Here is a 239,526-nt window from a genome sequence, read left to right on the forward strand (position 1 = left end):
TGAAGGACCTGCAAGATCACTGGCTTCCTAATATTGCTCTGTATCCCAGCAGCCCAGGCCCAAACCATCCCACATCCTGCAGATCACGAATCCCTAATAGGGGCCTAGATGACCCGCAGACCTTCAGTAAAAGGCCACCCTAGATAACTCGTTAGCTATCACAAGACCCTGAACAGCCAAATTTGGGGTTCTGGTGTAGGCCAGGCCCTGGATAAACCCTCAGTCCCCCACCCCAAATGCTTCAACTGCCATTGTAAGCTAAAAGGGTGCATGGTGCAGGTGCTCCCTTCACCACAGATATTGCTCCTAGCTACCAAGATTCCATAGGGCTGCCAGCAACTGTTCTGGACCTTCCTTGGCCCCTGGTGCTTTGAATCTGGTGACCTGCAATCGAGAGTGCTTTGGCTATGTTAAGCCCAGGTATATGCATGGAAGTGAAATTAATATTTCATGCACGTTTCTGTTTGGCAGTGTTCATTGTTAAACATCTCTAGAGGGAAGAGAGTGCTTTGAGAGCCTTAGTCACAGTACGGATTCCATGCAGGTGGAGCCACTCCTCGCCTTCCCTGTGAAGGGCTGCTGTGCCCCATGCTAGCAAAGGAAATCTCTCTCTTCCACAGAGAGACTAAGCCCTGATGTCCTGCCCTTATATCATTCCAACAAGAGTGGAGTTAAGTGCCTTCCAGTTCCTGTCCAGGAGGACAAAGGAGACAGCCAAGCCTCTGTTCAATACAATGTGCACCTTTCACAAGCATGGACTGTTTGGGGCGAGTAGGACTCCATCCCGGGGTGGCCCTGCTCATCTCAGCACCTGCTCTGCCCTCCCCGTGCCCACTTGAGTACACACAAGGAGAGAGATGGAATAAATTCCAAAGTTGAACCATTTCCCCTCATTCAGGAATCTGGCAATGAATGTTCAGTTCATCTAGCAAATAACTGGTGCACTCACGCTCTAGCTAGTCTGTGGGTCCATGAAACACCCAGCTCACTGGGAGAATTCTGCACTGGCACTGACTGATATGCTTGAGCACGACTGGTATGTAAGGACAGAGATGGACATACAAAAAGCCATTTAAGGCGTAGTGTTGCGCTGTGGCTGAAACCGGCACTCCCCTCCTACCTAAAGCCCTGAGGTTCTACTGTATCAGGAAAGTTAAAGTAGTACAACTTTTGTGTGTGGACAAGGCCTTCAACTGTAATCTCCTTTGTTAGATTAGTGTAATGGAATCAAAAAGGGGAGGAGGGAGAAGACAAAAGCCTGCAAACTGATTGACTGCAATAGGTCTGTTCATCTAAGGATTGCCTGTAATTTCAAGGGTTTGCAGATCAGACCCATGCTTACTAATAATGATGGGCCATTGGAAAAGTACTAAACGGGCTGTGACCTGTGAGGCTTATCAAGCCATAAATGTTTTTTTGGAAGCAACATTAGTCACTATTCAAGCACATAACTGAACAAATGGAGCTGGCAAGCGGAGATATACAAAGGAGAAATGCTCTGCTTTTGCTATTTTTGATCTTTAAAAAGCTGAAAGTGACACATTTTTCTGGGAGGAGAAAGGTCAGCAATTTTTTTTTTTTTTAAATTTCTGTTGGTTTTGCTAATAGGGTTCTTACATAAGAAAGAATTTGTTACCCCACAACAGTCATAACCAGGGAGTAATTAGCATCCTTTCTTTTTTCCTTTCCTGTGTTGAGCTGGTTGGATCTAGGATAATAGATATAATGAGTGTAATCACTGGGCTGTGTTTCACTCTTGAGAGTTCTGCTGACAGCATAAACTACAGGAGCAGCAGCATTGCAGAGCTGTGTGTGAGGTGCAGCTGAGCCACAGGCTGGAAATGGCATGTGGTTAATTAATCTTCCTGGGCCAGATTCTGAGCTCAGTTCACACTAGTTTCACACCAGTGTAGTTCCATTGATTTAATTTGAGTTACTCCTGATTTATACTGGTGTAATGGAAGTATAAATACACCCTCCTGCTTTTTTCAGGTTTTTCTTTTTCTTTCTTTCTTTCTTTCTTTCTTTCTTTCTTTCTTTCTTTCTTTCTTATTCCTTGGGAAGCAATGTAGAAAGCTATTTTACTTATCATCTTAAGTAAATATAAGACAAGTATCATGAATGTAACAGCTGGAAAGTCAGGTCACATCATACTGTAGAACTTATTGTTAGAAATAGGGAAGGAGACATGGAAGAAGAAAGATTATTAGAACAAAACATGTTTTCATTTACAAAACCAACACTTCTCTGCTTTCTCATTCTTGATCAGGTCCTTGAGTTCGATCAGCTAGTTTCACAGATAGCAATGTTAGGTCATCATACTGATTTAATGTACCATAACAGGCTGATACATTTTGCATACAGTAGATATGAGCCTCCATTTGAAGAAAAGATTTGAATACCTCTGGACTTTGAATTTGATCTGAATGTTGCCACTGGTCCCTATGTCTTTCTAATGGGCCACACACAAAAAAAACAGGATTCAAACACCCAGACTTTTGAAAAGTCTGGGTCTGGATTTCAAGACAGCCTGGATATCTATGGCCCATCTTTGGTTATTAAAGTTCTGCTATTTTGTCAGCATACTGTAATGTATTACTACTGCCAAAACAAGGCCTTTCCCTTTCCCTGTACTAGTAATAAGAAATAGTGCTAAACTTGAGATGGGCTTGGACTTCATTCCTAAGTATTGAACTGTGTGGTTGCTCAGAATCTGGAGCTCAGCACAGAGCCAAATTCTGCTGTTCACAATAATCTCTAGCAAAACAATACAGAACCAGATTTTGGTTATTCATATACACTCAAGCTGCACTGATGTCAACAGCAGTTTTGGGACAAAGATCTGGTCTGAGGAGAATATGCTCAGAAGACCTGATCCAACATCCACTGAAATCAATGGGAAGGCTTTCATTGCCTGCAGTGGCTCATCCCCATTATGGTTTTATTTCTCACTTTATAAATTATGTCATATGGATGCTTTAAGAGAATTGTTTTTACTAAAATGAGCGGTGAAGTTACATTACATGGTGGTAAAAATGCCTGCACCTCTCTGCACTATAACTTCCAACAGTGATACTGCCAGTGAAGAATTATAAGTCCTTACTTTGCCACTGATAGATGCAGCCTGACAGTCTAGGAGATGAGAAGACTCTCTGACTGAACTGGAAGCATATGCTGGAGAATGTTCACTGGGACCACTTGAAAGCTGCCAAAGGTGGTGTAAATATTGTCAAAGTGAATTTATTAAAACTAGTGTTAAACAGATTCAAACCCATGGTTACAAATGATCACCAGCATTCTTATTTCAGCTAAATAATCATACTTAGCAATTACATAGCAAAATGCTTTGCCAAATATTAAATAACTCATCTCCCAAAATACCTCTCTGAGGAAAGCAATTAAATATTCTCTGTCACGCTGTCTGGGGTGGCTAGCAGACTATCAAAAGCAAAGCAGACACCCCAAGCCAGTGGTATGTTCCATAATGAGATTTCACCAACCCAGTACCAAACCTGAATTCCAAAAGTACTGAGAGAGTCTTATAATACAGTCACAGACAGTCCCCTTAGACACTCCAGTCTACCTTGCAACCAAGGCAAGCTGGACTACATGATAAATGATCACTTATACCAAAAAACACAAAATAGTCAGGCTACACCCAGTCCCAAGAGACCAGTCAATCGCACAGGTCGATTTGCATCCTAAAACTCACACCAAAGACAATGCTGGTAGCCAGTTCTATAGTAACTAATAAACCAGGGATCGGCAACCTTTGGCACATGGCTCGCCAGGGTAAGCCCCTGGCAGGCCGGGCCAGTTTGTTTACCTGCCGTATCTGTAGATTCAGCTGATCATGGCTCCCAGTGGCTGCAGTTCACCATCCCAGGCCAATGGGGGGCTGCAGGATGTGGTGCTGGCCGAGGTTGCCGATCCCTGTAATAAACCTATAGTTAGCAAACTATGGGTTTATTAGCTAAGAAAAAGGAAATGAGAGTTATTGAGAGGTTAAAGCAGGTAAAATATACATACAGCTGAGTCACAGTCTATAATTTCAAAATGTAGCAGAGATGTAGGAATCTGACAGGTTTCCAAAAGACTTTTAGGGTTACCCAGAGTAACTATGGAGATCTCCATCTTCTCTGTCGGTTATTCTGCCCTGTTAGACTCCAAACAGTCCACAAAGAATTTTTCCTTGTGTCCATTTTTATAGCTTTTCACATAAACAAAGCTGGCAGCATCTGTTGCCACACAAGTCCCTTCTTCATGGAGCCAGGAGAGGAATGAGCTTAACAAAATCTTTGATCTCACACACAATGACCATTTGGTTTCCATGTGTTGGAGTTAGCAATTTCCTGTTAAAGTTATTCATTACATAAGACTTCTTTCTCATTTGATGGGTTACTTAGTTATAGGGGTCTGTACAATGCAAATGTTTGCTGTTATGGCATAACAGGGTTAAAACAGTGCATGTGACAGCCTACCAGTTTTTCATAAAGTTTAAACATTAAACACATTCTTACACATTTTAACATCTACTTTGAACTATACTAACACACAAGTGAGCTTGTTGCCGGCTCAAAGAGCCCGAGGCGGAGCAACAGCAGGTTCGTTGCCCGGTGTGCGTCGCACTAATTATCACACCAGGGTGGAGAAGCAAAAACCAGGTTTATTTGAGCCCAAATAGGTGCCAGGGAGAAAAGCATTCTCAAATCCTGCACGCCCGCTCACAGGCGGGGTCCCAACATTTATACCCCCCTTGTTTGTGTGAGCCTTTTGTTCGGTTTTCCCCCTCACCCCTCCCTTCCCAACAGCAGTTACTTAAAACATTACATTTCAGCGTGTTAGAAAAAGTTCTCATCCATAAGCTTATCTGTTGGCCTTCACAGAACAGCACAAACGCATACAGATTTTCCTCCCCCCTCTCCCCCTCCTCCCCGCCGCTTCTGCTGTTTCAAACTCCTACATTTGCAAGCTGAGACAGCTGATAGTTACATATTTTGCTTGCAGTCTGTTAGCATCTTAGGCTGGTTAAAGTTCACAGCATGTAAGAACTTTGGTTCACTTCAGGCCCAAAGTCACAACTTTGGTTTACTCAGGCCTAGTGACACCAACAAGCTGATCTGGCTTCTGGCTGCGAGTTTGTCAGTTCTCAGCTGACACCTAGTCATTGCCCAGAGCTGGCACTTGTCTTACCAGCATCACATTATCATCCAGATGTTTTTAAATGGAAAACTAAGGCAGAGATCTTAAATAACTTGCCCAACGCTACTTTCCAGGCAGATGAAGGCTTTTAGGGTCCCTCTACAGTGGTTTTCACACTGCAATACATGTACCGCAAAGGGTATGGAAGTTCTTGTTAGGCAGTATGTGAGAAAAATCCTATAATGGTGAATAACATATTGTGTTATCCCTTACAGACTTGTTTTCCCCCTGTTTTCATAGACATATTATCAGATGGAGATACGCAGTAGACTACATTATTTGAGAAGGGGTACTCAGCTTAAACATTTTGAAAACCACTCCTCTGCACTGTTCCAGCTCTTATACAAGGTAGGGGCCAGAGCAGGCTAATGATCTCACCCGGTAGTTTGACTTAAGACAAGGCCTCAGTCACTCAAACCTGGGGGGTGGGAGGGAATCAGACTCACAATTACAGCTAGAAGAAAGGCAAAAGAAGCAAATATTTTATTATGGCAAACATAGAGAATGGCTTTCTAGACCAGCGCTAGGACAGCCTTCCAGATAAGGACATCAGACAGTTGGAAACCAACAGGAGTTACCTAAGGACTAACAAAAATTAATTACCAGGTAGAGGGGGACATTAGATGAAATGTGTACTGAGTACTAGTGGGATTACTGTGAAGTGGCTATTTCCACTATAAAAGCTGAACTTTCTGAGGTTCAAGTGTATTGTGTTTACGACCACCTCCTCTGTTTACTAATCACCCAAATCCCAGATATTATTAGATAAATCAGAATTTTATTTGTTAACCAGGGATTACAGCAAGAATAGTGGCTCTCTAAAATGTTACCAAAGCTCAGCACTTTAGACTTTAATTACCACAACATTTAGACAACTCTCAGCAAGTTAAATCATGCACTAGAGACTCCTGCTTCCGTAGACCTTGCTGACACTTTATATTTTTGCTATCAGTTCATTCATACGTCATACACTTAAACTTTCCCCTTCTTCATCACCGTTGGCAACTCTCCCATCCTCGCATCACAATTAGTGTAATTTTTTACTTCTATCTCTTTTTCCTCTCCCATTAGCACTGTCACTAAATCCTTCCACTTACTGCTATCAATATCTCCAAAATCCCTCATTCTTCTCCATCCACACTGCCAAAACTCTTGTTCCAACCCGATTTTTTCTTTAACTAATGAAATCAACGTTCTTTCTAGCGTCCAAGATATGCATGTAGATCCCTCCAATCAATCCAAAATGTGTAGCAAAAAGACCTACCTCACCTGCTGCTGTCATTTCACCCGGCCCCTCTTCAGATCCCTCCATTAATGTACTCGCTTACCATATAACTATCTTTATCCTCTCCTTCAAGGCCCTCCCTAACTTAGGCCCACCTGCATTTGTGCTCTTGTCTTTCTTCTGTCCTCCTTGTCCCCTTCATTCCACCCACACAGCCCGACTACGCCCCTCCCCACCACAAAAAAAAAGGTTCACTTTTTCCCCAGTATAGTCAGTTGGTTATTTCCATGTTGTTTGTGTGGGTCTATCACTCAGAAACAAAGGAGAAAATAATATTGAAAAATAGGGACTTGGGTTTGTGAAACTACAAAATTGGTAGGAGGAATCAGAGGCCTGTATAGTAATTGAAACTATATTTACCTTTTTCTTTTTAATTGACAGTGCTCCTTTAAAACATGCAGAGAAAGCAGTGTTCTAAATGAACACATGATCCAATGGATTGGCCACTAAACTGGAATTTGGAGACTTGGTTTTGATTTTAAGGTTCTGCCACTGACCTGCTGTGTAACCTCGGGTAAGTCACTTTAACTGACTGTGTTACTGTTTCCCCTCCCATCCTTAATCTGTCTTGTCTATTTAGACTGTAAGCTCCTTGGGAACAGGATGGTCTCTTACTATGTAGCTGTACATTTCCTAATCCAGTGGTGCTCTGATCTCGGTTGAGACATCTACGCACTGCTATAATACAAATCATTAATGATAATAATAGAAAAACCTACCTGCTTCCGAGGCCTTGCTTCCTGATTAGTAATCTAGTACCAGTACTATTCCCAGCGTTACAGGGACTTTCAGTCTTCCAGCTTTGCAAGAAAGAAATGCATAAGGCTGAGATGTATCACCCTACCATCTCCAGTTTATAGTCTTGGAGCCTTAAAATTCTAGCATCATGCTGAGGATTTCCTGCCCCACTGGGTGAATTCCATTGAACGACACAGAGTACTGTGTATAAAGAAAGGAAGAAAGAAGGAAAGACAGAAGGGCAGGACAGAAGAGCCAGAAATGTACCTTGTTCTCTTAAGAGGGGAGAAAAAAAAATAAACATTTAACTCCTGGATTTCGAGACCCCCGCTTTTCTCTGATCCTCAAGGACGAAGATGGAGAAAATGAATGAAAATTTGTATAACAAATTGACAGAGTCCTTACTTTGACTTGATTTTATTTATCCCTTTGTCAAACTTCTGACCCCTGAGCTGAGCCTGTGTCCCCTTCCTATTTGGTTTTCCTGTGTTCCACTTCCCTGTGTTGACCTTCAGCATTTAATATGTGTTGTCTCTCTTTACTTATCCCTTCTCATGGCCCTGTTAAGTCATTCTCTCTCTTTCTCTCTGCTTCCCAATTTCCATCTCTCAAATACAGCAGCCACGAGCGGTCAGTATGTAAGGGAGTCCCAGCCATATCTACTCTGGCATATGGGAGCTGCTCCTTTGGGTCTGTCCACCCAAAGGTCCCTGTTCACAGAAGGAACCCTCTAGTACAGGGATGGGCAAACTTTTTGGCCTGAGGGCCACATTGGGGTTGCGCAACTGTATGGAGGGACGGGTAGGGAGGGCTGTGCCTCCCCAAATAGCCTGGCTCCCACCCCCTATCTGCTTCCTCCCACTTCCTGCCCCCTGACTGCCCCCCTCAGACTCGCCAACCCATCCAACCCCCCCTGCTCCTTGTCCCCTGAGGCCCCCTCCTGGGACCCCTGCCCCCTAGCCCACCCCCCACTCCCTGTCCTCTGACTGCCCCTACCCCTATCCACACCCCCACCCCCTGACAGCCCCCCCACGGGACTCCACCCCTATCCAACCACCCTCGGCTCCTTGTCCCTTAACCCTAACCCCAACCCTAACTGCCCCCCGGGGATCCCACCCCCTTATCCAACCTCTCCTGCTCTCTGTCCCCTGACTTCCCTTCCGACCCCTATCTACATCCCCACCCCCTGACAGGCCCTCCGGGACTTCCATTCCCAACCCTCCCTGTTCCCCATCCCTGTGACCACCCCATCCAACTGCCCCCTCCTCCCTGACTGCCCCCCAGGACCTCTCGCTCCCTTACCTGACCCTCCCCCTCCATTCCCCACCCCCTTACCAGCAGCAGGAACTCGCAACCACAACACCTGGCCAGAGCCAGCTGTGCTCCCCATGCTGCCCAGTGGGAGCAGCAGGCCAGAGTGAGCCCCACGTGGTGGTGTGGCTGCAGGGAGCGGGGGACACTGAGGGAGGGGCCGGGGCCTAGGCTCCCCGACCAGGAGCTCAGGGGCCGGGCAGGATGGTCCCGCGGGCCAGATGTGGCCCACGTCTGCTCTAGCAGCTGGGAAGAGGCTGTTTTGCCCCAACAGAACAGTCCAAAGCTTCTCTAATGCAGCCCAAGATTGGGCCTGTATTCTGGAATCTCCAGCTCAGAAAACTGAACAAATAAAACCAAATGAATCATCAGTGGAATCACACTGTGTCTGAGGAGACAATTAGCGTTGGGTGAGTCACAGTCATTTTAACCTTCCCCACCAGACACGGCAAGATAATAGTGACCTTCATTTCCCACACTCAGGGCTTGGCTACACTTGCAGATGTGCAGCGCTGGGAGTTACAGCTGTGTTCGTACAGCTGTGTAGGGAAAGCGCTGGTGTGTGGCCACACTGACAGCTACCGGCGCTGCAGTGTGGCCACATTTGCAGCATTTGCAGCGCTGTTGGGAGTGGTGCATTATGGGCAGCTATCCCACAGAGCACCTCATCCCATTTTGGCGCCGTGGGTTGTGGGAAGGGGACGGAAGGGTGCGGGTCATTCCGCTTCCTGTCCCAACGCCCCACGATGCATCGCTTCACATCCCAGCGGTCACTGTTTTTCCGTCCACGTTTTGCACCATTGTGACTCTCCCAATGGTTTCTGTGCAGCGCGATTTCTGTGGTAAATGGAGCCCGAGCTGCTGAGGAATATGCTGCTGAGTCTCGCCAGCACATCACGTTTGGCAGTTGAGCTATTCCTTCAGCTCCAAAGTGACAGTGAGGAGTCTGATGATGATGATAATGATATCACGTATGACACTAAATTGCTTGTGGCATTCACAGAAATGCTCAGCACCGTGGAACACCGCTTTTGGGCTCGGGAAACAAGCACTGAGTGGTGGGATCACATCATCATGGAAGACTGGGATGACGAGCAGTGGCTGCAGAACTTTCACATGAGAAAAGCCACTTTCATGGGACTGTGTGCTGAGCTCGCCCCCACCCTGCAGCGCAAGGACACGAGATTGAGAGCTGCCCTGACGGTGGAGAAGCGGGTGGCTATTGCAATCTGAAAGCTGGCAACTCCAGACAGCTACCGATTGGTCGGGAACCAGTTTGGAGTGGGAAAGTCGACCGTTGGAATCGTTTTGATGCAAGTTTGCAGGGCCATTAATCGCATCCTGCTAAGAAGAACCGTGACTCTGGGGAACGTGCAGGACATTGTGGATGGCTTTGCACAAATGGGTTTCCCTAACTGTGGAGGGGTGATAGATGGGACGGCATATTCCTATTCTGGCACCACCCCACCTAGCATCCGAGTACATTAATCGGAAGGGGTATTTCTCTATGGTTCTCCAGGCGCTTGTGGATCACCGTGGGCGTTTCACTGACATTAACACAGGCTGGCCTGGAAAGGTGCATGATGCACGCATCTTTCGGAACAGTGGCCTGTTCAGGAAGATGCAGGCCGGGACTTTTTTCCCAGACAGGAAGATCACAGTAGGGGACATCGAAATGCCCATTGTGATCCTTGGAGACCCCGCTTACCCGTTAATGCCTTGGCTCATGAAACCCTATACAGGGAAGCTTGACAGGAGCAAGGACTGGTTCAACTACAGGCTGAGCCGGTGCCGAATGACTGTGGAGTGTGCTTTTGGCCGTTTAAAAGGGTGCTGGAGATCTCTGTATGGGAAGCTAGACCAGGGCCGCCCGGGGGGGGGGGGCAAGAGGGGCAATTTGCCCCAGGCCCCGAGCCCCACAGGGGCCCCCACCAGAGTTTTTCGGGGGCCCTGGAGCGGGGTCCTTCAATCACTCCGGGGGACCTGGAAAACTCTTGCGGGGCCGGGCGCAGGAGCTTCTTCTGCTCCCGGTCTTTGCCGGCGGCGGGTCCTTCCGCTCCGGGGCGGAAGGACCCCCCCGGCGAATTACCGCCGAAGACAGAGCGGGACCCGCCGCCGAGTTCAGCTCGGTCTTCGGCGGTAATTCGGTGGCGGGGGGCCCTTCTGTTCCAGGACCCGCCGCCGAAGTGCCCCGAAGACCTGCGGCGGGGGCCCCCCCTCCGCCGAATTACCGCCGAAGACCGGGCTGCACTTCGGCGGCGGGTCCCGCTTCGGTGGTAATTCGGCGGCGGGGGGACTCCCGCCGCGGGTCTTCAGGGCACTTTGGCGGCGGGTCCCGGAAAAGAAGGGCCCCCCGCCACCGAAGACCCCGGGCCCCCGGAATCCTCTGGGCGGCCCTGAGCTAGACTTGGGGGAAAGCAGCATCCCTGCGGTTATATCTGCGTGCTGTACCCTCCATAATATTTGTGAAGGGAAGGGTGAGACATTCAGTCAGGCATGTACCACTGAGGTTCAAGTCCTGGAGGCTGAATTTGCACAGCCAGAGAGCAGGGCTACTAGAGAGGCCCAGCACAGGGCTACAAGGATTAGGGATGCCTTGAGGGAGGAATTTGAGGCTGAAAGCCAACACTAATGTTTGTTGCCTTGCACGGGAGTGAAGTGCAGTGGTTACAATGTTAGTAGGAATCTGTTTTTCCTAAAATGCTTTGCAGTGCCTGTTTCTTTCCTGGGCTACGGTATCTTTCACTTTCTGCAATAATAAAGACTGTTTTCAAAGACAAGAAATCATTTATTGAAAAGAAAATAACTTTCTTGACAGACACACAACATTTTGAGAACCTAAAAGGACAGGGGGGTGGTGTGGTGAACTGTACAGACACAGGTTTGAATATGTCCTGTCTGGAGTGCTGTGCAATGACTGCTGCACTTCAGGATGAAAATACTGCATGGTGATGGGGGTTGAGTGCAGAGGGTAAGGGTTGTAGTTCTCAGGGCTGGTTGGTGAACGTACAGGTGTTGGAGGCAGCTGGTGGAGGTAAGAACCTGGATGCTGGGGAAGGGGGTTTGGAGCTGACATTGGAGCACAAGGGAAAGAGCTTTGGGCTGGGCGGGGAGGGGGCCGGCACTGTAGCGCTCTGCCTGCATGGCTACGAGAGACTGGATAGAGTCTGCTTGGCGCTCCAGGATGCTTATCAGCTGCTTTGTGCTTTTCCTCCTGGCTGCTGCGTTTCTCTGGCAGATCCTGCTTTCCCTTTCCCTCCAGTCTTGGAGGTTTTTACTCTCTCTGGCAGACTGATCCATAACTGCTTTCAGCATGCTTTTTCACGGCTTCTTCCTGAGGTTTTGTAGGCTTTGAGCAATCAAGGAGACGGGCAGTCCAGCAGTCAAGGACACTTTCCGGAAGGCAAAAATGGCAACAGTTAACAGGGGTAGCATTGTTCATAATCTCATCCAGACAGTAATTCCCACACAGTGAAGGAGTTTACAGTCTTCACTTTAGCATACTTTTCCCATAACAAACAGAGCACACAGAACCCAACAGGAGCCACGAAATGGTGAGTAAGGGGGACTGATTGCTTCAGGGCTGTGCAGGGGTTTCTGTGTGTTGGGGACAGCAAACAGCTACAGGGGGCATCTGCACTGAACAGTCTCCCAACATTTTCCACAGGAGTTACTCCCGGAAGATACTCGCTGCTGCGGGTCACCAGGGAAGAGCGGGAAGGTCTTCTACAGCAATGCGGATTCCGCCCTGGCCCCTATGCAGCTTGCCTGTGTGCAGCAATGGTCCCCCCACCCCTCGCGGCACAGTGGCGCGGACACGTTAGCCTGACTGGGACAAGGACCACAATGGCTCTCCCTATAAACTTACGCAGGTGCATTGCCCACGCTCTGGCTGAAACTTTTGAGGAGATTACTGCAGCCGATTACCGCGACGTGATAGACCACATCAATGGGCTATTCCACATCTAGGCATGCATGCAGCCTTAACCCCCCCTCCTCTCCCGAAACATTTCCATCCTGAAAATAAAAGCCGCTTACTGGTAACCCGCTCCTCTGCTTGTCCTTCACCAAGTACCGGCTGCTGCGACTGGCTACCTTCCTCCTGGCTTGAGAAGAGCTCCTGGCTGCATGCCTCCAGGGACTCCGGGGTGTCTCCCCCCACCCCAGTACCCTCACTCTCGGTTTCCTCCCCCCCCACCCCCTCCTCCTCTCCCCCCTCCCCCCGCTCAGAAGTGTCCATCGTGGTCCTCGGATTGGCGGTGGGGTCACCCCCAAGTATCGTGTCCAGCTCTTTGTAAAAAACAGCAGGTCGTGGGGGCAGCGCCGGAGCGGCGGTTTCCCTTTCGGGTTTTGCAATAGGCACTCCGCAGCTCCTTCACTTTAACCCTGCACTGTGGCGTGTCCCAGTCATGGCCCCTTTCCAGCATTACATTTGATACCTGGCCAAAGGTATCATAATTGCTACGGCTGGAGCACAGCTGGGACTGCACAGCTTCCTCCCCCCAAACACTGATGAGGTCCAGCAACTGGCCATTGCTCCATGCTGGGGCTCGTTTGCCGCGTGGAGGCATGGTCACCTGGAAAGATTCACTGATTGCACTCCACACCTGGCTGAGCAAACAGGACGGGGATTTTTAAAAATCCCGGGACATTTAAAGGGCGGGTCACCTGAGGCTAGGGCAGTAGAGTCCAAACTGATGAGCAGAGTGGCTGAACAGGCATTCTGGGATACCTCCGAATACCCTGGAGGCCAATTACAGCGCTTTTGGTGGCCACACTTGCGGAGCAGCGCTGTATCACCAGCGCTGCAATCCTTATACCCAAGGCAGAGCAGGAGTACAGCCAGCGCTGCAGCCAGGGAGATGCAGCACTGTATGTGCCTTGCAAGTGTGGACGGTGACTAAGTTGCAGCGCTGTAAAGCCTCCACCAGCGCTGCAACTCTCAAGTGTAGCCAAGCCCTCATTCTGAAGTGGTTTTGTTATGGGATAGACTGTTCCATTAACCCTTATGCCACCTCCCCCACTGCACATCCGTGTATTAGTGAAACAGAATCATTGTTATCTGTATTACCATAGTGCTGAGGAGCCACAGTCATGGACCAGGTGTGCTAGGTGTTGTGCAAACAGAACAAAAAGATGTTCCCTCCCCCAAAGAGTGAACAGTCTTGCCTAATGATGATTATATAACAGGGCATTCTGACATTTCCCATAACAGTGTATTACACCTAGGTTAGAATGCAGATTTTAATGTTTCTCTTTCTAATTTGGAGGGAGGAGGGCATGCAAATTATTGTTCATTGTTAGGAATAAAAACTGTTTACATTCTGCTTTAAATTGTTTTCCTTGAAAAACATAAAACATGTGCCCCCACTCTGATGCCCAGTTCTGCCAGAGATGACCTCTAGTGAAAGAGCTTCTGAGCTCAGTCACTACCTCTACAATGGGAAAAATTAGTATATTTTCAGTATGGTGATGGTGGGGATGCGGGTTAAGCGTGTTCTTAAATTTCTCCTGTGGTGGGATATTGTCATGTTCTGTCAGTTTCAACTAAAACTAAACACCCCATTTATAGCATAACAGGTAGAGGTAAAATTTCCTGCATCAATTCACTGGTGCAGTGACACCTCCTGTAGTACTGCCACCGGGTCTAGCTATTAGTTTTCCCAGTTTGAGGGCAGGTCCCTTTAGAATCTGATTTTAAAGAACAAGGAGTGATGTTCTCCTGCACTATCTAAGGGCAGGATCAAGCCCCTGGCATTTATCTCATATTTTTCTCTTGCAGTTCTGAATGTCACAGGTGGTTAGCAGATAGCTGTGTGCTGTGCATTCAAAAGACACTAAAAAAGAAAAGCCCAAACATCTTTCCTAACATCTTTCATTGTCTTGATTTTAGCTTTCAATAAAGACATGCACAAAGCAAAAAAAGAATAAAGAATCATTATGAATCAGATCACGCATATTGTTCAGTCATGATATACCTTTTTTTCCCATTTGAGAGGTTAAAATAATCTTTGAATGTTCTGCCAGTGTTAGCAGCACTAATGAATAACACTTTCATGAGGCAGGAAGGTCTTAGTATGGCAAGAGCCATGAGTATTTAAGCCCTGGCAAGGACCTCCTCTAAGTCTGTTGATCACTTTCATCTCTGCTGGTAACAGCAATTGCAAAATCAAAATATTCTGCATGAGTGAGACAGTGACATGCAAACATACTGGGGAGTTAAGAATTGATATTTGAAGAGCCTCTCATCTCTTGAGAGGCAATAGGGATGGGTGACCAGGTTTGATTTGAATAGAAATTGACCCAAACCTTTATCCTCTGGACTAATTTGGTACATCTACACAGCCCGCAGCTGCCAGTATCCCAGGCTGGGTCAACAGACATGGGCATGGAGACTCATGCTCATGCTCTTAAAAATAGTTGTGTAGACAATGCTTTGAAGCTGCAGCGTGGGCTGCAGCTCAGGCTCTGAAGCCCTCCCTCCCCACTCAGGTCAGAGCCAAAGCCGCAACTTCAGAGCGCTGTGTACACAGCTCTTTTTAGAGCACTAGCGTGAGCCCTGCAAATCTGAGTCTGTCAACCCAGGCTGGGAGACTCATTGCCGCGGTCTGGGTAGATGGACCCATTGAGACTTAAATGGTCATTGGCTTTGTTCTCACCCTTTGCATGGGGTGAATGTTCCTGGCCTGCCCCCAAACTGTTTAGTGGGAAAACTGGGCAAAGCAGAGGAGGAACAGGCACCAGAGCAATTATTATTAATTTGTATTGTGTTAGTACCAAGTACCCCAGCCAGAGACCAGGCCACCATTGCACTAGCTGCTGTACAAGCACAGAACAAAAAAGACGCTCTCTGCCCCAGATCATAAAATCATAGAATCTCAGGGTTGGAAGAGACCTCAGGAGGTCATCTAGTCCAACCCCCTGCTCAAAGCAGGACCAACACCAACTAAATCAGATACCTCAGTTAAGATTCTACAAATGCTTAAGCAAATGTTCTGAGTGATCCCTGTGAGGCCTACTAACATGAGTTAAACTACACATCTGCTTCGTGTAATCAGGCTAGGCCATACTCTGGTTTTACAGTGGTGTTTTTCCACTGACTTCAGTCTATAATCGAATGACTCAGTAATATGAGATAAACAATAAGATAAGTCACTGTTTTTCAGACTAGCCAGTTCTTTTCCAAATACCAAATTGCCAAATTTCTGATCCAAATAAAAATTTGTTCTCTGAAATTTGGCTGTAAAAAAGTCTGGGATGAGCAACCTGGCTGAGTTAATATTGGCGAAGCAACATGAACTGTTGTAATTTTCTGACCTTTATGTATGTGATTGTTCAACCCTTAGGCTTCACTAATTCTCATTGGTTGCATTATAATTTTTAGTTAGGATTAAACCTCTTTTAAAAACAAATAAAGAACTAAGTAGGGACAGGTAAAATGATTTGTTAAAATAAAGCTGATCAAGCCATTCTGAAAATTAGAAAAAGGTCCATTTGGAAGCAAATGAACTCTCCCACCAAAATAGGGCTGAAGTGGTGCATCAGCCTTGTGTTAGCCCTCTGCACGGGCATGAATTTCACTTGGATAGCTAAAGGAGCTACACAGGCCACTATTGCCATGGGGGTGGGCTTTGCTGTATTGGAATAGTGCACAGGTGGAAACTGCTTCTCCTCTGCCTTGCACCTGTGCAGTCATTTACATCTGAGCAATGTGGGTGGAAAGCCCTGCCATTCACTTTGCAAAGGAGTTGTGGCTTTACAAAGAGACATTTTGTATCAAATGGACAGGGACAGAGCTACAAAACAGTAATCTCCACAGTGCTTCCGTTTCCAGTCGGCAATTTATTTAAAATTGCCCATAGAACCCTATAGTTAATTCTGTGGGCTCTTCCAGGTGTGCTGGCAAATGGAACATCTGAGTCCAGCTGCAAAAAGTCACAGTGGTACTAGATTGTAACTGTACCATCTGTCCTAAGTGAGCCCCCAGAGCTGCACTGCCTCAGGAGTAGCATCATTACAATTCCTCCCCTGCTCATCTTTGCTCTGAGTGGGGAGAAGTAAACTACTTCACCCACTTTTGTAGCACAACTTACTCCCACTGTGCTGATGACCAGCTACTCTAGGTGGTGAGTGAAGGAATTGGAAAGGGAGGATGCTGGGCTCCTTCCAGTCTCTACCTTTTTGTTCATAGTAGGGAGGGTCAGGCTAGTCACCACTGCTCTCTCCACTGTAACTGGAGCAGGTCCAAGCAGAGACATAGGGAAGTCTTTATTCCCCTGTTGTGACAATACAATGCATAGTTTGGGGCTGGCTCAATACCAAGCAAGGTCAAGAGTGGCTCAGATGCAAAGAAACGCACAAGGCTACTATAATTCTCTCCACATTTGTTTGCGGTGGGTTTGCCTAGCCACCTCATGGCCCATCTGTAACGTACAGCAGTGGCATCTAGACAGAGATGCTTAACTATCTCTAAACCTATCTACTGGTACAGTAAATGGTTTTACAGGTATCATAATTGTGCTGTTGAATGATCATCAGAACCCAGTTCCTTGCTCACTATCTGGCTGAGAGTGCATTTGAGTGCAGTGGGGGCCAGGAGGGACACCCAAGTTCAAAGTCAGCTTTGTATCATTTCCGCCCACTCCCCTGTGCTTGTCTGTCTTCCCCTAGCTGATGAGTGCTCTTAAAGTTATTGCACTATGGTCTCTATAACCTATTTGCCTTTTTTCTTTGATTCAGCACATCAAAGGCATGCAGGATACTAAACTTAAAGTAGCACAGAGGGTGCATAAAGCAACATTTCTAACAGGTCACTTCTGTGAGAGAGGAACTAAAATTTATAATTTAGGCAATCTCCAGCCAGAGGCACATGCAGTACCTAAAGTACTCTCCTCCTTTCATCTGTCACAAGAACTGAAGATCATATAACAGCAGATGCCCAGCAAAGTCAGTCTGAAATTAGTGTCATTTGTCTTTAAATGTCAGGATGATATTACCCTTGACATCTACATTGTGACACATTGTGCTGTGCTACAGCCATTTGCACCCCTCTGACTCTAGGTATTGTGCTCGATGGAGGCAGTGAAACAGGATATGGAAAAGCAGGCAATCATCAGGAATATGGATGTGTATGTAAAATAATGGAAGCGTCAGCATAATCCCCTAATTAACTTTCCCTGGACACTCTTATGCAGTAGATCATGTCTGAAACATTCCCACTCTAGTTCATTCTTCTTCTTCTTCTTCCTTACCCTTCGCACCTTTCTGTTTAGAATAGACATGTAGCCTTCATTGCTTTTGCATATTTCATTTGCCATATGTTATTCTAATAACACAACTTATACCATGGCTATGTCCTAGATCGTGTGATTATCAGTGAATTTACAATTCTACAGTGGGTCTCTTCACCTGCTCTAAACCCTTCCTGTAATTATCTAATTAAGATCACATAAGCACTTTTCTTAACGGTGACATACTGCCTTGCTCTTTATAAGTATTCTTTGTATTCTGTTCTAAGCCAGATCTTCCTCTCTTCCCATCATCTATTCCTGCTGCATTTTTAACTTCAGAAGCAAGCTACAGCATAACTTCCGGAGCCATCCCAAAGGCTTTCCTCAGCTCCAGACAAACTGCCATCTGTGAATTGGCAGGGGTTTTGGAACAGAAGGGGGTGTTTTAATTGAGAGTCGCTGGTGGTGGTAAGTCTGTCTCAAAGAGGAAGGTGTTGAACTATTTCCTAAAGATGATCAGATTCTGGATTTGCCTTCTCTCCTCTGGAAGAGTGTTCCATAGCCAGAGCCCCTTGAAAGAGAAAGCTTTGTTCCCATCTCTCGCATGCTTCATCCTGGAGTTTGTGTGATCTGCCTTGTCCCAGAGGTGCACAGCTGTGGTTCATTGATCAAAATTCAGTCTTTGATCTTGCTGTGGCTTGATCTCTAAATTGCTTTGAAAATTAAGATCAAGGCCTTAAACTGGGCTCGGAAGTTGACTGAATTTGAGAGACTTGAGCATAAGCATGATGTGTTCATAGTGGCCATGGAAAAGGTGGACAGCTGCTCTCTATGCCAGGAGAGCCTGTGCAGCATCTTCACATTCACCTTCAGGTACAGTGAGTTACAGTAATCCAGCCTGGAGGTGACAAATGCATGGATTACTGTGGCCAGGCCATTGCCAGGGGAAAGGGATGACGTTTCCTAGCTAGGGTTACCACCTTTCTAATTGCTGGTAACTGGATCCTCAGGCCCCATACCTGCTCTGTCTCATCCCCTGAGCCCCCAACCTGCTCTGCCTCCTCCTGTGAGGCCTCACCCCCTGCTCCGCCTCTTCCCTCAAGACCCTGACCCGTTCTGTGTCCCTTCCCTCCAGGTCCTGCCCCCATTGCTTGCTCCTCTCCTCCCCTCACCCTGTCACTCACTGGATCATCTAAAGGAGTTTGCCTACAGGTAAGAGGTGGCTCTGGCTGAGCAGGGGCTGGTGTGGGTTTATGGGCCGGAACCTCCCCCCAACCCATCCTGGGTAACTGGTCTTTTGATTCAGGTGCCATTTAGAGTTACCAGGTCCCCTTTTCAACAAGACTTTCCAGTCAAAAGTCGAACACCTGGAAACTCTAAATGGCACCTGGACACAGTAGCCAAAAAACTAACTGTCTTGGTAAAACCCAGATAGGTGGCAACTGTATTCCTAGCAAGCTATAGGTGAAAGAAGTCATGTTTGGAAACTGACCTTACCTGCTCATTCAAGCTCAGTGAGAAGTCAACAGCAACCTGGGGCCTTGCACAACTTTGAACTGGGGTTTGTCTTGGCCAGTTCTTTGAAGTGTTTCCCCTGTAACCATCATCACTTTGGTCTTGCCTGGGTTCAGCTTGAGCCAGCAGCCTTCATCCAAGGGTTAATGTCTTGGATGCATTCTGACATTTTAGTAAAGGTGATGGTTGCGAATGAGTCAGCCATGAGTTGAGTGTCATTGGCATGCTGGTAGCATCTGTGCCCATAGCATCTCGCCATCTCTCCCAGTGCTCTCATGTAGATTTTGAAGTGGAAATAGTATGGGTCTCTGTGAGTGAGGGCTTTCAGAGAAGAGGAACAGTTACCCATCATCACTATCTGAGTTTTGTTAGCGAGGTACAGCTGTAGCCACTGTATGCTGGGCAATCTAATTCTGCTATGTCATGTAGGCGTATTAGTAGTACTTTTTATCTAATGTATCAAAAGCTACAGAGAGGTCCAGCAGTATGAGCTTGGAGACCTTACCTGTGTCCAGGGGCATGAGGCAGTCGTGCCTGCAGCTTTCAAGCTTACATAGACCTGAAGAAGTGCTCTGTGTGGCTCGAAAGTTACTTTCTTGCTCACCAACAGAAGTTGGTCCTGCTTGTGAGGCATCCAGGATGTTGGCTGATGTCACTTGTTGGACTTTGGTGGTTACTACATTCTCCCATTTTGTCCAAGCAAGCGAGATTGGAGATAGTATGGAGAGATCTTCAGGGTTGGGTGCTGGTGTCTTGAGGACTGGGTGAACTACTGCATTGTTCAAAGAGCTTGGTAGATGTGCTTCTCTGGAAGGAGACAGTGACTATTTCCCTTAGTAATGTGCACTGTCATTTTTCATTGTCTTTTACATGCCAGGAGGGCATGCATCCATTTCACAGGATGTGGCTTTGATGTTTTGCAAGACTTTTTTAGCTTCAGGATGTACGATGGGGACAAATGCAGTCAGAGGTGGTGAGGCAGATAATGCAGTTTGGTCTGGGGTGGAATTTTCTTTCTCAGTTATCTCCATACACATTCTCTTGATCTTACCAGTGTCATATGCTGACAGATCTTTACAGTGATTGTTGCTTAGGTCTGGTGTCTCAGTTATGCAGACTGAGTTGATTAGCCGTCTCACTGTGTGAAATAGATCATGTCATAGTTTCAAGGTAACTGCGCCTGTATCCCCACCTCCTCCCCCTCCCTCAGTGGTCCACTCCATACGTGCCCCTTCAGGTCTCCAGGCACCACCTGTCTCTGGGAAGGGACCCTTCTGAGTTAATTAAGGCTGCACGTCTCACTGCCTTACACTGTGATACCCCCAGCAAGGAAGTGGGCCTAATGGTTGAGGCCTGTGTTTTGCTTTCTCTCTGAGGGCTATGAACAATATATTGCCAGCAGTTACCAAAGCAAGCACATTTATTCTTAAGGTAAAGGTGTTACAGAGGAAACATAATAGAAACAAGAAACATTTTCAACATACACTAAACATAGCAGGACTCACCCATCAGTCTTACAGGGCATTGGTAGGCCAGAGTCTTTCCAACACTTCTGCAAGGGTTGGGTCTCCCATTGGACAAAGTGCAGCCCTGTCCATTTTCTGGATCAGAACCAAGGTTCTGAGTCAGGTTAAAACCAGCCTATTTATATCAAAAAGACCTTTCTTTGTCTGTTGTTCCGTGTAAAACCCAGTTTGAAGCAATATATGCAAGCCTCCCCTGGGAGTGGTACCTCTCTGCAGATGTTTACAACCTGAGTGATTCATTTTAATCACCTCCACCATTTTTACCCAGAGGAGCTCTGGTAACAATTTGTGGCATACCATCCCAGCCCACAGTGATTCATAAACTTACAATATGCTCCCTGAGCGATACTGCATGCAATTGTAATATCTGTCACAGCTCTACTGGCTGTGATTCTGACACATTGATTGCAGAGGAGTAGAAGGCTCATTTGCTTCCTTTATGCAGTAGTGTAGTCCTTGCAAGTGTGGTTTGTGCTGCTAGCAGAGGGATTCATGATGTTTCTTGCACCACTTGCATTCTAACTTTCTGCATCTGCTCATCATCTGCCAGATGTGTGAACTATGGTGATTGTCTCAGTTGGCATGGGTAGAGTGCACAGCCTGGGACCCAAGAATAGAGGATAGGGAGCAACAGGTGATTGTACTGTTGTGTTAACCTCTAGGACAAGTTGAAAACCAAGGGAGTTAAGATGTCTTTGGTTGCTCACCATCTTGGAAGGAAGGAAGGAAATCTCTGATCTCTGTTTGAATGAGGTGATCAGACCAGGAGAGTGATATGTTTGTAACCTCTCCAAGATCCAGTTCTAAACTGAAGTTAGGATCTAACATATGCCTGCATATGTAAATCCAGAGACTGCCTGGGAGAATCTCATGGTTTCCATGTAGGCCAAGAAATCAAGTACTACTCTGTCACTGAGATTGTCTATGTGAAGGCTGAGGTCACAGAGGACAAGGAATTTGCGGGCTTCCAGTACCATGCTAGACTGTAGCTCTGACTTATTCCAGGTAGTTGACAGAGTTTCCATCTGGAGATGTGTGCATGACGTGGGCATGTAGGTTCCTCTTAACCTTCATCTCACAGATCATGTAGATGCGCTCAGATGTTTTTTGTTTCTGGGATGGAACATTTTCTTGGAAACCACTGGCCCAGTTCCACTGTGTGAACTGACCATCCTAAGAAGCAATAGTAAACAGCCTCTCTCGTAAATATATTCAGAGAGAACTTTTTCTAAAATTTTTTAAACAACCTTTAGGTTCATTTCCTGTTCTGCATTATCTTAAGAGAACACCTTAATTTATTACCCATCTGATTTATTTCTTTTCTGGTAGCAATTTGTTCTTATTAATAGGAAGATATTACATATACATCAGGCTTTCCTAACCCGAGCAAGTCTGATTTGAAATAGAATTGCAATCTCTTTTTAAGGATGGGAAATGAGTATTTTAGAGGTGATTCATAAAGTCTAGATTGGTTGCATCTCCTTTCATGGTCAGTTTTATATGTGGGTCAAAAGAAAGAGACATTGGGCTTGATTTGCCATTGAATTATTCCAGCTCTATTCTATCTGGTGTAACCCTCTTTATCCCAATAGATTTACATGGATGTAAAACTGGAATAATGCAGTATAAATTGAACCCTAATGAGATTTTTCATACTCTGGAAGGCAGTGTATATGTCACTTCGTCCTAATGAGATTATTTTCTTCCTTTACTAACTAGCAAATTAATTTTAGAAAAGTGTGGTACAAACTAAAGTTGGGTGAAACTCCATCTTTACAGCTCATATGTACATTTTTTTCCCACCTGGGTTCACATCCCCTGAGTTTCACCTTTCAAGGAGTGAAAAGCAAGCAGCAGCCAAATTTCACCCAGTTTTAGGTCAAAATGATGTGAAATGGCAAATATTCCAAGATTTTGACACAAAACCATAAACTGACGTGCTCTGCTTGAGAATTGGACCCATGTTCATTTTACAAGTTTGTGAATCCGAACAAATCTTACCTATTCTGATGTTTGAATTTCTAATCAACTCTGAAAAGCAAGTGTATTTCTCAGTTCGGGGTTTCATTGTGAATGTTTGGCACAGTGGCAGTGCAAACCTGCACAGGTAGGTAACAGTACAAAGGTAGGATTCTAGTACTGTGTGCCTTGATGACAGCTTCAGGTCCCTTTTGTAGAGCTGAATTTATCTGAGCCTTGTTTGATTCCCATCTTTAATTACAGTTCTTTAGTAAAACCTGTTAACTGTGGGTTTTTTTTGTTTTGTTTTGTTTTTTGGAAGCATAAATTCAAACATGATGTATATTAGGGATTAGTCAAGGGAATTTCAGTTTCAGGACTATACTTTGTCCACAAATTCAGAAGACCATTTAAACTGAATCTACATTCTGCCTTGTCTCTAGGAGTTAGATCCCCTAGTCATGGGGGGTTCATCTAGGCTGATGGCATGGCTTGACAATGATATAGCAGTTCATGATGTTATGTCTCTTATTCTGTGCCCATAATGCAAGTCACTCAATGAAATTAATGGTAGGTAAATGTAAGATGAACTAAAAGCAATATTTATTCACAGAGCTTCTGGAATTCACTGCTGGAGGAACTCCAGGTGCCATGTGCTATAGCTGGTTTTAAAAATGTTATGACTAATAACATTTGTAGTTAAGCATGATTACCATCCTGGATAATCAGACCTAATGTGTTATTCCTGCAGGGGTGAGGCAGGAATTTTCAATATACAGCACTGCACAAATAACCAAGTGCATTATGAACAGGAGTACTTGTGACACCTTAGCCACAAGTATTTGAGCATAAGCTTTCGTGGCCTACAGCCCCACTTCATCGGATGCATGCAAGGGCATTATGGTTTTTTATTTTTTATTTTGAGTTCTCCTGAAGCATCAGTCAGCAGTCATTGCCAGAAGCAGGATACTGCACTCAAAACACCAGTGGTCTGATCTAGCTTGACACTCTGCTCATAGAATCTAGTTCTTAGCTGGATTTAATTTGTGTTCGAAATAGTCAAGATCTACTTTGGATAGATTCCAGTGTCAAATCTGAAAATGACAATAAGAGCATTTAGGGCTATAAACATATCAGCAAATGCTTGTCTTGCACATGACTTCTCTAATTCTTGTGCATTGTTAGCATGGGCAGCATCATTAAATAGCTTGTCACAGCATCATTAAACAGTTTGTCACAGTCAGATACATTGTTGTCTGCAATCAGATGGTCAGCAATTGCAAGATTTTATTTGGGTTTTGATTTGCATGCTATTGTGAAGTGATTCAATTCATTTCATTTTGTATGGAGATGAAGAAGACAGTTTGGAAGCTGCATTTTGTTTGGATAATCTGATATGCATGTTGTATTAAAGAACGTATTTTTTGGTTTGAACATATTTGGGTTTGATTTTCTAGCAATCCTCAGCCCTTGTGGGTCCAGCCCTCTCTCTCTTTTGTTTTTATTAGGTCTGTCAATTAATCTCAGTTAACTCATGCGATTAACTCACAAAAATTAATCGTGATTTAAAACATTAATTGTGATTAACTGCAGTTTTAATCACATTGTTAAACAATAGAATACCAATTTAAAATGATTAAATATTTTGGATGTTTTTCTACATTTTCAAATATTTGATTTCAATTTACAACACAGAATACAAAGTGTATAGTGGTCAATTTATATTATTTTTATTACAAATATTTGCACTGTAAAAATGATAAACAAAAGAAATAGTATTTTTCAATTCACTTCATACAATACCATAATGCAATTTCTATCATGAAAATGCAAGTTACAAATGTAGATTTTTTTGTTACATAACTGCACTCAAAAACAAAACAGTGTAAAACGTTAGAGCCTACAAGTCCACTCAGTCCGACTTCTTTTCTCAGCCAATCACTAAGACAAACAAGTTTGTTTACACATACAAAAGATAATGCTGCCCGCTTCTTATTTACAGTATCACCTGAAAATGAGAACAGGTGTTTGCATGGCACTGTTGTAGCCAGCATTGCTATGTATTTACATGCCAGATATGCTAAACATTCGTATGCGCCTTCATGCTTCGGCCACCATTCCAGAGGACATGTTTCCATGCCGATGACGCTCATTTAAAAAAAAATGCATTAATTAAATTTATGACTGAACTTCTTGGGGGAGAATTGTATGTCTCCTGCTCTGTTTTACCTGTTTTACATCTCCTGCAAATGTAAACAAACTTGCTTGTGTGAGCAATTGGCTGAAGTAGGACTGACTGGACTTGTAGCTCTAAAGTTTTACACTGTTTTGTTTTTGAATGCAGGGTTTGTTTGTTTTTTGGACATAATTCTACATTTGTAAGTTCAACTTTCACGAAAAGAGATTTCACTACAATACGTGTATTAGGTGAACTGAAAAATACTTTTTCTTTTTTACAGTGCAAATATTTGTAATAAAAATAAATATAAAGCGAGCACTGTACACTTTGTATTCTGTGTTCTAATTGAAATCAATGTATTTGAAACTGTAGAAAATATCCAATATTTAAATAAATGGTATTCTATTATTAATAGCATGATTAATTGCGTGATTAATCATGATTAATTTTTTTAATCACACGATTAATCACGATTAATTTTTTTAATCACTTGACAGCCCTGTTTTTTTTTTCAAATATTTGTGGGTGCTTGGTGATGAATGGTGGTCCTGACTCCAAAATATGTTTTCTATGTATAGGGTTTCTGAGACAGTATGTTGAAATGTCAGAGCAAGAACACGGTTTCAACACACTCTCCACAGACACAAGGTTTTGTGATTGCAATATGTTAAGTCTGAATGGGTCTAACAGACAGACAGTGGAGCTTGCAGTATTGTTGTACCCATGTTGGTCTCAGGAAATTAGAAAGACAAGATGGGAGAGGTAATGTCCTTTATTGGACCAACTTCTGTTGATGAAAGAGACAAGCTTTTGAGCTTATACAGACCTGAAGAAGAGGTCTGTGTGCCTCAAAAGCTACTCTCTCTCTCACTAACAGAAGTTGGTCCAATAAAAGATATTACCTCCCGCACCTTGTCTCTGAGACAATGGAACAACCATCCCAGGGTCTTATTCTGAGGGTATGTTTTCACTTCACAGTTAATCCAGGTAATTTGCATTTGGTTTAATCTAGCCTGAGCATAAGCATTCTCTCAACAGAGCCGTACCTGAATTATTGTGTCATCACAGTTTCTACACGACTGTGTGTGTAGTCGTGGGCATGTGCCATGGTGTTTTGTGCTGTGATGTTCTAGGATTCCTTCCCAGTCAGTTATGGGAGAAATTTCTGTCCTTTGGGGGAATTTTCAGAAGGGCATTGGAGAGGGGTGGGCAATAATTTTTGCAGGGAGGCCAATCCATGAATTTCGGTAACTCATTATGGGCCACACATTTCTACTATATTAATGGAGGGGGTGCAGAGTCTGGGAGAGAGTTTGGGTGCAGGAGGTGAGCTCCGGGATGGTGCAGAGTGTTGGGGTGCAGGAGAGGGTGTGAGGGGTGTGGGCTCTGGGCTCTGGGAGAGAGTTTGGGTGTAGGAGGGGGTTCTGATCTGGGGCAGGGGGTTGAGCTGCGGGAGGGGGTGCAAGGTGCAGGCTCTGGCTGGGAGGCGCTTACCACAGGTAGCTCCAAGCCTGTGGCACAGCAGGGCTGAGGCAGGCTGCCTGCATGCTATGGCCCCACACCACTCCCAGAAGCGGCAATGGCTGGTTGCTGCTGGCACGTCTCTGAGTGCCTCTCCAGGGGAGCGGGGTGGCAAGTCTCTGTGCACTGCCCACGCCTGCAAGCACCACCCCCGCAGTTCCCATTGGCTGGTTTCTGGCCAATGGGAGCTGTGAGGACAGTCCTGGGGGCAGGGGCAGCGCATGGAGCCACCTCCCCCCCACCATGGGCACACAGAGACATACCAACAGCAGCCGTCCACTTCCGGGAGCAGCATGGGGCTACAGCATGCAGGCAGCCTTCCTGAGTGCCCCGCTGCGCCACGGGACTTTTAGTGGCCCAGACTTGGAGATTGCGAGGGGGCAGAGGAGGCCAGACAGAAATGTTAGTCATGGCGGGCTGGACAGAAATGTGTTTTTCCCAACCCTGGCGTTGGAGGACTATGAGCGCTGATGTTTTCATTGCAAAGTGGATGTGTTCCAGCCTGAATTAAAGCAGAATTTAGGCTCCAACATGCCAATCCCCACTTCTCTAGCCATGCCAGGATTAAAACACCCCCCAAAAGTAAGTCAAAGGTTTTTCTGTGTGGATGAGTGGGTGGGCTAAAACCCAGATAAGAGCCTGGGCCAACTGTGCAATGAAGACATATCCTTAGATGGCTTGGCTCACTGACTGGGAGAAACCAGTCTGTGGCAAAAGGAGACTTCATACCATGGTCTTCTAACAAAAAAAAAAGCATTGAGACATGGTAATTGTCTCAGGCACCAGTAGAGATTTGAGAAAAGTTTCCCTGACATGGGGAATGCAGACTGGGGAATGCAATCTGGAAGGCAAACTGAGACCAGGCTGGATCCCAAGAATTCCTGAGCTTGCAAAAATAAATAAATAAAATAAAATGTAAACAGTAAGGCCCGGTCTATGCTACAAAGTTTTACCGGTATGACTTGTCTTCTGTCAGCACAACCTTGCATGTGTCCACACTCAATTTTGATTTCTACGTGCAAAACCCTGAACTCCTGTCAGTGAAGTTGAACCAGCTCCCTGAGTGGCGTTAAGTCCTCTCCCAGCACTCTTCTGCCAGCACAATGCCTATGTGGATGCTGACTTACCTGTACTGGTTCAATCAGTCCCTCAGCAACAATCCCATAATGCTGCTCTCCCCACAGCAGTGACTGCTCTGGTTGAATTTTTGAACTCTGATACCTAGGGGTCACAGTGACCGGATGCCCACCCCGCCTTTAAAATCTTCAAAGTGTTTTGAAGATGCCTCTCTTGTCTTCCTGATAGCCTACCTTTAGGAGCACATCTTTGTGAACACATAGGTATGGCTACAGGTAAAGCTGCAGTTATGAGAACCTCAGGCAAATCACCTATTGGTGCCCAGTCCTACAAAGAAGTCCTGGATTTCCTCAGGATGTGGGGGAAGGAGCAGTGCAAGCCCATCTGCAGAAGTCCAACAGGAATAAAGAGGTTCAAAGGGACATTGCAGAGGTGATGCTGAAGCTGGGTATGACAGGGAGGCATTCCAGTGCTGGGCAAAGAGGAAAGGATTGCAGTAGTCTTACCACAGGGCAAAGGAGGCCAACAAACAGTCTAAGGGTGTCCTCCAGAGCAGCTGCTAGAACTATGTGGCACTAGATGCCAGACGAAGCAGGGACCCTTCTACTAACCTGCGAATGAAAGCAGACATGTCACAGCATCCAAAGGAAGACACCCCAGAACTGAACACAGACAACAAGCCAGTTGAGGGAGGAGACGTGGAGAATGCAGATCCTATGGAGAGCCAGGAGCTCTTCAAGACCCAGTTGAACCCACCCGAGCTTCTCCAGAGGGAACCACTGAAGAGAGGATGGGGACTCAGGTAGGTTTACTTTCTAGCCCCCATTTATGCGTAGCTTTCGTTTTCCTTTCTTCACAGCCCCGCAAACTTCATCCTTCCCTTCTCTGTTTCCCCACCCCCATACAAAATGATGGCAGACCATGGGGCAGGCAGGGAACAAAGGAATTATTTTTTTGAATGGCTGGTTTATTTTAAGAATGCACTGACAGTATTGGTCAAAAAATGACAGTAAGAAAACTATAACCAACCAAAAAGCATTCCCGAATACATACTTTAGCAGAAACCTTTGATGCATTCAAAGGCGGGTGGGAACTAATACAATCAACACAATGCAAATACATTCCTGTACATTCAAAACCGAAAAAGAAATACACACCAGCCAACACCTGAGCATTCAAATTAAATACATTAAAAATACAAAAGAGTGCTTGCAAACAATCCAATAACTGGGCATTTATACTGCAGGATTTTGCAGAAATATCATTGTAAACTTACTGAATGCAAGTCTTCTAACCCCGAACACAATATTTTGTTTTTCCAGGTAGGTCGAAAGTCCAAATTCAGAACAAGTTACTTGCACCTATGCTTAGAGGCAGTGAAGAGAAAGAAATGGTAAGTTGCTGGCTCAGGGGGCTTGGCTTGGACCGGTTCAGGAAACTAGCCAGTGACCACCCCTCTTCTTTACTCTTGGAGCTTCCAGTTTGTCTTGACCCATTCATCCTGTTTGTCCTCATCTGTGTTTACTACACTGTCCCTAGACTTATCAGTCACTCACCAACTTTAGCTCCCCCCCACACAGCTAGAGGATTTGAAAAATACCCTCCTAGATTCACCATGCTCTCTATTGTTACACAGCCCTGAAGCAAGTGGTAGCAAGTGTGGCCCTGTTTGTATTTTGATGCAGATCTTTATGGAAAACATTTTCAGGAGTTGTGCCACTTATCTCTTCATGTCTGCAAGCCTCATAAATCTAGCAATGGCTGGCTGGCTGGCTATTGATGACCAGACTTTGACTGAGGTATCCTTGAGAACCAAGTGCTGAAAGACTGACCATGAGGAGGAGGAAAAAGAAATGGCCAAGGAAGGACATTTTCTCTGAGTGGCTTAAGAGTTCTGAGTGCGGCGCCTGTGAGACCAGGGAATGGAAGGAATGCATGCTGGAGGAAAGGCAAAAAGCGCGAGAGGTGTTTTGGGAGGTGCACCAAGACACCATGCAGGAATTCAGACAATAAACTGAGATGCTCCAAAGTACTGTGGAGCACAGTATCCAAAGGCCTACACTCCAGCAGCCATTATGCTGCATGGACAACTCCTTCTGCCAACGGCCAGGACCATATACAACAGAATTTCCTGCAACAGTATCCTTTCCAGTTAACCTCTCGTGTGCAACAAGCAGACTATATTGTGAGTATACATACACTGACCTGTGAGGCAGCCCAGAGCAGCCAGAATCTTGCACTTTCTTTTTCAGTAGTTTGTTCATTGCTTATTACCTCACAATGCAGTTCTGTTTTTTTAAGTTCTCTGATTCATTTTCTTTGTCTTGTAGTACAGAAATGTAAACATCAGATCGATAAGTGCTCATAAGAGTCAAAAAATTCATAGCCTTAAGGTCTCCCTCAGCTGCACAGTACCTCAGTTTGCCTCTGGTAATTACCGTTGTGTCAGGCTGCTCAAAATCAGCAGTCAGCCTTTCCACTCCGCCTCTGCAAACCCCGTCCCCCCCTTCCACCTCCCCCTGCCGTAACATTTTCCCCTTGGTCTCATGCAGCAATAACAATAGGGATATCTGACTTGCCAACAGTCAGTCTCATTGGAAGATAGCTCCAGTGGCCCTTTAATCTGCCAAATGCACACTCTGCAGTCATCCTGCACCTGATGATCAGATGATCATTAAATCTTTCCTTCAGCTTGCAACTTTCCTAAAAGTCCCGTATATATAAAGATACAAGCCGCATACTTCTTCCCTGACCACTCAACTCTAATATCAGTGAAATATCCGCAATGATCCACCAATGTTTGCTTAATCCTGGAAAAGTACCCCTTTCTGTTTGTGTAGCAAATTGGGGGACGGGGAGATGGAGGCAGGCACAGAATCAGGATATTCTTCCCATCTATTAACCCACCACAGTTCGGGAATCCCATTTCCGTGAATCCATCTATTTCTTACCCACTGCTCAGAGTCACAGTCCTGTACAGTATGTGATACAGCATGGCCAGAAGGCAGCAGGAGAGTGTTAGCAGGGAGCCTTATTCCCTGCAAGGGGTGGAAGGTTTGCTATAGATTAATTAGAGCACCTGAAGCCAATTAGAGTACCAGCAGTGAGTCACATGATATAAACCCCCTGCTTCTGGTCAGACAGTGTGGGTTGTTGGAGCAGGAAGGTTTGGTTGGAGCAGAGAGCGGTTTGAAGGAGTTGAAGCAGAGAACAGTTTTGAAGAGAGACAAAAGGAAAGTTTGGAAGAGTGCTGCAGTGGGCTGAGAAGTCCAAAAACCCTAGGTAAGGGGCACCTGGCTTGTGTAGAAGGAAGGCAAGAAGCCCCTCAACAAGCTGAAGGGCAGGAGAGGGAAGTAACCCAGGGGAAGGAACCACCAGTACAAGTGGTTCACCACTAACCTCAGGGCCCCTGGGTTGGGACCTGGAGAAGAGGGCGGGCCCAGGTCCCTCCCTCTCCACTCCACTCCTTAAGGACACTAGTGGGGTACTTAAAAATACCGGTTCAGAGGCAAGCAATGGCACCCTGAACCTTCTCCAAAGAAGAGAAAGCGCGAGACCCAGCATAACAGTACCGGCAATTTGCCACATGTAGGATACTCATGATGGCCTCGTACACCTGGATGATGGTGACCCACACTGTATATTTGCCAACACGGAGCTGATTGCTTTTTGACCGAGTGCAGTCCAGAGTTGCATGCTTCCCAAGTAGGATCACTTCCCATTTATCCTCTGTCAAAGCGGTGCTCATTGCGGAGGCTCTGTGGTGGAAGGCTAGGGTGAGCCTTGAGAGCCCTATTGTCCCAGACACCACAGGAAGACAGTCAAGGCACCAGGGATGCAGTCTAACTAGGCCACAATATTATGAAGTAACATAACATCTGGGAACTATCAAGCAATCACTTGTGCAGTTCACGTCATCCTTCCTTTGTAATCTGTACCATTTAGTGGAGGGCTGCCATCAGCCCCTCACCCGATTGACATGATCCTAGTACCCCACTACCCTCCCTTTTGTACTAGGGTTAAGAGGCTGAGGAAATGGGGTTGTATCCTTGCTGTATCAGACATTAGGAGCCCCAACCCAAATCCACACCTTCTTGAAGAGAGGCCTTCTCCTAGTCCACTTCCAGTTCTGGTTTCAGTTACCTGCACTGGAAACAGTGGTGCTGGAATTAAGGGTGCTGCCACACCCCCTGGCTTGAAATGATAATAACAAACACCAAATACATGGTTTACATCATCAGCACTCCCCCCCCAAAAAAAAAAAAAGATTCTGGCACCTCTGAATGGACATTTGCAAATTTGGGACACACTGAATTTTACAGCCTAATTTACTCACTGGCACCCTGGGCTGTTGAGGGACATTAAAAAATCCCACCCCACTGTGATAATCTATGATGGTCACCACTTTTACAAAATGATGATACATTTTGTACAAACTATGCCTTTTAAGATATCATCATTTGAAAAGTCATAATCTGCTGAATATCATTATCCTGTTACAATATGTGTAGTGACACTATATGCAAAGTTATAAGATTCTACTGAATGACTGTTACTGAATTATGTTGTAATTCTGGGTCACACCCACAAACCACTTTTTCAGAGACAAAGACACACTTGCATCCCAGAAATGTGTTAAAGAGCTATCACCTACTTAACCAGCCATCCTCCAGCAGAGGGGAAGATGTAAACAAGAAATTTACATTTAATCACAGAGACGATTCAAACCTCACATCCACAATGGACTCCGTGTCAACATGACTCAGCAAGGATGTTTCTAGCACAAGAAATGTAATTATAAAGAGGGAGGAAAACACTTGACTTCCCCTCTCCTCCTCCCACCTCTATGCTCATGACATCAGTGGCTCTCAAAGAACTGAAGTAAGGGATGAGGCATCCCAGGTTGAAAGGAGAACCAGTCTGTGAAATTTAGCAAAGCATATGGTGAGACAAAACCTTTTACTTTTAACTTCACTTAATATGTTAAGTTAGGTATTAGCATTTTACTCTCTTATTTTCTTTTTGTAACCAATCTTGACTTTTATGCATCACTTGTAATCACTGAAAATCTATCTTTCTGTAGTTAATACACTTATTGTTTTATCTTAACCGGCGTGTTTGGATTAAGTGTATGGAAAACTCAATTTGGGATAACAGGTCTGGTGCATATATAATTGTTCTTTGATGAAATTACAGACTTTTTATGAGCTTGCATTGCTCACTAGTGTGCAGGCCAGTGTAAGACATGCATTTCTGGGGAACAAGGCTGTAACTAAGAATTTGCGGGTGTTGCCCTGTATGTAATTCATGAGTGACTGGTCAGAGTGCTCGTGTGTTCAGCTGGGAATGAATTTGCATGCTGAAGGCTGTGTGAGTGGGCCAGGAGTGGATGTTCTGACAGGAAAACAGTGTAAAAGGCACCCCAGGCAGCTGTTCAGCAGTCCAGATTTGTACCCTCAGTAATGTCACACCCACCCTGGCCAATCTAGTGGTGAGGGAGGAAAAATCCCTTCTCAGCCTCCAAAAGATGACTAATATGATGCCCGAAGGCAAGCCCCAAAACCTAATCCTGCTCTGATCTGGGGGACTTTTTTCCCAGCTGGGAGAAGGGCATATAAAGGACAAAATAGGCTGGCTAATGCTGCCCCCTTCTGTCCAACGATCAGCCCCAGAGCCACCTTTGCCTCCTCAAGTCCAGAAGGGAGTATGTGCAATCCTTAAAGCCAAATGTTTTCTTTTCCCTGCTGGCCCAGACAAAGCATTCCCACCTCTGAGGCTGTGGGCTAGGGAGGGGGGCATTTATATCACATTTTGATTTAAACTGAGAAGTCTATTTGCATTTCTGATGCTATATGTTACATACCCTGAATATGTCCTGTAAAGAAATTTGATCAAAGATGTCCAGGCTTGTGCCTCTTTAGATTTACTTACGAACATAGTAAAGATAGGAGATGCTTATAACCTTCTTGAACCCATTTTTACTTTCTCCCACTGTCACCTATGGCTAAGGCTAAGATTTTGTCATGGTTATTTTTAGTAAAAGTCATAGATAGGTCCTGGGCAATAAAGAAAAATTCACAGAAGCCATGACCTGTCTGTGACTTTTACTAAAAATAACAGACAAAATGGGGATCATTGGGTCCCCACCCAGGGGCAGCTGCACAGGGCTGGGAACTGGGGGGCTCTTGTGGGGTGCAGCTGGGAGCTGAGCTGTCTGCAGCTCCAGGGGCCCACAGCAGCTGGGAGCTCGGTTGTTTCCCCGCCACCCCTGGCGGCCAGGAGCTGCAGGTTCCCCCGTTGCCCACGGGGCCAGGAGCTGCAGCAGTTTCCTGCTGCCCACAGTGGCAGGGAGCAGCAGGGTACCTCCACCACCTGCAGTGGCTTGGAGCTCCCTGGGCTGCCAGATGTGGTAGGGGTACCCTACAGCTCCCTGCCCCTGTGGGCAGCGGGGGACCCTGCAGCTCCCAACCACCGCAGGCTGAAGTCACAGATTCTGTGACTTCCACAGCCTCCATGACTAAATCGTAGCCTTACTTATGGCCTACATTTTCAGCAGTGACAAGTGATTTGGGGTGACTCCATTTTTGGGTGCCCCGCTAGAGACACCTTAACAGGATCTGATGTTCAGTAGGCAGGGGTACAGCACTTTGTGAAAGCAGGCCCCTTTAGGCTCTCTCAGGTTGGTCACCCAAAAAACTGAATCACTCAAAATCATTAGTTACTCTTAAACACTTAACCCAGCTTCATGAAACCCCCAAACCCATTCTTGTTCAGAAGAATCAAACTCTGCAAGGAACTTGCACCAGAAATGGATTGTTAACATTTTATTTTGAGAAGAAAAAATGGACTTATTTATTGTGTTGTCAATTGACTTGCCTCAGGGCTGCACAGCCCCCCTTCTCCAGCCTTCCCCTAACAAGTGGGAAAGGCTGAAAATTCCAAAGTCACATGCTTGTCATTTTCCCTTTTGTTTCATGGCAATATCTTTTATTTAAATTCATCGCTACAAACAGATTATCTTGCCTTCCTGGGTGCCTGCGTAGCTGATCCTTTTTGCAAGGTCAATTGCCTAACTGTTGTTAAAAGTGCATTCTAGTTATAATCTGTCACCTCTGCCCCCCTCCGTGTCCTTTTAGGTTTTAGGCTTCCAGCCATCACTTCTCTATGAGGAGGGAATCGGCATCCCTCTCACTCTAGACTGCGGATTTAGTCTTGCAATCCCTCTGGGCTTCATTGTGTTTATTGGACCAGCACCTGTTGTTTTGCTCTCTCTCAAGGGACTAGTGAACACCAATGATTGACCAGCCTTCCCAAAGCAAAGTATATTTATTTAAGGACAGAAGCTTTAAAGAGAAATAAAACAAAACAAAACCTTGAACGCATGCTGAGCTTACCAGGAGTCACCCATCTTCCATATGGGGAATCTGGTAAGTTTCAACATCCTTCAAACCCTTCCAGCGGGGTTTGCCCTGGGTTGAAAGTTCATGTCAGTTTGTTGAATCAGAAAGAGAAGCCCTCTGCCAGAACAGGCTCACCCTTTATACCACACTCTTTCTTTGTCTCTTGGGCCTCTTGAACCTGGTCTGAGCCAGTATATGCAAACCCCGCCTCCTGGGCGGTACTGCCTCAAGTTGTGTACCTGCCTCAAGGTCTGTAGTAACCATTTCCTGCTGGTTTTACTTCCTGGAGGATGCTTGGCAACTCTCCCCCATGGAGTGAGAATATGATCCCTGGCTCATACAACTACTGATAACATATATATATATAGTTGATACGATAGTCTCAAAGATATGTATATATCATATATATATATATATGTCTGTAATATCTGTCACATAGACAATGGCCTCTTGCACTGTAATCTGCTATACTATTACATCTATAGTATGCAAACCTCATTTGGGTCATGAAATCCCCTTTAAAAAAAGACAAGCCTGAATATTTAGATTTATTTATAATGGGTGTGTCTGAATTAATCCGCATTGCTTACTATAAGGTAAAAAGATACATCAGGGGTCGGCAACCTATGGCACGCATGCCAAAGGTGGCACGTGAGCCGATTTTTGATGGCACGCAGCGCGGGCTGAGCCGCTCAGCCTGTCACCACTCTGGGGCTTTCTGCCACTGGCTTCTGCCAGACAGGTCCCACTCAGGTCCCACCGTCGGTCCCACTGAGCACCCGCTGCTGGCCTGGGTGAAGAAACCCCAGGCTGGAAGCGGGCTGAGACCCCGGCTGGCAGGAGCCAGTGGCTGAAGTGGGGGTGGGCTGAGCCACTCAGTGTGCCGCCGCTCTGGGGTTCCCGCTGCTGGCCCCTTGCCAGCTGGGGTCCCCCCCCCCAGTGCAGCCCCACTCACCTTGCACAGGCCCCCTGCCAGACAGGGTCCAGGCCTCCGGCCCTGCTCAGCCCTACCAGCCGCCAGCTCCACTCACCTCAGCTGCCGATCTGAGGTTCCAGCCGCTGACCTCCTGCCAGCTGGGGTCTGTATCTCCAGCCTTGCTCAGCCTGCTTTCCGGCCTGGAGTCCCAGCAGGCCACCCTGGGCTCTGCTTCTGGCCTTGGATCAGTGCTCTGCAGCCTCCCCACTGTGGCCCACTGTCTCCAGCCTGGGAGAGTGAGGGTTGCACACAAGGCGAGAAGGGGTGCAGCTCAGCACCCCCATCTTAAAATTGCTTCTATCAGGCCACGCTGCGTTTGACCATGTGCCTGCCTTCTATCGCCATTTTTTTCCCCACTGAGAGTTGAAGGGAACATTTGACAAAATGGCAGCTCCTAAGAAAGCAAAGCTAGATGTCTGATCATTTCAGCCTGAATGGACAGCCACATCTGGATTTATTGAAAAGAAGGACCATGCTATTTGTGCTTTCTGTTATGAAAGTGTTGTTTGTTGCACATCAAGTGTTCGATAATATTTTGAAACGAAGCATGAGAAAACCTTTCTTGACGAAGCAGACAAGACTGAATCAATCAAAAAGGCAGTAGCAGCTTATGAGAAGCAAAGCAGTGTTTTTAAAAGCTTAAGTGTAAGTAAAACTCAAGCTACAGAAGAAAGTTACAAGATTGCACAGTGCATTGCAAAAAACGGAAAGCTGTTTACAGATGGGGAATACATAAAAAGTTTTTCTCAGCAGTTCTGAGATTTTGTTCAATGATTTGCCAAATAAAGATACAATCATATCTAGAATGAAAGAACTGCCCATATTTGCCAGAACAGTTGAGAGACACAAGTGAAATGGCAGAAAACATTAAGGAAAAGCAGACGACTGCATTGAAAGACACAGCAGTATTTAGTGTTGCAGTTGATGAGAGCGTGGATATAAACGACGTTCCACATTTGGCATTTGTTGCAAAATATTGTGCTTCTGATAAAATCCAAGAGGAACTTTGTTGCCTAAAACCCCTGCATGGCACAACAAAGGGAGAAGATATACTGGAAAGTTTTGTAAATCATTTTGAAGAACGAGGAGTTGACATCAGAAAAATATTTTGTGTGACAACACATGGTGCTCCTGCCATGGTCAGAAAACAGAAGGGATTTGTAAAGTTACCTGAAGATCAAATTGGCCATCCGACAGTCAAATTTCACTGCATCATCCATCAAGAAAACCTGTGTGCTAAAATTTCTAATTCAGAGCTTAATAGTGTGATGAATACAGTGGTGCGAATTGTGAATTTCCTTGTTGCTCGATCTGCTTTGACTCAGACAGTTTCAAGCACTGCTAGAAGAGATGGACAGAGCTTATAACAACATCCCATCTAACAGCAACATTCGGTGACTACGTCGTGGCAAGGTTTTGGTGCGCTTTGTAAACTATTTTGATGCAATCAAGACCTTTTTGTCGGAAAAAGAACAAAATTACCCTGAACTGGATGATGACAAATGTCTGTGTAAGCTCGTGTTTCTAACTGATATCACCGCTCACCTAAATGAACTCAATCTCTGTCTCCAGGGTTCAGGGCAAACAGTTCTGGATCTTTATGAAGCCTGGAAAGCATTTGTTGTGAAACTAACAGTTTTTTCCAGAGATATTCAAACTTCTACTTTCTGCTACTTCCAACTCATAAAAGACCTATCAACACGTTGCACTGTCAATGTCGATGAGACCGGAAAGTACATGCAAGAACTGGAATCAGAATTTTCTGACAGATTTCAAGATTTCCAGCGATTTGGCCCAATGCTTTCTTTTCTAATTAAACCTGAAAAGTTCGACGAAAGCGACTTGGATTTGTCTGTATTTCAGTAGATGGGTGTTGAAGATTTCAAAATGCAACTCATTCAGTTAAAAAGCTCAGAATTGTGGACATCAAAGTTTGTGGATCTGCGAAGCGCACTTGAAGCTACCGAGAGAGATCATGGGGCCTCTATTCTGACCTGCTGGACGTCCCTGCCAGTGAAATTTAACTGTTTGAAGAAAATTGCGTTGGCAATGCTTTCAGCATTTGGATCCACATACCTGTGTGAACAGGTATTTTCACACATGAAATCTGTCCTCTGTCCCTCTCGGAGCTGGTTAACAAGTGATCACTCAGAAGCCTATGTGCAGCTTAAAGTATCCAAATACGTGCCAGACATTGGAAAACTCAGCAAGGAAAAGCAAGGGCAAGGATCACACTAAACTAATATCTGGATTTTAATTTAATTTTAAATAAAGCTTCTGAAACATTTTGAAAACCTTGTTTACTTTACATATAACAGTAGTTTGCTTATATATTATAGACTTATAGAGAGACCTTCTAAAAAACGTTAAAATGTATTACCGGCATGCAAAGCCTTAAATTAGAGTGTATAAATGAAGTCTCGGCACACCACTGCTGAAAGGTTGCTGACCCCTGAGATACATTATCTTGCAGCTGATATTGTAGTTGCATTGAATTTATGTTTTATCCGTTTAGATAACAGTACTAATGACTGCAGATCAATGTTTAGCTAGCTTTATTAAAAATAAAACAAGTAATCAACACTGCACGATCAAAGTGAACCCATAAAACCTATGGGGATCTATTATTTTTTTCCATAGAACTGCATAAATGTTTGAGAAGCAGTTAAGCAATTAGTGACATTATGGAAAACAAACCTCTTTAGCTACAAAGAACACCTTAAAAATTCAGAGGCATGCAGGTGGCAGAACCCTCCTAAAACTTCAGCTAAAAAAAACCCTCATGTAAATCACAAATGAAAGGATATGCTGAACCTAAGCTGCTACTTTGTATCCAGATGTTGCAGGAATCTGCATAGTGGATAATGATTTTTAGAGGAGAGTCAGTGAAACCTTCTCCTTCCTCCCCAAAATACCATTCCTTGACTTTAAATATCCAAAAGCTTCCCAGCACGAGTGTATTTGTTACTTTCTTTACATATTTTTGTGGTTTGTATGATCATTTGCCTTCATAAATATGGGCTTGATCACTCTTTCTTGAGAATAACACGTGTAAGGGGGAGGAAATCTTGCTGAGGTTCTCTTCATGGAGTATCCCAGCATTCCACCATGAAGCAGGGTTTGTCCACTGCAGAATGAGATTTAGATCCAATCTCAGACTTCATGGATCCGGGGAAACATAAGGCTATTCTTGCTTTCATCCCACATGGGCTGTCTGTTGGACCCATTCTGTTAGAGACTCCCTCTCCCTACCCCAAGCCTGTACACTCTTAACTTTGTTTGCCAAGCACCCCTGATCTTGCATGTGTAAATTCTGAAGACTTAAATTTTAGAGGGTAAAGAGCTCTCTGCTGTCAACTGTTGGTGAACAAAGGGAAGAAAACTACAATAAGCTCCTACCCAGAATTCCTTGAGCAACACTTTAGGAGTCACCATAGCCAAACACAAACTCGGAATTGGTTGGATAGTGATGCTGAGCTGAGAGTAAGGAAAAGGGTGGGAAGGAATGTACCCCCAGTGGCAAGATCTCTGCTTAAGGTTCTAATGTACTACTAGTTTTCCTTTCTTGATCTATTAGGAGGACTCTTCTGTAGCAGATGACACAGAGGTGGGTGTTTGACAGGGTGCAGTGCAGAGAGAACTTTTTGCCGAATTCTGGTGAGGAAGGCCTGCCTGAGCACATCTCAGTGTTCTGGAACTACACTACCCACTCACACGTAGACCATGAGGATAGAGCAGGGGGACATGTTGTGGTAAAAGGGATAGTTGCATATTGGACAACAAATGGGGAGCTGAGTTAAGTCTGCTGACAAAAGCTCTGTTTTGCTTATCATTCATTTAGATATAGTGTGGGTTTGTTTCCCCAAGTTTGTGTTGTGTTCCCTTTCCCCGATTAAGTTGTCCCTGTTTCATACATAGACTCAGTGCTTGTGAGTGGGAAAGGATTGCCTATTAAGAGTACCCAGGAAAGTTATTTAGCACTCCCTGAAGTTCTGGGTGGGGGCTTGAGCTGGTGGTGTGTTTTAGTTTTAGGAGGTGCCCCTGTCAGAACCTGGCCCTTGTTGCTGACAACACCTGGAGGAAAGGTTCCACATCTTTCCCCTGACACACAGCAAGCCCTCCACAGAGTCAGGGTGAAAGTGGGACTGACGCTGTGGAGGTGGCTATGTCACCTTATCGTATGGGAGGCATAAGATTTGCACAGATCCTCTACTCATGGATTGGGGACCATGACTGGGCCCCATATGAAGACAAGCTATTTATTCTGGTACACTGCATACAGACCCTAGTAGGGCTTCCCCACAGCAGGAATTTTACCAGTAGTTGCCTAGGTTCTCAACCTCTTGTATAATCAACAAGAACATGGGTCAGTTACTATCAGCATAATATTTAGACGAACATGAAATAGAACTAATCTCACCTTTTTTTGCTTCTCCCTTAGTACCTGATGCTCATGCTGAGCTCATCTACAGTGCCCCGTGACTAAGAAATCACTCTTAGGTCAAAGAGTACTGAATCTGCCATCTGGAGGGCAGAAAGTGTGAGATTTCTGGTGTTTAACATTTTCTAAATTGGATCTGCAAACAGAGATCAGGGAAGGGAAGTACCGAACTGGTGAGGAGGGAACTTAAAAAAAGAAGTTAAAATGGTAGCTGGGAAATGGAAAAGGAAACTAGGAATTGCCATAGACTAACCACTGGCAAAGGCCAAAACTTGATGTGTCAGATGAAAGCCAGGAACACAACCCATAATGCATCTATCCAGTTATGCAAAAGCGCGGGGTTGGGGAATTCTTTCTTGATTTCCACAATCATTAGCTTAATAGTTGATGGGCCAGATTCAGTCAAATGGGCCTCCCACGGCCAGTCCTTGGATATGATTCAACTCTGAGAAGGTGGTTTGGAGTTCTGACTGGAGGTATTAGGGAATCCTTTGAATCTCTGCTGCCAGAAGCTGCTGTGTGGGGGAAGTGACACTCTGTGTTCACACCGCATGTCCAGCCAGTGCCACCCACATTTTGGGCAGTCTATTCCTACTCAGTGTTGATCATACCCGGAAGAATAGAAGTGATGGCTGAAACAACTTCATCCTCTGTTGGGGACTTTGTTGTGTCATAAAACCTGGGTGACTCTTAACCGGTTAATCTTGTTTTAACTTTTATAGCTAGCAACATTGCTGATGGTGACCATGAAATTACATTGATTTTAAAAGTAAAATCCAGACACAGCAAGTGATTCATTGGCCTCCTCCAATGAAATTTTAACTTTCGTATCTTAATTTATTACACTTTAGTTTCATCCCAATGCTCACACAACATAGAAAAAAGCAAAAACTGTAGGGCTCTGATACCTGGCAAGAGGGTTGGGCTTGGAAACAGGGCTCCAGCCCAAGCAGGAATGTCTACCTTGCTATTTTAGCCCCCTCGCATGAGTCCGAATCAGCTGACCCAGGCTCTGAGACTAACTGCTGAATGTTTGGGGGGGACAGGGTGTTTATTGTTTGTAGTGTGTACATATACCTCCATGCCTTTGAAAATCTCCCTCTACATCCTTCATCACTTATTTTTATATATTTTGCTATTTGTTGTTTGGAATGTTTCTTTCCCTTTTGGCACATTATTACTGTACCTGTCATAATTCATGTTCCAGTCTCTTTATGCTGTTAGCACAGGGTTTTCACTTTTGAAAGGTTGCATTTTAAACACTCATCAAGTTATGTAATCCTCCATTTGGCCATACCAGTTTCACTCCCCCTGTTTTTGTTTCCTTGCTCAGAGGTAAGCGCACCATCTGTGCTTCTATTACAATGATCTTAAATGGCCTCCAGGCTGACTTGATGGTTTTAAAATTTTATTACTTTGCCCTTCAGCCTCATGTTAACCATTTTGCTCATTGTTTTCAAATCTGCCCTTTTAAGTTTGCTGTTACTGTGTTCCCCACCTCTGATAAGATATCAAACCTAATTGTGCGGTAATGTGCTGGCAACCAATGGAGCTACCCTCATAAAAGATGCCAACTGATGCAGTTTTAAAAAGTAGTAAAATAAAACACAAAATATTTATTAAAAAAAAAACCCCAAAGATAATTTGCCAAGAGCACAGAGGGAGACAGTGTGAGATCCAGTTGGCTAAGAATGAAACAAATACCCACCACCAACCCTCCAAAAATACAAAACCGAAACAACTCCCTATAGTTTACATGATTCAGAATGATCAAACATAATGAAGGACATGGCTACAAGGCCCCACAATTTCGGGGTGTGCATAACAATGCCCATCAAAGTGCTGGGCTGTAACCTCCTCCTGTGGATGCTGCAGGCTTCAACCAAAAGGTTCCTGTGACTGTGACTGTGAGATCTAGGTTCACTTCTCAATTCTGCCACAAGCTTCATGTGTGCCCTAGAGCTAGTCACTTCACCTTTCTGCACCTCAGTTCTGAATCTGTAAAATGGGGATAATAATGTTCTCTTTGTCTGTCTTGTCTATTTAGATCGTAAGCTCCTTGGGACTGGGACTGTCTCTTGTTATATGTTTGTATAGCACCTACCACAATAATTAAATGTATGATCACAGTATTTTCTTACTGTTTTTAAGTCTATGGACTACTCAGGAAAACAAGAGATCCTCAGTTTGCACTGTGATTTGTGAGTCCTGCTAGATCAGGAGACTGTCATGAAAAAGCAGACATTTAGAATGGAAATAGCAACACGTCCTTGCCTACTGTAGTGTGGCTCTATTTGGTTCTGTTGTCACAATGTTTTGTTTTTAGGTGAGGTGGAGAGGGGAGCACAAGATGGAGCAATCTTTCATACTGTATCATTCTCAATAACTAAGTGACTTAGAAATCCTTCCTTTAGTTAAAATTAAATATTACCAAATTTGATCATCTCCCACAGAACTCACTGTTCTAATTTGAAAGGCAAACATCTAAACTCCTCAAACATAGGAAGAACAGGCATAAATATAATTAAATGGAATTTCACGCCATTTTCATCCAATTCCATCTGCTCTGTTGGAATTGCCACAGTTCCAGTGTGTTATGAGCCCTTCTGCATCAGAAGTGATGAAAAGCTAAATTGAACCAATTGCTTTATATATAAGGATATTCCTAGTGCCAAGGCTTTCATCAAGGATTATTATAACCTCAAAAATTGTCATTTAGTTACTTAATAGGACTACTTACTTTTACTGTATCCAATTACAAATAAATAAATACATGCATCAATGTTTGTAAGATGCCACTTCCAATGTGGCCTCTCTGAGAGTGACCAAACCCATAACTATCTGATAATTTTTTTGGTGGCTGAGATTGTTGAATCTGGGTGAAATTCCTCTGTGTGCAGAGGCCCAGCACACAGCCTGTGCAATAATTAATGTAACCCACCTTTCCTCTGGGTTACTCGGAGGCAGGCAACTCTCCCCTGTTGCCTGGGAATCTTGCATCATTAAAGATAACAGAGATCATGCGGGGCCTAGCTGAGATGGGGAATTAGGTGGAATCCTCTAGTCACCATCTGCAGTAGTTATCTTACTCCTATGTGTATTTATAGTTGGTGGTGCCTCCACCAAGACCGGCACCGTATACATTTGTGGGTGTGCCTGAGTCGCCTCCCTTAAGCTTATAGTCCTGGGCCCTCTTTTGCATTGGCATGCTGGGTGAACAGGAGTTCAGGCCAGCATTCTGTAAGTCCACCAAACGCAGTCTGGGTGACACAAGGAGTGAGGCAAGTTTGTACTGTGACCAGCTTAGCGTGTACAGTGCTAGCTGGCAGTAACAGTTGTTATATTGGAAAACAAGAGCTGAGGGATAACTCACTCTTTTCCTTAATTGTTTGTAGGCCAAATTCAGATCTGTTGCCCAACTGACAGTCTCCAGCTTCTGCCCTCGTGCCTAGCTGTGGAGGAGTCCAAGTGCTAGGGCTCAGCACCAACAAGTGTGCAACTGTTGTGTAGTCTTAACCCTAGTCATGTGTCTTCAACCCTAGCAACCCACCCACAGGACTGTGTCACAGCTTCTCCTCGGCCCAGACCCAAAGGGAAGCAGCAGCTCTCTGTTCCAGCTTCCTGCCCATAAAATGGGTGCTGCTGACCCCTTGCAGCAGCCTCTGATCCCAGAAGCTCAGTCCCATCCTACCAAGTGCCCACCATTGTATCGTGGGATTTGCAGTTTAAAGAACACAGAGGGCTGTTTAATCAGGATACCTCTGAAAGGGTTCAGAGGTTCCTCCAACAGGTGAATGTGACGAGGCAGAGCAGCCCCACACTGGTATCGCAGGGGTTAACCCTTCCTTCCTAGCAGAGGAAGCCACGCCCTGGAAGCTCTGCTAGCATGTGCCAACTGGAGAACAGGTATAAAAGCCTGAAGAGCTGCTCAGTCTGGGCTGAGCACCGGAGGGGAAGGAGGCACGCTGCCAACTCCCGAGGAGTGACAGCCTGTGCACCAGGATCCGGAAGCCAGCCAAGCTGGGACGCACATGATACCCAGATGGAGTACGATACAGGAGGGGAACAGACCGGAGGACCCCCCGAAGCACAGAACCCAGCATTTATGGTAGGAAGTGACCATGGGGAACTTTAGAGGCAAATGGCGTTAGAGCCACACAGATGCTCCACATGTTGCGGGCGGATCCCCGCCAAGCTGGTGGCAAGGGGAACTTGCCACTACCAGGACCCTGGGTCTGGACCTGGTGGAGAGGGTGGGGCGGGCCTGGCTCCCCCTACCACCACCACCCCACACCACAGGAATTGTATGGACTCTGGCCATTAGGCCACACTGCCCTGACACTTGGGGTGAGTTACTTGGACTCCGGCCACTAGGCCACACTACCTCACTCACGAGGGGGATTGTATGGACTGTGGTCATTAGGCCGCACTGCTCCAATGCGGGGAGCAATTTATATGGACCCTAGCCATTGGGCCATCCCACCCAGATGTTTGGGTTGAGTTACCCGGACTCTAGCCGTTAGGCCCATTACCCCAACCAAGGGGTGATTGTGTGGAAGAAGACCATTAGACCACAACTGGCCAACCACAGAGAGATGGGCGCGTGAACTTGAGAGTGGCAAGGTTCCGACACCCCATCCCATCCCCGCCACAAAGGGGCTGTTTGGTGCCAGGACCACCACAACGAGCCTACATTACATCCAGCTCCAACCTTCAAAGGGGCTCACAGAATTCATAATTGCACTGGCCATTCAGCACAGGGGAGAATGCCATCCTCAGTGCAGATCTTTGGAAAACTCACTTGGCATGAGAAAGATCAAATTCAAGTTTGAAAAAAGTTGTTTGTGTGCCAAGCTGACCTCGATAAAAGTGAAAGCAGGAGCTCTACAGAGCTATCATAGTGTTCACAATTAAAAAAAAGAGTCAATCTGAGGAAGAAATAACTACTGGGGTTTCAAGAATATTCACTCCACCACGTCCTCTTTTCCTTCTCTTTTATAAATTAAGATCTATTCTCCTTGGATATATACACATAACTGTATTTACATGAATTGGGGTTTCATGTGTTTGTGGAAAAGAGAATCCATCAAAGGAAGCTTTTTTTGTGTATGGCCTGCATGATCTAAATGTCCGGAGTACATCACGTTTTAGCAGAGGAGACGATGAGAAAGGCTCTTTTCAGTATTTCTGGTGCTTAATGCACCTCTCTGTTGCTCCATGACGCGTATCAGCTCAGCCCCAGGCTTGACACACACAAATTCTGTTTGAAACGAGATTATGACACAGTGATCATGTTCCAAACATTACCTTTCATTTCAGCAGCAATATTGGAACTTGACCTTAGAACAGTTGGAAATTCCACTCAGGATTTTTGCAGAATTTTGATGGGCTTTCTATGTTTTTTAAAAAGTTTTACTCTTTGGAATAAAGACTAATTGGATGCACTCGCTTTGATTATTAGGCAAATGACAAATTTTTTGTGACTTAGGGCATGATTCAGATCTAAGTTACGAGAGTCTAAATCAGGAGTATCTCCACTGAACTTAATGAAAATACTTCATTGTAAAACTGATGTATATGAGAGAAGAATCAGGCTCCTAATACATATGAGTTCTTGTCTGGACTTGAAAATTATTTGGTATTAAAAGTAGGTTGCAAATTTGAGGCACAATAGCTATTCCAGAAAACTCAATATGTAGACAAACCTGGACTTATCAGATGCTCTCACAAGAATTCAAGATGCTAGAAAACTGTTCACTGAGCTCTGACTCTAGCCTGAATTGTGGTTGTTTTCAAATAGAGAGTAATATTTGTTGCTGTGTGATTTGCCACAACTATGTTTTCTGTGACTATTGTAAGCTGCCTGTAACTTACAATGCTATTCAATTACATGAAATAACCCCCTTTGCCTTTCTACTAGACCCTCAACACAATCATCCTTGATCTGACTCTCTTATCTCACCTGCTCCTCTCTTGTTTTCAGTACTCTCTAAAAATATGTCAGGTCAAGCCAGCTAACTTCAGCAGCATAGGAGGTGCACATCGGCTGAGTGCCTTACTTCAGTAGGAGCAAAATGGTTTCTTTTAAATGTGAACTCAAACCAAATGCAGTGCCATAATCCAAGCTATCATTAATGGGGTATAGAGATTCTCTTTTAAAGAAGGTCTTTCATACTTCAACAAACTTGAAAAAAAGAGAGCATTTTTACTATAAAAGCACTAAATTGCCAGTTATTTTCTGTATTAACTTCATGATTATTTCAGACACCCTAGGCTCCTATGCAAGAGCTTTTTCCCTAGCTTTGGGGGTGTTTAGTTCTTGGGAGTGTTTCTATTTTTTTGCTTAATCCTACAATGAAGTCATATTCCCATGTTTATCTAATGCTGGTTTGTTTCCATGGAAGTTAATGTGATGTCAAAAACTTAGTACAGGTATTGTGACTTCAGCAAAAAGAAAAAGTGAAAGGGAGTGTGGAAAGCGACAAAGAGTCCTGTGGCACCTTATGGACTAACAGAGGTATTGGCGCATAAGGTTTAGTGGGTGAATATGCATGCGTCTGACGAAGTGGGTACTCACCCACGAAAGCTCACGCACCAATACTTTTGTTAGTCTATAAGGTGCCACAGGACTCTTTGTTGCTTTTTACAGATCCAGACTAATATGGCTACCCTTCTGATATTGGAGTGTGGAAAGTATTTCAGTACTAAAGAATTAAATGTTGTACTGAGTCAGAGACAGGAGTCTTTCATGTCACACCCAGCCTGGCCTAGAAGCTGGAGACTATAAAGTAGTATTGGCAATAAGGACTTCTGTGCTTGGGTTATGTGTGTATTTATGCTTCCAGTAATTCCTGCATTATAAACACTGTAAAGAGAAAGCCTTTGTTAAAAGTCAAATGACCCAAGTCCTCTTCTACAACCATCGCTGTAACTCCTATGAAGTCAAAAAGAATTTGGCCAATGCTCTTTACGTTTACCGTACATACAGCATTTGTGAGCTCTGAACTATGGACCAGATTCTCTCACCTGACTGAGCTGAGCTCATTGCAGGACCACTCTGAGGCAAAGGCAGAGTTCAGTCACCTTTGTGCCCCCTAGTTCCAGGACCACTAGATATTAGACCCCAGCCTGAAGTCTGTTCCATTTTACAGAAGCAGACAATGGCCCCCAAGGGCTGTCTGGCAGCTGGATTCTGTGGTGCCCCAGGCTTGCCCCCATTCTCCCCATCATGCCCCTGTACTGGTGGCTAGTAGGGTGGGTAGTGTAGAAGACCCCGTGGCAGCCCTCTGCCATTTCCATTACCCCGTCTGTCTCTCTGTATCCATATGTTGTCTCTTGTCTTGTACATAGATTGTAACCTTTTGGGGTTTGTGTGTTTGTACAGCCCCCTCACCCACTAGGCTCCTATGCAATATAAATAATAATTTTTAAAAAGCAGCCTCCAGCCTGCTCTACACTGGTCAGGCAAAAGGACAAAGAATAAAGGAGGATAGCTGACTTCCTGAGAGCTCCCTCTCTCTGCTGTGCCCAAAGTAAGCTGAATACAGTACAGCATCCTGCCCTTTTATGTTTAAGTCTGGAGAAATTTTTAACCACAAATACAAGTTTTACAATGAAAAATTGGACTTAGGAATGGTATACTGAGGTCAATGTCAAGGTCATAAGCAAGAGGCAATTAGCACAATTTTGCCTTGGGGGGGCATTTTTCTTTAAATTAAGACCTTCCCTGACATAAGAATTAAATGTCAGTAGCTTCTTTTCAAGTTTAAGACTTTACAGCCTCAGTCACTGTTGACATAAATGAATGCCGCTCCTTCACTGACCTCTATGTATGGTCATATGCCAGCTGTGAATCTGCCCTCTGTGTACTGACTGTCATGGAGGTCTTTCTTAATTCAGAAACATTCTGCTCCTTCTACAGTCATTTGTGTTGCTCAGAACATCTACAAATTCAGCCTTGTCATATTATATAAAATCATGCTCATAAGGATTCTACCAGAATACTAAACATGGGTTTCATGTTAAATGATATACTTACCGTACCTTTTGAAGAAGGTGCCATTTTTCAAGGAATTTCTCTGATTCATTATTTTGAGTTAATTATGTTGCCACAGATGTTTTAATTGATCCCTAGCATTGCACTTGAAGGTTCAGTGCTCATTAAACTCACTAATTAGTTAAGGAGTAGACTGATAAGTCTTTATAGTATTTTCATCAAATAGAATAGCAGCTATAAACTGTGAAGCCATATCCACATTGTCCTCCCATCCGTACCCTTCACCCTCCAACAGTGTTTGAGTGACTGTGTACAATTTTGGCCTAACTATAAAAAAGACATTGATAAATTAGAGAAAGTGCAAATATAGGTGACTAAAGTGATAAAAGGATTAGTGGGCATGACCTCTGAAGTGAGATTAAAGGAACTGAATATGTATAGTTTAGAGAAAAAATGACAAAGAGCAGACGTGATAACCATGTTTAAATACTTGAGAAGTAGTAACATAAAAGATGGGGAGGAATTATTTAAGGTGGTTAAGGATGATATAATGAGCAATGGCCTGAAAGTTAAAGAAAGAAATTTCATTCAGATTAGACATATGCAGTAAAAATTTCAAAATCAGGGTCAATTAGACAACAGAACGATTTGCCAAGAGAGGTCACTGAGTTACCATCTCTAGAAGAGCTCGAGAATAGGCTAGATAAAACATATATTGGTTTGATGTTGAGAGCAATCCGGTCCTGCCAGCTGATAGACAAGATAACTGTAGATAACCTTTCTAATGCTATTATATCAACGAGTCTGGGAATAAAATGGGATCCAAATGTGTGTATTAGTTATCTGATTTACCACCACGTAAAGAGTCATTCAAAGTAGACTTAAATTTCATCTAAGTATGCCTTAGCAGCGACATGTTGAATAACAAAGCTTATTATAGAAATTGAACAGTGGAGGCTCAACCATTGAGGACCGCCACCCTCAGACAAATGTGAATTCAAAGTGAAATAAATGTACTATATCATAGTCCTGTGCACCATTCAAAGCCTATTTATTTAATCTTGATGCATGAGTCATACAGGGGCACGTGCCCTGCTACCTCACAATGTATAGTACGTGTACATGCCAGTATGGGCTTCCAAAACAAGCAGCAGTGGAACGTCACTGAATAACCTCTCAGGCATGACAGCTGCTTGAGGGGGACTTTCAAAGATGCATTAACTACTGAACATGTATGCAGCTACAATGAGCTAAAGAGCCCCACCTGATTTTTTTTAATATGGTGTCACCACCAGAGTGGAGTAGACGCTAATGGACCATTGTCCAGTATGGAGTTTATGGTAGCTCAGTTATGCAGGATGATAATTCATGAGCAGTTTTAATTTAATCTGTGATGTTATTTGGGATCTAATTTTCTTCCAGCCCTTATTCCATCTCCCCCTACATTATCCTCCAAATAAAATACACTCAGAGAATACCAAGATAGAAATAGAAATGCATAAATCTTTCAAATGCATTTATAGCAATGCTTTGCACTATGGCACGTATTCAGCTGACAGCTGCTGCATGCCTTTGTGTTCTCATTCATTAGATGTGTCTGTCTGGAATAATACTAGCAAAGTGGAATTCTTCATATCCTAAATATCCATCTGTTCTTTCAGTTGCTCACAAAGTAGCAATCGAGCTATTTATTAGGTAGAGTGTCCAAGGTAATGCTTGTTAACTCACAAAGCATAAAACTTTGTGACAGAATTCTTCAAGGGTTAAAATAAAATGTAGAAAAGAATTGGAGCAATAGGGGTTTTTTAATAGAGATTCAGTGATATAATTAAGATAAGTAAAATGGTGAGAGTGAAACGGAATCTCAGTTTTAAAGAACGTCAGTGGTACTCTAAGAAAGAAACCAGGGCCTACTGTACAATGTAAAAGCATTGTGACCTTGGGAAGCATTGCTTGGAAAATAAAGATAGCTTTTTATAGTTGACACTGCTGCTATTTCAGCAGTGATGCAAGTTTTCACAGCACAGATGAAGCAATGGTAATCTTGAGAAGCCCACCTTCTTACCAACTGAGATCTATTGCCTTTTTCAAAATATCAGGACAGTCATTATGCCATTACCAGCAGGAAAGAGAGATACATGGCATTCAAACAAGGTTAGTTTCTTGAGTGTCTGGGCATGTGCAAGGGGTGGGAGTTTAGTGTCTTTCAGCGTTAGGTGAACTATTTTTAATAGCTCTATTTCCCTTTTTAAAAATCCCTTTAACTAAAATGATACTAAACTAAGGTACAATCTCTCAAGCCATGATTTATGGAAAACCCAGAAGGGTCACTGTCATTTTATTGGTAGGCCTGCAGCGGTAGTTATGATTTTAGAGGCGATATATATTTTGTTTATGTGGAAACCTCCTACGCAACATTTATATCTTCAGTCTTAAAGATTTGTGGGTCTCTTGGAGAGGCAAGCTAGGAGTTGTTGCTCTTTGCTCTATGCTAACAGGCTCAATTTCCTGAATTGTAATTACAGAGCTTGCAGTCATCTTCAGGGGCTACTGGTCTTAATTCTACATTCAGGCATACCTTGAGGAAAGTAAAACAAATAAAGACCAAGCGGGTGTATCTCCTGGGTGCCTAGTGGTGGGAGGGGACTCTCAGGCAGAGACATTATAATGATTAAATACCCCTCACCACCACAATGCACAGAATAAGGCTGGTACTTGTTATAGTCTTTAAAGAAAAAATCATAGGTCCTGATTCTTTTCTCACGTAGATCCTGATCCAAAGCCCATTAAAGTCAATGGAACCCCCCCCTTTTTTTTTCAGTGAGCTTTGGGCTCTATTTTAACTTCAGTGGAGTTACTTCTGATTAACACATGATAGATAACATGATTTGTGCTTAGTTGTCTGTTTTGGGAATGTGCTTGGTGGTTCTAGGAAATGATGCTCTTGCTAAATGATCCATGACCTGCTTACATAACTAATAACAAATATTGAATAGTACCAGGATCAAGGGGAAAAACGTGGAACGTTTAGAGTACAAGTAAATAGACCTATGTACCCCACGTCTGCAAAATCCTGAAAATATGCTGTATCATTATGGTCTGATATGATGTCAAAAATGATATATATATGTACTCACTGCTCTGTTTCGGGGTGTCACTCCTCTGGTATGAACCGAGGGGGGCACCCGCTCAGCTGATCGTTCTAATAAAGGGCTGCTATCTGTTTATACTCTACTTCGGTCTCTGTGCCTCCTTGGGGTAATTGACTAGCTCCAGGGAGAACGAGCCCTTTTGGCTAACACACAGGTGGCAGAGGAGAATTGGGCCTGTGGCATTTTGTAGTCTATCCATTAATTTTTTTTTAAAAAGTGTCCAAAATGAGGTAATTCTCTCACATGAATAATAATACTTAGCTCTTACACAGCACATGTAATCAGTCAATCAAGCACTTTACCAAGGTCAGTGTCATTATCTTCATTTTACAGATGGGGAAACTGAGGCATGAAGCGATCACCCAGTATAACAGTGGCAGTGGCAGAAATAGAACCCAGGTCTCCTGAGCACCCAATCCACCAGGTCAGACTGTATGTCACTACATATACTGTATATTTATGTATTATTGTTATTATTTGATTTGATTTGCATTGTGTTAGTACCTAGAGACTCCATTCAGGGATCAGGACCCCTCCTTGCTAGGCTCTGTACACTCATAAAAAGATGGTTCCTGCCTCAGAGAAGCTACAGTCTGACAACTACAGCTATCGCATAGTTTGGGTTACAAGGGTGAGGATAGTAAGGAATAAGGAAACAGATCAACAAAGCCAGACGTGTACCCAGAAGCCTCCTACTGCAAGACAAACCCAAGAAAGAAACCAACAGGACCCCACTGGCCATCACATACAGTCCCCAGCTAAAACCCCTCCAGCGCATTATCAGGGATCTACAACCCATCCTGGACAATGATCCCACACTTTCACAGGCCTTGGGTGGCAGGCCAGTCCTCATCCACAGACAACCTGCCAACCTGAAGCATATTCTCACCAGTAACTGCACACCGCACCATAGTAACTCTAGCTCAGGAACCAATCCATGCAACAAACCTCGATGCCAACTCTGCTCACACATCTACACCAGCGACACCATCACAGGACCTAACCAGATCAGCCACACCATCACTGGTTCATTCACCTGCACGTCCACCAATGTAATATATGCCATCATATGCCAGCAATGCCCCTCTGCTATGTACATCAGCCAAACTGGACAGTCTCTAAGGAAAAGGATAAATGGACACAAATCAGATATTAGGAATGGCAATATACAAAAACCTATAGGAGAACACTTCAACCTCCCTGGCCACACAATAGCAGATCTTAAGGTGGCCATCCTGCAGCAAAAAAACTTCAGGACCAGACTTCAAAGAGAAACTGCTGAGCTTCAGTTCATCTGCAAATTTGACACCATCAGCTCAGGATTAAACAAAGACTGTGAATGGCTTGCCAACTACAGAACCAGTTTCTCCTCCCTTGGTTTTCACACCTCTACTGCTAGAACAGGGCCTTATCCTCCCTGATTGAACTGACCTCGTTCTCTCTAGCTTGCTTCTTGCTTGCATATATATACCTGCCCCTGGAAATTTCCACTACTTGCATCCGACGAAGTGAGTATTCACCCATGAAAGCTCATGCTGCAAAACGTCTGTTAGTCTATAAGGTGCCACAGGATTCTTTGCTGCTTTTACAGATCCAGACTAACACGACTACCCATGCTGCAAAACGTCTGTTAGTCTATAAGGTGACACAGGATTCTTTGCTGCTTTTAAGGGTGAGGATAGTGCTGCACTGTAGCTCCTCCATGTGGACTCTATGAGCATGAACTAAAAGGTTCCTCAGTTCCATTAATGTAATCCTCTTCAAACAGGACTGTGTCAATGCAAACCAGGAACCCCACAGCAACCACAGCAACCACACAGGGGAGTTAGAGCGCAGCACTTTAGTGTGCACTGCTATTCACACATCCCCAATCTAAACTGTAGAGCAGTGTGGACGTACCTTAAGTCTTATGGGGGGATTTCAATAGCAACTCTCCAGTTAAAGATGCATTTAAATCTTCCCTTAAAGCAGTATTTAAATCCTTCTATTGGTGGATTTCTTTGATTTTTAGTGATTGCATTCATAGGAAATGCTATGAGCAACTTTAGGGACAGGGGACTGTTTTGTTCTGTGTTTGTACAACACCTAGCACAATGGAGTCCTGGGCCATGACTCACGTTCCTGGGTGCTACGGTAATACAAATAATAACAATAATAATTTAGACCTGACTCTTAAAATGAGGGGAAGTGTCCATGTCTGGGTTATTGGCACTGGATTTTGTTTTGATAGGACACTTTTTGATGTGACACAGCCACTGCCCCTCTTCGCCTTTTTATTTCTGCCAGAACTTGGCAGCTTGATTCAGTGGGGCAGTCTCATCATCACCAACCAGCATCACTGTCACAGCCCACCTCCACAGGCTGGGATTGACCATCACCAGGGTTACATGGTCCTTTTCCAGATCCTGAGAGATATAGTGACCATACCAAAGAGACCCTTGCTTCTCCCCCCAACCCCCCAAGGACATAGCTAACTCAGTGTAAAATTCTAGGGGTTAATACTAAAGCCCCCATCTGAGGTTTCTCTAGGTGAGCTATTGAGGTAAAATCTACAGCTTGTCTCATCTAGGATTTGACGTCAAGGTAGCTATCTTGAAATTAGCTACTATGGTGTATAAGCACACTGTTCCCTGCAGTGAAGACATAACCTCTCTTTAGAATATGAATATTTTAGTAGCTGTAGATCCTGCTTAGCATTCCAGATGATCTCATGCCAAATTCTCTGACCTCAAGCACTGAGACATCAAAAGGTCATTTGGTCCAATGACTACTTTTGTCAGCTGGGTAGTTTCTTTCACCTGGCTAATTAATCATGTCTTAGGTATTTCCCAGGCTCAGGCCAGAAACAGTATGTGCAATTATTTGCATTGATATCAAAGGTACAGAAAGGAAACTAATTTGTTGAGCATACAGAAATAAAACTACAAATAACAATATCACTACTTCTAGGCATTGTATAGCTGACTGGATGGATTATGGAAATGTTTTGCTTTCCTCTGAATTCAGATATTAGCTAATGCCACATATATAAGGATCGATAAATAAATGGTCAAATCCAGGAGAGCAAATCCTATATTCCTTCAGACAGTAATTTGATTTAAATCAATTTTGTATAATATTTTAATGCAGTTTTTCCTTGTGTAAAATACTGTATATAAAAACAGTAAACTTATGTGCTTAGACAATATTGTCTATTATTTGCCTTTAACATATTCCATACATACATGTGTTACTTAAAAAAATATGCCGTACATCTCATTTTTACTAGTGATCTAGATTTGATACCATTGTTGTTCTGCAGATTCTAGCCCCTGCTTTGTTTAACAATCTTATTCTCTATCAGTTTTGGTTATCTATCGTGCTTACCTTTTGACAATGCCAACATTTGGCTTTCACTTCTTGTTAAAAAAGCTCAGTTGGGAGCACCACAGAGCATTTCATTTGGCTTTTTAACAAATAAGCCTGTTAAAAGCCAGTGTGCCCATGGGTAAATGCTACTGAAGACCACAGAGCTTGTTGCAGAAAAAGCTGTCAGTATTACAAAGAAAAGTGCTCATCTACCACATGCAGGGGTAAGGTTTGAGTGAATTAGAGAGAGAGGTAGGTGGGGGCGGTCAAGAAAACTTTAGAGCAGCGAGTTTAGACTGAGCCAGAAGAGAGGGGAAATGGAGGGGGAAAGAACATTTTCATTGTAAAATCCATACAGAATACCTCACTATGTATAACAGAAGTAATTTCATCTGTATTAGTCTGCCACTGTTCTATGCATGAGGCACTTTTTTTTCTCTAAGAGCATTTCATGTAGAGAATATTAATATTTTTCTTTCAAAAGTAACACTTAAAACAATGAACTCTGTATAGACAATAGAACAAAAAGAGTCACCACTTAAAAATCACTTTTAGTTTATTTTACTTCAAATCAGCAAGGCTCACAGTTGTGTTGGATTGCAAAACAACGCCTCTTTCTTCCTGGTAAGTCTTTATAGAGAATATGAGGAGGAATGTCAGAGACAATGGCGATATTGTTCAGGGGAAGAAGTGGGAAGAGGAGATGCTAAAGACATCAGGAAGCATGTGTAGGGGAGGGAAAATAAAATGGGGAAGGAGTAGCTGTGGGAAAAGCAGAACAAAGGTGTGTGAAGGGGAAGAAAGTAACAAAAGGGTGCAGAGAGGAAAGACACTCCTGTGGTACTTTGTGTAGAGTAGGGGACATCAGGGAGTGGAGAAGCCATTGGGATTCTGTGCATAAGGCAGTGAAGGTGGATTCGGAAGCAATTGGAAATTCTGTGCCAGGAAAGGAAGCAGGAAGAGAGTATGAAGCCTTCATAGATTTTATTCAGGGTGAGGAAGCAACAGTGAGAATGGCAGAGGAGCAAAGCCTAACTCTAAAAGCAAACTTATGTAGTTTTTTCATCACAATCACTCATCCTGCCTCCAACCAACACTATAGATATCTGCTTTCTTCCAGAAGGTAAATTTGTCAAAGCACATTCAATTTCAGCTGCATCCTTCCCATTGTCTTTAATACCAACTGTGCAGCTAAAATCTTGACAGTATTTTGAAAATATAGGAGTAGGTGTCACCAAGTTAATTCACTTCATATTTCATATTTTTCATAGCTGCAGTTCCCATTCCTCCAATCCGCTTCCCCCAACACAGACACACACACACACACACACACACACACAGAGTTAGACCAAACAAAAAATGTGAATTGTTTGGGCTCACATTAATTTCACCTATTTTTCACACTGCACATATATGCTCTAGCTTTGGATAATAGTCTTTATGTAAAAACAGGAGGGTAAGTAGTATTGTCTTGCACATGAGATCAGAACTAGGTCCTCAGACTCTGATGCTATGTATGTTGTCTAGCTCACGAAAACTAGATATTTGCTGACTGCCACAATATGTTAGAGTAGGGATTCTGGACAGATCTGGTACCACCCATTATAGAGATACAGGGCTTGATCCTCCATTCCTTTACAGTGGTGGGGTGCCATTCAATTAAATGGGGTCATACCAGCTGTGACAGGGTCAGGCCAGGTGGCTACAGGAGAGTCTTCCTATTGGGAACCAGGAAGTGGGCGGGCAGAGTCCACCCACTGCTAAAGGACCCTCCCCCCAGCCTAAGGGGAGGATCCACAGGGCCTGGAAACCAAATAATTCCAGGGGATAACTAATGAGAGAACAGGGACGGGAGTGAGGTCAAAGGGTCAAACGAACGGAACCTGATGGGGACACCGAGCAGAGAACACCAGACAGCGCCCACTGCTCCTCGAAGGCGTCAAGGGAGCCAGTGGACACTGCCCAGAGGAACTCTGCCCGGATGTGTGAATGGACAGAGGATCGGAAATAGGCCCCACAGACACAGGAGACCCCATCGGCCAACCTCCTCTCCCTGGTTTTATAGATGCCGTTTTAGCCAGGGCCAGGAGGAGGTTGATCAGGAGGTCCCGTGGCTTTGTGGGGCCACGGATGGGGAGTGCATATATAAGGAGGTGAGGGGAAAAGTGCAGCCAGAAGCAGAACAAAATATTTGTGAGGAGCCAGAATTGGGGCTGCAACTTGGCGCACTCCAAGTAAATGTGCGCCAGGGTCTCCCTCATGCCGCAGGAGGGGCAGGTGTCTGGGATGGGGTAAACCGCACCAGGTACACGCCCGTGCTCACGGCCCCAGGAAGGAGCTGCCAACTGATATCCCTGGGAGGCCTCGGGACCAAGGCAGAGTATAGGCTGGCCTACAGGGGCTCCTCACCTTCTAGAGGTGGCAGGAGGTCCACTCCTTTGTGTCGGAGCGGGACGCGAGGGTGAGGAAGTGAAGGGTGTGTAGCACAAGCATGTAGAGATGTTTCCTTGGTGCGGTCTGGAAATGAACTGGCTGCAAGTCATGCAGCCAGCTCACGGTGAAGAGGTGCGGGGGCCAATTGGGTCCACGGGGCAGGGGCCCGATGAAAAGGTCCGAAGGGCTTGGGGTGGAGGGTGGGCAGGGCATGCCCTCTCACAGGACCTGGTCGAGGTAGGCCCGAGCGGCAGGTGGTAAAGCGGCCCTCACCTCCTGAAGTACGTGCTGGGGAATACAAGGCCTGGAGAGCCCCTTGCGCTGAGCGAGTGTCAGGGGATCCAACCAGTCTCCCCGGTCGTAGTCCAGGAGGTCTCCGACCCTGGTAACTTCTGCCAGGACTAACTTCTGGCGCACCGTGGGGGACTCCACCACCTGCACACAGAGCTGAGGGTTGTGTAGCAGGGGGTCTGCGAGATCTGCCCCCTCGGTGGCCGCCATGGACCTGGTCGCTGAGAACAGCTTCTAGGTCCTCCTCAGAGGAGGTCCTGGTAGAAGACCGGCAATCTGGAGCGGTCTCGCAGAAGACCTCTCGGATGGAGATAAAGGAGCTGCCAGTTGTATTGGAGCCCTTGGAAGCGGCTTATGTGTGGCCCTGCAATGCAAATCCTGTGAACCTGAGTCAATTGACCTGGGCTCTGAGACTTGCTGCCACAAGGTGTTTTTTTTTTCCCTTCAGTGTAGATGTACCCTTTAATATGTAAGAAAATTATTTCCCTTTCTGAAACTCTCCACCCTACTTGTTATTGATCCTGTTATCTGTAGAGCAAATGGCATGTGATCCTGTTAAAGACTATCATAATTCATATAAAATAAGCAGCCAAATTAAGTTTGGGTATTTCCTAACTTTTGAACACTTGAATTTTCAACTGTAAATGTTTACTTACCACAGTGCTTTTTTATTTTTTTTTTATTTTTATTTTTTTAAAGCAAACTAAAAAGCAGATATTCCATGATGGGGATGTTTTCTGATTCCTCATGTGTGTAATCAGTAGTGTCTGAACCCTAATCTTTACAACTGTAGCCCATATTGTTACCACTTGAGCTAAAGAAGAAAGTAATAGCAGTGGTGCTGTTATATTTTGTGTGGACCAGTCACTAGAGGGGTTGTGACACAGTTTGCCAGTGGCATACAAAACAATTTGCTAGACAGCAGGGAAATGTTGTGAATTAGGAGTATTGTATTCTAGTTCTTGTTCTGGTGGAGAGTGTGATATAGATCAGACAGCATATAGATCTGGCACATTCACTCTGAAAGGCTGTGTGGAAAAGTGGATGAGGCTTGGGAACTACACAGGAAACATTTGGATTACATTACTCAGTCTGCTAGAAGTGATCTTTGGCTGCTTCTTGGTCATCTCACTTATAAAATGGGGACCATGATGCTTTCCAGCTTCTTAATGCATGAGGCCTTGCTCAATAATAAAACTTTGAAATCCACAAAATTAACATCAGTCCTTAGAAATGTTAAGAGTGGACCTCCTGGTTGCCACCTGGCTCCTGTCCAGCACACCTTCTCCTGTTTTGTAGCTGCTGCCTAGCATGTGCACCATTTAGGGTTGTGCTAATACAGTGAACCTGTAAGGCTCTCTCAAGGGTTGGGGGCATGCTCAGTGCAGATGGAATATTGGTAGAGTTTCCCTGCAAGTCTCTAATAAACCCTACTGAACATGTGCAAAGGCAGTCTTCAGAAGCATATAATTTGTTCAAATCTGGGTAAATATGCATAATGAAGTGAAGGACACTTCTGTGACCTCAGGGCTATCCCTCTGCCAGATTGCAAGTCCGTTCTCCAAACGATGAAGGTTTTAGAGATGTCCAAAAATGGTTTGGAAAAAAACATTACCTTTAAGAGCCTGAGGCACAGGGCAAGCATGGAAAACTTCAACCTGAACAGTTAAAGTTTGGCAAAGTGAAAAAGCAACTGAAAACAGGGGCTTATAATGGAAAATGGTAGGCAACCTTAACTATAAGTGTCACTGCCAGCTCTGTTTACGAGAAATATTATGAGGCCAAACAAACACTATACTACTGCAGTATCAGGCTCCTCTCCTTTTAATCTTGTGCTAAACTTTATCTGGCCTTGTTCACTGCGATGTCGCATGGCGGAGAACACAGATGGAAAAATCCTCCTTGTCCAATACCCAGAGTACTTGCCAGCTCTACATCTCCAGTGAAAGGCTGATCAAACATGAGCTGCTGTTTTGAAGTAGGACACATCTGTTTACATTACTTTGTCTGTAAGTTATTGCTTCATTAATTCATCCATTCTCTCACTCATTGAAATGTTATTTTAATGTCCTTTTAAAAAAAAAAAAGGAACACTCAAATTTTCTTATGTCTGCCAGGATTATACTTTAGTAAAAAGGATGGATGTCTTAAAACTGGGCTTCTGTGAATTATTTTTTGTCTTGTTTTTTTTTCAGAAGGAAGGGAATCTTACTGCAAATTGGGGGCATTGCAAGTTCTTTTTCCACTCATCCAAGATGAGCTACTCCATTAAAACAGCATGAGCAATGTGGTACAGCCCTAGTCCTATTTTTAAAAGTTTAATACAGTTTCACTTTTAATTTCACATTGAAGGAGATCGGCTCTTTCTGTTTGCAGTTCAGGATGCACAAAATACACATTACAGAAATTATTTTTTCAGGGAACATCACATGTGAGTGTCATGTCTCAGTGGAAAGTGAAAATAGTGAGGGAAGAGCACCATCTACAGGACACATTACTGTATCAGTGAAGAATACCAGATATGGGGATAATCTTCTATAACTGTACTATTATTTAACTTAAACCATTCTTCTAAAGAAAAGAATCCTGCAGTATTGCTCTGACTATCTCTTGGTGACATTACAAATACATTCTGTGCTATTCAGAGTTTCTTCTAGCCATGGTCATTTTCTAGGGTGCCCCACATCCTGTGCTTGGGGGTGGGTAGGGAGAAGGAGTTCTTTATTTTAAAGAAGCAGGACTAATATTTTGTCTGCAAGGTGATCCTAAAAATCTTTAAGGGCTGTACAGGGCTTCCAGAGAAACAGGGGTCACAGGTAAAGGGAAAATTAATATTTGCATAAAACGTGCAAAATAAAACCTGCATGCTTACTAGCAGGGTCCCTGCTGCAGTACATTCTCTGATGCACTAGGCCCCTGAATTACAGACAGGCCTGTACAGCTGGCATAGGTAGGGCCAACACTAAAATGAATAGGAGGACAGACAGGGAGACTGCTCTCCTTTAGCTGGATTCTTTGGTCTGCGAGAACAGGTTCACCTTGGTAGATCCCACACTGCCACAGATAAAAGATGGGAGGGCAGACCGTTTAGCAGACAGATGGCTGACATCAGAGGTGGAGGACATACCTTGCAGGACACAGTCCGTGCTCATATCAATATATGAGAAGGTAAGGGAGAGTGGATTTTGAGTTTCACACAGCTGTAGAGTGAGAAGTAACGTTCTGGATCTGAGTTCGTCTCCCTATATTTCTGTAGGCCCAATTTTCAGAGCTCTTCAGAGTCCCTCTAGTTGGTTGTGTATATTTTCCCCAAATATGACTAGGGTTGGGAATTGCATAATCAGCTTTGGAATCTTAATAGAAAGTGGAGTGAATGCTAGGGATGACTCGTATGATCAGTCTTCCTTTTGTTGGTTGCTTATTAACAATACATCTGTTAAACACAGGAGCACATTTTGTTTACAAATGTATTTGCCCTTAAAAAGTCAGGATCTTTGAATATTTAGCCCATACAGCAGGTGTGCAGTCCATCGCCAGTGGCTGTGAGTTAGTTATTGGCTCTCGGTAATTTCATTTCACAATGGCTTGTTTGAATATTTTCTCTGACTTTGATCACATGGGTTCTTAACTAGCAAATCTGACTTTTGACCTTCAGAGTGGAAAGAATTGCAAAAGTTATTGTGAAAATAGTTACAATGCATTGAACTCTCATAGAAAATGCATGGGACATTCATGGGCCCAGTCTGAAGCCATGAACCAGGACTCTATCTTTCACTGTCTTCTGAAGGATAAGGACTTAGTAGTTGGTGTATGAAAAAGTCTTCAATGTTTTTTGGGGGCTACTTAATCCCTTCTTGAGGTCATGCATTCCTGTTCCCCTCCCTAGATATTTTCAGGAGGGCCTGCTAGGACTGACTGTCACCCTAGAGCAAGGGTTAGCCTAAGCCTGTTCTTCCTCTACAGTAATATTTTAACTCTTCCTCTGTCTGTAACATGTACTCCTTCTTCTCATTATCACCACCACTGATAACTTTCACGTTTGTCTCAACATGATCATTAGATCACACAGTCCTAGCACAGAATCATTATTTCTACAGACAAATGCAATAGTATATAAACCCTGCCATCCTACTGGCTTTGTTCCTGCTAGTGATTTTAAGATCACGCTAATCTCAAACAAATCCTGCACTGAATTCATGAAGGATACCCACCAGGTTAGGAAGCAATAATTAATAAGGAAGCTATGCCTCACCGTTTGCAGCATGATGCTTCGATTTACAAGTCCATATGCCAGAGTCTGAAGACAGTATATTAAAAATACTGCTGCTTTCTGAGCAGGGGCGGCTCCAGGCCCCAGCACGCCAAGCGCGTGCTTGGGGCGGCAAGCCACGGGGGACGCTCTGCCGGCGCCACGAGGGCAGCAGGCAGGCTGCCTCCAGCAGCTTGCCTGCAGAGGGTCCGCTGGTCCCGCGGCTTCAGCGGACCTCCCGCAGGCAAGCCGCCGGAGGCAGCCTGCCTGCCGTGCTTGGGGCGGCAAAATCCCTAGAGCCGCCCCTGGTTCTGAGGGATGCATTTGCATTAATTTTGTTAGCGAGCATCTCTGCTGTTCTTGCTGCTGCTTCTGACCCTTTTCATGTATTCTACAGTTGTTATGAAACAAATCATAATAACCATCCCAGACATGAGTATTCATTATAGAGAATGAAATCTGAAAGACACTTGTACCCAGAATCCGAGAAATACTAGGTGGTTTATGTGCGGGAAGACAAAGAAAAGAATTAATGGTCTACTGTACTTGATTGAAGTAAAACTCATCAGCAAGAGTTCATGATCAAGCGTGCCCAAGCTCTACCATATTTGTTAAACCAAGAGGACTCAATGGCCCTGTCTACATTAGAAAACTGCACTGATGCAAGTAAATCAGTGCACCTACAACTGTAAATCCCTAATGTAGACGTGTTTATAACCAGTACTACTAAATCCAGAAAATTACTGGTGTAAACTCAGTTTTACATTGGCTCAGTGTGTCTGCATAAGGAGTTTGTACCAATGTAATACTTGTGCAAATTTCTCAAACATAGACCCACATAGGATCAGTGAATAGACCCTCATTCCATTCAGGTTGACAGATGCACCAGTAGATTTCCAGGGCATTACTAAATGAGGTGAGATGCTGCATCAAGTGGTCAGGTGTAATTTTTTTTTTTATTTTTTTTTAAGAATCAAATTTAAGAATAACATAAAGCACACACGGACATGAACAAAATCCTGTAGGTGAATTCCCTTGCACACACAGGCATCAGCCTATTTTTTTTCTTTCCCATAACTAGCCCAATCTTAGACTCTTTTAAAAAGCAAACTATCCCTTACAATTAGGGGCATGTGGGAGTGTGTAAAGACTGCATGAATGAGCCTTAAAGCAGTAGAGCCCATGGGCAGAAGAGATCAAAGTTATATGGAATTCATGAAGAACATGAAAACATTCACAGATTGCTTTCCCTCTGCTCCATTTTCCAGTCACGGTAACACCAATAACAGTTACAATTTTTCATGCTTTCTGCCAGACTGGAAGATGCTTCTGTTGAATCTGCCTTAAAGAAACTATGGAAATGTTGAGGTTGATTCTGCTTCTGTTCCAGCCTCAGCAGCAATTAGAGGTCACAAGTGACTGGGTGTAAGGTGATGAGTCACTCCTGTGCTAGGCTTCAGACAATCCACCAGGCAGAAACTGGTCTTGTGACTCCCACACAGGGTATAAGCCTCACAGGAGAAAAAGCAGCTCAGTCTGCTTGATGTCATGCCAGAGCTTGGAACTTGCTCCTCCCTGACAGCAGCAACAGACTCCATGAATCTTAGCAAGCTCCAGCCTTGCTCTTGCTTTGGTTCTGCTCCAGCCCTGTTCCTAGTCCTGTTCCAGCTCTGCTCTGGCCTACTGAATCTGACTCCAACTCCTAGGCATGACTGCTCCAGCTCCAACCATTAAGCCTAACCATCCCCATCACAGTTTCTGACACTGGAGGAGAATTCCTCCAAGACAGGATCTGTGTAGAGTCAACAGAAGAGCCCCCCCCCCCCCCCCGCCCAAAGCCCTCTGTCCCACACACACAATGTCCATTAGACTCCTGGTGGCCAGAATGGGAGCAGGGCAGAGGTAGCATAGTGCATTCTAGGCTGCTCTGAGGCCCATAGGCAACCCTCCATAAATTATAGCAGCCTATGGGGATGATTTATGCCAGGGGCCATTTTGGCTCCTGCAACAGTCAAGAACAAAAGTGCTGAAACATGTCGTAAAACCACCTTCTGCCCTCACTCCCCTTGAGCTGTGTTGCACAGATCCTGTCCCTCATACTTGCTTGTGGCTGGCCCTAAAGAAGCAGGGTGGTCTGGTGCTTTGTGGGAACAAGGAGCAGAATCTATGGGCTGGTAATTTCTACATCATCTTTCAAGATAGCAAAAATTATGGGTTTCTGTTTTGTTAAACCTTCAGAAAAAACGACATCTGTGAATTTTTTTGTCTGTATTCTATTTTTGTTCACTTTATCATTGCTTTTAATCTGCATATGTTTATCAGGATCATTCCTCAAAGATTGTCTTTGAAAGAATAAAATCTATATTCTGTTCACATACTGTCTATTCATCCGTGCTGCTGCTGCTGAGTTATTCTCATGCATATTTGAACATTTAAAAGGTTAACCTTGGTACATATGGTTGTTGTATACCTCTTCACTAGCCTCTCACTTTACAGCCAAATTTACCTTTATCCACTACAAACCTGGTGTTATTACAATATTATACGGCAGAAACCCTGCATTGTAAAACATTACTTATTGTCCAGAAATAAATCACACCCCATCATTACATTTACTATTATTTTATTTGTATCCTCCTTTCTGGTCTTAATCCCCAAATTAGTCAGATGTTTGGGACTTCAAATCTTGGCAAGATGGGTAGAGGCACTTATTAAGCAAATGATATAAAGGTATTTCTGAAACACTGAGGGACTTCATTTGAGGTCAAATCCTTGCTCTGTTGAAGCCAATAGCAAACTTCCCACTGACTTCAGTGGCACCAGGATTTCACTCTTGCTGTACTGACATCAATGAAATATACAGCGTTTAATAAATAACTGTGATGCTTTTCAAAAAGACATATTAGGCCACCTTAAAACCAGCTCCCCTATGCCTGGACTGTACAAGAGATGGCTTTAATCATAGGTGAGCTAGGTGACCGTCTGGAGCGAGGCACCAAAGCCCTTTCTCCCAAAGAAAGAGAAGGTGTCCCTCTTATTAACTTGACCCCCAGAGGTTAGAGCCTTCACTCAGACTGTGGAAGACCTGGGTTTGAATACCCCTCCCCCACCCCCATTGTGGGGCAGGGATTTGAACATGGGTCTTCTAGCACATGCCCTAGCCACTGAGCTGTTATTCTCACTCTTTCTCTGAGCCAATTAATATTGATTAGTTATACCAAATGGAACAGCTCCAGCAGGAAAGAGAGAGAGAGAGAAAGAAAGTCCCATCCTACGATGCCCTGTAGCCTAGTGGTTGGGGCATTCACCTGGCAAATGAGCCCACTGACTCAATTCCCTGCTCCACCCCAGGGCACCTGGAGTGATTCAAAGGAGAAGGTCAGTAGGAAGCAGGGAATGCCATGTTTTCCATACACACAGACTTACTGTTAGTGGCTTTTATTTCAAATTAAGAGACATGATAAACAAAGAAAAAGCAAATATAGAATCTTCATGCGTCAGAAAGAGCATAGAGATGTTGTAATGTTCTGCCTCTGTACTGACTCAGCAGTGCCACCAACAGACAATGAAGGAGTAGCCTTACTTGGAAAGGTGGAGTACATAGAAAATAGAATAGTAGCATCTCCCCATAACTATATACACTATAGGCGATCTGTGGCTTGTAGGGGGGAAGAAGAGGAGAGAGAAAAAATAGGGGAGCACCTGGGGAGAGAGAAAAGCGTTAGAGAGCAGAAAAGAAGACAAAATTATGATAAAGGGGGGAAAGAAAGGAGGGAAAACAAACAATGGAATGGACACACAAGAAAATAATGAAAAACAAAAGAAAAAAGTGAATAAGGAAAGGGCAGCTAGCAAAGGGACAACATAAAAGTAACACAATCTTTTTATTTCAGATTACTACATTCCAGATTTTAGGGGTGGCTTTCCAGGCTGTGAATTAAGGATTTTTGGCAAGAATAAATATGCACTGTTAATATCGTTCCCCTCTATTTTCCTCTTTTGTCTTGTGGGGGGGGGGGGTGAAGCCAAAAGTAGAATGCAACTACACCAAAAGGGTAAAACAGCTTGTGACATTCCAGTCCCTATTCCTTATGAAAATATGCTTATGATATGAGTATGACATAACAAATGTACTTTATGCAACCTTATGCCCAAATAAATTTGTTAGGTGACACTGGATTCCTCGTTTTTATGCAAGATGTCTCATGTGAGATATCATTGGAAAAGTTATGATTTACTGAATGTGATTATCCACTTTGTATGCCTGTATCATTTCTGTATCTGAAGTTAGGAATATTAACTAAGTATTTGTATTCCAGATGTGTTACTTTGCGTGTTAACCCCAACCAGCCCTTCAGGTACAACAATGGAAAAGCCAGACAAGGCTAATGAGCCATTAGCAGAAACAATGGACTGTGAAAGAGCTTAGTCTTCGTATGGATGCTGGAAACAGCCACAGCAGTGCAGACACATGAGTCCGAGTCACCTGGTGCTGGATACCCCTCCCCTTTTGAAATGCCAGTGGTTTTCCACTAGAAGACAAAGGGTTCCTGCCTTACACAAGAGCTATATAAGCCAGGGGAGTGACATCATCAGGGGGTCTCCTCTGCCTCCCCACCCAAAGAAACCCTGAAAAAGACCTGGAAACAAAAACTGAACTGAAGGGGAAAGGGTTAGTCCCTTAAGATGAGTCTTCCCAGAGCTGATCTTCAGGTGGGTGTAGCCTTGCCTGTGCGTGTGTTAGAGAAGGCTTTAATAGCCTAGCTCAGCAAGACAGGTTAAAGGGGGCCCATGCTGGCAGAACAGGTAGACTCAGTGGTATCTCAGCACATCAGGTGGCTTACTAAGGGGCATAACCCATCACACAGCTGTCAAGTACAAAGCTTACTTTCATTGCAAAGTGTGTGGTAAAGCTCTTTCTCCAGGGGATTGGTACCTGTCAGGAATTTGTCAAATTCTCATAGTCCTAAAAAAACTGAAAGCCTGTTGGGAAAATGGACTTTCTGATGTTACCAATATGATGGGAAATCACCCAGTGTATGGAGTCATTCCAGCAGACCAGTGGGGAAAGGCTAGACTATTGCACTGCAGTCTATTACCATCCTGCAATTATGTGCCTATTGATAGTCCAATAACAATGAAACAAGGCCATGAAAAGAGTAAGGAGAGACACATTATCCAGTTTTTCATAAACAAGAGGCTTTTGACAGTTCAGATAGTGGCAGATAGGTTCCATTCCTTATTCTCATGTGCAAAATATAACTGTGCCCAATATCACTGGTGAAGAACATCTATATGACAAGATCAGTAAGCATAGAGGTTATTATTCATCACCAGTTTACTTCAGTACCTACTCAGATGCTGAGGTCACCTATTTAGGCCCCCATGATCACAGCCTTAGGTGGTAAAATAATACAAGATTTTTTTTTAAAGGGGGAGTGTTATGATTCCAGCAGAATCAATGTGACAAATTCCCTTTATTATTTTATGGTATATAAAATATTAGCTGTTGGTGGTCATTGAATTCTAACCATGAATCCACTTAGTTAGTGTTTTCTGGTCTTTCCAGGGTCATACTATGAGAATGAGATTTGGAGTTGTCCATCAGTGTGCATTCACCATTAATTAAGACTGTCAAAACACTGACTCTATTAGTGGTCTGTGCACGACGCTACAACCTGAACATCCTTTTACCAACTGTGTTATTGCACTACAGTCAACAAATGGCAAGCTATGAAAGCCTCCAAAAGCTTCAAACCAGTTTTTTGAGTCATAGAGCCATTTGACATGTTCAGGCAAGAAATATTTATTAATTTTGTGTGGAGATCTCAACAGTTCTGGGGTAAATCATGGCACTATACTACAGAGTGGGAAGAATCTATATTTTGGGTGGTGGAGACAGACTTATGCAGAGGGGGTTCTATATACTTGGAGAAAGATGTGATGCAGTGGTAGTAAATGCTAAATACAAGCAGCAGCTGCTGTTCAAAATTATCTGGATTTTTATATAGAAATATAATACAAAAGGGAAACAAATTACATAGTTATCTAAAATGCTCCAACAAATCATACCTTAGAATATTTGTACCTGGAAAATGATCCTTAGAAAGACATTCAAGCCTTTTGCTAAGAATGACTTCCTTTACCATTACCTCATTACCACTGAATTCTTTTATGTGTGTTCACCCTTTTATAGAGTATGTCTCAGTTTGCTTTTCTGGTTGGTGGCCCTTTAAATCTGGGAGACAAAAGGGGCTGCAGCCATAAGGAAGCCATTTTGAAGGTGCTTGCTGCAAATTGCACTTCTCTTTTCTTTCAGCTGGTAAGTGTGTGTTTGGTTGGGTTTTTTAAAGTTTTTATTATGTTTTCATCTTTTTTCCCCGCACTCTTGACAAGATTGTACACGACTGTGTGAAGAGGTGTATTGATACTGGAATATGTGCATGTTCAAATTTCATTTAAAAAACATTAGACTCAAGGCCACGGGAACTGAAGACACAGTTGCCCAGGAGGAACTCATAGCTTGTAGCATAAGGACTTATATGGGCTTGTATAGAGTCAAAAGCACTCTGCTGATGTTTAACAAATATTGCATTATATTAGTATGATGAGCATTGTTTTGCTCTAGTATTTTTCTAAGTAACATTCTCCAAGGTTTTCAAAAGCTTGGGAAGGCACAGACAGCAATTTCAGCACCCACATAGGCACTCAAAAAGAAGCCATGCAAGGGCTTTTCAAAGCTGGTGTTTGGTTGTGCCCAAGTTATCTGAGAGCCCACTGGCTTGGGTCCTCGAAGGGGCAAGATAAGATTGTGAATCGGGGTGCTGGGTCTCCAGTAGTGTCTTAAAAATAGACTGTTTATTACTGGGCTTGAGGCCTGAACAGCATAGGCAAAGCAAAAGTCTGCATATGCTAATGTATACTAGGGTAAATTTCTGCTTCACCCGAAGTCACCAGGAAAATTCCATGGGCAATGCTCAAAATTCCATTGGATGCACAGGCAGTTTGAGCATGACCAAAAATTGCCTTTGGAAATCATCTGGGATCCCAGCTCCTACTTGAGTCATTAGATGGGGTTGCAATGGCAGTTTCAATGGCCCAAGTTTTTGAAAATGCTGACTCTGTTACATAAAAACTGCTTCTTCCCAGCTTCTTGTTCAACCTTCTGCAATATCTGAGCACTAAATGAGGAAAAAACTGCTTGTTTTAATATCACTCTTTAAAACAAGTCATCTCCTGACCCATACTTATGTGAGGGTTTTTTGTTTTTTTAATTAATTCAGGACAGCGTATTGTTTCAGTAAGCAACAGGTGGCTGATGGGAGAACTATGGTTGTGTCTTGAGTAACTTTGGATGGGAGTGAAACTGACATTCAGCAGTGCCTTGAGAGGATGCCATCATATAGCAGTGAGGTTTTGAAAATGCCAGTAGCCGGGTGTCAAGGTGACCTCCCAGACACCTCTACTCTGATATAGCGTGACCCGATATAACACGAATTTGGATGTAACACGGTAGAGCAGTTCTCCGGGGGGGGGGGGGGGGCGCAGGGCTACGCACTCCTGCGGATCAAAGCAAGTTTGGTATAATGCGGTTTCACTTATAATGCGGTAAGAATTTTTGGCTCCCAAGGATAGCGTTCTATCGGGGTAGAGGTGTAGTATCAAGATGACCATTTCAAAAAACAACCCCACTCTGTTCCCTTTCCAGCTTGTATGCCCAAATCCTCAGCAGTGTGTCCAGAGTGGGAGAGGCCCTTGAAAAATGTCCTTGGAAATGTACTAGAATTATATAGTATAATATATAATAGTATAGCTCACTATGGTATAAAATTCTATTATTCCACTGCACTAGTAAGCTTAAACAGCATAGTATTGTGTTTCATAGGCACACATTTGTATAAGGTATTTCTTTTTATATGTAACACATTACATATTTCAACTATGTGAGTATAAAATGTGAGATTGTGGTTTTCCAAAGGAAGCAGAGGGGAGGATTTTGTTCTCATTTTACTGGCATAGTTACTATGCTATGGAACATTCTCCTGCTCTGCTCTTCCACAGAATAAAATAATAAAAATCAATCAGGCTTGCTATGCATGGGGAGCACAGAAAGGGTAAAAATAACCCAGTATTGCAAATAAAATTAAAAGCCTAAACCTTCTACTGATTTTGGGGGGTGGGGAAAGACTCCATAAGAACAGCTATAATGGGTCAGATCCATGGCCCATCTAGCCCAGTATTCTCTCTCTGACAATGGCCAGTACGAGAGCTTCTGGTGAAGAGTACAGTACAGGATAGCTTAAGTGATCCACTCCTGGTTTCTCCTCTCAGCTTCTGGGGAATATGGGGTGCCCCAAGTGTGGGGTTGCATCCCTGACCATTTTGGCTAAAAGCCATTGATGGACCTATCCTCCAGGAACTTATCTAGTTCTCTTTTGAACCTGGTTATGCTTTTGGCCATCACAACATCCAATGGCAATGAGTTCCACAGGTTAATTGTGCATTGTGTGAAAATGTACTTCCTCTTACTTGTATTAAACCCACTCCCTGTTAATTTTATGGGGTGACCCCTGATTTTTGTATTGTGGGAAAGGGGTCACAGCATTCACGATTTTCTAGACCTCTGTCATACACCCCCTTAGTCATCTCTTTTCTAGGATGAACAGCCCTAATCTTTCTAGTCTCTCCTCATACTGAAGTCATTCCATACCCTTCATCATCTTTGTTGCCCTTCTCTGTAGCTTTTCCAGTTCCACTATGTCCTTTCTGAGATGGGGTGACCAAAACTGGACACAGTATTCAAGGTGTGGGCACACTGAAGGATCAATCCCTTCTTGACTGCAGCTGTCCACTGAACTGAAATTTTGAAAAAACTATCCATGATGACTCCAAGATGTCTGTCTTGAGGGTAACAGCTAAGTTGGAACCTGACATTGTATATGTATAGTTGAGATTATTTTTTTCCAATGTGTATTACTTTGCATTTACCACTGTTGAATTTCCTTTCATTTAGTCACCCAGTTCTGTAAGAATCCCCTGTAAATCTTCACAGTCAGCTTTGGCCTTAACTATCTTGAATAATTTTGTGTCATCTGCAAATTTTGCCACCTCATTGTTCACTCCCTTTTCCATATTATTAATGAATATGTTGAACAACACGGGTCCTGGCACAGATTGTTGGGGGTCCCCACTGTTTACCTCTCTCCATCGTGAAAACTGATCATTTAGTCCTACCCTTTGTTTCCTATTTTTTAACCTGTTTCTGATCTGTGAGCGGACCTTCCCTCTTCTCCCATGTCTACTTAATTTCTTTAAGAGCCTTTGGTGAGGGACCCTTTCAAAGACTGTCTGACAGTCCAAGTACAGTATAGCCAGTGGATCATCCTTGTCCACATGGTTGTTGACACCCTCACAGAATTCTAATAGATTGTTGAGCCATTGGTGTTCTGTTTATTAAACAACAACTCATGTTAATCTGCGTGTGACAATTTTGTTCTTTACCGTAGTTTCTACTAATTTGCCTGTGTTGAAGTTAGGCGCACCAAACTGTAATTGCCAGGATCACCTGTGGAGCCCTTTTTAAAAAGCTTTACATAGTCACTTTCCAGTCATTTGGTACACAGGCTTGTTTCAGCATAGGTTACATTGTACAGTTAGTATTCTGCAATTTCATATTTGAGTTAATTCAGAACCCTTTGGTGCCTCCTCATCAGGTTTTCATCACTATTACTATATTTAGATTGCCATGTCATCTGACAGTTTTACTGCCTCTGTACATGATCTTAGCTCTTTATTTGTGTTGCGTGCTTTTCTCTTGTTTGTAACACTCGTATAAAATATAGTGTAAGCATAATATGTAAACGATGCAATCTCCTTATTGTTCCCAAGAGTCCATTGCTCAGCTATCTGTATTTCTTTTCATTTTTGTCATAGTTCTTATGTTATTTTATTTATATTTAAGTCAGATGTGTGCAGGGAATTTCACAGATAAATGAGGACGTGGTCCCTGCTCCAAAGAGCTTACATTCTAAATGGACTACAAAAGATGGTATGCAACAGAAAGCAAGTGATTTTTGTAATAATGTTTAGCTTCTGCATTGCTGATTCAACAGTGATTGCTTGTTCTGTTGTTTTAATAGTCATCATCTGTTTTACAGACTGAGACAAGAAGAGTGTAAGGGAAACAGGGAGAAAGATGCAGGGTTGAGTGAGAGGAGAATGTTTAGTCATGTAATTTGGGCAGGGAGCTGGGAGGAACTAAAAGAAATTAGGAGGAAAAAGAGGTAAGGGACAAATTGTGCAACACTTTGAAGATTACAACAGAGAGCTCAGTGGTCTCAGTTTGTGCACCCACTCCTTACTATTACTGCTAATTATTAGCTATATTAAAGTAGGCCCAATCGGGATTCAGGAGCTGTAGGGGTGCAAGACTCATCACCATAGCACCTCCTGCTAGTGCTTCTGGAATTAGCTCAAGTCCTTCCACAGGGCGCCCTCCTCCGGTGCTGTGTTACTCGCCGTTACTCCCGCTTTGCTGTCTCCACCACTCTGGGACCTGTGTCACTCCCCAGACTGTGGCATCCTCTTCTGGGCACGATCCTCCAGCTGTGCCCCCATTCCAGTATCAGCAGTCCTTAGTCCCACCTTGCCTCGTGGCCAACTGCAGTCCAAGGTCCAGCCCCTCGCCTCAGGGGCAAACTGCAGTCTGGATACCAGCCATTCTCCTCATTAGCAAGTGTGGTGCAAGGCGGGAGGGGTGGGGACCCAGGCCCACCCACTACTCTGGATCCCAACCCAGGGATCCTATAGCTGGAAGCCTACTTCCCTCCTCCAACTTGCTGCCTATTTTCCATGGGCCACTTCCCCCATAGTTCTAGCACCCTCTCAGCCCATGTAGCAAGGCCCCAGCCTGGCAGTGGTGAGCCAGCAGCTCACCCTTGAACTCTGCTGACCCTGCCCAGCACTGCTCTATCTAGGGCTGTGGCTACACTTAGCACTTCAAAGCGCTGCCGCGGTAGCGCTTTGAAGCGCTAAGTGTAGTCAAAGCACCAGCGCTGGGAGAAAGCTCTCCCAGCACTGTCCGTACTCCACCTCCCTGTGGGGAATAACGGACAGCACTGGGAGCCGCGCTCCCAGCGCTGGGGCTTTGACCACACTGCCGCTTTGCAGCGCCGCAATTTGCAGCGCTGGAGAGGGTGTGTTTTCACACCCTGCTGCAGCGCTGCAAATTTGTAAGTGTAGCCAAGCCCCTAGGAGAGTTCCCTCTGCGCTGCTGAGCAGCCCTTTATATATGTGTGATGTTCCCCTAGTGTTATATGAACTGGTGATCTGCTAGGTCACGCCAATCCTCAACTCTGGGAGCCAGCCTTACCCTGCTCTGCTGTGAAAACCCCCACTTCTGGGCTGTTCATGCACAGCCTCTGGCATATAAGCTGATCCCAGCAATGTGAGTGAGCACATTTGGCCAGCCGCTGCTTGGATTGTGCAACCGAATGACACTAGCCAATATCGCTGGTCCCGGACACAACCCTATCTTGCAGTGTCCAGTTATGTCCGCTGGACACTGCAAGCTTATGAGAGTTTGTCAATTTAACAAAGAAATTGATATGTACCAGGCTTGTTATCCCAAGGGGAGTTTCTGACACACTCCAAACCAAACACACTGCTTCAGTTAGAATAAACAAACAAATGTATTAACTACAAAAGTAGATTTTACTTGATTATAAGTCAAAGCACAAGAAGTCAGATTTGGTCAAATGAAATAAAAACAAAATGCATTCTAAGCTGATCTTAACACTTTCAGTGCCCTTACAAACATAGATGCTTCTCACCACAGGCTGGCTGGTTGCTCTTCAGCCAGGCTCTCCCCTTTGATCAGTACTTCAGTCGCTTGATATGGTGTCTGTAGATGGAGGTGGAGGAAAGAGAGAGCATGGCAAATGTTTCCCCTTTTATCATGTTCTTTCTTCCCTCTTGGCTTTGTCCCACCCCCTTGAGAGTCAGGTGAGCATTACCTCATCGTAGTCCCAAACTGATCGAGGGAAGGGGGGTGACTCACACAAGAGTCCAATGGATCCTTTGTTGCTGCCTTGGCCAGCATCTTTTGTTCCTGTGAGACTGGGCTGGGTTTGTCCCCTACATGCCCTGATGAGGTGTGAACTGCCCCTCTTCTCCTGGAGAGTTTTTGCCTGGGCTTGTTTTAAGTCATAAGGACACATTTTCAGCCTCATAACTATATATATGAAATTACAACTTATTACTATAACAACAATGCTTAGTGCATCATGACCTTTGAAGACACCTGACATGACAAACTTTGCACTGGATACCACACAATCACATTATAAGGATGAACATGGAGGTGCAGGGTGTTCCCCTGAGGTACAGAGCGTCACAATATGGCCCTCGCCAGCCCTGATTGGCTGCTCCAGCAAGCCTGCCCCCTATTGGTGGGCTCAATACACCTTTCCTGATTAGTGGGTTCTGTGAAGCCTCCCTGGTGCTGCTTTCAGCCCCTTCTTCTCCCTGTGTGGGGCAGCCACCCCATCACAGGAGCCCACTGGGTCGGATACTGTACAAAAATATCAAAGAGGCAATGCCTCCTAGTGTTCAGTCTTGAAATTAGTGTTTGGGAATTATATAGGTGCTGATTTTTAATGGGCTGTATAAGAGAGCATATTGTAGCAAATGGAGCATGTTAAGAGTGTATGAGGTAAGTAAATATTGTCCCTGTTTTGTAGAAGAAGGAAACTGAGACAGAGAGGTTAGATTACTTTTCCCATAGTTATACAGCAAGTTGCTGTCAGACCTGGGACTGGAACTGAGGCACTCTTGATTCAATTCTCCTGTCCAATCCACTAAAGTTGCCTTTTCCATCTCTCTTGTCTTTCTCAATGGTATTTTTATCGTTTACATAAAAATATATAATCCTTTCCTGAGCAGTTCTCCACATACAGGGGCTACCTCTTTCTTCTAATTCAAAAAATTCACATCCCTTTTTTTAACAAGCTAAATTGTTTTTCATTCCTAAAATAGAAAATACCAGTTTTAATAAAAGCTTAACATAGCTCTGTTTTCTCCTTCTGTCCCAAAGCCCCACCGTTACTTTTAAGACTGTCACTGATGAACATTGATTAATATTTGCAAAGCTGGAAGGAAAAAGAAGTATTCCCATTGAAATTGTGTATTCTGATGAAGTGGGAGAGAAAGGTGGTAACGAAATACGACACACGGAAATGAAATCAAAAGTTAAGCTCCTTTGTGACTGATTATGCTGCTTGAGCAGGTGCCACACTCTTATTGGTTTAATATCTGGCAGCAAAGGTACTAGACAAGAACTTCCTCTTGGGGAAATGATTCTGCGCTGGTTGATCTGTTTAATGAGGTGTTACTAATTTCCTCCATGCCTTTTGATAACAGTAAACATATCTTCTCCTATTTCGTAGAATATACTTAATATTCTAAGTGAATGTCTGATAAGTGGAACAGGTGTCTGCTATGTGCATGTCTTCTGCAGAATTATCTTTAGACAGAATTTGAAGGGATTTGTCTTACTACTTTTTCAAGGACCCCTAGCCCAGACATGCACTGAAATAATCATTTTCCATTGGTCCCCATGGCTGTGCCATTCAGACCAAATTTGCCTCAGGTGTTCTTGGCTCACAGTGGCTCTGCAAGCCTTAGATTAAATAGCTGTAGCGGTACTCAGCTAATTGGGTTCTTCTCTTGAGGTGAGGTTTTAAATGGTGTAACTAGCTCAGGGAGGAAGGTAACAGAGGGGACCTATTGAGCCAAAGAGTTTCTCAGCTGTTCCTCTCTCATCTCCAAAAATGGATATTAAAAAAGGTTCTGAGAGTTTCTTTCCTCTTTTCAATTGGAATAGTCCCAAAAGCAAAGTGGGGTGGAAGAAAAGTAGGAGTATTCCTCTTTCCAGTGATTACAGAGAACACCACTCCTTCCTAGCAATCAGGCATTCAGCCACTCACTGTCATCAATTTTTTTTTGTTTTTTCCTCCAACATTGTCTCCTGTCTCTACAGAGTCATCTGGGTGTAAGATACCCCTAGAACGTCCATAACTCCTGCATGCTGCTCTTCTTTATTGGGTTAGAACTGACCCAGAACACAGCTTGTGGTGTGCAGGAGGCATAGAACTTATGTACGTAAGCTCTCCTTCCCCAAGCAACTCTGTACCCCCACGACCATATAGAAAGGCATATGTATGTACATTTTACTTATGCAGCTGGATGGCCTGTTTCTTCAACATGGTGGCCCGTTGCAGAGCCAGTATCCATGGCTCAGAAGGCCACAAATATTTTGGCCTAGATAGAATCTTGGATTACAGGACAAGATTCTGTTTATAAAGTATTTCCAGATCCCTGACTGGAGGACACCATGTTAGGGCTGTGTGGGTTTCTAATAATTTCTATCAGATACCTATAATTATGAATTCCACATGACCAACTTTACTTCTTGGTTGAGGTCCAGCAAATTATAGAAGGCTATCCCTGGACCTGTGAGTGGTAAGAGTTAGTGTCTGTCACCAGTTTGCCTAGCTCAAGTCAGTGCTATGAATCCTTAGTTTACCTGAGAATCAAATTACATCCTCATTTTAAAAAAAAAAAAAGCTTGAGCCATAACACAAATCAGTATTAATATTCCAAGTTATATTGGCCTTTCTCTATTTTTATTATTTAAAATACTAAAAAACCTCAAAGAGAAAAATAATGCACCAGTAAGGTTAGCTTCACATTCACAAAGGTTTTACACTGTAGTCAGTACCTTATTGTATTTAATCTTGATACATGTGCTGGGCCCTGTATAAATATATATGCGTGTGTATAATGATAATATTTCTTTCCCTGTGAAGTAATAGCCTTAAATAGCAGTAAACATCCTGATGAAATAGCAGCTGAAGCAGTAGAGCATAAAATTAATATGCATCAAATGGCAGATGATCGGTTGATAGGCTGTTCCATAAAGTTTGCATGCATAATTTCAACAAAGCTGTTTACCAGTTTGTGGCTCTTACAATTATAGCGATTTTTATTGCTAATGCATGAAATATATCTGTTCAGGTAATAATATAGCATTTTGTCACAGAAAAGTTTAAACAGTTCAGCTGTCAAATATTTGATACAAGCTAGCATACCTTCTGGTCTGACATCTAGTGTCTTAGTGCTGTAGAAATCCCTTTCTGGGTTAAGATATATCTCAAATGAATCACTTTCTCTGTTCTGTGCTGTTTGTTTTCACCATTTTCTCCTAAAAATTCTCCATCACAGTTGTCTGGCTTGATAGCCTTGCGGAGACCCAGATTTGGGAGGATGGGGGCAACTTGCATCACATGCTTCTTAGTTTAAGGGAACTCAGGCAAATGAAAGTTAACAGGCTTGGCCTCTGGAGTGGTGTGGAGCTTCGTTAACTCTGGGTTTGGAAGTAAGCTCATTGCACAAGCATCCACCAGGTGATCAATCAGATAGATCTGTCCTCCCCCGAGAATAAGTAGGGACTATGTCACCATCCTAAAGGAAATGCGGCGGGGGAGAGAATGGGATCCCAAGAATAAAGTGTTAGGGGACACTTCTGATCCTCCTGATCAATTTTAACTGAATGCTAGATGTTATGAATGTGTGCAAGGAGAAAGTGTCTCCACAACACAAAGCTTCTATCTATGTCCTTCTACATATGAAAAATGTGCTGTCTACATTTCATTTTGTTTAGTGCAGTTTGTCATAGATTCTCAGAAAAGGCCGCATACATTCCTGATACTGCTGATAATGACACTTTCTGTTAAAACTCTTCCACCTACTCTCATTCACTTCTTCCTAAGCAAAAATTCTTTCTTAAGAGTGCTTTGTTGAGTGACGGAAGTTAGCCTATTGTAAAGTTGTCTTTCAATGTTAAATTGCAGGTGTTTAGAACTCAGGAACATTAGAGTAGTGTTCTGAACACTGGAACAATTTTCAGGAATGTAAGTTGTGGGGGTGGGAGGAATAATACAAAAACAAGATGTTTACTGAGCTGCCCCTTTGTAGTCATCTCAAGTTCATTTCAAGTGAGAATATTCTGACAGTACAAAAAATTTGAAAAGTGAGATTTTTAATCCCCTTTTGGTAAAAGACTACTGACTAATTAGCAATGATGAAATAATTTTCTATATATATAGCATTAGTATCTTTATTTTGCTATTTATCAATTAAAAATGAAGAGATCAGTCTTACAGCACTACTTAGTGCATGGATTTGACAGGAAACTTGGTGCCAGATGCTGTATATCACAATGTGGAGCTTGGCACATTGTGGTGTTTGCATTTGATATTGTCTGGACCAGAGCAGTCAATGTTTTCCTAAATGTATACACTTTGATTTTTCTGATTTCTAATCTAGTAATCTTTTTTCTTGGTCCCAGAATTTCCTAAGAGGGCTTTAAATACTGAAAATGGAAATGTAGTAGTACCAAAAGCTCAAGAAATGGTTAGATTCTTACACTGTACACAGTCATATTATTGGGGTTTTTCTTAATTTGAAAGTATAGGAAGAGCATAGCATAGGAAAAGATGTGTGTAGCAGTTTACTATAGAGCCACATAATTTTTGGACAGTAAGTATTGCTGTTAGCTACTTGGTAAAGTGTGATTTAACTAACATTGCATTGTATAAATCCCCTGAGCAATTAAATAGAAGCCATTGTGGTGAGCTACAGTATGCAGGGACAGTACAAGAGTTGTTGTTATTTAAATATTAGTACTGTACCATGGGGATCTTTTTAGTCTCAGGTTGAATATTGCATAAATTCCCTATCCAGGGTGGTGGTGAAGAAGAAGGGTATTATATGGGAGGGAGAAGCCTCTTAAAAGAATCTGAATGCCCAAGAGACCAACATAATTTCTTGGCTGACTCAAGATTTATTAATTAGAAAAGAACATCAAAGGGAAAGTGTGGTCCAAACATAGAATCATAGAAGTGTAGGACTGGAAGAGACCTCAGCAGGTCATCTAGTCCAGTCCCCTGCACTGCAGGCAGGACTAAAAACTAGACCATTCCTGACTAGTGTTTGTCTAACGTGTTATTTAAAACCTCCAATGACAGAGATTCTACAACTTTCCTAGGCATTTTGTTCCAGTGCTTAACTACCCTGACAGTTAGGAAGTTTTTCCTAATGTCCAACCTAAACCTAGCTTGCTGCAATTTAAGCCCATTGCTTCTTGTCCTGTCCTCAGAGGTTAAGGAGGGCAAGTTTTCATCTACCTCCTTATTAACAACCTTTTATGTACTTGAAAACTGTTATCATTGTCCCACCTCAGTCTTGTCTTCTCCAGACTAAACAAGCCCATTTTTTTCAATTTTCCCCTCATAAGTCATGTTTTCTAGACCTTTCATCATTTTTGTTGCTCTTCTCTGGCCTTGATCCAATTTTTCCACATCTTTCCTGAAATATGGCACCCAGAACTGGACGCAATACTCTAGTTGAGGCCTTATCAGAGCTGTGTAGAGCAGAAGAATTACTTCTCATGTCTTGTTTACAACACTCCTGCACACCAATGCATCCCAGAATGTTGTTTACTTTTTTTTAAAACAGTGTTACACTGTTGTCTCATATTTAGCTTATGAGCCACTATAACCCCCAGATCCCTTTTTGCAGTACTCCTTCCTAGGCAGTCATTTCCCATTTTGTATGGGTGCAAATAATTGTTTTTTCATAAGTGGGGTACTTTGGATTTGTCCTTATTGAATTACATCCATTTACTTCAGACCATTCCTCCAGTTTGTCCGGGTAATTTTGAATGTTAATCCTATCCTCCAAAGCACTTGCAACCCCTCCACGCTTGGTATCATCCGCAGACTTTATAAGTGCCCTCTCCATGCCATTATCTAAATCATGTATGAAGATACTGAATGGAACTCAACCAAGGACTGATCACTGTGGGACCTCACTCAATATGCCTGTCAGGTTGACTGTGAACCACTGATAACTACTCACTGGGAGTGGTTTTCCAACCAGTTATGCACCCACCTTATATTGGCTCTATCTAAGCTATATTTCCTAATTTGTTTATGAGAAGGTCATGCAAGTCAGTATCAAAAGTCTTACTAAAGTCAAGATATAACACGTCTATCACTTCTTCCATTCACAAGGCTTCTTACCCTGTTAAAAAAGGTTATTTGGTTGGTTTGACATGATTTGTTCTTGACAAGTCCATGCTGACTGTTACTTATTACCTTATTATTTTCGAAGTGTTTGCAGATTAATTGCTTGATTATTTGCTCCATTATCTTTCTGGGTTCTGAAGTTAAGCTGTCTGTCTGTAATTCCCCAGGTTGTCCTTATTTCCCTTTTTATAGATTGGCACTACATTTGCCCTTTTCCAGTCCTCTGGAATCTCTCCCAACTCCTATGAGTTTTTTAAGATAATCGTTAATGGCTCAGATATCTCCTCAGTCAGCTCCTTGAGTATTCTAGGACGTGTTTCATCAAGCCCTGCTGACTGGACGACATCTAACTTATCTAAGTAATTTTTAACTTGTTCTTTCCATATTTTAGCCTCTGATTCCGCCTCATTTTCACTGACTTTCACTGTTAGACGTCTGATCGCTACTAACCCTTTTGGTGAAAACTTAAACAAAAAGGTAATTTAGCACTTCTGCCATTTCATTTTCTGTTGTCTTTCCCCCTCATTGAGTAATGGGCCTACCCCAGGGTTTCTCAAACAAGGGTCTCAGCGCAGGCTGAGGGACTTACTGGCTGCCGCTTCCAGCAGCTCCCATTGGCCTGGAGCAGCGATTCGTGGCCAGTGGGAGCCGCGATCGGCTGGACCTGCGGACGGGGCAGGTAAACACACCGGCCTGGCCCAGCCCGCCAGGAGCTTTCCCTACACAAGCGGCGACCCCTGTTTGAGAAACCCTGTCCTACCCTGTCCTTAGTCTTCCTCTTGCTTCTAATGTAGTTGTAGAAAGTTTTCTTGTTACCCTTTTTGTCTCTAGCTACTTTAATCTCATTTTGCGCCATGGTCTTTCTAATGTTCTCCCTACATGCGTGTGGTGTTGTGTTTTATATTCATCTTTCCTAATTTGACCTAGTTTCCACTTTTTGTAGGGCTCGTTTTTGAGTTTCAGATCATTGAAGATCTCCTGGTTAAGCCAGGTTGGTCTCTTTCCATACTTCCTATCTTTCCTAAGCAGTGGGATAGTTTACTCTTGTGTCCTTTCTAATGTCTATTTAAACAACTGCCAGCACTCTGAAATTGTTTTCCCTGAGGCTTGCTTTACATGGGATGTTACCTACCAACTCCCTAAGTTTGCTAAAGTCTGTCTTCTTGAAATCCATTATCTTTCTTCTGCTGTTTTCCCTCCTACCAAATATGTTATCTGTTGTCAGTGGAGCAAAATGTCTAAAGGTAGTACTGCACTGAGAACAAAATTGTTTTGCAAAAGATTTTGAGATTTTTTTAAAAAACTAGCTTTATTCTGCATTGAACTCTTAAAAAAAATGAGAAATTCTCAAAGGAAAGGTTAAAAAAAGTAGGTTAAACATTTCATTTAGATTTTTTTGACATTTTTATTTTGTATTATATTATTTATAGAATAAAATACAAAATTCAAAATAAAATCTAAGTGTCTTGTTCCAAAAAAGCCGAAAATGGATGTTTCAACATTGGGTAATTTTTTCTAAAATGAATTCCAGCAAAAGCAAGATGATTTCATGAAGCATTTTTATTATAATGGAACTGCTTATTTTGACAGAATATGATTTTATCAAAGATTTTCAACTGGCTCTATCTAAAGAGGAATATTTGGCAACTCATAGCCATACATTAGAGAAGACAACTGTGGCAGTGTAGTCTGATCCCAGTATTACCTAAATAGCTGTAGCACAGACATACACCCCCAGGGTGCTAGACGGAGATCTCCTGTATAGTTTACTTTACATGGGACCATGCAGAGCCTAGAGACCTCCTGAACAGAACTCCATTCCCCATCTAGTGGCTGGACTTGCAATATATTGCTTCTCATATCTCAGCTTGCTCAAGGAAAGGTGTTGACCTTATCTCAGCTGGAGTTAATTCTGTGTATCTTACTTGGAATTCTTTATGAAACATTTAACAGCTGGGGGTGATATCCTGGATATATTGAGCTCAGTGGGAGTTCTAGTATTGACTTTTACGTGGCCACCATTGGTGGCAACCATTGGTATTTACTTGTGCATTGTAGAAAGTAACTCCATGTATTCTGCCTTTTTTAATAACAGAATCTTTCTGCTGACTAGAAAGAGATTGGAGTCTCTCTTCTAACATCATAATATTAACAGAGTGTCTCGCTCTATAAATTTATTTTCCTATGCTTTTCTTTTGCTGATATAGCATCTTTGTCCTCTTCTATTTGCTTTTTTTGTGGTAAACATTCCATTGTAATAATGTGCCATGTTCAATGAAATTGCATTCAGCCATTTAAATAATGACAGATGTAAAAGTGAAAAAAATGTTGACTGTAATGTGCTTCTTGTAAAGAACTCATGCATTTATAGCATGGTAATATTTCCAGAAACATTATAGCAATGAGTCTGTCAGCTACAATTCACCAGGACACCATTACAAACATATAGAACTGATGGAATTCTTTCAGTCACTTACTCTGGAGGTAGGTGTTAGGTTCTGGGGTGCAATCCAGACAGATGAAGAGTTAATCACCTCTTACCCTGTAACCCTTAAGCACCTTAAAGCTTTACTACAGTAGTTCTATGCCTGGGACTCCCACAGTCAGCAACAAGCATGCGCTCTGTCTATGTATTGGGCATCCCTGGTCCAGTGCTTTGGATTCAGGAGCCTGCCTGCAATATCACAGACTTCCATTGGTCTCCCCCAGCCTTGCTTAACAACTAGTAAGCGGGTGCCACACTCTCTCCAGCCTCAGATTTACCCAAAATGTTTGTTCAGAAATGTCCAGTCCTGTCTCTGAACAATCAGAGAAATGTTATGCTCCTCTAAAGAGTCAATATCCAGGGCCAGTGCAACCCGTTAGGCAACCTAGGTGGTCGCCTAGCGGTGCTAGCATTTGCGGGGTGGCATTTCGGGTCCTTCAGCGGCGGCTGCGGTGGCCGGATCTTCGGCCGCCCTGGTTGTCGTTGGCATTTAGGCGGAGGGACCTGGGGCAGGGGGGTGCGGGGAGGGCCGCCTGCAGCAAGTAAGGGCCGCCTGCAGTGGCACGCAGGAAAACCGCTCCCCGCCCCAGCTCACTTCTGCTCCGCCTCCTCCCCTGAGCATTCCGCCCTGCTCTCCTTCTCTCCCTCCTAGGCTTGCGGCGCCAAACAGCTGATTGGCGCCGCAAGCCTGGGAGGCAGGAGAAGTGGAGCGGTGATGGCGTGCTCAGGGGAGGAGGCAGAGCAGAGGTGAGCTGTGGCGGGGAGCTGCCGCACGGATCCCCAGGCCAGGGGGAGCTGCCACGGGGTGCCTCAGGGCAGAGGTGGGGAGCTGCTGCGGGGGGCACCTCAGGGCAGGGGGGAGCAGAGAGCTGCCACAGGGCTTGGGGGGGTGCGCAAGGTGAAAGTTTCGCCTAGGGCAGGAAACATCCTTGCACCTGCCCTGTCAATATCCAACAGTCTGTTACTTTAACTGGAGTTACTAAAGATTTCAGTTCAAACACAGCTCTGGATTGGTCTAAATTAAACATAAAAATAAGCATTTCATTCCAAAGAGAGAAGTTTTAAATGAGTGCAAGTATAAGGATTAAAGTCTTAGAAAAAGAAGAAAAAAACAGTTTCTAGCAACAAAAACTTAACAAGCTAGAGGTAAAATTCTCATGTAATGTTTTCCTCAAGATGGCTGACCCAGTTCTTGGATCAGGATCTATCCCTCAAAGTCAAAGAGCTGGAACCTTTGTTGTCTTAAGTGAAAGATAAATAACTTGAGGTTTCTTTGCCCTTCTCCTTTATAATCCAGTGACCCTTTGAAATGGGTTCTTCTAAGGGTTACCCCTAGATAAAGTTCATTCAAGCTGTCAAGAAGGTGACATGAAGTCTCCTAATGAAGGAAGTTTCTTGCTGGAGTTGTCTGCTAAAATGCAAATTATTTAGATCCTGCCCCCTCCAGTGTAATTGCATGAACATTAAATATAGACTCATAGACTTTAAAGTCAGAAGGGACCATTATGATCATCTAGTCTGACCTCCTGCACGATGCAGGCCACAGAATCTCACCCACCCACTCCTGTAACAAACCCCTAACCTATGTCTGAGTTATTGAAGTCCGCAAATTTTGGTTTGAAGACCTCAAGCTGCAGAGAATCCTCCAGCGAGTGACCCGTGCCCCATGCTGCAGAGGAAGGCAAAAAACCTCCAGGGCCTCTGCCAATCTGCCCTGGAGGAAAATTCCTTCCCGACCCCAAATATGGCGATCAGTTAAACCCTGAGCATGTGGGCAAGACTCACCAGCCAGCACCCAGGAAAGAATTCTCTATAGTAACTCAGATCCCAACCCATCTAACATCCCATCACAAACCACTTGGCATACTTACCTGCTGATAATCAAAGATCAATTGCTAAATTGATTGCCAAAATTAGGCTATCCCATCATACCATCCCCTCCATAAACTTATCAAGCGTAGTCTTAAAGCCAGATATGCCTTTTGCCCCCACTACTCCCCTTGAAAGGCTGTTCCAGAACTTCACTCCTCTAATGGTTAGAAACCTTTGTCTAATTTCAAGTCTAAACTTCCTAGTGTCCAGTTTATATCCATTTGTTCTTGTGTCCACATTGGTACTAAGCTTAATTAATTCCTCTCCCTCCCTGATATTAATCCCTCTGATATATTTATAAAGAGCAATCATATCCCCCCTCAACCTTCTTTTGATTAGGCTAAACAAGCCAAGCTCTTTGTCTCCTTTCATAAGAGAGGTTTTCCATTCCTCGGATCGTCCTAGTACCCGTCTCTGAACCTGTTCCAGTTTGAATTCATCCTTCTTAAACATGGGAGACCAGAACTGCACACGGTATTCCAGATGAGGTCTCACCAGTGCCTGAGGTCTTATATAACGGTACTAACACCTCCTTATCTTTGCTGGAAATACCTCGCCAGATGCATCCTAAAACTGCATTAGCTTTTTTAACGGCCATATCACATTGGCGGCTCATAGTCATCCTGTGATCAACCAATACTCCAAGGTCCTTCTCCTCCTCTGTTACTTCCAACTGATGCGTCCCCAATTTATAACTAAAATTCTTGTTATTAATCCCTAAATGCATGACTTTGCACTTTTCACTATTAAATTTCATCCTATTACTATTACTCCAGTTTACAAGGTCATCCAGATCTTCCTGTATGATATCCCGGTCCTTCTCTGTGTTAGCAATACCTCCCAGCTTTGTGTCATCCGCAAACTTTATTAGTACATTCCCGCTTTTTGTGCCAAGGTCAGTAATAAAAAGATTAAATAAGATTGGTCCCAAAACTGATCCCTGAGGAACTCCACTAGTAACCTCCTTCCAGCCTGACAGTTCACCTTTCAGTATGACCTGTTGTAGTCTCCCCTTTAACCAGTTCCCTTTATATCCCCTTTATCCACCTTTCAGTTTTCATATTGATCCCCATCTTTTCCAATTTAACTAATAATTCCCCATGCGGAACCGTATCAAATGCCTTACTGAAATCGAGGTAAATTAGATGCACTGCATTTCCTTTGTCTAAAAAATCTGTTACCTTCTCAAAGAAGGAGATCAGGTTGGTTTGGCATGATCTACCTTTTGTAAAACTTTGTTGTATTTTGTCCCAATTACCATTGACCTCAATGTCTTTAACTACTTTCTCCTTCAAAATTTTTTCCAAGACCTTACATACTACAGATGTCAAACTAACAGGCCTATAGTTACTCGGATCACTTTTTTTCCCTTTCTTAAAAATAGGAACTATGTTAGCAATTCTCCAGTCATACAGTACAACCCCTGAGTTTACTGATTCATTAAAATTTTTTGCTAATGGGCTTGCAATTTCATGTGCCAATTCCTTTAATATTCTTGGATGAAGATTATCTGGGCCCTCCGATTTTGTCCCATTAAGCTGTTCGAGTTTGGCTTCTAACTCGGATGTGGTAATATCTACCTCCATATCCTCATTCCCATTTGTCATCCTTCCATTATCCCTAAGCGCCTCATTAGCCTTATTAAAGACTGAGGCAAAGTATTTATTTAGATATTGGGCCATGCCTAGATTATCCTTAACCTCCACTCCATCCTCAGTGTTTAGTGGTCCCACTTCTTCTTTCTTTGTTTTCTTCTTATTTATATGGCTATAGAACCTTTTACTATTGGTTTTAATTCCCTTTGCAAGGTCCAACTCTACATGGCTTTTAGCCTTTCTCACTTCATCCCTACATGTTCTGACCTCAATAAGGTAGCTTTCCTTGCTAATCCTGCCCATCTTCCAATCCGTGTAGGCTTTCTGCTTTTTATTAATCACCTCTCTGAGATGCTTGCTCATCCAGCTTGGTCTACAACTCCTGCCTATGATTTTTTTTCCCCTTTCTTGGGATGCAGGATTCTGATAGTTTCTGCAGCTTTGACCTGAAGTAATTCCAGGCCTCCTCCGCCTTTAGATCCACAAGTTCTTCAGTCCAATCCACTTCCCTAACTAATTTCCTTAATTCTTTAAAGTTAGCCCTTTTGAAATCAAAAACCCTAGTCCCAGATCTATTTTTGTTTATCCTTCCATCTAGTTTGAACTGAATTAGCTCATGATCACTCGAACCAAGGTTGTCCCCTACAACCATTTCTTCTATGAGGTCCTCACTACTCACCAAAACCAAATCTAAAATGACAGGTTTCAGAGTAGCAGTTGTGTTAGTCTGTATCCGCAAAAAGAACAGGAGTACTTGTGGCACCTTAAAGACTAACAAATTTATTTTAGCATGAGCTTTCGTGAGCTACAGCTCACTTCTTCGGATGCATAGAATGGAACACACAGACAGGAGATATTTATACATACAGAGAACATGAAAAGGTGGAAGTATGCATAACAACAGGAAAAGTCTAATCAATTGAGATGAGCTATCATCAGCAGGAGGAAAAAAAACTTTTTGAAGTGATAATTAAGATGGCCCATAGAAGGTGTGAGGAGAACTTAACATAGGGAAATAGATTCAATTAGTGTAATGACCCAACCATTCCCAGTCTCTGTTTAGGCCAGTGTTAATTGTATCTAATTTGCATATTAATTCGAGTTCAGCAGTTTCTCTTTGGAGTCTGTTTTTGAAGTTTTTTTGTTGCAAAATTGCCACCTTCAAGTCTGTCACTGAGTGGTTAGAGAGGTTGAAGTGTTCTCCCACTGGTTTTTGAATGTTATGATTCCTGATGTCAGATTTGTGTCCATTTATTCTTTTGCGTAGAGACTGTCCGGTTTGGCCAATGTACATGGCAGAGGGGCATTGCTGGCACATGATGGATTATATCACATTGGTAGATGTGCAGGTGTACGAGCTCCTGATGGCGTGTCTGATGTGATTCAGACTTGCATCTGAAGAAGTGGGTATTCACCCATGAAAGCTCATGCTGCAGAACGTCTGTTAGTCTATAAGGTGCCACAGGATTCTTTGTTGCTTTTTCTGATGTGATTAGGTCCTATGATGGTGTCACTTGAATGGATATGTGGACAGAGCTGGCATCGGGCTTTATTGCAAGGATAGGTTCCTGGGTTAGTGTTTATGTTGTATGGTGTGCGGTTGCTGGTGAGTATTTGCTTCAGGTTGGGAGGCTGTCTATAAGCAAGGACTGGCATGTCTCCCAAGATCTGTGAAAGTGAGGGATCATCTTTAAGGATAGGTTGTAAATCTTTGATGATGCGCTGGAGAGGTTTTAGTTGGGGGCTGTAGGTGATGGCTAGTGGCATTCTGTTATTTTCTTTTTTAGGTCTGTCCTGTAGTAGGTGGCTTCTGGGTACTCTTCTGGCTCTGTCAATCTGTTTTTTTACTTCAGCAGGGTGGGTATTGTAGTTTTAAGAATGCTTGATAGAGATCTTGTAGGTGTTTATCTCTGTCTGAGGGATTGGAGCAAATACGGTTGTATCTTAGAGCTTGGCTGTAGACAATGGATCGTGTGGTGTGTCCGGGATGGAAGCTGGAGGCATGTAAGTAAGTATAGCGGTCAGTGGGTTTCCAGTATAGGGTGGTATTTATGTGACCATCGTTTATTAGCACAGTAGTGTCTAGGAAATCGACCGTTTGTGTGGATTGGTCTAGGCTGAGGTTGATGGTGGGATGGAAATTGTTAAAATCACGGTGGAATTCCTATCCCCTCTTGTTGGTTCTTCAACTACTTGGTGAAGAAATCTATCAGCTATCACATCCAGAAAAATCTGAGAGCCCTATTATTGCTACTAGCACTTGTCCTCCAGTCTATATTGGGAAGTTAGTCTCCCATGATCACACAATTCCCATTAGTGTTTACTTCATTAAAAACATTAAAGAGGTCTCTATCCATATCCAAATCAGATCCCTGCGGTCTGTAGCACACCCCATGCACTATCTCAGGGGAGGCTCTAGTAGCTTTCTTTCCCAATATGATTTTTGCCCAGACAGACTCTGTCTCATCCATTCCATCACTTCTTATTTCTTTACAATTAACCTCATCATTGATACACAATGCTACTCCACCACCTTTGCCTTTATTTCTGTCTTTCCTAAACAGCACATAGCCTTCAATACCTGTACTCCAGTCATGACTACTATTCCACCATGTTTCTGTTATCCCTATAATATCCGGTTTCACTCCCTGCACCACTAGTTCTAGTTCCTCCATTTTGTTACCTAGGCTCCTCGCATTAGTGTACAGACATCTTAATTTTTGCCGTTTGGCTTCACTAACATTCTTTACATGGTTAGGCACAGACATTCTACCACCAGTATCACCTATTAGACTGGTATCTACACTACCCTTCCTCCTTATGTCCATTCCTCTGCCCACAGCTGTATCCTCTCTTACTTTGTTTTCTTCCCTCTCAATGTTGAATTCCGGCGTGAAGATTAGCTGGACATCTCCCAACCATCTCCCCCAATATGTGATTGTCAATCTCCACCACACTGTGATAGTGTGAGGTTTGCCTCCACCCCTTGTTAGCTTGATGGGTCTATTTATGCAATATGTAAATACATTCTCATTGTCTTTCAAAGCACTTTGTCAGTTTCTCCCAGGGGGAAAAACTATATTCCTCTATCTAGGGTGGAGTAACTTCCGGTTGGCTGACTGGCAAACACATTTTAAAAATTATAATTTCAGTTTATGTCCTTAACTTTGCATCAGTTGCTTGCACCTACATTAACAATTATATTAATAACCAGTAAGTCAGGAGCTTTTCATTGACCCCTTGCATGACAAATACATTTCATAACATTAAAGAATTGGCGTAAACTTGAACTGGTTAACTCCGCTACAATTCATTACAAGCTATCTGGTTTGCCCCTTAGACTGTTCTTAAGTAATACTAGAATTAAAGAAAATGTCAACTATATTGTACATTTCAGATCTGGCCTGCAGCCTTGAGCTGTGACCACAGCAGAGCTTTCAAGCTGCACAGGGATAGGGCTGCTTGGAGTTTGGGTGAAAGGCCTCAGAAATGTCCAGGTGTCATTCCAGCATTTGGTGCTGGTGACTCATGAGTTAGCTCTCTTCCCTCTGGGCCACTACTGAATGAATACCCTTACATTGTGGTTGGGGACACTGTGTGCTGCTAGAGGGCTTACCTTACCTCTAGTAGGAGGAGTGGTAGCCCTAATGGCTTGACTAGATTCCAGTGCAAGCAGTTATAATATATTCTTCCTGCTTGATTTTCCTCTGGAATTTTCCAGTTGGATAAGTTAGCACTGCTTAATGTTGTTGCTATAGAATAGCTGTTGCTATTTGTAAGTTAGTGGTAATGGCACAATGCCAGAGCTTCCTTATTAAACATTTGCTAGGAGTAATCTAAAAGTATGTGGCTTTCAGATTGGTGTGATAGTGTGTATGATTACTACAAATTGTCCAGGCTACTGAAATTCAGGTCAAGCCAGATTTAGAGATGAAACAGAGTTTATTTAGAGTTTATTTCTAAACTGACTATGACCTCAACTATAAAGAGTCATGATGCATCATAATTGTAAGCATGTTCAGCATGCTGTGAAGGTGAATGCAAAAGATGACAATTTGACCTAAACCACACCATTCTCTGAAGCTGCTGTGGAACCCACTAGACAATGATGTGAAGGGGAATTAAGATGGGCTGCTCTGTGGCATAATAAAAAAAAATGCTGTTTTCAGGTGCTGACAGCATGCCTTGGTAATTGGGTTTAACATTACCTTGCAGTCTGGAATATTAGATCCATTGGTAACACATTTGCCACTTTGGGGAGATTGTGTTAAGCTCTTCAGATATCAAGGAGAGTTTTACTGAGTGATGTCATATTGCGACATTGCACTAAAGCTGAAAAGTGAATGTAATGTACTCTGGAACGTCCTGGAGAATGGAGTGCTCTTGATGTGCTGTGACTCCTGTGCAAAAATCTATCAGTCACATTATGGGTCAGACAAAGACTGACAATAAGGGGTAAATTTTTAACAGCCGTAATTAACTCTTGGAACAATTTACTAAGGGTCATTGTGGATTCTCGTACAGGCAGACTTGGAATGGCTAGAGGCAATTCATATCTGCTGTCAGCACCGATTCCTGAGCATGAAGTGGTTTCACTTTGTGCAAAATGTCAGTCTCAAAGAGACCTGGCCTTCCTTCAATCACTCATTATATTCAAAAGTGGCATTGCAAGGTCTTTGGCCATGTTGCCAGGATGGACAAAAAGACTCCAGTATACTGTGGTCTCAAACTCTGTATTGATGAGTGAAGAGATATACACACTGACCTGATCTGGTGCAACCTGTGGGGCTGCCCCAGAGATTCAGGGATTCACAGGATTGAGCCAGGTTTGGGAACTTCACTACACAATGACTGGTGTGATGCCACAACCTTGGTCACTCTGACTGGTGCAATAGTCCTCAGTTGACTATGCGTGCTTGATGATCGTGGTGAGGATGTGGTGGATTCTCCATCACTGACAGTTTGTAAATCAAGATTGGACGTTTTTATAAAAGATGTGCTATAGGAATTATTTGGGGGGAAAGTCTATGGCCTGTGTTATACAGGAGGTCAAGCTAGGTGATCACAATGGTTCCTTCTGGCCTTGGAATTTATGAATCTATGAAAAAGAACTGATAAAGCTCCATTGAAATCCATTTCTCCTGCCTTTTAAAAGTTATTGAAATCAATGGAGCTGTGCTGATTTAAACCAGGTAAAGCTCTAGCTCTATATTGGTAGTCAGTCTGTATTGCTGGTCCACCGTTTTCATTCTGGAATTAGATTGTGGTCATAGTTTATGACTTCAGTTAAACCACAGTTAGTTTTCTACTTGACACTGTATTCGGAGAAGACAAATTGCATAATATGTAATCCCAGTAGCTAGCAATAACCATACCAAATAGCATGGAAGCAGTAAGACTCATGCTTTATGTATCAGATGTTTATGAATGCACACTATTAATTTTTAATCAGATGTTGCTTGAGTAGTCCCAGTCTACCCCCAAAATGTATAGATGGGGTGATAATTGGAAAGATTATCTGTGGTGAGAGAGGTTCCTTAATCAAGGGTCTAACAAATGCTTCTTTAAAAGATATTGTCATCTTGCTGGCTTTCAGGAGGGTAACAATCATCTCCTATAATGCTCCAGTTCTGCAAAATTTATAACTTTCTATCTATGCCATTATCTAAATCATTGATGAAGATATTGAACAGAACCAGACCCAGAACTGATCCCTGGGGAACCCCATTCATTATGCCCTTTCAGTTTGACAGTGAACCACTGATAACTACTCTCTGGGAATGGTTTTCCAACCACTTATGCACCCACCTTATAATAGCTCTATCTAGGCTATATTTCCCTAGTTTGTTTATGAGAAGGTCATGAGAGAGAGTATCAAAAGCCTTACTAATGTCAAGATATAACACGTCTACTGCTTTCTCCCCATCCACAAGGCTTCTTGCCCTGTCAAAGAAAGCTATTCAGTTGGTTTGACATGATTTGTTCTTGACAAAATCCAAATTGGGATTATTTTTTCCCATGTGCATTACTTTGCACTCATCAACACTGAAGTTCATCTACCATTTTGTTGCCCAGTCACCCACTTTTATGCCCCGTCACCTACTTTGTAACTCTTTGCAGTTAGGTTTGGACTTTAACTTTCTTGAGTAATTTTGTATCACATCTGCAAATGTTGCCACCTCACTGTTCACCCCCTTTTCCAGATAATTTATGAATATACTGAACAGCACAGGTCTCAATGTAGATGCTTAGGGGACCCCGCTATTTACCTCTCTTCATTGTGAAAACTGACCTTTTATTCCTACCCTTTGTTTCCTGCTTTTTAATCAGTTACTGGTCCATGAGAGGATCTTCCCTGTTATCCCATGACTGCTTACTTTGCTTAAGAGCGTTCAGTGAGGGACCTTGTCAAAGGCTAACTGAAAGTCAAAGTACACTGGATCCACTGGATCAACCTTGTCCACGTTTGTTGACTCTCTCAAGGAATTCAAATAGATTGGTGAGGCAGGATTTCTTTTTACAAAAGGTGTGTTGACTCTTCCCCAACAAACCGTATTCGTACATGTGTCTGAGAATTCTGTTCTTTACTATAGTTTCAACCAGTTTGGCTTGTACTGAAGTTAGACTTACCAGCGTGTAATTGCTAGGATCACATCTGAAGCTTTTTTAAACACAGACGTTATGTTATCTACCTTCCAATCATCTGGTACAGAGGCTAATTTAAGCGATAGGTTATGCACCACAGTTAGTGGTTCTGCAACTTAAGTATCTTAATGATGTTAATTATTCTGCAGAGGAAATGGCAGTCTGTTATTGGAGGCAGGGCTGAGTTTACAGTAAGGCCCAGGATCCCTGTAAGAAGGAGCTGTGGGGGCCACTGGGAAACACAAGCAGCAATCTCTATTTTTCACAGAGCTTCCATGACAAAAAAAATGTTCAGAATGCTTTTTACTACGTGAGTTTGATGAACTTGTGATGGCATCACTGTGCGTTTCCAAGACTTGAAACGCCCAGGGTCTCTTCAGCACATATGAGAGCTGCCTTTGACAAAGTATTGCAGGATAAATGTGGGGAGAAGAGACCTGCTGTGTTGCAGATTCTGCCAGCCTCTAAAACATCCATCATCATCTGCTTTTATCTCTCCTGGTGCTGTTCATAATCTTGCAATATTCCTAATATATAAAAGATCATGCTATTTGTGAAGTAAATGGTCTGCAGTAATGATAGTGTTTAACTTCTGATGTAAGGCATTCTTTGTTGTGCATGTTGCAAACAAAAGAGACCAGCTGCTTTAATATTCTTCTCTGAATACTAATTCCACTTGAACTGATATGGTAGAAAGGTACTTGGCACTTTCCTTTTTTTAAAGGAAATGTAAAAGCTACATTAAAATCAGCCATTAAAAGAAGTTCATACATAAAGAGACAATGGTACTTGCTGATATTGTAATGAATTGCTTACATAATACACTTCATAGAATTATAGCAATTAGACATTGAAAATACCTATTCAGTCATCTTGCCCACACGCAATAGTTCACGCATCTTCCCTAAAGGGTATTCTTAATTGTTTTTCTGGTCAAGATTTTATATTTTTCAAGTGTCAAAAATGCCCTTGAAAAAATTGATGCTGGAGTTATTTTGAGGATTTCTCCTCCCAACAAATTCTACTACAGTGGTATTAGGGGAAATGTTCTGATTTGCCAAATTAAACGAATAGAGCTGTTTAGAATGTTTGTGACTTCAGTCAATAAGCACAGTTCATTGCACTATGGCTGCAAAAGCAACGACTGCCTAGAGGAATGTAGTTAACCAGAATAAAAGTATTAAGAGAAATGAAATTGTCTTATTGCTTGTAAAAGATAAACTTGAGCTATTTAAGAAAAAAAATGGATCCAATGGGAAACATGGATTATAAAAGTTATATCCACGGAAAAACAGTATGTACACATACTGGAATTCATAACCTACAATAGACTGTCACACCTATGCAACATTTCTTCATTTTTTTGTATTTTTCACTTTCGCTTTTAATAGCTATGTTCAAAAAAATTGTCATGTCAACAGTTCTGTTTATTTGAGCATTAATTTCCCTCATATCATCACATACCAAAGGAACACCTGGAGACTGTTTTGTTTTTTTGGGTTTTGTTTTTGTTTTTGTTTTTTGTTTTCCTTGAAACAGGATGATACAAAATGCAAGGAGAAGCTTGGGGAAAAAAACAGCCCATGACACAGTATGTTAATTATTTCACCATTTGCTCCTCCCAGTCTTACCATTCCACCTCATCAAACCTAAGTTTATTTGCCATGAGTATTTATAATCACAGCCATATGTTTTATTTCCTAGGTACCGTCACTCCTAGGTATTTTACATGTTGTGGTGCACTTGCTCTGGCAAGGCTATCTCTGGTAAATCCAAAGTCATTTGGGTTTTTCTGTGCTTAATTTTTACCTTATTTAATTGAGGTTTGGTGGCCAACAGGGACAATAGAATAGATTTTGATCTTCCAATCAGCATGAGTCCCTACTTGGACAGTGATGAACATCATTTCCTTTTTCTGGAATCAGTGAGCATTTTCTGTGTGTAAGGATGGCATGATCAGCCTCTAGTGAAATAGAATGTGTAGTGCCATTTATTTATTTGTGAACCTTTTTCTACACTGGGTGAAGGGATCTAGATGTAAAAAATTAATGCAAGGGAGAGCTGAAGCATACTCACTGTGTACTGCTTTGTAGTTTGAAGTAAGCAAGTGGTTTTAGGTCAATGGGTGTGTGTATCAAAAATGGGTTAAACTAACATAGTTGAGGCTTAATACAAATATTGTGAACATCACTGCTGGGAGCATCCATTCCACTCCATTGAAAGCTTTCACTGCATTCATTTAACTGTGGCTCTGGGTATGCATTTAGAGTGATAATTAATATACATATTGTTAACCAGTGCTCTGTTCCTCACAAATGTCTTGTTTGTTAGTTTTTTCCAGCACATATTTTACAATCAAACTTCAGTCTTAAAATTGGGCTATATCAAATGGTGTTCTTTGGAAGAAATAAAAATGGTGGCTTCCCCCTTTTCAAGAAAACTACTACTAGCTTGTCAAGAAGAGAAAAATGAATTCTTCCACAAATTTGTTCTAATTCTCATTTCAGTCTTGGGTACCTTTCCAGAGGCAGAATTACTATCGCTTCTGTCATCTCTACTTTTACTCTGTTTTCCATTGTTTTCTTTTTTTAACATAAAATTGGATGTAGTTGATGCTTGACAAAGTGATAGAGGAACAAAATTATTTAAATTGAATTTATCCCAATGATAGAAAAAAAGGACAAAACCTCCAGTGGCTGTAAATTGACATAACTCCCAGGGCCGCCCAGAGGATTCAGGGGGCCTGGGGCAAAGCAATTTTGAGGGCCCCTTCCATAAAAAAAAAAGTTGTAATACTATAGAATACTATATTCTTGTGGGGGCCCCTGTGGGGCCCGGGGCCTGGGGCGGCCCTGATAGCTCCATTGACACTAATGGCAACCAGGGGCGGCTCTAGAAATGACGCTGCCCCAAGCAGCGCGGAGCGCTGCGCCGCCCTTCCCCGGTCCCGCGGCGGGTCCCCTCTTCCCGCGGCTCCGGTTGAGCTCCCGCCGGCATGCTTGCGGCAGGTCCACCGGAGCCCGGAACGAGCGGACCTGCCGCAGTCATGCCTGCGAGCTCAACCGGGCGCGGGAAGACGGGACCCGCCGCAGTCATGCCTGCGGCAGGTCCGCTCGTCCCGGGCTCCGGTGGACCTGCCGCAGGCATGCCGGCGGGAGCTCAACCGGAGCCAAATGCCGCCCCCCCGGGAAACGGCCGCCCCAAGCGCCTGCTTGGCGCGCTGGGGTCTAGAGCCGCCCCTGATGGCAACCATTAACCACTGATAAAGATCTGGCCTGTAATGTAAATGCAGTTCCACTCTGCAACGATTGGTTATGAAAGTGTGCGGCTCTATTCAAGGTAAAAATGGCATTTTCTTACTGAACAGATTTGCTCCCTAAGGGTATTCAGTCATATTGCTCACTTCTGAGAAAGAAATAAGTTTTTACTCCTAATAATCCTGAAAAACCAATACAACTAAGAAGGAGTGGACTATGTTGAAGTCTTTCTCCTTATGCATCATCAACAAAATTGTTAACAAAGTTCTATTTAATTACAAATATATAAACCTACTGAAGATAATTGTGAGAGAGTTGTGATCTGAAAAACCTTGAGGCTAAATGGAGAAATGGAATTGTGGGCCTGATCCTGGGATGAAAGCTGTCATCAGTCTCCCCTAAGAGTAAAAGTTTCCCGTCTGAATATCTGTCTCTACTCAGAGTGGTTTAGCGATTTTTAGTGATGCCTTTTATTGCTTTTTAACAACTTCCATTGCATATCTGTCTAATAAAGGTATGAGGTCAGCTGTATTAGTTTAGTATGCTGAGATAAGCTGGCTGCCCATGTTAGTAATCATTGAATCATAGAAATCTAGGGCTGGAAGGGACAAGAGGTCATCTAGTCCATCCCCCTTGTGTTGAGGCAGGACCAAGCAAATCAAGAGCATCCCTGATGGGCATTTGTCCAACCTGTTCTTAAAAACCTCCATTGTGGGTTTATGTTCATATATAATTGATTGTCTAGGTTCCTCTCTGTCGCCAGCAAGGCATGTTGCTGCTTGGGCTCCTGTGCCTTTGGCAGGCCTGCATGGACTCAGCATTGTGTTGGCTAGCTTGTTCTCTTTCTGGAGTAGTTTTCCTTCTCCAGCAGAGAGCCTCCAACCTCACAAACCATACAGCTAATCTTATTGGGTTTTGTTATTACTATTACACTAATTCCAGAGTTAACTTGTTAAAAATCTATATTATGCTGCTATGTTATAATTTGCTGTTTTATCTTGTACACATCAGCGTGTGTGTGTGTGTGTGTGTGAGAGAGAGAGAGAGAGAGAGAGAGACCACAACTTTTTTGAAGAACAGGGGGAGGATATATATACAGATATGCACTACAGTGTATGAGACAAAATAGTAAATGATAACATAACAGCAAAAAAGCGCATTTTTTAAAAGTTGAGCCTGGATTTAGTGTTGTAATACATTGATAATGTAACCATGCACAGACTTTAATGAATGTGTGCTTGTATTGTATATACATTTATATGAGAGAGAGTGTGTGTATATATATATGTATTATATACATACAAGACTATACCATGGTGTGTATGTATAAAAGATTCTGGATCACATCCATTGCTGGCATAAGCAGTTACAATTCTATTGACTTTAACAGAGATGCACTTATACCAGCAGTAAATTTGGCCCTTTACTTATTTTGTGGTGTTAAGTATTTATCCATACGGTCCAGCTTATCGCCTCATGTCCACAGTAGTCTAGTTTGTTTAAGGATATTTAAGTCAAAGTTAATCTACAGTTTAGAGCTTCTCTAGTGGTTTTGACTCTTTGAATCTATCTTGTATGCATCATAAATGCACAATGCTTAATTTTGATCGTGTAACAAAGCTGGAGGCAGTATGTACTTCACTGATCTAACAATGTCTCTCCAAATTTTAAAAAGGCTTGTTATAGTATTTATTTGCATCTCTCAATTATTATCTTTTTGTTTTTCTTGGTGAAAGATTGCTAAATAACTGAATGGCTTTATGAACATTTTTTAATGTTTACTATAATGTTAGAATGTCCACTAGAGCAGTGCTTCTCAAAGCCGATCCGCCACTTGTGCAGGGAAAGCTCCTGGCGGGCCGGGCCGGTTTGTTTACTTGCTGTGTCCGCAGGTTCGGCCAATTGTGGCTCCCACTGGCTGCGGTTCGCCGCTTCCCACAGCTCCCATTGGCCTGGAGCAGCGAAACCGTGGCCAGTGGGAGCCGCGATCGGCCGAACCTGTGGACGCAGCAGGTAAACAAACCGGCCCGGCCCACCAGGGGCTCTCTCTAAACAAGTGGCAGCCTGACTTTGAGAAGCACTGCACTAGAGGAAGTACTTCTGTCTTTAAACAGACAAAAATGAATGACAACTTATAAAAGATTCAATGCGCTACACACACTCCTTTCAGAAAATACACACTTTATTTGCATGGCCTCTTCTTTCGGTGCAAAATAGATATTGCTCAGTTGGTGTTGTGTGTCCATAGTTTATTTGTAAGAGCAAACTGCTGCCAAAAAAAAAAAAAGTTTAAAATAAGCTATTGGAAAGATTAGCTGAACAAAGGTTATACATTAAACTAGAAAACAGAAGATTAAGAGTAAATACCATTTAATTCTTATCTATAAGAAACATTCTTAACCAGGTTCACTGAAAATATGAGGTTTCTTTTGATTTTTATTTTCTCAAATCTCTTCAGAGGAAAGGGTATCTCCCAAGAGTAACCCCAGCTGAGTGGCACTTTGTGATTAAAAACTCACTATTGCTAGCATTGCAATCCTGGCTAGAAATGCTGGGTGTCTAGGTTGATGTAGGTGGCAATAGCTATTACTGGGCAAAATGGACAGCAGTGACTTTATCTAGCAGGGACTGTCACCATGAGGATTGCTAAATGAAATTTGTGGAAAAGCTGCTTTCAGTTTGAAATGTCTGAAATATGGGAGCTCTGGGAAAATGTGCTTATGAGGAGAGCAGCACTCAGGGCACCAGTGTTAGGGAGAGAATAATGGATTCATTTAAATGTGCCTGGGAATAATGTCAATATGTATATTAGAATGTTAACTAATATCTTCTATATTGGTTCCTTTGGGAGCATTCTAGAAAAGGTATCCCAACTCCAATTATTCTAACACTCCAGATAATTAAGCCTGTTGTGGGTTTGGGGGGGGGTGTTTTTTTTTTCTGGAGCTGCTCTTCAGAGCAGTACAAGCATATCCAAGGACGAGATTGTATCCTTGTAATGCCCAGAAGATGATGATTCCCCCAAAATCCCACAATGTTTTGCCACATTGTTTAGCATTAGAATGGTGTGTTGTCATTGAAACTGTTTTTATCAAAATGTCTGAACACTGTTTAGATACATGTTGTGAGCCCAATCCTGTGGATCTGACATATATAGCCCCAATGAAGTCAACAAGACAACATGAATAATTAAAAAAACCCAAACAAATAAAAAAGGCCATTATTTTGGGAGCTTAGCTTCTCCCAAAAAAAATCGACAATTTTTTTTTGTAAAAAACAAACAAACACAATCAAAAATAAAACCACACCAACACATTAACTATGCTCTGCCTATGTGGACATTGAAATATAATTTGTGAAGTCTTTTAGTAGGCTCATCTCCAACACATCTAACGGTATAGCCCTTTTACTTGGCTTACACTCTGCCCTGGACAGGTGTTTCTATAATATTGCTTCTGGATGCATCAGAATTGATTCATTCCTACTGTAAGGTAGATGTCTGTCTGAGTGCAGGATGCTGTTATGAGAAGGCTCATTCATTGTATTCTCACAGAAGAGGTTCAGTTGGAAGTAGTGAGCTGCGTTAGGAAACCTGGTATTATTGCTGACCCAGCCCTTTCTACAGAAAGTCATGTGTCAGTCTGTGGTGCAAAAATGTCTTCCCCCCCCCCCCCCATCCCCCTGCCACTCCCTCAAAAGTGACAGGAAACATTTCCCTATGACCATGAGACCCAGCTATTATAATTCCCTCTAGGCTGCCAACAGGTCTCCTCTGCCACTTGCAGCTAGAGCAGAACATAGTAGCTAGAAGGCCTGTTCTCATGTTATGCTCACCCTGTATTCTGTAAAATGAAGTGATTTTGAACTCAGGATGTTTAAGTTCCATAGCCCTTAAATGGGAAGCATTCTGGTGGGCTTCTGCACTCAGTCACCACCTGCTGGTCAGCAGTTCTACCATCATGCCATAGGGATTGCTACTATGTGGTGCCTCTAGTCACATGCTTCTCTGTTCCCTCCCCACCGTCCCTGTGAAGAGGGCACACTACACAGAAGGGTAGGCAGTGTTGGGGCTGCACTAGTGTCCATGGAGTGTTCAGGTCTGTCAAAATTCTAGCATACAGCCTGGTTACTCACCATAGGCTTGTGCACTGGGGACAGCATTTGTTCCTTTGATACCTGTCTAAGTGACTGGCCTTGGTCCTTTACAAGGAAACAGAAGCTCTTTGTGCAAGGAGTGAAGTGATTTAATAGAGCATTTAAAAAAAAAAAAAGACCTGAATCTGTGAAGGAGAAAAAAATTGCCATGTCATATTTTCATAAATGCAAGAAACATTTTAAATGTTTCCATTTAGTGTGCATGCACATATCTCTCATGCAATTTTCTAAGGTGTTGGCTTATAGGGCTTCCTTGGAAACCAACTTGAGGGTCGCACACTTCACAGCTTCTACAGACAGAGCACATTGCACCCAGCAGGATCTCCTTGCATTCCTCCATTTCCTTCCCCACACCTTCCAAGGTCCCTGTATGCCATTCTCTGACCTCCCTCTGATTCAGGGACTGCCTACAACTCCCACTCAATCTCTCATGCTAATGGCTGACTCTCCCCTTCCCCACTACTTCCCACCGCAGGGGCTCTGTGTGCCCTCCTTCCCTATCTACCATATGCCAGGGTTCCCCATTTTCTACCCCCATGGAAGGGGCTCTGTGTTCCTCCCTCACCTCCTTCCTCCCCATACCAGGGTCCTGCAATCTGCCCCTCCCAACAGGAGTTCTATGTGCCTTTCCATTTCTGCCTCCCCTATATCAGGGACTCTTATTCACATCACTATGGCAGGGACTCTGTGTGCACCCCATTCCCTTCCATACCAGAGTCCCCTAATCTTCCCTCTGCCAGGGATACTGTGCTCCCCTCCCCCATACCAAGGTTTCTATGTGTACCCATGTTCCCTCTTCCCTCCCTCCCAGGGGCTCTGACCTCTATTCTCCCTTTTGCCCCCCAAGCTGGAGGCTCTGTGTGTCCCCAATCTCCCCCATCCCTCTATCAGGTTCCCCCTATTGCCTTCCTGCCAGGGATCCTGTGTGCCCCATTTCCCCATGCTAGGGGCTGCGTGCACTCCCCCCACCTTTACTGTTCTCTGTCTAGAAGATGTCATTCAAGGTGTCAACAGGTTAAACTCTATTGAGAAGATGGGCAGAGATGAGCTAAGGGAATTGTTATGCTGAAAGGTGTTAATGGCTGCCTTCAGCCAGTTCTTTGATCTATAGACAATGGGAGAGGCACTTCAAACTGTGGATCTGCTAACCACAGGAAAGGGCAACCTGTGCCTCTCATTTCCCGATTCCTCCCCAAAATTTATAATAGCATTCTTCCCACTGATGTCTAGAATGTTCCCTGATATTTTTTGGAATTGATCAGCAGGGGCGGCTCTAGGAATTTGGCCGCCCCAAGCAGGGCGGCACGCCGCAGGGGGCGCGCTGCCGGTCGCTGGTCCCGCGGCTCCGGGGGACCTCTTGCAGACATGCCTGTGGAGGGCGCGCTGGTCCCGTGGCTCCGGTGGAGCATCCACAGGCATGACTGCGGGAGGTCTGCTGGTCCCGCGGCTCCGGTGGACCTCCCACAGGCATGACTGAGGAAGGTCCGCCAGAGCCGCCTGCTGCCCTGCTGGCAAAATGCCACCCCAAGCACGCGCTTCGCGCGCTGGGGTCTGGAGCCAGCCCTGTTGATCAGATACAGCATTCAAAAGTTACCATAGAACATACAAACAGACACAGAGAAATTCCAGCAATTTGAGGATTAGGCCTTTGAAAACTCAGCCAATTATTCTATGTTCATACAAGCTATTTTACAGAATTGTTGTTGGTCTATTTAGCTGTCAGTTTATCTTAGGAACTTAAAACCTGACTGTGCCTTTAAGACACAGGCCAGGACTAAGTGGTGCAGAGCAACCTCTCTCCTGAGGAAGCTCCAGAGGAGATTGTCTCTAAGGAGACACAGCCCCTGCCAAAGCTCTGTAGCGTGCAAGCTGTGCTATCACTCTTTTGGGGAGGAACTTTTTGTTCTGTGTTTGTACAGCACCTAGCACAATGGGGTCCTGGTCCATGATTGGAGATCATTGGCACTCCAGTAATAATACTACAAATAATAATCCATTTGGATGCAGACCATAGGTGTTGTTTTACTTTTCCCCGAGGGGGGTGCTCCATCCCAGCTCTGGCACAAGGCCCCTCCCCCTCCCCAAAGGTCCCGCTCTGGCTCTGCCTCCTCTCACCCCTGCTCCACCCCCTCTCTGAGGCCGCTGCCCTTTCATAAGCCCTTCTCTGAGCTGCCAAACAGCTGTGGCTGGATGGGTGTTGAGCATCCACTTTTTTTTTGTTTGTTTTTCGTGAGTGCTCCAGCCACAGAGTCAGCGACTATGATGCAGACTGCTCCTCCTGGCCAACTCTGCTGGTTGGGATACGGGGCCTTTACTACACTGTCCCCTCCGCCCTACCATCTTTAGGACAATTTATGCCCCAGTAGGGGAATGCAGAGAACAGTCCCTGCCTTTCTCTGGGCACGGGGGCTGTGATTATCCCTGGCCCTTAAATAGGATGTACCGAGGTTGGGGTTAACAAAGACTCTGAGCTGCCCCCCCCACCCCCACTCCCAAAATAACTTTCATGAAAGCTAGGAACACCCTTATGGTTTAAGAGGTTTTACAAAACACATGGTATTAGGAGAAGTTATTACATAAAGTTTCAGTTCCATCAGTGATTGGCTTTGTTTAGATTGAAGCACTTCGGCCCAATTTTCTTCCTTTTTCCCCCCACTTGCTACTGGAAAAGCAGGAGAGAATTGGCAGGGGAAGGAGAAGGAAAAACAAAAACCTGTTTTTCTTTCCCAATTTTGTTAGAAAAACTGAAAATTTTAAACCAATCTAAAGAGGCCCTTTTCAGTGCAACCAGCTCTAATGGCCACCCCTTACACAGCCAGCTCTAAGTGGGTATAGGATGGGATCTTCCTTGAATGGCTGTGTGAGGGCTAATCACCAACAAGACCATTATTTTTGTTGAAAGAGTTCCTTTTAATAAATAGAAAGCCCACAGTAACAGACGCAATATAAGCCCCAACCCAAACCACTTAAAGGTGAAAAAAAAATCATTTCATGATATGTTTTAATTTACCTTTTTTGTTTGCAGTGTTGTTTTAGCCGTGTTGGTCCCAGGATATTAGAGAAACAAGGCGGGTGAGGTAATATCTTTTATTGGACCAACTTCTGTTGGTGAAAGAGACAAGATTTGAGCTACACAGAACGTTTCTTCAGGTCTGCATAGCTTGAAAGCTTGTTGCTTTCACCAACAGAAGTTGGTCCAATAGAAGATATTACCTCCCCCACCTCGTCTCTTTTTAATTCCATTTTGTAAGAAATACAATTTGAGCATTAGTTTTTAAATTGTAACTCCCTCATTATAGTTAGCTTTGTCATTAAATCTTGCTGGTAAAATCTTGCTGGTATTTAGCTCAAAAAAATCTGTAAGAAAACTAACATTATAACTAGAAAAATGATCCATTGCCAATAATGACTGTCACCAACATGTTTCCTCTGACCATGCCAGCTCTCCTCTTCAGCAGGAATTGGAAGTGCCTCGCTAATAATATAGATTGGCCAAAACTGCCTTCAACATGGTCTTTGATAATTATCATACTTTCCCTGTTGAAAATGGTTCTCTTTTGTTTCCTCACTCCCCTCTCTACATTAAAACTAACCCATTTTCAATGGCCAGGAGAACTTATTGTAGGCAGCCATTGTCAGCAGTGGGTTATTGTCCTAGCGTGGAATGGGGCCTTAATGTTATATGCCTTTTAAATTTTTTCTGCAGAGGGCTGGGACTGGGTGAGATCAGAGAACAGGAATGATCTGCTATAGGGAACTATTCACATTAGCAGAAAGGTGGCCTACATGATCTAACAAGTCTTTTTTTTTTCCCCATTTTCTGACTTTGATTTGTCCTTGATAATATAAACAAACTAGTAGAAAAGGAACAAAAAGAATGTTGAGGGCACAGTCAATATGCTAAGACAAGCAAATAAGGAAAATGAATTTAAAACCTAAGTGAGACATGTATAGGTTACTAAGCACAGTGGACCAGATTCTGATTGCAGTAACAGTGAGGTAAATCCAGAGTAACTCCATACTTTCAATGGAGTAATTTTATGTTTCCACAGGTGGAACCAAGATCAGAATTTGGCCCACTGAATTCTAGTTTTTATAGCAAATGCCTAGTGGGGGAAACAAATCAACTGTGGTCTACCAATAGTTCCTGGGGCTTTGTAAAGAGTTTGCTGTGTTTAGAAGACCGAGGGTATATCTTCAGTACCATCCAGATCGGCGGGCAGTGATTGGTCCAGCAGGGATCGCTTTATCATGTCTAGACTAGACACGATAAATTGATCCCCGAGTGCTCTCCCATCGACTCCTGTACTCCATCTTGGCAAGAGGCACAGGCGGAGTCGACAGGGGAGCGGCAGCAGTCAACTCACCGTGGTGAAGACACCACAGTAAGTCAATTTAAGCTACATTATTCAGGTAGCTCAAGTTGCTCAACTTGAATCAACCCCCCCCCCCCCCCCCCCCACGCACCCCCAATGTAGACCAGGCCATAGATCTTTTTCCCAAAGTCCAACATATGTTAAATTTAATATTTTGCCACAGGCTTTGGAAGTATTTGAATTCCTCTTAATCAATTTTGAAATGTTTGCAACACATTATCTAAGGGCTTGTCTACATGGAAAAATTGACTGCAATAGCTATTATGGAGTAATTTTTATGGTAATGAACAGTGATTTTTGTCCAGAATAATTACTCTGTTTTGGAACCATACTAATTATTCCAGAATAAAGTGACTATTTCACAATATAGTGTCCACACAAGGAGCTATTCCAGAATAACTATTGCAGAATAATATATGATGCAATAGCTATTCTGGTCAATTTCCCAATGTACACAAGCCTGTAGGTAAATGGGTCTCTTAACTATTCAATAGACCTGATCCAAAGCCTGATAAAGTCAACAGAAAGACTTTACTGACTTCAGTGGTTATGGACAAGTCCCATAGTTCAACTATAAAGACTGCTGTGACTAAGGTATCTTTTTTAATGTAACTGAAATGTGCAAAGTAATTTTGCTCTTTTAATCCTGTTTTTGGCTTTCCAAATAAATGTGTTAAAACGTAAAACAACAATGCTTTGGGGAAAAGTGGGGGTTGCTCATTTTGAAAACATAACACAGATCAGTGTGACCTTCATTCAAAGACAGAGAATATTCATCTCACTTTGGAAACTAAAACTCTTCATTAATGGTTTAAAAGGCATATATTTTCATGGCTGTACATCCTATTCTGAAAACAATAAGTTTAATAAAAATTAAATGTCAGAACTTGAATATTTTATTATTGAATACAAAAATACTATCTATGTAAAAAGAATAAGTTAGTTTATTTACAGTACTTTACACTATTCTGCCCTAGGAATTCCTTAGTAATGGATTTATTTGTATACATGCCTTTATAACTTTGCACAAAGCATCTCCAGCAGCATGTCATCCATGTTCACTGTTCCAATGATGGGCTTAAAGAATAGTTCAGCAATTACGTTAGCATTAATGGATCTCAGCAAGGAAAGAACAACATTCAGCTTGGCAAATCTGGCCTGGTCCCCTCGATGAATCAGTCTGACATGTTCATTTAGAGCTTGCTGTGCTTCCCTCTGCAGTCCCTGGATATACTGTACACACTGCAGCCCTGGCAGATCTGAAAGAAAAACAGGAAACTAAATGTCCGTTTACAAAGTTTTTAATCTATAAAACAACTCATGGAAGTTGGCCATCCTGCAGCATGCCAGCTAATTGGTAACTCATAAACATCAATATTAAGTTTCTTAGATGAGGAACAAGCCAAATGCAATTACCTTTCTGCATTAAAATGATTCAGCTAGAGATTTTATTATATCCAACATGCATGTAGATATGCACAGATTTTACCAGTGCAATCCAAAATCTCACCACATTGCTGTTCTGGACATCAGTGCTACTCTTAGTTATGCAACAACAAATTTAGATTGCAACAATATTTTCCAATATTCATATTTTTTAAAAATATATAATTTGTAGGTGATAAAATATGGACAACCAGTACGGACTGTTACCAGTAACGATCTTCAAGGTGCCAAATATGCCATGTAAATAGTAAAGATAATAAAAGGAACACGTTTGCTAATAACTTGTTGACCACTAGGAAATGCTCTATTCATATTAATGTGTCCTGCTGACAGCTACATTGGAACGAGCACCAGATTGCAGATAAGCAAGTTAACTCCAAGATGTGATAGAATGTTCAGTTAGAAAGAAAACAAAATAGGTGAGTGGAGTTGTTTGCAAGTTCAGTACCTTTTCTCTTGGTCTAAATTTGACAATATTAATTAAAACATTCCAGTAGTATATCTGAGCACAACAAGTGATTCTATTTCAGGTAGGTTTTTAAAAATAAAAATCAACTGCTAACAAACATCTTACTTTATTGTGAGATTATATAAAAATATTGCTTTTTAAACAAACTATGCATACATATATACAAGCTTTCCTCATTTAATCTAACCAGATTCTGTTTCTAAATCTTGAGATGTTCATTTTTTATTTTGAAAACCTTATCAACCACACTTTGATCCATTAAGTTTTCTTAACCACAGTTTTGAATTACCATGTGATTATTTTAAGAAACCAAACCATAATGCTTACTGTATGGCTTGTGGTGCAGCAGTTGAATTTGCAAAGTTGCAAGTTCAGAAAGAAAAATACAGTCTATTACTATCACTAACCAACCTCCATAGATTAATCTTTTGTAACAAAGAAAGTGGACAAGGTAGTGTAATCCTCAGAGGCAATTATTTAACAAAAAATAAAAAGCACTCTAGCTAGTTATTAGTCATGTATGAATTGTAACTGGAAAGACCCCCCCATCAAATGCCTAGACGAACAGGAAAGAGGAGAGATTTTTTTTACTAGGCTGAAAGAGAAATAAATGTATACTGCCCACCACATGAGACAGGTCATTTAGTACCAGTGGCTGTCAGTCTCTAAACTGGACAAAGCACTCTCTACCTGAAAAGGACCCCACAGCACCACCTCCTATTCTTCCCCTCTCTCCCCAAGCATGCAAAGGGCTTGTCTACACTTAAAATGCTAAAGCAGCACAGCTGCTTCAATGTAGACCCTACTTTTGCTCATAGGAGGGGTTCCCCTGTTGCTGTAGTTAATCCACTTCCCTGAGATGCCCTAGCTAGGTAGAAGAATCACAGGGACTTAGGTTGGTTTATGCTGCTCAGAGGTGTGGATTTTTCACACGCTGGAGTGATGTAGTTAAACCAACCTCATTTTCTAGTGTAGTTTAGGCCAAAGTTTTCTAATTATTGGGAGGTTGGACCAGTAAGGGAAAAAAGATAATCTGCCACTCTTCTAGGGTTGCCACCTCTGAGGTAGGAAAAAAAAAACAGGACCCCAGGCTGATCTGAGCCCATAAAATGGGACAGCCCTGGACAGCTTTCTCCAAAAAGAGCCAATCCTGGGGAAACTTGGCCAGGCGGCAGGTCTAGCCTCCCTTTCCTTCCGCGGAATGCATGTAATGCAAAGCCCCCTTCAAGAGGAAAAAAGAAAAAAGCTCCACCTCTCAAAAGTTTCCCCTTGCCTCCCGCTCTCTTTTCTACCCCCCTAGGCAAGGGCTCAAATGGGGGAATGCCCAGGAGGTGCAGCTGAAGGGGGAATCCCCTTCCCCAAGGCGGCGGCAGCAGCACCCCCGGTTACTCACCCGGGTTGAAGAGCACAGTCCCCTTGAGGTAGGCGTACTCCTTGGTGCTGATGTCCAGGCTCCAGCACTTGGCCAGGAAGCCTTTGATGGCCTGGATCTCGCCGGCCGAGGGCAGCTGCGGGCTGCTGCTGTGGGGGTGCTGCTGTCCTTGCTGCTCCTGCCGCCGGTCGGTCAATATCCGCTGCAGCATGCTGGGCTCCGCGGTCTCCACCGTCTCGAAGTGCACCCGCTCCTGGGCCAGCCCCAGCACCAGCAGGGGAGCCCAGCAGCTGCGCACCAGCACCAGCTGCTCGTCCAGCGGCAGCTCCTGGAAGCAGGGCACGCTCTTGACGAAGCGCAGGGTCTTCACCAGCACGGCCGAGGCCGCCTTGGCCGCCACCTGCGGGCTGCGCAGGGCCAGGCGCCGCCGCGAGCCGCACGAGCAGCCCGGCCCCGGGGGCTCCTGCGGCGGGGGCGGCGGCGGCTGCTGCGCTGCCTCCGGCCGCTCCTCGCTCCTGAGGATGCTGTAGAGGATGCTGCTCTGCCTCCTGCGCCCCGTGCAGCAGCGGCAGCCGGCCACGCACGCCATGGCGCCGGGGGGGAGGGTCCCCTCCTGCCTGCTGGGCTGAGCCAGACGGGGAGCTCCCGCCGCTTGTCCCCTCACGTATTTATACCGTGTGCGCCTGTGTGCAGCCGCGCCGTGCCTCGGCCGTGCCAGGGGGCAGACGCTCATTACTGGCTGAAAAAGAGAGAGAGAGAGAAAATCCTGCTGCTCTCGCTCGCCTCCTCTGCTGCAGCTGCGGGGGCTAGAGGGAGCCTGCGAGCTGCCGGCTCCGGGTCGCCTCTGGCTTCAGGGCTGTAGTCTCCGGCCTTGCTCGCGGACCGCTCCCCGCGCTGCTTTCAGGGGTGTGGGTGGGAGGGGAGACGCAACATACACCCGCTCCTCCCGCCTCCCCTTGCCGGCGGGGCGAGGGGCTGAGCTGCCCCGCGCCTCTCCCCGGGAGCGCCGGACGCTGCCGCCTGCCTCTGCCCGCAGGCGCCGGGAGGGGCCCCGCGCAGCGCTTGCTAAATCCGCGAGTTTGCGAAGGGACCTTTGACTCCAGCGCCGCGCGGAACCGGAGCCCTGAGGCCACGTGTTGACAGACAGGCAGTTTCGCACCCGAGAGTCCCCGCACAGTTTCCCCCAATCCCTCTGCGGGAGGGGCCCGCGGGGCTCTTCCCGGGGGGGGGGGGTGGTATGGGGCCGGGCAGGGGTGGGACTTCCCTAAGGGAAAGGCAAGGCTGGGGGGAATTCCCAAAGGAGGGCGGCCCATGGGGCACATAAATATAGGGTGTTACACTGGCATCAACGGGGAATTATATGATGGAAATGCCTCTGCTTATGCCAGTCTTCATTTTTTGCATTCCCAGTGCTAAATTAACCTCAGGCTCTAGGCCAGCTTCCTTGAGGAAGGGGGTAAACAGGTGCAACCTCCCCTACACTATGAGGTACAGAGGACAGCAGAGCTGGGAAGTGGGTACTAGGCTCAGTAGCCTCTGCCAGCAGAGCTCCTATAACACACTGGGTGAGATTTAAAGATGCTATCTCCCAGTAGACACCTTGAGGAAGGAAAGGGTAGGGGGTGGCATACCCCCACCATCACAAAAAGGTCAATCAACTTGGCACAGGAAGTTGAAATTTCACTACCTTTCACCAGGTTTGGGTAAATCTGGACTTATGTATTTTATATACCTATTTCATCTTTCTGTTGTGTTGTTTGCATACCATCCGTCATCTTAAACAATTATGTCTTCCACAAACTCACCTTCTGCCATATTATTAAATATGTTCAATGCCTTTTTTGTTGCAGTTTTCACCAAAGAGGTTAGTAGTGATCAGGAGACTAACCTAATGAACATCGGTGTAAATGGGCTAGGATCTGAGGCTAAAATAGAGAAAGCACAAATTCAGAATTATTTAGACAATTTACATATCTTCAAGTCAGCAGGGCCTGACAAAATACATCCTAGAATAGTTAAAGAACTGGCTGAAGAGATCTCTGAGCCAATAGCACTTATTTTTGAGAACTTGTGGAGGACAGAAGAGATCCCCAACTGTAGACCCCTCAGCTTAACTTCAGTACCCAGAATGATAATGGAGCAAATCATCCATCAATTTGTAAGCGCCTAGATGATAAGGTTATAACTAACAGTCAGCATGGATTTGTCAAGAATCAATCATGTCACACCAACCTAATAGCCTCCTTTGACAGGGTAACAAGCCTTGTGGATTGCGGGGAAGCAGTAGATCAGTGGTTCTCAAACTTTTGTACTGGTGACCCCTTTTAAATAGCAAGCATTTGAGTGTGGACCCCCCCAAATTAAAAACGTTTTTACTATATTTAACACCATTATAAATGCTGGATGCAAAGCGGGGTTTGGGGTGGAGGCTGACAGCTCACGGCCCCCCATGCAATAACCTCACGACCCCCTGAGGGGTCCCGACCCCCAGTTTGAGAACCCCCGCAGTAGATGTCATATATCTCAACTTAGCAAGTGATACCGTCTGATAAACTAGGGAAATACAGCCTAGACAAACCTACTCTAAGGTGGGTGCATAACTGGTTAGGAAAGCCTACTCAACTACAATCAAGCTGGAAGGGCATATAGAGTAGGTTCCCACAGGGGTCTGTCCTGGGTCTGGTTCTATTCAATATTGTCATACATGATTTGGATAGTGGCCTAGAGAGTATACTTGTAAAGTTTGCAGCCAGTACCAAGCTGAGAGGGGTTGCAAGCACTTTGGAGGACAGGAATAGAATTCACAATGATCTTGACAAACTGGAGAAATGGTCTGAAACAAATAGGATGAAAGTCAACAAAGACAAATGTAAAGTATTGCACTTATGAAAGATGCTTCCAGTTCCACACACAGGGCCAGTTAGACAGGCAGAACTGCAGAGTCTCAATGTGTGGTTGAGACGATGGTGTAGGGAGGAGGGGGTTAGATTTATTCGGAACTGTGGAAACTTTGAGGAAAGGGGTAGCCTAAACAGGAAGGATGGGCTCCACCTAAACCAAAATGGAACCAGATTGCTGGCACTTAAAATTAAAAAGGTCATAGAGCAGTTTTTAAACTATGGGCTGGGGGAAAGCCAACAGGTGCGGAGGAGCACATGGTTCGGACATCCCTTAGGGGAGAATCTATTAATAGAGAATCTCTATGTCCTAGTGAGAACAAGAGAATGGAAAATGATAAAATACACGCAGGGTCTGATCAGAAACAGTCAAATAAAAAAGATTCTCATTCAATTACATCATGTAATGGCAGACAGTTAAAAGGAGACAAGTTTTTAAAGTGCTTATATACCAATGTTAGAAGTCTAAATAATAAGATGAACTAGAGTGCCTCGTATTAAATGAGGCTATTGATATAATAGGCATCACAGAAACTTGGTGGAATGAGGATAATCAATGGGATACAGTAATACCAGGGTACAAAATATATCGGAAGGACAGAACAGGTCGTGCTGGTGGGGGAGTGGCATTATATGTGAAAGAAAGTGTAGAATCAAATGTAGTAAAAATCATAAATGAATCAGACTCTACCATAGAATCTCTATGGATAGAAATTCCATGCTCCAATAATAAGAATATAGCAGTAGGGATATGTTACCAACAGGGGCGGCTCTAGAAATTACACCGCCCCAAGCAGGGCAGCGCGCTCGCCGCCCTTCCCCGGTCCCACGGCCGGGGCAGAAGTGTCTTTGGCGGGTGCGCTGGTTCCGCGGCTCCGGTGGCGGGTGCGCTGGTTCCGCGGCTCCGGTGGAGCATGCCTGCGTGAACTCCGTCCGAGCCGCGGGACCAGCGCACCCGCCGCAGTCATGCCTGCGGGAGCTCAAGCGGAGCCGCGGGAAGAGAGGACCCTCCGCAGTCATGCCTGCGGCAGGTGCGCTCGTCCCGGGGCTCTGGTGGACCTCCCGCAGGCATGACTGCGGAAGGTCCGCCGGAGCCAAATGCCGCCCTGCCGGGACAATGCCGCCCCACGCGCCTGCTTGGCGCGCTGGGGTCTGGAGCCGGCCCTGGTTACCAACCACCTGACCAGGATGGTGATAGTGACTGTGAAATGCTGAGGCAGATTAGAGAGGCTATTAAAATAAAAAACTCAATAATAATAATAATGGGGGATTTAAATTATCCCTATATTGACTGAGTACAGGTCACCTCAGGATGGGATGCAAAGATAAAGTTTTTGACACCTTAAATGACTGCTTCTTGGAGCAGCTGGTCCTGTAATGTACCAGTGGAGAGGCAATTCTTGATTTAGTCCTAAGTGGAGCTCAGGATCTGGTCCAAGAGGTGCATATAGCTGGAACACTTGGTAATAGTGACCATAATATAATTAAATTTAATATCCTTGTGGCAGGAAAAATCACAGCGGCCCAATACTGTAGCATTTAATTTCAGAAAGGGAAACTACACAAAAATGAGGAGGTTAGTTAAACAAATTAAAAGGGTACAATGCCAAAAGTGAAATCTCTGCAAGCTGTGTGGAATCTTTTTAAAGACACCATAATAGAGGCTCAATTTAAATGTATACCCCAAATTAAAAAACATAGAGAACCCAAAAAGAGCCACTGTGGCTAAACAACAAAGTAAAAGAAGCAATGAGAGGCTGTGATCAATGAGGGGGGGAAGGGTAGTTCCCTTTTATGGACACCCAGCCAGTCAATAGCTATAGAATCCTCCTTAGCAGCTGTACCCTAGTTGCCTTACCTGTAAAGGGTAAAGAGAAGTTGGCACCTGACCAGGGGAACCAATAGGGTGGCTGTACCCTTTCAAATAGGAAAAACTGCTCTGTGTGTGTGTGTGTGTGTGTTTGTGTTTGGGGGAGGGGGGGTTGTTCTTTGTCTATGGGGCTGGAGAGTGGGGAAGGCAGCAACAAGCTGTAAGCTTTAAGACAGGTATGAGAAATCATCAGCATCATACCTAGAAACTCCTCATTTGGAATCCCAGACATGTAAGGAGCACAGGAAAAGTTAAGACAGATGTGATTCGGAACCTTTGGTTGTTTTGGTTTGTGGATTCCTCTGTGCTAACCTCAGGTGCTTTTTTTTTTTTTAATTGTAACCTTTAAGCTGAACCCCAAGAAAATTATTTTGGTGTTTAATCCCTAAAGCCTGAGTTTTCAGATGTTTCTTTTTTTAATAACATTTACCTTTTTTAAAAGAATCCTTTGATTCCAAAGTCCTTAAACAAGGGGTTGGTCTGTGCTAACATTGATAAGGCAACTGGTTGGTATTCTCAAGCCTCCACAGGAAAGGGGGTGAAGAGTCTTGTGGGGATAGGGATTCCAAGTGAACCTTCCCTGAATATTTGTGAAAATCACTTGGTGGTGGCAGCACTATCTGTTCAAGGCAGAAGACTGGTAAAAGATAAGTTTAGAGGGTCTTTCATACGGGTCCCCACATCTCTTCCCCAGAGTTCAGATTTGGGGGCATATAGCCTGATGAAGGCAAAAGGGCATCCTTTAAAAAATGGAAGTTAAATCCTCATGAGGAAAATAGAAATGGCAAATGAAGTGTAAAAATACAATTAGGAGGCCAAAAAAGAATTTGAGGAACAGTTAGCCAAAGACTCAAAAAGTAATAGCAATTTTTTTTTAAAGTACATCAGAAGCAGGAAGCCTGATAAACAACCTGTGGGGCCACTGGGCGATCAAGGTGCTAAAGGAGCACTGACGGATGATAAGGCCATTGCAGAGAAACTAAATGAATTCTTTGCATCAGTCTTCATGGCTGAGGATGTGAGGGAGATTCCCAAACCTGAGCCATTCTTTTTAGGTGACAAATCTAAGGAACTCTCTCAGATTGAGGTATCATTAGAGGAGGTTTTGGAACAAATTGATAAATTAAACAGCAATAAGTCACCAGGACCAGATGGTATTCACCCAAGATTCTGAAGGAACTCAAATGTGAAATTGCAGAAATACTAACTGTAATCTGTAACCTATCATTTAAATCAGCTTCTGTACCAGATGACTGGAGGATAACTAATGTGACACCAATTTTTAAAAAGGGCTCCAGAGGTTATCCCAGCAATTACAGGCCTGTAAGCCTGACTTCAGGACCAGGAAAACTGGTAAAAACTATAATAAAGAACAATATTGTCAGATATATAGATGAACATAATTTGTTGAGGAAGAGTCAACATGGTTTTAGTAAAGGGAAATCATGCCTCACCAATCTAGTAGAATTCTTTGAGGGGGTCAACAAGCATGTGAACCAAGAGGATCCAGTGGATATAGTGTACTTAGATTTTCAGAAAGCCTTTGACAAGGTCCCTCACCAAAGGCTCTTACACAAAATAAGCTGCCACGGGATAAGAGGGAAGGTGCTCTCATGGACTGGTAACTGGTTAAAAGATAGGAAACAAAGGGTAGGTATAAATGGTGAGTTTTCAGAATGGAGAGAGGTACATAGTGGTGTCCCCCAGGGGTCTGTTCTGGGACCAGTCCTATTCAACATATTCATAAATGATCTGGAAAAAGGGGTAAACAGTGAGGTAGCAAAATTTGCAGATGATACAAAATTACTAAAGATAGTTAAGATCCAGGCAGACTGCGAAGAACAATGCACATTGGAAAGCATAATCCCAACTATACATATAAAATGATAGGATCTAAATTAGCTGTTACCACTCAAGAAAGAGATCTTGCAATCATTGTGGATAGTTCTCTGAAAACACCCACTCAATGTGCAGCAGCAGTCAAAAAAGCGAACAGAATGCTGGGAGTAATTAAGAAAGGGCTAGATAATGGGACAGAAAATATCATGTTGCCTCTATATAAATCCACGGTATGCCCACATCTTGAATACTGTGTGCAGATGTGGTCACCCCATCTCAAAAAAGGTATATAGGAATTGGAAAAGGTTTAGAAAAGGGCAACAAAAATGATTAGGGGTATGGAACAGCTTCCATATGAGCAGAGATTGATAAGACTGGGACTTTTCGGCTTGGAAAAAAGACTTCTAAAGGGAGATATGATTGAAGTCTATAAAATAATGACTGGTGTAGAGAAAGTAGATAAGGAAGTGTTGTTTACTAATTCTCATAACACAAGAACTAGGGGTCACCGTATGAAAATAATAGTCAGCAAGTTTAAAACAAGCAAAAGGAAGTATTTCTTCACACAATGCACAGTCAACCTGTGGAACTCCTTGCAAGAGGATGTTGTGAAGGCCAAGACCATAACAGGGTTCAAAAAATAACTAGATAAATTCATGGAGGATAGGTCCATCAATGGCTGTTAGCCAGGATGGGCAGGAATGGTGTCCCTAGAAGCTGGGAATGAGAATTTACCAGAAGCTGGGAATGAGCGATAGGGGGTGGATCACTTGATGATTATCTGTTCTGTTCATTCCCTCTGGGGCACCTGGCACTGGCTACTGTCGACGACAGGATACTGGGCTAGATGGACTTTTGGTCTGACCCAGTAGGCCATTCTTATGTAATAATCAATTGCACAAATACAAAATGTGAAATTACTGCCTAGGAAGGAGTACTGTAGATGGGGACAGTAGACGGTCACTACCTAAATATGAGTCAACATTGTGACACTGTTGCAGAAAAAAGTGGACATCATTCTGGGATTTGTCAACAGGAGTACTTGTAAGCAAGACCCGAGAAGTAATTCTTCCACTCAGCACTGATAAGGCCTCAGCTGGAGTACTATGTCAAGTTCTGAGCACCACACTTGGGAAAGTTGTGGACAAATTGGAGAAGAAGTAATGGACAAGAAGTATTGGATTTAAATTGCAGCAAGGGAGATTTAAGTTAGACATTCAGAAAAACTTCCAAAATGTAAGGGTGGTTAAGCACCGGGACAAATTACCTAGGGAAGTTGTGGAATCTCCGTCATCGGAGGTTTTTTAAGGACAGGTTAGACAAATACCTGTCAGAGATGGTCTAGTAATGTATTAATCCTGCCTCGGTGCAGATGACTTATTAAGGTATTTTCCAGTCCTACATTTCTAAGATTATTGTATGAACTATGTCACCAGTTAACACAAGTATTCACTTTAACCCCCACTTTCCAAAGATCAATGCTTTTGATTCCAATGGGGATCAGTGTAATGAGGAAATAATCATCACAAAAATCTGGGGAGGGGAAGACCTAATGGGCACCTTTGGAAAGATGAATATTCTGTATAAACCTGATTTTCTTCTCTTTGTGAACGAGCCATAAGTAATTGTGCTTTCTCAATCAGACTAATTTCAATTAATTATGTGCTATAGGCAATATTGTAATCCATTTAATAAAGAGTTCATTATCTGTGCTGCACAAGAAGGAAACTTTGTGAGCTATTGTTCTATTGATAAGATGAGCCTTGGAAAAGATTGAAAGGGAGTTGCTTGTTGTAAGCGGTGCTCTCCACCTGTTGTCTCAGTAACTGATTTGATCTAAAGAGCAGTGTAAACTGGGAATGAACCTCTTGAAAATAATTCCCGTTTTCAGATAAAAGGAATAATTTGTTAAGGAAATATAAGTGCATGCTTTGTGTTTCTGAAAAAATATAAGCCTTGGGTAAGACAGCCTTCAGTTACACCCATGGTTCTTATCCAACTTAATGGACATTCATGGGTATAGTTGTGGGCAAACATCCCTTTGTCTATCAATATCTCGGGCTTAAGAGGTTGTATGTTTTGCATGCAGTACTGTATAAGTTCAAGTTATTTATTATGAGTAAACACCAATTTTCCAAATGCATATTATCCAAAATTTAGGTTATCCAGAAGCCCCTATAGAATTGATCTGTAACTCTGTAGTTGTTAAAATTTTTGACAACCCCAAGACATCCTATATTTTGCACCTGCCCAGCATTTCAGATCATTGTTGACTCAAGAGTCCTTATCCAGTTTTCCAAATACCTGGTCCACGACCTATTTATTTGCTTATAATAGTGGCCATGTATTACTACATGCCTCGGAGAATAAATGGCCAGGCATGTTGTGTTACTGCAGTGGAAAGACTATGAGGGAAAACTTCACTAGATATAAGAAGTTCATATTTGACCCTCTACAACAGGCACACAGAAAAGGCAAATTTGTAACAATGTAATTAATTTTCTCCTTCTTAATTTTCATCATATCACAGAAGTTAGATATGAAAAATGCCTTTCTGGTTATCTAGTCCAGCGGTTCTCAAACTGTGGGTTGGGACCCCAAAGTGGGTCATGATCCCATTTTAATGGGATCGCCAAGGCTGGCTTAGACTTGCTGGGGCCCAGGACTGAAGCCCAAGCCCCACCACCCGGGGCCGAAGCCTGAGAGCTTCAGCCCTGGGTGGCAGGGCTTAGGTTACAGGACCCCTTTTGCCTCCCCATCCCCCCGCCCAAAGTGGTGGGGCTCAGGCTTTGGCCCCCACACGCGGATCGGCGGAGCTCAGGTGGGCTTAGGCTTTTGTCCCGCCATCTGGGGTCATGTAGTAATGTTTGTTGTCAGAAGGGGGTCACAATGCAATTGTGTTTGAGTACCCCTGAGCTAGTCCATTCCCTTTGCCAGAATCAATTGTTCTCTAACATATATTCTCTAGAGTTTTTTCCAATGTAGTTATCATATCTTTTTTTTTTCTCCTCTTCTATTTGTGATTCTTTGGGCCAAAATCAGAGATGAATCTAACCAAGTCTTAGAAAATAGTGGGGTAGGTCTAAATTGGTGCAATTTATATTTTCTTCTGGTTTCTTTAAGTTCTGTTAATTTAGACCCCCAATCCTGAATTTACACATGTGCTTAACTTTACTCACTTCAGTAGTTTCATTGGCTTCAGTGGGACTCCTCACATGACTCCAGTTAAGTATATATGTAAGTATTTGTAGGACCGGGTCCTTGGATTCCCATAATCATACTTATTTAGTTCTAGATGGTGACTTGGACTACAGGCACAATCAGAGGTTTAAGGTAGACTAAGAGCCTCCCTTAAAACTCTGCAAGATTATATAGAGTTTGGGCCCTCAGAAGAGGTGGGTGAGGAATGGGGCTGAGCCTTGACTGCAGGTATAACACAGAAGCAAATTCTCCCCCCAACCCTCGGAAGCAAGGGGGCAGCAGGGAAAGAATTATCTCTGAGCAGTGTCTCTGAGGCACAGTTCTGTTCTATTCCATTTCAGGTACTTATGCTCCCCATTACTGCTGTACCCAAGTGCCTCACAATTTTTAGTGAATTTATCTTCACAACAGCCCTGTGAAGTTGGGAAGTGCTATTTATCTCCATTTTACGGCTGGGCAACTGAGGTTCCAGAGAAGCTAACTGACTTTCCCATGATGACACAGGAAGTCTGTGGCAGAATAGGAATTTGGTCCCCTAAGCCCTAGGCTAGAGTCCTTCCTGTCCTGAGGCAGTGCAGCATCCTTCCTGTCCTGAGGCAGTGCAGCTTACATATTATCCCTTGCTCAGAGCTGTGCATTTAAGGTACAATGTAGGCTTCAGATTAAAAGGACCAAATTCAGAGGTGATGTGTACATTATGCCAGTCTACACTTGCAAATTTTGCCAGTATAGCTATATTGGTTGCAATATTTCTATGCCAGCAAAAGCCCTAATGTAGATGCAGTTTTACTAGCATAAAAGTGTGTTTGCTGGTGTATCCTATTTCGCTCTCTGAACTGGTATAAACTAGACCAGCAAAAGCATTTTTTTTTTTTTGCCAGCGTAAGGTGCATCTACAGTGGAAGGGTTTTGCCAATACAGATGTACTGGCAACATTTTTAAATGTAGACTCACCCTAGACCCCTGCTGCCCTTGACATGAACTTAGAGGCCATTGTGAATACTTAAACCTCTACCAGTGTCTAAGGGAATCTGCACTAATTTACACATACCTGCTGAGAAGCTAAATTCTCATCCACTCCTTATTTTCCCTGCACTCATCATGATGTGTCTAATTCTAGATAGCAAGCCACCCAAAACCTTCATATTCTGTTTCCTCTGAAAAGCATCTAGCATGCTTCTGAGCACTGGGGATATTTAGTAGTACAGTAACTCCTCTCTTAATGTTGTAGTTATGTTCCTGAAAAATGCTACTTTAAGTGAAACGATGTTAAGCGAATCTAATTTCCTCATAAGAATGAATGTAAATAGCGGTTCACCGCTGCAGGTCAATGGGGGCTGCTGGAAGCAGCGGCTAGTAAGTCTCTCAGCCCATGCCACTTCCAGCATCTCCCATTGGCCCGGAGCAGCGATCCGCGGCCAATGGGAGCCACGATTGGCTGGACCTGCGGACAGGGCAGGTAAACACACCGGCCCAGCCCACCAGGGGCTTTCCCTACACAAGCGGCGACCCCAGTTTGAGAAACCCTGTGCTAGGCAGACTGCCCATGTCCTGGTCACCTGACACCAACCTGCAGCCCTAGGGCTGCAAGGATGTTAAAAAGAAAATTTGTAGTTATGAGCTGAAAGTGTGTTTCTTGGGCCACATCCTGCAACTTTTAAACTGAAGCCTGTTTGAGTCAGTCCCATTGCTCTAGGAAGGAGGTAGGAATTGCCATCTTCCTTTGAATGCCTCCCAGCCCCAGAGGCAGCTCTGGTACGAGCCAGCTGTGCACTAAGCAGCTGCTCTCCCTTCCCTTCTGCAATGGCTTAGCAGCAACTCTACTGCCCACCTGCTTCCGGAGGGAGGTGAGAGTAACTCTGGCTGCTCTATTTTCCTGCCCAGCTGTAGGATGCTCAGGAAATGCAGATTAGGAGCTTGACTGGTTCTGTCTGACCTAGGGAAGTGGCTAATGTAGAATGTATCCCTTGACCCTGCACAGCCAACCCAGGACAGTCTAGCAGAAAGGAGAAAAAGGAGAAACTGAGAACCAGTTACAGCTTCCTGATTCTTTCCCCTAGTCCATAAATTATGCCAGCTGGAACAGTCCTCAAAAGAGCACTCACCAGTGGCACTTTCCAGCCACTCCCCTGATCTGCCTGCTGATCAGTGCATAGTTTGTGAGAGGCCCTGGAGCACCCTGTAATGGTGCTGCCTCTGGTGGGACACAACCGAGAGTATCAATTCAGGACAAATTGCTTAGAGCAGGGCAGTCACAGCCCCAGGCTGGTGGTTCTCCACTGCTAAGGCACACCAAACCAGCCAAACAGAGAGGACTTCGGACTCACCTCACTGGCTAACCATAAGTCATACAAGCAATTCCCTTAGACACTCCAGTTTCCCAGTATCACCACCGGTGCCACTTGTTATGGGGACGAATGGTTATGAAAACCAATATCCCAGTAAAAGAAAAAAGGTTCTCTTGATCCCAAAGGACCAGACCCAGGTCAATATACAAGTTAGATCTTACCCACAAATTACGCTGTTGCCAATCCTTTAGAATTTAAAGGTTTATTCATAAAAAGAAAGATATATAAATGAGAGCTAGAATTAGTTAAATAGAATCAATTACATACAGTAATGGCAAAGTTCTTGTAGGCTTATAGCAGTGATGGAATAAACTGCATGTTCAAATTAAGTCTCTGGAGTAAATCCACAGCTTGGATGGGTCATTCAGTCCTTTGTTCAGAGCTTCAGTTTGTAGCAAAGTTCCTCCAGAGGCAAGAAGCAGGACTGAAGACAAGATGGAGGAGATGCAGCTGCCTTTTATAGTCTCTTGCCATGTGTCTTGTGCTTTCTTTGTTCCAACCACAAGCCACCCAGCACATGGCATGGAAAAACCTTAGAGTTTTGTCCATAGGCATGTCCCTGCATGCCTTCCTGAGTCACAAGGTGTATTTGCCTTCTCTCAATGGGTCAGTTGTATAGTTGTATGGGCCATCAAGCAGGCTAGGCAGTGCTGAAGCCACATTGTCTGGGGTATCACCCAGAAGCATAGCACAAGTTTGAAATACAGACAGTATAGAGCCAATACTTATAACTCTAAACACAAAAATGATACATTCACACAGACAGCACAATTATAACCTCCTTATAGACACCTCACTTGACCTCTCCTGTACAAGATTTGGTGCCACTATATGACCTTGGTTGCAACAATGGTCTATACAGTCACAGTTTGTGTCAATAATATCACACACCCACAGAAAAAATAATAGTGGGTGCTCAGCACCCACCAGCAGGTCCTGACAATCAGCTTCTCCCCCTCCCCCACAGCGCCTCCCTCAGCTCCTCTCCCTCCCATCCGCCACTGATCAGCTGTTCAGTGGTGGGCAGGAGGCGCTGGGGGGAGGGGAGGAGCGGGGCAGAAAGAGGTGAAGCGAGGGCAGGGCGCACTCGGGGGAGAGGGTGGAACGGGTGAGAAGAGGCAGGGGGAGGGTGGTGAGTGGTGGGGAAGGGGTAGATTTGGGCCTGGGGCAGAGCAGGGGTTGAGCACCCCAAGTGAAATCAGAAAGTCGGCATCTGTGGCTCAAGCAATAGCATACAGTACATGCGAGGTCGCACCTTGCACTTCACTGACAGAAGAGGTGCTGGGGTGCCGCCCCAGTATGAAAAGTGGTGTCAGGGCTGACAGCAAGTCTTGGCACAAATTGATGTGCCCTCTTGTACCACAGACTTTGGGGAAGGAAGCATGTCAGGAGTTGGCTAGGTCTGCTGGGGACTCATCCACTGGAGGAATCTCTGACCGAAGACCTGCAGGTTGTTTCTGCAGTGGAGCTGATTTTGTGGAACCAGACCGTGGCAGGATCAGGACTGGAGGAGCTGACTTCACAGAGCCTGACCTTGCAGCAGCAGGTCTGAGAGAGCTCTGGTGGTGTGGACTTTGCTTGACTGCAGCAGACAGGCTGGCAAGAAATGCTTCCTGGGAGCCAATTAACCACAATGGAGTCTGACTGATCTAGTGAGTGAGGATTGTGTTGTGAATAAGAATTGTGGGTCCCAACAAGCAGGGTATTTAACTGAGATTGTGAGGTTGGCCATACCCCTCAGATGCTATATGAGTTTTGCAAATTTCACTTTTTTAATCTAAATATGTGTTTATCTTGAGCTCCCAAATAGAAAAAATATTTGTGGTTTCATATTCAAAGACTCCTGTGTGCTCACCAGTGGGTAGGAAATGCTTGTAAAGGTATCCTCCGCAATATTTGGGGATGCTCCATGCACCCCCTGCTCTGAATTTAACCCAGAAATTGCATTGCAATGTTTACTCCATGCAGGGGCGGCTCTAAGTATTTTTCCGCCCCAAGCACGGCAGGCAGGCTGCCTTTGGCGGCTTGCCTGCGGGAGGTCCCCGGTCCCGCGGATTCGGTGGCAGCCTGCGGGAGGTCCGCCAAAGCCGCAGGACCAGCGGACCCTTTGCAGGCACGCCGCCAAAGGCAACCTGCCTGCCGCCCTCGCAGTGACTGGCAGAGCACCCCCCGTGGCTTGCCGCCCCAGGTACGCGCTTGGCGTGCTGGTGCCTGGAGCCGCCCCTGCTTAGAAAAATAAAATAAATGCATTTCTAATCTTTATTCTGTGAACCTCCAAAGGCTGATTGTTTCACAGTTTAGCTGCCTATTTAATATTTCTATCCAGATCCATGAAGAAGCAGTTGCTTGCTCATGATATTTTGGCACAGGCCTCCTGACTTTGGAATGCATGAGATTGGCTATATTGTTAGAGTAGAGAAATTTGCAACACTGAAACTAAACTGATGTAGCTACACCAGTGCAAACTCCTACCATAGACGTGTAAAACAGGGCTTGCACTAGTGCTACAAGTAAGCTGCTTCTATTTGGGGTTTGCAGTGGTGTCGCTATATTAATGTACTTATACAAGTGCAAATTTCTTTAACATGGGCAGAGCCCTAGAGGGTAGTGTCTGTGTCTGTCTGTATCTATCTCTGCTGAGTCAAATGTTCTCTCTTTCCCCACACAATAAGTGGTGTGCAACTAGTTTAACTGAGCAGTCTCTGTGAACACACATAAAGAGTTATTATATTATGCATCTATCAGAGAGTTGACAAAGGGGAAACCAGAGCTCCAGTAGCATTAATTGTATAGTTCTACAGCACAATTCAGTAAACCACTGCATTTCTATAATGTTGCTTTCTTTCTTTTGTGTGAAAGGGTCAGGGTCACATTTTTTGTTAGAAAATCTTGTATTAGTCATCTGTCTTTTCGAAGAACATGTGTATGGGGTATCTAATCTTACTGTACCTCTCATTCAGCCCTGTCTGCACTAGAAAAGACATGCACATACTGAGGCATGATCTACACTTAGAAGTTTTGCTGTTATATCTATATCCATTAGGACTGTGAAAAAGATCACACCCCTACCCAAGATAGCTATGCCAGCCATTCTTTTGCTGGTATAGCTTACCCTAGTTCCCCAAACACAATAAGCAATACCGATAGAACTGCATCTATACTTTGTCTTTTGCCAGCAGAGCTATGTTGATTAGGGGTGTGATTTTTTTCATCCTCCTCAGACCTGGCGCGCGCGCGCGCGTGTGTGTGTGTGTGTGTAAAAAATGCATGTACAGGAAAAAAGAAAAGAAATATATTTAAGCTCTTCATGACTGAAATGACATGAACAACTAAGTTGTTTTGGTAATATGCCCATATTTATTAATAGGCAAAAATAACTTGACAGAGCCCAACTCTGCTGTTAGACTCATAGACTTTAATAAGGTCAGAAGGGACTATTATGATCATCTAGTCTGACTTCCTGCACAATGCAGGCCACAGAATCTCACCCACCCACTCCTGTAACAAACCCCTAACCTATGTCTGAGTTATTGAAGTCCTCAAATTGTGGTTTGAAGACCTCAAGCTGCAGAGAATCCTCCAGCGAGTGACCCGTGCCCCATGCTGCAGAGGAAGGCAAAAAACCTCCAGGGCCTCTGCCAATCTGCCCTGGAGGAAAATTCCTTCCCGACCCCAAATATGGCGATCAGTTAAACCCTGAGCATGTGGGCAAGACTCACCAGCCAGCACCCAGGAAAGAATTCTCTGTAGTAACTCAGATCCCACCCCATCTAACATCCCATCACAGACCACTGGGCATACTTACCTGCTTATAATCAAAGATCAGTTGCCAAGTTAATTGCCAAAATTAGGCTATCCCATCATACCATCCCCTCCATAAATTTATCAATCTTAATCTTAAAGCCAGATATGTCTTTTGCCCCCACTACTCCCCTTGGAAGGCTGTTCTAGAACTTCACTCCTCTGATGGTTAGAAACCTTCGTCTAATTTCAAATCTAAACTTCCTGATGGCCAGTTTATATCCATTTGTTCTTGTGTCCACATTGGTACTAAGCTTAAATAATTCCTCTCCCTCCCTAATATTTATCCCTTTGATATATTTATTGCTTCACGTGTATAAAATTGAACTGCTAGGCCTGATTTTTCTTGGTTCACTTTGATCAGGGCTACTGGGCCTGTACTCCTGCTCTATGGTAGACCAAGGGCACCCACACTCAGGCTTCTGTTTCCCCTTGTGGTCACCTCTCTTGGGTGTAGATACGCATCTGTCCACCTACTGACAGAGGTATCTCCAGGCTGAACAGTTCCCTGCTGAAAACTGGCTGCCTAAGCGAGCTTCTCTTGCCGTCTCTTCAGAGACTAATAACAGAGTGACTGCCACCAGTTATAAATTATCACAGCATGTCTAAGAATAAAATAGGCTTGCACAAAGTAAAAGCACTACAGAGAAAATTAAATATTAAAGACAATAAAAGAACCTTTACATGCACGCCAATAAGCTTATTCGAGATCACCCCACCCCTAACATGGGCTCTCACTGAATCATTCCTTCAAAACCCCACAAAAAGAGCAGGTAATTAGCAGATAATTAGTTCCTCTCCTCTGGGCATAGCTTCAAATGGATGGAGTCCAAGTGGGTCATTTTCATTCCCCTCACCAGGAGTTATTTCTCAAGAAATCCACTTTACATGCATTGTCCCAAAAAGGCCTTTGAAGTTCTTAACATTTATATTAGTCAAGACCCTAGAAAAGTTATATACCATTCTACAATAAATGTAAACAATTGCATTTTTAATACAATGGATCCCAAAGGTATTAAACCTAATTCGATAAAGTTTATCTTAATTCCACAGTTTGTCCAAGATATTAAAGGACATTGTCCATCTGTCACACACTTTAATATTCTTTAATCACTACAAATATGAGTACATTAGCTCTCAAAACAATACTATAAATCTCCTCTTAAAAAAACAAGAATCATGTTCTATTTCATGTTCAGCTAATCAATATGGGTGCCAGAGGCTATTGATTTAACCCTGATTAGACAGAAAGAGGCTAATTGTGTTCTTCCATGAAATAAAGCAATTTATTTTAGAAATTAGAGAGCTTCCATGAGAGAATGCCATAATATTTTAAATCATGTTTTATTTATAATTAAAAGATGGCAAATATATTACATCTTTTAATGTCTATATTCTTTTGTCCTGTTTCATTTAAGATACCGAGCTAAAGCAAACTAATATTTTCTCTTCTGTTGCTGTATATAACTCTCCACTAGTATTATGGGCTGTCTTGCTATCTATCCCCTTTACATTTGGTTAATATTAAGGATTCATTGGTTCCGCTATAATAGCAATGTGAAGAAACATAGGTATCGGTGTTTGAGGTAAGTAGGAGTTATCTCTCTCTACTGCATCCTTTACCATAGTATATGAGCTCCTGCTGGGGGGCGGGGGTGCATCAAAGAGGGAGGATGAGAGAGTTACAGGTAGCTGTGAGAAGGTGGATAAGAAGAAAGGAATATGGATAGTGAAGATTAGAAGATATAGGACAGTGAGAACTTGGAAGAAAGTGACTGTAGATTTAAGGTGAGAGTATGTGTATGAAATACTCCTGGAGGAATTCTGCACCAAAAACATTAAAAATTCTGTGCACAATATTTTAAAATTCTGCAAAATTCTGCATATTTTATTTGTTAAAATAATGCAATATTATCACGCTGGTTTCAATTATTTTGGTAATTTATTTAAGCTACAATACAATGGATGAAGAATGGGAATGGGAAGCACTGGACAAAATCCTCAAACCCCCTCTGTCTAATAATAATGTAGCTAGTATTAACCCTTACTTTTGGTTATTAGTCAACAAATATATGCAGTCATATGCTCAGTGTTATATCATAGGCAGCTGAAGAGCAAGCAAGGGCTGGGGACTCAAACTCATAATTTATATTGGCTACTGACCATCTCCAGAAAGGTCAGTAGCAAACAGTTCATGGAGCATATTTTGATAGGAAATTTTTTCAATCCAAAAATTTAGATCAGTTCTAATCACTAAGCACCATAAGCATTTATAAGGCCACACTGCCCTTTAGAATAAGGCTCCTTTATTCCACTCTGGCAATGTAAGAGAGCCTTAAAACATTTACACCTGTTTTATACTACTGGGGAATTAACTAAGAACAATGGCAACAATTCACTAAGCAGGCAAGTTTCTACATTCTGCTTTGCCTGAGGGGACAGAGCCTGCCCTACACCTACCTCCCCAGAAACATGCCCAAAGCCTGCCCTTCCACGCTGAGCATGCCACAATAGTGAGCAAGAGGGACAGCATGTCTGTCTGTCTGTCTCTCTCTCGCTCTCTCTCTCTCACACACACACATGACTGCTCATCCCAGTGGTGATTTATGTCTCTACTGGCTGCTCCAAGGGTCCAAATTGACCTGCCTACACTGGCAGGGAGGGGTCTATGATTGCTCCTGTGGCTTCCCTTTGCTTCCCCATCAGAAGTCATTTTTCTGTGGGAAAGCAAAGAAATCTGCAGGGGCCATGAATTCTGCGCACATGCAGTAATGCATAATACCCCCAGGAATAAATAACAGGAACAAGTAGAGTAAAAAATGAGGAATGGTAATGAGAGAGATTGAGAAAAGATAAATACAGAAAGCTGAGTAAAGTAGAACACTAAGATGATGAGAAGAGAATAAAGAAGCAGAAAGAAAAGAGCAAGAAATATATTAGGGCTTGGAGCATGAGAGAGTCCTTATTTAAAAAAAAAGTGGGGAAGAAAACAGAGTGACAGGATGGGGTCCAGAGAAAGCAGAAAAGTGCACAAGGTCATAAATATTATTCCCTCCAAACTCCCTTTTCTGTAGTGTGTTCTAATGTTACTTTCTGAAAAGGGCAGGAAAGGAAGGGATCAGCTGGGTTGCAGTGCGAAAAGGGAGCAGAAGACATTTTTTTCTCTCCCTTCCCCAGCTGTCCAAACCATCCTGCATGCATCTCCCTGATTACAGTAAAATTTCCCCCCACATTCTGTCACCATCTTGATAGGTAATTCCAGGTTTTTGCTTTGAAAACCTGGTTATCTTTCAAGAATGAATGGAGAGAGTTCTCTGAGGAAATAAATAATGATCCTCACCATTTATTTTGTGCACCAGCCACTTGTGTTTAATGTATATTACATATACCAATTGCAAAATAACATTTATTCTGAGAGGAAAAATAAACCCTAAAAGCTCATTATTGAGTGACCACTCCAGTGTATATTTCTTCCATACAAAAGGTCTTTGAGTTCAAATCTTTAATTCTTCTGAAGGACCACTCTTCTTTCTACACTTTTAATACCGCAGATCATATCATTTCATTAAACTTTTAATCTCAGAACTGCAGTGCCTCAGAAACACACTCTGGTGAAAACTCGGAGAAGTGAGCACTTAGCTGCTTGTAGCCCACAATACCTAAAGCATCTAGCAATCACGTGAGAGATGTTCCAGGAGTATACTTGGCTGTTTGCTTTGAATTAATTTCAGGTATTATTATTATTAACAATAATTTTGCTAGGGATGAGTCATCCTTTACGCTGGTAATTCCTCTTTTGAGGGTGGAAAACTGAGTCTAAAATAACAGCGTTTCCTGTGACTTCTTCAATTAGTGGAGTGTAGTTTTTCCCTTTGTCATCTGCAGAATCTGCAAAGGGTTCTGACACTTACACCTCTGGATTCCAGAGAATCTCCGGAGATTTGTCTTCCCCCCGACTCCCATAGCAACCCAGCTCTTGAAAGAGCTTTGCTATTATGGCCTTACTGAATGTTGTTGCCTTGTAAATCTTCCCTCATGAGGGAAGAGGAATTCATTTTGCAGTGGATTGGAATGGAAGTTAAAGGTGGTCTCAGTCAGCTTTAACTTACTTTGGGATTCCCTATAGGACTGGAGAGTGATGGTACTATTGACAGCATCTGTCCTCGTGCCCCATTTCCACCAGTGGAGGCAGATCCTTGTGGAGTTCCCACAGAAGGGCTTCCACAGGGTTGGGAACAAGAAGCAAGGGAAGGTGCACAGTGGAAAGACACACAAAAAGAAGAAGGAATTAGTGTGATGGTCTAGTGGTATCAGAATTCCAAACTGAGGCTGGTCTCTCACACCTGGGGAGAAGCAGGAGCTAGACGTACTACAGATATAGAGCACTCTCTGGGTATGTCTACACTGCAATAAGAACACCCACAGATGGCCTGTGTCAGCTGACTCAGGTTCAGGCTGTGGGGCTGTAAAACGGCAGTGTAAATTATCAGGCTCTGGCTGGACCCTGGGCTCTGGGACCTTCTCCCTTGTGGGGTCCCAAAGCCTGGGTTGCACCCCAAACCCAAATATGTACATGGCAATTTTGTAGCCCCACAGCCCAAGCCCCGTGAGCCCAAGTCAGCTGACCCTAGCTATGCCATGCCTTGGATCTTTTACTGCAGTGTAGATATACCCTGTCTGTCCTTGGGGCATTGTCTAGCAACTTTCTCTAGGTGAATGAAAGAACAGAGTTAATGAGATCTTGAGGGAGCAACAGCCAGGTCCTGTGGCCATATAATGCCCTTTGAAGAAAGGGAAAATGGAGGTTACTAGAAAACCACTGCCACTCAAAAAATGGGCAGCTACTGGAGTACAAGACAGAGAGAGAAGTTCAGAAACAACAGTGCTTTGTGAGAGAAGGAAAGACTAGCAGAATAAACTGGTGGAACGATTGAGGGAGGAAAAAGAGAAGCACAAAATTCAAGAGAGAATGAGAAAGAAAAAAGATAAAAAGATAATTTTAGTGAGGATTCAGGCTGAGTTTTTTGGTTTTGACGGTTTGATTGTCAAAAAGGAATGTAGGGTCCAATTCCCCACAATGTTAAGGCAGTGTAACTATGTCAGTACTAATAGAATTGCACTGGCATAGAACTGGTGGAATGCAGAGGTGAAAAGAAACCTGTTCTCAAATTATCTGGGTGTTAAATTATTTGATGCCATGGTTGGCTACACTTCCCTGATGAAAATGTGATCCTAGTATATAGTGTTTATATAAAACACTCCTGGACCCTAATGTGGAAAGTATGTTATAGAACTATAAGAATACTATCTATTCTAATCTATTAGAGTTCTTTGAAGGGGTCAACAAACATGTGGACAAGGGGGATCCGGTGGACATAGTGTACTTAGATTTCCAGAAAGCCTTTGACAAGGTCCCTCACCAAAGGCTCTTACGTAAATTAAGCTGTCATGGGATAAAAGGAAAGGTCCTTTCATGGATTGAGAACTGGTTAAAGGACAGGGAACAAAGGGTAGGAATTAATGGCAAATGAAATGTAATGTGGATAAATGTAAAGTAATGCACATTGGAAAAAATAACCCCAACTATACATACAACATGATGGGGGCTAATTTAGCTACAACGAGTCAGGAAAAAGATCTTGGAGTTATCGTGGATAGTTCTCTGAAGATGTCCACGCAGTGTGCAGAGGTGGTCAAAAAAGCAAACAGGATGTTAGGAATCATTAAAAAGGGGATAGAGAATAAGACTGAGAATATATTATTGCCTTTATATAAATCCATGGTACGCCCACATCTCGAATACTGTGTACAGATGTGGTCTCCTCACATCAAAAAAGATATTCTAGCACTAGAAAAGGTTCAGAAAAGAGCAACTAAAATGATTAGGGGTTTAGAGAGGGTCCCATATGAGGAAAGATTAAAGAGGCTAGGACTCTTCAGTTTGGAAAAGAGAAGACTAAGGGGGGACATGATAGAGGTATATAAAATCATGAGTGATGTTGAGAAAGTGGATAAGGAAAAGTTATTTACTTATTCCCATAATACAAGAACTAGGGGTCACCAAATGAAATGAATAGGCAGCAGGTTTAAAACAAATAAAAGGAAGTTCTTCTTCACACAGCGCACAGTCAACTTGTGGAACTCCTTACCTGAGGAGGTTGTGAAGGCTAGGACTATAACAATGTTTAAAAGGGGACTGGATAAATTCATGGTGGCTAAGTCCATAAATGGCTATTAGCCAGGATGGGTAAGAATGGTGTCCCTAGCCTCTGTTCGTCAGAGGATGGAGATGGATGGCAGGAGAGAGATCACTTGATCGTTGCCTGTTAGGTTCACTCCCTCAGGGGCACCTGGCATTGGCCACTGTCGGTAGACAGATACTGGGCTAGATGGATCTTTGGTCTGACCCGGTGCGGCCTTTCTTATGTTCTTATGTACTGTCCCTGGCTATTTTTCATAATGTTTAGAATCTCCAGTGCTGTTGCTCTAATACAGTCAAGACTTCACATTTGCATGGTTGATACAGCTGGCATTGTAACAGCCTCAGTAAAATCATTGCAGGGTCAATGCAAATGCTACTTGAATATTTAAAGTATTGCAAGTGATATATATACATCCATGAGTGTTCATTATGTTATTCTCTCTTATGTTTCCATTGACAGCCATTACAATGTCACTGATAATGACTGAAATAATTACACCATCATAAAACAAGAGCTTAAATGTGACAAAATTGTGTTTGAGATCATTATTAAAGTTTGAGAACTGAGAACTAAAAAGCCAGAGTTTTGTGAGCATTTGTCTTCCTGAATCACCCTGTTGTGCCTGGGGTCGTAACTTACTAGGTTTCTAGTACAGAAATAGAACACTGGATAATCCTGATATTTGTGCTATAATATCGAGAGAGAGAATGGAGAACTCATTCTAAATTGTTTTGCCTTGTCTGGTTTACAGGTACTCTGTTTCAATACACTGTGGTTTTCAGTGTAATACTGTCTCTGTATACTGCAGCTTTCTATATTAAATGTATACTGTTGTCTACAGCTGTCAAGAAGATTCTCTTTAGTAAGACTTCTTGTGTGAGTAAGTGTTCATCTCTGTGCACAAGGATTGCACAGTTGGGCCCAATGAGAATATAGACTGCTCATGGATTACATCAATGATACCGTCCACTTTTTATTATTGGTACGATGATGGCAACTAAGACTTCAACTAAGATTGAGGTTCCAGTCTGCTTAGGTACTCTACAAGAGTAAGAGACAGTTCCTGCACTGAATTGCTTACAATCTAAATTGACAAGAGAGACAAAGGCATGGAGAGGGAACAGAAATGAAATCACTTGCTCAATGTCACACAGCCAAACTGGAGCAGAACTGAAAATAGAAACCAACGGTGAAATTCTGCCCCCCTTGAAGTCAATGCAAAACTCTCCTGGACTTCAGTAGAGCCAGGATTTCATCCCTGGTCTCCTGACTGCCAGTCCAATACTTTATGCACTGGACCACAGTGGCAGTAAGTTACAGCTTGATTGTAAAACATCTTAAGTCATATTGAGTATGTGTTGACTTCTCTGAACAAACAAGGGCAAACTGAGAACTTGTCTTTCTAGAATCAAAAGAGATAGACACTAGAGCAATTTCACCATCAACAGAGCAATGAGAAACTTGAGTTTCTTGTAATACTGAATAATTACAAAGGCATAAGTCATGTTGGCTAATTTATAGGTCCAACTGCCACTCTCAACTCAAATGGTGCAAATTAACTTCAGGGGAATTACTCTGCATTTATACTGTCTTAACAGAATGGCATTTGGTCTACTGTGCTGCATTGCTGATGGCGTGCCGGATCTCCCTACAGTAAAACTTCCATGTAGAGATCCACATATGAATTTTCACCCATTGTTCCATCAAGAAAACGGGGTGTGCCTTCTTCCTTCTTGCAAAGCCACTAGGGGCCTTGGGCCCCAGAATCTGCATTTGCCCCCTACAGCTAGGTCCATCCATCCTGGCTGCCCGACCCTCCCTTCAGGCTCCATTAATTTTTCAGTGCTGTTAGAAATGATGAATTTCATACACATCGTCATCCTATTTTCTTCCTCACATGTAGCTCTCTTAACCCATAGAGGGCTGCCTGTGGGGTAGGGGACAGGAAAGATGGGGATAGGCTGATTTTCTGCATGGGGAAAGGGAGATCCATATATGCATCTGTACTAGGGTTCACCAGGGCTCGACCCTCTCCGGGGTGGAGGAGAGCCACGCCGGCTCACTACACACCGATGAGTCCGGGGAAATAGTCCGTCCGGGGTCTCCCTCGGCAGCCCTTGCGGTAGTCACCTGCACTGTGGTTACGTCTGGCCCCAGCTCCGGTGGGGCAATAAGCACTGGGGCAGGAGGCTCAGGCCCTCAGGCAGGGCTGAGCCGTATCAACAGCTATGAGCCTGGCCCTAGGTCAGGGCGGAGCAACAAACACTGAGTCAGGAGGCTCAGGCCCTTAGGCAGGGCTGAGCAACAGTAACAGGCTTTGGTCTCCTCAGGCCAGGGAAAGGGGGAGTCTGCCACGCAGGAATGGGGTAGCAGGAGGAACGCAGGCCCTCCCACTCCACTGCGTCCCAGCCCGGGGCCCTAGCAGTGGCTGACGATCTGCTGCTTAGTCAGTGGGGATCCTGGCCGCAACACAGTGACATAAGCTCCGGTAACGCTGCAGCCAGACTGGGGTCGGCTGCCCCCAGGCTACTTCCGTACTCCCCCTCGGGCCCTACCTGGGTCCTGACATCGGCCTCTGCGGGGTCCAGGAGCATGGGTTCGTCGCGGCCGGGGCTGGTTGGCAGGTCCGGCAACTCCCCCGGGTAGCTGGCACAGGGTAGCTCCGGCAGCTCCCCCAGGTAGCGGGCGCGGGGTAGCTCTGGCCAGTCTGGGCAGCTGCCTTGGGCCGCAGGGGCTTCCCAGTCTCGAGCTCCCCTAGGGACGTCTGCTCTCTCCAGTGGCTGGGGCCCTACTGAGCTCTGAGGGCCGGCCTTTATAGTTCTGGGTCACTGCCTGACCCTTTGAGGGGCGGGCTCATAGCTCCCTAGCTCCGCCCACTCTGGCCTCCGACTGGGCTCTTCCTCCTCCGGGGTGGAGGGGAGCCACGCCGGCTCACTACAGCATCCCAGTCCAACATGATCTGGCGTTATGGGATATGTCTGTACAGCAAATTAAAACCAGTGGATGGCCCATGCCAGCTGACTTGGGCTCAGGCTGCCAGGACAGTTTCATTGCTGTGTAGACTTCCAGGCTGGGGGTGGACTCTGGGATCTCAGACCTTGCGAGATGGGAGGATCCCACAGCTTGGGCTCCAATTTGAGCCCAGAAAGCTACACAGCAATGAAACAGCACTTTGCAGCCCAAGCCCCACAAGCCCAAGTCAGGTGGCATGGGCCAGCCACGGATTTTTCTTTGCTGTGTAGACATACCCATAGTTCTCTGTGGCATAATTACAGCCCGTTACCTGGAGACAGAAATACACAAGGACAAAGGCAATGAAAGGTATAAATGTACCTCTAAACCAGTGGTCCCCAACCTTTTTCGTCTGGAGGGCGCCAGACGACAAGCCATGGAGGACCGTGATGGCGGATAAGCATCCACCGAAATTCCGCCAACAAGCGGCAACGTCAATAGGCGTCGCCGCCGAAATGCCGCCAAGTAGCATCATCCAGAGGCATCACCACTGAATTACCACCGAAAATCAGCGGTGTTTTGGTGGCGACGCCTCTGGATGACGCAGCTTGTCGGCGGCATTTCGTCAGATGCTCGTCCGCTGGCCAGTATGCGGGTGCACTTAGACCCCCCAGCGGGCGCCATGGCGCCTGCAGGCACCGCGTTGGGGACCCCTTCTCTAAACACTCTCTTATGAAGAAACCTGGGACTATTCTAGAAATAAGAAAAGGATCAAGGCACCATGTGACAGGATGGAAACTAACATTCAAAGATCCTAAAAGATTAAAGTTTGAAATGTGGTTTGAAGCACACATCATACTGTATGTGTCTTTTGGAAAATCAGAAGAAAATGTCCATGTTTAACTTAGTGTCAGGAAGCAAGCTAATGAAGAAGGAGCACGGCTGTTTATTTCCCCAAAGTAAGGCTGAACAGGAATGTCAGGGATGTGGCACATCAACCTCCAGGGAGCCATAAGACTGTTCAGTCAAGCAATGTTGGTCAACGAAACAGTCCAATTTAACAGGTCTAGGAGAAACATGTAAGATGAGTTTAAAAGACCATCAGAGTGGGCTACATCCTTTCCCCCTTGATCTGTGCATAGAAAAACCCTCTGCAGCACCCATGTGACTACTATGCCAATGTGGCAGAGCTTTCTCTGCACAGACCCTGGTGTGTATGCCGGGAGAGGGATAAAAACAGGGCAGGCTGAGAGGGAGATAAGAAGATGGAAATGGGGCATGGGGGGCTGCTTATTACCCTAGGCTATATTATCTATTCCATGGATCACTCACTAAAGTCCCAATCACTGTTATTTCTCACAGTGAAATATTTTACCAAATGGCCTCTGGATGGAAATGACTAAGGTTAAGATTTTGTCATGGGTATTTTTAGTAAAAGTGATGGACAGGTTGTAGGCAATCAACAAAAATTCATAGAAGTCTGTGACTTGTCCCTGACTTTTACTAAAAATACCCGACGGGGGTGGGACTAATAATCTGAGAGTCCAGCTGCTGAGGGTTGACCGCCAGTGGCTGCTCTGGCAGCTGCTCTGGCCTAGGGACTGACCCAGCCCTGGCTGCTGCTCCTGCAGTGGGAGCTAGAGTGACCAGACAGCAAGTGTGAAAAATCAGGACAGGGAGTGGGGCGTAATAGGAACCTATATAAGAAAAAGACCCAAAAATCAGGACTGTCCCTATAAAATCGGGACATCTGGTCACCCTAGTGGGGCCTGCTCTTGTAACCAGGATTGAAGCTGAAGAACTCATGAAGGCCCATTAAAGTCACGGAATCTGTGACCTCCATGACAAAATTATATCCTTGTAATGGACTATTGTGCACTTTGGAGCTGGTCCAGATTTTCCTGTTTTCTGCTCCAAGTCTCTATCCCAGTAGCAATCACCTGATTCATCTAGTCTCCAACCGAAACCTATTTTAACACACATTTTTTCCTCCCAACTAGCCCCACTATCTGCACTAAAGATGTGCCCTTTTTTTACCCCCTAATGCTTTCTTTTCCTCCAGGCCCAGTGTCCTGACTAAGAAGGGCTGGATATTATTCCTGTGGAGTGGTTATGCTAGTCCTTACCTGACTCCAGAGTGACACAAAGTCTTCCCTCTCCTCTCCCCACTGGGGATAACCATGCTCTTATTACAGCATGAAGTCCCAGCTAGCCTGAGCGGAGGACTTAATGTGTGGTGGCCACTCAGGTTCTTTCATGATGGTGCATAGCCCAACTGCTGGGATTTATTACCCTTAGAAGGGGGGAACCTGTATGGCCCAAACCTAGGAATATGTCCACTTTTTCCTAGTGCATACAATTGCTTTGAATATAGAAGTGGTGTGGAGGAGAGGGGAATTGTGGTTTTTTCTTTCTCCCTGAATTGTGCAAAAGAGACAATTTTTTTATGCTAAACACGGAAAGAAGCACACATACTCAATTTCTTCACAAAATTATATGCAATATATTTAATTTATAGTCAATTGTCTGCTTATAATTCAGCCTTAAATGGGAGTCCCTATAATAACCTGTTTTGTTGGCTTATTCAGTAAACTGGTAGAAGCATGTTCCAATTTTATAAGATTTATTACCTGTGTTGCCAGATGACCTTAGCATCTTGTTCTCTTTCTCCTGGTGATGAGAATTAAGAATTATTACTGAGAGCACTGGGGACTTTTGAAATTGTTCCAGCTTTAAATGGTGTGACTCAACAAGCAAGCTAACCTTTAACTTTTATTTGCATTGTAGCAATTCCCTAGGATTTCATAGACACTTGCTAGGGAGTGACATAATATTTATACAGTGTCTCATAATTATTTCCCTTGCATCTTGCAATATAGATTCCTCTGACTCTTACCTTTTGCCAAGTAGTGAGTCAGTATATTGCTGGAACAATGCAAGCACTTCTGAAGTAGCTCTTGCATATTCATAGCATGGCTAATGGTCTGAAAAGTTCATGACATGGTGACTGCTGAAAAAGGTGCATGTTTTCTGAAAAGATCTCATGCTTCAGTGGACAACATAGTCACACCCATTCACTTGATTTGCTCTGGAGTCCACAGATCTTCTCAAAGCTCTCTCTGCAGGAATTGTCTTTGTGCAATGCATTCTACATTTGTTTCATCAAAATACAATTCCCGTTCCCAGTGGTTATGGGAGTAGCATTTTAAAAAACTGAACTGGTAGGTGGCTTTCACCTATACACTGATGTTCAAATTACTAGTCTGGGGATGGTCTTAAATCCTTTCATTCAAAAATGAGAGCTGCGAATCAATTCACTGAATCAGAAATTGAGCAGGAAAAAAGACAGAATGTGAGACATTTTCAGGAATGATAAAGACATGAGGGCAGCAAGAGTGATGGGAAGCAGATTCATAACCTGCAGGGTGCTACAGACAAATTGTAGTATCACTGAGCTGTTTTAAGAAGCTAGGATCCACTGAATTTGCTCTCTAGCTCATTTTGTTTGGGTTCAGAGAGAAGAAATAAAAGTAAAGAGGGTGTTTCTCCCTCTATTTACTGGAAAAATTTCACAGTTGTGAAAAGCAGAAAGCCTGTATTTTTTTCAGTCTAACCATATTGCCCCATCACCTTGGTACCAGAAAATGGTATTTGCTTTTGGTTCTACTCATTTATCATTGTGGATTAAATAGACTTAAACATAATTTTTAGAAACATTGAGCCAGTTTTTCACTTGATGTAAATAGGCATAGCTCCATTGGCTTCAAATTCTGCAGAACGACACAATAGTCATAAATACTTTGCAGTCACATAGTGCCTTTCCATCTAAGCATTTGAAAACACTTTATGTATATTTATAAATTAAAACTTCCAATTCTTTCATGAGGTAGGTAAGTGTTGTGCCCATTTACAGAGGAGGAAACTGAGAAAGTCACACACAAATTTGTCTGAAATCAATAAGGTGAAATGCAATAGAGACAAGTACAACTTACTTGCACAAGGTACTTAATAAGGAAAAATCAAAGGCACAACTACAAAATGGGAAATAATTGGCTAGGTGGCAGTACTGCTGAAAAGGATCCGAAGGTTACAGTGGTTCACAAATTGAACATAAATCAACAATGTGATGCAGTTGCACACACACACACACACACACACACACAAAAAAAAAGCTAATATTCTGGGTTGTATTAACAGGAGTTTGGTATGTAAGACATGGGAGGTAAGTGTCATACTCTCCTTGGCGCTGGTGAAGCTTCAGTTGGAGTATCGTGTCCAGTTCTCGGTAGCACACTTGAAGAAAAATGTGGAGAAATTGGATAGAGTTCAGAGGAGGGCAACAAAAATGATAACAGATTTAGAAAACCTCACCTTTGAGGAAAGGTTAAACAAAATGAGGTACGTTCGGCTTTGAGGAAAGAAGACTGAGGGGGAACCTGATAACAGTCTTCAGATATGTTAAGGGCTGTTATAAAGAGGACTGTGAACAGTTGTTCTCTATGTCCGCTGAAGGTAGGACAAGAAGTAATGGGCTTAATCTGCAGCAAGAGAGATTTAGCTTAAATATTAGGAAAACTTTTCTAACTGCTAAGGTCTGGAATAGACTTCCAAAGGAGGTTGTGGAATCCCCATCATTGGAGGTTTTTAAGAACAGGTTGGACAAATACCTCTCTGGGATGGCCTAGGTTTACTTGGGCCGGTCTCAGCACAAGTGGCTGGGCTTGACCTCTCAAAGTCCCTTCCATTCCTACATTTCTATGATTCTGTGATGCCTGAAATTTTTTTTCTGAGTCACTGCTTCCCACTCTGAGTCACTGAGTAAACCATCCTGTTATAATGTAGTATGGCCTACATTCTCTGTTCCTAGACATGTACATTTACATTTAGCCGTTTTAAAATACACATTGTTTGCTTGCACCCAATTTACCAAGCAATCCAGATCACTCTGTATCAGTGACCCATCCTCTTCATTATTTACCACTCCCCCAATTTTTTGTGTCATCTATCCGTTAGCCAGTTTTTAATCCATTTAATCTGTCATTAATTTTATATCATTCTAGTTTTTTAATCAAAATGTCTCATGATGCCAAGTCAAATGCCTTATAGAAGTCTAGCTATATTACATCAACAGTACTATCAACCAAACTTGTAATCTAATCAGAAAAAGATCAAGTTATTCTGATAGGATCTAGTTTCCATAAGCCCATGTTGATTGGCATTAATTATATTACTCTCCTTTAATTCCTTATTAATCAAGACCCATAATAGCAGCTCTGTTATTTGTCTTGGAATCAATGTCAGACTGGCAGGCCTATAATTCCCCAGGTCATTCCATTTATCCCCTTTAAATATTGGCACAACATTAGATTTCTTCCAGTCTTCTAGAACTTCCCCAGTGTTCCAAGACTTAGTGAAAGCCAACATTAATGGTCCAGCAAGCTCCTCAACCAGATCTGTTAAAACCATTGGGTGCAAGTTATTTTGACCTGCTGAGTCATAAATGTCTAACTTAGTACCTGCTGTTTAATATCATCCTTGGTTACTGTTGGAGTGGAAAGTATTTCATCATCATCATGATATGAATACATCATCTGTTTTTATCCCAAATATAGAACAGAAATATTTATTGAATACTTCTGCATGTTAGGCCTGGTCTACACTAGGACTTTAATTCGAATTTATCAGCGTTAATTCGAACTAAACGCTCAACCGTCCACACCAGGAAGCCATTTAATTCGAACTAGAGGGCTCTTTAGTTCGAATTTGGTACTCCACCCCGGCAGGTGGAGTAACGCTAAATTCGCACTTGCTAGCTCGAATTACGCTTGGTGTGGATGCTAATCGAACTTAGCAGCTCCGGGAGCTATCCCACAGTTCACCACTCTGTTGACGCTCTGGACAGCATTCCGAGCTTGGATTCTCTGGCCAGCCACACAGGAAATGACCCGCGAAAATTTGAATTCATTTTCCTGTCTGGGCGGTTTGAATCTGACGTTCTGGTTGCACATCGGGGCGAGCTCCGCAGCACCTGCAACGATGCAGAGCTCTCCAGCAGAGGAGTCCGGGCAATCCCAGAATAGAAAGAGGTCCCCAGCATGGAGTGACCGGGAAGTCCAGGATCTGATCGCTGTGTGGGGCGAGGAGTCTGTGCTCTCGGAGCTGCGCTCCAACAAGCGGAACGCGAAGACCTTCGAGAAGGTCTCTAAAGCCATGAAAGAGAAAGGATACAGCCGGGATGCGATGCAGTGCCGCGTGAAAGTGAAGGACCTAAGACAAGGGTATCAAAAAGTCAGAGCGGCAAACGGACGCTCTGGAGCCCAGCCCCAGACATGCCGCTTCTACGAGGCACTGCATGCCATTCTAGGTGGGTCTGCCACCAGTGCCCCACCAGTGACGGTGGACTCCGAGGACGGAATAGTGTACCGGGACAGTTCCCCCTCCCTGTTCGCCGATGGGGAAGATGAGGAAGGGTCTGTTGAGGACGGCGCAGGCGACATCGAACCCACTCCCGCTTTCCCTGACAGCCAGGATCTCTTCATCACCCTCACAGAGATCCCCTACCAACCGTCCCCGCCCGTTAACCCGGACTCGGAATCAGGGGAAGGATCAGGCGGTAAGTGCTACAAACAGGGAAACATTTATTTTTTTAAGAAACAGGGATATATATAAAAAATATAAATACTATATAACAATTTTTAAATATGAAACTATACAAACAGCAGGTCTACACAAACAGCAATGGAGCAATAGTCCTCTGGGGATAGTTCAAAAAAGCTCTCAGAGAGCAGCTGGAAAAGCCTCAGCAAGAGGTTTCTTGGGAGAGGTGCTTTATTGGGTGCTCCGTTGAAGCACACTCTTCCGCGCCAGGCCATCCTCAGGTACAGGGGGACCATCGCCTCTACGAGCATGGCAGCGTATGGTCCTGGTCTGTGCAGGGCTTCTGTTAGCATCCGCTCTCTCTGTGTGCGCCTGACACGCCTCAGGGTGATGTCGTTGTGGAAGTGCTGCATCTAATTAGTGGAATTAGTGTACTGTTACTATTGTGCATGGTAGACTTTTACTTTGCATAAGAATGACCCTCGCTTAACAGAGTTTTACTTTGCATAAGAATGACCCTTGCTTAACAGAGTTTTACTTTGCATAAGAATGACCCTCGCTTAACAGCCACATGTTGCAGGCCACAGAGGAAACGCATACAGGGGTCTTTCCCGTTCACTGGCGGGAGGTGCCGCATAACGCTCATCTTTTCTGCTTTGCACATTGCCTCCAGCAGGAGAGCACAGCTAAGCAGTAACTGATAAGCACTCTGTACTGTAAGGCTTACCAGGACTTTGTGCAAGAGGGATGCAGCTGTCTCTCCTCGCTTGTGCGCTATCCAGTGCAATCGCGCCGCCAATGAGAGCGTATTCCGAAATCTTGGACTAGTTCCGAGATCTCCTGAGACTTGGTTCCCTGTTTGGTCTTCTTAACTGAAACTGACTAGACTGTGTTTACTGTTGGCAAACATGTATTTGTTCAAGGAAATCACCTACTTTTTCGCATCACACAGCTTGGCTCCTTCCCGGACTGCCCGCCATCCCCTCGCAGAGGCTGGCTCAGATTAGACGCCGAAAGAAAAGACAAGGGACTACATGTTCCAGGAACTGATGGCCAGCTCCAGAGCGGAGGCGGCAGAGCAGAGACAGTCGAGGGAGAGCCTGTGTCAGCAGCATCGCACACACATGGAACGGGAGGATAGGTGGCGGCAGGAAGACCAGCAGGCGACTCAAACGCTGCTTGGTCTAATGAGGAGCAAGCGGACACGCTCCGGCGCCTTGTAGATGTTCTGCAAGACCGCAGTCAGGAGGAGAGAGCCCCCCTGCAGTGCATCTGCAACCGCCCTCCAACGCCAAGAAGTCCTGTCCCCCCCTCACCCAAAGTGACAAGACGGAGGCGGGGGGGGCCGTGAGAACTGTCCCTGCCCCGCAGCACACCGATAATGTTCGAGACAACTGTCGCTGTAAATTTGTACAAGCTCTTTCCTTAAAGCATCAACCAGTCCCAACTCCAAGTTCAAACCCCCCACTGTGTACTACATTATTAAAAGCGGTTTTGTGTTACTGACTGTTTCCGTCACGTTTCTGGTGTCAGAAGACTTTCTGTTGTTCTGTGGGGGGGGGGGTTGTAATTTCACTGCATAGCCCACAGTGCCATGCTACAGACTTGGCTGCAGGGTCAACTGCAGGGCACACACAGACTGCAGTCACTAGGCACCAGGGACAGTCTGTGTGGTGTATGCTGCCCCGGGTCTTTCCTTGATGTGTATGCTTGTGCAGGGTCCTGGTGCCTGACATCCCAGAATGTAAAGGCAGGCTTCCCTTCACATGCACTTGGACCGTAGTCACGATCCTCCCCGGTGCCCTGAGCCCCAAAAAGAGACCTCATCCAGGGGCAGATACTCACCCTTCCCCCACACCCCTCACCCCTTCCAACGGCCAAACCCACAGCCGTCATGTTAACCCCTATCCAAAGACGGCACCCCTCGCCCCTTCCTGCAAACCTACCCATCAGTGCACACCTTAACCAGCACAGAGTGCTTCCATGTTTCAACGAAGAAAGAGAAATGCAAAGTCAACGAAAGATTTATTATTAATTACTAAAACATGTCCTTAGTTTTAAAACGTCCTTCGGAACTGGGGGAAACTTGGTTTATGATCAGGCTCTCTTAAAATCAAGTGGACAGTCACAGGTTACCCTGCTCTGCGAGGAAACTCGCTTTCAAAGCCTCCCTGATGCATATCGCTTCCCGCTGGGATATTCTCTCAGCACGGGTGTCTGGCTGATCGTAAACAGCAGCCAGGCGATTTGCCTCAACCTCCCAAGCGGCCAAAAAGGTCTCGCCCTTGCTCTCACAGAGATTGTGGAGCACACAGCAAGCAGCAATCACTACGGGGATATTCTTTTCGCTGATGTCCGAGCGAGTCAGTAAGGTCCGCCATCTCCCCTTGAGACGTCCGAAAGCACACTCCACCACCATTCTGCACTTGCTCAGCCGGTAGTTGAAGAGTTCCTTTTCAGTGTCCAAGGCGCCTGTATAGGGCTTCATGAGCCAGGGCATTAGCGGGTAGGCCGGGTCCCCGAGGATCACTGTAGGCATCTGCACATCCCCAACCGTTATTTTGTGGTCCGGGAAGAAAGTGCCTGCCTGGAGGCATCTAAACAGACCAGAGTTCCTGAACACACGCGCGTCATGAACCTTGCCCGCCCACCCGACGTTGATGTTGGTAAAACGTCCCCTATGGTCCACCACAGCTTGCAGCACCATTGAAAAGTAGCCCTTTTGGTTAATGTACTCGCTGGCCTGGTGGGCTGGTGCCAGGATAGGGATGTGAGTCCCATCTATAGCCCCACCGCAGTTTGGGAATCCCATCACGGCGAAGCCATCTATGATGACCTGGACATTTCCGAGAGTCACTACCTTTGAGAGCAGTTGCTCAACGATTGCGTGGGCTACTTGAATGACAGCAATCCCCACGGTAGATTTGCCCACGCCAAAGTGGTTCGCTACTGACCGGTAGCTGTCTGGCGTGGCAAGTTTCCAGAGGGCTATGGCCACTCGCTTCTGCACACTCAGGGCTGCTCGCATCCTTGTGTCCTGGTGCTTCAGGGCAGGGGACAGCAAGTCACACAGTTCAAGGAAAGTGCCCTTACGCATCCTGAAGTTTCGCAGCCACTCTGTGTCATCCCAGACCTGCAGCACTATGCGGTCCCACCAGTCTGTGCTTGTTTCCCGGGCCCAGAATCGCCGTTCCACACCATGAACTTGACCCATTGCCACCATGATCTCCACTGCCCGGCGTACCCTGCTTTCTGAGAGGTCTGCACCACTCTACTCACCGTGCTGCCGGAGCCTCCTCGCCCGGTTTCTCAGCATCTGACTGTGGAAGAGGTGGACGATAACGTGCGAGGAGTTGACAACGGCCATAAGTGCAGCGATGATCGCAGCGGGCTCCATGCTCGCAGTGCTGTGGCGTCCGCTGTAACCGACCAGACAAGGCGCGAACAGATTTCCGCGGCGCTTTCAAGGAAGACAGGGAGGCGGGATTGACGGTTCAATGACGACACATTTTCCCCAGCATGCATTGGGAAATCCCTAATTCCAATGGGCAGCGGGGACTGCGGGAACTGTAGGATAGCTTCCCACAGTGCACCGCTTCCAAAGTCGAAGCTGGCCCCGTGAATGTGGACTCAGAAGTTCGAATTTGTGTATTTAGTATGGATACACAAATTCGACTTATTAAGGTCGAATCCACAAATTCGACTTAAGTAGATTCGAAATAGTCCTGTAGTGTAGACAAGCCCTTATTCATTATTTATAATTCTACCATTTCCATCTAGTAATGGATCAGTACTATGGTTAGGATTCTTTTTGTTCCTAATATAATTAAACTCCTATTTATTGTGCTTAACACTACTTGTCATAGAATTATCCTTCTTCCCTTTGCTTCCCTTATAAATTTTCTACAATTTCTATCTTCTGGGTTACATGAATTACTATAAACTTCCCCTTTCTTCCATTTGTTATATATAATTATTTTATTTTTTTATCGCTGCCTTCACTTTGTCTCTAAGTCAGTTTTCTCTTCTTTGCTTCCAAACCAGCCTGTTTTTATAGCATCAGTAAATGGTGGGCAAATTCCACATGTGTAAGAGCAGAAACTGCAGTGGTTCAGCAAACTCCCTCGCACTTCCGGATAGGTAGCCATGGAAGACATGTAAGCTCTGGTGTTCTAGTTCTGGAACCTTGCTCTGGGGAAGACCCTTTCCCCTATTCCTGCCACATCTACTTCTCTAGAGAAGAATTTGTAAACATATTGAAGGAAAAAAGGCACATGAAAGCTGAAGCTGGTTCATCACTGAACAGCATACCTCCTAAATGTACATCAAAGATCATAGTACATTGATAAGCCATAGTCTTAACTGTCTATTATTATCATTAATTTTATTTTTTTCATTTTATTGCTAGCACTTATAGGCCTCAACTGAGATTGGAGCCCAGTTATGCTGGTCACTATGCTAAAACATAGGGAGATCCTACCCTGCCCTGAAGAGTTTACAATCTAAATAGACATGATAAAATGTGGGAGGAGGAACAGAGGCACAGAATTCAGAAGTCACCTGCCCAAAGTCACCAACAAAGCCAGGAATTAGAGCCCAGGTTGCTTGACTCCTAGTCCAGTGTCCTAGCCATTAGACCATGCTGCCGCCCATGAACTCGATTAATTTCAAATCTTCATCTCCAAAGCCTTGAGTGTGCTAGAGCCTGGTTATGTAAGATGTTATGCTCTCACTACATTTAGAAAATGGGAGCCGTTTCTTTAATCTTCATCTGCAGTAGAATACCATTACAACAAAATCCACTCACCAGCCAAGAAATCAACACTCCAATAATAGGAACGTGGCAAATAAATGCGTATTACGTATAAGTCACCATTAAGTTTTATGTCCATGCACATGCAGTGGGCCATGCATAAAATACATTCATTTTTGTTCTAATTAGTTTGTGCGTCTCCTGGCTGAGGCTTGTAAAGCTCTGCTTCACTGCTCCAGTTGCTGCTCTAACAAGATACTTTGAGAGAGCTTTTTATTTCTATTTTCCTCAAAGTTCATCCTCTTGTGCCAACTTAGGTAAGAGTTGTTGGACATGTCACTGCTTACACTAAGAACAGTAGGGGGATGACTGGGGCAGGTAAGGTGAGAAGAAATATGTTGCAGCTCTTAATTACCACAACAAGACAGTGTTTCAGCAATATGTCTGGACTGCAGTGTATGATACTTAATCATCAGTGCAACTGTTTCAAATGTACCGTACAAACACTGCTTATGTCTTACGCAGTTGTCATACTGTATGATGTGATGAGAGAAGGGCAAAGGTCCAGAAATTTAATATATAAGCAGTTCTGCTATGGTTTTTACACTATAACAGTTGTTCAAAGTGAAGATGCGTTATATTTTAAAATAAGTAAATTGTTGCTGATTGATTATTTATATGGCACTGTATGTGTGTATGACTCTTACCAAAATATAAAAAGTCAGGTCACTGCCCTAAGGAGTCTATAACTGCATACACCTCTACCCCGATATAACATGACCCAATATAACACGAATTCGGATATAATGCAGTAAAGCAGCACTCCGGGGGGGGGGGGGAAGCGGGGCTGCGCACTCTGGCGGATCAAAGCAAGTTCGATATAATGCAGTTTCACCTATAACGCGATATGATTTTTTGACTCCCAAGGACAGCATTATATCGGGATAGAGGTGTACTTTGGGGTTTCTAGCATTTTCCTCTGAAACAGCTGTCAATGGCCACTCTGACCAAGGATGATGGATGATGTGGTCCATTGGTATGATCCCTGTTAGTTGTGATGTTCTTACAGCCCTAATTACCTATATTGTAACATAACATATGCCAGCAAAGAAAGGGATTCAACAGAAAAGACGTGATTTGTTCTGTTTGTTTCATGTTTATCTTATTTCCAACTTTGTTGTGTTTGTTTCGGGTCATGTTAAGCTTTAAGAGCAGGAAGAGTTAGAGCCAGAAAGGAGATTAGAAAGGAAGCCAAAAGAAATGAGTTATAAGAAAAGATTTGGAAGAGGAGCATGAGGGCACTTAATGGAATTTAGGAAATACTATTTAGAGCAAATAATTAATTAGACAAAATTTGCCCTTTATGTTTCATGGATACAGGAAACATTAGAAACTGTGAACAGTCAAGTGATCTTTTCACTAAAAACACTCTTCACTGAAATGACTTCACAATAAGAAAATCTGAAGGGAAACCCAGGACAGTAGAAATATTATGTTCCTCTTCCAAAAAAAAAAATTGCATTGTTTATCAAAAATGGTGGTGCCTCACTGAAAGACACCTGGAAAATTACAATAGTTCACACTGGTGAATTAAATCTGGCCTATTGTGTGTTCCTAATGATGACACCTTTATTTCCATTTTCCACCTCTTTCATCTATCTAATCTCTATAAAGGTAACCAACATTTAAATTAATGTTGAAGTGTTTTCTATATCTTAGAACATAAGGCTAGAGACCACGTTTTCTTTATATCAGAAAGTATATATTATGAATACAAACAAAGAAAGGGAGAAAATCATAGATGTACAAAATGGAAAAGTGTTAAAATTTATCTTGGTTATCAAGGTCCATACAATTGCTTAGGCTATTCAGCTGAGGGTTAGTGGTGTAGATTTGCCATTACATATTATAGATTTTGGTCTGTCAATTAATCATGTATTAATGAAGGGGGACCATAGTGCCTCAAATGTCTCCCAATTTTAGAACCATTCCACTGTTTTATTAGGCATACTGAGAATGCTGCTACAAAATGGTTATCAGATACACTCCTGTAATACAAAGCATTGTTTCTTGGGGTATTAAATGCATTAAGCACTATTTATGTTTATGGAAACATCTGCACACAATAACATCTTTAGCAATAAAAAGAAGTAAAATATCATTGTATTTGCACGTTGTCTTTAGTACTTATCTCTTTCATTTAGATGTACAGGTCTGAATAAAAAACAGATTATCTTCATGGAGAATTAAATATTAACTTTGTACTGTTGTATCATTTAATCCTTGACATTGATCCAGTTTTCTCTTAATTATTTAAAAAGTTATTGTGTGAAACCCTATGTTCTTTTTATTGTAAAATATCAATCTTGCAGGCTGTTTTTAAAATAACTGCTTCTTACCCAAAACTTTAGTTTCAACCATTTTAACTCCTTATTACTAAGGCTTGCAAAGAACCTCATTGCTACAGAGGAAGATAAAACAAACACTGGCTTTTGGTGTGGTTTTTTTTAAGTAAACTGTAGTCCTACCACATGGCAGGGCTTGGTTTCCTCTAACTGCAGTGGCTACTGTTACATCTTCCCTATGTTTAAGTTTTGTCTGATTTGCTTTTCAAAAATTCCAACTAAAAGCAACAACCATACACTCATACACCCAATTAGTAAAACACACCCTGAATCAGGGGAGGAGGTTAGAGTAAATGATCTGAACCTATCAAGTGCCATGAGGTATATTCTTCCCCTCACTGGACTCCTGCCAACAACTCCTATCACTAAACCTCAGTGCCTTTCTTAACTTATGGCCACCCTTTGTTCTCAAAATAGTTCCTTCTGTTGGTTGGCTGCTAAGGTGGATCCAACACCTGCAGCTTCTATTTGTTTCTCCTCATGTTTTTAATTGACAGTGACTTGATGAACAGGTGTTACTTCTGTTAACATCGTGAGTGCAGTCTGTAGTGATGTTTGAGTGACTGGGATGCATTAAAGGTATATAACACATTGATAGAGTTATCTGTGTGCCACCCAAAATATGTGCATCACATAAAGACTGATTAGCAATGAGTGAAAAAGTAAAAGCTCAGTTTGATCAGATAGCAGAATTAGATGTTACTGAGCTGACTCAGATGCCTTCAGACTGTGTTAACAGTATGGTCACCATAATAAAACCATGCTGGTGAAGGAGTTTCATAGCTCTGAAGGATCTAACTATGGCCATCAACTCTGAGCAGTCCCTCATGATAGCAGTTAAGGAGATATGTAGACTTAAAAATGCAAAAGTATTTTCCGTTTGGGATAAAACCCAAACGTCTTGGCAGGTCCCCACTTCATACAGAAAGTGTAAACCTCAGCATTTTGAGCTTGCTTTATCTCCACACCTGAGATGTAATAGAGCATCATGTCTTGTAGCTTTGACATACAGTTGATGGAGTTGAAATAAATGATGATGAGCTGTTGATTTGGGGGGGAAAGTATCACTAACGTATAATGAAAGACAACAAAAAGAGAGGTGATGGGAGAAGACTGCGCATGTAGGGTTCAGTGGTGTTTTGTTTTGTCCACTTTAATGAGTTTGCCCATGAATACCATTTGTAAGTACAGTCACTTCTCTAAAACTTTAACATTAAGCAAATGGAATGAAAATGTGCCTGGAATTCAAAATTAACAGATTCTGTGGTGAGTTCCTAAGTGGAACTTTGATACTGAATGATGTAACTTTAATTTATTAAGAAAAAGATACATTAATGATGAAGGACTGAGTTGTTGATCTTAGAATGCCTTTTTGGTTTCATTAACGTTCTCATTTTAACATTCATGATAAAAACTAGGGACCTACTCCTATCTCATAATAGATTAATGTTATATATAATATATATGTACATGCTATTAAATTTGCTGCTGTACACCTCGTTAGATTTTCTTTTACCTTTAAGTTAGACAAACGATGTTATTGGTCCCTCTGATATGCCATCACTGGCATTGCTAATGTTTTCCAGATACATGATAGGGATATATTGGATTGAAATATTTGCAAATTGCTTTGTAGGAGCTCTTACTATTATTTAATGTTAGAATGCCAAGAGTATGTTTGGTGCTGTACAGAATAGAAGAGACAAGTATCGTTCCTTCAAAGAGCTACAGACTAAAGAAAACCCTGTGGCTGATCAAAGTATGGACATTTTCCCTTAATACTTTTTTTTAGGGAGAGAACTAGTTTATAGGCCTTTTTGGAAGAAGTGTGATTCAAGGTGCAATTCTGCTTTGAAAAAATGACTATAGTAGAATCTCAGAATTATGAACACCAGAGATACAAACTGACCAGTCAACCACACACCTCATTTGGAACTGATAGTACCCAATCAGGCAGCAGGAGAAACACTAAGAAAAGCAAATACAGGACGGTACTGTGTTAAATGTAAAAAAATAAATAAATAAAATAATGGGAAAGTTTAAAAAAAGATTTGACAAGGTAAGGAAACTGTTTCTGTGCTTGTTTCATTTAAATTAAGACGATAAAAGCAGCATTTTTTTCTACATAGTAAAGCTTCAAAGCTGTATTAAGTTAATATTCAATTGTAAACGTTTGAAAGAACATTTTGTTCAGAGTTGCAAACAGCCTCCATTCTCGAGCGTATTGTACATGAAAAAGTCACCATTTTACTCAACAGTTCTGCTCCATATATATTCAGTCATATCTGCTTACCTTAGTGACAACAGTACGTTTGTATGATTTTTGGCTTGTGTTAGCATTACAGAATCAGCATACCTGAAAAAGAGTAGGAGCTAGATTCTATTCTTTCTTTTATACCAGGGGTCGGCAACCTCTGGCACACAGCTCGCCAGAGTAAGCACCCTGGCGGGCCGGGCCAGTTTGTTTACCTGCCGCATCCCACTGGCTGCAGTTTGCCGCTCCAGGCTAATGGGGGCGGCAGGAAGCGGCGCAGGCCAAGGGATGTGCTGGCTGCCGCTTCCCACCACTCCCATTGGCCTGGAGCAGTGAACTGCAGCCAGTGGGAGCCACAATCGGCCGAACCTGCGGACGTGGCAGGTAAACAAACTGGCCTGTCCCGTCAGGGTGCTTACCCTGGTGAGCCGCGTGCCAGAGGTTGCCGACCCCTGTTTTATACCATCAGCATAAGACTATAAGAATGGCCATACTGAGTGACACAAATGGTCCATCAAGTCCCGTATCTTTTCTTCTGACAGTGGCTGGTTCCAGATACTTCAGGGGGAATGAAAAGAACAGGGCAATTTTTGAGTGATCTATCCCCTGTCGTCCAGTCCCAGCTTCTGGCAGTTAGGGGTTAGGGACACCCAGAGCATGGGAGTGCATCCCTGACCATCTTGGCTAATAGTCATTGATGGACCTATTCTCCATGAATTTAGCTAATTCTTTTTTGAACCCACTAATAATTTTGGCCTTCATAGCATCCCTAGCAATGAGTTCCACAGATTAACAGTTTTAAACCTGCTGCCTAGTAATTTTAATGGGTGACCCCTGGTTCTTGTGTTATGTGAAGTGGAAAATAACAATTCCCTATTCACTTTCTCCACACCATTCATGATTGTACAGATCTCTATCATAGTCCCGCTTTAGTCATCTCTTTTCTAAACTGAATAGTCCATGTTTTTTTAATCTATCCTTGTATGGAATCTGTTCCATAGCCTTGATCATCTTTGTTCCACTGTATCCTGTCTGAGGTGGGGCCACCAGAACTGCATGCAGTATTCAAGATGTGGACATGGATTTATATAGAGGCATTATGATATTTTCTGTCTTATTATCTATCTCTTTTCTAATAGTTCCTAACATTCTGTTAGCTTTTTTGATTGCTACTGCACAGTGAGCAGATATTTTCAGAGAACAATGACTCCAAGATCTTTCTTGACCCATCTCTACTAGAAATGTGTAGAAACTGCTGTGGTCAACTACTTGTTAGTTACTTGAGGTGTAGTAAAAAGGTGAGCCAATCTCTTGCAGATTGTTGGATCTTGTTTTCTATATCGTATGTTGATTAGTTTAATTAAGAACAGTCAAAACTCAATTATCTAAATGGAACAGGGACACTGAATAAATGAGATCTTAGACCACTGAGGGGATTTACAGAGCAAATTAACATACATGAGGGGAACATGACCGCCCTTGGACAAATGTGATTTTCAGATAATCGAGTTTTGACTGTGGAGGTGTGAATAAATACACCCCATTTTCATCATGGAAAAGCTGGGATTGTTCAAATACATGAACAATTCCCTAATATTTAATGTTTTCCACTAGGAGAGGGAGTGCAGCCAGAACCACCACAATGCCAGACAAGGACGCTGCAGAGAACAGCAGCAGAGATGATAGCATGCCCTTACAATCCTAATTTGGTTGTGGAAGCAGATAAACACCTAGTTAATTGGTACATTCTGTCAAGGCCAGGAAAATTTTGATCTGGCTACATCAAGGAAACAGTTTTCTCAAGCAGCAAGTTCAACTCACTGGAACACACTACACTATACTATACACTATAAGCCTAAAAGGTTTCTTCTTATGCGCCATAAGGGCAACTTATTTTTATCTTCACATATTGGAGTCTGTTGCTATTTTAGATCTTCCATCTCCTTGGGAAGTTCACGTGTGAAATCAGTAGTGGTGATGCAAGTCTAATTCTGTCATTTATCCAATATCTGCCCCTTGAACCTAATCCTGTGAATTCTATAGCACATCACCAAAGCAACTGAATGGCTCCAACTCACATTTATTCGTACTCACAAAGAGCTAAAGGTGCAGGTGCAGCCTTAACATTGTCATTTCTAACTTCTAAATGCTTAAGCCATAAAACCGTAATGTTCTCTTACCATAGGTTTTCTATGGAAATTCTAGGATTAAGGAAGGGAAGGAAAATCAACAGAAGGCACCTCCATGTCCTAGACTTGGAAATGCTAGTGACTTACACGTGATTTGAAATTTTGCAGTTTGATAACTCACCTCCCTTGCTGCAGCTTTTGCAACTGTTACAACAGTCACAGGAGAAGCCCATTCCTCAGCCCTTGTTTGTTTGTGGATGGTTTTTTTCCAAATTTGCTGGCCCGCTAGAAGCATTTTAATCCATTTTTTGCTTTTTTTGTGTTTTCCCCTACAAAATAAGAATATGAGGGTCTAAAATTCTTGTCGCTCTTCCTCTGAAGCACCTTCCCTGTGCAAAATCCTTCTGCAGAAAACTCTTTACAGGTAGTAAAGACTACAAGCCTACAAACTAACTAGTCAATAGAGCTGGTCAAAATGTTTTTGATGAAATAGCTTTCTACCAGAACACGCTGTTTTGTCAAAATTGAATTGTTTTGCAGAAACATATTGTTCTGATGAAATTTTGACAGAAAAAATTCCTGCATGTTTCATTTCGACTTCATCATTTCACTTCATGTTGACTTTCTCATTTCGTTTTGACTAGATGTGGGGGAAATTCCATTTCAATGTAATGTAGTGGGATTGCCTTATCCACGCGTTGCCCTGTGTTCTTTCATTGGTTGAGAGGGCACTTGTTCAGTTTATCCACATGACATGATGGTGCGAGCAGTGGGTCTCTATTGGTAGCTGGGCTCAATCACTGAATCAATCACTGAAATCAAGGTTGAGTGATGGTGAATTTTGCTGTAATGGAACAGAGATTCCCAATAGCAGGTACTCTGTGCATCTGTCTCTGATCACCACAGCTCCTGGGTTTGTAACCAACGTGCTTTGTGCTGCAGCCTTTGATTTTTTAAACCCAAAAGAAAGGGAGAGACGCAATGGGGGAAGACACATGGATGTTAGTTTGGAGCACTCTGTGTCTCCACAGACATGCAGGAGGTGAGAGAGGGTGACTCAGCCGGAAAGGCCCAGACACATCCAGAAGCAAAGTGGGCAGTTACTGGGACATGCTCAGCAGCTGTTTCTGAAGCTGTTCGGGAAGGCTTCATTATGGGTAATCCACCTGGCAGGTCACACCCAATCACCATCTAAGAGGTGAGCCAATCAGAGAGCAATGGGGGAAGGTAGCTCTGTGGATTCAGTGGCTGATATATGAAGGACCAAGAGATGTGTCTGCTGTGTGGTCTGGTCCCAATACCTGTACCACTTCAGATACATGTCAGTGCTATTCCAGTTTACTTATGCCCTCCATTAGGATGCCCTTCATTAGGATAATACTTGGTCTACCATGGTGTATTTTATGGACAAAGAGGAAGAACTGGGGGGAGACCCACTCTGTAGTCACTTTTAGAGGCTACAGAGCCTATGGAACTTATATTAGCTATAGGATAACAGCTTTAAACTGGGATTCCATCTCAGTTAGAGAGAGAGAATGGGGTGGCACTCAGTGAAGTGAGGATTTGCACATTCCTGCCTGATTTAGGGAGATAATACCCTATAGAATGACAGCCTTACAGAAATGCAGGAATGAATATTTTGTATGCTGATCCAAGTACCTGTACCACTTTGGATACAGGCTACAGACTTCTGTTTCAAGAACAACTGAGTAAAACCAGTCAACTATTAACCCAAGGACTGGAATACAGCTAGATGTGGAGAACCTCAGACTGTTTGCTGACAGGAGTCTGAAGTCTCTGCAAAAGAACTGAGATCTTGCCATTCTTGTCAAGCTCCAAAAAATCCACCCTACATATTATGAACAGGAGTACTTGTGGCACCTTCGAGACTAACAAATTTATTTGCACATAAGCTTTTGTGGGCTACAACCCACTTCATCTGACGTGGGCTGTAGCCCACGAAAGCTTATGCTCAAATAAATTTGTTAGTCTCGAAGGTGCCACAAGTACTCCTGTTCTTTTTGCAGTTACAGACTAACATGGCTGCTACTCTGAAACTTACATATTATGTTACACTATAGAGACTGAGAAATCATCTGTGAAAGAAGATAATCAGGGAATGTGTTTGTGTGTGCGCTAAAATACAGAGGTGTTATACTGAAACCTTCCACGTAAATATAGGTAACAGCAACAAAATGGGAAAGTCAGAGTAAAAACCACCAGTAGATTTATTACCTAATAGCTTTTGTTTAAGAAATTATTTATAAATATTCCAAATACTATTTACAGTGTTTTTGTGCATTCTGAATGTTTGTTTGCTGAGAAACTGTATGATACTTTTTTTGAAGCTTACTGGGAACTGTTATTACATACAGGGGTTTTTACATACAATAGTTCTGATGTTTAACTCAGTGTAATGCTTTCAGAAAGGTCCTTAAAAGACAGACCTCTGGCCTGAGCTTCAGCAAAGAGTTAAAGTGAGCTGCAGGAAAAGGGGGAGCATAATAGTTAAAGATATTACCTCAGCACCTCCCTCCCCATCACAGGAGGGAGGTGCTGTAATTGCCAGAAGTTGGATCCTGGCGGCTCCGGTCAGAACTGCTGATTGGACCATTAAAAGTGAAGCAGGATATATTGATTGATTTCATGTTACAGGATATATTGATTGATTTCATGTTACAAAGTCTGCCCTACCCCCTGTTCTGAAAGGTGAAGAGAAAGCATGGAAGTAGAAGGAAGACTTCAGGTCAGACTTGCAGGCAGCAGCAGTTGTCTGGTTCCCAAACCAAAAAAAAAAAAAAAGAGAGAGAGAGAGAGACTTTTTTTTTTCTGATGCTGCTCCCACTGCAAACACCATTGCTGCGCCATTCCTCTGATAGCCCCTGTCGGAGAGCTGTGTTAGCAAACTGGCACACCACGGCATGAGGCTGCTTAGAAGCAGCATTCTTCTACTGATCAAGTTGGGGTGGGAAAAGCTCTCACGGTTTTGGACGGTTCAGTGGCAAAGCTGTGGTGGAAGCTCTACACCATGAATCCCAGGAAGGGAAGGAAACCAGATTCTCATGAGGAAGAGCAGTCAGCAGAATCCACTTTTTCCATGTCTGGCAGCTCCTCTGGAGCAGAAAATGTTCCTCTCCTCAAGGCTATCTCAATCCTGGAAAGGATTTGGTTGTTAGTCATAGCTCCTTGGTGGGGGAAAAATCACTGTCTCCATTTCTGATGGACATGGTTTTGGTAGGAACACCAGGGACAAGGCAGTGCTCCCACATTACATTTCTCTCACCAGCAACTGTTACCAGCTATGATCCCCATACCCCTTCCTACAAAACATATTAAACAAACATCAGCCTGGCTTAGGCAACATTTCAGATTTGATGTACCACTGCCATTTGCCAGCTCTGTGGATGTAGGGTCAGTCTGGGCCATGGCTCCAGAAGGGTGTGGACATCAGGGACGCTGAAACACAGGGAACATGATCACAGAGTGCACATGTCACAACAGGTCAGCTTAGGAGAAAAGCAAACAGCTACTGGGTCTACTGTTGAGGCGAGGCTGATGCCACCAATGCTTTCCATGATAGCAGCAGCTACGTCCAACAGCAATTTTCAACAGACCATAGCAAAGTGTATTCAGAAGGGGTAAAAATAGGATTGCAAATGAGCCTAGAGCCATGTATGGAACTCCACCTTTTACATGCTGGAACATCTGTATGAGCAGAGAGACACAGTGTAAACAGTCTTCCATGGGCCCATAGATGTAGGACAGACAAATGCCAGCCTCCACTTGTCATCCTCCCAGTGGCTGCTGGTGAAGAAGCTAATTGACATCCTATAGCATTCTGACGAGGCCCCATAGCTGGTCAGCATGGATAATTCAAGGATCAGCCAAATAATTCCCTTGCAGTGTCTGCTGGAGAGAGAATTAACACACACGAAGAGCCTTCCTTCAGGGAACTCCCCATGTCCAAGCCGTCAGGGACAAGGAGCACTACTTGATGGCGTCATATGTAGACCCCAGATTTAAAAGCATCTTGACTTCCTTTCTCTCAGGCAAGAGGGACGCCAAGGGAAGCATATCCCTTTAAAAAAAAAAAAAAAGACTGAGCAACATGGCAATTGAAGTCTGGCCCTCCAGAACATGAGCAGCAGCTTACTTACCACCAGGAGGCAACACAACAGTAGAGGAGGGTGCCGCAGAAGGGGAATCCCACCATGGCTGATGAGGAAGAGAGCAAAAGGTCATTTTGATGCAACCTGGAGGACTCGGACTGGCCCACATTGCCTCTTCCCACCTTGAGGAAGAGGAGTGTGCTGCTACTGCAACAGAGCGGATGAAGGGATATTTACAAGATATGCTGCTAGTGCCCAGTGAATCAGACCATCTTCATTATTGGTAACTGAGGAAGGATATGTGGCCAACATTGTATCAACTGACTGTCATTCACTCATTTGTTTGGCGGGAATTTTTATTTTTGTGTATTTTAAATAAATCAATACAATTTAAGGAGCTAAAGTTTAAAGTTAAATCCCTTGAAACTTCCTCCTTCTCATCTGTCACGCTTCAGGGAACTGCACCTGTTCTCCCCCTCCAAGGTCCAGCAAAGGCACCAACTCTAGGCTCAGAGCTCCTTAGCTGTTACCTCTCCTGGGTGGAGATCCATGTCTCTCTCCCACTCGTGACCGGGCTGCACAGTTCCCGGCCTACACTGTTCCCTGCAAGTCAGACTGCCTAAGCAGGCCAACATCTGAGCTTTGTTTTCACTTCAACAGCTATGAACAGCTGTAATTGCCAGAAGTTGGATCCTGGCGGCTCCGGTCAGAACTGCTGACTGGACCATTAAAAGTCCATCTGGTGGGGCTGGCAGGCTCCCTGCCAAGCTCTGAGCAGCTCTCTAGAAGCAGCAACATGTCCCTCTGGCTCCTAGGTGCAGTGGTGGCCAGGGAGGCTGCATGCGCTGCCCCTTACCCAAGTGCCAGTTCCATAGCTCCCATTGGCCAGGAACCATAGCCAATGAAAGCTGCAGGGGCAGTGCCTGCGGGCGGAGGCAGCGTGCACCACGCTGAGTCGCCTAGTCACCCCTATGCCTAGGAGCTGAGGGACATGTCACCGCTACTGCAGAGCCCCTGAGGTAAGCACTGCCTGAAGCCCATTCCCCACATCCTCTCCCACACTCCAACCCTCTGCCCCAGCCCTGAACCCCCTCCCGCACCCAAACTACCTCCTGGAGCCCACACCTCTGCTTCATCCCAGAGCTCCATCCCACACACTGAACCCCTTATCTATGGCCGCACCCTGGAACCTACAACCCCAGCCCACAGCTAGTACCCCCTCTCACACTCCAACCCCCTTGCCTCAGCCCAGAGCCCCATCCCACACTCCAAACCCCTTGGCGCCACCCCTCCCCCAGCCTGAAGCCCCCTCTTGCTCCCCAAGCCCCTCATTTCTGGCCTCACTCTGGAGCCCAGACCCCCAGCCGGAGCCCTCATCCCCTCCTGCACCCCAACCCCCTACCCCAGCCTGGTGAAAATTAGCGAGTAAATGAGGGTGGGGGAGAACAAGCGACACAGGGGGGATGGAGTGAGTAGGTGGTGGGGCCTCTGAGAAGGGTCAGGACAGGGGCGGGGCCTCAGGGAAAGGGGTGGGGCAGGGGTGTTCAGTTTTGTGTGATTAAAAAGTTGGCAACCCTAGTTATAAGTCACCACACAGCCTTTTAAAAGCAAGAACATTTATTCTTAAGGTTAAAGCATTACAGAAAACGAAACATTCTAACCATAAAATAACCTATGTGCATGCTAATAGGCTTACCAGAGATCACCCCAACTCCAACAAGAGCTCTGATAGGTGATCAGTCCTTCAGACTCCACCAACAGGTTTTTCTGTGGTTACAAGTTCAGAACAGTCTTCGTTTAGAACTAGCACGCACCTGAATAGTTCAGTCTTTCCTTTATACAGCTTGTCCCTTTGGTCTTCAGAATCTGAGAACAGTTAATCAGCAGAAAATGTTCCTCTCCTCAGGGCACAGCTTCAAAAGACTGGATTTTTTCCTAACCGGAAGTGGGGAATTTCCCTAGAGATTCCCCAGGAAAAACACTTGATACTGTTTTGTACCAAAAGTCCATCCTTGGCTGGCCCATTGTTCAGCATAGTCCGCTGAAGTTCTAACACTTCCCAGGGTTCACATCCCACCTCTCCCTTAGAGAGAGGTTACATACAATCCTGGTCCATACTAATACATAAATCATTCATGAGAGACAAGGTGGGTGAGGTAACATCTTTTACTGGATCAACTTCTTAACAGAAGTTGGTCCAATAAGAGACATTATCTCACCCATCTTGTCTCTAATATCCTGGGACCAACACAGCTACAACACCACTGCATACATAAATCATTCATGTAACACAATGGATTCCAAACATATTTAAATATTACATGTTTGTGGAAGCTCCATATAGATTTAAAAAAGCAGGCAGTGTTGATAGTTTAGCATCAAATATTTCACACAGCTCTGTTTTGCAAGGATGCAGGCCACTGACTGGATAATAACCAAAGTTATTGTGCCATAATGAACAACAGAGTTGTGGCCCTTTTTCTCCCTGGCAACTGAGAAAAGTGGGCAACACCATCTTGTTGGGGCTCATACAAACTAGACTCTGAATATGATGTATTAAGGGAGAGCTTCCGTGTTGCACCTAAAGTACCAACACCATGTATGGTCTAGAGCACAGCATTTATCATAGTATTAACTGGAGATGGAAACTAGTGTGTATTTTTATGGCCTTAGTCTGGAGAATTTTATAAAAGCAGAACATTGGAATCAGAATTCTATGTCCCATTTTGGTAAACTACTCAAAAACAATACTCATTAACTGAATAGCAATGTGACACTTTAATGCTAAGAGGAAAATGGCCACTGAGTGTGTCTTTTCAAGGTCTGAATGGTTATTTATTTTAGTGTTGTAATTGTTTATGCTGCTGATAGGTCAAGGGGCTGTGCAGGTTTTGTCAATAGGATTATGTTCCAGCAATTGATTTTCTTTCAATGAGTAAATAATGAAGTAGTTTTACCTTGTCTGTTTCCTAATCAAAAACAGCTCTTTTATTTTGCCATGACAGAGGCTGCCTATGTTTATCTTTCAATAAGCTGCACATGAATTGTTAGATAAAATATCACTGCAAGCAGGAGTCACCTGTCCCTACCCCTGTTGCTCACGTATATAATGTCAATAAACACTATATGGTGTAGTGGTTGCCAAGGTCATACAAAGCTCACGCTCCCAGTCTGATAGTAAATTAGTATAGCTGTTACATCAGAGTTTGTCTGCTGTTAGTGACCTCAAAATCAGTCTCTTTCTACATGTATAAGCAGTAAATGCAGGGATTGTCAGTTACTGACCTTAGAATCAGTCTTTCTCTGTTTTCCACACATATGATAAACAGTGCTGGTTTTTCAATGGTGCCATGGAGCCGGGCCCATGTTCAGAAGGGGCCCAAGCCTGCTCCACTTGCACTGAGCCCCGAGACCCCGCTGGCTCCCTCCCACCCACCACTTGCTCCTCTTGGCCTGCCTGCCGGCCAAGGGCTCCTCTCTGCCCTCTGACACCAGCCCCCTGCTCCTTTCTGCCCCTTGGCCAGACCCCAGTGCACCTCCGGCTCTGGTCTGGGAAGTCTCTGCTTCCTGCCATCTGTGGGGCCCCACCTGTCTCCCCACAGCTGAGCCACCTGGGACTGGTGCAGAAACCTAGCCAGTCTCATCCAGGTGGGGGGAGGGGGCGGACAGTGTTGGGGGTTTGGCTGGGCCCCTCCAGGCAAAGGGACAGAATGATTCCCAGCCCCAGCATCAGCCCAGCCTTGGCTGCACTGCCGGCTGAGCCTGGCAGACACAGTCACCTCCCAGCAGGGCCGGTGAGTGTGGTCGAGAGACAGGGCACGGGGGAGTGGGTCTCTGGAGGAGTCTGGAGGGGTGCTGGGCTGTGAGGGGGTGGGGGAAGATCTCTGGGTGTTGGAGCACTAGGGAGTGGGGCTTCTCTGGGCGGTGCTGGGCAGTTATGGTGGGGCTGTGGGTAGGGGGGCACTGGGCAGGGTGGTGTGCAAGGTGCTGTGCATTTTTAGGGGGGTTCTGGGAGAGGGCACTGGGCATAGTGAGTCCGGGAGGACTCTGGCCATAGGGAGTTGGGGGGGGGCTGGGTAGGGGGGCTGTGTGGTGTGGCATGGGCCTGCCCCCAAGGGAAGGGGCACGCTGGCAGCACAAGTCTGGGCAGGCCACTGTGCATCTGGCAACTGCTGGTTCGTAAATAGTGCCCTTGCACTGGGATGGGGGGAATGGAGCCACCTCTGCTATGCCATGCCCCATTGCCTCTGGCAGGTTCCTCACTCTGGGGACCAACCCCCCAGCAGCATGCTCCATTGCCCCCATGGGGGCCCACCAATATGTTTGGGGCCAGGCCCACAAAAGGTTAATCTGGCCCTGATGATAAGGAATAAAAACAGGTTACCTTTTATATTCAGACCAGGTCATTCTGTTTATTTGAGAGGAATAACACCATATTATTTTTCAACCTATGTTTAATCAGCTTTCATTAAATCAGTGCCAGGCAAAGCTTTCACCGGTCATCCTCAGCTGCTGTAAGCTAGCATAGCTTTATTCACTTCAGCAGAGGTATGCCAATTTATACTAGCTGAGGAACTGCCCTTACACTCTCATGCCAAAAAATTTGTGTTCCCATAGGCTCAAAATATGGCTTACCCCAGTACCAGTATCAGACCTAATGATAAAAAAGAATAAAACACAAGTAGAAATCTAATAAAACCCAAAGAGGGAAAAATACATTTTAGAAACAAGCTAAAAAGCCATAAATAGACTTCATACTAGAATACACCTTCTTTTTTTTTTTTAAGGAAGCTAAACTGTCTTCTACACAAGGAGGTACAGTACAGACCTGTTTACACGCGGATGTCGGGAGTCAAGCCATCACGACCGCATGTTAACAGACCGCGGGTTAAGAGGGCCTTCTTGAAATATCTTAAGATATCTATATATACATGTATAATTATCTAGGATTACATACGTGTTCACAGCGTACCAAATACTATCTGTTAACGGCGCTTTGCAAGAATATAAATTCAAATGTGTGACCTAATAAAAACATTATTACTACTAGATGGGGTGAAAGTAACTCAGGACACTTATCGGTACAGGGTGGCTCTGGCCCCCAGAAGGGGCAGGGCCTTGGGCAGAAGGGGCGGGGCTAGGGGGTCAGCATCCCCCAGCCAGACCTTCCAGGCTGCCTGGTCCTTGCTGCCCAGGGTTCCCATGGCGATTTAAAGGGTCCAGGGCGCTGGATGCGGCTGCTGCAGTAGCAGCATCTGGAGCCCCAAGCCCTTTTAAATCGCTTGCCCTGGGGCAGCTGCTCCCTTTGCTGCCCCCCACCCATCAGCAGCCGAGTGGGGGCAAAAAGGGCTGGGGTCTTAAAGCGCTGCAGGGTCCTTTGCCACGGCAGCGCTTTAATGTTGCTGCGACCTCCCCCACCCCCCGTCAGCAGCCCAGCGCTGCCGTGGCAAAGGACCATACTTAAAGCACTGCCGCGGCAGCGCTTTAATGTCCCTGCCCTTTTTGCCTCCCCATGTCGGCGGCCCTGCCGGTAGGGTCCCTACCAGCAGGGCAGCTGATGGCCGGGGCGGGGAGAAGGGGCAGCAACATTCAAGCGCTACCGCAGCAGCGCTTTAAGGATGTTCCTTTGCCACGGCAGTGCTTTGAGGATCCTTAAAGCGCTGCCACAGCAAACGTTGCTGCCTCTTTCCCCCACTCCCCCCCATCGGCAGTAAAGATGTACAACACATTTCCACTCCGCACTTCCTGTCGATTTCTGTGTCAGTGAGTTAGTGAGCAAATCTTTAGCGCTACATAGCACGTTCCTGTACCATGTGTTAACAAGTGTCACGTGTTAAATAGGTAGCAGTGGGAGGCATGGCACTACCGCGCGTTAAGCGGATTCGCGCGTAAATGGGTCTGTACTGTATTTGAAGATAAAATAAATCATGGGACAAGGCACTAAACATGTAGATTTCATTAACAAGCATGAAAAGAACAAATTCACAGAGGAGATGTCTGCATACATGAAAAAGTGGGCATGAAAAGAGTTTTGTTTTGTTTCATCCTGTGACCCAGGACCTGCATTCTCTGAGACAATTCACTTTCTGCAGGGGAAGAAAAGAAAACGTGGAAACTTATATCCACCTTGGCAAAGCAAGAGAATTAGGTAGGTGTGCTTAGAGTGTGGAAAAGATAAATTACAAAGATAGGTTGTTACAGAGGTGCATGGTAGTGAGTCCACAGTTAAGGAGATATTATAAAGTAGCTTCAAATAGGGCCTAAATTCCTGTTTTTCTCTACAAAGCCTTCCGGTGTGAAATGTCACAAATGGTTAGTTATGCTGTTGCATAAGAATGTACATGCAGTTTCTCTGCAGAATAGAAAAGGCTTTTATGTACAACTCCTGAGACATAAGGGTTTATGGGTTTGTCGCAGGGCAAGTACACTCCGTCACCCTTTGGGGTTGGTGGAATGGTGGTATAGCCCCAGGCAGGCCACTCTCATTACCAATACAAAAGTGATTTTTCCTCTCTTGGTATCCTATCGTTAACTGAATTGTCTCATTAACGCTGACCCCCACTTGGTAAGGCGACTCCCACCCTTTCATGTGCTGTGTGTTTATACCTGCTACTGTATTTTCCACTCCATGCATCTGATGAAGTGGGTTCTAGCCCACGAAAGCTTATGCTAGTCTCTAAGGTGCCACAAAAACTCCTCGTTGTTTTCACTGAACTATATTTGCTGTCTTGTAAATTATGTATACATTTATGGCAAATTACTGGTCAAACTCTTCCCACAGACTTCAGAGGAATTACTATACAGATGAATTTGTGTATTCAGCTATTGAAACACAGAATGTGATACATTACCAGGCAGGGGGAGAAAAAGGAAAATGAAAGAGAAGATTATTTTGTGCTGCTTAATCATATTCTAGAGGAAAATAGATGGCAAACACATTACATTTCTCCCATTTCCTGTCAAGCATATTGTGCAAGATCTGTGGACAAGCTTAACTAAGTAAATACGTTTGCATAAGCAGTATCGGGGTTTTCTATGACTTCCATGTGATGTTTGCTCAGCAAACTAGCAAAGTATCTTTTCTCAGTTTATCAGTGGTTCACATTGTAATCTTTCCCCTGCACCGTTTCAGGTTTGTGGATTTCCTGTGATTTTGGACATATTTTAAACCTGTTTTTGGCTTTGTTCCTCTAACCCTTGCCCCTAGCATAAGCCTAGTTAAATGGATACCAGCGGCTTCTGGGGCTCCTACAACTGCTACTCAAAAAGCCAAAATGTGCATAATCAAGACCATTGCTATAGTGTCTGGTCTGAGGCGAGAGCTGCAGGCATCAATGAAAGGGCCCCAGCACTTTCCAAACTGCCACTGTTAGGCTATGCCACAGAAGCAGGAGTTTCAGACTTTGTCAGTTAGATTGAATTCTAACTTTATTGGAGACATAGATGACTTAGTGGGGAGGGGGTCCCAGAGCTCAAGCTCCAGCCCAAGTCCAAATGTCCATACTGCCATTAAGCAGCCCTGTGAGCCTGAGTCAGCTGGCATGGGCCAGCCAGGGGATTTTAATTACAGTGAAGACATACCCTGAGTGGCCAAGATGCTTCATTGTTTTCAGCTCAGTGGCTTGCCCGCACCATCCCCAGTTCTCCAGATCCTATTGGTGTGGGTGATTGTTGCTGTTTTGATCCTTTAATGGATCATCATGGCAGCTGATGCAATGGACTTCTAGGGCTTATCCAACAGCTGAAGTTGCTGAATTGCATGAAGCTGAGGTAGAGACAGTAAAGCCTCTCTTTTGAAGAAAATTGAGTCAGGAGAGTTTTGCTGTGCTGGGTGGAAGGGATGAAAGAATGGGAGTATTATTATAGGTAGGGATTAAATATGAAAGACTGCTGATCTGGGGATTGTTGAGTCAGTTGAAAGTAACTGAAACTGGTGCAAAGGGCTAAAAAACTACTTAGACAGGAAGAACAAAAAATGTTTCTAAAAATGTTCATATCACTCTGTTTGTTTGTTCATTTTTTTAACCTCCAGGTATCATTATATGATAAACATTAGAACTTTGCAAGTAAAACGAGGTGAAGCCTCCTTAAACTCACCCCATGTCTCCTGTCAGAATATCTCTGGAAAAGAATGTTTTCAGATTATGCTGCTGAGGATGTGAGGGAGATTCCTACATGAGCCATTTTTAGGTGACAAATCTGAGCAATTGCCACAGAGTGAGGTGTCAATAGAGGACATTTTGGAACAAACTGATAAATCAAAGAGTAATAAGTCACTTGGACCAGATGGTATTTACCCAAGAGTTCTGAAAGAACTCAAATATGAAATTGAAAAACTACTAAGTGTGGCATGTAACTTATCACTTAGATCAGCCTCTGTACCAAATGACTGAGGGTAGCTAATGTAATGTTGATTTTTTAAAAAGGCTCCAGAGGTGACAATGGCAATTAGACGCTGGTAACCCTAACTTCAGTACCAGGCAAATTAGTTAAAACTATAGTAAAGAACAGAATTCAGACACACAGATGAACACCATATGTCAGAGGAGAGTCAATATGGCTTCTGTAAAGGGAAATCATCCTTCATCAATCTACTAGAACTCTTTAAAGGGATCAACAATCTGTGGACAAGGATGATCCAGTGGATATAGTGTACTTGGACTTTCAGAAAGACTTTGACAAGGTCCCCCACCAAAGGCTCTTAAGAAAAGTAAGCAGTCCTGGGATAAGAGGAAAGTTCCTCTCATGGAATGGCAACTGGTTAAAAGATAGGAAACAAAGGGTAGGAATAAATGATCAGTTTTCACAGTGATGAGAGGTAAATAGTGGGGACCCTGAAGGATCTGAACTGGGACTTGTGCTGTTTAATGTATAAATGATCTGGAAAAAGGGTAAACAGTCAGGTGGCAAAGTTTGCAGATGATACAAAATTACTCAAGATAGATAAAACCAAAACAGACTGCAAAGAGTTACAAAGGGATCTCTCAAAACTTGGAGACTGGGCCACAAACTGGCAGATGAAACGGAGTACTAATAAATGCAAAGTAATGCACATTGGAAAATATAATCCTGACTGTACATACAAAATAATGGGGTCTAAATTAGCTGTTACCACTCAAGAAATATCTTGGAGTTAATGTGGATAGTTCTCTGAACTCATCTTCCCAACATGCAGCAGCAATAAAAAAAGTTAACAGAATGTTAGAAACCATTAGGAAAGGGATAGGTAATAAGAGAAAATATCGTAACACCCATGTACAAATCCAGGGTACACCCACGCCTTGAGTGTGCAGTTCTGATGGCCTCATATCAAAAGTGATATATTAGAAATCGAAAGCTTCAGAGAAGGGCAACAAAAATAATCAAGGGTATGGAACAGCTTCCACAGGAGGAGAGATTAAGAAAAGATTAGGGCTGTTCATTTTAGAAAAGAGACAACTAAGGGGGAATATGATAGAGGTCTATACAATCATGAATAATGTGGAGAAATTGAATAATGAAGTGTTATTTACACCTTCACCTAACACAAGAACCAGACATCACTCAATGAAATTAATAGGCAGCAGGTTTAAAACAAATATAAGGAAGTACTTCTTTATACAACACACAGTCAACCTGTGGACAGGGGATATTGTGAAGGCCAAAATTATATCTTGGTTTTAGATCAGTTTCTGCAGGATAGGCCCATCAATGGCTATTTGCCAAAATGGTCAGGGATGCACTCCCATGCTCTAGGGTGTCCCTAAACCTCTAACTGCCAGAAGCTGAGAATGGATGACAGGGGATAGATCACTTGATAAATTGCCCTGTTCTGTTCATTTCCTCTGAAGCATCTGGCAACAGCCACCGTCAGAAGACAGGATGCTGGGCTCAACAGACCATTGGCCTGATCCAGTATGGCTATTTTTATGTTCTCTTGCACCTTGCATTTCATTGTCTTCTTGAACATCAACAGAACATTCAGATCCATAGTAGGTGGACTTTCAGTGGAGTGCACTGGGGAATTAGTCACAATTCCCTAGAGTGTTAAAGGTAGTTAATTTTTCATACATGATGTTGAAAATATCATGTTGGAAGATATTGAGTCATGTGGCTTAAGTCATTGACTTCCTAGCATTCCCAATTCATACTTTTTACACCTCTACGATCTCTTTTGCAGATCAGACACCGTAGTAACATCATGGATGCTGAAACTAACTAGCAGGACATTAAAACAGTAGCTCTAATTCTGCAAATTCTCCTGTCCAGGAAAGACCTGGTGAGTCTTTTCTTTTCCACTGTGGTTGATAAGACAAGGCAACTGAGTACAATTCTTCTTGTATTTTTTTTCAGCCATAGTTAGCGTGAAGGGAATTGAAGTGACAATATTTTTCCTATGCAGCATATTCATCGCCAAGGTTAAGGGAATGTACGTTTCACTTTTAATTGGTTCTAGTCTGACATAGCTGGTTCCCAAGGTTATAGAAAATCTTACTCATGAGTACAGAAATTGATTGTTAGCAGCTGTTTTAGTGTGGTGTATATTCAAATCCGTATTTGAGGGTAGGTCATTTTTTTAATTATTATTATGAAGAAGAAAGGTTAAATAAATCTACTTTTCCTAGCTGATCAATAATCTTACAATTATTAAAAAGTAAAGTAAAAAGCTGAAAAAGTAACAACATGAAGTGTTGCAATGAATAAAGCCAAGTCCGTCAGTCTGTTCCAGTGGAGCGCTCCAAGCGGGGGTTTTCCACGTCCTTTTATTATAATGGTTACATAAATCATTCTATTATGCGCATGTACTAACATAATCCAACTTCTCGCCCCCTCTCCTGATTGGTGCTCTATGCACTGCGTACTCCAGTAGTAAACACCTGGTCGGCGCTTAATCTGTGTGTCTCCTGACCGGAAGTGTGGGGGGGTGGGAACCACTTCAGCCGCTCTAAATCCGGGGGCGGTTTTCCAACCCCCTTAGTGCTTAAGAATGTAAAGTTCCTACAATGAAGCAACACTGCACCCAATATTCTTCACAATGATATTATAATGATATGATTATAATGTATTTTATGCAAAATAAGTCATGTGAAATGTCATTGAAAAGGTTAGATTTGCTGAATATTATTATTCTATTTGTATGCATGTATCATTTTTGTGTCTGAAGTAATGAATATTGACTATGTATCTATATTTCAAATGTAGTTACACTTGGATAACGCACACTAGACAAGATGTTTTCAGTCTAGGTAGCTGGGTAGGGAAGGGCCTATTGAAGGCAATGAGCCATTTAGAAAAAACAATAGGCCTTAGGAGATGCTTATCTCCCACCTAGGGAGCCTTCCTGAGAACGCTACAGACAACCTTCTTCTCTGCAAAGACATGTGATGTGATCACATGTCTCTAGACTCCATTTTGGGATGTTAGTGTTTTTCCACAGACGGGTCTGGGAACCAAGCTTTGAAACAAAGGGTTCCCACCATATTCAAAACCTATATAAGGCGGGGAGTGACATCATCAGTTGTTCTTCACTCCCCACCCAAGAAGACTCCTGGAAACACTTGAGGAACAAAGACTGAACTGGGGGAAGTGCTGGACCCAGGCTAAAGGGATTTTTAGCCTGTGCATAAAACACCTGGGGATTCCAAGCTGTAAAGCAAGTGCAGCTTGTCCCTTAAGAATCTGCAGCCTGTTTGTGTCATCGCTTAAGGTGAGAACCTGTTATTCATATCCAATCTATTTAATATATTCAGCTTAATTTACGTTTTTTGTTTATTTGCTAGGTAATCTGCTTTGATCTGTTTGCCATCACTTCTAATCACTTAAAATCTGTCTTTTGTAGTTAACAAACTTGTTTTTGCTTTATCTTAACCAGCATGTGGGACTCATAACTCAGGGGCAAAAGGCTGTTGTATATTCCTCTCCACATTGAGGGAGAGGATGAATTTTATGAGCTTATGCGGTACAGTTCCCTGTACAGCGCAAAACGGTATAATTTTACTCCAGAGGGGGGTGCATACTGAGGAGCTTTGGAGTAGCTTTCCCATGCAGGGGCTGGTCAGAGTGCCTGCTTGCAACTGTTGCTGGGTGTGTCCCTACTTGTATGTATGCTGGTGAAAGTGCAGCCTGGAGGCAGTGATGAGCTGCCAAAATACTAACAACCGGTTCCCTCCTCCTCACCCCAGGGGGGGGGTCATGCCCCCCCAGGGGACTCCTGCCCCATCCAACCCCCCCATATTCCTTGACAGCCCCCCCCCCGGGACCCGTGCCCTATCCACCCCCCTTCCCTGTCCCGTCTGCCCCTTGCCACCCCATCCAACCCCTGCTCCTTCCTGACTGCCTCCCCAGGACCCTTGCCCCCATTCAATCCCCCTGTTCCCTGCCCTCTGACCGCCCCACCCCATCCACCCCTCCACACACAACCCCCTAAACTCCCCTGCCCTCTTCCAACACCCCCTCCCTGCTCTCTTACAGCGCTGCCTGGAGCCGCTCGGCCGGGACCAGCACAGCGCCATGGGGCCCGAGCCGGGCTGGGCCGTAGCTGCGGCGCCAGGACCAGCACTGGTGCTGCGGGGCCCGAGCTGGGCTGGAGCTGCAACCACGGGGGCCGGGACCAGCACTGGCGCTGCGGGGCCCGAGCTGCAACCACGGGGGCCAGGACCAGCACCAGCGCCCGGGACCAGCCGGGCCAGATCCAGCACTGGTGCCAGCACCGTGGGGCCCGGGCTGGAGCCGCAACCGTGGGGGCTGGGCTGGAGCCGCGGGGCACGGGCCCAGCACCAGGGACTGGCCGGGCCAGAGCCAGCACCGGCGCCCGGGACCAGCTGGGCCAGAGCCAGCACCCGGGACCGGCTGGAGCTGCAAACGTGGGGCCAGGCCCAGCACCGGCGCCCGGGACCGGCCAGAGCCGCAGCGCCGGGACCAGCGCCGGAGCTGCAACCGTGGGGCCGGGCCCAGCATCAGCGCCTGGGACCGGCCAGAGCCGCAGCACCGGGACCAGCGCCGGTGCCGCGGGGCCCAAGCCGGGCTGGAACCGCAACCGCGGGAGCCAGAACCAGCACCGGCTCCACGGGGCCCGGGCTGGAGCTGTGGAGCCGAAGCTGGGGAACTCGGCGGGACCAGGATGGAGGGAGCTGCGCTCTGGGACCGGGAACTGCTGAGCCAGCCGCACCTCCCCTCCCCTCCCTCCCCCCCCCGCGCCCCAGCTTGCCTGCTGCTTGTTCAGGCTTCCCACGAACATCTGATTCGCGGGAAGCAGGGGAGAGGGAGGAGAAGGGGGGCGGAGCAGGAGAGGAGGGGGAAGTGAGCTTGGGCCAGAGCTTTTGTTAAATAAAGCCCTTATAGAACTGGTTGTCCTGGAACAACCGGTTCTAAAAGGGCTGCTAAATTTAACAACCGGGTCCCGCGAACCGGCTCAAGCTCACCACTGCCTGGAGGGCTTTGTAGCTTGTCACAGCAGTACAGTGTGAGAGGGAGCCCAGGCTGGTGAGTCAGGGGGCTCAGTGGTACCCAAGTTCCAGGTGGCACCCTGAGGGGAACCTGTCACACCCTCCTCTTGTCCCTTCTGGAAACCAACCCATATATATGAATGGCCAACGTGGGTGAAGTTAGCTCAGAATTTGCAAAAGGACTTCAGCTCCCATTTAGGAACTAAAATAAGTAGCCATATTTTCAAAATAACTCAGCACACTGCATGCTGAACTCTGTTGAAATCTGGACGTAAGTGCCACAATGAGAGCTGCTGGGCACTAAACACTTCTGCAAATCTAGTCCCACTGACTTCAGTGGGGCTATGATTTCGCTCCTGGACTTTTGTTACGAGCTTGAAAGAAAAATGAGCTCTTTTGAAAATCTGGGCCCAATTGTGGGTTCTGAGCACTTCAAAATCTGGCATCTCAAAGTCTGATCTTGCAAGGTACTGCACGCTCTCTCGTCTCACTGGTTTAATGGGAGCTGAAGGTGCTCTGCACCTTGCATGACTGAGGCTTTTGTAGACAAAAATTCTAAGGGGAGTTTTATTGTTGTAATGAGCTATTGTTCAGATAACTCACGCAACCTTTGTAACTGCTCTGGCTAGTAAATGGAGCCAGATGTGGATGTAGATGGACAAACTATATTCTGAATATGACATTTAAAATGTTCTCATTTCATTCTGAATATATTTTGAATGTTCACTTTGGCTATTTGAAATAAATATTTCAGTACCATTCTATGTTCTTCTTAGTAAAACTACAGAACATCATGGTTGGACAAAACCAATGATGCTGGAGGTTTTCCTATTGAAAAACCCAAATGAATGGTTGTTTATTTTTTAACTGTTAGCATCAACTTATTTTATTGCAGGGCTGCCCGGGGGGGTGGGGGCAAGTGGGGCAATTTGCCCCAGGCCCTGGGCCCCACAGGGGTCCCCACGAGAGTTCTTCGGGGCCCCTGGAGCGGGGTCCTTCGCTCGCTCCGGTGGCCCTGGAAAACCCTTGTGGGGCCTGGGCCCCCGGAGCTTCTTCCGCTCCAGGTCTTCGGAGGCAATTCGGCGGCAGGGGGTCCTTCCGCTCCAGGACCCACCGCTGAAGTGCCAGGACTTCGGCAGCAATTCGGTGGTGGGGGCTCCCCGCCGCGGGTCTTCGGGGCACTTTGGCAGTGGGTCCCGGAGTGGAAGGACCCCCCACCGCCGAATTACTGCCGAAGCGGGGGCCCCCACCACCGAAGACCCCAGGCCCCCTGAATCCTCTGGGCAGCCCTGTTTTATTGTTGTTGCATCTGGGAGCTTCCGTTATGGCCAAGAACACCATTGTGCTAGGTGCTCTACAAACACAAAACAAAAAGACAGTCCCTGCCCCACAGAGCTTACAATCTAAGTGCAAGACAATCGACAATGGGTGGATACAGACAAACTGCAGGGAGTACACAAAAGTGATAAGATGATGTTGGTCAGCATGATAGGCAGTGGTCTGCATCCTAGTTTTCTCAAACTCCAAAGGCTGGGAGCAGAAAGCATGATTGGATAAATGATTTTTAAAAAAATTAATCAGACTGGAACGTTTTTCAAAGTGAATCCAAACAGATTCTGTTAATTTAAAAATATATTGTTCATAGCTCCAACTGAGTTTCCAATGGGTAAGTCAAACACAGGCTCATTTGCCTGATGCCGAAAGCCAGATAGCTGTTCACTGCAACAGTTTGTGTATTTCTCTCATCAATTGCTAGTTCACAAATATCTGGAGTATATTTGTTATGGAGAAAATTACATGCCAGAAAAACAATAATAGCGTGGATTATTAATATACACTGGATCCTGTCCTCTGTTAATAACAATGATCAAGTAACTAAGCCCCAAGCATTGTTTGGCTTTGATCCAGGTAAACTGCTCCTTTGCTTAATATAATCTTAATTGCGTCTGTAACCTAAGCAACATGCAGAGCAAAAACCAATTAAACTGAATGGGTCTGTTAAGCAATCCATTCACCTTTCCTATTTGGTAATTATGTAAATAGGGATGTTCTATATTATGCAACCAGTCACGATGTTGCCTATTCCTTTTCTAGGAAATATAAAATGAAAGACTTTTTAAACAGTTTTAACTTGATGTATTTTATTTTTATATTACACACACACACAATCCCTTTCTGATGAGTATGTAAATGCCATATATGAGTACAGGCTTGTGCTCAGTGTAAACTGTATGTAAATGTAGTTTCTTGATGGGGCATAATACAATCCGTTTATAATTATGTCACATTCTCAGTCAACAACAGAGATGGCATAAACATCCCTTGTTACCTATAGAAATTAAAAAACAAATAATAAATATATCTAGGTTTCTTTGAGGTTGCTGATGGCACCTCAAATTAATGCATAGGATGAAATCTTGGCCATACTGAAATTAATGGGGGGTTTGCCATTGGCTTCCACGGAGCCATGATTTCATCCAGTTGGTGCAGGAAAGGTGGCTAGAGAAGGAAGAGTTTAAAGGTGAAGCCTGAAATGGTCGTAAATTGTTGAAACCTCGGTTTCCAATTAACTTTTAAGAAAATAGAAGTGAAACTGACAAACACAGAAAAGTTACTAGAGATGATAAATTAAAACTGCAATGCTGAAATGGAAAATGAAAATAGTACTTTTTCCCATATACAATTAATCTTTTCTATTTCCAGTCAAGTGCATGAAAAATGCTATTCTTCATGATTAAAGAAAACTTTACAATGAGTTTTCCTGTGTCCTCTGAACCTTCATTGAATGATTAACTACGGGCTTTAATTTGGGTCATATTCTTCCCATGGTTTGCATTGTATACTGGAGTTTTCCAAAGAGATCACATACCACTGCCAAAGAAAAACTAAATGATGATGTGATGTCTTTTTTTAGTTTTAATATTTTTATACATTTATGGATTTTTAAACTTTCTTTTAGCCATTTTTCCAAGCAGTACAATTTAACCCACGTGCTGATAAATTATGGTAGACAATTGTATCCTCAAAGGAAAAAAATAACTTGGCCAAATTCAGTCTAAGGAAATTGTGAGCGATTGGAGGTTTTCCATTTCTTCTCTAAGAGCATGGAATGATTTGACTTGGAATCCTGCATTTTGGTGTATCTGTTCTCTTCACCCCTTACATGTACTGGCGATTGATCACAGTCAGGAGAACTCTCCTCATATTTTGTCTCCTTGCCCCCACATGACTCATTCTGTAGCTGGGCAGCCACTATCTTTTTATTCTGTATGAGTGTCACATTCTGGGCTGCGTTACCACCTGCCCCATAACAGTGGGTGCCTCAGAATGCTTTGTTGTTGTAGCTTATAACTGGGCTGCTCACGACCAGCCTATTAGCATGCAGGTCGCACCTTGAGTATCTGTGTGCTACACAGTCTTGGTTCAGCAGCTCTGACCCCAGCAGCCTGTCTACAGCCCCACTCTGGCTTCCACCAGCCTGGGTTACTAGTTGCAGGGTAACCCCAACACACTCCTACTCCTGGATTTCCCCAAAACACAGGTGCCCTGCAATGTCTAGCTCTCTCCTGGATAGTTCAGGTATTAACATTTGGTGCTTCTGTTAGGAGTCAATATTCAACAATTTGTTATTTTAACTGTAGACACCAAACAGTTCAATTTAAACACAACACTGGATTGGTTTAGATTAAAAATAAAGCAAAAGAAAAGAAGATAGGGTTTTAGGTGAATTTAAGTATAAGAGATCAAGGTAGAAATGGTTAGAAGCAAATAAAACTGAAAACATGCATCTAAAATTTAATCTAGCAAGTTTTGATTCAAGGTTTTGTTGAAGATGGCCTTTCTCGTGCAGCAAGATGGTGACTGATCCTTTCCTTGGTCAGGATCTCTCCCAGAAACCCAAAAGTGCTGGTGCCTTTGTCTTCTTAGGTGAAAGAGATAACTTGGGGCTCTCTGCCCCTTTCTTTTATAGTCCAGTCAACATTTGAAGTGGATTATTTTGAAGGTTACCCCTCAAAGCAAAGTTTATCCAAACAATGAGGAAAGCAGCATGGAGTATGGAGGTGAAGGAAGCTCCATGCTCTTTCCTCCCCCACTTGTGTTTGCTAAAATGCAAATTGTTCTATTTCCTGTCATCTCCTCCCCCTGCTGCTTTGAGGACCCCATTTACTACTTATGTAAATTGAAGTAAACACACATTCCTTTGTTTAGGATAGACCTGTTTAACAACTTTTGCTTAGGCACGGCTGTCTAGTTTTGAACACGTGCTAACATCATCATACAGGGGCAATTCATAACTTTACATATAATGTTGCTACATACATTTTACCAAGATACAGTATTATTGACCTGCATGTTATTCATTTCCAAATGATACCTCACATGGCATATTTTGTACAGAGATTATTACAATGGTGTATAGGGTGAGAATAGAAGGGTTTTTTTCTGTCACAATTAGCGAGACCATCACTGGAGTACACTGTCCAGTTCCGGTGTCCACACTTCAAAAAAGAATGTTGACAAATTAGAAAGGGTTCAGAAAAGAGCTACAAGAATGATCTGAAGTCTGAAAAACCTGCTTCATAGTGAAAAAGTGTTACTGTGATCCAGGAGTTCACATTTGTTACTGGGTTGGTGAAATCTAATTATAGAACATACCACCAGTTTGGGGATCTCTGCCCTACTTTTGACAGTCTGCCCTGAGGTTGGCACTTATGTTCATGAACCTCTCCAGACAGCGTGACCACAAGATCTGCTGGTTGCAAGGTGATAGTAGATAAATCAGAATAAAAACAAGGTGTGAATTTAACTGTGAGGGTAATTAACTGTTGGAACAATTTACCTTGACACATAGTGGATTCTCCACCGTCTTAAATATTTAAATCAAGATTGGATATCTTTCTGAAAGAGAGGTGACCACTCAAACAGAAGTTGTGGGCTTGATACTGAAATCCCTGAGTGAAGTTCTATGGCCTGTGTTATACAAGAAGTCAAACTTCAGGCCTTAAGATCTATAAGGCCTGGTCTACACTAGGACTTTAAATCGAATTTAGCAGCGTTAATTCGAACTAACCGCTCAACCGTCCACACCAGGAAGCCATTTAATTCGAACTAGAGGGCTCTTTAGTTCGAATTTGGTACTCCACCCCAGCAGGTGGAGTAACGCTAAATTCGACATGGCTAGTTCGAATTAGGCTAGGTGTGGATGGAAATCGAACTTAGTAGCTCCGGGAGCTATCCCACAGTGCATCACTCTGTTGACGCTCTGGACAGCAGTCCGAGCTTTGATTCTCTGACCAGCCACACAGGAAATGACCCGGGAAAATTTGAATTCCTTTTCCTTTCTGGACAGTTAGAATCTCATTTTGTGGTTGGACATCGGGGCGAGCTCAGCAGCACCGGCAGCAATGCAGAGCTCTCCAGCAGAGGAGTTCATGTAATCTCTGAATAGAAAGAGGGACCCGGCATAGACTGACTGGGAACTCTTCGATCTGATCGGTGTGGGGGGCGAGTAGTCTGTGCTTTCGGAGCTGCGCTCCAACAAACGGAATGCAAAGACCTACGAGAAGGTCTCCAAAGCCATGATACAGACAGAGGATACAGCCGTCATGCAACGCAGTGCCGCGTGAAAATCAAGGACCCCAGACAAGCCTACCAAAAAATCAAAGCGGCCAACGGATGCTACGGAGCCTGCCACCACTGCCCCACCAGTGACCATGGACTCTGATGATGGGACAGTGTCGACGGACAGTTCCTCGACGATGTTCACGGACGGGGAAGATGAGGAAGGGTTTGTGGAGGACGAGGCAGGCGACAGCGCTTACAATACTGCTTTCCCTGACAGCCAGGATCTCTTCATCACCGTCACGGAGATCCCCTACCAACCCTCCCCGGCCAGGAACCCGGATCCTGAATCAGGGGTAGGAGCAGTCGGTAAGTGCTTTAACCATGTTAACTTTTATTCTTAATATAACAGGAATCTGAAGTGTGTGAAAAGGAGGTCTCTGTATATATGGTGATAGAACAGAAATCCTCCTGGGAGAACTCCACGAAGCTCTCCTGCCGTTAATCGATAAGCATCAGCAGGAGGTTCCTGGGGAGAGTTGCCTTATTGGGTGCTCCGTGATAGCACACTTTTCCGCGCGAGGCTTTCATGCGGTATTCAGGGAGCACTGCCTCCCAGAGCACGGCTGCATAGGTCCGTGGTTCGTGCTAGATTTCACGCAGCATGCGCTCTCTATCTCCTTCAGTGCCCGTCCTCACGGTTATCTCGCTCGGATACTCCTGCATCTAAGTAGGGGAAGAACTGTTACGTTACGCCTGGTCCAAAGTATTTTTAATAAATAAACGGACAGACGGCATAGCACAGACTCAGCACGCAGCTGCGTGACGAGCGTAACGGAAAGCCAAAGAATCAAATGGACGCTCATGGAGGGAGGGGGGAACGAGGACGCAAGGTATCCCACAGTTCCTGCTGTCTCCGAAAAGCATTTGCATTCTTGGCTGATCTCCAAATGCTTCTAGGGTCAAACACAGTGTCCGCGGTGGGTCGGGGCATAGCTCGGCACTTTACGCGCCCACCCCAGAAGTTAAAGGAAAACAATCCTCTGTTGACTCTTTTACATGTTACCGTATCTGTACTGAATGCTGCAGATAGACGCGCTGCTGCAGCACTCAACAACAACATCCTTCCTCCCACCCCGCCATGGGTGGCTGATGGTACAATAGGACTGCTACCCGTCCTCATCATCAGCCTATTGGCACATGGGGCAGTGCAAAAGGACTGGTAACCATAACAACCATACCAACTTGCTTGGGACAGGTCGATCAAGGTCGCCTGGTCCTAATTTTTCATGGTAGATGGTGCAGTATGGCTGGTAACCGTCCTCATCATTGCAACAGGGGGCTGAGCTCCATCAGCCCCCACCCTTCATTGTAAAGAAAAGATTCAATTGCCCCTGGACTAGCAGAGGGATGATTGGCTCCCTCCTCCACACCCCTTAATGTCATCTCTGGACTATCATTGCAGCTGGAGGCTTCCTTCCACTCATTTCTCACAAACGACTACCTGTGTCTTATTCATGCATTCTATATTACTTCATCAGACAAGTGGGGGGACAATGGTATTGGAACCCAGGAAGGCTGGGGGAAGAACGGGATGAACAGCTGGGGTTGTTTCAGGAGCACACCCTGTAAATAGCATTCAGCTCAAAATTTATGCATGATTGGACAGAGAGCAGCTGTGCTCTCTGGTTCTATGATACAGTGGTTCTCTAGTCCAGTTGCCCATATTCTAGGCAGGACTGATTCTATTTTTAGATACCCAAAAAGGAGGGATTGACTCGGGGAGTCATTCCCAAATTTTGCTTTTGCGCCCCTGGCTGATTGGCCAGGGGCACTTATGACTGCACCAAATGGCGCAGTGCAAAAGGACAGGTAACCATGACCATCTTATTACCGTCTTCTTACCAGTTCATGGTATGGTAGACGGTGCAGTATGCCTGGTAACCATCGCTGCTGTCATGCAAAAGCAAAAGCATGCTGCTGTGTAGCGCTGCTGGTCCGCCTCTGTCAGCGGCATCTAGTACACATACGGTGACGTACACAAAAGGCAAAATAGGGTCCATTGTTGCCACGCTATGGCGTGTGCCAGGGCATTTCATGGAAAACGTGCCCGAAATGATTGTCTGCCATTGCTTTCCCGGAGGAAGGAATGACTGGCGACATTTACCCAGAATCCACCGCGCAAATGATTTGTGCAACAGCAGGCACAGGGGTCTCAACCAAAAATTCACAGAGACAGCCTAGACTCAGTTAATTGTTCGCAAAAAAGTATCTTTGCAAGGAATTCACTAACTGTTTCCCATCTCACAGCTTCCACTGTCTCCAGACCTTCCACAGCATCCCCCTCGCAGAGGCTGGCGAAGATTAGGCGGCAAAAGAAAAAGACAAGGGACACGATTTTCGATGAATGTGTGGGCTGCTACCTAGCCGAGGCGGACCAGCAGAGGCAGTGGAGGGAGAAAGTCTCTCTGTACCAGCGCTCACACAGCGAATGGGAGGAGAGGTGGCGTGAGGAACAGAAGCAGGCGACTCAAGCAATGCTTGTTCTAGTGAGGGAGCAAACGGACACGCTCCGGCGACTTGTGTATGTTCTGCAGGACCGCTGCAGGACAGAGCCCCTGGCAGTATCTCTGCAACCACCCTCCCCCGCCACAAAGTCACATACCCCCCTCACCCTAAATAACCAGGAGGATGCCCGCCCTGGGCCGGGAATACTGTCACTGCACCCCAGCAGAGTGCTCAAGTAACCAAAAGCTCTCATACCCTACGTTTGCATAAGTCCTTCCCTTCCGGACTCAAACAAGTCCCAATCCCAGTCCCATCCCATAACTGTGTACTTAAGTAATAAAAATACTTTGCTGTTAAGTACTGTTTCCGTCATGTTTTTTCACTGAAGACTTTGTTTGAATGGGGTGCGTGGGGAAGTGCGTTGCTAATTGCATAGGACAGGCACCTTTCCCAGGGTACAGACACGGGGGCCAGATCAGCAGCGGGTCACACACATAGTGCAGTCAGTAGGCACTGTGGTCGGTATGGGAGGTGGTTTCCAGGTTCTGTGTGGGCGGTGGGGATGTGACTTTTTAGCGGGGGAGGGCGGTTACAGATCTTATACAGCGGTCCTTGTCCTGGACCGCTGAGTCACGCAGCAGAGGAATCTGTATCCGTCCTCCTCCGCCACAAGGCCACATAGCCCCCCGCACACAGAATCCCAAAAAGGAGGGATGGCAGGCTCCGTTGAAACAAGCAGTCCGGCACTGCGGACCGCTGTAGGAGCAGGAGCCTGTCATTCCTTGAGTTTAGAGGCGGTCTTTACATTAGCGCACACCCTACCCACCACAGTCTGCGTTCCAGTTTCAACCCTTTAATGAAAAGTCATGAATAAAGAAACCTCTCCTCAGTAACAGTGTGTCATGTATTTTATTTTTACACGTGTCTTGGAAGTGGGGGAAACGGGGAGAACGGGGTATTTAACCAAAGAGGAGAGTCAACAGTAACTGGGTAAAGAAACGGGCAGGTTCAGCTTCTCTGTAAAGAAACAGAACAGTCACAGGTCACGCTGCTCGCTACTCGCTGGTATTTAAACAGTTCCTTGTCGCTGTCCCAGGCGCCTGTATAGGGCTTCATGAGCAAGTGCATTAGCGGGCAGGCTGGGTCACCAAGGATCACTATAGGCAAATGCACATCCACAACAGTTATTTCGTGGTACGGGAAGAAACTACCTTCCAGCAGGCGTCTGAGCAGCCCACAGTTCCTGAGAACACACGCATCAGGAACCTTGCCCGGCCATCCGACGTTCATGTTGGTAAAACGTCCCCTATGGTCCCCCCAGTGCTTGCAGAACCATTGAAAAGTAGCCCAATTTCTCAGCAGCTGAATGTGGAAGAGGTGGACGATAAAGTGCGAGGAGGAGAAAACGGCGAGGATCGCAGCGGGCTCCATGCTTGCAGTGCTGTGGCGTCCACGCTGTCACTGACCAGAAAAGTGCACGAACAGATTGCCCGCAGGCGCTTTCAGGGAGGGAGGGAGGGAGGGAGGGCGTGATTGACGGTTCAATGACGACAGTTACCCAAAACCACCCTCGACACATTTTTTCCCCCAGCAGGCATTGGGGGCTCTACCCAGCATTCCAATGGGCAGCGGGGACTGCGGGAACTGTGGGATAGCTTCCCACACTGCACCGCTTCCAAAATCGACGCTGGCCCCGTGAATGTGGACTCAGAAATTCGAATTAGTGTATTTAGTATGGATACACAAATTCGACTTCATAAGGTCGAATCCACAAATTCGAACTAAGTTGATTCGAAATAGTCTTGTAGTGTAGACAAGGCCTAAGTCTTCATTCTGTTTGTTCCTCCTTACCAGGAATGGATTTTTCTAGGTATAATTAAGCTGCCAACCTCACTGAAGGATGGGTTAATAGAGGGTTTGAGCATATAGTAGAAATGGGAGAAGTCTAGATTTGATCAAAGTGATTGTCACAGCTGAGGGAATTCACTCTCAGGAAAGGAGGAGGAGGAATGTCTTGGTGTAAAGACCTGTAAATCTTCTAGGAAGTAAAGGGAGTTAGTTGCAGATGGGGAGAAAGTAGGTATCCGTTCAGGCTACAGAACAGAAGATTCTGTCTCTGACTGATATATGAAACCCTCAGGTGGTATTTCCTATGCTGGGTATGTTAAGTTTGCAAGGAGATAATGCAGTGTTTTCTAGACTGTCCTTATTGAACTTTCTCAATTTTGGTTCTGACTTTTGTGGGAGGAAGATGGGAAGTTTTTTTCATTTTAGGTGCAACTTTATGGCCTCAAGTTTATCTGTCCAAGAGCAAGACCTTCAGTTATCTCATGGGACTCTAACATGGTGGTGTAGCTTGCACCTGTGTGTGTGTGTGTGTGTGTGTGTGTGTGTGTGTGTGTGTGTGTGTGTGTGTGTGTGTTATACAGGATTCTATGGGATACATGCAGACTCCCTTGGACTGACATACACTGGCTTGAAACTTACCTCCTGTTTACAGAGCACCTCTAAAATTGTTCTACTGAGTCTAAATTCGGTTTATCTTGGCTTCTGAGGATCCAGAGGGGGAGGGGAGTAGTAGGAAAAGAAATTAGGCTGACATCTGAATTAGATCCAAACTCTCAATCCAGAATAAAGACCAACTCTCATCTAACAACAAAATAACCTTATATTTATTGGAAGAAATTATTCCACTAGCAGGGAGCAAGCTTGCAAAGTCCCTGGAGTAGTCACTTATCAGATATGACAATGAAACTCACCCTGTTTTTAACACTACTGCGTAACTACCCAGCAACCCAAATATTTCCACTTCTTCAAATTTAATGCTAATTGTACACTCGGAGGCAATGTGCATAAAAGTGAAATAATAATAAATCTAGGAGCTTCTAATCTATTTTGCCCATCATTGCCATTAATGGGGGTTATGCATTGTTGTTATTATTTGTATTAAAGTAATTGTGGACTGCACTGTGCAACCACATAGTAGAGAGAGCCCCAATCTACACTCACAAGGTTGGCAAAGGGTGCAAGAGGAAATGCAGTTAGAGAGAGATAATGATTTGCCCAAGGTCGGACAGAGCTGAGAGTAGAACGCAGATTCCCTGAGTCCCAGGCCAGGGCCCTGTTAACTGGATCATGCTGGGTGAATTGTCTCCTTAGTCACACTTGTAAACCTATTGCCTTCAAATTTGTGCTTTCATTTATACCTGAACTGACCCCATTAGCCTTTGGTAGGTTTGCACAGATGTTAATGGAGACGTAATTTTAAGACCTTTGAATTGCACAGGTGTAACCAAGGACATAATTTGGCCTGCAGACCCCTGTGAGTGGGGATGGTATATGGATGGGAAGAAACTGGCTTGTCTGTTGGATACTGGCTTGTCTGTCTGGAGGTGGCAGTTTGAAAAAACATTTTTACTTGCAAACTTGAGAAGAAAGTTATATGAAGATAGTGAGACACAATGAATATGGACCCCCAAGATGTCATGGCTGCAGAGACACATTTGAGAGTAGAGCACATTGTAAGTAGTGGGCCACAATATGAAAAGTGTGAGAACTGCTGCTTTTTTATTAATAAACTCTTGAAAGTTACACTTGCTTTGCTTATTGTAGTCCAAAATAAAGTGGAACAAATAGAGTGGAATTCCTTAGGGGGACTTCTAGGTGCCCCACTGCCTAGTAGAATTCACAACCCCGTGTTGAGTGCCCAGGCTCCCTATCGAACATGTGGGGAGAGTGAGACCTGGCCTACATAAAAAGTTAGGTTGACCCAGCTTCATTGCTCAGGGGTGTGAAAAATCCATATCTCCAAGAGATGGAGTTAAGCTGACTTAACCCTCTCTGTTGACTGTGCTAGAATTCTTCTGTTGACCTAACTACTGCCTCTCAGTGGGGGGCAGGGATAGGTACAGTTGAATAGGTAAAGTTGGAGGAGGTTAGTCTCTGTTGTCACCTTAAGAAGAACCCTCCATCAGCCCCCTCTTTAAAGAAAATTAGTCCACGGATTGCTTTTCTTAAAGAAACACCCATGACAGTTGAAATATGCAAAATTTGCTTCTTCATCCTGTTCTTCACAAAGGAGAAATGTAACTGGTCTGCAGCAAGAATCCACAGGAGCTTGCACTTCAGCCTTGTATGTGATACTTTACATGGCAAGTTGTTTATGAAACATCTATGCTCCCAACATTCAGTGTGTTGATTTCTTAAACTGTGTAGCGAGGCAGTTGCCCCACTTCTGAAAAAGGTAGGCTGATTGGGTGTGGCTGCAGCTGTGGCTGCTTTGTCAATCGGGCCACAACTGGCCCTGATAAAAGGGTTGAGGGAGGAGCTGGGTCAGGAACTCTCTCTCTCTCTCTCTCTCTCTCTCTCTCTCTCTCTGGAAAGAGAAGGACCTAGCTGCCCGAAGGAGCAAGGGTATCTGAGGCTGATCAGTGCTGGGGAAGGGCAAAGGTGATGGGGAGCTCCAGCCTGGCAATTGCCCAGGCTGAGGCCTTGGTTAAGTCCTAAGAAGGTACTGGGGCAGCCTGGGGATAGGCAGATGCAGCTGGTCCAACCCCCTTGCCAATGATGAGTGGCCATTATGGACTGCAGTTTGCCCCAGTGAGAGGGGGATAGATGACAACTGGCAGTAGCCACTGAGGCAAGGGGGGTGTAGAAGGTTGAGGGTTCCCTTGGGAGGGGAGACCCAGTATGTGGGGGTACTGCAGTGGGCAGAACCCCAGGGTAAGGAACGCTGGGGACCGTGAGGGGCACGGGGGCCCTAAGCCAGGCGAGACACCAGCCTGCAGAGGGTGCTCCGGGCTGGACAAGAGCTAATTCCCAAGATGACCAGCAGGAGGCACTGCACCGGTGAGTCTCGATCCGCTACAAACTGATTACATTACTAATGCCATCTTTGGTCTCCTACATAAATCCTAATGATTGGCTTTAACTGTGTGAGTTTGGCAAACAAAGATGAAACTCCCTAGGCTAGTTGGAAGTAAAGAAATTGAGGCTGGTAGCTGATTAACAAACTAACCAGTACACGTGTGGCATTTTCTGCATCTTAAAGGTACAGCTTGTGCAGGGGGAAAAAGGTACCACCACATTTTCACATATATTGTATTCTGCTATCTCACAAACTTGTGGAGCAAAAACTTTGTCAGATTTACCATATTTTAATTTCAGAATGGATGAACAGAGCAGTCAAAAGGGTCCAAAACAGTTTGAAAAAGCCTGAACATGGCTAGAAGGCATAAAAGAGCAAGAGCCATCAGAACACCTATAGCGGGGTTCTCAAAAGCACTCAGTGATGGCCTAACTCTGATTTCACTAAAGAAAATGGTTAAACTCCCATTGTGACATCAACAGGAGCAGAGTTAGACCAATGCTGAGCACTTTTGAAAATCCCATCCTTGGACTTTCAGGGTCATAATTTCAAATCTGGCCACTTAATGAGCAGGCACATGGAAATAGTTATGACCATATTGTAAATACCTGCTTAAGCAAATGTAAGGCTTTGTAGGGAGCAATTTTGCTGGTGCAGGTTTGGTGAGTAGTTTTTAGCTAACAAAAAACAGGAAAAATTGTCCTTTTGCTTGATCTCTGATGTAAAAAAAGCTGTCTTTGAGGGGGAAAACTTGACCTTTTGGAAAACCTAGTGGTTCCTCATTTGTGTCTCAGTGCTGGAGAAGGATCAGATCAAAACATAGCCACTTATTTGCTCACTCTGATCAGAGCTAGATCGACAGTATAAAATCAGTCTGTTCGTGAAAACCTTTACGATATGATAGTAAATGCCTACTGCAGCTCACAGCCCACCTATGGATGTGTATCCAGTACATTGTTCCAGTTGGCCCCAGCTATATTTATATCATCTTAGGATAACCTATAGAAAATGCTGTGTTTCTGCAGTGTCTCAGACTGACAAACAGAAGGGTCAATTTTTCCCATTTGTGATCCCAAATCAGCAGAAGGTTTAATAATGCATCTATAAAAGAGTCCTTGACTTCCACTGCCTTGCAGCAAAAACACTGAATTATTGATGAACAGATCCTTGCATGTTTAAAGGTTAAAATATGTATTATAAATCATAGACCAAAGATGATCCCAAACGGAATATAGATCTGAATTCACTTTAGTTTCATATGACATCAGCAGAGCCCCTTGAGTGAGTTACAGCCTTGCATTCACTCTGGGGCTATCTATTATCTAATATGTCTTACTTGATTTTCAGTTTTGGGCAGGCAAATTGACCATGTATACTTGCTTGTGTCAGTAGCTAATTTTAGGTAGCTAATCTAATTGAAGATGTTATGCTCCTTTAGCTTGTCAAATAGAAATTCACATTTTCTGATTAATGTGATTCATTTACATTAGATTTGACTTGACAGAGTGACAATGTGTAATATAGAATACAGGGATGACAAGGTTCTCAATCTCTTCAGTCACATTCCTTATAAATGGTCTAGTCAAGGCTAGAGCCTATAACATCTTATCTATAACATGATGAAATTTGAACTGTATTGCAATCATATATGGTCTACATAATATGTTCTCATGGGTGGCAATATGCTTTCAGAAGGGTGACAATTTTAACAGCTTTCTTACATTTGTAACACTTATACATAACTGACTCCCTGACACCCTGCTGTGACTGAAAAATTACTAAGAAGAAGAGGAGGAGGAACACAGTGAATCCTTGAAAGAAAGTGAAACAAAGTTTCACCACTTAGGAAACAAAATATATAAGAAGGAAAAAGTCTGGTGAAAGGTAGAAAGGCAATCATAAATGTATGGGTAGGAGCAGCGATGGAAAAATTGAACAGCATGAAGAAGATGAAACATATGCAATGAAAAAAAAGAGAAGCATAGTACGGAGAAGAACAGTACTGTAGGAGTCAACGCCGGACAGCATTGAGAAGCGGAAGATAATAGAGAAAAGCAGACAATGAAGAATGGAGTTGTCATAAGATTACAAATAACATTAAGATGGTATTTCTAACTAGACAGTTGCATACTCTGTTGATTGTGTAGACTAAGTACACTGCACACACCAGAGGCTTCTTGCATTTCTCCCCACACTAGCTCTCTGTGTACTTCCCTCCCTTCCTCCTCCATTTTGGGAATTCCCTGCAACCTTTTGTCCTGGCCATTGTAAAGTACCTCCTGCTAGACTTGGGTGCTTCTAACCTTCCCTGGGTCTGCAGAGGCTACAGCCCTCTCTTCTCTGGCTTGCTTCCTGGCCACACATTTAGTCTGTTACTCCTTCACAGAAGCAAGACCTCATGGTCCAGCTGCCCTAGGCCCTCAGGACCAGTGCTGACCACTCAGGACAATCCAGAAGACGAAGCTCATCCTTTCCCAGAACGGCTACCTTGGGGGCACTCCAGTTTCTCTCCAGAGACATATGATAGTTGAAGCAAATAGACACAGACTTTGTATAGGTTTCCTAACACAATTACTCTTTACTTTAGCTAGCACAAGTGACAGACAGACAAGACAGCTCTAGTCAAAACAATTAAACACCTATAAGTCATCCTTGCCTCAGTTTCCCCACCACTCTTGAGCATTCTTTGAGAGTGGGTAAGAGTCCACTACGAGTCCAGGATTCCCCTGGGATGAACTGGAGTGTCACATCCAGTATGGCCATTCCTCTGTTCTTAACCAATTTTTTGATCATACAGAGTAGATGAAGCTGCTGGGTCTGCTAACCAGATACAAGGGGTTCCTTCTCTTTTCCCCTTCTTGTTTTCCAATTTTCATCCAAATCAATAGGATTCTGCCCATGGATGCTTAGAATATTTTCTGATTTTTTTTTTAAATTGATTGGATGAAACATTCAAAAGTTATGGTAGCATTGACAGACTGGGAAATGCCTTTGTGTAAAGTGTAAAACCTCGCTTAGCTCAGCCAACTGGCCAGGACTTATACAATGCTACATGATTGCAGGGCCGTCGCTTCCATTAGGTGACCCTAGGCGGTCGCCTAGGGCGCCAGGATTCGGGGAGGGGGGCATTTTGTGCGCTCCCCACTGGGCGCTCGGGAGCTTCCGGTTCCGCTCCCATCACGCCGCCGAAGAAGGACCTTCTGCCGACATGCCGTGGAAAACAGCGGCAGGCAATTGAGCAGCTCAATGACTGCCACTGTCGCCTGCGGCATTTCAGCGGAGGGTCCTTCTTTGGCGGCGTGATGTGAGTGGAACTGGAAGCTCCTGCACGCCCCATGGGGAGCACACAAAATGCCGCCCCCCGAATTCTGCCTAGGGCGCCAGAAACTCTGGCGCTGCTCCTGCATGATTGTCCAATCATTCTTCCACCCTGTTCATCATCAACTCCCAAGAACTTCTTGAATACTGTATTTGAGGGCCTGATCCACAGCAAATTGAAGTCAATAGGAGTCTATTGGCTTCAGTTGGCTTTAGATCAGGACTTTTTTGCACACTTCAAAAGCAACTTCTCCTCTCTATGGGGAAGATGTTAGTGACTCACTGTGCAGTGTTTCAGTGTAGCAGCCATGTTAGTCTGTATCTGCAAAAAGAACAGGAGTACTTGTGGCACCTTAGAGACTAACAAATTTATTTGAGCATAAGCTTATATGCATATTCTCAAATAAATTTGTTAGTGTCACTGTGCAGTGTGTCTTCTCTCTCTCTCACCCACAGAGCATGTCACCTGTTACAGCATGCAGCTACAAGAGCAGTCGAACCTGTACAGTCAGATGTTCATGCTTTTTGCTCTGGAGACCCTCAGTTTTGTGTCTTAACAGCCAAGATACCAATCTGCACAGAAGCAGCACTTAGAAAGGAGATGTTGATTTCTCAGGGGACACTTCACTGCAATAAGGGGAAGGCAGACAATCCGCAACTGGTTGTATATGTAAACTTTAGCGCGTACACGTGATGTAAAGGTCTGTCCTTCCTAATGGAGACGCAGGGTGGATGAGTTCGTATCTTTTGTTGAAACAACTTCTGTTGGTGAAAGAGACAAGCTTTCAAGCTACACTTAACACTTCTTTAGGTCTAGGCCCACAATAAGGACTGCTGACAAAATACAGTGCAGGATAAATTATAAATCCTCAAGATCTAAGTTTCAAGATGTTTCAGCTCTGATATTACTAATTTACAGGATTAAACAATAGAGCTAGGAGCAACTTTGTGTGAAATGGAGGCAAATTACTCCTAAAACCATGAAATGCACGACAGTGGGCGAGATATAGTTAATGGTATAAATACATGATATACAGAGTCTGCAGAATATTTTGATGTTTAGGGAGGACTTGCGTGCAGTGGCCTGTGAATAGCATGCTGTGTGTGATCAGTACCACCATGCTTCCAGGGTTATGCTTCAATTTACCCTCCATTCGCAAAAGTGGCAATAATGATAATGGCATTGCAGCAACATACACTCTAAGAGGCAAATATTGTGAAATCATTCTTGGATCTTCAGCTATCTGTTAATGACATACGTTCATGGAGGGTCCATGCACTTGTGGATAAATGTAAGTACAGTAGGGGTAGTTTAGTTGGTATTTCTGTAGCTGTAGAGCTCCTGTCTTATATGAGGGCACAGTGGATCTTGCTGTACCAAAGTAATTTATTTGTATAGCCATTATATACTACAGTGTTGGGAGGTAGAGAAAACCTTTAGATTAAATGTCTTTTTTAAAAGAGAGAGAGAGAGAGAGAGAGAACACAAGCTTTACAGAGCTGGAAAGATTAAGTTATCACATGGAAAGACAGGATGAACAAAGAAATTAAGATAAGTCAAGGTGAAGAACATCTTCAAGAGGGTGAAAAAAGCCAGACTAGACTGCCTGTGCTGCAACAAAGTAGAGAAGATTCATTAAAACCCAAAGCTGGCAGGTGGAACAAAGACACTGTCACAAAGAAGCCACAAGAACTGGGAGCCTTTGCAAGATCTTATACAGTCATGTATAGTTCAGCAGAATGTTTGCAGCCCTGGTGAGTGAAGCTTTTGTGTTGTACTGGACAGATTGAGAGTTAAGGATGATTACAGAAAAGGAGACTAAAGGAAATAAATGTGTGAAGATGAGGAACAGCTGTGCCAGACATAATATGAAAAGGGGAGGGAAGCAGCGAAATGACACTTCTTTGCCTAGAAAAGAGTTTTTAATTTTATACAAAATTTGAAGCAAAAATTAGACGTTTTGTTTTTTCTTGCAAACGTAAGTGCAGAGAATGTGTTATTCCAGTACTACTTAACTATATTCCTCTTTTAGGTATTACTATGGTGGGTACCACAGAAACACCTAGAGAGAGAGATTTGGGGGGGTGGAGGGAGTGGAGTCAGTAAAAATGTATTTATTTTTCTACAGACATTACAACCCAGGGCATTCCAATCCATGTTCCCTTCTCTGACTGGGAGGCTGCATTATGCTGCTCTGTTCAGAGCTCATTATTATTTATAGTGATGTGTACTAGCACCACTGTAGTTGAAGTTTCCATGATAAATTCCTGTTTTATTTTTAGGAGTTTATAAGTCATGTGTAAAAGTCCACTTTGGCCTGAAATATGTCCCGACCACCTAATACCCACTTATCTGAACTGGCAGTAATAGGTGATAGATATGGAGGGGAGAAGCAGCACTTTGAATAATTCAAGGTGATTACCCACTGTGAAAAAAATCATTCTCATCATGAGCATGTCATCAGAATGGCCATCTGCATTTGCACCTGGCAATGTTAGGCTAAATCAGCGTTTCCCAAACTTTTCTGGCCACAGAACACTTTTTAACCTATTATGGAACATTTATAATATTATTTTGTAGTCGTTTGGTTTTCAAATAAAAAATTGTCTTATTTATGCTCAAATATATTTTATTTTATAAAAAAAAGCAAAAATAAAAATGTAAAATAACTTGAACTAACAATTTCTAACTGGAAAGTGCATGTAAAGTAGTACAATAATCAAATGCAAGAGTCAAAATTAAAAACCGTGTTCTACTTTAAAAAAATGTTTTTATATATACACAACCACCAAACAAATTAGATTTTTACTAGGAAAATCTATTTTTATAAACAGAAATAAAAATTTGGATTTATTGGGATTGGTGTTTCTCGGTTTTTCTATCACAAATTCGCTTAATATTAGGAATAATGCTGGAAAGTTGAATCCTCATGTCAGGCTCTGCATCAAGTCTATTCCTATATTTGTTTTTTGTTGCAGTATATGAAAATCCCGTCTCACACAAATAAGTTGTAGCAAAAGGAAGGAGCACTCGAACTTCACGTTTAGCCACATTAGGGTACCCTTCTATTAGGCTGCTCCAAAAATTATTCAGCGGAAGATCCTTAAACTTTTGTTTCAAATCAGAGTCAGAAGTTAAGTCAATTAGGCTTTCATAATCATGTGCAGTAAAGCCGACTGGTTTGGCTGTAATTACAAACGGATTTCGAACCCAAGCACTGTCATCAGTAGTTGTAGGAAAATATTCTAATAAAGAGGCCTGCAAGTCACGTAAGTGCTGTAAAATGGTGCTGGAAACTTCTTCATGGACTGTAGAATTTATTTCAGTCAGAAATTCATGTACTGTAGGGAAACATTCAAAGTAATTCTGTTCTACAGAAAATGCCCAGAATTCCAGTTTCTTTTTTAACGATGAAATTTTATCCATTGTAGTAAAAATGGTCACATTCTTTCCTTGCAGTGACAGATTAATTTAATTTAATTTTGCAAAAATATCTGCAAGATGCGTAGGTCTCATTAGCCATGAGGAATTTGTCAGACAGTCATTAAATTTTCGTCCTGAATTATCTGAAGTGAAGAATACCAGTAGTTCACCACGAAGCTCAAAAAGCCTCACAAGCACTTTTCCTCTGGATAGCCACCGTATGTAAAAGAAGTGCTTTGTGCTGACTACCCACTTCCTCACACAAAATTTTAAATAACCTAGATTGAAGTGGTCAAGATTTGACAAAACTGATAATTCGTACTGCTGCATCGAGCACAATTTTCAGATATGTTGGTATTTTTTTAACTGCAAGTGCTTGTCTATATAGAACACAATGGCTCTTAGTGCTTTCTGGTGCCACACTTATGATTCACGTTACAGCTCCCTTCATCTTCCTGATCATTGCCCAAGCACCGTCAGTACATAGATCAATATATTTTCCCCAACTAATTTTGTGCTTTCTGATAAAATTATTGATGCAGTTGAATATTTCTTCTCCAGTTGTGTTGCTTTGCAGAGATTCGCATAAGAGCAGGTCCTCTTCAATAATATTATTAAATCTATATCGGACAAATACTAGTAGCACAACAAGTCCTGAAATGTCAGTGGGCTCATCTAGCTGCAATGAATACTCATGGCAAATTTTCAGCCGGCAAACTATCTCTTTTTCTATGTCATTGGCAAGATCTTTAATACAGTGTGCAATATTATTTAACAACTGTACAGCATCAATTTTTTTACCAGACTGCTCGCTCAACATGCATGTTACAGTATCTTTCGTGCAAGACTTGATAAGCGTTTCTCCAATAATGTGAGCTTCTCCGGCAAGCACTCTACCGTAACTTACTCAATAAGATGCCTCTTATTATTGTCTGTTTTAGCAATTTTAATAATCGAAAGTTTACAATTTCCAAGTGAGTCATGCTTCCTTTTGAAAAAACTTATATCTTTGTCTTTGTATTCAGCATGCTTAGTTTCCAAATGCCTACGAAGTTTAGCAGGAGCCAATGAACTGTTTGCTAGTATTTTGTTGCACACGACACACTGTGCATCAGGAACGTCTTTATTTCCAACACACACAAAACTGAAAGACAAATAACTTTCATCAGACTTTCGTTTCGGTCTTTTAACACCTGCTTCTTGTTTTTTGATATACTTCAGTGAAAATTCTTTCACCTTGGATAACTCACTAGTACTAACAGATTTTTCAGCAACAAAAGACTGCGATTGTTCATCCTCACTTTGAAGTGTCACAATATTTTGCTCGTTTATTTTGGCTACAGTTGGAGTACCAGAAGAACTTGCTTTTCGTTTCAAAGTTCCTTCTTTTAGCCACAAATCCATGGTGATTAGGTTTAGTAACAATATTTAGTAACAACATGCATCCAACGAAGTGGGTATTCACCCACGAAAGCTCATGCTCCAATATGTCTGTTAGTCTATAAGGTGCCACATGACTCTTTGCTGTTTTTAACAATATTTAGAAATACTGATTTTTTTCAAATTTTGTTTGTCACAAATATTTATATTGTTTCAAGCGAAGCTAGTTTAGTTGTGCTTATTGCACACACGGTAAAGACCCACAGGTTTGAACATGTTGAGTGAATATGTTATATTCAACATGGCGTAAAGAGAATGATGTGTGCATACCACTGCAGTTCGCGCAGCCTCAAGTGGAAAGGGTACGACATCACTAAGTGAAATGTGCCCGAAAGGGGTAGACGTAAACATGCTTGCATGCCACATTCTCTTTATGCCATGATATTCAATATGAGATCTATCAATAACTGGAAAAATAGTTTTATGTTAAATTATAGTCATTCAAAAAGAGTTGTAAACTACACTTCAAACATGCCAAATTTAAAATTAAAAAAATATTTAATGACTCTCTTTTTCTAATTATGATTCTTTCACGGAACACCTATTCACATCGTGCAGAACACCAGTGTTCTGAGGAACACAGTTTGGGAAACACTGGGCTAAATCTCTGCATCGCCCTGTATCAATAAACAGAGGCTAGTCCCCTTCTCACTACCCCTGTGCTTATCAAAAAAACATGGGTTTAAAACCATGCTGTATAAGAAGTGAATTCAGTATTTTTTAAGGATAACCTATGCATGCTCAGCCAGAAAATGTTAGTTGTTAGGTGCTAGACGGCTTGGGGGATAACTAATGGTATATAGCTCCTTTTTATCTCTAGTTCACCAAAGTGAAAGTAGCTCCATTTGGAACCTGTTACCATGTGATGGCTTTTAGAACTCTATGTGAATTGACTATGTGGGTTCAGTTGTGTTCTTAGCAAGTGGGCATGTACGTCACAAAGCCATTGATGCTAATGGAATTTTGTCTGGGGTAAAGTCCTCAGGACTTGGCCCAGTAATAAATAGTAACAAAATTATTTTCCTAACTGAGACTTATGCAGACTCTACCTGAGATCCAATATCCTCTCCTCTCCCATTAGCTAGTGCCACGAGGAGCAGCCCTTGCACTCAGGCCATGGGAGTCTATGAGAATTGAGGGCATCTAGCAAGCATCACCTCACAGGATCAGACATTAAATGGTGAGGCTCCATACTGGCCTTTCTCCTGAAAGAGTATTTTTCATCCACTTATCACACATTGGGAAAGTGCCAACTATTCAACGATAACAACATGAATATATAGAAATGTTATTAGTGGAGAAAATGACCAGTTCTGGAGATAAAGTAGACATCTTTTCTCTCTCCAGCAAATCATTGTGAGGCATTTTTGATAATCCACTTCCTACCTAACCAGAGCACTGCAGAAAATAATGTAGAAAATAACATTACAGTACATACAATCCTAACTTAATTTGAATTTATATTAGGGCTGTCAAGTGATTAAAAAAAATAATCACGATTAAAAAAGTATCACGATTAATTGTGCAATTAATTGCACCGTTAAACAATAGTAGAATACCATTTATTTAAATATTTTTTGATGTTTTCTACATTTTCAAATATATTGATTTCAATTACAACACAGAATACAGAGTGTACAATGCTCACTTTATATTTATTTTTATTACAAATATTTGAACTGTAAAAAACAAAATAAATAGTATTTTTCAATTAATCTAATACAACTACTTTAGTGTAATCTCTTTATCGTGGAAGTTGAACTTACAAATGTAGAATTACATACAAAAAATAACTGCATTAAAAAATAAAACAATGTAAAACTTTAGAGCCTACAAGTCCATTCAGTCCTATTTCTTGTTCAGCCAATCATTCAAACAAGTTTGTTTACATTTGCAGGAGATAATGCTGCCCGCTTCTTATTCACAATGTCACCTGAAAGTGAGAAAAGGCATTTGCATGGCACTGTTGTAGCCGGCATCACAAGATATTTTCATGCAAGATGTGCTAAAGATTCATATGTCCCGTCATGCTTCAACCACCATTCCAGAGGATATCCATCCATGTTGACGACAGGTTCTGCTCAATAAAAATCCAAAGTAGTGCGGACCGACACATGTTCATTTTTATCATCTGAGTCAGATGTCACCAGCAGAAGGTTGATTTTCTTTTATGGGTGGTTTGGATTCTGTAGTTTCCACATCAGAGAGTTGCTCTTTTAAGACTTCTGAAAGCATGCTCCACACCTTGTCCCTCTCAGATTTTGGAAGGCATTGTAGATTCTTAAAACTTGGGTCAAGTGCTGTAGCTATCTTTAGAAATCTCACATCTGTACCTTCTTTGCATTTTGTCAAATCTGCAGCGAAAGTGTTTTTAAAACAAATGACATGCTGAGTCATCATCCAAGACTACTATAACATGAAATATATGGCAGAATGCAGGTAAAACAGAGCCCGAGACATACAATTCTCCCCCGAGGAGTTAAGTCACAAATTTAATTACCACATTATTTTTTAACAAGCATCATCAGCATGCCCGCTGGAATGGTGGCTGAAGCATGAAGGGACATACAAATGTTTAGCATATCTGGCACGTAAATACCTTTCAATGCCAGCTACAAAAGTCCTATGTAAATGCCTGTTCTCACTTTATGGTGACATTGTAAATAAGAAGTGGGCAGCATTATTGCCTGTAAATATAAACAAACTTGTTTGTCTTAGCAATTGGCTGAACAAGAAGTAAGATTAAGTGGACTTGTAGGCTCTGAAGTTTTACATTGTTTTGTTTTTGAGTGCAGTTATGTAACAAAAAAATCTAAATTTCTAAGTTGCACTTTCATGATAAAGAGATTGCACTACAGTTATTGTATGAGGTGAATTGAAAAATACTATTTTTTATTCATCATTTTTACAGAGCAAATATTTGTAATCAAAAATAAAAACAAAGTGAGCACTGTACACTTTGTATTCTGTGTTGTAACTGAAATCAATATATTTGAAAATGTAGAAAAAAATCCAAAAATATTTAATAAATGTCATAGATTCATAGATTCTAGGACTGGAAGGGACCTTGAGAGGTCATCGTGTCCAATCCCCTGCCCTCATGGCAGGACCAAATACTGTCTAGACCATCCCTGATAGACATTTATCTAACCTACTCTTAGATATCTCCAGAGATGGAGATTCTACAACCTCCCTCAGCAATTTATTCCAGTGTTTAACTACCCTGACAGTTAGGAACTTTTTACTAATGTCTAACCTAAACCTCCCATTGCTTCTTGTTCTATCCATAGAGGCTAAGATGAACACGTTTTCTCCCTTCTCCTTATGATACCCTTTTAAATACCTGAGAATTGCTATCATGTCCCCTCTCAGTCTTCTCTTTTCCAAACTAAACAAACCCAATTATTTCAGCCTTCCTTCATAGGTCATGTTCTCTAGACCTTTAATCATTCTTGTTGCTCTTCTCTGGACCCTCTCCAATTTCTCCACATCTTTCTTGAAATGTGGTGCCTAGAACTGGACACAATACTCCAGTTGAGGCCTAACCAGTGCAGAGTAGAGCGGAAGAATGACTTCTCGTGTCTTGCTCACAACACACCTGTTAATGCATCCCAGAATCACATTTGCTTTTTTTGCAACAGCATCACACTGTTGACTCATATTTAGCTTGTGGTCCACTATAACCCGTAGATCCCTTTCTGCCGTACTCCTTCCTAGACAGTCTCTTCCCATTTTGTATGTGTGAAACTGATTTTTTTCTTCCTAAGTGGAGCACTTTGCATTTGTCTTTGTTAAACTTCATCCTGTTTACCTCAGACCATTTCTCCAATTTGTCCAGATCATTTTGAATTATAACCATGTCCTCCAAAGCACTTGCAATCCCTCCCAGTTTGGTATCATCTGCAAACTTAATAAACGTACTTTCTATGCCAATATCTAAGTTGTTGATGAAGATATTGAACAGAGCCGGTCCCAAAACAGACCCCTGCGGAGCCCCACTTGTTATACCTTTCCAGCAGGATTGGGAACCATTAATAACTACTCTCTGAGTATGGTTATCCAGCCAGTTATGCACCCACCTTATAGTAGCCCCATCTAAATTGTATTTGCCTAGTTTATCGATAAGAACATCATGAGAGACTGTGTCAAATGCCTTACTAAAGTCTATGTATACCACATCTGCCGCTTCTCCCTTATCCACAAGATAAGTTGAAGTTATATACTTTTGATAAGGACTGTATAAATTATTTAAGCACTCCTAGTTATGGTTAAGGCTGTGATTTAGTCACAGAGGTCATGGAAGTCACAGAATCAGTGACTTCCAAAGACTTCAGCCGCAGAGGGGACCCTTGCCTGCTTCCTACCGCCATGGTGGCAGAGGAGTAGGGTGACCAGATGTCCAGATTTTCTGAACTTTAGGGTACAGATGTGGGGACCTGCATGGACACTTCTAAGTTTAATTACCAGCTTAGATCTGGTCTCGCTGCCACCACTCTCAAACTAGCTCCCTTTTTTGGATAGTCTTGAGAGACTTCCTCACCAAGTCCCTGGTGAACACTGATCCAAGCCCTTGGATCTTAACACAAGGAGAATTTAACCATCCCCTCTCCTTCCCCCCACCAATTCCTGGTGAGTCCAGATCCAATCCCCTTGGATCTTAAAACAAGGAAAAATCAATCAGGTTCTTAAAAAGAAGGCTTTTAATTAAACAAAAGAAAGGTAAAAGAAAGAAAAAAAATAAACCCTCTGGGAGACAGCATATCAGCTAATCTCACAGACAATAGATTGAAAACACAGGATGTTCCCCTGGGCAAAAATCCTAATTCACACAAGAATACCCAATTTGATAATTCCCTTAATGGCACCAAGACAGTTTACAAAGAAAATAAACATAAACCTATTTATTCCTTTCTAAAACTTACTACTCTGATAAGAGGCTGGTTCCTTGATCTTTTTCTCTCCTGCTGAAACTGAAACTGACTAAACAAAGGAAACTTCCCTCCTTCCTTTTGAAACATCTTATTCCCCCATTGGTTCCTCTGGCCAGGTGTCAGCTAGGCTAGGTGAACTTCTTAACCCTTTACAGGTAAAAGAGGCATTAACCCTTAACTATCTGTTTATGATAGGGATAGTCCCAATTTTTGGTCTTATTCTTATATAGGCACCTATTACCTCTCCACCCCGTCCCAATTTTTCACATATGCTGTCTGGTCACCCTACAGAGGAGACCCCCACAGCTGGGAGCCACCAATGGCGGTGGACCCTGTAGCACCCAACCCATGGTAGATGCTCAGGCTCCCCATGTTGTCATGGATATTTTTAGTAAAAGTCAGGGACAGGTCACAGCCTTCTGTGAATTTTTCATTATTGTTCATGACCGGTCATTGACTTTTACTAAAAATATGCGTGACAAAAATCTTAGCCTTAATAACGTTTTTTTGGGGAGCTTTTTAAAAAAATATATTAAAGATACAATGGACAGTTAGTATTCTATTGTTTAACGGTGCAATTAAAACTGTGATTAATCACTATTAATTTTTTTAATTGTGATTCATTTTTTTTTAGTTAATCGCGTGAGTTAACTGTGATTAATTGACAACCCTAATTTATATCCATAATTAACGTGCGACAAACCCCGGTTATAATGTTCATCTCTCACTTTCTCTCCTTTTCTTTCTCCCTCCACTCTTTTTTCCAATAGTTCTTTTTATTCATGTGATTTATTTAACAAGAAAATTCACTGGAAATGTACAGGAGTAATTCAGTTAAAAGTTGGTATTTTATGTACTTGCTGAACATTATTAGATTATTATTGATGTCTGTTTTAATAGGAGCACAGCACCAGTCGTTTAATTTGTGAATTTTCTTGTGTGGTTTTGCTAGCATCTTACCTCTATTTATATACATTATGAACTCTTGCCCTGTAATTCCCTGTTTACTTAGTGTGCTGATTAAGTAGAATCATAGAAATGTAGGACTGGAAGAGACCTCGAGATGTTCTCTAATCCATCCCTTGCACAGAGGCAGGACTAACTAAATCTAGACCATCCCTAGCAGGTGATTTGTCTGACCTGTACTTAAAATCCTCCAGCGATGGCAATTCCACAAACTCCGTTTAAAGCCTATTCAAGATCTTCACTACCCTTACAATTGGAATTTTTTCCTGATATTTAATGCAAATCTCCCTTGCTGCAAATCTTCCTTGCCCATTATTTCTTATCCTACCTTCAGTGGACATGGAGAACAATTGATTCCTCCTCCTCTTTATAACAGCCCTTAACACATTTGAAGACATATCAGATTCCCCGCTCAGTCTTTTTTTCTCTCAAGATTAAATATGCCCAGTTTCTTTTAAACCTTTCCTTATAGGTCAGGTTTTCTAAACCTTTTAACATATTTATTTCTCCCTACTGGGCTTGCTCCAGTTTGTCCACATCTTTCATAAGCATGGCACATCCAGCTGAGGCTCATCAGTGCCAATTAGAGCAGGACAACTACCTCCTGTGTCTTACTTACAACATTCCTGATAATACACCTCAGAATTTTAGCCTTTTTAAAAATTGCATCACGTTATTGACTCATATTCAATTTGTGATCCACTATAACATCCAGATCCTTTTCAGCAGTACCATCACCTAGCCAGTTATTCTCCATTTTGTACTTGTGCATTTGATTTTTATCTTCCTAAGTGCAGCACTTTGCACTGGTCTTTATTGAGTTTCATCTTGTTGAATTCTCCAATGTATCAATGTGGTTTTGAATTCTAATCCCGTCCTCCAAAGTGCTTGCAATGCCTCCCAGCTTGGTGTCGTCTGCAAATTTTATAAGCATGCTCTCCACTCCATCATTCAAGTCATTAATGAAAATATTGTATAGTACCAGATCTAAGATGGACACCTGCGGGACCCCACTAGATACACCCTCCCAATTTGACAGTGCTGAAAATAATACTGTGGATGTTGCAGCTCAGACAACAGCTTGGCCTCTCAAGCCCACCTGACCCCCCGGTTTGAACTTGGGAGAATCTTCACCACAGCCACAACATCCACACTACTATTTCAGCACGCTACCTCAATCCTTGCTAAATGAGTCTGTCTACCCAGGCTGGGAGGCTTGAACCAGATTTAGAAGTACGGAGCCAAAGACGAATGATTTTTTTTAGAACAGGAAAATTATGTATTATCATGCAAATTTCTTTGATTTCCTGTGAAATCCCTCTTTGAAAGACTAATAATTTTCACTGGTCTTCCCTGTATATTTTTAAAACCACACAGCCTGTCATATTATGTTTTTATTCTTCTGAAACTGTTTTATCCTCTCTCTTTACCAAAATATCCATTTAATCTTTCACACCTTTTTTTTTTTTTTTTTTTACTCCTATGGCCTTTTCTTTCATTTTCTGCTCTTACATGTTGATAACTTAAACTAGTTTATTCCATCATACCTGAACCTTTGGCATGGGCTGACATGACATTTTAAAAACAGTACTACTTGCTTGTGGAAAAAATATATTTTTCCATTCACAATACTAGTAGATCCATCATTAAACAATGCCATACTGCAGTCAGGTATACTATCTCCTCTCTCCTCGGAAGAAGTTAAGAGGAAGTTTTCTAAATGGTCTTTAATTATGAATCCCACTTATTGAAAATAAAATGGGATTATTTTTAATGAACAAGCTTAAAATGTGATTTTTGTCCTCGAACTTGATATGCAATGTGCAAATCACTGTGGATTATAGCACATTATTGACTGCACTTGTTGGAGCATTTACTGGAGCGTAAGTTACAAACTAAAGTTAGGAATACTTTAGTTGTGCCCTCAAATTCCAGGATCAGGTATTGAATATGGCCCTGAAATTTTATGTCCCTGAAATCCTAAATGTCTGATACTAGAAGAGAGTATTTGGGAATATTAAACAGATAACTTGGGAATCTTAAATGGTTCACAGAAAAAGTTCCTTTTGATGAGAAACAGCTGCTAAGAGGATATCACTGCAAAAATGGAAGTCATCCATAAACATTTATGTTCTGAATATATTCACTGGGCAAGGCATATTTAGAAAATTTTAACTGAAGTTTTAGTCTAAATATATTTTTAACTGTTTTAAAATTGTTCTACTCTATGGATAGATCTAAAATATCACACATACAATTACATTTTAAAACAAACAAAAATATGATTTGTATTACTCTCGTGCCTACAAGAGCTAATTTTGTACCAAGACTCCATTGTGCTAGGCTCTGTACAAACAAAGAAAAAAAAAGCCCCAGGGAGCTTACCATTAAAGTGTGGAAAGCAGCATTTCCTTTGGTTACTTTTGAAAATTTGAGTTCAGGGATCTGTTTTTCCTCCTGCAAAAGTGGATGTTGCATCACAAGCACTGACTACACTGCTGAAGAATATTCTTCTTAGGCATTAGTATTATCAACCACTTTGTCTATACAAGATGTTTATTTTTATGTTTGCATTGTAAACATTTTAACATTTTTTTTAAGTTTTTCATTTCACTAACTTTAAAGACAAATTAGATGAATGAATACATGGTCATTCTTTGTACACCAAATATAATATGACCTAACTATATGAAATATGACCTAACTATATTGAATTATTTCAGGATTCCTTACAAGTAATATTATTGTCAGTGTCTATATCTGTTCCTCAGTCACTCACCTTTCCCTTTAAAAAATAATATGAAAAAGAAAAACAGCAAAGTCAGAAAGCACACCCACATAGTTGGCATTAGAAGAGCGCACTTTGTTTCTGCACCTCTTTTCTATTTTGGCTGGAACATGACTCAGCCACCCAGGGTTGTGAGTTCAATCTTTGAGGAGGCCAATTAGGGATCTGGGGCAAAAATTGGTCCTGCTAGTGAAGGCAGGGGGCTGGACTCGATGACCTTTCAAGGTCCCTTCCAGTTCTAGGAGATTGGTATATCTCCAATTATTTCATTTCATTTCATTTCAAGAGAACATTCAGGAAAAGATGTTCAATTAATTAAAAAGCCCCTATTGAGGGTGTATCCACTGTGCCCTTAGATGTTCTGCTTTTAAAGAAATCATCCACTTGTAATGTTGGTCAAAATTAATTTTTGGAAGCTGGCATTTGAGATGCTTGTTGAGAAAATTGTAAGTGATGAAGTAACCCCAGGAAGGAATGTCAAAGTGAACAGGAGATTTTGATGTGAAGCCCTAGCTTCCTAATTGTTGTTATGCTTACAAGGACATTCAGTAAAAAGAAAAATGAATGCCTTGCTAAACACCTGCTGTAAGAGGTACTCTGCAACTCTAGAGCTTACTTAAATCATTCTTCCTGAAACAAACTGCCAAAAGAGCCTTAGCCCGTTTAATTCCCAAATACCAGTAATTAAAGTGAGTCACATCATCAGAGTTTGGCAGGGCTACAGCCTTCTTTTCCCTTTTCATCTTCACATAAATTTCAGTGAAGGTCAGATTTGTTGGGGCGAGGAGGAGAACCTGCCTGCTTTGTGCTCACGGGAGGTTAAAATATGACTTGTTCACAGTGTCCCTCATAGTTCAGAACTTAATGGTCCTTGACGGGGATAACCTAGAAGTTAATTTTACTCTGTGTCCCAAAAGCAGTCATTGTCACTGCAATCCTTCTTTCAGACTGAAGGGTACCTTTACCACCTGATCAGACTTTCAATAGCCATTGATGGGCAATATCACCACCCGAGAGCCTCAGAAATGTCTGGTTATTGATCTGCCATTGCTAGCATTGTCAGATTTAAGACAGAAGAAATCAGTCTTTGCCTTCGAGTGCAATCCACTTTTTATAAAACTACTCTGAGAGGTATGTTACCTGCTTTTTAATGCCATCTTATGCTGTTCACACATATTACATACAAAAACTACCTTAGAAGAATGTTAAGGTTGCCATCTTAAGCACTCTACAGCTAGGAAGTGACAGAAGATTTGATTCTTTTTCTTCCTCACTGCCCGGGGCCCAGAACAGGGAGACAGTCTTCCAGCTCTCAGGTCCAGTGTCCAGAACCACAGTGGCCCTTGGTAGTCAGGGGCAACAATTACAGGAAAAGTCCTGTAAAAGCAACAAAGAATCCTGTGGCACCTTATAGACTAACAGACGTTCTGCAGCATGAGCTTTCGTGGGTGAATACCCACTTCTTCAGATGCAAGTGGTGGAAATTTCCAGGGGCAGGTTAATATATGCAAGCAAGAAGCAAGCTAGAGATAACGAGGTTAGTTCAATCAGGGAGGATGAGGCCCTGTTCTAGCAGTTGAGGTGTGAAAACCAAGGGAGGAGAAACTGGTTCTGTAATTGGCAAGCCATTCACAGTCTTTGTTTAATCCTGAGCTGATGGTGTCAAATTTGCAGATGAACTGGAGCTCAGCAGTTTCTCTTTGAAGTCTGGTCCTGAAGTTTTTTTGCTGCAGGATGGCCACCTTAAGATCTGCTATTGTGTGGCCAGGGAGGTTGAAGTGTTCTCCTACAGGTTTTTGTATATTGCCATTCCTAATATCTGATTTGTGTCCATTTATCCTTTTCCTTAGAGACTGTCCAGTTTGGCCGATGTACATAGCAGAGGGGCATTGCTGGCATATGATGGCATATATTACATTGGTGGACGTGCAGGTGAATGAACCGGTGATGGTGTGGCTGATCTGGTTAGGTCCTGTGATGGTGTTACTGGTGTAGATATGTGGGCAGAGTTGGCATCGAGGTTTGTTGCATGGGTTGGTTCCAGAGCTAGAGTTACTATGGTGCGGTGTGCAGTTACTGGTGAGAATATGCTTCAGGTTGGCAGGTTGTCTGTGGGCGAGGACTGGCCTGCCACCCAAGGCCTGTGAAAGTGTGGGATCATTCTCCAGGATGGGTTGTAGATCCCTGATGATGCGCTGGAGGGGTTTTAGCTGGGGACTGTATGTGATGGCCAGTGGAGTCCTGTTGGTTTCTTTCTTGGGTTTGTCTTGCAGTAGGAGGCTTCTGGGTACACGTCTGGCTCTGTTGATCTGTCTCCTTATTTCCTCGTGCGGGTACTGTAGTTTTGAGAATGCTTGGTGGAGATTTTGTAGGTGTTGGTCTCTGTCTGTGGGGTTAGAGCAGATGCGGTTGTACCTCAGTGCTTGGCTGTAGACAATGGATCTTGTGGTGTGCCCGGGATGGAAGCTGGAGGCATGAAGGTAGGCATAGCGGTCGGTAGGTTTTCGGTATAGGGTGGTGTTAATGTGTCCATCAATTATTTGCACCGTAGTGTCTAGGAAGTGGACCTCCCGTGTAGATTGGTCCAGGCTGAGGTTGATGGTGGGGTGGAAGCTGTTGAAATCGTGGTGGAATTTTTCCAGAGTCTCTTTCCCATGGGTCCAGATGATGAAGATGTCATCAATGTAGCGTAGGTAGAGAAGGGGCATTGGAACTCTCACTGAAGGACTGTCTGGATATGTGGACTTTCTACTGAGACCCTATGCCACCAGCACTCCCAGCTATCTCCGTGACACCACTGATTTCCTGAGGAAACTACAATGCATTGGTGACCTTCCAGAAAACACCATCCTGGCCACCATGGATGTAGAGGCTCTCTACACCAACATCCCACACGCTGATGGAATACAAGCTGTCAGGAACAGTATCCCTGATGATGCCACAGCACAACTGGTTGCTGAGCTCTGTGCCTTTATCCTCAGACACAACTATTTCAAATTTGATGACAATATATATCTCCAGATCAGTGGCACCGCTATGGGCACCCGCATGGCCCCACAATATGCCAATATTTTTATGGCTGACCTGGAACAACGCTTCCTCAGCTCCCGTCCACTCACGCCCCTTCTCTACCTACGCTACATTGATGACATCTTCATCATCTGGACCCATGGGAAAGAGACTCTGGAAAAATTCCACCACGATTTCAACAGCTTCCACCCCACCATCAACCTCAGCCTGGACCAATCTACACGGGAGGTCCACTTCCTAGACACTACGGTGCAAATAATTGATGGACACATTAACACCACCCTATACCGAAAACCTACCGACCGCTATGCCTACCTTCATGCCTCCAGCTTCCATCCCGGGCACACCACAAGATCCATTGTCTACAGCCAAGCACTGAGGTACAACCGCATCTGCTCTAACCCCACAGACAGAGACCAACACCTACAAAATCTCCACCAAGCATTCTCAAAACTACAGTACCCGCACGAGGAAATAAGGAGACAGATCAACAGAGCCAGACGTGTACCCAGAAGCCTCCTACTGCAAGACAAACCCAAGAAAGAAACCAACAGGACTCCACTGGCCATCACATACAGTCCCCAGCTAAAACCCCTCCAGCGCATCATCAGGGATCTACAACCCATCCTGGAGAATGATCCCACACTTTCACAGGCCTTGGGTGGCAGGCCAGTCCTCGCCCACAGACAACCTGCCAACCTGAAGCATATTCTCACCAGTAACTGCACACCGCACCATAGTAACTCTAGCTCTGGAACCAACCCATGCAACAAACCTCGATGCCAACTCTGCCCACATATCTACACCAGTAACACCATCACAGGACCTAACCAGATCAGCCACACCATCACCGGTTCATTCACCTGCACGTCCACCAATGTAATATATGCCATCATATGCCAGCAATGCCCCTCTGCTATGTACATCGGCCAAACTGGACAGTCTCTAAGGAAAGGATAAATGGACACAAATCAGATATTAGGAATGGCAATATACAAAAACCTGTAGGAGAACACTTCAACCTCCTGGCCACACAATAGCAGATCTTAAGGTGGCCATCCTGCAGCAAAAAACTTCAGGACCAGACTTCAAAGAGAAACTGCTGAGCTCCAGTTCATCTGCAAATTTGACACCATCAGCTCAGGATTAAACAAAGACTGTGAATGGCTTGCCAATTACAGAACCAGTTTCTCCTCCCTTGGTTTTCACACCTCAACTGCTAGAACAGGGCCTCATCCTCCCTGATTGAACTAACCTCGTTATCTCTAGCTTGCTTCTTGCTTGCATATATTAACCTGCCCCTGGAAATTTCCACCACTTGCATCTGAAGAAGTGGGTATTCACCCACGAAAGCTCATGCTGCAGAACGTCTGTTAGTCTATAAGGTGCCACAGGATTCTTTGTTGCTTTTACAGATCCAGACTAACACGGCTACCCCTCTGATACAGGAAAAGTCCTGTTCAGCCCTGAGACAGAGCATGCTCGCTCACTATGTGGGGGATGATTCATGCATAGTCCAATCAGCATGTAGGAGCTATGAGGGGTGGGAGCATGCTCAGGGCATGCTCAGGGACAGAATCTTAAGAGAATTTAGCAACCAAACTCTACAAGTCTCTACAGGGCATGTGCAAACTAAGATTTTTTCAGAGACTTATTACAGCCAAATTTGGGTGTGTTTTCCATGGTATGCACCTCGATACCTGGGGAATCCCCATGCTAAATTTCAAAGCATTGAGGTGCTAGAGATTCTTAATGAAAGGGTTTTAAGAATTTAATAGGGGCAAACCAATATTTTTCCCTAACCTTATTCTCATAAATGCCATGGAAACTTTTAAACTGAAACTTAAAAGGCAATCAAGCATGAAAAGTTTCAGCCCAAACAGTGGGAGACCACCTTCATGAAGACTACCTGTGCCACCTATAATTAATACATTTTTTGGTTTAAGGTTTGAAGGCTATGATCTTTTAGCTTGACCTCCTGCTTAACACAAGCCTTAGAATTTCATCTAGTGTTTCCCGCACGGAGTTCAATGACTTATGGTAGTGCTAGATCATATCTTTTAAAGAGATAATGTACACTTACTCCAGGAATTTGTCATATATAGAGAGGAGATTTTCCAAATCATAATGCCTGAAAAACAGTGAGGCCCAGAAGTCATTGCCATATAGATAAGAAGTTATTTTGATTTCCCTTATCACTTACAAACACAATTATTCTGTATCTGTATCCGTATTAATGTATCACAAGTATTCAAATATTGTGAGTCATCTCAAAAGAGTCACGATACCTTAAAAATATTTTTTGTTCTTTTATTTAATTTGCCTTCTGGGTTTTGAGCTCGGGGCATGTTTTCAAGATTTTCTCTGCAACCATGAGAGCTAAATATTTTTTGTTTGTCATAAAATCATAGGGCTCCAGAAGCTGAGGTTTCAAGAAAATTCCTTAATATTGTGAGACTCATGATAAGAGTCACAAAAGTTGGCAACACTATGGAAACTAAAGGTGAAGTAGGTAGAATAAATAGCATCTATATGGAAGGGTGCATCAATACTTTTGTTGTTTTCAGAGATCTGGAACTCTTGAGTTCTTTACTGACTGTAGTTAAAAAATTCCTTTGCCACAACTATTTTCCTTGATCACCTGACACATTGTTCCTAAAGGGGTTAAACTAGACACCCAGAGAGCCGACAGCCAAGGTGACTGGGCGAGTGTGTTGTAAGTGACTGAGGGGGTTCAGGAGGTCTCAGTCACTGGTTTCAAGGTCTAGGGTGGCTGGGCAGCAGCAGCACCCTACATCAAGGTAGGGCTCAGCAAGAGGTGCCTTACAGTGAGAGAGCTAGAGACAGTGACTAGACTCTATCCAGATCCAAATAGCTTAGAAACATGTGGGACCCACTGATTGGGTCCACTCACAACAGACTGATGACTGTATCATGGGTTACTGGACCAGTTTGTAATACACAGGTTCACAGACACTGATCAAGTTTTTTGTGGGGGAGAGGGAAGAGGAGCAGCATTTGTTTATGCACAGGGTAGAGGCAGATACTGCCATTGCATGTATTGTTACTGGCATTGTGTTTTGATTTTCTGTTCATGTAAACCAGTGTTTCCCAAACCTAGGACACTGCTTGTGTAGGGAAAGCCCCTGGCGGGCCAGGCCAGTTTGTTTATCTGCCCTGACTGCAGGTTCCTCCAATCGCGGCTCCCACTGGCCGCGGTTCGCTGCTTCAAGCCAATGGGAGCTGCTGGAAGTGGAGGCCAGTACGTCCCTCAGCCCGTGCTGCTTCCAGCAGCTCCCATTGGCCCGGAGCAGCGATCTGCAGCCAGTGGGAGCCGCGATCGGCTGGACCTGCAGATGTGGCAGGTAAACAAACAGGCCCGGCCCGCCAGGGGCTTTCCCTACACAAGTGGCATCCCAAGTTTGGGAAACACTGATGTAAACTAAGCTGTAAAGATGTTCATCCACCCATTTTCTGTTGTAGAGTTCTGCTGTGTTGAAAACTAGTAGTGCTGTCTGTAAGCACCTAACACTAATTGCACTTTTCACATCTATCCTTGGGACTGCCAATATTTCTGAAACAGGTAGTGTATGAGTGTAGGACAGTCAGAAAAGTGTTTGCAGTATCACGGCATCAAACAGTTATACACCATTCAATTTCATGTGCTATGAATCGTGGGGCCTAACCTGAAAACATTTTCAGTCCATCATACTCGTGAAGGAGGAGCCACACACAAGTTAACAAAACTATAACATTTAGTAAAAATATGAGATTAAATGTGTAGTTAAAATATTTTTTAAAGAACTGTCAGACTATCATCTTTAAAACATTAAGGGAATGAATCTGTGAAAACCAGACCTTTATAGATTGGGTAAGGGTCAGGAAGAAGATGGTTCACTGCACTGTGAGAATTGGGGTGGAGGACTATTGAAACTTAAGACCTGGTACATGCTCCTTGCCCAGTCCACATGGCACACTGGCACAGGTATGGGCCATGCCACAGCCTAAAGCGTACTTACCCACACCCCACAGGTGTGCTATCTTCCTTGCCCTGTACTCTCCTTCAGATACGTGCATCTGGGGTTTAGAAACTTTTACCTAGTGGCCGAAACTCTGCCCCCTCACATACCCATGTAACCCCACGGGCTTTGCTGGAGTTGCACAAGGGTATCTGAAGGCGGAATTGCACTTTAACATATTTTCTGTACAGCCACAGGTTAGATTCAGTTCAAAACCAAGTTTCTTTGTTCTGCTTTGTTGAGGCTACCTTGATATTTATGTTCTGCCCTAAACCTTTTTTTCTTCTGGCTTTAAGGGAAAAAATTATTACAAACATATCATGTTTACTATAAGGTTTCTGACCTACAAGAACATTGAAAAAAGGGTACTGTACTCTCATGTGTAGTCACACTGATGTCCATCATAAACCATTTTTATCTAATATGTACCTCTGCAGAACATAAAAACCCTCAGAATCAGCCTTGAAGTGGTTATGTTCTGTTTAAAATGTCTAACTTTTCTGTACTTTCTTTAACCCCTGGGAGAGCTTGATCCGAAACTGCAGCTTCATTTCAGTCTCGGCTGCTCCCATATCCCTTCCCCATCAGAGATGTTGTTTTCATTTTGTCTGTTTAAAAAGTGTGCTGCCACAGTAAGCTGCATCTGTCCAGACTGCCATGCATTGTTGAGTGGTTAGGCCATTTGCTTTCAGTGTTTAACTCTCCAGCCTCTTACCCTGACTTATCTATCCAGCTTATAGGCTCTGCTACACTGTATGCCACTGGCGGAAGCATGTAATGTACATGCAGCTACAAGCTGCAGTGAAAAAGCACATCATGCCCACATTGCTGTGTGTAGCTACACGAGCCAGTGAAAGGCTCTGGCAGAGGGGAAGAGGCAGTCTTTCCCCTCAGCATGAAAGGGGTGCAGCAGTGGGGGGTTGCCACAGCCTTTCCCAGCTGCCTCCCTCCAGCCAGAGCCTTTCCCCACTGCCAGAGTTTTTTCCTGCAATGTGGAAAGGTTCCAGCAGCAAGGAGGCGGTGAGACGCTATACTGCTAAAAATAGCAGAGTACATGGAGGCATGACTTGGGTAAATAGCGAGCTGTGTAGGCTGTGTATTTGCATACATACCCACACCCTTCAGGTGCGTCTTTACTCGCCTCAGCTGTGCCTCATCATCTACATTGCTGTTTAGGCCCAGGATAGGGGGACTACGTGTGTACATATATTATGTGCTACTGAAAGAAGGGTGCAGTGTAGACACACCCTCCATGGCTAGATCTAGTTGGAAAATTTTCAGACAGAACAGACTTTTAACGGAAAATGCTGTTTCATTGAAATTGACTTAATTTTTAAAACTAAAGCTTTTACTTTTTAATATTGGACTTATTTCAATATTTTATATTTATTGAATGTTTGATACTGGAATTTTTTTACTTTATCAAAGTTATGTTTGCTATTTCCAAAGCAAAATATTTTGGAATTACCATTTCATAGTAAATTTAGAAAATTTGATTTTTTTCATCCCAAGTTAGAATGAAGGGAAATTTAACAGTTTCTTCCAGGATGTAAATCTGTTTTCCAGATGGGTCTAATAATGATCTGATGGAGGTTTTCAAGTTACATAAATGTCATTCTATGTGTCAGAAGCAAAGCTGGGTGAATAATGAAAATATTTAATCAGTAACAAATTGCTACTCAAACCTCTTTTTATTCACTTTTTCTCTGGTCATTTGAATGACAAGATCAAGCTGCATGTTTGTTTTGGATAGCAATGTCTCTTCATGCAAGCATAAGCATTATTATTATTATTATTTTATTATTATTTTATTTTTACTACAGAATCTCCTAGAGATCCACTGCATCTTTCTAAATGCTGTACATATATGTAATAAGAGCTGTCTTGAAGAGCTTGCAATCTAAATAGACAATCAGACAATGTGTGGGAGAAAGTAAAGATTATTACCACAATTACACAGATGGTGAGTTAAGGGCACAGATTAAGTGATTTGCCCAAGGTCACACAGATCATCTGTGGCAGAATCAGGATTTTTAACCCAGATGTCTTGAGACCCAGTCCACAAGACCATCCTGCCTCTCTACGTGCATGAGCAGCAGCAAGCAGGGAGGTATAGGACAGGAGGAGATGATGAGCAACAGAAAGATCTTTTGTCTATTAATACTGTGAATGTTCCAGAACCAGAATGTGAAGCAAAGTGCTGTGATTAGACAGTGGGGTGAGGCAATCAAAGACAGAGAAGTTATGACATTTTCTGTATTATTCTACATCTCTTTCTTAATACAGTCTAATGTTTATTTTTGAACCGTCACAGCGTATTAACTTGTCCACGGTGACACAGAGCTCTCTGCCCTGAGTGGATTCTATTAGTTTGGACTCTGTCAGCACATGTGGCATTCAGAGTGGAAGGAACAAGATGCATTACCTTGCACTTGTCAACATTCCATTTTTTGCTAATAATTATGTTTCCCAGTCCCCTAGCTTTAGTAGGTCTTTCTGCAGTTTGTCACATGCTTTTGAGTCTTGGATACCTGCATTTATTCTGTTTTTCTTTTAGTTAATTTAATAGAGCAGTCAGGAAAGAGGCCCCATTGTCCTAGGCATTATCCAAACACATGGAACCTGGCTCAAGGGGCTGAGAGCTTTTCTTGACTAGGGAAAAAAGTAGGGTTGTTTCCAGAGGTTGGCTAACAAACATGGTAACTAATGTGGTACAATCCTAGCGAAGACAAGGCAGTTTGTAGTTTTCACATGAGTCAGCATTGTCAAGGTAAATATTAATGTGTGAAAGCTGCAAACTGCCTTGTCCTCACTAGGATTTTACAATGTGTTAGTTACCATGTGTTAGCTAGTATGGTAAAAAAGATCACTTTTTTTTTTCTAGTGTGGACACACATTCAGACGAAATTGTGTCTTATCCACAACTCTCACTACAACACTGTTCACTGTGTTTGCCATATCATTAACATGGACATGACTCTGCATATGAAGTAATCTATGGGAGTGACTATGCTAATGCTTGTGTTTAAGTTACTGAGCATGCCCAGTGTGCACTTACAAATTTCCCGAAGCCAGAGATGTCTGACTGGCTCCACAGTTGCAAAACTCTAGAATTTTTCTTGAGTATCACATGAAAGCATTTGTGGGGAGATGCATTCAAAGTCTTCAGGAGAGGTCCACAGTTACTCTCTCCCCTTTTCCAAGTACCTCAGAAACGTCAGGCAAAAATCATTGACAGGCCAGACTGACACCTATTTATCGCTTCCTACTAGCTGTTCAGACCATTGTTTAGTGGACCAGAACCTAGCAGTCTTCCATATGATTTTCTGGACGTTGTTTGTAAATATGAGCCATATATAAAAAGATCATAAGGGAAACTCTGCTCCGAAGGATTCTCTGACGATTACAAGTTAGCTGACCAGTAGTCATTTTTAAAGATTTCAGAAGCAGGCTTGAAAATCCTGCTTTCATGCTGGAAAAAGACATGTAGCTAGTCAAATGATAAAGTTGATAGAAACTTTGCTCTGTGAGCTTAATCAGAACCAAGAGTTCCATCCCTAATAACTGACTATGTAATCAAAACCACAGCCCATGGTAACCATTAAATCATATTCATTGATTCAAAACCACAGCCCATGGTAACCATTAAATCATATTCATTGGCTTTGGCCTCTTTTCCCTGGGTAACCAAAACCAGGGAGAATAACAGGCTAGTCACAGCTGTCTTCCTATCAATATCTGTCAAGGCAAAATATTGTTTCCTTTTGGGGTGTCAGTGCTTTACTAAGCTATTAAGCCTTAAGTGACAATGCCTCCTGCAGTATCAGAAACTTCATGACAGAACTGGTAGGTGTGCTAGTTTATTCTGGTCACATCTGGAGTGTCACAGCTGTCTCTTGAGAATCAATGAGCCTTGGATGAGAAAAACTCTAAAGGCTATAAATTTCTCTTGACAGGGAGACACACTGTAACCCAATTCTTCTGACTATATTTCCATAGACAAACAAGAGTATGTGTCTCCTGCTGTCTGAAAGGTCTAGTGCTAGAAGAAATGGCAAAGACACTTTGTGACAGCACAGGTCCCTAAAAACCAGTCAAATCTAATAGAGTTAAGGTCTCAGTCTCACAGAATCTTTAGATGCTTTTAAATATAAGACCTTCTCTGTCAGCAGAGCTGATACTTCAGTTAACAAGCATGATGACATAGCCACAATCCTTTTTTTTTACAGCCCGTCAGTCAGTAAACAGAATCTTAACCAAGCATTTACAATAAACCTTCAGACGGGCACAAGCAATAGGCAACTGCAAGTGTCGGGTACCAGAAAGTGTTACCTCCCCAGGCGGAAAAACAATGTGGCTTTATTTTCCAGTTTGTAGAGACCTTGCCTTTTGATTTTAAGAACAGGTGATGCGGTTTATTTGGGGGTGGGGAGGGAATAAAGACTCGTTCCCCCATCAAATTCCACAAACTTGTGTATGCTTGACAGATGTATTGGAGCATAAGCTTTTGTGGGTCAATCCCCACTTCATCAGACGCAAGTGGGTATTCACCCACGAAAGCTCATGCTCCAAAATATCTGTTAGTCTATAAGGTGCCACGGGACTTTTTGTTGCTTTTCACAGATCCAGACTAACACAGCTCCCCCTCTGGTCCTTGTCTCTGCTTGTGGATCATCTTTCCCACGTTTTTGCAGAAGTGTCGCATCTTGTTTAAGTGAAGGCAATTTTCCATCTTTTCTCTCATCCCTCCCAGGAAGACAGAGGCTCTAAAATACTGAGATCCTACATCAGAATCTGAAACAAAATGTTAGGTTCCTTCTGCTTTGATTATTTTCTCAGATGTGGAGACTACAGTGATAGAACAATACAGAAATAAGGATTCCACATCCCAGCTATTGATAAGTGAGTTCTTGCCAGACAGGATGCTATCAAACTAAGTTTCCTTTTACATCTTCTAGGCACTTTCCTTTCTCTGGAGGTGATAGGAATATCAGGACATGATTGTATTTCTAACAGCCCAATAGCACTTTATTTCAATGGAATGTAAGGATGTGACCATCCACCTCGCAGTTTATGGCTGCCTTTGCTGCTTAGCCAAAGGCTTAGCCTAAGAGCAAGGCCTCAGACTATCACAGTAAGAGAAGGCCTTTACACCGGCAGACAGTGATTTTGATTCTTTCTTTTATACCTCTATAACTAGCTAAGTGATAAGAATACACCTAAATTCTTAAAGTAAAGGCCTTTGCAGACAGGCCTGAATATCTATATCCTAACAATGACCACTTTACTATAGTCTTAGTTTTATTTTTTTGGAGATGTGATAATAGGAATTAGATCTCAAACTTGTTTATTAAAAGTTGGGAGAGTTTTTCCTAGAGAAATTGTTGCTGCAAATTGTGATTGAATACAAAAGGTGATTTTTGTTAGGTGCTCTTCAATCAATGAAGTTGCATAGTGTAAGGGAAAAGCCTTCATTCAAGTTCCCATGTTTGTGGAAATGTTAATATATCTTCAGGTTGGTCTCTGATATTCAAAAGAGAATATCTTTGCTATTTGCAGATATATTCACATGTTGACAGGATAACTATATTTATTCTTATTAAGGTTGATAATGTTATTTCCTGTTGGGAATATTAAGCATTTGTCATACACCTGGTGACTGTATCTTCTCTAGTAGAATCTAGTTCAAAATCCTTTATGATAGGAAGAGAAACACTCTTTATGGGAGCCCCAAATATCAGGTTTTAGAGTGGAGGTTCTGCTTCTCCTCATCTGAAGTCATAGAGCTTGGCTCACCTCTACTGATACAGAGGATGCAGTTCATACACTTCACGTCATCAGCAGGGGGCATTCACCCCTGCCTGGGGATGCAGTATTTCTCTTACTGCCCTCCCTGAGAAGTTCACTAAGAGCCCTGATGACCGTGAGCATGCAGAAGATGTGATGAACCAGTGCATCTCCCGGGCACTGTGGCATCCCCCACTTTCTAGGCCACCCAGGCCAGTTTAGACCTGGCAGATTGGAGATTGTGGCCAGCTTGTTTGGATTTTTTCTTTTTTTTAAGTATTTTTTTCATAAGAAAAAAAAACTTCAAAAATGTCATTCAAACCGGTATTCTTTTATGCACTGGACAAGTTTTAGGTTAATGTGACATTCTCTATTAAATATTATAAAATGTATTGGCCTTGAAAGGTTTGTAACTATGCTTCCTGATTCATGTTACCTTAGTAACTAATAGCACATGGCCTTGTGAGTATTAGTGACCAGGAAAGCTGAAAGCAGTTTAAATGTTCCAAGTGGAAATATGTAATTTTTCAATTATATTAAAGCAGCAGCAGGATCTTCGCTATGAATAACTTGTTGGGGCTTGGGGCATTTCTAAACTAAAACTGTTAGTAGTGGAAGAGAATGTATAATTAGAAGGCATTTGTAAGAAAATGGAACTACACAAAAGCAGGAAATGATGCCTGCACTAAATGAGATATATACGAATATAAATATTGGGTTGTTAAAAACATTCACTTCAATGGGACTCCACACATGCATAAGGATTACTCAAAAGTTTAAATGATCATGCCTTTAGTAAGGTGCGTTAGAGTCACTACTCTTGTGGGAGGAACACAAAACGCATAGTGCGACAATTGCTACAAAAGAATAAAGAAGAGTACCGGAGAAAGAATCACACATCCAGGATAAAGTGAATGAGCAGGGAGTCTTCCACAAGCATCTCTCTGTTTAGGAAATACACCAACTGTTATTGTTCTAGTAGCCTTTTTCTAGTTAGGTGAAACTTTTTTTTAACTTGGTTGTTAATATTTTTATATCCTGTAAGATGGTTTGGAATTCTAAATAGGTACTTGCTTGCTCTCCTCCCCTCATAATTGTGGTTAAACAGAGGACAAATATACTGAATAGTAGATATAAACTGTGCTCTTATTAGGACAAGTCTGTGCTACTCAAGAGGCACTCATTTCTTGAAGAGTTATTTAAATCTTTACTATCTTTATCTTGAGAGGACTTGGTCTGGAGTGGATTTAAACACACTGTGATTGCATGGTCCAGATCCTTTCCTTCACTGGTGTTGTGTCCGTTGCAACAGGGAGAGGAGCACAGAGGTGACTTCATGCCACAGTAGTGCCTCCTGGAATCTAGGGACCAGTTCAGTACCTGGCACAACTTTGAGTAGTCTCAGCTCTGCTATAATTTGCACCTGGCTGCAACGGCCTCAGAGGATCTGTTTCAGAGGCCAGGACAGAATACAGTGGCAGTCCAGCACTTCAGTCATTTTCCCCACACACACCCATGCCCTTTCTGTTCCAGCCAGGAGGTAGGATTGTGGAGAGCTGAGGTAGCCAAGTCTGTGCTATATGCTCATTCCCTTTAGTCGAGGGGAATTCCCAGCCAACCAACTGATAAGGATTTTGTCCCTTAATGTGCAGCAGAAGTCAGAAAGGTCAATTAAGTGTTAGGTGGTATTGAGGAGAGGAAAGAACAAATATTACTCCAGTTCATGTATGCGTATAAAAGAATGAGGGCTGCTGCTGAGGACACTGGTATTGTTTGGGCAAGAGAAGCTGATAGACTTAGATTTGGCAGGAAATATAGTCATACTGGATATCAGCTTGGATGGAATGAAAAGACTCTCTATGGGCATAAAGGTAGCAGATGCTAAAGTGAGAGTTCATATCAGTAGGCTAAAGATCAAGTCCATGGAGATAGGTGAGAATGCTGTCAAGGGTCATGGATAAGTGATTGGTAGAGAAGCCTATGACTGAACTGATGACATAGTTTATCTTGGAAGTACAATATCTGTTAATTGCCAGCTCACTAAAGAAGTGAAAGCAAGACTGGTAAAGCCAGTGGATCATTTTTCCTGTTTGTCAAACATCTGGAAGAGTAAGAAGATACATCTAAACACTAAAATGAAACTGTACAATGCTGCTGTCCTCCCAACACTACTGTATGCCTTGGAAACATGGAAGTATACAACAGGAAGCTGAGTGCCTTCCACCAGTGTTGTTTAAGAAGAATCTTGGGAATTCATTGGAGAGATTGTGTAACCATGGAAGCAGTGTACTGCACTGGTCAATAGATGTCGACTCAATAATTAGACAGAGATTTGACCATGTCATCAGGCTACCCCATGTCAGATGCACAAGGTATGTCTTAAGTTGGATTCTACCTGAAGGGAAAAAGAAGATGTAGATGATAAAGAATGACCTACTGCAGCACAGTCAGAAAGGATACTGCCACCATGGAGACAACTTTTAATGGAATCGAACATCTTGCTCTGGACATACAGCAGTGGGGAAAATTGGCTGCCTCATGTGCCAGTAGGTACAGGAAATAGTAAACCTAAATAAGTCTTCCAATGTAACATCTATGATTCTATACTTTAGCACACACAAATAAACACATTCCCCTCTGATCTTTTGTCAGTGATGACTTCTCAGTCTTTATAGTGTGACCATAATATGTAGTGTTTGTCCCCTGGACTCTCCAGAGCTTGAGAAGAATGGCAACGGATCAGCTCTTTACAAAACACTTCAGAGCCTTGTCAGCAATCAATAGTCTGAGGGATCAGGAAGTATTGCAGCCTTTCGGTTAGTAGTTGACTGGTCTCCTCAGTTGCTGGTGAAATGGAAATCAGGAAAGTGGTACAGGTATTGGGATCGGTTAATAAAAATCTCCATTCCCTGAATCTCCATAAGGTTCTCATGCTACAGGGCATTATCTTTCCCCCATAAAGCCAGCTAAGCCAGGTCAGAACATGAAAGCCCTCACCTCACTGAGCTCTGCCCCTATTCTCTCTTTAATGGAGTCAAAAATCCCAGTTTAAAGCCGTTAGTTAATACGTAAATATAAATCCCATAGGCTCTGTAGCCTCAGATGTCTACACTTCAGTAAAAGACCTGTGGCTGACCCATGTCAGCTGACTCAGGCTCAAGAGGATATAAAATTGCAATGTAGACATTCAGGCTCCAGCCCAAACCCAAATGTCTACACTGCAGCTTTATAGCCTTGCAAACCGAGCCCTGGAAGCCCTAGTCAGCTGATACAGGCCAAATGCAGGTGTTTTATTGCAGTGTAGGCATACCCTATTGAGCACAAATGCTCCCCTTTCAGCTCATTCGCTAGGTCCATAAAACACACTGCAGTGGACCAAACATTATCTTAATGGAGGACTTCCCTTGTAACTAAAGCTGGAATATCACTTACCTGTATCCAAGGTGGTACAGGTATGAGGACCCAACCCAACCTACAGAACAGACAGAGCTCTGAGTAGTGGATCCAGCCAGGACTCAGTGCACAAGGCTGTCTTTAACTCCTATGTTTATAAACTAGCCCTGATCCCATTTCCGCCTCCCCTGATTGCCTCTGCTCTCAGAGAGTAATTGGGTGTGACCTGCCAGGTGGATTGCCCACAATGAAACTTTCCTATACAGTTTCACAACCATCCTGTCTATTAATAGCCACACCCTATTTCTGGATATTTCTGGGCTCTTCTAGCTGAGTTGGCCTGCCCTGCACTCTCTACATCTGGGGAGGGACAGAGTACTCGAGCTAAAAGCCACATTCCTTCCCCACCGTTTCTTTCCCTTTCTTTGGGCCAAACAAAGTAAAATGCTGCAGAATAAAGCATGTGGCTTCCATCTGTCTGCACCTTTCTTTGAAAATCTGGCCTTTAACGCTTGGCTTTTCTGCTTAGCCTGCATACTAAGTGGGAGGGAATATATATATTAGGAGAGGAGAGGAGCGTATTTCACAGGAAAATATTGGTTATAAAAGGGGAATCCATTTTCTTAAAAAAGGAGGGAAATTATATATTAGGAATAGTCATGTCCTAACCAGAATATAACACGTTATGGGTAGGGTTAGTTGTTGGAAAATTGTCTCGTCTAGGAATAAGCACTTGACGATATGGGGGGTAGTTGCAGAATACTCATAAAAAGCACTACAGGTTGAATTTTCAAAATATAAATCTTAGTTTTGCAATTTTTTTATTTAATATAAATGGCATTCTTCCCCTCCTCCCCCAATAAACTGCAAACTAAATTTAAATTGGTTATTTCAGCAAAAGCAGACACAGTAAAACATGCTATACTTAAGTAAATAAAGGCAAGGTTTTATTTTTAGTATATCTATTATCTGAAAGCAAGTGACTACACCCATCTGCAGAATATTAAGGGTTAAACACAATTTTTGAAATTTAAAAGTCGGTGTGAATATAAATCAGGAAATTCTAATATAGCATCTTAAACTGAGTCACCTGCTGTGAGTCTTGCAGATTAAAGGCTCAGTCCTGTAGGTTACTGAACCAGAATTGCTTCATTCAGGCTCTTTGATATTCATTTTAAATCTTGAGCTATTGAAAGACCTGACCCAAAGTTCTCTGAAGTCAATGTAAAGCTTCCATTGATTTTACATTGCTCCAGGAATGAAAATTAATTTATCGGGCCTCATTTCAGCAAGACACCTACACATGCACATAACTTTAATTTGACTTCAGTGGGTCTACTCACATGTTTACATTTCTTGCTGAACTGAGGGCTCTATTTCCAAAATCAAGTTGTTATTATTTATGTATAGGAATACAGTGCCCACATATCATGGCTCTAGGGTGACCAGACAGCAAGTATGAAAAATCGGGACAGGGGGTGGGAGGTAATAGGTGCCTATATAAGAAAAAGCTCCAAATATCGGGACTGTCCCTATAAAATCGGGACATCTGGTCACCCTACATGGCTCTTGACTGTAACAAAGGCCCACAAGCTGACCCCAAGACACATTTAAAGGAATAAGGTGATGATTAACAAAAAGTGTCTATACTATTTGCTAGAAGATGTCACTTAGCAAGGCAGTCCCCCAAACTCAGATGAGGTGGACAAATATGCAATATTTGTGAAACCCCAAAGGGAAAGAAGGGGAAGCCAATACTGTAGAACACAAAATGGCAGTGTTATCTAATGATTAAAGAATGGCCCTGGCAATCATAACCTAGAACAACAGGTCAGGAAATCTATATTCTATTCCAAATTTGCCATCAATTTTCTATATATAAACATAGGCAAGTCCCTTAACCTTAACTGTGCCTTAGTTACCCCATGTGTAAAACACCACTAATAAATGCTAACTAAATCTTTGTAGATCATTGGACAGAAGAACTATGAAATGCAAAGTCTGATTAATATTTGCACTTCTAAACTATCTTTCATTTAAGGAGTTCAAAGCACTGTTAAAAATCTAATAGTTCATAAACCCCTGTCAGGTAGGTGAATTAATATCCCCATTATCCTGGAAAGAGAGGGACAAAGAGGCTAAGTGATTTTCTGAAGGTCACATTCTAAGTCGTGGCAGATCCAGCAACATGACAATCCTCTCTGTGCTCTGAAGAAATTATGATGATGCAGAACAGGGAAAAGTATAGCAAGATGCTTCAGAAACCTCTAAACTGTGACCTGTAGCTGGCTACTGGTCAGCTATATGACTATGTAGTATGGAATGAAGTAACAAATGTGGTCCTATTATCCTCCTCAGTATGGGGTCCAGGCTATGCATAAACTCTCAAACTATGCCCAGTGTCATGCCCAGTGTACCAGGAAAACTCATTGGAATTCTGTTCTGTGTTATAATAGGTGTCCAGTTTGGATCACCAGTGCAGCAAAGACACTGGACTTGATTCTCCTCTTTCTTGCCCCACTTTTAACCTGGCATACTTCTATTGACCTCAATTGTTCTTAATTTAGACCAGTTTCTGTTGCCTTTTGGCCATACTGTGGTCAAATAAAAATGTTCAGGGTTTTGGTCCATGTAACTACATAATAATATCCATGTACTCCAACAGCAATAGTTACTTTTTAAATGAATACTAAATATTATGGAATTGATACTTCAGTGAGTTAGGGCCTCTTTGCACTACTCAGGCAGGACAAAGGGGCTACAATTTAGGGGCAATTTAATGTCCTTCTTTGACAGATGGACCAGTCTACTGGATAGGGGGAAGCAGTAGACATGATGTATCTGAACTTGAATAAGGCTTTTGACACAGTCCCACATGACATTCTCATAAGCAAACTAGAGAAATATAGTCTAGATTAAATTACTGAAAAGTGGGTGCACAACTGATTGAAAGAGCATTCCCAAAGAGTAGTTGTAGATGATTTGCTGTCAAACTGGAAGAATGTGTCAAGTGGGGCCCCACAGGGGTCTGTCTAGGGCCTTATACCTTTCAATATTTTCATTAATGACTCAGATAATGGAGTGGAGAATATGCTTATAAAGTTTGCTGATAACACCAAACTGGGAGGAGCTGCAAGCACTTTCGAGGACAGGATTCAAAATCAAAATTATCTTGATTGAAGAACTGGTCTGAAATCAACAAGATGACATTCATTAAAGACAAGCGCAAAGTGCTACACTTAGGAAGGAAAAATCAAATGAGCAAATAGAAAACTGGAAATAGCTAGCTAAGCAGCAGTACTGCTGAAAAAGTTCTGGGGGTTATAGTGGATCAAAAAATTGAATGTGAATCAACAATGAAAAAGGCAAATGTAATTCTGTGATGTATTAACCGGAGTATCATAAGTAGGACACAGGAGGCAATTGTTCTGCTCTACTCAGCACTGGTGGGACCTCAGATGGAGTACTACGTCCAGTTTGGGGCACCAATGAACAAATTGGACCGAATCCAGGAAAGATCAACAAAAATGATAAGACAGGGTTTCTCAAACAGGAGTCGCCGCTTGTGTAGGGAAAGCCCCTGCTGCTCCAGGCCAATGGGAGCTGCTGGAAGGGGTGGCCAGTAAGTCCCTCAGCCTGCGCCGCTTCCAACGATCCATGGACAGTGGGAGCCACGATCGGCTGGACCTGCGGACAGGCCAGGTAAACACACCGGCCCTGCGTGCCAGGGGCTTTCCCTACACAAGCGGCGACCCCTGTTTGGGAAACCCTGTGATAAGAGGTATAGAAACCAAGACTTATGAAGGAAGGTTGAAAGAATTGATCATGTTTTGTCTAGAGAAAGAAAGGCTGAGAGAGGAACATGATAACAGTCTTCCAATACGTAAAAGATTGTTATAAAGAGGACAGTGATAAATTTTTCCCCAAGTTCACCCAGGATAGGACAAGAAGTAATTGGTTTAGTTTACAGCCAAGAAGATTTAGGTTAGATATGAGGAAAATCATCCTAACAATGAAGATAGTTAAGAACTAGAACTGGTTACCTAAGAAGGTTGTGGAATACCTGTCATTGGAGGTTTTTAAGAACAGGTTAGGCAAACTCATTTTAGAAATCATCTAGGTATCTCTAAGTCCTTCTTCAGCTCAGGAGGCTGGTCTACATGACCTCCTGAGATCCTTTCCAGACCCATATTTCTATGATTCTGTGATCTGGTTGCATAGCCAGACAGAGAACTCCCCTGTCAAAAAGGAACTCCCTGCTGGTGCATTTATGCAGAGGCCAAATCCTGTGCCATCTTCTCCCCACCGCTTCCATGGAAGCATATCAGGGGATAGAAGGGAAGTCTGCAATAGCTGCCATTTTCTGTTTGATGTTCTGTAGGGTCAATTTTAATTTGTCTGTCTTATTTATTCTATGAGCATTTTTGGTAGTTAATCATGCACACTCTTCACTATAGAACCTAGCAATATGTGGCATGTTTTCATAATTTATTTGAGATCTATTGCTTATATTTCACACCATAGTCTTGCTGGCTTCTCACAGTTTAAAACACTAATCTTCAGGTTTCAGCTGCAATAATTTGTGTCTCTTATTTGAAGCAAGTTTTTAATTTGAATTACAAATTCTTTCATGTCTGACTTATCAGCAGTCTGTTGTATAGTAAGAGTCTCCAGGAGTGAATCTTTTTCCAATTCAAACTTTGCAATATCACCAGCTTACTGAAATTAAGTATATCATACACTTCCGGCATTTCAAGTTTACTGCTAAAAATTCTAGCAGACCAATCCACAGCTTGCGATCTCATTAAGCTGAGATGTTGCTGTATTTTAAGTTCATGCCTATCAGATGTAGGGCTGTGCATTGTATTTGAGTCTGAATACAAAAATCCTGAAAATTGTTTTCTCCTACAGTTTTTGCAAGGGGACTATCAGCCTGACATATTAGGATCTGGACCTGGGGAAGGGCATATAGCTATTGCTCAGGGAAAATCATTTCTTATACTTCCTGGTTCACAGATGTCATGGGTGGATGATTTCTGGAATACATATTTTTTTTTAACTTTCATGTAATCTAAGTTGGATTTTCCCATCCTTCAGCAATCTTTTTCTTGGAGGTGTTTTATAAATTGACTAGGAATGGATGAATAAGCTCAGATATAATTAGAACTCTTGTCAAATCTTTCTCAAAGTTCAGCAGCGTCATGGTGGTGGTGATAGTTGTGGTTTTTTGCTTGTGATTCTGTGTTTCTTGGTCCCAGCCACAGTTGGAATTGGAAGTGCAGAAATACTGTGAGAAAAGGGCATTCCGGTAGTAAAACTGCCCTAATTATCAACAAGAAAGATTGGAAGTCTTAGAACCAACCATGTGTTGTGAGATTTCCTGCACAGTTTTGCAGACCTGAGCAATTATCTAATCTTTTAGGTGCTTATCTAAACCCAAACTATGAGCCAACTTAAGCCTCCTTAATTATCAGTGTTGATAATCAGGCAAAAAACCTCCTCATTTTTAAGTTAAGGCTGCTATTAGGATCAAATACCAAGTAATATTACAGTTAAAAAATTCTAAGCATTTAAGAGCAAGGAACCCAATAATTAAAAGAAGATAAGTATTTGAATACACTGTGATAGACCCAGGCCGGTTGGTAACAGCAGAGTAGTCCTGTTGGTATCCAGGAAGTTGGCGAGCAAAGCCCGCCCACTGCTAAAGGACTCCCCCCAGCCCAAGGGGAGGATCCACAGGTCTGGGATACCAACTAATTACAGGGGACAACAAATGAAAAAAACAGGACCGGGAGTGAGGTCAGAGGGCTAAATGAAGGGAACCTGATGGGGCCACCGAGCAGAGAACCCCGGACAGCGCCCACTGCTCCTCGAAGGCATCAAGGGAGCCAGTGGACGCCGCCCAGAGAAGGAACAGCAGAGTAGTAGAAGGGAGATATACTGACCACTGGATAAGCAGTTTTCTGTTCCCTGAGTGACCAGAGCAGGGGCTGCTCCAGGCTAATGAGAACACCTGTCTCCAATTAACCTGCTAAGAGTAATAGGTAATCATTGGAGATATACCAATCTCCTAGAACTGGAAGGGACCTTGAAAGGTCATTGAGTCCAGCCCCCTGCCTTCACTAGCAGGACCAATTTTTGCCCCAGATCCCTAAGTGGCATCCTCAAGGATTGAACTTACAACCCTGGGTTTAGCAAGCCAATGCTCAAACCACTGAGCTATCCCTCCCCCCTAGGTGAGGCTGTTAAGCACCTGGCTCCAATTAAGGCCCCTCTGATGCTATAAAAGGGCTCACTCCAGTCAGGCCAGGGGGAGTCAGAGGGGAGGAAGTGTGTGCAAGGAACTGGGAGCAAGAAGTGTGCAAGAAGCTGAGAGTGAGTAGGCATACTGCTGGAGGACTGAGAAGTACAAGCATTATCAGACATCAGGAGGAAGGTACGGTGGTAAGGACAAAGAAGGTGTTGGGAGGAGGCCATGGGGAAGTAGCCCAGTTTGTTGGAGCTGTTGCACAGCTGTACCAGGAGGCACTCTAAACAGCTGGAGTCCACAGGGCCCTGGGCTGGAACCCGGAGTAGAGGGTGGGCCCAGGTTCCTCCCAACTCCTGATCAAACACAGGAGGAATTGACCTTGACTGTGGCTTCTACTAGAGGGGAAGGTCTCTGGGCTGTTTCCCAACCCACAGGGTTAATCTGTGAGGCGAGCAAATCCGCCAATAAGCGCAGGACCCACCAAGGTAGAGGAGGAACTTTGTCACAACACCCATTGCTCATATAAACACCTACATGTACACAGGTAAAATATTATATTGCATATTCAGAAAAAATCTTCATGCTGCCCCTATATTTCTACCCAGTGTCAAATAGATGAGAAACTCTCCGTCTTCCATCCAACATATGATGTTGGTCCCCAGGCTCACCCAGAGACCATATTTCAGTTTACCCACCCATTATTAGCGAGTCACACCATTAGCACTGCCTTTACCCCCTACCTCAAATCTCAATCTATCCTATTTACCCTCCATACATAGACTCAAAAAACCAGTACGACTTTCCTGTGTGCCCCTCAAACATTTTTATTAGTTGTGGTTATTAGGATACTTCTCTGGCCAGGGGTAAGGGTGGAGTTAAAGTTGTCTGTTCAGAATAAACAATCTGAATTTTTCAGGCCAAATCAATTTTGTCAAAGTTACAGGGGGCTAAAAAATAGGACTTACAATATAATTTGATGACAGCCCTAACTGTAAATTGATCACAAAACTATTGTCTGTTCATACTGTAATAGTAGTGGTATTACTTATGATTAATGCCAAAGACACAGTAGAAGTACATATCACTGAGTAGTGCTGATGCTAAGGGTTTCTTCTTTCCCCAAACTCTTGTTCACCTGAGATAGTGGATAGCGCACTGCACATGGTCAGGAGACAAGTTCTAATCCCAGCTCTAAGCCCTTGACTAGTGCAGGATTTAGGTTGTGATGTTAGCACATGTTAACTAAAATGTTTTACAAGTCTAGTGTAGACAAGGCACAATGACACAGATTTTTTTTAAACTTACTTATAATTTGGGGTGCCTCACTTTTGGGTGTCCAACCTGAGAGGCTTGCAAGACCTGATTTTCAGAAAGTGTTGAGCTCCCGTCCTCAGAAGATCAAGCCCTTTGAAAGAGGTGTCTAGTTAGGCAGTGACCTAGGGTTGCCAACCCTCCTGGTTTCGCCGGGAGTCTCCCGGAATCGGGCTCTATGTCCTGGAGGCTACTGAAGCCTAACTGGGAGATTTTAGGCAGCTAAAAGTCTGGCAGCACAGCAGGGCTAAGGCAGGCTCCCTTCGCGAGCAACAGAGGGAGGGAGGATGGAGTGAGTGGGGTGGGGCCTTGGAGAAGGGGTGGGGCAGGGAGTGGGGCAAGGGTGCTTGGGTTTGTGATTAAACAGTTGGCAACCCCAGAGGCAACTAAAATAACTAGTCAGTTTTGAAAATCTTGGCCTCTGACTTGAACACATGCAGTGCTTAATTTGTAATGAAGGAGGTGCCAGGTCTCAAGCAATTTCTTTACATTCAGAACTGATGCGTGAAGTCCATGGGTGCCAGGGCTATGAACTGCAAAGCCTAGAGGCGCTGAGGTTCAGCCCTGGCAAGCCCTGGCACAAATTAAGCAGTGAACACATGCTAAAAAGGGTGAGTTAAAGCCAGAAAGGCGCCCAGGCTTTAACTCGGCCACCTTAGTATGTTTTAATGACAGTGGGCCTTGTCTACTCCAGACTTAAAACATAGTAGCGTGTTTTTGCTAACATTGCTGCTTTAAATCTTACTCTAGGCAAGGCCTAACATGCTGTGTAACCCTGGGCAAGTTACTTCCCTTTCCGTGCCTCTCTTTCCTCTTTGTCTGTGACATCCTTTTAGATTGTAAGCTCCTCCAGGCAGGGACTGCCCTCAAGAAGTGTTTGTTAGGCACTTATCAAAATGAGATGCTGATCTCAGTTGGGGTCTGCAGGCACTACAGTAAGATGAATGGAAGATATTTTTTTCAGAAAGACTGTGTGGGGAAAAGGAGAGAATTCACTCATATAAGTAGGACTAATGTTCTGTTTGTATGGCGGAATCATAGCTCTGTCACCCATGTGATCGGCTCTTTCTCTCAATTAAATGTGTACTTTGCTCTGAACACAAATAGCCTCCTTTGCTGGGTTTTGGTCCAAACCATCAAGTGCTAAAAGCAAGGAAATGTTAAAAACAAACAAAACAGCAGCCTTCTTTTTAATCTTAAAAACAAAAAACTTAGTTCCTATTTTATCCAAACTGATTTTTCACATCCTTAAAATAGGACCCTCTTCTCTATAAAAAAAAAAAAAAAAGCACCATCTAAAAAACCCTTCTCTACAAAAGCACCATCTATTTTTGGATAGTCCAGACATTTTTGCTAAATGGCATTTGATCCATGACTAGGATTTAACCCCTCCCACTCAAAAAGAAAAAAACTTTAATAACAATCATCTCTAAAAAAAATAGTAGCATCTTAAGGAACATGTTCCAGAAGCTTAGTTATCACCAGTGGGGTGTGCCATTTACTAGGATGACTATTAGTGCTAATAATAAGGACCTGATGTATGTGGGCTTGACTCAATTGCCTTGTTGTGTCCTTTTTTGCCTTTTTCTTCTGTTTGTACAGTGCCTAGCACAATGGAATTTTGGTCCATCAGTAGGGCTGCTGGGTCCTGCTGCAATACAAATAATAATTAATACTAAATGTTGCTGCTTTATTTCAGGCCACTTTAAATCAAGCATCGCAATTAAAGGTGAATAATGCTGCAAACATTTCTCTGTAAATATATTTGTTCACATTTGTACATGAATTGGCCTTCTGAAGCCTTTTTGACCCTTTTGTATTCACTTTCCATGAACATGCTGGCATGCACGTGTATTTGGCAGGAAGGTTCAACCATACAGCAACATTTAGGCGAATGTTACTGAATATCCACAGATGGTGAATAATGTAATCATATGTATATGCTTCATCGTATATATGTTTCCAATCAAAACAGTGCAAATATTGAAAGGTAACAATGAACTGCAGGTGAACAGTCTCTGGACCAAGATTTAGTCACAGAAAGTAACTGTAAACAATTAATAAATCTGAGATTAAACACAATCTGTTCATGGACAATTTACCAGCAGAAAATGAGGTGGAATTTGTCAATGAATAATTCATTATTAATGGTTGCTCTACTTGGGCAGCATACTGCATCCACATAGAGCCCTACTGACATCAATCAGGCTGTGGATAGGTACAGTGATTGGCCAGCTCAGGATCAAGACTTTGCAGCTAGACCATTAAATTGGGGTTGGCAAGTGGTTACTTGAATAATGTGGTTTGTCAAACTGTAAATTCTTTGGGGCAGGGACCATCTTTTTGTTCTGTGTTTGTACATGACCTAGCACAGTGGAGTCCTGGCCCATGACTGTAGCTGCTACGCTATACAAGCAATAATAACAATTTAGCTCTAATGTATGGGCTTTTGATAAAGGTCCAACATGAGTCATGCTATCCCAGAAACCACGACTTTTCTCAACATCTCTGATTTTAAGCATTTTTGGCATTTCACCATTATTTTTTGTATTTTCACTGGGAGTTCTTAGCCTGAGAAAGATCACTTCTTCGGGGGATTTGACAGCATGTTCAGTCATTGGGAAGTAGGCTCGAGTTCTATTTCTTACCATGGGGATTGAGCAATAGAATGGCGTGATCTCATCGTCACAGTCTTTGTGGGATTGTGGCTTGGAGGTGGAATAGAGTCAGAGCTTTCATGGTGGTTGTGGGCAGGGCCGGCTCCAGGGTTTTTGCCGCCCCAAGTGGTGGAAGGAGAAAAAAAAAAAGCCGTGATCGGCAACAGCTCCACTGCGCCACTTTCTTCTTCAGCGGCAATTTGGCGGCAGGTCCTTCCCTCTGAGAGGGACCGAGGGACCCGCTGCTGAATTGCTGCTGAAGAGCCCAACGTGCCGCCCCTTCCCCTTGGCCGCCCCTCAGCTGGTGCCTGGAGCCAGCCCTGGTTGTGGGCTACGTAGTAGATGTGATTGTGTTTCCTTGAAGGCTGGACCGACAGATTGAAGATGGGAATAGCTGTTGTCATTTTTGAAGGGATTTGTAGGCATTTTCGGAAACTGGTAGGGGTTAAAATGCAATACCTCTGTCTATCCTGGCCTTTTTTTTTTCTATGAAATTTGACAGCCTGAACCATGATTCAGGAACAGCTTAACGCATAACTTTTGAAGTTGCTTTACCACAACATCTTTGCACTCCACTGAAACGTTAACGTGATTCAGTGCAATGACTATTTATTTCTGAATTTCAAGGTCTCTTCTGCAGCACACTGGAAAATAGTCTCTGATGTGCTTCCCTGACTTCAAAGCATATCCAACGAAAGAAAACCAGAGGAAGAATAAAAACAGGCCCATTTTTGTATGTCTGTCTGCTGAGTTAAGTCTCTTTCATTAAAGCACACAAAGTCAAAGGTCAGAGGATCTGTGTACATTTTAAAAGGTGTTGAAAATGCCTATGATGTCACTGCATGAGTGGGATGCATTTTTTAGAGATAACATGCTGTGGGTCATGCCGCACTGTTATAGTCTCACAGACGTGTGTTCTTTTCTTTGCGATATACAATATATTTTCCTATCTCTTCTCTTGTTCATTCCTATTACCATGTGGGCCAGTAGAGGCAGGTGGGAGGCTAAGTGTATGGTTAGATAATAACAAAATGTACTTTTCTAGTTTTTCAGAACGTCCAATCCTTTTCTGGTGAAGGAAACATGGTGATGACATTTATTTCATGTTTTTTCTTCTTTTTGTACCTCCCCTCGTGTGTTTTTAAATAGAGATGGGCTTGAACAAAACCCTGGATCTAAATATTCCTGAATGTTGGGGATGTTTGAAATGGAAATACATAATGCACACCCACATTCAAACTTTGCAGATGACACCTATATTTATAAAAGGATAAATAAAAAACAGGCCCGTGGCTGGTGTAAGTCATTGGCGCTCTACTGACATCAGCAGAGCTGTGCCTGTTCACACCAGCTGAGTAGCTCTCTCTCTCACACATCTGAAGGCACCAGGCTAGATTTTTGAAATCCAGATCCAAATATTGTGACTTCTGCCTATCTATTCTGTTGTGCTTCACATGGGTAGAGAAGGGTTCAAAGAGCAAATAAGTACAGCTTGGTTATCTAGATGAGTATCTTCTTTAGTTCCTTGGCAATGATTAAATTACATGCTCCATAGTGCTTTTATTAGATGTGAAGAAATGCCCCATCTGCAGTATCGCCAACCCTAAATGCTCAAAAATCATGAGTCAGGCTCACCATGAGATTGTCTTTACAATCATGAGATCATGTAAAAATAAGAGATTTGGTGTTCTTTTTATTTGCCATCTGCTCTTTGTCCCTTTAATGTGCTCTCGGGGTCACATTTTGAAGCTTTCTCCACAGCCAGGAAGACTAGAAACTTACTTTTTCTTTAAGAATGAAGGCTGAAATCATCCCATATCCACTTGACTCCAGGAGCTGGGGCTTTAAGGAAAACAATAATTATCATGAGACTCATGACAAAATCATGAGAGTTGGCAACACTGCAGCTGCCAAGCCAAATTCTGAAATAAGCCAGTCAAAGGTAATAGGCAGTTTAATAGGCAGCAGGTTTAAAACAAATAAAAGGAAGTTCTTCTTCACACAGCACACAGTCAACCTGTGGGACTCCTTGCCTGAGGAGGTTGTGAAGGCTAGGACTATAACAGCGTTTAAAAGAGAACTGGATAAATTCATGGTGGTTAATTCCATAAATGGCTATTAGCCAGGATGGGTAAGGAATGGTGTCCCTAGCCTCTGTTTGTCACAGGATGGAGATGGATGGCAGGAGAGAGATTACTTGATCATTGCCTGTTAGGTTCACTCCCTCTGTGGCACCTGGCATTGGCCACTGTCGGTAGACCGATACTGGGCTAGATGGACCTTTGGTCTGACCCGGTACGGCCGTTCTCATGTTCTTATTATGTTAAGGTATATGCAGACTGATGGCGTATTTTGTGACAATAGCTATTTAAGTCCTTTTTGTTCCCTCACTTTGGACCATGCTGAACAGGTCAGCTGCAACTTTTTCAGTTTCTGAGGCTATGTCTACACTTTTAACACTGCAATGGCACAACTGCAGTGCTGCAGCTGCACCACATCATGCTTCAGTAGACACTACACCAACGAGAGGGTTTCTCTGTCACTGTACATAATCCAGCTCCCCAAGAAGCAGTAGCTAGTTCAATGGAAGAATTCCTCCATTGACTTAGTGCTGTCTACACCGGGGGTTAGGTCAGCTTAACTATGTCTCTCAGAGGTGTGGATTTTTCAGTACTGAAAATGAAAGAAAACTAAAACCAAAACCATTGCTATTAGATTTTCTTTCCCTTTTCTTTTGTTATGAACTGTAAAGTGCTCCTAAGGAAACTTTTGGTTGGTTTTAAACTATAAGTAAAAAGTAAAAGGTTAATACATTGTCTCACTTTACCACTTCAGTCAGGACCTTTCAGCTTCAACTACCCATTACAGCTTACAAGACTAACTGTAAATATAAAAGGAAAACAATACAAATTAGAGAATGAAAAGACCAATTGCAATATTTCTAGCAAGTCTGAATAGACAAGTGTTAATCATGTGCCCTTTATTCCTGAGACTATTTAACATTTCTTTATCAACGGTTTGAAAGAAAAGTCATGCCTATGAGACAAATGGTCAGAACACTAGTCTGGGACTCTAAAAATGCTGGTTCAATTCCTACTCTGCCCTCATTTCCTGTGTGACTCTGGGCAAGTCACTTGGTTTCTCTGTGCATCAACTATTATAAATCACTTGGATATTATGGTAATGGGGGCTACAGAAGTACCTAACATAGATATATGGCTGAATCTACACATTGTCTAACAAGGAGGGAAGTATCTCTCTAAAAGGTTGAGGAGACCCCTAATAAACCAGAAGCTTTGGGGGAGATCTTCAAAAGTGCTTTTGGAATTTAGGAGTACAAGTTCCATTGAAAGTCCTAAATTGCTTAGGTGCTTTTGAAAATCTCCCGCTTTATTTTTCTTCTACAAAATGCTAAAGATGATTGTATTGTACTGGAAAAATAATTATCAGAACATAGAAGGGGTTTAATGCAGTATGAGTTTTCAGAAACAATATTTTCTGCAATACCTAACATAGAATTAAATGTAATTGGAGTAAGCCATTGAAATAAGCTCAAACACTCTACATAATAATGCTTTCTGACAGGATGTAATATAAAAGCCAGCTTATGCTTTCCTACTGGTAGTACAGAGCAAAGGCTGCAGTCTCATGGGAGAATAATGAAAATGAGACTACGTAGAACTGAAAGGTAAAATCCAGAAGTAATAAAATAAATGGCATAACACACTGGAGAACTGTAATATTTCTTGAGAGAAGACTTTGTTCAAAGGAGTTTTGTTAGTATTTTTAATTGATTAAATGTGACCTTGACATATTTGGCAGTGTGCAAAAATAATAAGGTTTCTTTCTACGGTATCTAGGTGAACAAGGTCAGACTAAGGCATGAAATAAGATAATGCCGACTCTAGTGTAAATATAAGAGCCCTTCAGAGGCCAGTCAGAATTATATAATGATTTTTCTGACTCTCTGAAGTCCCTGGCACATAAGAAGTTCATTCAGACTTGTTTGGGGATCTCTTAGTTGACACATTCTCAATAAAGTTACAAGCTATTCATTTTTATTAAGAATGAAAAACACATTATTTGAAAAGTTGGATCTGGCTTATCTTTCTTTGGAAGAAATAGTTGATGTTTCACTTCACCATCACTTGTATAGTGCAAAATCCTGCAAATTCTTCACTCAGTCATATCAACAAGTACAGGCTATAGGATGTGGCTGTTTATGGCTACTTCGCAATAAACAAATAGAGCAAATGTCAGCGTTTCTTAAATTTTACTATTGAGTTTGACTATCAAATCTATTTTGAATTGGATTATACGAATTGCAAATCATGACAGATCAGTGTCTTCTTCTTGACAATAGTCAATGGCAGATGCTTCAGAGGAAAGCCTAAACCCCTTCTGTGTAAAAGCAGCAAAGAGTCCTGTGGCACCTTATAGACTAACAGACGTTTTGGAGCATGAGCTTTCGTGGGTAAATACCCACTTCGTCGGATGCATTCACCCACGAAAGCTCGTGCTCCAAAACATCTGTTAGTCTATAAGGTGCCACAGGACTCTTTGCTGCTTTTACAGATCCAGACTAACACGGCTACCCCTCTGATACTTGACACCCTTCTGTGTAGTATGCCTAATATTATATAATGTATCACAGGGAGGAAATGTCTTTCTGGATGGTTCTTACTATGGCCCAGCTCTGCTTTCCACCCTAGCCAGGGGGTGAAGTCTCCAAGGGAAGAGGAGCAGGGGGCAGGACCCATTGCGAAATGGGGCTAACACCCACCTCAGCCCCCACATACACCGGGAAGAGGCTGGCGCCACTAGCAATGGCTGTGCTTTGTGGCTTCAGAGCTGATCGCCTGATCAGCTACCCCACCACAAAGTGCAGTCCCTGCCACCACTGCTCTGCGCTTGCCCAAGGCTAATACACACTTGTTAAAAAGTGAGTGAGCATAGCCCTCCCACTTTTAAAAGTGGGGAAGGCCATGATCTTTCAACTCCCTCCCCCAGTTTCAGCACCCCTGGGCCCCTGAAGTGTGAAGAGGGGCAAATGTTTTTTATGCCCAGTGCCTGAATAAATCTTAATCTGCCTCTGCTTCTCATCACAAAGTCTATGACAATTGAGAAGAGAAGTGGGGATTGTATACATCAGGGGTAGGCAACCTATGGCATGCGTGCCGAAGGCAGCACGTGAGCTGATTTTCAGTGGCACTCACAATGCCCGGGTCCTGGCCATCAATCCGGGTGGCTCTGCATTTTAATTTAATTTTAAATGAAGTTTCTTAAACATTTTAAAAACCTTATTTGCTTTACATACAACAATAATTTAGTTATATATTATAGACTTATAGAAAGAGATCTTCTAAAAACATTAAAATGTATTACCGGCACGCAAAACCTTAAATTAGAGTGAATAAATGAAGACTCGGCACAGCACTTCTGAAAGGTTTCCAACCCCTGGTATACACTATGGATTTTGTAAAATCAAGAAAGTTAAAAACAATCTTCTCCTGGCTTTCTAAGTTGTTTTCCAGGTGAAAATCTCGTCTGAACACAACCTAGCAGATTAAATCCAGCGTATTATTCCCTAAGTATTTATCTGCAGCAATTTTCATTCTATTCAAAATGATAACGCAAAACGCTTCTTCAGATACAGCGAGGAGTGTCACCCATTTTCAGTTATCACAAATAAGCTGGTCCCCATTTTTAGGAATTTTGCACTTAACACCGTTTCTTCAATCTCTCCTGTTCCCAAACCATTCTGTACAACCTCGCTATGTAATTCACCATCACTTTCTCTCCAGCTTTTAACATTTCAGCATCTATCTTATCATAGCCTGGTACTTTACCACTGTTCAGTTGGTTTATGGCCTTAGTTACTTCTTCAAAGGCCATTACTTCTAGCGATATAGGTAAGTATGCTATTTCTTCACATCTCTCACTATGTGGTTCTCGTTGACTGAGCGCAGCCTAGAAATGTTCCATTCAATGGGCTCTATGTCCTTCCTCTGTGGTTAAAATTGTACCATCTTGAACCTTCACAAAGCAACAATGATTCATGAATTGTGATGTAAGTTTAGATACTAGAAAAAGCTTTTTAGAATTTCTTCTTTTATATTCCTCCTCAGATTCTCTTGCATTATTTTCCATCCATTCTCTCATCTCCTCTGGCTGATTTTGATAACTTCCTTGTCTTTGTCTGCATATTCTTGTTGCAGAATAGTTCTGCTGCTCTCTCTTTCTTGCTGAATTCTCCTTGTTAACTATAGTGGAATCTTATTTAAATATATTTAACAGCAAAAAAGGGGCAAGTCTGTATGGTGAACATAAGTAGATTTACTAACAGCTTTTGTTTAAAAGTTATTCATAATATGCAAAATACTACTTACACTATGTTCTGTGTGCAGTAAACGTTCGTTTCTCTCTCTTTGAAGTTGACTGAGATCTATTCTTGCCTACTTATCAGGTTTTTTACATATCCTAGCCAAAATTTTAACTCTGTATAATGCTTTGTGAAAAGTCCTGAAAAAAGCAAACTTTGGCCTGTCCTTTAGCAAAGAATGAAACTGGTGCAAGATGAAGAGGAGTGTAATATAATCAGATATAATATTTCCACAGCAGCCTCCTACCCCATTACACAGGGATCAAGACAGATTTTTCAAAAACACCTAAGCAGTTTACATACCTAATTAACATTAAAATCAGTAAGGGTTAGGTGCCTATCCTACCTTGGCACTTTTGAAAATTCTGGGAGCCACCTATCTGCATCTCTAAGCACCTAAATACTTATGTAAACTTGGCCCTAAATGCTCATCATAAACATATATTTATTTTTAAAAGGTTTTAAACTACATAGAAAATCAGTGCATCACACTGCACTTCTATGTATCAGTACTCCCAGGAAGCATAGTACTTCATTGTGACATGATAACCAAATACTCTACATTTCTTATCTCCTTATTGAAGCGAATCTTAATAATTCTTCTATATTACTGCTTACCCTAGTGTCTCCTTGCAGAACGTGGGCTTCTGCAATATGTATGAGCTCTCATTGCCCAGGCAACAATGAGTAGGCCATTCAAAAACAATACTTTGAGAAAAAATCTGCCACAAAACTTTCAGTGAATTGGTGAGCTGTATGTCAAAACTTGAAGTTCCCATTCCCAAACGTGTTGCTCCTAGAGGTATGTCTACACTGCATACTAAGCCTGGCCTCTGACTCCAGTTTGAGCCCAATGCCCCCACCCCTTTCTGTCCACACACAAATCAGTCTGACTCTGATCAGCAAGTATTCAGGACCAGGTCCTACAACCCTGGTAGGAGGGAAGTGAGTCAGAACTTGAGTCCTACTGTGATTCTGTTCCAAGCACCATCATTTTGCAGTGTGGCTGTTCAAACACGGGCTTGGAGAAACCAATTCCACAAGTGTAGACATTCCCTAGGTGGGCTGCCTCCTGAGCTCTAGGGCAGCTCTTGCTCTGTAGGTCACCAGCATATGGGAAATAAAATCTTCAAGGCAACAGAGAACTCAAAAACTCTAAAGCATTTGATGTTCCAGTTATGGGTCACTAATTACCCAAACCATGACGATTACACCTATTTGGCTAATACATTTTGATGAAAATGTCCCTTTATGCAGTGTTTTTAGTTCAAGTCTATGAGACTTTATTGGTATGATTAGCTATATGAGTGTTGTCAAGGTGAAATAATATCAAAAAACAAAAATACAGTTTCAAACAAAAAATTCTTAACAGTTCAGATTAAAATTCAGTCTGTTAAAATTCTGACTCTGACATTCCTTTTATTGAAGGGATCATGTTTGACTCTCCATAAATGTTATTGAATTCATAATGACAATAAAAAGTGTATTTGTATCTGCTCTGAAAGTAAAGTAGTATTTGGCTGCTAGACGGACGGTTGTGTTAAATAATATCAGAGGCAGCTATTGAAAAGACTGAAATGAATGTGACCCAAGGAGATGTATGTCAGGGGCTTCATGCTTTTGTTAGCACATAGCTTTTTTTGAACAGACGTTCAATGTTTAAGAAACTTACAGTAGGTCACAACAATTGCCATTTGCAAAAAAAAAAAAAAAGACAAAATACATTTTAGTACATTGTTTTTAAAAATAAAGAGTGGAATTTATTGCCTTAGTCAGTGATGGCATCTGAATACATTTCCTAGAACATGTTTTATTCCTTCTCAGAGCATGATGGGGAAAGGTAGAAACATAAATGAGAGGTACAAAAGAGAGGTACAAAAGGGGAAAGGTCCACTCTGGTTTCAAGATGACACAAATGACCTATTATTTCTCATAGCCTCTGTGCATGCTCAGAGCATATTGTTTTACACGTGCTTACAGCCTCCTAAATGTTACAGTACATTGGAAAAGCTGATCTAGATAAATTACATGTGGGACACAATACACAGATTCTGGTTTTTGAAGACATTCAAATGGCTTTCTTTTTCAATGTAATCTCTTATTTCCCTGCATGCTGCTTCTCCACTTCTCCTACAGTGATACTACAGAAACATACTCACTTATGTTGTGTTCACTGACAGCCGTATTCAGCACTCCTCACTTTCTGTTACTCAGTTACAATTGTCTTTGAAGTCAGGGGGTGTTTTGCCTTGCTAATAAGTTCTGAAAAGAGTCCATAACATATGGTGATAAAAGTAAAGCCAAAAACTGGGGGGCATGTGGAAAGAGAAAAAATATCCTGCCCAGCATTAGCTGAGTGGTGATCAGTCTATAGACAAGAGACTTGGAACTTTAAGAGTCACAAATCTAAAATAGTTTGATGCCCCCAATAAAGAGTATTTACAAAATGTTCCAGAAGCTAAGGCTCATGAGACATGATAAACAGACAAGGGACAGTAGCCATACTGATAAGTCATATAATGGAACTTACTTCATAAATGTCCTCTCAGAACATAACAAGGCACAAATGGGGAGCTATATTTATAATGCTCATCCTCTCCCTTCTTCTTGGCCCTTCTCTTATTGGAAAACTAAATTTTGAATCCACTCTAATATAAAACCAAATAAAATGCTTTACAGTTCATTTGGGCTACTGTTGCAATCAGCAGGAATTCCCAAGAAATACCATGCAGACAATGTTTCAGGCAGATCTTTCAAGACATTCCCTGTAGAAATCTGTGCAGAACTTTACTGAGCACTTCCAGTACAGAAATTTCGCACTTTTAAGTGCAGCAGGCAAACTTCTGTCCTCACACCTTCTGAGATCCCACTGAAGTTAATTTGGCACAGAATGTCCATGGTAGCAGAATTTGGCAAAGCAAGTCAAGGTTTTCTTGCAGAAGATAATGTGCAGCAGTAAACACTTGTCTGCATTTAAAAATAGAAGCATATTTGAACATGATAGTGAACGATTGAGTTAGCTGATATGAGGCTGACCATGACTTGATGGTCAGTGTAGACCAGGACAAATTAGGTTTAATCATGGTTCGCTGACATAATGCTGGATATGATTTGTTCTGGACCACTAAGCTCTAGTCAGCATCATGTCTGGCTTGATTACATTAGACATCACATGTCTAATTTGACTGTATTCAACAAAAGCACCCGATGAAGTCAGGACAGCCAGGCCACCAGTCATGGTGGGAGCAAGCACAGGTGAGGGAGCAGGCTGGAGCTGGGGCAGGAACATTCAGTCAGAACTACTAGGTAGCAGGGAGTATCTGCAACAAGGAAGTGGTGTTGAGCAGGCTGGAGTGGCTGCTTTCATTAGGAGCCTATATACCTGCAGTTAGACTCTTGTTTGTGGATTGGCTGGGCCTTTAGGACTTGCAGGTAATTATCTCAAATGACTCATTTCAAATTATCTCTGCAGGCTCAGAAAGACAGGGTGGGTGAGGTAAAATCTTTCATGGGAGTAACTTCTGTTGGTGAGAGAGACAAGTTTCGAGCCACACAGAGCGCTCAGAAAACTCATCACCCATGAGCACATTTTGGCCAACATCATTTTAAGGTTCAGAACTGTGATCAGAGCAAGTTATATATAAGCAGTGCAATGTATCTTCTTCTCAAGCTCCTTCTGGACTTTAGAGGTGGATGAACTGATCTGGATAAAATGAATTCCCCTGACCTTTGCCTAAAATGCAGAAATAAACTTGTTTTTAAGTTAATTTGCCAACTTCTGAATTTCCTGATCCCAGAGATTACTAGTCAATTCAGAGATGAACTGCAGATACATTGCAAGAAACATTATCCTTTCAGTAGAATATTTCCATCCCAATCAGGAACAAGCAGTCAGAACTGACATTTTGTGAGGAAAATGCTATTGAGATAATTATAACCTAATTTGTCAAGCCCAAGAGTTTCACAGAGTTCTTATAAGGTGTTCTGAGAAGTACTCAAACCCACGCTGAACTAAACTTCTGAACTTTTAAAGGTTCACCAATGCCAGTGTTTCTGAAACTGGGGGTCCCACCCCAAAAGGGGGTTGCAAGGCTATTGTAGCAGGGGTCACAAGATCACAAAAAAATATTGCCGGAGGGAGTGGGGGAGAGGGTACAGCAGCTGCCACGCTTCGGCCACCCAGTTCTGAAGTCTGCGCCATTGCCAGCACCAGTGCAGAAGTAAGGGTGACAGTACCATGAGTGGAATGGCAATATACAAAAACCTGTAGGAGAACACTTCAACCTCCCTGGCCATACAATAGCAGATCTTAAGGTGGCCATCCTGCAGCAAAAAAACTTCAGGACCAGACTTCAAAGAGAAACTGCTGAGCTTCAGTTCATCTGCAAATTTGACACCATCAGCTCTGGATTAAACAAAGACTGTGAATGGCTTGCCAACTACAAAACCAGTTTCTCCTCCCTTGGTTTTCACACCTCAGCTGCTAGAAGAGGGCCTCATCCTCTCTGATTGAACTAACCTCGTTATCGCTAGCCTGCTTCTTGCTTGCCTGCAGGGCCGGTGCAACCATTGAGGCGGTCGCCTAGGGCACTAGGATTTGGGGGGCACCATTTTCTTCAGCAGCGACCGCGGCGGCCGGATCTTTGGCCGCCCCGGTCACCACCAGCATTTAGGCAGAGGGAGCTGGGGCAGGGAAGCTCAGGGAGGGCCGCCTGCAGCAAGTAAGGGGGGGGTGCAGCATGCAGGGGAACTCCCTGCCCTAGCTCACCCCTGTCCTGCCTCCTCCCAGAGCACGCTGTGGCTGCTTCACTTCTCCTGCCTCCCAGGCTTGCGGCGCCAATCAGCTTAGGCGCCGCAAGCCTGGGAGGCGAGAGAAGTGAAGCAGCCACAGCGTGCTTGGGATGCTCGTGCTCGGAGCAGGGGTGAGCTGGAGCGGGGGTGGTGCCTCATGGCGGAGGGTGGGGAGCTCTCGGGGGGGACACCTCAGGGCGGAGGGGGGGAGCTGCCGCGGGGTGGGGGCGCCTCAGGGCGGGGGCATAGGGGGGCCCAAGGTGGAAGTTTCGCCTAGGGCGCGAAACATCCTTGCACCGGCCCTGTATACCTGCCCCTGGAAATTTCCACTACATGCATCCAACGAAGTGGGTATTCACCCACGAAAGCTCATGCTCCAAAACGTCTGTTAGTCTATAAGGTGCCACAGGACTCTTTGCTGCTTTTACAGATCCAGACTAACACGGCTACCCCTCTGATACTTAGTACCATGAGTATGCTCCTATGAATATGTACAACACTTTGTTTTCACTTTTGAGAAGAGTCATCACAACCTGAAATATTTTCAAAGGGGGTCTGTCAAAAAAAAAAGTTTGAGAACCCCTGACCTATGCTATTTCATACATGAGTGAGGGCCCTACAAGCATGTGGCCTGAGCTAATTCAGTGATTCTCAACCTGGGTACAGGTACGCAAAGGTCTTCTAGGGGATACATCAACTCATCTAGCTATTTGCCTAATTTTACAACAGGCTACATAAAAAGCACGAGCGAAGTCAGTACAAACTAAAATTTCATACAATTACTTTTTTATACTGCTCTATATACTATACACTTAAATGTAAGTATAATATTTGTTGCAATTGATTTATTTTATAATTTAATGGTAACAATGAGAAAGTAAGCAATTTTTCAGTAACAGTGTGCTGTGACACTTCTGTATGTTTATGTCTGATTTTGTAAGCAAGTAGTTTTTAAGTGAGGTGAAACTTGGGGGTGTGCAAGACAAATCAGACTCTTGAAAGGGGTACAGTAGTCTGGAAAGGTTGAGAGCCACTGAGCTAATTTTATAGCTACCAAGATGTAATAGTAGCAGTAACATTAGGTATCATATATATACTAGTGTGATTTTGTTTTCCTCCATTGGTTTTCATATATTTACTTCATAGGTCCAGATAAATTCTGTGATAGTTCACTGAGCTGTGAAGCTAACTCCTGTTATAGTTCCATGTGGTGTTTCCCAGGAATTACAACTCTCTTCCCAAAGTATCGTGACTGTTTAAAAAAAGAGTCAGAATTACTAGCTGACAGAAGTGATGTTGACAGGAGTTCTCCAAACTGCTCAGCGGCTGCTTGGCCATTCTTTGTTATTTAAATAGCAACTGTTGCATATCTTAATTATGCCAACTGGGCCACAGCAGGTTTCTGAAAGAGCCTAGCAGAAATCTGAATGCACATAGCTTTTACCTAGGAGGAGCAGAGATGGTAGGGTGAAATGACATTTCCCTTCTACCAGATTGTTGAACCTTGGAAAGGCAGTTACCCTTGTCCCTTGAGCAGTTTGTGTGCTATGTAATTCAGGGAGTGGAAATGCATACTGACACACTTAATAAAACAGTTCAGTGTTTTTGCATGGGCTTAATTTCATTCCTCTGAGGGTTTCGCTATCTATTAATCTGAACGTACGCTTTTAGATTCTCTCTGTATTACTTCCCTTCTCTTTCTCTTATATCCCGGTCAGCATGTTGTGCAGATTCCCAAACTCTCAGAGAGTGCTTATCACCCCCAAGAGCACATGTAGCAAGAGACTGATTAGTATTGACCGCAGGTAACAGTTGGTGCACCGCCACCGCTGTGGAGGCCTTGACAGTTCCATAACCCTCATTCCTCCGCCGTCCCCTCCCTGCCTCCCCCTAACTCCCCCCTGTTCTCCTACTTGAACAAAACATCACATCAGCATTGTTTACTGCAGGATCTCAGCCAAGGAAGTCATAAGAAGACAATAGACATATAATCTGATAACCTTGTTAGCTGGATTGAATCAGAGCTTGTAACAAGGAGAAGAGTTTAGTGAAGTGGAAGAAAAGTATTACAATATTTGTTGTCAATGGCCTTTCAGCTTTGTCTTTGAAAAAGTAGCATTTCTTGTGCTTTTATTTAAGATTAAAGCCAGGCTCAAGGACACTAAACAAAACGACATGTACAAGGTCAGGCATGACTTGAGGAAAAAAAAATTTAAAACCCACAACAAATATTTACTGGGACAGGCATAGAGTTCTTCATTGTGTACAAATTGCAGACAGCACCACTGCATAAAATGTTTTGAATTTCCCTTTTCAAAATCACTGCAAGATATTCAACAACATGTAGTGTGCTCTGCTTTATTTTCTTAAGGCTAAATCAGAGCCATGAGGACGGGGGTTCAAAAGGATCCAGAAGTAGAAGCCCTGGGCCCATAAAGGCCCTTTTTAAAAAAAAATAAATAAAAATAAATAAACCTTCTTGCTTTTTCTTCCATTGTGGGGCCCCAGCCGTCTCTGTTTGTGCCTCAGATGGACCATTCAGGGTCCCATTTACTGCACTGAATTGTGTATTTGGGGCCCCGATTAGTGCCCCATATGGTGTACTCTGGGCTGCATTTATTGTCCCAAGTATACCATTAGGGGCTCCATTTAATGCTTTGTAGAGTTTATTAATATCCACAGCACAACAAGAGAGGGTATTAGAGAGATTATTTTAGAGAAACTGAAAAAAATACAGTTTAGATATTGCAGACAGCAGGGAACAAAACCATGGAACTGAACATGCTGTAGCATGCAAAGATGTTCAAATTCAGAATCACCCGGTAAATCAATACATGTCTTTCATCCATGTCCTGCCCACTCACTGACTCTCGTTGGAGAAGCTTCTGCAGTGGTGGTTCCCCAAGTTGTTCCAGTTTCTGGAATTGTTCAGAGATTGTATTCCTGGTTTTTCACTTCTACTGGTCATTGAAAATTCATAAGACCATTACATTAGAATGCCAAAGCATAACAAGATGGTCAGCAAAGATGGTGGTAATCCACCCACAACAGAACTGGGTTGAGATTGAGGTTTATGCTGGAACTAGGGTGACCAGAACACCCAGTCAAAAAGGGACCTGGCGGCTCCAGTCAGCACCGCCGACCAGGCCATTAAAAGTCCAGTCAGCGGTGCTGTGGAGCTAAGACAGTTTAGTCCCTACATATCCTGGCTCCGCACTGCGCCCCAGGAGCAGCCAGCAGGTCCAGCTCTTAGGTGGGGGGCCACAGGGCTCTGCGCACTGTCCCCGCCCGGAGCACCAACTCCGCACTCCAATTGGCTGGGAACTGTGGCCAATAGGAGCTGCAGGGGGCGGTGCCTGCAGGCGGGAGCTCCTTGCAGAGTCACCTGCTGCACCTCCGCCTAGGACTCAAGAGCCAGACCTGCTGGCCTCTTCCTGGGTGCAGTGTGGAATCAGGACAAGTAAGAAGCCTGCCTTAGTCCCCCTGCTGCACCGCTACTGGGAGCCGCCAGAGGTAAGCCCACACTCCAACCCCAAGCTGCAACCTCCAACCTTAAGCTCCCCACAACCCGGAGCCCCCTCCTGCACCCCAAGCCCCTCAACCCCAGCCCCACCCCAAAGCCTGCATCCCCAGATGGAGCCCTCACCCCCCCTGCACTCCAACCCCCTAC

General features: G+C 43.4%; 1 protein-coding gene, 2 long non-coding RNA genes and 1 pseudogene across 10 annotated transcripts; 1 reads left to right on the forward strand and 3 right to left on the reverse strand.

Moving 5' to 3' along the window:
- Positions 1-21,671: 21,671 nt before the first annotated feature.
- LOC120395916 lies at positions 21,672-30,542 on the reverse strand. 3 transcript variants are annotated; one of them, XR_005592885.1, is made up of 4 exons: positions 30,495-30,542; positions 28,820-28,909; positions 28,050-28,154; positions 21,672-21,980 (listed from the first exon to the last, which is right to left on the reverse strand). It is a non-coding gene; the product is annotated as an uncharacterized LOC120395916 (long non-coding RNA). The 3 variants fall into 3 exon arrangements; XR_005592886.1 differs by lacking the exon at positions 21,672-21,980 and adding an exon at positions 27,902-27,927; XR_005592884.1 differs by lacking the exons at positions 21,672-21,980; positions 28,820-28,909 and adding an exon at positions 27,901-27,927 and having other exon boundaries at positions 30,495-30,536.
- A 37,560-nt stretch (positions 30,543-68,102) lies between these two features.
- LOC120373177 lies at positions 68,103-180,093 on the forward strand. Of its 3 annotated transcripts, none has more exons than XR_005585432.1 (3): positions 68,103-68,151; positions 165,168-165,266; positions 179,789-180,093. It is a non-coding gene; the product is annotated as an uncharacterized LOC120373177 (long non-coding RNA). The 3 variants fall into 3 exon arrangements; XR_005585433.1 differs by lacking the exon at positions 68,103-68,151 and adding an exon at positions 107,578-107,699; XR_005585435.1 differs by lacking the exon at positions 68,103-68,151 and adding an exon at positions 161,063-161,156.
- On the reverse strand, positions 98,025-108,799 carry NR0B1 (nuclear receptor subfamily 0 group B member 1). Of its 4 annotated transcripts, none has more exons than XM_039491128.1 (3): positions 107,672-108,799; positions 105,376-105,622; positions 98,025-98,098 (listed from the first exon to the last, which is right to left on the reverse strand). In XM_039491128.1, the coding sequence occupies exons 1-2, from the start codon at positions 108,381-108,383 to the stop codon at positions 105,378-105,380; spliced, it is 957 nt and encodes a 318-aa protein (XP_039347062.1). In that variant the 5' UTR covers positions 108,384-108,799; the 3' UTR covers positions 98,025-98,098; positions 105,376-105,377. The 4 variants fall into 4 exon arrangements, with proteins under 4 accessions (XP_039347062.1, XP_039347073.1, XP_039347052.1 ...); XM_039491139.1 differs by having other exon boundaries at positions 98,028-98,101; XM_039491118.1 differs by lacking the exon at positions 98,025-98,098 and adding an exon at positions 102,164-103,089.
- A 7,445-nt stretch (positions 180,094-187,538) lies between the features above and the next one.
- Positions 187,539-189,515, reverse strand: LOC120406513 (annotated as a pseudogene).
- Between the last annotated feature and the right edge of the window lie 50,011 nt (positions 189,516-239,526).

Source organism: Mauremys reevesii, linkage group 1, assembly GCF_016161935.1.
Source record: "Mauremys reevesii isolate NIE-2019 linkage group 1, ASM1616193v1, whole genome shotgun sequence".
NCBI classification, from domain to species: domain Eukaryota; kingdom Metazoa; phylum Chordata; order Testudines; family Geoemydidae; genus Mauremys; species Mauremys reevesii.

Bases quoted from the DNA above. Each gene is read 5' to 3' on its own strand.
- NR0B1 (XM_039491128.1), bottom strand. From the start codon at position 108,383: ATGAGCGTCTGCCCCCTGGCACGGCCGAGGCACGGCGCGGCTGCACAC. The intron at 105,623-107,671 runs GTGAGTAACCGG...TTTTTCTTTCAG, and splicing joins GACTGTGCTCTTCAACCCGG to ATCTGCCAGGGCTGCAGTGT.